Below are 243,793 nucleotides of genomic sequence, written 5' to 3' on the forward strand. Positions count from 1 at the left end.
TACGGTTGATTAAAAATTTTACCCATCTCTTCAAGAACATTTTATCAGATTTGTTCTTGGCACAATATTCCACTGCTCCCTTCCAGTGGGGGAGGGGATTTATTTTTTTTCTTTTCCTGTAGGTCTGTTATTTATAGGTGTTCTACTCTTATTTTTAAATGTGTAGTTTTTTTTCAGCCAGAAAAACGTTAATTCGAGATGCATACTTGGAGACTACCTGTCGCCAAGGAGAAGATGTTAGTTTTTCTTGGCGCACAGTTTTTAATGGGTGACATGGATGATCATGTTACTTTTTTAAACAAGTGTTTATAGTCCCATGACCAGGGGTCGGGAGACAGCCAAGGAGATGGAACCCCTCCCTTCCTCTGGCCAGGACACGTCCCAGCACTCCTGGTACCCCCCACATACTGTGCGCACTGGTGACCCCAGCTCTCAGGACCTGGTGACTTAGGGTGAGGGAGCTCTCCCTCAAGGTTTACAGGCAATGTGCGCTGGGGGTCTGACCTGGAAAAGGGCACGAAGAGGCAGAAAGCTCAGAATGAAGAAGCTGCACTCTCCACGGCCTGGCGAGCACACAGCCGTGCACCAATGTGTGTTTGGACAAAGAGCCTTTGCTGTCACACATACATACACCCAATCCCACTTAGATTGGGTCTTCTAGACCAAGCGCCCTCCCTGCGGAGGGTCTGAGTCCCTCCGCCTTTGCCCTGACAGGCTCCAAGGTGCACAGGGTTCACCAAGGCCCACCAAGTCCGGCATCCTTAACCCCCAACCCTGTGGAAATGCCTCTTTGGCAGCCTGCAGTTCCTCCTGCTTCGTCTGCCCTGGGCCCTGAGATCTCCCTCCTTCCCCTCCCCCAAGCATGCTGCTCGGACAGGGACCCACCCCAGAGGGAGCCAGCTGGGGCGCTTCAGAAGCTGTGCTGCTCAGTGTGGTGACTGCGCACAGAGGACGCCATAGGGGCAGTAGGGCTGCCATCCATCAGCGGAGGCACAGAGGGTCCCTGGGGACAGCCTAACGCAGCCCACAGTGAGTCACGTGGAGATGTGCATCTGGAACCCCTTAGGCCTGCCAGAGGACTGGCACGCAGGCTCCACTGAGATTGAGTTGCAGGGCTGGTTGGCCGCCAGCCCCCAGGACATGATGGAGTGGTTTCCCCGTGCCTCGCCCTCTTTCTGTCTCTCCTTCAAAAAATGGAGCTCAGGGGACTGGCTTTCGCTATGGGGGGCTCTGATGGGGGGAGGGGGGGTAAGGGTCTGGGAACAAGGCAGACCTGGCTGACTCACCTTCAACAGGTACAGAGAGGGCCGGTAGGCCAGGGCCTCAGGAGCCCACTGACCCCTCCAGGCAGGCCACACCATGGAAGGATCTCACAGGGAGCCCTGGATTCTAGACATGGGCTTAGATTTCCTACAAAGCGTGTGCCAGACCATGAGAGTCCCAGCAGGGAACCAGCACAGGGCTCCTGGAGACCAGGTGAAAAGGTACCCTGGGGCTCCCCGGTATGGCTGGGAAGGGGGCTTTAGGGCCTCCTCATCTAACAGGACCAGTGGAGGAGAGGTGAGTCTGCTGGTGCCACCCCACACCTATTACCTTCCTCTTCCTGCTTGGTATTCAGGGCAACAAGCGCCATCTAGAGGATAACACCTGCTAGCCTCTCTTGCAGCTAGGCATAGCGCCTAAGCTATAAGTGGAAGTGTGGGGACGTCTGGGGAGGCCACTGGGAGGAAGCCGACTCTTCCAGTAAGAGCTCCCTCTGGTCTCTCCCTGCTGTTTCTTTCTGTCCCCCTGGGATGCAGAAGTGAGGTCAGCAGCCCCAGTGGTCATCACAGGCCATGAGGTGACTATCAGGATGCAAGTCACGTATTGAGGGTGACAGAGCAGAAAGATAGGATGATGTGAGGAGGAACCAAACTGCTATGTGAGGTAGTAGACACTGTGTGGCCTGCTCACTGCCAGGGTCTCACTGTCAGGAAACATGTTGAGTGCAATTTTAGACTTTGCGGGGACACACCATGACGAGTGAATGAGGCTGCAGAGCTGTGAGGTGGAGTGTGACCGCACACCTGCTCCTTCCTTACCATCACTCCCCCTTGGCTGCAGGGAGGCTGAGCCCTCTGGGACCCCCCTGTGACACTCAGCTTTCCTCTCTCCCCACCTTTGGCTGCCTGCTCCCCGCAGCAGCCGGTGGTGAAGCCAGCTGACTCCAAGGCTCACCTGGGAGTTGTATAGAAATGCAGATTCTGCAGCCCCACCCAGAGCTCCAAAAGGTCCTGTCTGCTCAGAGGACATTCCCGCCCACCTGATGACAGCGCAGCAGTTCTCAAAGTGTGGTCTGGGGACCATAAGGGTTCCTGTGAGGAAATCCCTCATGGGAACTTGTGTTCCTTTCAGGGGTCTGTGAAGCCAAACATGTTTTGATAAAAAACTAAAATGTTGTTTGCCTGCTTCACTGTCATTCTCTCACCAACATATGAAGAACAAAAAAAATCCACTGATTTGGTTTCAGATCACACATTACAGCCCACCTTTAAGAAACGACCTTTTGTAAAGTTTTGGTGTCCAACCAAAGAATATCCACAGTTATCTTTAAACACCTTCAAAATACTCTTCCCTCCAACCACTTGTCTTTCTGAGGCCAGGTTTCCTTCACAAACTTCACCTCAAGTGATCTATCAGGAGAGTCTGAGTGCAGACCTGAGAACCCAGCCCCCTTCTCAATGTTAAAGAGCTGTGAAAACTTACATCAGGCCACCCCTCACAGGTTCGTGTTTTTGGGAAAAAACTAGTCTTTTTGTTAAAAGTATGTTATTTATGTTAATATGTAATGGGGTTATCCTTTACATATTGAAATGAATCAATAAATCAATATTTTTAATTTCTATATAACTACTGAGAGATATGACCTTTACAAACAGCTCTGCGCAGCTCCTACAACCTGCCAGAATGGAATGGGGTCATGACACCAGAGTGTGAGAACTGCTGGCCTACCCAGCTGAGGTCCCACCCCTCAGTCACTGCCCAGGGTGGTGGCCCCACATCATGGGGTACCCGGGTCCAGGGTCCCTGCACATAGGAGTTGCAGGACAACGGCTCCCACACAAAGGAGAGAGGTTGCAGGTCTTGCTCAGCATCCTTTTCCAATAGAAAATGCCTCCCTTCTCCACTAAAGAGCCATGACATCCAGTTATGTTCTTAGCCCTGTACTCTGACCCCCTCTTCCTATGCCAGCCCCTTCCTCCTGTCTCCATGGTTTCTCCTTGTCTTCAGCGCACATCCTGATGGGAAAATGTAGTGTGTAGCTGGCGAAAGGTGCAAGACCATGGTGGTGATGGCTTACCTCCCCGTCACATCCCTCCAGCAGGCTGCAAGATCAGTGGCCTTGAATGGCTGGGTTCTCCACAGCCCTTGCTACAGCCAAGGACACGCGGGCCTCACTCGGACTTTACAACCAGTGCTGCCTTTCTTATAACTTGTAGAATCAATTTTACTGAGGTGTAGTTCATGTAAAAGCAAGTAGTCTGATGACATTTTACAAATGCACACCGCGTGTGACCACCACACCCAAGTTCAGACCGCTAGCCTCACCCTGCACCCTGTGCCTTTTGCCGATCGTCTCCCCACCCTCACCCCAGCTGGCCACTACTTGCTCCCCGGACACTGAACATGACTTTGGCCTGCTCTAGAGTCTCACAGGAACAGAATCACTTCTGTCCCTCAGCGACGTATTTTGAGGTTCCTGGGCTGCTGCATGCATCAGCAACTGAGCCGTGACCCATTGTGGATGGAACACACTTGTTGCCTCTCTCTTGTTGATGGACTTGGGGTTGTTCCCATTTCCTGTCATGAATAAACCTCCTGTGAGCACCCTTATAGAAACATTTGTGTGGAAATATGTTTTCATTCGTCTTGAGGAAATACTCGGGAGTGCAATGGCTGGGTCATCAGGTAAGTATAAATTTAACTTCATACAAAATTTCCAGTTTCCAAGTGGTTGTACCACTTTAAACCCCCACCCCCACTGTCAGCACGTGAGTTCCAGTTGCTCCCTGACCTCACGAACACTCGGTAGTAGGTCAGTCTTTTCAACTGTAGACAGTGTAGTGGGGGTGTAGTAGTGTCTCATTGTGGTTTTAATTTAATTTACATTAAATTATATTAAATTAACTACGTACATTATCTTTATATATAATACATAATATTAAAATTTATCGGGGCCAGCCTGGTGGCTCAGGCAGTTGGAGCTCCGTGCTCCTAATGCCGAAAGCTTCTGGTTCAATTCCCACATGGGCCAGTAGGCTCTCAACCACAGGGCTGCCAGTTCAACTCCTCAACTCCTGCAAGGGATGGTGGGCTGCGCCCCCTGCAACTAACAACGGCAACTGGACCTGGAGCTGAACTTCTCCCTCCACAACTACGATCGAAAGGACAACAACTTGACTTGGAAAAAATCCTGGAAGTACACACTGTTCCCCAATAAAGTCCTGCTCCCCTTCCTCAATTAAAAAAAATTATCAATATAATATATATGTATATATATACACACACATACTTATACCAAAACCACAGTCTTAATCATTGTAGCTTGATAGAAAGTCTTAAAGTGATTTAAGACCTCCAACTTTGTTTTCCTTTTAAAGATTATTTTGTCTATTCAAAGTTCTTTGCATTTCCATATAAATTTTAGAATCAGCTTTTCAACGTCTACAAAAAAGCCTGGTGGGATCCACTGAGGTCACATTACATCTAAAAATCAATTTGGGAAAACTCTGAACTTAAATATGTCGCAGCTTCCCATCCATGAATGTGGTATATTTCTCTGTTTGTAAGTCTTCTTTCTTCTTAGCCATGATTTTCAGTTTTCAGGGTATTGGTCTTGCACCTGCTTTCTTAGATTTACCCCTAACTAATATCTATTATCGGATGCGTTGTAAATGATAAGATTTTTAATTTTTCATTGCTGGAATGCAGAAATCCAGTTGGATTCCTGTATCAGAGTGGCCTCCCGCAGGAGAGCCTGGTGTACAGTTTGTATGGTCAGCTCTGCTCTGACTCGAGCACATCAGCAGGGTGGTGGGGAAGGGTTCCAAAGGCAGTGGGCCAGTGCACAGCCTGGGCCCAGGGGCCTCTGACCTGTGGCCTGTGATGTGCTGATCCACTTTCCCTCTGCCAATCTCATTCCCCAGAGCCCCAGAGGTCAGTCTGTCCCCATGGTCTGTCTCTGCTGGAGTCTTCTCCCACCCCAGGCGCCCCTCTGGCAGGATTTCAGAGGCACCCATCCTCTAGCTCTCCCACGTGGCTGACATCTGGCCAAACACAGGCGTTCCTTCCCGCTCTCCCTTCTCTGGATGGAATATGGTTTGTCCCCAGCCCAGCCCTTTGCCTCCTCTCTGCCACCCATGTCTTCCTCACCATCCCACAGGCCCCAGGCACACTCAGCTCCCTGTCCCTCACCAACAATAGAGAAACCCCTCAGGCTGAGTGGTCCAGCTGGTCACCCATCATGGAGCCCGGACGTGAGGGCCCGAGCAGCAGCTGCCTCCCAAGAAATAGTTTCACAACCCTCCATCCTCCACTCTGGACCCACCTGTTGACAGCTCGTGAGCGTGGTACCTCCTAACTGGGTCTCAGTCACCCAGTGAGTGACTTCTCCTTGGAGAACTGGACCTTCACCTGAGTTTCTATCTATTGCGTCTTGGTCCCTCAGTTGAAACTTCAAATTTAATATCCCTTATGAGTCCCCTGTGGCATGGAGCCTTCCCAGGCCAAAGCTCAGAACCCACCCAAGTTCAGTCAAGAAGGTGAGCTCCAGGTCCTCCCTGCTGCTTCCTGAGGTCCGTGGGGAGCCCCCTGCTCAACACCCACCTGCCTGACGGCCATCCAGCGGGAGAAGCCCAGAATCTCTGGCCATCATGTCAGGACTCAGATGTGCCTCCCTCTGAATCCCTGCATCCACTCTGCCTGGCGAGTCCTCCCTCACCTTTCAGTTTGCACCACCACGATTGCGCATGGCAGTAAGTACTATGCTGAGGCGTTGTAGAATCTCGGCAGAGAACTGGGATAAATGAGAAACAAAAAAGAAAGAAAATGCCATTTGAACAAAAAACTAGGTCCACATAGCAATAGATTAAACCTTTTTAAAATAAACATTAAGTACCTCCCTTGTCTGTTTTTCATTAAACTGACTCAAACTGTTGACGTTCGGTTGTTTTGTTATGTGTACAAACATACCATCTGTAAGTCTATGTGGAAATAGCTTGACTTTGGTTTTTGCCAACATCACTCAGTCCACACTTGGAAAAAGCAAATCCTTGTTCATTGACTTTCAACTGACTTTAAGGAAGTCAAACTTGAGATTTCCTTTTCCCAACTGAGAGTCTTCCAGTTTAGCCTTTTACTAGAAGTCACTCAGAGAGCTGGGTGAGTCGTTGCTGCTGCTGGCCTCATGCTCTCCAGCGCCGCATCCTGACCGCCCTCCCGAGACGGGAGCCGGCACTCGGGACCACGCAGGCTTGTCTTTCCTTCCCTTAGCTGCTTAGTCACCTCCCAAGTCATTTGGCAGTTGTGTGCAGCCCCTTCCAAATGTTTCCATGTATGGTTAGAATTTGTTCTTCTCAGTTCAGTCCCACAGATGGGAAAGCTTAAGTGAACAGACAGCTTCAAGAGCTTCTCTCAGGAGCCGCGGGAGTGAGGGTCTGGGAGCTGGTGGCGAAGGGGGAGGGGGCTACACTGCAGCTGTGACTAAACAGACCACATCAGGGCAGGGGTGGCCACGCCTGCCAGGAAGTCTGCACCATTGTTACACCCTCCCTGGCACACTTCGCCAGCTCCCATCATATATGGAATACATGCGTGGGTCAATCACTGCCACAACTGGGCTTGGTACACTCAGTTTCATTGTCTAGTTTATTCCATGTTTATTTCATGTCTAACCCCCACGAGACTGTAAGTGTCACTGGGGCAGGAACCACCCTGCCCACTTGGGCGAGGGGCAGATGGTGAAGGGTGGGGAGCCCCCAGACTGGTCACTGCCTCAGCCCAAGTGTGAACCTAGCCACCCAGACTCCTTTTCCCATTTGTCACAGGACTTGCAGTTCTATGAATAGATAGAGGAAACTACTTCATTTTGAAGGAGAAAGCAATCCACGCGATACCACAGTACTGAGGCACCCACCTTTCCCTTCCAATTCCCCTTTCCACCCTCAAAAGTGTCATTGTGAAGCTGAACATTTCCAGCTCTAACTTGCTTCATTTTTCTTTGCTTTTTCATTGAGGAGGTGACGATAGTGAAAAATAAGTATCATGAGAATCCACTCAGCCAAAGCTCACAGTGGAAAATGGGTCACAGGGTGACCACAGATGAGTCATTCTGGACGGGGTACAGCACACACACCCCCGCCCCGGGCTGCCTGGGTCCTCGGGGAATTTCCAGGGAAAAAGTCTGCTTCTGACCAAGAAGAATGGGATGGCCTGTCCTAGTGGGAATACTTCAGGAACATGAACCCCACTGGTTTGTGAAATTGTGCTGTCAGCCACGCTGCCATAAGAGTACAGGAACAACCAAGCACTCAGAACCGCCCTGAATCTCTGGGTACAGGGTCCAAGTCCACACGGCTAAACCCTGGGCCCTGCAGGTGTCGGCAGCCCCGTGAGCGGCCCTTGCTGCGCGGCCCCGCTGGGCAGACGCCGCCTTCACAGCTCGCTCCCTGCTGCAGCTTCAGGGCCTTTCTCACTGTTGCTCCACCGTGAGCCGCCGATAGCCAACACAGGCAGCCCGCCTACCCCGGGAGTCCAGGGCTGAGAGGTGGGCCTGGCGTCTGGCCTGAGACGCGGGGAGCAGACGGACCCCACCGCCTGACCGCGCCCCAGCTTAGGAGCCGCGCATCCCCGCAGGTCCAGGGCACCTCGGACCCCAAATGTGCTCAAGACGGGCCGACAGGCGGGGCCTCCCACCTCCAGGGGAGTCCAGGTTTTCTCGCCAGGGCACGTGGCTGCCCAAAGCCGGCCCAGGTCACCGAGGCCCAGCGGGCGGAAGTCCCGCCCCCGGTGGCAAGTGAGCCACGCGCGGGCGGGCTCCTCCTCCACGGGGACTACAGAGGCCGGATCCCGCCCCGCAGGAAATCACGGGGACCAGACCGGAAGCCCGGGGAGCCCGGTAGGTCCGGGGGAGGAAACCTCGGTGGGTGTTCGGTGTCCTGCCAGCCCCGCCCGAGCTTGTCCAGAATCAATGCTGACCTCGCTGTCGCTGCTGCCCTCGCGCAGAAACGGGGGCAGCAATGCCAAGGTGACATTCTCAAAGGAAAACGTGGCCGTGACGTCATTATTCACAACGGCCAAAGGTGGGAGCAACCCAGGCTCCATCAAGTGTTGAATAGATGAATGAAATGTGCGCTCTTGTCTAGTGGGGTATTATTCTGGCACAGAAAGGAATGAAGTGCTGCTACACCCTGCAACGGGGATGAACCTTGAAACATTATGTACAGTGAAAGAGTCCAGCTGCAAAACGTCACATTGATAGGAGTTGTCCAGCATGTGCAAATTCATAGAGATGAAAAGCAGATTGGTAATTGCCAGGGGTCGGGGTGGGGACTGGAGGAGTGCGGAAGGGAGCTACTGCTTAGTGGGTACAAGGCCAGGTTTCCTTTTGGGGTGCTGAAACTGTTCTGGGACTAGGCAGAGGTGCCGGTTGCACATTGTGACTCTGCTGTCAAGGAATTGTACACTTTAGAACGGTTAAAATGATAAATTTTATCTCAAAGGAGGAAATAAAGGAAGGAAAGGGAGGAAGAGAGAGATACGGAGGGAGGGAGGGAGCGAGGGAGGGAGGAAGGAAGGAAGGGGCCTAAGCAGACTGTCTCCATAGCGAGTGCCTTGAGGCCAAGCGCTGTGTCGTCACCTTTTGGAGGAGCCCTCCCTTGGGGGCATCAGCGATGGTGCTGAGAGTTGTGCCCGGGATAGAAGTGTACATGCTGAGCCCAGAGGAGGTGACAAGCTGCTTCACAGACACACAGGAGCCCAGTGACTGCCCAGAGTGATCAGCTGGCAGCAGAGCTGAGACCCACCCGTTGGCATGCTTGCTTGGCACCCTGCACGTGCTGCCCTTTCCTCTGGGGCCTGGTGAGAAGAAGACGGGCCCCACCCCATTCCATGCCGTGGAGAGGGCATTAGTGGGGCCTGGCACCTCATCCACTCTGTAAAAGGGCCATGTCAGGTCCTGTGGGATAAATGACAGACCCTCTGGCCTGTTGAGTTTGGCTCTCTGCCTTTTCTTTAAGTCAGAAGAGATCAGGCCTCCTCCTTTCCGGTCCCCTGAATCCTGATGCTTACTGGGCTAATAGCAATCCCTCCCCTCCTATTTATAACCACTTAATAATGCAGACCAGTGTGTCTCTGTGGTTGGGCGGCTTTATTTCACCCGCTGAGTAATCTAATGTAACAGTAGGTGCAGTGTGTTTCTCCTGAGTGTTACTTCATGTGGTAGCACCGCTCCTGGCACTGAGACCAAGGGGCAGCCCATTCCCACATGGAAAAACCAACTTGCTCTTCCGCTTCTGTGTCTGAGTGAACGCGTGTGCGTTTGGGAGTAGGGGTAGGGCCGCCAGAGGGACAGAGAGCGCCGTTATTGGCTCACAGGCTGTCCCTCCTTTCCCCGTGCACACAGACCTTCTGGAAGTCAGTTTGGATTTTTGTGGAAACTTCATTTTTTATTCCTCCCTCTTGTTTCTCCGGTAACATCAAAAACAAACACACACAGCTGTGTCACCGGCTCCCAGCTACATTTTTCCAGCAGACACCTAGGGTTGGGAACTCAGCAGGATGTGGCCTCCAGAAACCCAAACTACCTCTCCCTAACTCCTTTTCTCCCTTCTCACTCTGTGCCGCACCCCCACCGGAGCCGGCTGGCAGACGCCCTGGTTCGGGGCACCAAGGACAAAGGGGCCTGGAGCTCTTTCCTCCACCCTGGGACAGGCTTCCCCCAGGCCCGTATAGGGAGCTCTGCGCCCATGTCATCCACCCTGCTCATGAGTAAAATTTCATAGCATTTGCCTCCTCTCTTTCTAACAACCAGAACTTTCTTTCGATGGTGGAACAGGCTGTATGTGCCCTGAGGATCCCTTGTCTAGAAATCACAGAATTTGACTGCTAGGGAAATATTGTTTCTTTATTCCAATTATTTCATTGTAAAGTAAAGCCACTAAGGAGCAGAGATAGCTGCACTTCAAACTAGTGGCAAAGCCAGAAAGAGGAACCCTCATTCCTGCACCCCAGCCCACCCTGCACACTGGGTGGCTGGTCCCCACTGAGAGAAGGTAGTCTGCAAGGGCCCCAAGGCCCTGGGCTGCTTCCCCAATTCTGTTTTTGCTGACATGTTCTATTTTTGTCCTAAATAAGCAATTTCAAATTTCTACCCAGTTTTGAATCTCAAATATGTACTCTGACAGCACAGAAATATTTCTGACACATACTTAGCACATCAGTCAAATGGCCCCTTTTACTCATTAATTCACCAAATGGCTATTGAACACGTACCATGAGCCCAGCACCGTGTGCCGGGAATGCCGGATGGCTAAGGCCAGGTCTGCTCTCAGGAGCTCGCGGGGCTCGCAGTCCCCTGCAGTGCAGCAGACACGCGTGCGTGATGATAGTGCCATGTGACCACAGATGCCAGCACGGACCTGCATGGAAATTTGCTCCCTTCTGCAGTATTTTACGAGGGAAGACTATCTGTTGCTTTGGCTTTTCAGTCAAACAATTTAATGCATTATTTTATTCCTACCCAAAGGAAAGAAAATGTTAAACCAGTTACAAAAGTGCCGAGAAGTTTGATATCTTTAGGGCGATCATTTCTCCCAGCCCCCCTTTGCCTGTGTCATCTTTGGCAGCTGTTCAACCCCGGTAGGCCTGCGGATCGGGTAACAGCAGAAGACTCTCAGATTATCCTCTTCCTGTGCTGAACAGGACCCTACTGAGCACCCACCTTTCCTTCAATGAGAATATATACGAAGACAAGTACCATGTAGTTTTACGGTGCCTTACAGCTTACAGAGCAGTGTGGGCAGAGGATTTCCAGCAAACGAGTAATTTGAAAATCAACGTCTAACTTTCCCAATATTTTTATAGGAGCCCTATAAAAATATCTGGGCTAGAAAGTCCCCACCCTTCCCAAAGATGCGTGCATGCTGGAAGCCCAGGGAGAGGCTGGCTGGTCCCTCTGTGTGAGCAAGAAGCCATGAGGACCAGCTGAGGCCGGCTGGCCACGGTTGTCCTCCTGCGAGTGACCCAGGACACAGGGCCAGAGGGAGGGCAGGCCTGGGACAGTCGGGGGACAGAGACGCCCAGACTCTCTTGTCTCTGCTGAGAGGTGGCAGCATTTGGGTCACATCAGCAGCTGGGGAGACCCAGCCTGTTCCTGGACTAGCAGTCCTCACTGGCAGGTTCTGCTCCCTTCCAGAACTGTCGCCGCTTGGCTGCCACAGCCTTCCTCACTGCTGCCGGGTCACACGCTGCACAGGTACACTCAGTCTTCCTCCCTTGTTCTGGCTCTGGAGGTTCCCCAGGGGAATACTTGAGTCTCTGACAGGGCCCATCTCAGTTCTGACATGACTATAAGCAATAAACCATTTAGACAGACTTTCCTCAGAAATCCTGAATAATCACTGGGCATAATAAAACATGTTACCATTCAGAAAAAGAGTCAAGAAGTGCTAGTTCATGTCCTTCGAGAGGCAGGAGCCAAGCAGGGAATAGCGCAGATGTCTTGGGGAAACATCTGTGAAAAGTAAAGGGGAAGGGGCTGGCCGTGGCGTGGGGGAGGGGAGCACGACGGAGCAGGCAGTTCAGGACTCAGGCGGTGGAGGGTTCTGGAGCCCAATCCCGCCTTCCTGGGACCCGGTGTGTCACAGGAAGGATCCCCACAAGCTGAGTCACTGGGCGGGAGCCTCCCCTGGAAGTGTGTCCCAGGTGCCCCGTGGAAGGTCCAAGAGGGCACCACGGGTTGTCAGTCACCTCTGCTGCCCTAGCTCACACTGCATGGCTGCACGCTTTGCACTGCAAGGATCCACTTCTCTACTCAGGGCTAGAGCAGCTCCTCCAGGATCCCCAGGGGCCTCTCTTTCAGGGGTACTTAGAGGAGGGACGGCAGCGGGGTGAACCCCAGCACAGCAGTAGGTTTCAGGGCCACGACACGACACTCGTCCTCTCCCTCCTGCACCGCTCATTCTGATCCCCTTCACTCTGGGAAGCCATCACCTGGGGGAGCTGCCCGTTGTCCATTCACAGTTACGATGGGGAAAGGGTGTGCCTGCAGGCGACCTGCAACCACCTGGCTTTCACAGGTGTCCTTCCAGCGCCAGTGGCATGAAAGCCTTCTACGTCTCGATGATCAGGGCAGTTACCCTGCCAAGCTGGTGACTCCTCTCCTCATCTGCTGGACCCTGGACGTCAGGAGTCCAAAGTGCCCTGGTGGCCAGAGGGGACACTTTGGGGGCCCAACCTTCTGGCCTGTAGAGCCCAGAGTTGCAGCAACAGGAAGCCAGTGGGGGTGGTTGCAGGTGGGGCTGCTTCCATGTCTACCCTTTGTTCCTGGCCCCCTACAGCCTTCCTGCTGGGGACAGAGCACCATGGAAGTAAGTGTCTGTGACACAGCATCCTGAGGAAGGCTCCCTCCTCTTACTGTTGCCACCTCACTGTTTCCTCAGAAAGCCTTCCTAGACCAATGTGAGGCCGGCTGACGTGGGCGGCACAGACACTGTGGTCCTGAGCCCACTCCCACACTCCTTCACTGTGAAGGGGCCCCGCTTGCATGTCACGCTGTGAGACCCTGTGCCCGTGGATCAGGCCCTCTCCACTCAGGGCGGAAGCCTGTCCCTGGAGCGCTTCTCACTGAGCCTGGCAGGACGGGGGGAGCTCATGGTCGCTGGCCTACCCCCAAGTAGCCGGCTGGTCTCCTCGAGGAAGAACGGGGACCCAGGACTGTCCTCTGCTGCTGAGAAGTCGGACACTCACAGGTAGCTGGTTCTGCCTTGGAAGTGGGAGCAGATATTTTTGGGTCCCTGTCCCCACCACGGTGGCCACCCCATCCACGTGCCCGGCACATCGGGTCTGAGTGACCGACAGTGAAGACCGGCCGTGTCCACTGGCCATGGCAGCGTCTACTCACTGGTTCAGGGCCTCCGCCATGACCAAGATTTCCTGGGGGGTGTCAGCAGGTGGACAAAGCCCTTCACACATCACATCCACTCCCAAATGTCCACTCACGTGCCTCCACCTCAGAATTCCTCATCCCTGATCCTACCGGTCCTGCTGGGCTCCTGACCAGACAGCCAGGCCATTGCACACTGCCCAGGATCTGTACCTATTCTCATCCTGGCCACTTCTCCTTCTACAAAGAGTAGGTGACCAGCTGCTTGAAGCCCTGGCCAGTGGGCAGCTTTCCTTCTCCATCGTCTTCAACGATACCCTTGACAGTGGCTGCAATGCAGCTGCCACCCATTTCCAGCTTGCTCCCATAACAAGCTGACCCCATCTCTGAGTATAAACCCAGCTCAGACCTTTTCTTCCTTCTTCATCTGGTCATACAGAGCCACGCACACACACAGTCGTAGGTGTGAGCTGGGGAGAAGCGCTGGTGGTGTGGTGAGACGGCGGTCAGGGCACCTGCTTGTGCAGCTGACGCATAGCCTCTTGACCGTCTTTTGAAAGACTAGTGCTGGACACATATGGCCTTAGGACATGGTGAGTCCAACAACTGTACCTCAGCAAGGGGAGTTTCAGGCCCAAGGTCACTTGTTATTCCCTGGTCAAGTGTTCTGTCGCATCAAGGCCATTAACATTCAGGAGATACATGTCCAAGTGCACGTGGTTCTGTGCTGGAGGTGGCAAGGGCCTGACCCAGAACCCTGTCTCTCATCCTGCCTGGTCCGCGTGAGGTCATCAATGTAACTGGCCAGTATCGGCATCCATGGGACGTCCAGGCAGCCCAGGTTTCTTTGGACTATATTGTGACAGAAGACATAAGCGTTCCCAGAACCTGAGGCAAAACTGTCAGTGGACATTTTAGTCCATGTCACAGGATTACAGACTGTCCCTGATAGGCTTTCTCACTGGATTAGAAAAGAAAGCAGGGGCCAAACCAGTGGTCACATGCCGTGCCTGAGGTCCTCTACCCATCCTACCTGGCTCTGGGGAGCCCCACCCAGCAGGGGGCATGACAACACGTCAGGTCTCTGAGTAATTCACCAAATGGTTAGTGTCCGCCCAGGCCCTGGGCCCGATAGCCCTCAACATGTTTGAGTCTCTTCCTAGGGTTCATTCTAGCCTTCCTCTCTTACTTATCCATAACTCCCTTTTCGACAGTGAGAAACTGGCTCCCACCTCAGCTTCCACTTATGTGTTTGTTCAGTCCTAATGTACATGCAAAGCAGTTTTAGAACTGTTAACCTGAACCTGTGAGAAATAAATTTACCCAGAGGATTATGCTTCACAGGATGACCTGAAGACACGACGCCCACCAACGCCATCATCAACGCTGACGGGAGGGGCGCTTGCATCCCTCAGAAGTTCAGGCCAGGCTAGGAGATACGGTCACGGAGCTGGACGTGCTCATACCCATGGGGTCCCGAGGGCCCCAAATAACAGGCCAGATGGCAGCACCTAACGACCAGGGCCAGGCCGCCACTATCTCAGTGGCTGGCGAGGCTATCATTGCAACCAAAGGCACTCATGGAGGTGGCTGATAAAGCACGGCATCCTTAGGACAGGCAGTGGGGACCACAAGGTCCAGGAAGTTACAGGTGAGCTTAGCTGGCAGGGGCCAGGTGCGCAATGTTCCCTGAACTGTCTCCAGGGCCCAGCATGGGGTGTGGCCCAGAACCTGCTCAGGATCGGCCTGTGAAAGTGCCGAGCGCGGGCTTCCCCTGGCCACTCTGCCAGCCCCAGTGCACCCGGAAGCCCCTGGCGTTGCTGTGTCTGTGCCGACGGCTTGCTCGCTCACCACCAACTTCTTTGAAAGTAGAGTCTCCATACCTTTCAAATGAGCTGTGTGTGGTCACATCTCCTTAGGTTGGCTTATCCCTCCTCTTGAAGACACAACTATTGGTGGAAAGTTAACACCCTGAGGACTGGATGAGCTTGCATTTCACTAAGGGGTGTAGGTTTGGGTGTAAGAAGGTACCAGGGCTGTGCAGGCGACCAGGCCTCAGACTGGGCTCTGTGATCCAACAAAAGGTCCACTGCCCTGTCACATACCCCCAACCGTCCGTCCTCACTGTGACTTCCTCCTGGGGCCTGAGGCACTGAGAAGAGTGCCCCTGTACCCTGCGTGGGACGACATACCTCTACACTGCCTCACATTAACCAGGGACGCTGCGGGCCTGGCACCTGGGACAGCAGGCTTGGATCGGAGCGGGCACGGCCCCAGCCAGGTATGGTGGTAAAGGCCCACGGAGTCACGAGTGTGAGAGGACAGGTACCCGGAGGTGGGCCAGGAAAGACAGAGGCAAGCGCAGCGCTGAGAGTCCGACGGCAGCCTGTGCACGAGCCCCTGAGACCTGAGCTGCTCCAGTTACTCTCAGGGAGACCTGGGGCCTCGTCACAGGGCCTTTTACAAGCGAAATGTTCACAGGTTCATAAACATGAGGACAGGAGAGAAGTTACATAAGAAAGACCCAAATGGCATGGCTGGAGGCAAAAATATGCAACATCGGAGACGATAAAGAATAAAAAATACATTAGGCACCAGAGATGAAAAGATGACTGAACAGAAGAATAAGCAATGGAAACTGCCCACAGAGGGAAAAAGTAATAAAATAAGACCAGAGTATCAGAGAGCTAAGGGACAATGTCAGCTGATCAGACGTGGTTGTAATTAGCATCCTGGGAGAATGGCATCAGGAGAATAGTAGATGAACTTTTTCAAAGTTGAGGAGAACTAGGAAGCTACAGGCACAAGAAACTCAACAAACACCAAACAGCAAAAAGAAAATAAATACTAGTCCATATGATCGTGAAATTGTCTTAAGAGTGGTGGAAAGAGAAATCTAAAGCAGTCCTGGGAAAAGAGACTGGTCCTGCATGGAGGCTGGGGAAACACGTTACAGGCAGGAAATGGCTTCTTACGCCAGCCATGCAAGCCACACACAGTAGGACCACGTAGCTAGAGCAATGACAGGGAAAGCCCATTAACCCAGACTTCAGTAGTCAGCAAACTCATCTTCAACAATAAAAGCAGAATAAAGACATTTCAAACAAACAAGAGCCGAGAGAACCCTTCACTCACAGAACGGCACCTACAAGAAATGATAACGGAGGTTCTTGAGAAGGAAGGGAAATTAGGCCACATGGAAATCCAGATCTATGTAAAATAATGCTGAGAACGGTGGGTAAGTATAAAATTATAAGAGAAATGACTGCTTAAAGCAAAAATAACAACAGTGTCCTTTGGGTGTAGTGTAAGTAAAATTTATAACAGCAGTGGCCCAAGTGATGGATGGGGGACATCGGGGCTCAGCACTGTAAGTTTGTCACAGTGCACGTGACACGGGACATTTGAAGAAAGGAAGATGGGTCCCCAGCCTGCAGATGTCAGAGTGTGGGACCTCTTGGCCTCCAGGGCACATAAGCCAATTCCTTATAGTAAATCTCCTTATGTATAAGAAGTTCTGACACTTAAGTTCGCGAACTCACCCTAGGAAAAGTGCTACATCCCTCATTGCTGAATATCACTATGGTCACCTTCTAAGTACTCCCCTTGGGAAGCTGTGCACTGACGTCAGTGCCTAGTCCACCCTTCAAAGCAATTTTGGAACTCTTTTTCTGTAATGGCCATCAGAGCTGTCATCGTATTACCCTTGATGTCCCAGATGTCATCAAAATGTCTTCCTTTCAATATTTCCTTTCTCTTTTGGGTAAAGAAAGAAGTCATTGGGGGCCAGATCAGGTGAGCAGGGAGGGTGTTCCAATACAGTTATTTGTTGACTGGCTAAACAGTCAGTGCCATGTGAGCTGGTGCATTGTCATGATGCAAGAGCCATGAATTGTTGGCGAAAAGTTCAGGTTGTCTAACTTTTTCACGCAGCCTTTGCAGCACTTCCAAATAGTAAACTTGATTAACTGTTTGTCCAGTTGGTACAAACTCATAATGAATAATCCGTCTGATATCAAAAAAGGTTAGCAACATCGGTGCAACATGTTCACGAACTTAATTGTCAGCCTTGTACCTATACAGAGAGATATGTAAATATGTCCTATAGATCCATACACACTTAGGCACTTAGACCCCACTAGTTCCATTTCTGGCGAGAACGCTGGCACACCCTTGCCACAGTCCCACAGCCTGGAAGCGCAGAGCCAGTACCAGGCAAAGCCCTCGGCATCCTTCTGGATTATTCCTGTGCCAGATCACGGCCCTGAGCCTTCCTCCTCACTGACGACCCTCGTAGCCACCAGACTGCCCTGTGAGGCCCATGACACTGCCCTGGAAAGAGTCACCAATGGCTTCTTTGTTCCCAGCTAACACAGGAAGCAGCAAACACGGGCTACTCACACATGTTTCAAAATCTTAGTCCCTGAGGGGGCTAGAAGTATCTTAGGTAGGGTGGAAGGTTCTGGAAAGACCCACCTGGGGAAGGCGACCTTGGCAGGGAGAGTGGCCTCCGGGATGAGGACCACCTGGCCTGCAGCCTCCTGGAGTTCCCTTACCCGACAGGGGACATCCACAATCCCTGAGGGGCCTGACCAGAGAATGTGAGGTGACCACTGCGGCCCGGGCCTGAGGCACTGAGGACTCTCCTGGGCAGCAGTGCTCCTGGCTCCAGCCCGGGCAGAGGCCCTCACTGCCCACGCCCACGCCTCACGCCACAGAGGCCTCCTAGATTCTCTAGGGACGGGTCAGAAAGTTCCCGGTAACAGAGACGGAACAGCCATGGTCCCAGGGGCACAGAGTTGACTATCCACTGAGCTGAGTTACAATGAAATAAAGAACATGGTGACCTGTCGCCACTGAGTGTGGGCTCCAAAGGGCCAGCCACAGGGTCCCTCAGGGAGGGCCAGGCCCCACTGGGCTGGATGAGCTCTCGGGAGGGCCCCCAGGCCCACTGAGCTTCCCTGCCCACCTGTCCACAAAACCCAAGAATTCAGACCAAAAACGCTTTTTATAATAATGACTTAAAATGTCAAAGGAACTGAAACCCAAAAAGAAAAGCCTGAAAAATGTAATAAAAGTATTCATTCAATTGCCAAAATACACCTCCTATAAATCAGTAATAAAAAGCACAGCACATACATGTGTGAGTCACAAAAATTAAATATAGATGGTCATACATGTGAAAAAAATTTCTGCTTCACTAATAAATGAATTACAAAATTTTTAAGAAGTAACAAACAAGGATCCAGGCCAAGTGGTCCCAGATGGGGGTTGTAAGTGCTGACACACAGACGCTGTCGAATGGGCCCCATTCAGGAGCTCCCAGTAGCCCAGAGTGCCAGGGCCTAAGGGGTTCACAAGGCTGTGCGTGGCTCACCACCCTATCATGGGCTGCTCTCCGCCAGCAGGACATGTAATTGGAAACAGACCCCATGCGTGACTCAGAAGAAGCTGGCGCCTCCCTCCCCCACACAGGCTTTTTAACAAGGGGGTTTATTTCCTGTGATCCCCTGGCACGGTCTTGCTGACATGTGTGGGCCACACGGCTGATCTCATCCAGCTGGGGCGTTCTAGAACACTCTGCGCTCATGCACGTCCTCCCTGACTCAGAGAATGGTCAGCACAGTTCCTCATCCCCACCAAGAGCACCTGGCTGCATGTGTGCACCTACATATGTGCACAATACACAGAGATGGGCACATGCATACACGTGTGTATGCACGTTTACACAGTGCACCAACGTGTGCACATACACACTCTAACACAGAGGCACGCTCACATGCATGTACATGTGTGTGCACATGTGTGTAGGTGTACACATACATGTGTGCACGTGTGTGAATGTGGGCATGCACAAATATATATACATACACACAAACACATACTATGTGCATATACACATACACACATACATGTACATGCTTATATACACATACTACATATACATACATACACACAGCACATTCTACCAGCTCCTCACACCTGTGAGGCCATAAGACCCCAGCACACTGAAGTGACCACTCAGGACTCCCACCACCATGCCCCGGGTTTCTCTCCAGGGATGCTGCTTTGGGAAAATGCAACAGAGACAAGCTATTGGGGTTGTGAGGAGCACAAGGTACACAAGACTCTCCCTCAGCCCCTGTTGAAAAGCAGCCTCATGCTCACAGCAAATCAGCCCCTGCTCTGCGGCAATACAACAGGGGCTGTGTGACCATGGGAGGTGTGAGTACCATGCAGTGTGTACACTATCGGGAGGTATGAGTACCATGGGGAGTTATGTGTACCATGGTAGGTGTGAGCACCATGGGGAGGTGTGATCACCATAGGGAGGTGTGATCACCATGGGGAGGTGTGTGCACCATGGGAGGTATGTGCACCATGGGGAGGTGTGAGCACCATAGGGAGGTGTAATCACCATAGGGAGGTGTGAGCACCATGGGAGGTGTAATCACCATAGGGAGGTGTGAGCACCATGGGAGGTGTGTGCACCATGGGGAGGTGTGTGCACCATGGGAGGTATGTGCACCATGGGGAGGTGTGAGCACCATAGGGAGGTGTGAGCACCATGGGAGGTGTGTGCACCATGGGGAGGTGTGTGTACCATGGGAGGTGTGTGCACCATGGGGAGGTGTGAGCACCATGGGAGGTGTGTGCACCATGGGAGGTGTGTGCAACATGGGGAGGTGTGTGCACCATGGGAGGTGTGTGCACCATGGGGAGGTGTGTGCACCATGGGAGGTGTGTGCACCATGGGGAGGTGTGAGCACCATGGGAGGTGTCTGCACCATGGGGAGGTGTGCACTATGGGGTGTGTGTACCATGGGAGGTGTGTGCACCATGGGGAGGTGTGAGCACCATGGGAGGTGTGTGCACCATGGGGAGGTGTGAGCACCATGGGAGGTGTGTGCACCATGGGGAGGTGTGTGCACCATGGGAGGTGTGTGCACCATGGGGAGGTGTGTGCACCATGGGGAGGTGTGAGCACCATGGGAGGTGTGTGCACCATGGGAGGTGTGTGCACCATGGGGAGGTGTGCACTATGGGGTGTGTACCATGGGAGGTCTGTGCACCATGGGGAGGTGTGAGCACCATGGGAGGTGTGTGCACCATGGGAGGTGTGTGCACAATGGGGAGGTGTGTGCACCATGGGAGGTGTTTGCACCATGGGGAGGTGTGCACTATGGGGTGTGTGTACCATGGGAGGTGTGTGCACCATGGAGAGGTGTGAGCACCATGGGGAGGTGTGCACCATGGGAGGTGTGTGCACCATGGGGAGGTGTGCACCATGGGAGGTGTGTGCACCATAGGAGGTGTGTGCACCATGGGGAGGTGTGTGCACCATGGGAGGTGTGTGCACCATGGGGAGGTGTGCACTATGGGGTGTGTGTACCATGGGAGGTGTGTGCACCATGGGGAGGTGTGAGCACCATGGGAGGTGTGTGCACCATGGGGAGGTGTGTGCACCATGGGGAGGTGTGAGCACCATGGGGAGGTGTGCACCATGGGAGGTGTGTGCACCATGGGGAGGTGTGCACCATGGGAGGTGTGTGCACCATGGGAGGTGTGTGCACGATGGGGAGGTGTGTGCACCATGGGAGGTGTGTGCACCATGGGGAGGTGTGCACTATGGGGTGTGTGTACCATGGGAGGTGTGTGCACCATGGGGAGGTGTGCACCATGGGAGGTGTGAGCACTATGGGGAGGTGTGAGCACCATGGGAGGTGTGTGCACCATGGGGAGATGTGCACTATGGGGTGTGTGCACCATGGGGAGGTGTGTGCACCATGGGGAGGTGTGTGCACCATGGGAGGTGTGTGCACCATGTGGAGGTGTGAGCACCATGGGAGGTGTGTGCACCATGGGGAGGTGTGTGCACCACAGGGAGGTGTGTGCACCATGGGGAGGTGTGCACTATGGGGTGTGTGTACCATGGGAGGTGTGTGCACCATGGGGAAATGTGCACCCTTGGGTGTGTGTACCATGGGTTGTGTGTGCACCATGGGGAAATGTGCACCCTGGGGTGTGTGTACCATGGGAGGTGTGTGCACCATAGGGAGGTGTGTTCACCACAGGGAGGTGTGTTCACCACAGGGAGGTGTGTGCACCATAGGGAAGTGTGAGCACCATGGGACGTGTACACCAGGCTGTGCCCTATGCTGCATCCCTGATGGAGGACACATACCAACTGTCCCCGGACTTGCCCCATCAGTCCCAGCACCTTTATCTCTTGCAACCTTGTTTACCTGCTCTCAGTCCCTGGAGGATGGCCCTGGTCGATGGCTCTGCTGCACCCACCTGACCTCTGGCTTCCCATCTCTAGAACCCAATGACTGCGAGAAGCTCTGCTACTACTATTATTCTCATTTACTGAAGTAGAATTGACATACGCATGTAACATACTAGCTTCAGGTGGACAATGTCATGATTTGATATTAGTGTAGATTGTGAAACGGTTACCACAGTAGGTCTCCTGGGCATCACCACACAGTTACTAAAAAGAACTTTTAAGATCTGCTGTCTTAGCAACTTTCAAATACACAATCCATTCACCATGCTGTAAATTATATACCCATGACTTATTTATTTTATAACTGGAGATTTGTACCTTTTGACCCCCCTGGCCCATTTCACATACCCTCCCCCCACCTCTGGTGACCACCACTCCGTTTTCTGTATCCATGAGCTCAGTTCTTTTGTTTCTGTTTTTTAGATTCCACATATAAGCAAGATTATACAGTATTTGTCTTCTCCATCTGGCTTATTTCACTTAGCATAATATCCTTAAAGGGTCCATCCATGTTGTCAAAAATCACAAGATTTCATTCTTTTTATGACTGAATTATATACATGTATCACATTTTCTTTATCCATTCATCCATCGATGGACACCCAGGTTGTTTTCATATCTTGGCTGCTGTAAATAATGCTACAGTAGCCATAGGGGTGCAGACATCTTTTCGAGTTAGTGTTTTTGTTTTCTTCAGATAAATACCCAGAAGTGGCATTGCTGGGTCGTAAGGTAGTTCTATCTTTAATTTTTTGAGGGTCCTCCATACTGTGTTCCACAGTGGCTGCACCAATCTGCAATCCCACCAACACAGCATGAGGGTTCCCTTTTCTCCATGTCCTTGCCAACACTTGTTGTTTGTTGATTTATCGGTGATGCCATTCTGACAGGTGTGAAGTGACATCCCATCGTGGTTTTGATTGCCTTTCCCTGATGATGAGTGACGCTGAGCACATTTTCACGTGTCTGTTGGCATCTGTGTGTCCTGTTTGGAACGTGAGCTTCTTACTGGGAGCTCGCGAGTGGGTGTGGTCCCCGGGTGCTGTCCAGCGGGGTCATACAGGACAGCTCCGTGGGCAGGGCAGATGTGAGAGGCTGCCAACCTTGCAAGGAGCTCTGGGCATGGCAGGGCACCCCAGAGTGAATCAGTTTTCCGTAAACTGCATCTTGAGTGGCACCCACTCACCCCACGTAATGCAGGTGAGAAGTCTGGGGACTCGGTCCCCAGCTGCTGACATCAAGGCGACAGCTGGGCTGGGGTCCCACTGGAGGCCCTGAGAACCCTCTCCCAAGCTCATTTGGGTCGTCACCCAAACTCAGCCCCCTGCAGCTGGAGGATTAGGTCTCCTGGCCGGGGCTCCCTCAGCTCCTTGCGTGGCTCCTGACTCCATAATAGAGACCCTCCCCCACACTGAGCCCCCAGGACTGTGCAGTCAGGTCAGGCCCACCCAGGTGTCTCCCATCCTAAGGTCAACCACTTGGCCACCTGAACAGCACCTACAAATGGGCATGGCAGTCACAGGCCTGGCCCCAGGGGCCGCCTTAGAGCTCTGCCACCACAGACGCCAGCTGGATGTTGAGCTGGGCACCAGGATGGCGGACGCGCGAGTGGTGTGAGCCAGTGCAGACCTCCCCATGGCCCCCACAGGCCTCGTGAGCACAAAGTGACCTCACCAGGACGAGATGCAAAGGCACAAGCCACTTGTCTTCCCCTTACTGCCTCCACAGGGAGGCCTATTCTGCAGAAAACTGGGTGTCTGTTTCCACAGTGACTCACACACACCAGATTCCTTCCTGATAAATTAGCTGTGACGTATCACCTGGCCTCCAGCACCTTCACCACATTTTCTTTGAGTGACTAATACAGCTCAATGGCCCAGGGCTGAAAAGTGTGTCATTACAGCAATTGCTGTGGCCCATTCGGCTGGTTCTCAGGGAAGGACTGTGACCTGTCACTCTCCCAGCAGTGTGACTCTTCCCCCAGGCTCCACAGAAGACCCCATCACCAACCCTAGGAACCGAGTGGTGGGCCCAGAGCAGGGGTGGGGGAGGGGAGCCCTGCCTTGGCGCTGTGCTGTGGTGGGGCTGGCGGGCTCACCAGTCACAGCATCTCTGGTGCCCAGGCTGCTGGCACTCCCCAGCCTGGGCCGCCTCAGCACCTTCCAGCACAGGCAGCTGGGATGCTCCGGCCAGGAAATGGCACACAGAGCCCTAATGTCTGGCACAGCCGTGGGGACGGCCACTGACAGGGGTCCGCAGTTGGTGTCACATGTGGAGCAGGACAGAGAAGTGGCCCTGAGGACACTGTCGTGGGACCTGTATGGCCGGCAGTGCCCCCCCCTAGGAGGGCAGGGAGAGCAGGCGTACCCCAGCCTCGAGGGCTGACCACGTAGTATCATCAGGACAAACTGATCAGGTTCATGATCCAGTTTCCCCCAGCAGCATGTAGAATGGGATGTCCCCTCGTCCTCGCTGGTCATTCACTAGTTCTGTCAGCGGACCCCCTCACGCGGGATAGGAGAGCCACAGCTCACAGCCAGTAGCACCTGCTTGGTCTCACATGACCCGTATGCCCATATCACTGGTGGGGACACTGAGGCGGCCTTAGGTTGTGCAGCAGAGGAGTGGGGTCTCCAGGCTCTTGGCTGTCCCCCTGGTGCCATGTGTGGGCAGAGACCAGACGGCACAGACACCAACACTGGACTCTGGGGACATGGAGTAGGGGCCTGACAGGTAGACAGACATCCCCGCCCACTGTGCAGGGGCCCAGAGCCTGAGGTCCAGAGTGATGCTGTCCCTCCATCATGCTGCTGCCACGTGCCCAGGACAAGCTGACCAGCAGCTCCAGCATGGGTAGTGCAAGTGTCCACCCACAGTAGGGCGGCCCCCTCCTTACATCCAGCTGAGAGGGCAGGGCAGGAGGGCCTGCAGGGGGTACCTCAGTGGCTTTGCTTCAGGAATGGCTTTCTGGGCCCACAAGCCTGGCCACCCACCCCGACAGCCACTCGCCCGGCATGAGCCGCAGCTTGGACAGACGAGGAGGCAGAAGGCGGCACCACCGTAGCGGAGACCCTAGGAGGCCCCGCCAGTCGTGGAGCGTGTGGAACGCAGGCCAGGCAGACTCTCTGGCCCCTCACCCACTCGCACACACATCCTCCCGGCACCGCTATGCCCTCCAGGGCCACCAACATCTGCCTGCCCCTCCAGCCCCCATCTGACCTCCAGTCCAGGGAACCTGGTTCTCAGCCAGGGGAGCCAGGCCCCAGTCGAGACTCGCTGTGGATCGAAGGAGAACCCAGGTGGGGTTCTCAGCCTGGCAGCCCCCTAGGTCCCCACCATCAGGAGCAGGCTGCATCACATGTAAAGCAGGGGACCTTGTGAGTTGAAAGCAACTTCAAGGGTTCCAGGATGTTGTGAAATGGAACACAGTCCCCACGTGAGGTTGCTCACTCCTGAGACCCTGGATGGTGCCACCTCCCCTGTAGATGGAAGCAGTGACAGACAGCATCCGTCTGTCCTGTACCTGCCACCACATCTACACATGGGGCGGGTTACGTGTGTGGATAACTGAGTGGGCTGAGGGGGCACGGCATGCTTGCTGCTGTCCTCACCTCACCTCGCTCAAGGTGGCCCTGTGCTTGGGACCACGGACAGACTGTGCAGCGAAGGGCCACACAGCAAAGGCTCTGGGTTTTGAGGTGGCGGCAGCAGCCAGAACCCCTCCCGGCCTGGGCATTCCAGAGCCTGAGGGGAAATCACTGGGCCTTTACAGCATTTCAGAACACCCCGGAGCCCTTGAAGTTGCTTCCAACTCACAAATCCGTTCCCATCACCGCCCACCGCGCCGCTCACCCCCAAATGCTGGTCTATGGGAAGTCAGCTGCTCACTTGTTTGGGTCTCAGGGCCGTTAACCCTCAGACAAGCTGGTTCTGCTTAGGGCTTGGGTTGTCAGGCAATTTAAACTTTTCTTCCTGCCAGAGAGTGGCTCCATCAAAAGGAAGTAAGCTTTCTCTGCTGCTGGTGTCACTGAGTGTCTCCCCTCCGCCCCCAGTCAGCCCACAGGGAGTGGGGGCTGAGGCTTGTGAGGATGCAAACCAGGAGAGGGATCTGCATAAGTGTCCCCAGAAAACCCCGCCAGGCACAAAACTGGCTCTGTCACAGCCTCCCGCCCTTCCTGACTTCAGGGAGTGTCACAGTCCGGGTGGTTGACGGGCTACACAGGGTTCCTGAGCCCTGGCCCTGAGGGAAGAGCTGGGGGTGGGGATCTGTGCAATGGGTGCCCCTCCCCGTGACCCTGAAGCCCCTTCCAGGCAGTGTTCCTAGTTTCCAGGGAACACTTGGCCACGTGCCTGCTCCAGGCCACAAGGGACCGTCTGCTTCCAGACCCCCGCTCCATATCGGCAGTGGGGACCTAAGTGGCAACAGCAGCCTGACTTGGAGACTCGGCATCCATTCACTGGGTCTCAACTGACCCCAGGTCAGCTTTGGCCCCTGGCCTCTCACTCCAGCTCTAGGGGAGGACCCAGGGCCCTGTCCCAAGCTCATGACACCCTCTCCCCTCTAAGATTAGAACAAAGCGAGGACGTCCTTGACTCCTTCCCCTCCCACGCAGCTCAGCCCTCCCCACACTATGGGTACCATCGGTCACCTCTGCCCTCCCCGCCCTGGGACTTCTTGTGGGGTGGGGACACTGCTCCTGTGTTCCCAGCAGTCCCCACTCCCGCCATTCTGGGGGACAGGCAGCAGCCATGTGGAGGAGAGGGGAGCATGTGGGCACATGGCGGCTGCCAACTACACAAGGGGTTGAGCTCTGCGGCTGACACAGTGACACGGTAGGGACACAGGAGGCAACACAGGAGCGCCACAGTGAGAGGAACAGAGGTGAGTCTGGTGGGAACAAGTCACCATACCAGGCTGGAGTTGGAAAAATAGGGAACACATGGGAATGCGTCCCACCCAGCTTTCTCTAATCATGTGAGAATGACTTTCATCAGAAACAAATGCTGTGTGAGGCTAAATGCATCGTCGGCCTCTCTTAAGCCAATGGTAAGTTTTTCTCCTCTCCTCTCTTATGGGACACAGGTATGTTCCCCCAGATGACACATGTGCTCCGAGCTGCTGACACCACCCAGTCAGCTGGGGAAGACGCCCGAGGGTTCAAGACACAAACCAACATTGGCAAAGTTACGTGCAAGGGGCAGCTCACCTGACAGGGGTGCTATGAACAGCCCCCTCTGACAGGAGAGGAGCCAGGCTCAGGTGGCTCCCTGCCTGGCCAGCAGGGCAGGGCTCAGGTGTGACTCTGGAGTCGGGCCCTTCGTCACTGGTCACTTGTGTGCACTGCCCTCATCATCGCGACCTGTCATCATGGACCAGCCTGAGGAACTGATCTCCCCAGATGGAATGGACTGTGCCTATTCATCATCCCAGATAGAGAGACAGGCCCAGCCGCACAGGGACGTCAGGCTAAGATACATCAACACTGAAGAAGAACATAAAAATGAAGATAAAATCAACAGAACAAAAAATCTGACTCTTTGAAAAGAACAATAAACTTGATAAAACTCCAGATAACTGATTTTTAAAAAGAGAAAACTCACAAATTATTAATACCAGGAATGAAAGAGAAGACATCACTAGACAACAGACGTTAGAAGGACAATAAAGAGATAGAATAATTACATATTTAGTTGGGAAGAGAAGAAAGAAGCATCAGCAAAATCGTCAGAAAACTGTTAACACAATAAGAATTACACTCGAAAGAACCCTGGGCTTACAGATTGAAGATTTGTTTTATTCCCGGCTCTTATACAATAACGTAGAGAAGTCTTCTCCAGGCACTTCATTTTCAAAAACATAAGAAAAGGAATCTGATGACCAACCTCATGGCAATTAATTTGGACAACTTATATTAAATAAACAAATTTCTTAAAATATACAAATTTTGTAAACTCTTTAATAAATATTTCTTTTATAAATATTAAAGAAATTGAATTCATTGTCTGAGAGGCCTTCACTGGAGAATTCTATCAAACATTTAAAAAAGAAGTAAAACCAATCCTATGTAAACTCTTTTAAAATATAGAGAAGGGAATATTTCATAACTCATTTATGAGACCAGCATCACCCTGATACCAAAACCAGACAAAGATATTTAAAAAAAAAAAAAAAAAGCACAACATACCTCATGAATATAGACACAAAAATCCTTAACAAAACATTAGTAAATTAAACCTACCAATTTACAAAAAAGATAATACACCATCATCAAATGGGTTTATCCCCAAAATGCAATTTTGGTTTAAGGTTTTTAAAAATCAAACAATATAATTCACCACATTAGCAGAACAAAGGAGATGAAACATTTGATATCCTCAATAAATGCAGGAAATATATTTGACAAAACACAATAGCCATTTATGAAAGTACCCTAAGAAAACTAGGTATTGAAGATGACTTTCTCAACCTAATGAAGAATGTCATGAAGGATCCAAGATGGTGGAGTGGATACACACTGAGCTTGCCTCAGCCCGTGACACATCAAAATTACAACTACATTATAGAACAATCAACCTGAAGAACCATCTGAAGTCTGGCCTAACAGAAGTTTTATAACTAAAGATATAAAGAAGCCATGTCGAGACTGGTAAGAGAGGCGGAGACACGAAATGGGCTGGTCCCATAACCACATATAGCGGTTGAAAATCAGGAGAAATACCTTGGCAACAGAGGTTCCTCACGGAGGAGTGAGGGACCCCAGTCCCACCCCAGACTCCCCGGCCTGGAGTACTGGTGCCGGGAAGAGGGCCCCCCACAACATCTGGCTGTGAACAACAGTGGGAATTCTGATCACCTGGGTGGGATGGCAGGCAGCAGGAAACCTAGGCGTCCTCGTAAACGGCCCACGCACAGATGCACTGGCTCACAGGCACTCACCTTGGGCTCCAGCGGAGGGACAGTGACTCTCAGGGCATCGGAGACAAACAGGGGGCAGACTGAGGTGTGTAATTCGGGGTGAGGACTGTAGGGACAGACCCCATTTTCCCTGACTAGGGCTCTGCTCCCCCGCAGCTGGCAGGCAGAGGCCATCTCTCCTGTGTTGAGCCCGCCCCCAACATTTATGGCCAAACCTGACTCTGATTGGCCTGGTGAGCTCCGCAGCTCCGCCCTGCTGACTCACCCAACTCGCACACCTCATGAGGCTCTATCAGCAGCTGAAACTTATTGGAGCCAGCAGATGTCAATCCTGAGATTAGGTTACAAAAAGATGTTGGCTTCTCTCCTGCTAGACCTCTGCCTCCCTCCCTTTCTCTTTCTCTCTCTCTGGCTTTCTCTTTGTCCCTCTATGTCTCTGTCCCTTTCTCTCAGCCCCCGTTCTGGGGGAATCAAGCTGCCATGCTGTATGTGGGGAACTGTGATGAGACGCTAATGACTCCCGCCAACAGGGGCTGAGACCACGGGACTGAGCTTGGAAGTGACTCTCCCTGTCAGGCCTTACAGGAAGGGCTGGGAGGGAGGCTGCCTTTTCACCCCAGGCCCTGTTGCACTTTCTGAATTTTGTGCAATGAACATGTATTATCTGCTCCAAAATAAATAAATAATATTATAAAAGTTTAATATCAACCATTAGTAAAATTTAAAAAGTAGTAAAAATTGAAAAGGCAAGGAGTAGTAACTAAACACAGCTGACACAGAGGACACTCCTGCAGGTGGGCACACTGCTCTCCTGCATCAGACAGAGGCCCCGCCTCCTGCCCCAAGATAGGAGAACCCCAGACCCTCTTTCTCCTTGGAGAGTTTATGAGTGTAACTGAGGTATATGTCATGAGCACCCCAACGCCATTATTTATCCATCAAGAATGTGTCTTGTATCATCACCTTTGAGAACAGAGGCCATATCTTTCCAAGACCCAAGTCCCTGAAAGCGTCAGATCCTGCCTGGGGGGAAGGGTGGCGAGGACAGATGAAGGTGACTGATGGAGGCTATGATGGGGGTCGTAGAGACCCACTATGGTCACAGCCCACCAAGAGTGGCAGTGAATTCTCCATTCCTTGAGTTGTGGCTGGCCTCGTGTCTTGCTTTGACGAACCAAATGTGGCAATGTCATGTGGCAGGAATTCTGAGTCTACACCTCAAAAATCTCTGCACTGCTCTCATCTGGTTGCAATGCTGCCACCACAAAAGCTGGTCTGGATTATCCTTCTAGGGAAGCAACAGGTCAGAGGACCAAGACCCTGGCCAATAGTCAGCCCTACAAAACCCTACAGCAATGCCATCCTCCATCAGCCAACCAGTCCAATCCTCCAGCTGACTGCACTCAGGTGAACCACCAGGTGGCTGCCCAGCTGAGCCCAGCCCAATGTGCCAATCCATCGGAGCAATAACATGGTTGTTTTAAGCCATTAAGTATTAGGACGGTTTGTTATGGAGAAACAGGTAACTGCTTCATGGTTGATCACTTCACCATGATAGTGATCAACATGGTGGTGACGGTGGTGGTAGGAGTGACAGTGGGTGGTGATGGTGGTGTTGATGGCATGGCTTGGACGCGCCTCCTAAGACATCAGAGGAAGATTAAATTTAGTTCACTATGGTTCTTGTGCATTTCTGTGTCCCAGTTCTTTGAAAATATGCACTGCCTTTAGAGTCACATGTACCTTTGGGAACTTAGTGAGACCTGTGGGCCCTCTTCCCAGGAAAATGCACGTAAGGCAAAGTTTTGCTTAGACTCCAGGGCTTGGTGACCCTGTGCCTGGGGCAGACCCCAGTGAGCAGTCCCATGGTGTGGTCACCTGGCACTCTCACACCCCACGGGACAGCCCAGCCCCTGGAGCATTTGTCTTTGTGGTCTTCCTGAGCCAGCAGAGAAATGACCTGCACGACGTCCTGGTGAGGCTTCCGGTTTAGCACAGCACGGCTGGTTAAGAGAAGCTTACTGGGGGGCTGCTGTGCCGTCCCTGCCTTCCATGGAGGATCCCGCTGTAAAGGCCGCCAGCCCGTGGCCCTGTGCTGGGTTTCCGTTTGCCTCTCCAGGGGGATAACAGCATCAGCCATACCACAGCTTCATGTCTCACGAAGAGTGTGCCCGCACCGGACACTGTGTGTGCAGCTCACGCCCCCTACCCTGTCCTGACCATCCTGACTGTAGACGAAACAGCTGAGAGCTCAGTGACCTTCACAAGACCACACAGCCGGTACAGTGTCAGGTCCACGGCGAGGACCCGCCTTCCATTCCCTCATGTCTACAAGGCACAGGGGGACTGGGACCCTGAGATTGCCGTCTGGGTTCAAGCATCGGTGCGTCCCAGTCTTGGCCAGGGTGTGGGGGTGACCTCAAACCACAGCAATGACAGCAGCCCCACATTTCCGTGAAAACCAACAGGGCCACCCGCTGCAGCTTTTCAAGACAGCCCTGGAGGGACTGGACTCCCTCCTTACTGTCTCTTTACTGTCACTTGTCTATCCCAGGTTTCTTTTCCTTGAAGTGCCAAGAGGCCAGCTCATTCTGAGGGTTTAAAATTGCAGATGGGCTTCTGCTTCCTCCTCCTCATGCCCCTCTCAGCATCCCCGTTTGCCGGGCCCACAATCACCTCAGTGCCCCCACTGTCCCCTGTTCCTGCAGGCAGAGGCAGGACAGCTCAGGAGCCTGAGGGGCAGGCAGATGAAGGGGCACCCAGGTCAGCCCTGCCTCCACCAGGCGTCCCTCCTGGTGGGCACTGGCGGGCTTTGAGTGGGCTGACGTCTCGTGACAGGCCCCCCCGAGGTGGGCTACCCAATGCCCAGCACCCCGAATGTTTCCACTGCTCCCAGTTTCCAGCGAGGTCACATGCCTGTGACTTTCCACTACTGTCGAATCTATGCTGACGGTGAGCAGGTGAGTAACACATATGCCTTGAGGTTTCTGGCACTAACCGATGCCTCAAGGAAGACACATGCAGGCCATCAGGGATGGAGCATTGTCTTGGGCCTGCTGGCCAGGGAGAACTGAGTCACGCCGCTTCCGGGGCCTACATGTTCTCTGGCGAGGGATGCCCGAAGTGCTTCCGTGTGGATGAGTCCTCCACGCCTTTCTTGTGCTCAGCACATCTTGTGGGACCATTCTGTGTAGTGGGGCGTTGTCACTGGCACTGCCCGGGGACTGGCGCTGTGGGAGGCAGAGTGGGCGCTGATGGGTGCCCAGCCTGAGGGGGCTCTGGGGGCCGGGAGCAGGTGGGAGTCTGTGGGGGACCAGGGCAAACTTGTAGGACTTTGGACGGCAGAGCAGGGGTGGCCTGTCCCCCGTCTGCTTGAACAGTCACTGCTGCTGGCTCACTCAGCACACACTTGCCTCCACAGACCCCTGCCCCCGGCCACCTTACTGTCTGTCCAGGAGACGGCACGCAGGTGCAGAGTCAGGGCACAGATGGAAAGAAGTGGTACAGAAGACCAGAGGGCATGCACACAGAGACCTCCTGGGGCACACACAGGGGACCAGGAAGCTCTGGGGTCTCTCTTCTCCTGGGGGCAGGGGACTAAACCAGAGATTTGCAAAGGTGCTCCTCTGAGGCTGGAGCCCCACTGCGCTGTCTGGCACCCCCAAGGATGGCAATGCTGTGGCCTAGCCGCCAGGCCTGCCTGCACTCCATCTCAAGGAGGAGCTCTGGTCCTGGGAGGCTGCCCTCCACGGTTGGGAGTGGGGACCCCCCCTCACCTTCTCCCAAACTCCGCTCAGGTAGGGACATCACAAGGCCCAGAGCCAAAAAGGCATCTGTGGGGTTCTTGCTAGGATGAGGGCCCTCACACCCCACCCCAGAGCACCTAAGGCTCGGGCTATCCTGGCCTGCAGCCCTCGCCCCTCCCAGCTGGCCCTCGCTCCCTCACCGCGCCCCAGAGCGCAGGGCACTGGGGGGACACTGGGCAGGGGACACTGAGCTGGGGACTGCTTGCAGGCGGACCTTGCAGCGCCGCCAAGGGCAGTCCTTCTAGGGGGAGTGCGAGGCGCCCCCTCGTGGGCCCTCGGTGCGGGGCGTCGTCCTCAACGCCCAGGCCGGGAGGGGACGCGGCCCCGCAAGTGGGGAGGGGCTGTGACTTCGCCCAGGACTGTTTCTGGAGAGGTGGCAACGCCCCACATTCGCCGTGTCTCCTGTAGGGGCCCATTTCCTGCAACCCCCCACTCCCTTCGGCCCTCCCGGATTTCCCCCTCCATCACTCTCCCTCCCCGTCCCCTTCATACCCCCACCGGCCCATCCGCAGGGCCGCAGCGCCTCCCGGTGGCCGCGCGTTAGGGGAGGGGTGGGGAGGGCTCGGAGGGGGCGGGGTGGATATAAGACGACAGCCCCTCCCGCGGTCCCCTCCCTCCTGCCCACTCGGCTCCCGCTCTCGCTGTCTGGACCCGGAGCCTCCTCCGGACGGGTCCCGCAAGGTCGCCCCGCACGCGCTGCAAGTCAGGTAAGCGCCCCTCCGGCCCAGGACCAGGACCCTCCTGCGTGGGGACCTGTAGTCCGGCCCTGGAACCGAGGCAGCCGGCCTGGAGCCTCGTCCTGCTGATTGGCAAGCCCTGCCGGACAGACAGGACAATGCAGGAGCGCGGGGGACCCAGGTTGGGGGCTCCCCTAGGCCGGCGCCCCGACTGGTTCTCCTCGCGGTAAGGAATCTCCCGACGGGGTCTGGGGACCCACACCCGCCTTCTGGCCCCACTTCAATTACTTGGCGCTGGGTCGAAGCTCTGAACGTCCATGTCTTTGGTGCCTCACGCATTGGGACCAGGGGGCGCAGTTAATTGTGAGCTGCCTCCTCCTGGTCTCTTCTGGGGCTGTGTGGGGGGCTTTTTCCCTATCCCTGGGCTGGGGGCTAAGACGCAGCACTTCTGGCTCTCTGCTGAAACTTGCTACCCCAAGTCACCAAGGGCTGGAAGGGCTCAGCATCTAGTCAGACCCATGCCGGGTCCTGGGAAGTTTGGTGTCATCTCTGGCCTGGAGGAGGGTTGAGGGCCCAAGTCACCCCCTGGGTGAACCCTCCTTTGAGGTGGAACTGGGTACAGAGTCTCCAGTGGTACTGGCCCCTCTCCCCTGGACCCCAGGGAGACGGTTGTCCTCCTTCTGGAAGGAGTGGTGGGGGCTAGAATGAGTTCCTGGGGGCAACAAGAGAGGAGGGGGTCTCTGACACCAGGAGGGAGGGTAGGGGGTGGGGGGAGAGCACAGGCTCAGCAAGAGCTCAGCCTGCCCCCCATTCCTCTGAGGCTGGAGGTGTCCCCCCACACATACACCCTCCACCCGACCTCCCCCACGAAGTCTACTGGGGAAACTAAGCAGCGGGTTGAGTGGCTGTCACAGAGTGAGATGGGAACCCCGCTGATCTCGCCTGTGGTGGCTCCTTTACGCCCTGGCCGGGACTCCTCATAGAGCCCAGCAGAGCCCCAGGAGCCCAGCCCCCGCAGGGTGTGGGGATGTCAATTGCTGAGAGGCTTACTGGTCTTACTAACACCGTAACAACACACAAAACAGCCAGGCCAGGCCATCCCGCTCAGCACCTACCTGGAATATGGCCCCTATCCCCAGGGAAACAGCTCCGCTCCCGTGCCCACACCCACCCACCTCCCCCATCGACCCAGCTGTCCCCGAGGAGAGCATCTTCACTTTTAGATGGATGCCCAAAAAGGAGGCTTGAGAGCCACAGATTTCCCCCATTTTTTCCTTCCAGTAGAGGAGTCTGGCCAGGAGGCCATCTCACGTTCGCTTAGGAAGCCAGGCCCAGAGGCCAATAGGCTTCTGGGGCTCCCGGAAGGAAGCTGCCCTCCTTCCTCCCATCGCTGGGACGCAGGAGAAGGGGCTGGGGAGAGGGCCTGAGCCCCCGGGCAGAAGTGACCTGGAATCTCCCAGCCAGACTGGAGGGGCTGGGCACCCGGGGCCCAGGCGTGTCCCCTCGGCAGGACACGGGTCTCAATAGGCCACTGGGCCACTCCAGCCGCTTTGAAGCTGTGCTGGTGAAAGTGACCTGGGAGGCCTGTGAAGACTGCAGCTGGTCGGGGTAGTTGGGCATGTCTGCAGTGGAAGCCACATGGAAAGCAACGTCCAGGGGGAAAGTCAGGCTCCATCTACTGTGCTACCTGGTCGGGTGAGGTGTGGTCGCCTGCACCAGGCAGTGCACACCCAGGACGACTGCACAGATGGCTCCGTTGTGCAGGGCCCAGCTGCAGTCCCTTGGGTGTCATGGGGAGCCGTGGGGAGCCACAGGCAGCAGAGCTGCCTTCAGACAGCTCCCTGGGGTGGGCCAGGACGGAAGGAACTGCCAGTGCCTGGGAGAAGGCCCTGGGCCCCCAGGCGCTTCCTGGGGCCTCAGCAAAAGGTATGGCCACGCCCACCCTCCTCCCCAGCCTGCGCTCTCTTCTGTACAGCAAGGTTTGGGCATCCATCTGCCCTTTACCTGCCAGGGCCGCTAGGGGTCTCCAGGTGCACAAGCTGTAGGTAAACCTAGTCAGCAGCCACAACAGGCTTTATACTGCTCTTGTGATTATTAAGAAAAACACCAATAGTTTGATTCTTTCCTTTTCAACACAGCCTCACACTTCAGTGGGGCAGCTCCTCCTGTGGCTCCTTTCGCACATTTGTGCAAAGCTGGGTGGGGCCTGGTGTGGGGCACAGCAAAGAAGCAGGGTTCATGGGAGGTAGCTTGAGGAACAGGCCCTGGGGGCCCTGGTCCCCACCCGAGGGGCACACGTTGGCATTGGGCCTTATCATAAAGCAACATTCTCCACAGACTGTGCAGACTTGGCCGGGACATAAAACATGTCAACGCCCCAGGCCACACCAGTGGGTCAGCCTCATGGTGGCTCATTGTAGATGCTGTAACGAGCACATAGAAGGTGGGGACCCCAGCTTGGAGGGGCAGTGCTCCAGGACAGCAGAGTCAGATGCCCACCAGAGAAGTGGAGAAGGACCCTGGTGCTCATCACCAGGGAGAGACAATGGGCAGTGTCACTGTCTTTTCCTCATTTGCCAATTTCACAGAGGAGGGTGGGCGCCTTGTTGGTTTGTCTGCGTGTCATTGATTTTTGTGTGGTTCAACATTTTTTTATCACTGACAGTTTGTAGTGTTGTTACTTGCCTGGTTATGATTTCCCCATGTTCTTTATGGGTGCTGACTTTTTACTAATTTGTAAGCTTCCCTCCCCCATTTTGAAAAAGTTGTGGTAAAATACACATAATGTAAAATTTACTATCTTAACCATTTTTAAGTGTACAATTCAGTGGTATCAAGTGCATTCATATTGTTGTGCTACCATCACCACCATCCATCTGCAGAACTTTTCATTTCACAAAACTGAAACTCTGTCTCCACTAAACAATAACTCACCGTTCCCCCTCTGCCCAGCCCCTGGCAACCACCATTTTACTTTCTGTCTCTATGATTTTTGAGACACTAAATATCTCATATAATTAGAATCCTACAGTATTTGTCTTTTGTGACTAGCTTATTTCCTTGGCATAATTTCCTTAAGATTCATTCATATTGTAGTGTATGTGCTAGAATCTCCCTCCTTTTAAAGGCTGAATACGTAATACTCCATTGTGACCATGGACCACTGTTTACTCCTTCATCCATCAGTGGACACTTGCTTCCACATTTTAGCTATAATGAGTAGTGCTGCTATGAACATGGGTGCACAAATGCCTCTTTGAGACCCTTCTCTCAATCCTTTTGAGTATATACCCAGAAGTGGAATTGCTAGATCATATGGTAAATCTATTTTTATATTTTTAAGGAACCATCATACTGTTTTCCATAGCAGCTCTCCCATTTTCCATTCCCACCAAACAATTCCAATTTCTCCACAACCTCTTCAACACTTTTTATTTTCTGATTTTTTTGATAGTATCCATCCTAATGCGTGTGAGGTGGTATCTCATCATTTTGATTTGCAGTTCCCTAATTAGTGATGGTGGGCATCTTCTCTTGTGCTGATTGGCCATTTGTATGTCTTCTTTAGATAAAAGTCTATTCAAGTCCTTTCCCATTTTTGAATAGGGGTATTTGTTTTTTGTTTTTGTTAAGTTGTTGTTTTTGTTGAGTTTTAGTTCTCTATATATTCTGGATATTAATCCCTTACCAGAAAAATAATTTGCAAATATTGTCTGCCACTCTGCAGGTTGCCTTTTGACTCACAAAAAAAATTTTTTATGAAGTCCAATTTGTCTATTTTTACTTTAGTTGCTGTTGGTGTCATATCCAAGAAATCATTGCCAAATCTAACGTTGTGAATATGTTGCCCTATGTCTTCTTCTAAATTTTTATAGATTTAGGTCTTCCATTAGGTCATGGGTCCATTTTGAGTTAATTTTTGTGTATAGTGTTAGTTAAGGTTCCAGTTTCTTTCTTTTGCATGTGGATATCCAGTTTTCCCAGCACTGTTTTTTGAAAAAATGTCTTTCCCTCCATTGAGTGGTCATAACACCCTTGTTAAAGGTCATTTCACTACATATGCAAGTGTTATTTTTGGACTCTCTGTTCTATTCCATTGGTCTATATATCTGTCTTTATGCCAGTACCACACTGTTTTGATTATTGTAGATTTGTATAAGTTTTGAAATCAGGAAGTATGAGTTCTCCAGCTTTGTTCTTGTCTTTTAGGATTGTTTATTCTATTTGCAGTCTCTTGAAATTCCTTATGAATTTTAGAATGGATATTTCTATTTCTGTAAAAATCATCATTATTATTCTGTTAGAGATTGTATTGAATCTATAAATTGCTTTGGGTAGTATTGACATCTTAATATTAAATCTTTTAATCCATGCACATGGAATATCTTTCCATTTATTTATATCTGCAATGTCTCTCAGAAATGTTTTAGTTTGCAGTGAGTAAGTGTTTCACTTCCTTGGTAAGGGTAATTCCTAAGTATTTTATTCTTTTGACGCTAACATAAATGGAATTGTTTTCTTTATTTCCTTTTTACATTGTTCATTGTTAGTGTACAAAAACACAACTGATTTTTGAGTATTGACTTTATATCCTGCTACTTTGCTAAACTTATTTATTCTACACATAAGTATCTTTTTGTGGAATCTTTAGGGTTTTCTACATAGAAGACCATATCATCTGTGAACCAATCATTTCTTCCCTTCCAATTTGAATGACTTTTATTTTTTTACTTGCCTAATTGCACTGGCTAGGACTTCTAATACTATGTTGAATAGAAGTGACAAAAGTGGGCATCTTTGTGTTCTTGATCTTAGAGGAAAAACTTTCAGTCTTTCACCATTGAGTATAATGTTTGTTATGGGATTTTCACATATGGCTTTTATTATATTGAGGTAGTTTCCTTCTATTTCTAATTTTTTTAATGTTTCTATCATGAAAAGATGTTGAATTTTATCAAAAGTTTTTTTTCTGTACCGATTGAGATGATCATGAGGGGTTTTTTCCTTTAGTTTATTAATATGGTGTGTTACACTGATAGCTTTTTATATGTTGAACCATCTTTGCATTCCAGGAATAAGTCTCACTTGGTCATGGTGTTTAATACTTTTACTATCCTGTTGAATTCTGTTTGCTAATGTTTGGTTGAGGATTTTTGTATCAATGTTCATAAGAGTTATTGGTCTGTAGTTTTCTTTTCTTGTAGCGTTATTGTCTGGCTTTGGTATCAGGATAATGTTGGCCTCATAGAATAAGTTAGGGAGTATTCCCTCCTCTTCAACTGAAGTTTGGTGAATTGCAACTGAAAACTTTGAGAAGTATTAGTGTTAGTTCTTCTTTAAATGTTTGGTAGAATTCACTAGTGAAGTCATCAGGTCCAGGGTTTTTCTTTGTTAGGAGATTTTCAATTACTGATTCAATCTCCTTACTATCTATAGGTCTATTCAGAATTTCTATTTCTTCATAATTTTGTCTTTATAAGTTTTGTGTTTCTAGGAACTTTCCATTTTATCTAGGTTATTTGATTTGTTGGTGTACAACTGCTTATAGTACTCTCTTATAATCCTTTCTATTTCTGTCGAATTGGTAGTAAAGCCCCCAATTTTATTTTAGTAAGTTGAGTCTTCTCTCTTTTTCTTTCTTAGTCATTCTAGCTAAAGGTTGTCAATGTTGTTGATCTTTTCAAAGACCCAACTTTTGTATTCACTGATTTTTCTCTGTTGTTTTTCTATTGTCTATTTTATTTATCTCTGCTCTAATCTTTATTATCTCCTTCTGTCTGCTAACTTTGGGTTTAGTTTGTTGTTCTTTTTCAGGTTCCTTAAGTTGTAGGGTTAGGTTATTAATTTGAGATGTTTCTTGTTTTGTTTTGTTTGTAAACATTTATAGCTGTACATTTCCTTTTTTGGCACAGCTTTCACTGTATTCCATGTTTTGGTATATTTTGTTTTCATTTTTATTTGTCTCTGAGTATTTAATTTCTCTTGTGGTTTCTTCTTCAATCTATCGGTTGTTTAAAAGTGAGTTGTACAATTTCCACAGTATTGTGAATTTTCCCATTTTTCTTCTGTTATGACTTCTAACATTATCCTATTGTGATCAGAGAAGGTACCTTGTGTAATATTTTCTTTTTAAACCTATCAAGGCAGCCACTGTTGTCACACTTTCCCCCATCATGGCAAGCCCCTTCCTCTCTGGCTGAATTGACTTCCAGGGAATTTAAAGTGTTGGCATCTTTTGTCCCCACTTATTTTTCTTTTTCTCCTTTTGGGATCCCAACAATGAAGATTAGGGCATTCAAAAGCAACTGCATGTACATGCCCAGGGGAAGGTGCAGGCTCAGAAAAGACCAGAGAATAGCTTACATTTATGACCCAGGCTGATTACTGGCACAGAGAAACCCTACAACAATAAAAACAAACAAACAAAAAAAACAGCAAACCTTGGGGAAGAGAAAGAATCTGATTTCCAGAGTTACCACATTATTAGATTCAAATGTCCAGTTTTCAACAACCAAAAAGTCACAAGACACACAAAGAAACAGGAACGTATGGCCCATTCAAATGAAAAAATATAAACCAACAGAAACTGTCCCTGAAAAAGACCTGATGGTGGATCTACTAGACAAAGACTTTAACACATCCATCTTAAAAATGCTCAAAGAACTAAAGGAAGGCTTGGAGAAAGTCAAGAAAACAATGTCTGAATAAAATGGAAATATCAATGAAGAGATAGAAAACCTAGATAGAACCTAAAAAGAAATAATGAACCTGAAAAGTACAATAACTACAATGAAAGAATTCATTCAAAGGTAGATTTGAACAGACAGATGAAAGAATCAGTGAAGTTGAAGATAGGACAGTGTACTAAGAAACAGAAAGAAAAAATATTTTTAAAAAGTTAACAGAGCCTAAAGGACCTGCATACATGCTATGGGAGTGAAAGAGATAAGAGACAAAGGGGCAGAGAAAATATTTAAAGAAATGATGACTAAAAACATCCCAAATTTGATGAATGACAAATTTCAACATTCAAGAAACTTGGTGAATTCCAAGTAAAGTGAACTCAAAGAGACTGTCACACTAAGACACATCATAATCAAACTCTCAAAAGACAACAAAAGCATTTTGACATCAGCAAGAGAAAAGTAACTCATCATATCCAAGGGAGCCTCAATAACATTATCAGCAGATTTCTCATCAGAAACTTTGGAAACCAGAGGCAATGGGCTGATATAGTCAAAGTGCTAAAAGAAAAAAATAACTGTCACCCAATAATCCTACATCCCACAAAATTGTCCTCCAAAAGTGAGGGCAAAATTAAATCATTCCAAGATAGACAAAAGCTGAGAGAGTTTGTCACCACTAGACCTGCCCTGCAAGAAATGCTCAAGGGAGTCCTGCAGGGTAACAGGAAAGGCCACTAGACAATAACTTGAAGCCATAGAAGAAACAAAGATAAATACATGAGCAATTATAAAAACTGTTCTTATTGTAACAATGGTGTGTAACTCCATTCTTTGTTTTCTACATGAGTTAAGAATGAATATATTTTTAAAACAATTATTAGTCCAAAAGCTAGTATTATTGTAACTTTGGTTTGTAGCTCCACATAATTTTTATTTTCTACATAATTAAGGGACTAATGCATTAAAAATATTTGCTTATGTTTTTGAACATACAGTATATAAAGATGTAATTTTGTGACATCTATAACTGAAAGGGCTGGGGATGGAGCTGTATAAAAGCAAAGTTTTTGTATACTAGTGAAGTAAAGCTGCTATAAATTCACATTAGAGTGTTATAACTTCAGGATGTTAAATGTAATCCCCATGGTAACCACAGAGAAAATACCTAAAGTATATACACAAACAGAAATGAACAAGGGATGTAAATGTTCCACTACAAAAATAACTAAACACAAAAGAAGACAGTAATGCAGGAAATGAGGAACAAAAAAGCTATAAGGTACAAGGTGTGATCAAAAGATACAACGAATGTTTAAATTTAAAAAAATATTGCCGTAAAAGACACAATTTCTGTCAAATAAAAACACTACAGGTGTGTCCTCATCCACCTTATTCACTGGATCTGGCACTGTGTGACTACTACACAGTGACCATGAAAGGTAAACATTTTGAATCAATTCAGGACATGAAGGCAGCCATGACAGCGCAACTAAAAACAGTTATGAAAGAGGATTTCCAGAACTGCTTCAGAAAGTGGCAAGAACAATGGGAATGAGTGTGTTCAAAGGGAGGGGATATGTTTTGAGGGGGATAAATGGCAACGTATCATTTTTTAATGTAATAATTTTTTTTTAATTTAAACATTCACCGTATTATTTTTTATCACACCTCATATATAGAAAACAACGGTAAAATCACAGAAGTAAGCCTCTCCATATCAGTAGTTACTTTAATTGTAAATGAATTAAACCCTCCAATCAAAAGACAAAGACTGGCAGAATGAATTTTTTTAAAACATGATCCAACTATATGCTGTCTACAAGAGATTCACTTTAGATCCAAAGACACAAATTGAAAGTGAAAGGATGGAAAAGATTATTCCATGCAACGAGGAACCAAAAGCATGCAGGGGTGGCCATACTAATATCAGATAAAATGGACTTTAATAAAAAAAAAGTGACAAGAGACAAAGAAAGACATTACATATTAATAAAAGGTTCAATATGGCAAGAATCTATGACAGTACAAACATTTACACACCTAATAATGGGCCATCAAAATGTTTACAGCTTAAGAATATGAAATTGTGGTCAGGCATTGGGAAGATTGTTGCCTGGCTCTTGGTGTTCTCACTCTTTTCATGTTGCCCTTGCTGTAATGAAAGTCATATCAGGAGTGTGAACCTGGAACCAAGCTGCCTGGGTTTGGACCTCAGCTATTAGCTGAGCACCTTGGACCAGTTCCCTACACTTACTCTCAGTTTCCTTACTGTGAGATGGGTATTATTAGTCCAAGGGCTGTTGTGAGTCTTAATGAAGAGATATAGCTTAGTGTCTGGTGCAGAGTAACCACAGAAGATATTTCATTGTCCTTTCATCCTTTCCATTTTTTTCGAAGGCTTCTTGGTCCATGTTTTGCACTCAGTTACTTACTTCTGGAATTTGTTTGAGTGCTCTATGTGAGGTCGGATTACCCTTATTTCTAGTCATGGTGAACCCTTGTGCCAGCCCCTTTCACGGCTCTGAAAGCCCAACACCTCATTTCCTCAGTTCATGTATGTTGTTATGCCTCTTGCTGTGCGATCTGTCAACCCATTCCAGCACCAAAACCACAATTCTTAATCACTGCAATTTTATTGTACTGTTTGCATTTGATAATGCAAGTTTCCTCATCACCCTTCATTTCTTTTTATTTTTCTGAGCTACTTTTACTTATGCTTCCAGGTGAATCTTAGATTCATTTTTGTCAACACATACTACCAGCGGGGGGAAAAAAAAAGATTTTAATCAAAATTACATTCAATTGTAGATTGTTAGAAATAATTGATATTCTTAAATATTATGTTTCTCATCCAAAAACAAGATGTGTCTCTCCAATGTGTTCCTTAGAAAACTTATTTATGGTCACAACTGATCTTTGTGATATTTCTGGCATTTAATTTTATGCTTCCTGGCTCTTTTTCTCTTCATTTTCTACATTTTACTGTATTTCTCGTTTCTTTGCTTTTTTATTTATTTGTATTCATTTCTCTGTTGTCTGCAGAAATTCCTTGCAGAATTTTTTAGCAATGGCATATAGGTGGCATAGACCTGAGCTCATTTTTACTTGAGACTTTTATACATGAAAGATAAGCTGGCTGGAAAGACATAATCGTGTCATTTTATTTTCCTCAAAACTCTGATGTTATTATCTCATTGTCTTCTGTCCACAATACTGTGGAGAAAAGTTTGATGCCTCTATTAGTTATCTATAGCTGTAATGAAAATTCCCTCAAAACTTAGTGATTTAAAACAATAAACATTTACTACCGCATAGTTTATTTGGGACAGAAATTTAGGAGGGGCTTGGCTGGGTGGGTCTAGCTCAGGGTCAGCCCCTCGTGAGGTGCAGTCATGATATTGGCCAAGGTGATGGTCACGTGAAGTCTTGACTGGGATGGGAGACCTGCCTGTCAGGTGGCTCACTCGCCCAGCCCGTGGCTGGAGGCCTCCATTCTTCCCCTGAAGGGCTTCTGCAGAGGCTGCTTGAGTGTCTTCCTGTACAGCTGGCTTCCCTATCAGCGAGCCAGGCAAAAGCCACGTGTCTTTTATGACCTAGTCTTGGAACTTACATGCCATCACTTCCATGTTATTGTTGGTCACAGGCCAGCAGTGATTCAGTGTGTGAGAGGACTCAGGAGGGCACGGATACCAGGAGGCAACAGTGCTTGGGGCCCCTTTGGAGGCTGCCGAGCACAAGGCCAGATTTTTCTCTTTAGGTGTTTCCTGTGTTGTTGCTATTGTGTTTTTCCTGTGCAGGTATTTTTCATTACATTTGAGAATCTTGCCACCAGTACACTTTATTATGTGGGCATCTTTCCATTTATGTGTGTGAGGGTGTGATGTGTGTGCAGTGTGTATGTGGTGAGTGTGACGTGATGTGTGGGGTGTGTGTACGTGGAGAGCAGTGCCAATCTGGGTGCAGTCTCCCTGGCCCGTCAGTCCCCTCCTACCCCACCTGTAGCAGACAGGACAGGGTGGCACCTTGGTGCCCCCACTCGAATCTCCCCCCATGGGGGCAGCAGGGTGACAGGTAATAGAGGATGGAATGTGCCCACATCTGTGTTCAGCCCTTACCGGTCCCCCTAAGGTCTCACAGCGGCCATCACTAGTGGTTGATGGCCCTGGACCCCTTGGTTCTGATTGTCACAGCCCAACTCCCTCGTGGCTTCTGGGTTCGTCACACCCTGGTCTGCCTCTCACCCCACCTCCTCAGCCCCCACCTCAACCGAGTGTTGTCCCCAGCCCGCCCCCTGGAACCAGCCTCTGCTCAGCCAGGAGCACTCTTCCTTTGGGTCCTTAGTCTGACACATCTGTCACCCTCCTGGATCCCCTGAGCTTGCTTTGACCTCGGCAACTGTCACTGTCTACAGCGTCACTGCTCTTACCTGCAGCATCACGGCCTCTTGTCCCAACCATGACTCCACATCAGAGGAGGCAGGGCATGTCCTGTTCACCTCTAACAATGCCAGGACTAGCCCCTCTTCACCTAAACCCAAGAGTGGTGGCACCTGCCCACACATCTACCTCCTCTCAAACATAAGAGGTCCCCACAGCATTGAGGGGCGTCACCAGTAAAACCACATTGAAGTGCCCCTGATGCATCTGCTTCCCCCCAAAGGTGTCCAGGCACCACCCCTCACCCCAGCCCTGCAGGGGCCCAGCCAGCCACCGCTCCCCACCAAGTTCAGGGGTGGAGACCTGGGTCTTCCTTTGGGTCCGCCCTCTGTTCTGGGGGCTCCTGGGAACAGCAGGGGTTTGTGCAAAGCAGGCTGCAGGGGCCCCTACCAGAAGAGCTGAGCCAAGCCCCTTCCCCACACTCTCATAGAGAGTCCCCATTCCTCCACGCCTGGTACCCAGAGCCTGCCCGCCCAGCCCAGCCCCCAGGTCCTCTGGTCCTGGGTTGGGCCTGGGCACAGAGGCAGCAAGCAGCAGGAAAACCTCCGATCCAAGGAAACATGCCAGGCACACCTTCCCTGGCTCTAGGGAAGGTCCCCCACCCCGAGCTCCCCAGGCCTGCCTGTATGGCGGACCCCACATTCCACCCCACGCCATTCTTCCTACCTGGTTAGCATGCGGTCAGTTGGACAGCTAGCATCAAGTACCAAGGCCCACTCTGCCTCACCTGGGCTTCTGTCCCCTCTCAGTGCCCCTCCTCCCAGTTGCCCCCAGCTGACCCTTCTTCCCTGTCCCCCCCACACACCCCTTCCCCCCACCCTCTTCACGATGCCTGTCACTAGCATTTCAGTTCCGGAAAATGCGCCCATCTGCCTAGCGACCCAGGCTCCAGGGCAGGGACGGCCTTGAACGCGCTCATCCCACCCAGAACACAGCCAGAAGCTTGGGGTCTCTACGTCAATAAATGTTTGTGGCCCCCACCCAGGGTCCCTGAGCCCAGGTGCTGACTGACACGCTGTGTGTGCCACCCCCACCATCAAGGGGGAGGGCTCTGGGGACAGGAGGGGCTCCCGGAACGGATGTTTCGTGGGACGCCGTCTGCAGTGGCCACTCCCCCCGGTTGCAGGACGAGGACATCAGGGCGCACGGGTGCTGCCGAGATGCTGCGAGGCCCCTGCTCTGCCCTCCTGCTCTGGGGGCTCCTGGGGACGCTCCACGCCCAGCAGCAGGAGGTCATCGCACCCGGCACCTCCGAGAGAAACAGCTGCCCAGGTACCGGCGGTGGGGGGCTGGGGGCCCATGGGTGGGCAGAAGGGTGTGGCAGAGCCTGGCAGCGGGGAGGCCAGCTCACCGCGGCCCTCGGTCCGTGTCCCCAGAGAAGGCCGACTGCCCGGTCAACGTGTACTTCGTGCTGGACACCTCGGAGAGCGTCACCATGCAGTCCCCCACCGACAGCCTCCTGTACCACATGCAGCAGTTCGTGCCGCAGTTCATCAGCCAGCTGCAGGACGAGCTGTACCTGGACCAGGTGGCCCTAAGCTGGCGCTACGGCGGCCTGCACTTCTCCGACCAGGTGGAGGTGTTCAGCCCACCCGGCAGTGACCGGGCGTCCTTCACCAAGAGCCTGCAGGCCATCCGCTCCTTCCGCCGCGGCACGTTCACCGACTGCGCGCTGGGCAACATGACCAGGGAGGTCCGGCAGCACGGGGCCAAGGGAGTGGTCAACTTCGCGGTGGTCATCACCGATGGCCACGTCACCGGCAGCCCGTGCGGCGGCATCAAGCTGCAGGCCGAGCGGGCCCGCGAGGAGGGCATCCGGCTCTTCGCCGTGGCCCCCAACCGGAACCTGAACGAGCAGGGCCTGCGCGACATCGCCAGCATGCCCCTGGAGCTCTACCGCAGCAACTACGCCACCATGCGGCCCGATTCCACCGAGATCGACCAGGACACCATCAACCGCATCATCAAGGTCATGGTGAGCAGCCCCCCGACCCCCGCCCGCCGGGGATGGAGGGCCGGCCGGAGTCCTGGGCCCGCCCCCTCGGCTCCAGCCTCGGTTTACCCCTTGTGAGTGAGGCGCCTGAAAAGGATAAGCCTGGGCAGGGTCCCGCTTGCTCTGATGTCCTGCGTTCCCCACTAGATGCTCAGGGGGCTAACCAGGGTTTCTCTCTGTCTTTCCTGCAGAAACATGAGGCCTATGGAGAGGTGAGAGGCATTGTGGTCCTTGCCAGCCCTGCTCCTGCCGCGCGCCCTCGGGGCCTCTGAGATGACCCAGCAGAGATTACACATTGCACCTGGCACCACGGTGGTGTTCCCCCGGGGCAAGGGACACAGACCCCTGTGCTCCATGTAGAGCCTGAGACGGGTTTGGAGGAAGGGCACCTGACCCAAACCATGCCGCTGAAATCCAGGAAGTCTACATTTCCTGGTGTTAGGGTCAGCGTTAGGGTTGCCCACCAAGCAACTGCCAAGTGGACAAGGTGGAGGGTGGCCCTCCAGACTGAAAGGCTCTGTCCCCCTGAGCTAGGCCAGGAGAAGACGGGGCATGGGGTACCCAGCAAGGGATCTGCTGCCTGGGTCCCTGACGTTACCTTTGGCCCTGTGTGTCCCGGAGCCAGCTCACAGGAAGGAGTGCTTCCCAGTCCGCTAGGCTCCTACAGGCACAGCCTTTCCCAGAACAGCTGCTCGCAGCACGGAGTTAACACACAAGCACGAGGTGCCTGGCTACCCACTATGTGACCCTTGCTGCTGTCAGCCCAGCCTCGGTTTCTAAAATTTGGCTAGAGCTTGTGTAGACCCCAGCCCCCTGGTGGGTGCCTCCTGAATCTAGTCTTTCATCCAGCCCCATGCTCAGGTTGGCCCACTACCCAGCGAGCCAGGGGCCTGGGCAGTGTCCTCCCTCCCACCACCCCCAGCTGGGACTCCTCATGCTGGCCTCACACTGCCCTTTGCTTCTTGTTTCAGTGCTACAAGGTGAGCTGTCTGGAGATCCCTGGGCCCCCTGGCCCCAAGGGCTACCGTGGACAGAAGGTAAGATGGGGTCCACACTGCCAGGAAGCCCCCAACCCCTCTTGAACTACAAATGTAGAGTCAACTACACCACACGGGCTCAACATAGCTGACCCTGGAGGAATTAAAATTCAGTTTTTATCTACTTCCTTGTAAATGGCATTTTTGGGAAAAGAAGGGACACATTTATTTTTAAAACTTGCCTTTAAAATATTCTTTAAAGAGAACAATCTAAGATGGCAGAGTAGATACATGCTGTACTTGCCTCATCCCGTAAAACATCAAAGTTACAACTAAATTATCGAACAATAAACCTGGAGAAACATCTGAAGTCTAGTTGAACAAAAGTTTTATAACTAAGGATATAAAGAAGCCACCACAAGACATGAAATGGGCTGACCCCGAACCTCCATGTGGCAGATGAAAACTGGGAAGGATATCTCAGAGATTCCCCACAGAAGAGCAAGAAACTCCAGCCTCACACCAGGCTCCCTAGCCCAGAGTATTGGTGCCAGGAAGAGGGGCCCCCGCAACATCTGGCTGTGAAAAACAGTGAGAATTCTGACCATCTGGGTGGAATGGAAGGCTGCGGGAAACCCAGCTGTCCTCTTAAACAGCCCGCACAGACTCACTCGCTCACAGGTACTCACCTTGGGCTCCAATGAAGAGACAATAACTCGGGGGGCGTCGGAGACAAACGGGGCAGACTGAGGTGTGTCACCTTAGGCGGAGGCCTGGAGGACAATTGGCATTTTCCCCGTGTGGAGTCCTCTTCCTGTGCAGCCGGCAAGCAGGCGCCTTCTTTCCTGTGTTGAGCCTGCCCCCTATACTTACGGCCAAGTCTAAATCTGATTGGTCTGGTGAGCCCCGCAGCTCCACTCTGCTGACTCACTGAGATCCAACCCACCCAACTCTCCCAGTGCTGGAGGCTTTTTCTGCAGCTGAACCTTATGGGAACCGACAACCGGCTGCAGGTCTTGGAGTGTCCTGGCTTTTTGTGGAGTTACCCCAGGCCTGGTACTGGTGGCAGCCAACCTCGGTTCAGAGTGTGGCCTCTCCCACATGCCTCCAGGTTTAGCACAGGCAGCAAACAACCGTGGATCGTTCTGTAGCTCCTACCAGGTAGTCCCTGGGCAGTCAAAGGCAGTGGGTGACCTGGGCCTGCACTGGAGCCCCCCCCAAGAGGCACCAGAACCAACGTACTTGGAGGTTGGCTTCAGACCACAGCAGAGCACCACCCAATTAGCCCCACAAGTGGCACAAACAAAGGGAAGTCTCAACAGGCACCAGAGCCCACTGGGGTGAGTCCCACTCAGTGGGGTAAGCCTTCCGCACCGCAGCCTGTAGGCTGTGGACATGGGCAAACCCCACAGCGAACCAGCCTGAGGGTCAGTCCTACCCACTGACATGCCAATAGCAATCAATGCTCAACTATACCAGGAGGACACACACACAATCCACACAAGGGACAGTCCTGGAGCACCCAGAGCAGGTGACCAGGGAGACTGTGTCAGGGCCCCACAGGACACCTACTACATAAGGCCACCCAGCCAAGACTGGGAGACATAGCAGATCTACCTAATGCATAAAAACAAATATAGAGGCAGCCAGAATGAGAAAACAAAGAAATGCATCCCCCCAAAAAAAGAACAGGAGAAAACTCCAGAAAAAGAACTAAATGAAATGGAGGCAAACAACATACCAGAGACAGAGTTCAAAACAATGGTTATAAGAATGCTCAAGGAACTTAGTGACAACTTCAACAAAGAGATAGCAAGCATTTAAAAAAAAAAAAAAAAGACATAGAAACCATTAAAAAGAACCAGTCAGAAGTGAGGAATGCAATAACTGAAATGAAGAATGCACTAGCAAGAATCACCAGCAGACTAGATCAGCAGAGGATCGAATCAGTGATTTTGAAGACAAGGTAGAAGAAAGTGCCCAATCGGAACAGCAAAAGGAAAAAAGAATTTTTAAAAACTGAGGATTGTTTAAGAGACCTCTGAGACAATATCAAGCGTAACAACATTTGTATCATGGGGTACCAGAAGGAAAAGAGAGAAAGCAAAGGATTGGGAACCTATTTGAAGAAATAATGACTGAAAACTTTCCTAATCTGGTGAAAGAAATAGACATAAAGCCCAGGGAGCACAGTCCCAAACAAGATGAACCCAAACAGGCCCACACCAAGACACATTATAATTAAAATGGCAAAGGGTAAAGACAGAGAGATTCTTACAAGCAGCAAGAGAAAAGTAACTAGTAACTTAAAAGGAACCCCCATAAGATTGTCAGTTGATTTGTCAACAAAAGCTTTGCAGGCCAGAAGGGATTCGCCGAAAATATTCGGTGAGAAAAAGAAGGACCTACAACCAAGATTACTCCACCCAGCAAAGCTATCATTTAAAATCAAAGGACAGATAAAGAACCTCCCAGACAAGAAAAAGCTAAAGGAGTTCATCACCACCAAACCAGTATTACAAAGAATGTTAGAGGGACTTTTTTGAGAAGAAAAAAAAATATCAAAAGTATGAATAATAAAGTGACAATAACTGCATATGTATCAACAATTACTTTCAATGTAAGTGGATTAAATGCTCCACTCAAAAGACATGGGAGGGCTGAGTGGATAAGAAAACAAAACCCTTATATATGCTGCCTACAGGAGACTCACTTCAGATTGAAAGATACACACAGACAGAAGTAAAGGGATGGAAAAAGATATTTCGTGAAAATGGAAATGAAAAAAAGAAAAAAAAAGAATCTGGGGTAGCAATACTTATACCAGACAAAACAGACTTTAAAACAAAGGCTATAACAAGAGACGAAGAAGGACCCAGTAATCCCACTTCTGGGTAATTATCCAAAGAAACACAAAATGCTACTTTGAAGGGACATGTGCATCCATATGTTCATTGCAGCATTGTTTACAGTGGCCAAGATGTGGAGGCAGCCTGGGTGTCTGTCTATGGAAAAATGGGTAAACAGGAGGTGGTACATACATACAATGGCATATTGCTCAGCCAGGGAAGGGAATGGGTTCTTACCATCTGTGGCAGCATGGATGGACCTGGAGGGTATTGTGCTGAGTGGAGTATATCAGACAGAGAAAGACAGATGCAATATGATTTCGCTTATATGTGGCATCTAAGAACAAAATAAACAAATAAAACAGAAACACACTCATAGATACAGAGAACATTTTGATGGTTGCCAGTTGGGAGGTGGTTGGGGGGCTGAGTGAAAAGGGACGGGATTAAGAAATACAAATTAGTAGTTACACAGTAGTTATGGGGACTTAGAGTATAGCATAACGAACATAGTCAATAATATTGTGATGACTGTGTGGTGTCAGATGGGAAATAGATTTGTCAGGGTCACAGGAGGGGTTTGGGGCAGGGTGAGAAAGGTGAGGGGATTAAGAAGTACAGATTGGTAGTTACAGAATAGTCAGGGGGATGTAAAGTGAAGCACAGGGAATACAGTCAATAATATGGTAATAACTATGTATCGTGCAGGTGGGTACTAGTCAGGGGGTTCACTTTTTAAATTATATAAACATCTAACCACTACGCTATACATCTGGAGTTAATAAATAATAATATCGAATGTTAACTGTAATTGAAAAATTAAAAAGGGAGGAAGGGGGTAGGGGAATACGAGGTCCACATTTCAGGTATAAAACTGGCAAGTCACGGGGATGTAATGTACAGCATGGGGAATACAGTCCATAATATTGTGAGAGCTGGGACGGTGTCAGCTGGTTGCTGGACTTATCATGGTGATCACTTCTTTAGGTCTATAAGTGTTGAATAACTATGGTGTACCCCTGAAACTGATATAATATTGTATGTTAGCTATAGGTTTTAATAAAAGTCTTTAAAATACTCTTGAAAAGTAAACAAGCAGGTCAAGTACGTCAACAAAATGTGGAGGCTGTTACTGTTAGTGATGTGAATTCATACAAAGACCACTTCGGTCGCTTGTTAAACAAGGCAGTTAAGGGGTCTGGTTGCCCTGCATTTTCCTAACAGAACTGTACAAAATGAAATCGTTCCAAAATTCATACCAGAGTATCAGAAACGCCATAATTCATGTAGAATATTATGGAGAAAGGCAGACGGGACAGAACCTCACCTCTGAGGAGGAGAGACAGAGTTTGAAACACTGTTACAGAGAAAGTTTCCGCCAAGTTTCCACTGCTGGCCAGGTGCTCCCACAGCCACCCTGATCTCCCCTGTCCTGGGACAGAGCCACCTGCCACAGTCCAGGAGCGAATTTGCCACCTGAGCAGATGTGCCCAGCCCCCGCCCCGCAGGGAGGTGACTCGGTCCTCCTGGGTGTGGGTCGCTGACAGCATCCGAGGGGCCGTGAGCTTGGGGTGCACACAGAGGGAACCCCAAAACAGGCACAGCAGCTTCAGAAGCCTCTGCCCACCCACTTGTGTTGTGTTCTGTGCTCTCCTTGCCTTTCCTTCTCCTCTTCCTGCCCCCCACCCTCCCTGCTCTCTCCTCTGACCACCCTCTCCCACCTCCTCTCTTCTCTGCGCCTCTGCACTGAAATTGGAAGTATATTAACAAATAGATGCATTTGAAACTTTAATTCTAGGAAGCGTGACCTCTCGATCGTTTCCTAAAGTCCTGATCTGGGCATGCCACTTAGGTGCCCCCACCCCGGGTCTAGAGGAGTTGGTGTCTCGGTGTGAGGGTGGGCGCCGCCCAGGCTGGGAGTGAGCCACTGCAGAGGGGCCTAGGTGGGTGTCCACCCCGGGCTGTCAGAGCTCAGAGAAATGGGGTCAAAACGGGCCCTGGTCTGACGCAGGGCAGCTGACCCGACTCTGGGACATCCTGACGTGGCATTGCCATTGTCACCTGGGAGGGACCAGAAGCCTTGGCCATGCTGACCCCAAGATTCTCACTTCTACCTCACAGGAGCCCATGACAGGGTCCCTGGTGGCCCACCCACCCCTCCTTGCCTCGGTTTACCTTTTTGTTTGCTTTTAGGGTGCCAAGGGCAACATGGGTGAACCTGGAGAGCCTGGACAGAAGGGGCGACAGGTGAGTGTCCTCCCACCCCATCCGGAGGCCCGTCCCCAAGACTGGAGTTACACCCATGGCCCTCTGTTCTTCTTCCACAGGGCGATCCAGGCATCGAAGGGCCCATCGGATTCCCAGGACCCAAGGCAAGTTGCCCTGAGCCCTGCCCCAGTGGCTGGGGACATGGGGACAAGCCAAGGGCTGCCTGGCTCCAGGTGGGGCCGGCCCACGGCGTCAGCCCACCCTTCCTGCCACAACCCAAGGAAGTGAAGCACCTCAATATTTTGAATGTTGGCCCCAAACCAAGTGACTAGCCTGAGCCCCAGTCATGCCCTTCCACCCGAGACTGGTGACCACCACCCGCTCTGATGGCTGCCTTCTGGCTCCTGCACACACCCATCCTAATGCGGCTTTTCTTTCCTCCAACCTCAGGGTGTTCCTGGTTTCAAAGGAGAGAAGGTGAGATTTTGACTGAGCAGCCAGACCTCCCAGCCCCTCCCCGTGTCCTCAGTGAGCCTGTGGTCCCTGCTGGGGGCACGCCACGGCCTGGTGCCCGGGTGGTCTTGCTCTGGGGTCCCTCTGGCCTCGTGTTTGGCTGAGGGCAGACTTGGGTCCCTAACGGGTGGGTGTGTGATACTAAGACCTGAGCTAATGGCCTCATTTTCCTTCTGCGCAGGGAGAATTTGGAGCGGATGGGCGGAAGGTAAGCGAGGTGGTGGGCCAGGCAGGCTGGGCATCCCACCTTCCGGCTGCTCCCAGGGGTGGCAATCGGGGCTGATGATGTTCCCTTTTCCTTCTCCCTCCAGGGTGCCAGTGGCCTGGCTGGCAAGAATGGGACTGACGGACAGAAGGTAGAGTGCCCTCGGGTGTGTCACGGGCGGGGTGGGAGGGCAGTGGACAGCATCTCAGATGCCACAGGAGTGAGCAGAACCTCCTCAGACGCTTGGATCCTTCCCTGAGGCTGGCCTCTGGGCACACTGGCAACTGCCCACAACCTGTGGCTTGGGCAGCCCCAGTTTGCACTTGTCCAGGGGACACAGGACAAATAAGGACATTGCAAGAGCAGGATGGACATTTGCCACTGAGAACCACGGCCCAGCCCTGCAGGAACTCCCCAGCCTGCCCTGCAGAACCCAGCTGAGCCCGACTGGCATTTCACAGACATGTACAGGCACATCACACGTGCACATGCCTGCACATGCGCACACACATGCACACATGTGGAGGGGCACTCTAGACACTCATGCTCCCAGCTGAAACCAGGGATTCTCCCACCTCCACAAAGGTGTCGCCATGACAGTCAAGCCATTGAAAGACAGGGTCACACGCCGCGTGCCCGGTGCACAGAGGCCAGCATGCACTGGGCCCACCATTCACACTCGTCACTGGGGCACATCGTCCCCACATCTCGCCCCTGACACATTTCTGCTCCCCATTCTCCAGGGCAAGCTGGGGCGCATCGGACCTCCTGGCTGCAAGGGCGACCCCGGGAGTCGGGTAAGTGCAGCCTCAGCTCCTCCCACGTTAAACCCCTGGTTCTGGAGGCACCGGGCCCCAGGTGGGGCTGGGAAAGCTGGAGTCCCTGAGCGTGGACACTGCCTGCAGCCCTGCTCTGCCTGTCCCTGACCCCAACCAGGGTTCAACCAGCGCTGAAGTCACAACAGGACAAAATGGCCTTAGGGACACATGGGTCCCGTTAAGGGTGACTGCTTCCCAGAGTCCTGAAGGGCTCAGCGTTGAGCTTGTCTGTCATCCCACCCAGGCCCAGTGGGTCCAGGCAGTTGAGAACAGGATGGAGTGTCCAGTCCAGAAAATGGGGGCTGGTTACCCTCCCCATGTCAGCTGGCCCTGGGCTTATGGGGATACCCTGAGTGCAGCCCTCCCCTCTTCTCTTGCAGGGCCCCGACGGCTATCCAGGGGATGCAGGCAGCCCTGGGGAGCCAGGAGACCAAGGAGCCAAGGTAGGTGGCCGGGCCAAGGTGGCAGCGGCCAGAGCAGAGCAGGGTCACCACCCGCCAGTGCCTGCTCCCTGCTGTAGCGCCCCACCTCCGGGGGAGGCGCCGGGCCGGGAAGGACAGCAGAGGGCCAGTCCCTGTCATGGGCAGGGGGCCTATCGTTGTCCTGCCCGGGGCTTCACCAGCTGGGGTCTAACTGGACCAGGCTCTGTTGCCTGTGGGGTTACTGCCTCTTAGGCCACGTGAAGTGTCACTTTGCCTGCCTGCGTCACTCCCCTGGCTACCCAGAACGCTGGAGGGACAGGAAGAGCAGCCTTCCCTGCCCTCCCCCCACCCCCACGAGAAGCCAGCCTCAGACGAGTGTCTGATTAATTCATCTGTGAGGCTGCCCAGGGCCCCTGCCCCCAGGAGTGTGCTCTACAGAGGGGGTGGGGGCCCCAACAGGATCCTGTCCCACGACTGGCATCTGAGGAACATGAGGCTGATTTCTCCCAACTCTTCCAGGGGGATGCTGGCCGCCCAGGACGCAGAGGACCCCCAGGAGACAACGGGGCCAAGGGGAGCAAGGCAAGTGCCCCTGAAGTCCCACCCCAGCCACACACTGGTGGTGCCCACAGAGGGGGCCAGAGGGACGGCAGGCCCCCTCACCGGCCCCCGGCCCTGAGCAGGCCACCAGCCTCTCTGTCCCACTGCCACGTGGCGGGGCGCCCACTCCCTGAGGCAAACAGGGTCCCAGCTGCCCGCGTGTGGCCCAGGTGATGCGACCTGGCTGAGCTGTCCCTTCCCCCACAGGGCTATCAAGGCAACAACGGAGCCCCAGGAAGCTCTGGTGTGAAAGGAGCCAAAGGCGGGCCTGGGCCCCGAGGACCCAAAGGCGAGACCGTGAGTTCGCACCCCTCCTACCCGCCTGCCTGACCCCTCCTGGCTGCTGCCCTGCCCTGGGCCCCTCTGAGCCTGAGGCGTCCCCAGGGTGCCTCCATGACCCCACTGCAGCAGGGGAAGGGCTGGGCCACGTCCCTGCTGGACGCTCATTGCCTGGGAAGTGGCACTGCTCGCCACCCTGCCCTCCCGAGGGCTGAACGTAGCCCGCGCACACTGTCTGGGGTCCCACACAGCGTTCCCAGCCTACCCCGCCCGCCCAGGGGTGTCCCGCCTCGGGGCCGATCCTCCTGGCCCGGCCCAAAAGTGAGCTGAGCGACCATGCTGAGCGGGGCCGGGCCAGGTCCCCGTCACGTCAACTAAGGTTTCACCCAGGCTGCCCGCTGAGCAGGGGCTCTGCCATCATTTCCTAAATCCTGGGCTGGGACCAAACCAACCTGCAGAGAACGAGGGTCTGTGCTGAGGCCAAGTGCAGGGGCCCCCAGGCCCCAAAGCCAGAGTCCTCATGGGGAGAGCCGAGTGAGGGGTCCCTGTGTGGCCCCCACCTACACACCCACTCTCCACAGGGGCGCAGGGGAGACCCCGGAACCAAGGGCAGCCCGGGCAGCGAGGGCCCCAAAGGCGAGAAGGTGAGTGTTCACCTCTGCACATGGGTCCCTGTGGGTCCCACACAGCATCCCCACCCTGGCGCCTAGGGTCCCAGGGACAAGGGAGAACAAAGGCCGCACAGCCCGTGGGGGCACACCTGCCGAGGAACCTCAGGGGGCTCGGCCAGTCCCACGTGTGCCATGCACAGCTGCACAGGCCCCCGCCCTGCCACACGTGGCCTGTAGCTGTGAAGAAGTCTGTGCCATTGGGGCAACGTCAGAGCTCCCTGGGGGATGTGGGTGAGGAGCTGGAAGGAGGGGCTCCCTCCTCTGGAAACGGGTGGGGTCCCTGCCAGGCTGCATGTGACCGAGCGGGCAGGGCTGCTTCCAGCATCACCCTCCTCAATCTGGGGTCCTCCCCACCAGGGAGTTCTGTATTGTCCCTCACCTCCCACATACGCCCCAGACTAACTGGGTCTCTCTTCTCACAGGGGGACCCTGGCCCCGAGGGGCCCCGGGGCCTGGCCGGGGAGGTTGGTGGCAAAGGAGCTAAGGTAAGCAAGTGGCGGGCAGCACCCAGCCGCCTGGCAGGACGGGGCTGCACCTGGGACCTGCCCCTCCCAGCCCTTCTCCCTCTGCGGGCCCTGCAGGGGGGTAGTAGGGGGCATTGTGCTTAGGGCTGAGGACCAAGGCCATGCCCAGGACCTGCTGGAGGGCAGCAGGCCCCCCCCACCCTGTGACGTCCCCATGTTGACGACAGGCTCTCAGAGCTGCCCTTGTCCCCTTTCTCTGCAGGGAGACCGAGGCCTGCCTGGACCCAGAGGTCCCCAGGGGGCTCTCGGGGAGCCCGGGAAGCAGGTCAGTAGCAGGACATCTGGGAGGGCCCTGTGGCCCTGGGGCTCAGGCCCCTGTACTTCCACTTGTACTTCCTCCTGTCCTCGGTCAGGACACTGTCCCCATGGCAAACTCAGGCAGTGGGACAGGGACCAAGGGTCCCCGTGCACCTCACACCTTTGTCCTGCCCTGTGGGGTCCAGCTTTACCCGGTGGGGCCTGGGAGCCAGGAGGGGGCATGTGGAAGAGGGGCAGCAAGGCAGTGTTCCTGGTGGTCAGAGCTGGACACGGTCAGTCTACCAACTCCCCACTTTCTCTGACCTCAGGGATCTCGGGGAGACCCCGGTGATGCTGGTCCCCGTGGAGACTCGGGACAGCCTGGCCCCAAGGTACGCCCTCCTCTTGCCTGGGGGTTGGGGGACGTCAGGAGGCCTGGCAGCTCCTGTTTTCACCTGGGGGATGGCACGCCTCCCCAAGGCCGGGCCCCACCACCTTCAGTCCATGCTGACCACTCACGTTTCCCACTGGATCTTCATGACCAACTCTCTCTCTCCCCTCCAGGGAGACCCTGGAAGGCCTGGGTTCAGCTACCCAGGACCCCGAGGCACACCCGTAAGTCCTGGCATGGGATGGAGGGAGGGGGGACATTGTCTTGGGAGACAGGATGAGGGGGCGGGGGTCACATGTTGGGTGCAGACACAGGTTCCCCAGGAATTGTCTCAGATACAGTGCAGGTGGCATTCACCCAGATTATTGTAACTGAGACCACCCCCCCGTGACAGAAGGAAGGGGTATGCAGAAAACCTTCAGGTCCCCAGCTATGCCCCAGGGGTCAGCGTGTCTGCTCTCGGGGATCTGTGCTGACTAACCCTACCTGTGCTTGCTTCCCAGGGAGAGAAAGGAGAGCCAGGACCGCGCGGCCCCGAGGTACGAGGGGCCCCTCTGCACCCACCTGGGGTGATCTGTGCCCTACTCCCCTGGTGGGAACACCACACCCCAGCCCCCTCACCTCCCGCTGGGCCAGCAGCAGCTGCCCCCAGCTGAGCGCTGAGTGTGGTGGTGGCGCCCAGTGCTAGTCTCTCTCTAACCGAAAACCACGGCCACCTGAAGGGCCCTGAGCTGTTACCATCTAACCAACCCCAACAGCAGGCCCAGGCTCTCCAACCAAAGCATGTCTGTCCCAGCTGACTCACTGGGTGTTTTGAAAAGCTGGGAGGGGGCAGCAGAGCTCCCCAAAGATGTTCCCTCCCCGGGGCTCACATGTGTGTCCTGTGTCCCAGGGGGGCAGAGGCGACTTCGGTGTGAAAGGAGCACCTGGGCAGAAAGGAGAGAAAGGGGAACCTGTAAGTGTACCCCTTGTCCCGCCTCCCTCCTCCCTTCTCATCCCTCCTCTTCCTCCTCCCTCCTTCTCTTCCTTCCTCGACCCTCCTCATGCCCACAGCCCAGGGTGCTGTGCAGTGACCACCCAGGGTGTTTGCTGAGCACCCCCCTCCCTGTTTCTTCTCAGGCAGACCCTGGTCCCCCTGGCGAGCCAGGCCCTCGGGGGCCAAGAGGAGCCCCAGGACCTGAGGTAGGTCAGTTGCTGGTCCCTGGGCCACCCCGGCTAACATGCACCCCGAACCACAGGTCTGTGCCCGTGGTGGAAGCATGGAGTCAGTGTCCAGGGTTGGGGACATGGAGGGGGCGGGGACCCTGCCCAGCCTTACCTGTGACAGTAGTTACCTCTCACTATGGTCCTTCCTCCTCCAGGGAGAGCCCGGCCCCCCTGGAGACCCTGGCCTCACGGTAGGTGTCAGTTGGGGATGGAGTCAGTGTCCTCCCTCCTAAAATCGAAAGGCAAGGTCAGAGGGCAATGTCAGAGGGCAAGGTCAGAGGGCAAGATCAGAGAATGAGGTCAGAGAAAGGGGGAGCATGCCAAGGTCAGAGGGTGACATCAGAGGTTGAGGTCTGAGGCAAGGGGAGCAGGGCTGCAGATTCCCCGAAGGAGCGCCCCTCGACCCCTCCTGGGTTCACTGTGCTGGCTGGGCTGACCTCTGTTGCAGGAGTGCGATGTCATGACCTACGTACGGGAGACGTGCGGGTGCTGTGGTGAGTCTTGGCTCCCACATGGCAGTGGAGCATGGCTGCCCCCGGGCCAGGACACTGTGTCCTTGGGTGCTCTCATCCAGGGGTTGGGGGCATCGTCCGAGTCCCGCCCTCCCTCTTGCAGTCATGGTTCCCAGCCATGCACCTGGCTGTGTGCCCCTGAGGTCTGGGGGTGTGTCCAGCTGTGGTGAGTGCACACAGCCAGTGCCCTTACCCTGCCTACAGACTGCGAGAAGCGGTGTGGTGCCCTGGATGTGGTGTTTGTCATCGACAGCTCTGAGAGCATAGGCTACACCAACTTCACGCTAGAGAAGAACTTCGTCATCAACGTGGTCAACAGGCTGGGGGCCATCGCCAAGGACCCCAAGTCCGAGACTGGTCAGCTGTGCCCACAGGGGCCCGGGGCGGGTGGCCAGCAGGCCCTGAGATCTGATTCCAGGAGTCCGAGGAAGGGCAGAAATGCAAGGGAGGGATGTTAGCATTGACAAGGGTCCCAAGGCCCCCACTTGAGGGTGGCGAGTGTGGGTGGTGACAGCGGGCCCAGGACCAGCCCCCTCACACCCACGACTGGCCCCACAGGGACCCGCGTCGGTGTCGTGCAGTACAGCCACGAGGGCACCTTCGAGGCCATCCAGCTGGACGACGAGCGCATCGACTCGCTGTCCAGCTTCAAGGAGGCCGTCAAGAACCTCGAGTGGATCGCAGGCGGCACCTGGACGCCCTCGGCCCTCAAGTTCGCCTATAACAAGCTCATCAAGGAGAGCCGGCGGAAGAAGACGCGCGTGTTTGCGGTGGTCATCACTGACGGCCGCCACGACCCTCGGGATGACGACCTGAACCTGCGGGCGCTGTGTAACCACGAGGTCACCGTGACAGCTATCGGCATCGGGGACATGTTCCACGAGAAGCACGAAAGCGAGAACCTCAACTCCATTGCCTGCGACAAGCCCCAGCAGGTGCGCAACATGACGCTCTTCTCTGACCTGGTGGCCGAGAAGTTCATCGACGACATGGAGGACGTCCTGTGCCCGGGTGAGCGACCGCCCGGCCCTTGTCCCTGCAGCAGGAAGGAGACTGTACGGCCGGCCTGCGGGGCGGGGTGGGGGCGGGGCTGCGGTGTGGGGGCAGCGGACACTAACCAGGACCCCGGCCTTCTTTCCTCTCTCCTAGACCCCCAGATCGTGTGCCCGGACCTTCCCTGCCAAACAGGTAACGCAGGGCAGGGCGCTGCCGAGCCCGCCCCAGACTAGCGGCTGCCCAGGGCTGGGGGCCGTGCAGGAAAGTGCGCAGTGGAGGCCACTCCCCCGCGAGAAACCCTCAGATGCGTCTCAGCCCCTGGCCCCAGCATGTCTAAAGAGGGAGCTGGGGGGCCCAGGGTTTGGCACCTCGAGCTTCAGCCATCCCCACCCACCTGGTACACGTGGGGAGGGTGCTGCGGGCGCCCAGGTGCTCGGGTCTTGTGGTCCCCACGGCTCACCCGGGAGGGACAAACACCCAGGGCCGGCCTGGCCCCCAGAGGCGGAAGTCCCGGATCCAGTAAACGAAAGGGTTAATTTAAACCGATCTGGGAGCAGCTGATGGGCTCCCTTGGACCCCTGAGGGCCCTGAGCGGCCGCCTGGCGCGGTGTCCGTCTTCCCCCTGGGAGCAGACTCCAGCGTGTGTTTAGGGGGCGGTGCCGCCGCCCCACGTGGTGCGCTGTGTGCGCGGCTGGAACGCTGGGGGCGCACAGAGACTGTCCTCAGGGGTCCCAAGGGGGCCTGGGATGGGCAAGATGGCGTCGTCACTCCTCTGAGCGTCGTGCTGCCACCTCAGCAGGTGCAGTGACTGGGGCCACATAGCCCACGCAGGTTGCCTGGGGGCGGACCCCACTCGGCGAGCCTGCCCACGCCTGCCTGGGTCCTAGAGCCACCCTCAGGGAGAAGGGCTCTGGGCCTGTCCCTTCAGGGAGGGAGCGAGGCTACCGGGAGGTGGGGCCGTCGTGGGGGCGGGGCTACCAGGAGGTAGGGGCCGTCGTGGAGGGGCGGGGTTTCCAGGAGGTGGGGGCCGTCGCGGAGGGGCGGGGCTACCGGGAGGTGGGGGGGCCGTCGTGGAGGGGCGGGGCTACCGGGAGGTAGGGGGCCGTCGTGGAGGGGCGGGGCTACCGGGAGGTGGGGGGGCCGTCGTGGAGGGGCGGGGCTACCGGGAGGTAGGGGCCGTCGTGGAGGGGCGGGGTTTCCAGGAGGTGGGGGGGGCCGTCGCGGAGGGGCGGGGCTACCGGGAGGTGGGGCCGTCATGGGGGGGCGGGGCTGCTGGCAGTCAGCGGAGGTCACAGGTGGGAGACCCTGTTGAAGCCAAGCTCCTCACTGGACGGCGGCGCGTCACCTGGCAGGTTTGGGGGCGCTGAGGTGGCCTAAGGGAAGAAACGTGTGGAGATGGGGACAAGGGTCCCCTCTTACACTGACAGAACTTCAAGGAAATGCTCATCACGGTTGTACCTGCGACCAAGGTCTGGAATCATCCCAAAGACTGCCTGGGCCTGGGTTCCCCAAAGTCTGCTGGGGACGGCTTGCCCGGGGGCGAGAAACCTGAAAGCTGAGACACTGTCCTGAGAGCGTTGGCCCTCCCGAGGCGAGGGGGCTGGGGTCCACACTGAGACTCCAGCAGCCTGCAGACTGTGCGCCTGCCCTCAGGGTGCCCAAGTCCTCCGGGGTGGGTCCCATGGTCAGTGTGGCCTCTTGCGGACACAGACCAGACCCCAGCCCTGGGCCTGGGCCAGCAGTGGCCTGGCATCCTCGCCCGGCCCTGCTCTGGAGGAAATCTTCCAGTGTGTCACCGTTATTGCATGTTAGCTGCTCCTGATCGAGCTGAGGAAGGTCCGTCCCTCTGCTCCTTGTCGTGAGTGGCACTTTGTCAGACGCTTTGTCTGCGTCTGTTGACTCAATTGCGAGGCTCTTCAGGCTGTTGACGTGATGCATTGTGTTGACTGCTTTCGAATGTTGGATCAGCCTTGCAGAGCGGGATAAACCCCACTGTGGCGTGGAGTTTAAGTTTTTTTATGTCTTGTCAGATTCCATTTGCTAATATTTTGTGATTTTTGTGTCTGTGCTCATGAGAGGTCTTGGGCTGTAGTTCCCTTTCTCGTGGTGCCTTTGGTTTTGGTGTTAGAGTCACACTTGTCCCCAGGATGGTGATTCCCCTGAGCCTCCAGGACACAGCCCCTCTCTGACTACACCCTGCTAAACTCACAAGCTCCTCCTCCTGTAAAACGATCAGAAGTTTCTAAGTAGACATTGTGACCAGAGAGGAAGAAAGCGGATGTCACTATAGACCACGCTGTGACATGTGGGGACTCTGGCCTACCGCAGGCTGGGTGTCCTCCTAGGTATTTGGGGGCTACAAACAGGACGCTGGGTGGACGCTGCCAGCTCTGGCATGGCCCTGACCTCGTGGGCCAAACGGCCTTGTCCACAAGAGGCCCAGCCATGCCTGGGCTTGGACCAGGCCGGGGGCGGCTTGAGTGTGTCAGAACCACAGAGTGTCAAAGAGAAACAAAGCCAGACTGCAGGTAAAGGCGGCAGAGACAGATTTTATTCTAACATCGCTACTGCAGGAGAGAGGAGGTCCAGGGTAAGCTGAGCTCAGCTCCCCCAAACAAAGGCAGGGGACTTTTAAAGGCTGGTGCGCAGGGGGCCTGGGGAGGGGCTCACATGACCAGGCCACCGGGGTTTGCTGACTGACACTCACCCAGGGGAGAAACAGACTTCTTGTATCTTTCAGAGGTACAAGTGTTTGCTGCTCCTGGGTCCTTGGGGGACCATTCTGGGCTGGGAAAGGCTCACGTCTCAAATGGCACAGAAGGGTTTATAACTGTAAGCTTTTAAGCAGCTGTTCCGAGAGGGGTCCTAGCACCATGATTGGGCCGCAAAGACAGTCCTTTCTCCCGGCAGCATGGAGCATTTTAAGGGCCTGGGGTCATCGCAGGGCACTGCTTCCAGCAGTCAGCGGCCATCCTAGAGTCTGGTAGGGTCTGTGGGGACCAGAGGTGCATCCCCAAAGCCCCACTTAGCTGTGCCACCGCTGTGCCGTGCCCCAGTGCGGCTGCTGCGGCCTCCCTGTCTCCTGTCCGACCCCTCGTGAGCCTCGGCCCCATTCCTGGCTCTGGTCCTAACTTGTCTTAGAGGAGAGAGGCCCAAGGAGGGCGGCAGGAGGCCCGCTCATGCCGACCGCATCCCTTAAAGCCTTCTCTGGATGCCCGCAGATGGACCGCGGCCTGGCAGCGAGCCCCTGGTCACCTTCCTCCGCACGGAAGAGGGCCCAGACACCTCCTTTCCCAAGAGCGTCCCCCTGATCCAACAGTTGCTAAACGCCACGGAGCTCACGCAGGACCCGGCCTCCTACTCCAGGCTGGTGGCCGTGCTGGTCTACACCGCCGAGCGGGCCAAGTTCGCCACAGGAGGCGAGCGGCAGGACTGGGTGCAGCTGTTCATTGACACCTTTAAGCTGGTGCACAGGGACGTTGTGGGCGACCCGGAGACCGCACTGGCTCTCTGCTGAAGCCACAGGGCCACTGCTCGGAGAGGCTGGAGCTGCCCCCACTGGGCGCCCGCTGGGCACAGGGGCCTGACGACAACAGGAACCTCTCAGTCTGGAGGCCTGACGCCAAGATCCCGGTGTCAGCAGGGCCGTGCTCCCTCTGGGGGCTCCCGGGAGGGTCCTTCTTGCCTCCCAGCTGCTAGCTGCCTGCATGGTCGCATGGCCTCCCCTTCTGCAGCCTAACCTCCTTCTTTCTCCCTTATAAGGACGTAGGTGGCATTTAGGGCTCACAGATAACCCTGGACAATTTCCCATCTCCGTCTGTAATTCTGTCCCATCCGCAAAGCCCTGTTTCACCACAGAAGGTCACATTCGCAGATTGGGACATGGGCATCTTTGAAAGGACAGTATTCAGGTGACCACACCACCCTGTCTAGCTGAGCTGTCTCACGCATCTGGGGGACGTAAAAGTCCCCTATTAGGTCAAACCCGGCTGCCAAAACTGTTGGCTGACAGTTGGGGGAGGGACTACAGACACCATATACTCATCTTTCTCCAGCCCCAGGCCCCTGGGAGAGGCAGGGCTTCGAGGACACTCAGACACACACTGCTTCAGTCTGCATCCCCTCCTGGTTCCTGGGGCCAGTCTCTGCGCCACAGGTGGGGGTCATCAGAAGGAAAGAAGGGGAACAGCAGAGCCTCCTAAACACTACAACACCCCAGGCTTAGCCTCCGGCCTCTGCCCGGTCACCCTGTGTTCGGGAGAACTCCCCAAACCCCCTCTCCCGCATGTCTGTCTGCTTGTAGGACTAGAAGTCAAGGCACCTGGAGAACCTGCTGAGCTCTCAGCTGTCCTGGCTGTGCATCTAAAGGCTGTTCTTTCTTTGCACTGTCACCAAAATAAGCTACTTCATTAATAAGCTCCTTAGAAAAGTGTCCTGTGTGCTGGCCCCCAGCACCACGTGGTGACACTTCTGGGGGTCGTCCTTCAGATGCTTTGAGCACACCTTCAACATCCTATAAAAGCTGGAAAACAATGGAAATGCCTTGCTCTGGTCGAGTGATCTGATGGGGTGACGTGCTGCTGGCTGGGGGCTGGTCCCGGGCAGGGAGGCGCCGCCCAGGACCCAGGTCCTGGGCAGAGGCCCTCGGCACTGAGGCTGTGGATCAGGAACCCCTTCCTGACAGAATCCCCTTTCTAACTCACGTCCAGGCAGGTTGCCCATGGGGCTGAGGAGCTGGATGCCAGCAGGAGGACCAGCCCCGTCCCTGCCCAGCCCTCATGGCGGTTAGAGTTGAGGTCTCAGGCAAGGACTTGAGGGAGGGGCCTGGCTTTAGTGTCTGTGGTGGGTGGACCATGTCCCAGCCCGTGGTCCCACGTGTGTGCAGAGCAGGTTTTCAGGCTGTGTGTGGTGTCCACGTCCCCCAAAGGCTCAGCCTCAGTCCTGGCTGCAGCCCTGCCCCCACGCTGTCCATCATGTCCAGGGCTGGTCACTGCTCAGAAGGGGGCAAGGGTCTCCTCAGGTAACAGTGAGTCACCTGTGCTGCCGCAGGGTTCTGGCCACGCCTGTGCCTACTGCCCACCAAAGCCTTGTCCAGTCAGAGGGGACACAGGCCCCTTCTCTGATACTCCAAGGGCCAGGAGAGATGTGGCCTGGCCAGTGCCAGGAAGCTCTGGGACGGGGGAGTGACAGGGTCATGGCTGCAGGTTGGTCCTTGCGTCCAGGGATCTTCAGGGCCGGGGTCTTCGCGAGGTCTTTCTACACAATTACAAATGTGATGACAGCTTCCCTGCCCCCTTCTCCCACCCCCTCCCCACGGGCTATGGCCCTTCTGGGGGTGTCCAGTTCTTGGGCCAAGTGAAGGGCCTTTGCTGGGCCCTTCCCACCCGGAGGGCTTGGCAGAGGCGCTAGGTAGGAATGGTGCTTGCGGGGCAGAAACCCCTGTGCCCTCAGATTTGGGGACATTTCCTGGTGAAAGCACAGCCAAGAGAGACGGTGACGGTCTGAGGAGACGGGGTGGGACTCTGGACCCCTCCCCGGGGGCTGTAGCGGGAAGGGGGCTCCCAACAATAGGTGACTTTGGGTGCAGCTCCCCCAAAGCTCCAGCAGTTCATGTTGCTCCAGTGAGCAGGGCCCATAAAGAGATGGGGTGCAGAGTGTGGCAGAATGGGTTGGCTGGAGCAGGGTCATGGCCTGGCTGGGGTATGATACCGAGGGGCTTGGCCAGGGCAGGGCCGGTGGAGGGTTTACCTGGGTCACCCCGCCCACCGCCCCTATTTCCCCCCAGAGCTGTACGTGGCCCAGTGCACACAGCGGCCAGTGGACATCGTCTTCCTGCTGGACGGCTCCGAGCGGCTGGGGGAGCAGAACTTCTACAAGGTCCGGCACTTCGTGGAGGAGGTGTCCCGGCGGCTGACACTGGCACGCAGGGACGATGACCCACTCAACGCACGTGTGGCCCTGCTGCAGTTTGGGGGGCCGAACGAGCAGCAGGTGGCCTTCCCGCTGACCTCCAACCTGACGGTCATCCACGAGGCGCTGGAGAGCGCGAGCTACCTCAACTCCTTCTCACACGTGAGCTCAGGCATCGTGCATGCCATCAACCAGGTGGTGCTCGGCACACGGCCCGGGGCGCGCCGCCATGCTGAGCTGGCCTTCGTGTTCCTCACGGACGGCGTTACGGGCAACCACAGCCTGGAGGAGGCGGTGCACTCCATGCGCAAGCAGAACGTGGTGCCTTCCGTGGTGGCCGTGGGCGATGACGTGGACATGGACGTGCTCTCCAAGATCAGTCTGGGTGACACAGCCGCCATCTTCCGCGAGAAGGACTACGACAGCCTGGCTCAGCCCGGCTTCTTCGACAGGTTCATCCGCTGGATCTGCTAGCACCTCCACCGCGTCCCGGCTCACGCCCAGCCCCACAGGCGCTGTCCTCCTGTCCGTGGTGCTACTCGGACCCCACCGAGAGAGATCCAGTGCGCTGCAAACTTCGATCTCTCCACGTGTGGGTGTGGTCAGGCACGGAGGACCCCCTCCATCCCCAGCTCTTCCCAGGGTCCTGGGCACTGGGCACTGATGCCCACCACCCTTCCTCTCTATCCTGCAGCATCTTACCCTCCACACCCTCCCCGGACCCCAGAGGCTTCCCAGGGCACACTTCAGACCCTCGTCGACAGGCCCCTCTTTCCCCTCAGCCTCCCTCTGCCCAGCCCCTTCCCTGGGCTCTCATCTGCCTTTCAGCACCTTCCAAAGGCTCTCTGACAACCCCACCAGCCCTCCTGGACTTCCTTCCAGGTCTCCGCCTCACCTCTGGGGGTCACCTGCCCCCATCAGACAGAGCTGTGACAGCAGGCCCTGCACGTCCCTGTATACACATGCCCCAGTCCAATAAAGGCTTCAAATCGCCTCCTGCTCCCCAGCCTCCATGTGTCTGTGCCTGCCAGGGACTCCTGCAGAGGCCAACTTCACTCTCAGACCATTCACACACCCACCAGAATTTATCATACCCCCAACCCCATCCCCTCCACTTGCTCTGTACATGGAGATGGTGCCTGGCCGGTCCTCCTCTCGCAGGAACAGGTGCTGCCTCCAGCACTGTCTGCCCACTGCCCCCAAGTGCACAGACTGGACAGCCTTGTCACCCTTAAAATAGCCAGTTATTTTACCAGCAAAAATGGGTTTATTCAGGAATAGCTGAGGAATTGCAATTCCAGACATGCAAACTATGGCAAACCATAGGCAAATCCTGAAAACAAAGGAGAGTCTAATATTATAGAGGAAAAGGAGGAAGTTGGGAGGGGCGTTTATGAGAAGAAGACCATTGGAGGAGAGCAAGAGTTCAGGGTGGTGGTGGCTTCTCATTGGCTGAGTGTGGTGGTCTCTCATTGGCTAGCCTGTTGCTGGGCCACGAGAAACTCTTCCTTCCGCCTGCCTCAGTGGTGAAGTGGCCTTCTCCCCCTTGGGGAGAACAAGGTACTGTAGCTTCTTCCTGCTGGGGGCCCCAGATGGCAGTGGGTGGTTGTGTGTGAGAGCGCCCCTTTCAGGGCTTCCCCGCCCTGATTTCAATGAGGTTTCCTTTATTCATTTTCCCAGCCTCAACCGTGGAATCCACAGCTGTCTAGTCCGCTTTCAGCTGAAAACGATGCTACTTGGTTGATGCAGTCTCCATTTATCCTCAAGCCAGGGCTAATGTTTTTAAAGAATGCTTGTTGGTTTGCATGAGGACATCTTGTGGATAGCTAGATAGATTTTTTTTTTCTGGCAACCTCAGTGATGTCTTGTTCAGACTCCCAGGTCTTTCAAGCTCACCCTCTTGGAAGTGCCCAATTAAACCACTGGCTCCCACAGGCAGGAGGTCTGATCTCGCTGTTTATAGTTTTCTGGGGCTGCCCTAACCAAGTGCCACAGGCTGGAGGCTCCCTCAGAGGCCCTGGGAAGGCTCTACGCTAGACTCCCTCCAGCTCCCAGAGTGCTCAACACACTGGTGTCCACAGAGTTGTCCACGGGGGACCCCAAACCTTGGCAGAGGACAAAGGCACCAACCCTCTCTCGGGGCTACACTCTGAGCCCCGTGTGCTCTGCCCTTGGCCCCTTGGAGGGACCCTCAGACATACTGCCTGCCACGTGTGATATTTGAGTTAGGGTCCTATGACGGTTTCATACAGGACCCTTCACTTCATACACACTGGACACCCTCAGACCCTCCACCATGGCTCCAGCTGGCAGGGTCCCTGCTCTGCCTGCTCTCTGTCCCCTGGGTGGTTTATCTCCTGTCCAGCCTCCCTTCCTCACACCTGACCCTGGACACGCCATGAGGTCACCCAAATCCTGAGTGGTGGACGAGAGGCAGGGACAGTGGCCAAAACCCGCTGCTCACCCACAGTGGCTCGCAGTTCTGTGGCCACCTGCCGCCCAGAGCGTCAACCAATAGCAAGGGCAGAGGAAGCTGCTGTTCCCTCCCTGCCCTACAGAGGCCACCTGCTGGGAAGTGTCAGTGTCTGTGGGCCTCCCCAGGCCCCTGCAGGGGACATTATCATCAGCAATGACACCTGCCTGGTCCCTGAGCTGGTGACAGATGGAAGGGAACCCAGCACTGGACCAGCCTGAGTCATGGGGGAGGGTGGGGACTGAGCAGCTCACGGTGACACGAGTCCCCAGAGGACCCACAATGAAAGGACGAGGGGGAGACATGAGCTAAGCAGCTAGACACCTCCTGGGGCACTGAGCAGAGCCTGTAGAGCTGGTGCCAGCACTCGGTTCATGCCCCAGCTTGGACCCGACACCACCAGCCTCAGCTCCATCCATAAAGCCCAGGGCGGGGGACGGCTGCCAGGAGCTGAGGGATGAAGCGGACTGTGGCACACGCCCGGTGGGAGGCCTCTGTGATGCTTGTCTGCTCTAGCTGGGGTCAGCGCAAACATTGTGTAGATTCCAGATCAGACAACGGGGTTCCCCCACCTCGGCTCCGAGTGCAAACTCATCGACCTGCTCACTCACAGCAGCAAGGGTGACCCCGGGTGTTTTGTATGGAGAAGTCCTCGAATGTGGGTTTGCTGCCAGAAACGCACACCACACAGAAGATACACAGTGAAGGTGCGAGGGACACTCCCAGATCCCTTAAACCCTCCCTTCCCAGAAGCAGCCGTGCTAGGGACATTCCAGGGGCAGCTGAAGTGGAAGATGTCCCTGGCAGGAGCTGGAGGCTGGTGGATATTTCAGATTGGATGGTCAAGCGCCAATAGAAAAACAGGCGACGACATGAACAGGCCACAGAAAAGGAAACACATCATCAATGACACGAAAAGATGGTCATCCTCAGATATAATAAAAGATAATGACACTATACTGACACCCATCTTTCACCTCTTGGGGCAAAACCCCCGAAGTTTGAGGACACACTCAGCTGGGATGCATGTCAGTCAGCTCCTGCTGTGTAACGACCAGCCAGAGGCTCACGGACGGGACACGTAGCACTGACGACGTCATGGATCGGCAGAGCAGCTACACATAAAGCTCCAGGCAGCTTTGTCCCCACTTATGCCCTGTGGTTCACTGTGGGGCTAAGGCCGCTCAGGGGAACGGTTCACAAGTGGCGCCTGGAAGCCCCGGAGGGGCAGGTGGGACAAGTGCGTCTCCTGAGGCCGGGCAGGCACTGCACACGTCCCTTCTGCCCACATTCCATCAGCTAAGCCAATGTCTGGGAGCTGGGGACACACTCCACCTTCAGAGATGAGAAACGGGGCACCTGTGCAGTGGGCACAGGGGATGTAGGGAACATGGGGCGTGTAGACGCTGGGGAGGGTGACGCCCCACTACTGAGCGGTCCCACCCACCTGTGAGCCTCAGGTAGGATGTCGGTGGTGCCAGAACCAGGTACCTGGTACCCAGAGCACTTTCTTCCCGTGAGGAGCACGACAGCCCAGCACCCAACGGACAGGGATACACCTGCAATGCTGAGAAGCAGCCAGGCACGCAGGTGGGTCACGGGGGTCGTCCTGTGTATTCAAAGGTCAGCAAACAGGGAGAACTGGACTGTCGTGTCTGAGGGCATGCTTGTGCCAAACGGGTCTACAGTACAGCAGGGTCGCGGGGTTAGGGGCCAGGGGCAGGGGGTTCCGTGATGGAGAGATGGCCACTCGGGACAAGCTTTGTCACAAATTGCTGAGTACTGGTCATTGTTTTGAGGACCTTTCTGACGTATCTCCTATTTCACGATAAAACGTTAAGATACAGGAAGGATGGGTGAATAAAGCCACTGCCAGCAGGGGTCTGTCTGAATGCAGACATGGACGAGCTCAGCTGCCTCATTAAGTAGAACCCAGGCATCATGCCTGACCTGCTCTCTGCCTGGTGACGGTGATGGGAGACTAAGAATATGCGTGCGCCTGTCGTGCCTGTGACTGTGGCTGCAGAGACAAACACCACACGGGCACAGAAGGGACTTCAGCGACTTCCTAGAGAGGCTGCGCAGGGGCCCTGCAGGGAGCAAGTGGGGAGCTGCTCTGCAGAACCTGACCTTCTGGTTTTTGAACTCCCGAATACAACCTCCCTGCCAGAGATGGTGGGGCAGGCCCTCCCAAGCCCAAGGGGCCACAGGGCCACCTGCCTGGGCCGCTCTACTCCCGGCTTCCTCAGCCCCAGCCCCAGTGCTGCAGCTCACATCCCGTGGCACACCTGGCCTTCTCCACCTGGGGCCCCATCCGGGATCCCTTGACCCCTCCCTGTGGTGCCATCGTCAGCTGGCACCTGGACCTGGACACCTGGGTCTGGGCCCCTGTGTGGGGCTGGGTCTTGTCTCATTGCCCCAGGCCTGGGGGCTCCCCACCATACCCAGGCCTTGCAGGGGAGACCGCAGCAGGCAGAGGGGCGGGGGGCAGGGGGACAGCTGTCCTGGGACCCCATCACTGGGCCTCAGACCCTCAGCCTCTGTAACAGAAGTCAGCACAGCCCTCCTGGGACATGGGGCGTGACATTTCACCCCCACCCAGCCAGGACACGGGAATTCTGCATGTCACTGTCGCCCCCACGGGCATCTAGCTCACCTGCTCCTCCTCATCCCGCCTCACTGACACCTGCCTACCACCCCCCATCAGGAATGATGCAATAAGAGGGGACCCACGAGCCCCTGGGGTTCCACTCATGCACACCCCACAGCCACCTTGCCAGACAGCCCGCACTGAGCCCCGGGCACTGAGTGATCAGTGGCCAGGTTCAGGCCCTGCCACGTCTCACACACGTCCCCTGGTGTGCCACCATTTCCTTCAGTCTCCCGCTCCCTGTCACAGCCCCGTCCCTGCCCAATCAGCTCAGCCCTTTCCCCCAAACCCCAAACACACTCCACAGGCACTGGTGTGTTGTGACTTTACTGAAGGCCGCAGGTGACAGAGTGACATTGCCAACCCCAGACAGGCCCCACCCACCCCCATGCCCACTGTCTGGACCTCAAGAAGACCATGCCGGAGGCCACCCTGTCCTGCAGGGCGAGCCGGGCCCTCTGGGGGCAGAACCCACGAGGTCCCGCCCGCCGTCACTCCTGCCGTTCCTCCAGGCGGTCCAGCACCAGTGCCACCTGGGTCTTGGCTTCCTGCAGGAGGCTGCTGATGCGCTGGCGGGCCTGACAGACATGGCCCGTCAGCTCCCGTGCCCGTGCCCTGCCTGCCACCTCCCTGTGCCCCTCTGGCCTGTCCACTTCGAGCTTCCTCACAGGCCTCCTGGGGAGGGCGGAGGGCTCTCTGTAGGTCCTGAGATTTGGGGACGCCAGGCCCCACATCCCCCTCCTCCTGATCTTCCCACTTAACCACACCTGCCAAGGGGAGGGCTGCATCCCCAAGGCCCAAGGGGCAGCAGTCATGTGGCCAGCCCTTTAACTCGATGTCCACGTGGTGGGCAGTGACTCCCCTGGGTGGCCAAGCTCAGCCTGGCTGCACCAGGCAGGGAGGGACAGGGACTGGCCCCTGAAAAGGCCATAGCGCCCACTCCTAGCCATGAAACTGTTCTTTAAAGATTATCACGAGATCGCGCAGCTGGGCGGGAGCCGGGCAGGGCCGGGAATAAGTGCCTACGGTGAGAGCTTTCCTTTGGAGTGACGAGAATATTCCAGAACTAGATGAAGGTGGTGACTGCATAATGCCGTGTTGCACAAAGTGTGCTAACGCCCTGAATCGTACGTTTTCAAATGCATGTTACATTGTATGTTCCGTGAATTTCACCTCAATAACAATAGCGATGCAAGGATCGTGACTGCTGAAGCTAATTTCATAGGTGGGCCACTGTTCTCTGAGGCCCCGTGTTGCCAGTGCCCAGTGTTCGGCCCGGCCATGCTAGGGGACGTCAACCCTGGGTAGCCCCACTGGGCAGGTGGGCACAGTGGCCACGCTCGGGGTGGCCGAGCCACAGCTCCATGGAGGGTGCAGAGGCCTCGATGCTGGCACCTTCCCGGTCCCCCAGCCAGGAACGTCCAAGCCCCACCAGCAGGGGAGAGGAAGTGCTACCACAGAATGCCCGAGGGAGGACAACAGCCTTTCCTGGTGCAGCCGGCCAGCCAACCAGGCGTGGTCCGTCCCCAGAGGCTGACGACTGTCTCATCAGACAGGCTCCTCCCGGGGGGCCCTTGGGCTACCTGCAGGCCCCTCTGTGGCCCCGCACTGAGCGCCTGCTGCTCACCTGGTCCTTGAACTTCTCGTCACTGATGTCTCGCAGGTTGATGAGCACGTTGAAATATGCACCAAACATGCCCGTCTCCAGGGCTTTGGCTGCCACCTGCAGGGTGCGGGGACAGGGCTGGGGACAGCGTCTGGTACCCCCCCACAAGCGCCCCCCTGAGCCCTCATACCTCCTTGGTAAAGACAGCAAACTGACCACGAGGGTCCCCCAGAGGATGGAGGTAACAACCGCAGCCCGACTCTCCCCCTTTGAGCTCAGAAAGCACGGCCCCTCATCTGAACGGGGTCAGCCTCTTAGGCATGAGCTCCAGGGAAGGCTGGGCTCCTGAGGTCACACTCCAGCTTGCCACCTGCCGGCCTCGGGGGTGTGGAGGTGACCAAGAGTGAGCAGCGTGGCCGGTCACGCGGGCAGAGTGAGCATCTGGGGCTAGGGGACCCCGTCCCTGGAGAGAACCACGGCCCTCCCTGGGGGCTCCCAGCCCCATGCCATCGAGCGTGCAGAGAGCCACCCTCAGCTGACCGTCGACGGCACAGGCCTCAGGGCTCCCTGACCCCACGCACCGAATGCTGCCTGGTGCCCGGCCCTGGCCAAGCCGGCCACAGGTGGGGTCCTTAACAAGTGCCAATGCATTAGCTGTTCACAGAACCCCATGGCGCCAAGCAGGAGCCCAGAATGGCGAGAACCACAGCCCCTGTGCCCAGGCCACTTCTGTTCTCGTCAGCCCACCTGCAGCCACCTCCCCAGGGAAGGACGGGACACTTCTCTGCAGCCCAAGACCAGACACTGAAAACAGGTGCCTTTCTTGTAAAGACCCTGTAAACGGGGCTCTCGGTTCAGGCTGCAGAAATCACAGACCCGGGCCCTCCACGCACAGGCTGGGGACTGTGATGTGTGTGCACCTGTGAGCTGTCCTCCGTGTTTTCTAGAACCATCAGGGGAGGGGTGGGGGAGGCACAGGGAGGGAAGGATGGGGAAGAGGCGCCAGGATAGTCAGCAGTGGGCTCTGGAGACACATTTGAGTTTCTGCCTCTCTGCCCTGCAACCTTGAACGAGATCCTGAATTCTCCATCTTCAAACAAGACGCACACGCCAGCCTGCTGGGTGGGACTGGCCGAGACTGCCAGGTTCAGGAAACGCCCATGAATGACTGATGGTCCCTGACCCACCACTGTCCACACAGCAGCTGCCTGACAGCGGGAGGCAGGGCCCCACCACGTACCTGCAGGTCCGACCTGCAGGCCAGGTTCACACACAGGGCCAGCTTCTGCAATGCTGGCCACAGGGAAGCGACCGTCTCCGCCAGCGCCAGGGGCACCGCCACTGCCTGCCTCAGCCCCTCCTGCATGGCAGCCGAGCGCCTGAAACCAACGGGGGCCAAGGGTCAGAGGCCAGGTGGCGCAGGGACCAGCCGGGGATGCCCAGACCGCACCCTGCCAGCTCGGGCAGACAAAACCAGGGTGGAACAACAGGGAACCGTCCATTAATCACAAACACACGCCCGGGGGGGGAGTGGGGGGGGTGGGGGGGGCTTCAGTGGAACTGAGGTCCTTCCCAGGCACCTGGTGTGCTCGCTCCCGGCCTTAGGGGCGCCCACCTGTCCCTTTCCTCAGGTGTGCTCCTGGGCAGCTTCATCGCTTCCTGCCGGAACAAGGCACAGACACGCATGTGGGGAGGGGCGGCTGTGCCCGGGGGCCAGGGGTGTCCTGGGAGGTCCTGTGCCCCACCCTCCTCCAGTCATTGTTAAAAGGTGATGCAGGCAACAGTGTGACCCCCCCATAAAGGTTCAAACTGTGTCCCCCATCCGTCAAGGCACCTCGGCCCAGGAACAGTCACGCCAGATCTGTTGCTCTCCGCCCTCTGAGCTCCCGCTCCTTTGGCGGCTGTCTGGGCAGGCTGCCCTCCCTGTGCTGGGAGCGCCATGTCCCCACCTGCCCGCCTGCAGGACTTCCGGACACGTCCAAGGGCACAGCTGGGTGGCGACCGTGCCCATTCTAGTTTTGTAGATTTGGCCAAATCTCTGCCCAAGTCATTACTAGTCAACAACGCCATCAGCCCTGCGAGAGCAAGTGACCCTGGACCCGGCCAGACCTGGATCCTGCCATCACCCGAAGCTACAGCTGATGGACACTGAGTCCCATTCTGGTGACCAGCCCCGCCTGTGTGTCCCTCTCCGGGAGTCCTGTCCCTGTAGGTGGCAGCAGGTCCTACGTGTGGGGTGTCACCCTGGGCTGTCACGAGCTTCTGCCAGAGCCCCATCTGCTGAGGACGCCTGCCCACCGGTCAGTTTTGTTTTCTCATTTATTGTGAAGGTTGCTGGGGGGCAAACGGGGGCTAGCTAGCTTTTTGCTCCATCTGGAAATTAATTATGTATTTGGTGCAACATTAGGATGTTCTGGTTTTTTCCCCAGAAGTGCGTCTTCTTGCGGCTCACGGGGACTGACGCCAACAGTGTCGTCCCACCCACACCCGCGTGTGTGGCTGCCGACTGTCCCATCCCACCGTCTTATTTCAGGTTTTCTCCAACCACACACAAAAATGATTGGTTTTCATTTTCCTTCCAGGTTTTTGATTCGATTTTCACTTTCCTACTCCCCTGGCCAGTTGTTTTCTGTTTATTCATCTTATTTCTAATCTCCAGTTCAGATGGTTACCTCTTCCCACTCACGGCTTATTCAGACGACACTGTTTGGGGCTCTTGTGCAGAACCGGCATTCCCTTTGTGGGCACACAGCACATGCAGCGGGCCCCGATGTCACCAGGGGTCACCCTGATGCCCTGAGGACACCAATGGTCCGACTTCTGGGTGGGTCAACATCCCCTCATCCCCTCATACCCAGCCTTTCTGCAACGTGCTTCTGTCTGAAAACCTCTGGGACATCTGGCCTGCACCTCACGCCTTCTCGGGGCACGTCCTCGCTGGTCCCATTCTGAGCTGCCCTCATTCTGCACAGTCCCATGTCCTACCAGGAACCTCTTGGATGCACAGCAGGGCTTCTTGACCTTGAGCGTGAGTCCCTTGTCCAGGTTCTCAGCCACACCCCTCCCTCCTGGGTCTAATCCACAGCCTCCCCTTGCTGTCAGGGTGAAACTGTCGTCTCCACTCTCTCCGAGACCCTCAATCACCAGCTTTTCTCCTTTTAGGGTTTCTGTGGCTGCCCTTCCTGGGATGTGACTTTTTTTGGATGGACCTCGCTCCCTTGTGGTGTCTGCAGGACTCAGGGGACAGCTGGTGGAGGGGGATGTGGGCCTGGGCTGCCCCGCAGGGAGGAGCCCTTGTCTGCTTCCCCCCTCCCCCCTCCGCCACTGCAGACATGTGACTGTGGGTCAGCCTTCGCGGAACCCTCAGACCCACTGGACTCAGCCCCACAAGCAGGAGAGAGAGGGGAGGGAGGACCCCACAGTGCCAGGCCACTGTCCCCTCCCCCAGCCCCTGGCCTCACACCTGTGCGTGCAGCAGCCCTTCCCCCAAGCCGGCTGTCCCAGCTCTCTGGGGCCCTGGCTGAGCTTTCTCTCCTCTGGATCCCAATGTCCACTGACCACACCCACCGGTGTGACCCTCGGGGCGCTCACCAGGCAGGCCTCAAAGGCCCGGGCGTCTCTGTCCACCAGCACTGTCAGCTGGGCTGCGGCCGCGTGGAAGGGTGGGATCAGGCGTCGCATGGTTGCGTCCAGGTGCTCAAACTGTCGCTTCCCATAGGTCATCAGGCCAGCCATGCAGGCCAGCGAGGCGCCCTGGGGACAGTCACCCAGGGATAGTTTGCTGAGGGCTGGAGCCCCGCTGCTACCTGTCCCATCCACGCCCCCAATTACTGCTGTCCTGCCATTGTCCCTACCACACTCCTGTCCCCAGGCGGTCCCTGCCCTACTCCTGTCCTGTCACTGTCCCCGCCCCACTCCTGTCCCCATTGCCATCCCTGCCCCACTCCTGTCCCCACACTGTCCGGACCCCCACTCCTGTCCCTGTCATCTTCCCCGTCCCTGGCACTGTCCCCAGCCCTCACTCACCATGGCCGCACTGGCTGCTGCCACCGAGCCACCCCCTGGGGCCGCTGAGCGGGCACCCACCTCGCGGACAAAGGCACACAGGGGCTTGTCCACCAAGCTCTGCTCAGGCCCGCCATTGGGAACTAGGTACCTGCGGGGCCCGGGAAGGACAGGGGACAGGGTGCTGGGTCGTGTGAGGATGGAGATCGGGGATGGGCTCCTGAGTCACTTGGGGACAGGATGTGAAGGAAGGTCTGGCTCAGACCCTGGTCCCTGACTCCAGCCCATCCCCCCACCAACACAGGACAGGGGATGCGGCCCCAGCCTGGGAGAGGTTGTGACCCCCTGAGAGCCCCCATGAGGACAGAGCGGGATCTTGTTGGGACCTCATGGTACCCCCCAACCAGCCCCACACCTGCACAGCACCCTAGGGTTTGCTGATGATCAAATGACCAAGCAAAAGGCTGTGGAAGAACTGAGGGGGGAGGGCGGAGGGGTTGGGGTGCTGCTCACTCAATGATTCGTTCCTTAGGGTTGAAGGGGGACAGGGAGTCTAGACCCAGCCGGTTCACCACCTGGAAAAGGAAGAGGGCTGGTGACCGACGAGTGACTCAGCCCACCCCCATGCATGAGCAAGGCCACCGAAGGGTCTGTCCCACCTCAGCTCACGGTGCATCCCCGCCCTGCCCCGGCCTTGGTGTGGCACAGCCGGCCACACTCTCGCCTGCTACAGGGCCTGCTGACCGCTGGCTCCCCGTCCAAGTTGGGCCCACGTGGGAGACCACCCAGCCCAGAACAGATACCCTGGCAGACTTGGCAGACTAACACGCCCACCCACCGTGTCACCCCACAGGGAAACTGAGGCCCAGGGAGAGGAGCTGCCCACTTGGCCCTCGTTCTGAACCACCTGGGCCTTCCCACGACACCACATGCAGGAACCCGTCACTGGAGGGGCCCAGCAGCACTGCCTCTTGGGACAATGTTTTATTGACAAGCTCGGGTGCCAATGACAGATTGGTATTACACTGCAGGAGCTGCCTGAATATAAGACTCGTTACACGAGGAAAAGTGGATTTTACCTAAATTCAAAATAAAGTTGGAACAATACCCATTTAAGATTAGGATTCTTTCCAACAAAAACATTCAAAGACGTGATGGTGCCAGTGACAGTCCCAGTTCATTCAGGGACAACTCCACAAAAATAGGTGGTGACAAGTGCTGCTGGGGAGGAAGGAGCCAGCGGGGTCCCGGTGTCCCTGAGAACACGGGAATGTCTGGAGACCCCCAGAGAGTCACCTGTGGCGTCAGTGAGCAGCTGGGCAGGGCCCTGCTGGTGCAGAAAACCTCCCGAGGAACAGAACTTCTCAAGTGGAAGCGATGCCCAGGGGCGGGCAGAAGGAAAAGGAAGCCCTTCGAGGCCGGGACTGGCAGGAAGGTGACCAGAAGGGCCAGCTCACCCTGGAGCTGGGACCTCTGGGCACATCTGAGCACCTCTGGCAGACACTCCTGACTGGGGGGCCCACGCCTTCAAAGAGTGGGGGCAGACTGGAGCCCCTGAAAGGCGACATCTCCAAGGGTGAACTAGAAGAAATGCCCACTGAAGGACGCACTGACATTGTCCAGTTCGTCCTGCCCACAAGGCACCCTGCTGAGGGCGCCAGGCTCACATCCACCTCCCCAGATCGGAGCCTCCAAAGCTGCAAGCACAAGCCTCAGCCTAAATAGCTGTGTGGTACTGTCCCCAAGCACCTAGAAGGCAAACACAGGCGTGGCACCCAGGGGTCCGAGAACGGCCACAGATAAAGTTCTGAAGAACTCACACTCACAACCCAAAATCACAAAACACAGGAAGAAGCAAGTCAGGAGACAGAACCAGTGGAAACAATTGTCAAATCAGACCCGAAAGACTGCAGCATCTGAACTTTCAAATAAACCATGTGAAATATACATTAGAAAATGGAAGACAGCACCAGATGTGTTAATAAGGAGCAGATAAAGGTGGCAGAGGTGACAGCTTGTTCTGACAAGCAGGATGAAGTCGCTGGCCACTAACACCTGTGGCTGGAATTTCGAGAAGAACAGCGTATTTGCAAATTCCAGAAGGCCCTTCCCACCAAGCGCTTATCAATCACACAGGGAAAAACAGAGACTGCAGTGAAAACGCTGGCAGGGGACAGCACCTCCCCATGGACAGAGTTACAGCCCGAGATGAATGGGTACCATGGACTCCTGACCCCACACTCCGAGATCACCATGTCACTTCTGTGCTGCTCCTGCCACCAAAGTGGGGCCACGTCTAGTCGTGAGAAATGTCAGGTCAGCACCCATGAGGGACACTTCACAAAACATCTGGCCCGTACTTTCAGTCTGTCAAGGTCGATGAAGGGCAGGAGGACCGAGGAACTGTTCCCGGTTGAAGGAGACAAAAGACATGACCACTAAATGCACCATGTCACATGGATCGGATCCTGCAGTGGAGGGTAAATAGTGTAATGGAAACTATTGGGACACTGATGCAATTCATTGTGGTCTGCAGATTAGGTGCTAGAATTGTATTAATGTTGCATTTCCTGATTTTGATCATTGCTCTGTGGTTGTGTTAAGAGAATGTCCTTGTTCTTAAGAAATACTGTCTGAATAAATTAGGGGTAAAGGAACACAGTGTTTTCAACCTACTCTCAAATGGTCCAGACAAAAAAATACTATGATTATGGGAATACAGCGAGAGCAAAAATGCCAATGGAGCAGAATGCAAACAACTGGTGAGTCTGGACAGTGGAAAGGTATTCTTGCACCTTTTCTGTAAGCAGGAAACTACATCGAAATAAAAAGTACACAGACTATTAATATTATAGGTTGAGGAGATCTAAGACGGCGGAGTACATAAATGCTGTGCTTGCCTCATCCCGTGAACACATCAAAATTACAACTAAATTAAAAAAAAAATTACAACTAAATTATAGAACAGTCAACCTGGAGAACCATCTGAAGTCTCTCTGTACAGACGTCGTATGACTAAAAATATAAAGCAGAAGCCACTGTGAGACTGGTATGAGGGGCAGAGACACGGAACGAGCCGCACACCTGCGTGTGGCGGCTGAGAATCAGGAGGGACATCTCAGGCACGGAGGTTCCCACAGAGGAGAAAGGGCAGCCTCACACCAGGCTCCCCAGCCCAAAGTACTGGTGCTGGGAAGAGCGGCCCCCACAACATCTGGCTGCGAAAACAGTGGGGATTCCAACCAGCCAGGCGGGACGGCAGGCGACGGAAATCCCTGCCTTCCTCCTAAACGGCCCGTGCACAAACGCACTCACTCGCAGGCACTCACCTTGGGCTCCAGCCGAGGGACGGTGATTCAGGGGCCTCGGAGACAAACGGGGGGCAGACTGAGGGTGAGGCCTCGGGGTGGGGAGGGGAGTCCTGGAGAACAGCCAGCATCTTCCCTGTGAGAGAGTCTCCTCCCGAGCAGCCCGCAGGCAGGCGCCATCTTTCCTGTACTGAGCCCGCCCCTACGCTTATGGCCAAATCTGAATCTGATTGGCCTGGTGAGCTCTGGGGCTCCGCCCTGCTGATTCGCTGCGCTAGCCATTGGCAGGAAGCTTTATCAGCGGCTGAACCCTACAGAAGCCAGCAGGTGGCAGCAGGCCTCAGAGTGTCCTGGCTTTCCGCAGAGCTACCTCAGGCCTGGTACTGGTGGCAGCCAACCTCGGTTCCCAGCATGGCCTCTCCCACATGCCTCCAGGTACAGCAAAGGCAGCCGCCAAACGTGAATCACTTTCTAGCTCCTGTCAGATAGCCCCCAGCCAGTCACAGGCAGTGGGTGACCTGGGCCTGCACCAGAGCCCCTCCCAAGAAGCCCCAGAACCACTATACCTGGAGGTTGGCTTCAGACCACAGCAGAGCACTGCCCAATTAGCCCCACAAGAAGCACACAAAGGGTGGTCTGAACAGGAACCAGAGCCCACTGGAGGTAAATTCCACCCAGTGCTGTAAGCTACCCCGCACACTGACGTGTCAATAGCAATCAAGGCTCAACTATACCAGGAGGACATACACAATCCACACGAGGGACACTCCTGGAGCAATCAGAGCAGGTGACCAGGGAGACTGTACCAGGGACCTACAGGACACCTACTACATAAGGCTACCTGGCCACGACTGAGAGACATAGCAGATCTAACTAATACATGGAAACAAACACAGAGAGGCAGCCAAATTGAGAAAACAAAGAAATAAGTCCAAAATGAAAGAACAGGAGAAAAATCCAGAAAAACAAATAAATGAAATGGTGGCAAGCAACCTACCAGATACAGAGTTCAAAACAATGGTTATAAAAACGGTCAAGGAACTTGGTGAGAACTTCAACAAAGAGATAGCAAGCATAAAAGAGGACACAGAAACTATAAAAAAGAACCAGTCAGAAGTGAAAAAAACAACTGAAATGTAGAATGTACTAGAAGGAATCACCAGCAGACTAGATGAAGCAGAGGATTGAAGGAGTGATTTGGAAGACAAGACAGCAGAAAACACCCAATCAGAACAGCAGAAAGGAAAAAGAATCCAAAAAATGAGGGTAGTTTAACAGACCTCTGGGACTACATCAAGTATAACAACATTCGCATCATAAGGGTACCAGAAGGAGAAGAGAGAGAGCAAGGGATTGAGAATCTATTTGAAGAAACAATGACTGACAACTTTTCTAACCTGGTGAAGGAAATAGACACACAAGTCCAGGGAGCGCAGAGAGTCCCAAACAGGATGAACCCAAATAGGACCACACCAAGACACATTATAATTAAAATGCCAAAGGTTAATGACAAAGAGAGAATTTTAAAAGTAACATGAAAAGAGCAGTTAGTTACCTATAAGGAGCTCCCATAAGACTGCCAGCTGATGTCTCAACAGAAACTTTGCAGGCCAGAAGGGACTGGCACAAAGTATTCAAAGTGATGAGAAGCAACGACCTATAACCAAGATTACCCAGCAAAGCTATCATTTAGAATTGAAGGACAGATAAAGAGCTTCCAGACAAGAAAAAGCTAAAGGAGTTCATCGCCACGAAACCAGTATTACAAGGAATGTTAGAGGAACTTCTTTAAGATAAAATATATATATACAAGTGTGTGTGTGTGTGTGTGTGTGTGTGTGTGTGTATGAATAATAAAATGACAGTAACCTACATATCTGTCAACAATTACTTTCAATGTACAGGGATCAACTGCTGCACTCAAAAGACACAGGAGGGCTGAATGGATAAGAAAACAAGACCCTTACATGTGCCGCCTATGAGAGATTCACTTCAGATTGAAAGATACAGACTGAACGTAAAGAGGTGGAAAATGTTATTTCATGATAATGCAAACAAAACAAACAAAAAATCTGGGGTAGGAATACTTATACCAGACAAAATAGACTTTAAAACAAAGGCTATAACAAGAGACAAAGAAGGATACAATAATCCCACTTCTGGGTATTTATCCAAAGAAACCCAAAACACTACTTTGAGGGGACGTGTGCATCCATATGTTCATTGCAGCATTGCTTACAATGCCCAAGATGTGGAGGCAGCCTGGGTGTCCACCGATGGATGAATGGATAAAGAGGACGTGGTACATGTATACAGTGGAATATTGCTCGGCCAGGGAAGGGAATGGGTTCTTGCCATCTGCGGCAACATGGATGGACCTGGAGGGTATTGTGCTGAGTGAAGTGTGTCGGACAGACAAACACAGACGCAATGTGATTTCGCTTATATGTGGAATCTAAAGAACAAAATAAACAAACAAAACAGAAACACACTCATAGATACAGAAAACATTTTGATTGGTTGCCAAACAGGAGGTGGTTGGGGGTGGGTGAAAAAGGTGAAGGGATGAAGAAGTACGAATTGGTAGTTACAAAGTAGTCATGGGGATTGAAGTGAAGCATAGGGAATATAGTCAATAATATGTAATAACTATGCACAGTGCCAAGTGGGTCCTAGACTAACTCAGGAGGATCATTTCTTAAATTATATGAATGTCTAAGCACTGTTCTTTACACCTGAAATTAACAGAAAATAATACTGAATGTCAACTGTAATTGAAAATTTTAAAAGGGGGAAAATGTGAAGGGGAATATGAGGTCCACATTTCCAGGTATAAAACAAACATGTCATGGGGATGTAAAGTACAGCATAGGGAATACAGTCAGTAATACTGTGATAGCCTAGGACAGTGTCAGATGGTTGTGGACTTATCATGGTGATCACTTCTTTAGGTATATAAGTGTTGAATAACTATTCTGTACACGTGAAATTAATATAATACGCTAACTACATTTTTAATAAATTTTTTTAAAAAAATAAGAAAATAAAAGTCCTTCAGTACTATTCGATTCTTAAAAAAAAAGTTATACAAACTTTTACAAACACTACAGAGAGAACAAACTGGCCATGAAGTGTCAGTGGCTTGGAAGTGAGCGCTGAGGAAACCACATGAATACAGGGGAAAATAAATGGAAAGAAAGTAGAGAAAAGATAGACTATACAGAAGGCTGAAAATGCTTCTAAAATGTAATTGGTGTCCCTGAAGTCAAAGAACCAAATAACTGGGTCAAAAATATAATAGAAGAGAAAATTCCTGAAACTAAGTAGGAATGGAATCTGTAAACCACGGGAACACTTTCCAATGGAAAAGATAACGTAAAATAATCAGCAGCGACACATAAATGGCAGGTATTGAATTTCAAGGACAAGTAAGGAATTCTTCAGATGTCAGGGAGAAAGCACAGGTCACCTGGGTGTGGGGGAGATGGCCAAGTGGCCTTAGACCTACCCCGCACCCCCCACCCTGTGACATTTAATTCCAGAAGATGGTAAGAATACGTCTGCAGCATTCTCCAGGAAAAAGAAGTGACTTGGAATGTTGGTTGTCCAACTGTCTTGTGAGAATAAAGTCACAGAAGGACATTCCCCAACCTGCCAGAATCCACAGAGTGATCTCCCACAAGGTTTTCACCACATCTCTGTTTAATGTGAGCTGCAGGCAACAAACAGACGAGGAAGGAGGCCAGCAGGAAAAGAGACAGATGCACATGGACCTCACTTAGGTATAGAGCTAAGATTCGTTACCGGTGGGTATTTCATAGGTTTGACACATGTGGGTATGGACACAGAAGGTCAATGTTATATATTTCACCATCTGAAAATAGCAACATCACACTTTAAATGTGGAGCAGAGATGACCGGCCACACGAGTGCATGAATGTCCTTGTCTTTCTTCACCGAGTCAACAGACATTGTCTAGCCTTAACAAACTATTGAAGGAGTAAGAGTGTTATTTAAACTTAAAACATAAAACACTTCGAACTAATAAATGAATTCAGCAAAGTAGCTGGGTACAAAGTCAACGCACGACAGTCAGCTGCATTTCAACACACGAACAGTGAGCAATCGAAAAAAAAATTAGAAAACAATTTCATTTACGATTGGTTCAAAAAGAATAAAATACTTAGAGATTAATTAACCAATGAGGTGAAACACTACACACTGAAAACTACAAACCACTGCTGAAGGATTTATGTAAGTAAATGGAAACACGTCCCGGCAGCTGGACAGAAGACTTCCTGTTAAGATGACACTACTATCCAAAGTGATCGCAGACTTCATGGGGTCACTATCAAAATCCCAACCACGTTTTGTGCAGAAATAGAAAAACCCACGCTGGACGGTGGTGGTGACTGCACAGCATGACGAATGCATTTAATATTACTGAACTGTACAGTTAAAAATGGATAAGAAGGCAAAAGTTATGTTCTGTGTATTTCTTGCCACAATAACAAAAAAAATGAAAAAACTTAACCACCAAAAGAATCCCCTTAAAAAATACTTTAATTGAAAAAAAAACAGGAAGGGCCGGCCCGGTGGCTCAGGCGGTTAGAGCTCCATGCTCCTAACTTTGAAGGCTGCCGGTTCGATTCCCACACGGGCCAGTGGACTCTCAACCACAAGGTTGCCAGTTCAATTCCTCGACTCCTGGAAGGGATGGTGGGCAGCATCCCCTGCAACTAAGATTGAACACGGCACCTTGAGCTGAGCTGCCGCTGAGCTCCCGGATGGCTCAGTTGGTTGGAGCGCATCCTCTCAAGCACAAGGTTGCCAGTTCGACTCCCGCAAGGGATGGTGGGCTGCGCCCCCTGCAACTAGCAACGGCAACTGGACCTGGAGCTGAGCTGCGCCCTCCACAACTAAGACTGAACGGACAACAACTTGAAGCTGAACGGCACCCTCCACAACTAAGATTGAAAGGACAACAACTTGACTTGGAAAAAAGGCCTGGAATTACACACTGTTCCCCAATAAAGTCCTGTTCCCCTTCCCCAATAAAATCTTTAAAAAAAAAAAAAAAAAAAGAAAAAAACAGGAAACAGAAAGAAAAGGTGGGAGTAAATACTGTGTAGAGGTTTTTTTTTTTTTTCATTTTCATAGAAGGCAGTCAGTGTACTGATAAAAATTGATAATCTGAAAATTTGGATACAATTTTAGAATTGAAAACATCCATGAAAAGGGGGACGTATATTAAGTTATAACAGTAATCACCAGAATACCTACAAAATAGACTTACTCTTCCATATACAGTAACCAGAAGGAACCATACCCACACATACCACCTACCTGAAAGTAAGACAAATCTGAGTCCAGATATACCTGCTAATCCGGCAAATCAACTACCAGACAAAAACTTTCAGAGAAATCCAGTCGTGTGCTCAGTGTAAGAAACACGCAAAACAAAATGGCTCAGAAGCCAGAGCGACAGAAGCCAGGCCCTCGGCTGGTGGAACTCAAGGCAAGGGTATCCCATGGGGGACAGATGGAACTGCATTCTAAAGCCAATGGACCCAAGGGTCAGACCCCACCTGCTCACCTGGAGGGTCCCTCACCCTCATCCCAAAGCGCGAGGAGACCGGGAAGCTCCAGGACGGACGCCAGAAGCCAGGGACACAATGCAGGCGCCCCCCCTCCCAGGAGCCTGGGGCTCTCTCAGGTCCCACTCCCACCGTTGGCTGGACACTCGCTCGGGGCTCACCCACCAGCCGGATCCGCTGCTCCTCCTCCAGGACAAAGAGGTTCTCCTTCTCGCAGTAGAAGTTTGCAGCGTCCAGGATGGCTTGCAGGGGCACCAGGCCTACCAGCTGAGAGCCCACCACCGGGAGGTTCAGCTCCTGCCCATGCAGGTCGTGTCAGCCCACGCTGGGCTCGAGAATGCCAGGGGTGGGAGGGTGAGGGGGATAGGGAGTGGGGGTGGGGGTGAGGAGGGGGATGGGAGGGAACTGCCCCGCTCACCTGGAGCATCCCCAACCAGGAGGGGACCCCTCCCTTCTCACCTGGAGGGTCCGCAACCAGGAGGGGACCCCTCCCTTCTCACCTGGAGGGTCCCCGCCCAGGAGGGGACCCCTCCCTTCTCACCTGGAGGGTCCCCGCCCAGGAGGGGACACCACCCTTCTCACCTGGAGGGTCCCCGCCCAGGAGGGGACACCACCCTTCTCACCTGGAGGGTCCCCACCCAGGAGGGGACACCACCCTTCTCACCTGGAGGGGCCCCACCCAGGAGGGGACCCCACCCTTCTCACCTGGAGGGTCCCCACCCAGGAGAGGACACCACCCTTCTCACCTGGAGGGTCCCCACCCAGGAAGGCTGCTGCCCACTCACCTTGGCTTCTCGGCAAGTCTCCTCGTAGACCGTGTGCAGGGCCGTGACCTCAAAGTCCAGCAGGTTAGTGGACACCTGAGCCAGGTTCTTCTCATCCAGGTACCAGCCAATGCCCTGAACCTTCTTCAGACGTCCTGGCTGCAAAGGAAAAGCCTTTCCCAGCCCCAGCCCTGTCCCGCCTCCCCTTGCCCCTGCGTCCCCCAGCTGCCCGGGGGGCCCCCTTCCTCCCCAGAGGCCTGGACAAGGCAGGTGCTTTGACCCACTGTGGCCTGCAGGTGTGGTGCTGCCCCATGGACGGTGTGTGTCCCTCCACCTTGCTCTCTTACCTGAGGCGGCAGGAAGGGGCCTGCCCTCCACAGGGACACTGAGGCCCCAAAGGGCCAGGTCCCAGGATGCCCGCCCCCATGGGCACCAGGCTCAGACCAAACCCACCTTCTGGCCAGCACTCCACCCACACTGTGTCCTGGGGGCCAGCCTGGGGCCACCTCCACCTAAATCCAAACTCCTGTGGTTGGTCCCTCCCTCCCATCCCACCCCTCAACCCAGCAGGGCTCGCAGCCTCTCATCCTTGGGGAGACTCAGCTCACCTGAGGTGGGACCTCTGACCCCCGACTTCAGCCAGAGCACAAAGAAAGGTTTGGGGTTCTCCATGCTTTTGTGTTGTTCTTACACAATGGCCTCTGCGGGCCGGGGGGGCTGGTCTCTGGGGTGGGGGACTAATGGGTGAGCAGGGCATTGCCCCACCCCCTTCACCAGGTATCCCTATGTCTACCTGTGTCCAACTCGGACTTTGTACAGGAGTGATGCTCAAACTAGATGACAGCTGCCATGGCAGACTACGTGGGTCAGGGAACCTGAGAGTACACAGGCATACCTGGGGGCACCTTGGAATACCTGGGTGTACCTGGGAGTCTCTGGGGGTACCTTGGAATACCTGGGTATACCTGGGAGTACCTGGGGGCACCCAATAAGGGTGACCTGGGAATACCTGGGTGCACCTGGGAGCACCTGAGGAAATCTGGGCGCACCTGGGGCTCAGGAAGCATCTGTCTTCCTATCAGCACGGAAATGCTGCAATATTTCAACCACAGGTATAGCCCTGCCTGCGTCCATGGAAAATGTCCTTTAAAGAAAGTGCTCCCCCACTTCAAACGTGGAAACCCCGCCTGGTCTGATCCCACACATGGACACTGAGGCCCAGCCTCTCACCCCATCCTTCGGCCCCTGGGGTCCATGGGGACCTGCACAGCCCACGGAGGGCACGCGAGCCAACTGCCTCTCACCTGGTCGGCCCCGCGGCCCTGCTCCCGCAGGTTGAGGGCTATGCGGTGCGCCTGCTCCTTGGTGCTGAGCAGGTTGATGTTAAAAGCGATGAGGAACTTCCGGGCCCCCGTGGCTGTGGCCCCCCAGCTGGGGACGAAGGAGCTGGGGCCAAAGTCGGGCGCCCACTCTGCCTGCTTGAGCTGTGGGGACACTCACCATGGCGCAGTGTCCCGCATGGAGGGGATGCCCTGCTGGGTTGGGGGGAAGGAGAAGGGCACCCACCCCTGCAGGGACCCCAGACCCGCCCTTGGGGGGAGGGGACACGGCACCTTCTCAGGCAGGGCCTCGTACTCCCCGGCTCGGATGGCCGGCAGGGTCCGGCGGCTGGCCATCTGCGCTGCCTCACCATAGAGGTACACTGCAAGGGGAGCCCGGCAGCTCAGCGCCTGGTGGCTGTGATCCAGAACCCCATTCCCAGAGGAGAACCCAGCAGGGCACCTGGGACAGACCTCCCTCGGCTCACCTCCCTCTGGGAGCGCCCTTTCTCTGTGCCTCGTAGGATGGGTGTGGGTGGTCACTGCTGGACACTCAGGCCAGGCCAGGACCCTCCTCTGCCCACCCAGGGGCAGGACAGGCCCCAGTTCTGCTGCTCCCCATGCACAGATGCCCCAAAAAAGCCATCGCCCCGACCACTAGAGTCAGGAGCGGACATGGGGGCATGCACTGGAAGGACGCTCCCATTCTTTCTAACATGTATTTCCATTGTACAATAAACATGACCACAAATGAAGGAACACAGAGAAAACCGAACTCACCACCAGCCCCAGGACCACATGAGCGCAGAGACGTGTGTGTGCGTGGGTGTGGTGTGTGTCTGCGGGGGGTGTGGTGTGTGTGTATGTGTGGTGTGCGTGTCTGTGTGTGGGGGATGTGATGTGTGCATGTTTGCATGTGTGGTATGTGTGTGCGCATGTGGGGTGGGGTGTGTGATGTGTGTGTGTGCATATGTGTGTGTGTGGTGTGTGTGGGGAGTGTGAGTTGTGTAGGTGTGGTGTGTGCGTGTGTGTATGTGTGTGTGGTGTGTGTGTGGTATGTGTGGTGTGTGCACGTGTGAGAGTGTGTGTGCACGTGTGTGCACACGCGTGAGCGTTTATGAGCGTGTGTGCACGTGTGAGCTTGTGTGCACGTGTGTGTGAGCGTGTGTGCGTGTGTGGGCGTGTGTGGGCGTGTGGGAGCGTGTGTGTGCACACCCCCGCGTGACCTCCACTCTGTGCTCACAAGCCCTGTGCCCCCTGCTCCTGGGGGCCTTTGTTCTGGGGCACTTGAAAGGATCCCTAGGAGCCACGTGGTCTGTCAGAGCTGTCCCCACGCCTGGCTAAGTCACTTTACACAGCGGCGGTTGTCCGCTGCCCCGAGCATGTGTGAGGGGCCAGGGCCACCCTGAGGCTGGGCTTCCACTGGGTCAGTCACGTGATGGGGGACAGGGACAGGTTCCTACCTGCCATTGGCTCATTCACGGGAGGCAGGTGATCTTTTAAGAATCTGACAGAAACTGAAACCCAGTGAGGAGGGGCCGGCTGGGACCCCCTCCTGGGGACACTCACCGGGCACACCCAGCTCCTCTGCCAGCCGCTGGCCAAAGGCCTGGGCACAGAGCACGCACTCGTCCATGCTGACACCCCTCACCGGGATGAAGGGGCACACGTCCAGGGCGCCCATGCGAGGGTGCTCCCCTGCAGAGAGATGGGGATTGAAGGAGGGGGCCCGGCTGTGGGCGTGGGCAGGGGCTCATCTGCGGCCCCATCTGCCCGCCATCTGCCCACCCAGCTGTTTACACCAACCACAGGGGCCCTGGAGAAGCAGGCCCCAGGGCTCTGGCACCTCTCTGTGCTAAAAACAGTGTCAACGGAGCCGCCTGCAAACGAAGCGGGGCTGCCGTCCCCGAGGAGCTGCCTGGCCCGTCCCACTCCTCAAACCTTGGAAAGTTAAAACAGCACAGAACAACCCTCGCACTGGGCCTGAGCAGCCTGTGTTCCCAAGAGCTGTTTGCAAGGGTCACAGGAAAGCCGCCATTACGACCCCGGGACTGGACGTTAAAGATGCTCTTAGAACCCGCGTCACTGTGCTGTCACCTGCACTCAGAGCGGCCTTCCTTCTCCGGATGGCACCCGCCCCCTGCCCTTGTCGTCAGCACCCCGGCCTTTGTCTCCTCCTCCGGTGGCCATGGCTCTGCCTGAACCACGCTGCCCGAACAGCTCTTCTTATTGATCCCAGTAAAGGCTCCCCGCCTCTCACTTAAAAGGCCTTGGACGTTCAAGGGCTCCCTATAAACCCCACCCTCGCCCACCAGCCACAAAGACACCTCCCCTGGGCTGCCAGGCTCCCGGTGAGTCCTGGTCAGCAGCAAGGCCGCCTTCGCCCTGCGCTGACCGCCCCTCCCTTCCCCCCCCCTCCCGGCAGCTGCCAGTCCAGGCTACATTCCAAGGCGTCCTTCCCAAAGGCCAGCAGACCCCGAGGGTGGGCCATCCCCGTCCCCAGCACGTCTCCCCTCCTCTAAGGCGGCTCCTTGCTTTGAGATGAGCCCATCTCTTCAGCAGTTGGGGCCACCTATGAAGTTCCTGCCTGTGGGCCCGGCCTCCCCCGTGAGCGGCCAGAGACCTTTGAGCCCGCCCGTCACCCTGACCGTGTTTGCCTTTGTGGGCTGTTGACAGGTTGGTTTCCAGCAAGGCCCTGTCCCTTGCCCCAACCCCCGGGCCTGCTCAGAGTGCAAGAGCCTCACTGCCAGCCCCATGTGGAAACGTGGACGGGAGTCACCACGCACCGTCACCCCGCACAGCGGGGTCACCCTTCAGAGGCCCTGGGGACCTCCAAGGAGAAGCCCCACACCCCACGCCATGCCCGTGGACAAGGACGGCCCCCACCTTTGTGCCTGCGCATGTCTATGAGCCGGAAGGCGGCGCGGGCGGCGTTGAGGGCCCCATCTACCACGTCCTCTGGCCGCCCCACGAAGGTGTAGACGGTGCGGTTGGTGGAGGGGCCGGCGTCCACGTCCAGCAGCACACAGCCCGGGGTCCGCACCACGGCCTGGGAGATGGCTTCGATCACCTGGGGACGAGAGCCCCGCTCAGGACTCGGTTTCCCCACTTGGAAGAGGGGGCAGGAGCTTCGGAGGTGGCCGTGCCTCTCCTGTCCCCCACCCTCCCAAAGCTGTGCCTAGGAGCTGGCGCTGAGCCTTCGGGAATTCCTCAAAGAGTGGGAGCCCGGGGAGACCCACTGCCGGCTGTAGTCACCACGGAGGGGCAATGGTGGCACCCTCCAGGAGAAACGGACGCAGGAAGCAGAACCCAGGTGAAGGGGCGGAGGGGCTCCGAGATGGTGACCTGCAGGCCAAGGTCACAAGGCCCAGGGCTCCAGTGGGAGCGTCTGCATTGGGGGAGGGGCATGAAGGGCCCGGAACCTTCTGAGGTGACAGTCAGGCCCATGGTTGGAGGTGGCCTCAGGACCCAAAGTGCTCTGTGGCCCTCAGTAGCCGGTCCCAACGCTCTGTGCCTCAGTTTCCTCGATGACGTGTATAACAATAGTGCTCACCTGGCAAGGTGGGGGAGGGGGGACAGAGGAACCACGGTGGGGACCCTCAAGTAGCCCTGTGGGTTGTGCTTGGGGTGGGGGGGCATTTTCACAAGAGACCAAATGATTGGCCAAACCTGGAGGCAGGACCCCCGCCTGACTGCCCCCCTGCTGCCCCCTCCTCAGCCCTGGGTCAGTCACTTCTAAGGCCCCTGCTCACAGGGCACGTCCCTGAGGGCTGACAGGGAGTGGTGCCTTCTGAGAGGAGACCCACACCCCGGGCCCTGGTGCTGCCCTGGCCGGCCGCCCTCACCGGCACCTCACCTCTTGGTTGTTTCCCTCTGAGAAGTTGGGGACACATTCCACCAGGCGGGACATGGTCTGGGCCTCGGTCCTTGATGGGGACGCTCGTCTCACAGGGCAGGAGGCAGGCAGCAGGGATGGGTGCTCCAGCGCCCGGTGGGGCCTTTATACTCGCCACCCGGCTGCTTATTAACCATCAGTCACGGTGGGAGAGAGGGACAGGCCGGGCCCTGTGCAAACATGGAGTGGTCCAGGGAGGGGCCGAACCAGGACGCCCACGACGTGTCAACGGAGGAGGGATGGCTGTGCCCCAGGTGGCCGCCCTGAGAGAACAGCCTGTGACCTGGCCCCTCAATGGGGAGGTCATCCACAGACTGTGACCTCAGGTCAGCACAACTCCAATCCCAGCGTGGCCCACAGCCGCCTGGTGGCCATCTGTGTGACCTCGCTCATGACACTCTGGGTGGCACTCTGGGCCTGTTTCTTCATGTAAACGCCCGAGCCTCAGGGCAGCTGGGGGACAAAAGGGGAGCTGCGAGGCCCCAGCCCTGGCCCTGCTCTAGGCAGAGGTCAGCTCGGTTGTCAGGTAGGGGCCTGGGAGGGGAGTGAGTGTGTGCAGGTGCGTGGGTCCCAGGTGGGGCAGGTGGCCCGCGGAGACCCCAGTTCGCCAAGGCTGGAGGCTACCCCTGAAGGGGCGGCTCGCCCCCAGCCAGCAGCACAGGGCCGGGCTGGGTTGAAGTTCCTGATGATTTCTAGTCAGAGCAGGAGCTTTGCCCTGCAAAGGGAATCACGTGGCCATCCTGATAGCACAGGGACACCCCACAGGCCCCTCCCGGCACAGGCAGCCCACCAGTCTTTGGGGCACTCAATGTCTGAGGCCACTTCGCCTCTAGGCAGTCACCGTGTGGCCAGGGCGAGGAAGAGCCCAGATCTCTCGGATCCCCAGCCCTGTGGGCCTTGGGGAGCTCCCCTCTCCAGTGCTGGCTCACCACCCTGGAGTGCCAGGTGAGCCCAGAGACCCTCAGAGGCTGGGTCCTCTCCAGCCATGGCTCGGCTGGGTGAATGTGAGTGACCGTGGGTGACGGCCATCCCCCCTCTGGGTCCCAAGTGTGGCTGTGGGAGTCTCAGCAGAACCTGGCAGACGGCAAAGGCCCAGCAAGGGCAGCTCCCCAAACCCAGCCGCCATTCAGAGCCATAGCCCTGGGGGCTCCCAGAAGTGCCCGCCAGCCCCTCCTGTGGCAGGTGGCCCTGGTGCTGCCCTCGTGCACCTGCAGAGACTCTCACGAGGTGGGGAGTCCCTCCGTCGGAGGTCGGTGTCCAGCGGCTGGGAGGGGAGGATGGGGGTCTCTTATGGAGTGAATCATGACCCCAAATTCACACACTAAAGCCCTAACCCCTAAAGTGACTATTTGGGGGGGGGTCTTTACACACGTAATTCGGATAAAATAAGGTCACTGGGGTGAGCCGTGATCAAACATGACTGGTGTCCTTATGGGAAGAGAGATCGGGACGCAGACACAGAGAGGCGATCACGTGAGGACACAGAGAAGACGGCGTCTACACGCCCAGGACACAGGCCTCGGGAGGAACCAGCCTGGGACACCTGGGTCTCCATTCCAGCCTCCTGGACTGGGAAGGAATGAACGTGGTGTTTGTTGCAGCCGCCCAGTTTCGCATGGGGTGGGCGGGGCCGGACTGCGAGCGCCACGGGAGGCGGGGGCGGACCATCACCCAGCCCCATGAAAGAAGCCGTGCAGATGGGAACCAGGCCCAGAGCCATGCCCACCCCAGCGAGCTGGGCCTCCCAGTGTCCCCTCCAGCGCACAGTGTCAGGGACAAGAGCAGGGAGCCCCTCCCAGGACTGGAGGAGGCCAACACGCCCTGTGACCCAGGTGCCGCTCCCCGGACTGTCCCAGGCCATGAACAGAGATGCTCCTGTCAGCCGGCTCAGCACGTGCCATGATGCGTGAGTCCTGGACCCCCTCAGCCTTGCCCAGGCCCACACCTGTGCTGGGACCAGGGTGATAGGGAAGGGACCCTGGACAGGCAGGGGACCTGGGCGACGGAGGGGACCGGGGGCAGCGAGGCGACCCGGGGCAGGGAGGGGACGGGGGCAGGGCAGGGACCCTGGACAGGCAGAGGACCTGAGCAAGGGAGGGGACCGGGGGCAGCGAGGTGACCCGGGGCAGGGAGGGGACGGGGGCAGGGAAGGGACCCTGGGCAGCGAGGGGACCGGGGCAGGAGGCACACCTGCTTGATCTTCTCAGGGACGTTGGACACGGTGAAGCCATACAGCCGGGTCACCCCGGGAAAGACATAGGCCAGGATATGCCTGTCCAGCTGGAAGGCGATCTCCCCAACTACGCGCCCGTCCTTCTCTGCGCTGGTGACGCTCTGGATATCTGAGGGGGGTGGGAGGGACTGTGACACAGGCCATCCCGGACACAGAGGTCAAGGGCCACCCGCTGCTGCTGCCGGTGTTCCAGGATCCATTTCAGGGAAAGGACGCCCTGGAAACAGCCACTGCAGCTTCCGTATGAAGCCGCTGGGGCTGAGGGCAGGGGCTGACCACCCCACTGAGAGGGTAAATACACGTTTAGAAGGAAACGGAATCTCCTGTTGCAAAACGGAAAGGGACCTTTCCTCCCCTCCCTTTTCTTAGCGTGTCCCCTGGGAAACCTGGGGTGCTCCGTCCTTTCTCTGTCCTTTGAGAGGGAAAAACATTTAAAGAGCCCCTATTCTAGGTCCCTAGTCTTTCCCTCTGAATTTTAGGATAAGCTTGTCAATTTCTGCAAAGAAGCCAACTGGGATTTTGATAGAGATTGTGTTGGAATCTGTGGATCATTTGTGGAGTTTTGCCATCTTAATGATACTGTCTTCTAATCTGTGAACACAAGCTGTCTTCCCGTTTATTTAGTTCTTCTTTAATTTCTTTCAACAATGTTTTGTCGTTTGCAGTAGACTCCTTCCCTAACCACTTTGCAAGGCTACAGAACTTACCCAGGAGTTGAAGCTGAGAACCAGACACAAGACACAGAAGCAAGTTACCACAGACCAGACGAGGAACGTGGAGGAGCAGAGTGCAACCCCCTGCTGGGTTAGTGCATTCCTCCTCAGGAATCAGTGACCTGCCTCCCTCCCTCCCTCTCTCTCTCAAGCATAAATTAGGTGGAAGAAATGAGCTACCCCTGAGATGTTCTAGAAATCATTCGTAGTCCAACCTGGGCCTTCCAACATCTACCCAGAAACCTATTCTTCAAAGAAAAAAGTCAATAAATTTGATAAATCTCTTTTACTACCAAAAAAAAAAAAAAAGGGACAGAAGTAACGACGATCAGAAATTAGATATGGCATCACCACAGACCCTCCAGACGTAAAGGATAATGACAGAATATTAGGAACAACTTTATGCCAATAAATTTGACAACTTAGATGAAATGGACCAATTCCTTAAAAGACACAAAAGCTCACTTTTGTGGTAGAACTACCAAAGCACACTTAAGAAGAAATCAATAATTTGAATAGCCTTATATCAACTTAGGAAATTGAATTTGTGGAAAGGAAATATTCCTACAAAGAAAATTCAAGGCTGAGATTAAGAAGTAGAAATTGGTACTTACAGCATCGTCATGGGGATATAGGGTATAGCAGAGGGAATATGGTCAATGATACGGTAATAAGTATGTATAGTGCCCGGTGGGGACTAGACTTACAGGGGTGATCACTTCATCAGGTATAGATTATCTAACCACTATGCTGTGCACCTGAAACTAATATAAAAGAATGTTGACGGCAACTGTAGCTGAAAATAATAAATAATAACAAATAAAAAGCAATATCAACAAAAAGAAGAAAATTCAAGGCTCACTAGTAAATTTTACCAAACATCTAAGGAATAAATAATACCAATTCTACACACACTTTCCCAGATAATTAACGAGGATGGAGCACTTTTCACCTCACTCACTGAGGCCAACACTAACCTGCTACCAAACCAGAAAATGACATTACGAAAAACTAGGGACCAAGGTCCCTCACACACACAGACATTCTTAACAAGAATGTAGCAAACTGACTCCAACAATATAGAAAAGTAGAATACATCATGACCAAGCACGATTTATCTCAGAACATGAGGGTAGTTTTAAAATTCAAAAATCAATCAACTTGCCATATTCATACACTACAAGTGAAAGCCAAATGCTCATCTCAACAGATGCAGAAAAAGCATTCAGCAAAGTCCAACAGCCATCCATGATAATTCTGAGCAAACCAGAAAGTAAAGAGCAGTTCCCCAACCTGACGAAGGCGTCTAAAAACCTTAGCTAACATCACACTTAATGGGGACAGACTGAATGCTTTCCCCTGTCAGGAGAAGAAACAATGCCGTCTGTCACCATTTCTATTCAACATTGTTTTAGAGGTTCTAGCCAGTGCAATCTCACACACGCACACACACATGCATGCACATGCACACGCACACACGCACACACACAAAATGGCATGTGGATGAGAAATGGAAAGACAACCTTGTCTTTATTCACAGTCAGCACAATCATCCATCCTAAGGAATCTTCTTTTATAAGCTGCTGGGACAAATAATTGAGTTCAGTAAGGTTGCAGGATACAAGGTTACATTTGTCAGGATTCTCCAGAAAACACTGTTATGAAAACAGAAATGTCACAAACTGGGAGACACTATTTGCGAAACACACACTCTAAAACAGGACTCGTATCCCAGCTATATAAGGAACACTTACAACTCCATAAGGAGATAAACAACTCAGTTTTCTTCACTGGGCAGAAGATTTGAAGAGATGCGGCCCCAGACCCCGGCCCCCAGCCACCGGGTCCTCCCTGTGCTGGGTGGATGGAGCAGCAGTGCCCAGCTGGCCTCCCCGACTGCCGGCCACTGCCCGGTGCCCACAGGTGCCCGCCCCCCGCCATACCGTTAAGGTAGTAACTCCTCCTGGTCCTGTCGCCCAAGGGCAGGCTGCTTGCCGAGAAGCACACCTTCTTGGGCCGGACCATCTCCCTGGGCTCCAGCAGGCTCTTGTCCACCAGCGGGTCCTGCAAAGGGCTCAGCAGTGGGGACAGCTTCCGGTCAGGGCTCTGAGGTGCACGGGGCTCCGCGGGGCTGAGGAAAGCCTTGAAGGGCACCTGGGAGGAGGTCACACAGCCGGGGGAGGAGGCGTCGCTGGAGAGGGGGGCCTGTGAGCACAGCAGGTCCTCCAGGGAGGACGTCTGCAGCTGGAGGGGCACGTCAGGGATGCCGGTGAACCTTCCAAACGCTGGAACTGCGACAGGGAGGAAAGGGAGGAGCGGTCAGGCTGCGGTTCCCAAAACACCCCAGAAGCGCAGAGAATACGTGGGGAACACGCACAGCCCCGCCCCAAGCTCTGACACCTGCTCTCATCGCCCATCTCCAGAGCTCTCCCCCGTCCCCTCTGAGAAGATGCCCATGGTGAGGAGGCTTGGGCCCCGCCCCTGCCCCAGGAAGCCGCCAGCCACAGGCTTATGGGCACAGTGAGTGTGCCGGCCCCCAAACGCTCCCACCCAACTGTGTGTCCACACCTGGTACAGTGACTGGTATGCTTTTCCAAGTCTGAACAAATGGTGTCATCCTACGCACGTTTTGTTCTGCAGCACACCTTCTGGCTGCAGCATTATCTTCTCAGAGGCCCACCCATGTTGAGTCACCTGCAGCCACCTGGTTCCTTTAACCGTATGTGGCACACCTGCATATGCGCACACGAGCACAGTGATTTTTCTGTCCGGTCCCTCCCAAGGCACGTGGACTGTTTCCAGGTCTCCGTGTAAACGCCAAGCTGTGATCAGGGTCCCTCCGCATGGCTCCTGCTCGCAGCTTCCACACCTGGGCTCAGGTGTGTGCATGCTGACCTTGGTTTTCTACTGTAGCAGCGGTGGTGCCCTGCACACCAGCGGCTTCTGTCCCACACTCTCAGTACCCCTTGGCATGTGCAGTGGGCTGGGGACCACATGTGTCTTTTCCCTGACTCCTGGTGAGCTAAACATGTTCACGTGTTCACGGGCCTCTAGGGTAGAGGCTCAGAATTATCTGTGCCTCTTCTTTGCCCATTTTTGGGGGTTGGGTCGTCGTTTAATTCTTTCTAGCAGTTCCCTTTGCATTCTGCATACTGATGCTTTGTTGATGAAATGTACCACTCCCCGCCCTGGGCTTAGGAAATGACTGGATGTAGAATGGGATTGACAAATCAACACCTTTCCAAAATATATCAAGTCTGATGACCCGAAAACTGCAATGGCAATAGAAATGCATAATTGTAAGGAATAACACGAGGTTCTTCAGGAATACACTTACTGACAAAGGCAGAAGATTTACATGTGAGAAGGAAAGAGACTTGGAGGGAGCCAGCTCAGCTCCCACAAGTGCAGAGGGGAATCACCTCTGAGCGTGTGCGGAATACGTAGTAGATACAGCACCGCAGGCAAGTGGAAGAAGATGTGGGAAACCAAGTTACCGCCTCCCCAGCCAGTGCCTCCACTTTTAGGAAACATACCCTAAGGAAATAACCCTAAATACGAAAGGTCCTGTCTGCTGTGTTATTTACCTGAGGGTAAGAAAGAACTGATTTCAATATGAGGAGAAGACTTCATCAAACTAGTTCAGAATGCGGCACAGAAATAACTGTGTCACGACGTTAAAGGGAAGAGACAGTTGTACATAGAGGATACTCCAAACTGCTTAAAATCAGCTCCACCCAAAACGACGAGGAATCAAGTGAGCGGCTGAAGGACCCCTGAAAACTGAGGCGGGGGCCCTGGGTGGCCTGCCACTCCCTCCGGTCCCTCTGAAAATATGTGACACGCGCTGGGAAACCCAAGTGAAGGACACAGCCCCACAGGTGGCGACAGGCCGGTAGGTTGCGTGCGGACCCTTCCCTGGGAGCAGGGGTGGCTGTCCCGGGAAGCTGGGTGTCAGGAAGGTACTGGAAGGCTCCTTCTCTGGCAGTACTGAGGCCGCAGCCTTTTGGGGAGATTTGTCTTTTTCAACATTTCCACCACACATGGCCTTTGACCCACGGACTTCCCGGGCAGTCACCCCTGCAGCCTCACAGAGGCACACGTGAGAGCACAGAGCTGGGAGGGCAGTGCCTGTCATGGGGGCAGGCTGAGCAGATGGGAGCCCCACAGGGAACTGCTCCCAGGGTCGAGTGCATTTAGATCTACAGGGAGAACGACCAACGGGCGATGGTAGGGAGATGCCCGGTGGCGGCAAATCAAAGTGAAAGCAAAGATGCCTCCATTCGCCCATGACCACCCGTCAGAAATGCCAAACCGCACGCACGACACGCAGAGGCTGGCTGCCTCTGGGAGCCTGCCAGGAGCGCGTGCTCGACCTCAAATGTTACAGCCTTCTGGGTCTTGCTGAGTTCCACGCGCGTGCATGTGGCTCAGTAAGAACGATGGGCTTTTAAAGCACATCCTGTTTGGAAGGCAGAGGCTGATGGACTGGGAACCGTGAGCCACACTGCGAGGTCTCCTCTGTGACAAACTGCTGCTGCTTGAGCAGGAGCTCCCGCTGCTTCTTGGAACTCCAGGTCCCACATCCAGGCTCCAGCCCAGAAGCTGAAGGTTGGGGCCCGGCCTGGATGCAGCCGCCCTGAGGATGGCCAGGACCCGAGCTCAGGGCCCTCCCTGAGGATGGCAACGCCCACGCTGACCTTGGCACCCGCCCCGCACTGAGGCGTCAAGGCCTCTCTGGAAGCTTGGTGGCCTCAGCTCGCCAGGGACTGGGGCTCCGCCAAAGGCTGATGTCCAGCAAGATCTGGGCTTGCCCCTGGCCTGACTCGGTTCTTGGGATGAAAGACAACAAAGCAGCATTAGGCTCCTGACTCATCAGCTGTCACAGGTTGGCAAGGCTTGGGGACAAGTGCCTTTTGCAGCCACCGCACACTAGGTGTCTCTAGTGGCCTGAGAAGCAGCGCTGACCCTTAGCAGGCTGTCATACCCAGGACACGGCACTGAGTCCAGCCCCTCCTCAGCAAACGTCTGGCGACAAGAATGTGCCTTGGCTGCTGGCGGGAGCTCAGGCCTCGGGTCTGCAGCTGGGGGCACAGCGTTTCTCCAGCTGCCCCTCCTGGTGTATCGCTCTCTTCCCACCACCCAGCACGAGGACCTCATGCTTATTGAGCTCCCTCTTCAAGGTCCCCTTGAGGCTCCCGGTGTCCAGATGCCACGAAGGGTCCTTGCGCCCCAGGGCTTTGCGTCCACGAGCTCCACAAAGCCACCGTCCACACATGTTGTGCTTCTTCGGAGGTGGTGGCAGGCTTTCCAATGGACTCTGAGAAATGATCACAGCCGATGCAGGGCCCAGCAGCCAGTTCCTGGAGCGTCCCGCTCAGGGACCAGCAGCAGCTCTGCAAACAGCCTCAAAGGCGGGAAACATCCCACGATCAGCTGAACGGCTTGTCCTGTGATAGATAGCAGGTCCCAGGGCATTGGCCAGGCCAGTCGGTTGTTCCGCCAGGGCTACCGAGCAGGCCTGGTGTGTCCTCTGTCCACCTGGCCAGACAACGTGAGCAGGCCCTTTTCCGGGAACTCGCTTGGTCACAGGGCTCCTTCCACGGTCCACGTCCAAACCACTCCTGCCCACCAACCAAGCCTAAGTCAGACTTCCCGGGTGTGAGAGGGAATTTTCCAGCAGAAATGTTTAAAACAGAACCACCTACTTCCGCAGCAAGTGATCAAAGCCTGTTCAGACCGTTGGAGTGGATACCGTGTGGGGAGCTGGGTCACATCTGTGCGCTCCTGTGCACCCGCCCCACAGGTGCCTCTGCAGGGTCCTCCCATCCGGTGGCACTTCCTGCCCTTGATGCTGGGCCCAGCCATGTGACTTGCTTTGTTGATATGCGTGAGCAGAGGAGACAGCAGCAGCTTGAAGCTAGTGGGGTTGGCACATCTGCTCCCAGGGTGACACGAGCAGGCCCAGGCCAGCCCGCTGGTGCCAGGGAGGCAGGGAGATGCCCGTGGGGAGTACAGTGCCGCCTGGCTGGACTCACGCCAGGGGACCTGTGGCAGCGCTGTGTGCTGTTACTGACGGTTACAACCACCGGCAGGGTGACCGAGCCACCGCACCCCGCCTTCTAGGTGTGGGTTCCCAGCCTCGGGGAGGAGAGGGCCTCGCCTGAGGACACACAGCAGAATGGTCGCCTGGGGCCTGTGGGGACAGAGGGAGGGAACGTAGGGACCACCCACAGGAGCAGGCCTCACCTGCGGTGCCCAGGGAGCAGCCCTCGGTGTGGACGGGCGCCTTGGCCAACAGGCTGTCGCGGGCCCCGTGGCTGCCATCGGGGCAGCTCTCGCTCAGCAGGCGCTTTAGCATCTGGTTCTCCTTCAGCAGCCGCACCTGCCTCTTCAGGTCGGCATTCTCGCTCAGCAGCCTGTCCATCAGCTCACTCCCCTCAGCCATGGCCAGGACTTGAGCTCAGCCCATGCAGGTGGCGCCCAGACCCCGAATTCTGGGCCTTGTGATGTCGTCTTAAAGAGGCGGCACTGCCCACTGCCCCTCCCCCGCCCCACTGCACTTCAACCCCAGTTCTTTCCATTTAAACCCGTTCTCTCCAGGCCCAGGAAAACCCTCTGGGCGCCATGGTCCCAGTCTCGGGCCAAGACATCTGCCAGTTTTCTCATGGTGACGCGCACTGCGCCGGATTCAACTTGCTGATACTTTGTTAAGTGTTTTCTGTGTTTGTGAAGGGAACTGATCTGTGTCTCCTCTTCTTGTAATGCTTTGGCCTGGTTTTTCTATCGAGGTCATACTGACCTTATAAAATGGCTTGCAAAGTGTTTCCTCCTCCTCTGTTTTCTGGGTATTTGTATTCATTTCTTTTTGAAATGTTAGATAAACATGTGAAAAAAGAAACAAGTTGGATAAACAAGTGAAGCCATCTGGGCTTAGAGTTTTCTTCTCGGAAAGTTCTGAATTTCAGTTTCTGAAATACAGATGAGGCCACTTAAATTTCCATTTCTTCTCATGTCCATCTAGATAGCAGTGGTGTCTTTGAAGGAATCTAGCCATGTCATCTACATTGTGGACAGAAACCACAGTGGGAAATTGCAGAAACAGCACTGGCAGGTTTTTGCAGCATCAAGATGTGAGGCAAACGGGACAAGAGGAAACAGTGTGATCCAGAGAGAAGGGGGCAGTCTGGACAGTAAGCTCCTGGGTGAACAGGCCAGAGCAGTAGGCCGGCCAGGGTGAGACCAGAACATGTCAGCAGGCCCGAAGTGACCAAGCCAGGTCAGCAGGCCCAGGGTGACCGGGTCCGCAGGCCTGGGGTGACAAGGCCCGAGCAGCAGGCTCAGCAGGGCAGGTTGGATAGCTGGCTTCCTGTCTGTAGGATCTGTAGTGATGCACCCTTTTCATTCATGATATAGGGTGTTTTCTTTCTTATTTGATCAGACTAGAGGCTTGCTAATTCTTTCAAAGCATCAACTTTTGGTTTCATTGGTCTTCTCTGTTTCCTGTAGCATTTGACTTCTACTCTTTTATCTATTGTTTCCTACCTTCTGATACTTTGGTTTTAAGATCCTCAAGATGGACATTTATATCACTGATTTTAAACTTTTTTTACAGCACTACTATATAAGCCTATAAAGATTTCTCTAAGCATGGCTTTAGCTACACCCCACAAACTTTGATGCTTTTATTTTCATTCAGCCTGAAATATTTTCAAATGACCCATGTGCTTTCATTTCTGACCATAGGTAATTTCAAAGTATATTGCTTAATTTCCAAATATTTGGGATTTTCTAAATATTTATCTTACTGATTTCTAATTTAATTCCACTGTGGTCAGAGAATATACTCTACATGGTTTCAATCCTTTGGAATTCCTTGAGATTCATCTCATGAACCCAGCACATGGCCAATCTTAGAGAATGGTCCACAAGGACTTGAAAAGAACGTTAGGTGAAGTCTTCTAGAAATGCCAGTAACCTCAAGTTGTTGAAGATTTTGTGTCTACAGTTGCTGAGACAAGTGTTGAAATCTTCCATGCTGTCTATTTGCCTAATTCTCCTCAGTTCCACCAGTTTTTGCTTCATGCATTTTGAAGCTGTTATTAGGTGCACATACATTCAGGACTGTTTTATCTTCTTGATGAATTAACACTCTTATCATTATTCAATGTATAGTTCTAGTACTATTTCTTTTCTTGAAATCTGCTTTGATATAGAGCACTTTTACTTTCTTATGATTGTTTTTGTTATACATTTTCCTAAACTTTTATCCTGTATTTTAAAGTTTCTTTTATTCTTAAAGTTTCTTACAAATAGATGGGTCATGCCTTTTCATTGTCTATGTGACAATCTCTTGCCTTTTACTAGAATGTTTAGCCCTTTACAGTTAATACAAATATTTAAATGGTTGTTATGTTAATCTCCTCGTAACAAAACAGCAGAGTAGGGGTTTGAACAACAGCAGCTTATTTTCTCACAGGTCTGGAAGCTCCAAGAACTGTCTGTCCCAGATCCAGGGGTTGGCAACCTGGTTCCTCCTGAGGCTCCTCCAGGGCACACTGGGTCCTCACACAGTCTGTGTGTACGTGCTCCTGGTGTCTCTTCTGATAAAGACACCTGTCCTGTCGGTTAGGACCTCACACTTATGACCTCATTTAATCTTAATTATCTCCTTAAAGACCCTGTCTCCTATTTCATCACATGTGAATTTGGGGGGGACACAATTCAGTCCATAGAAGTTGGGCTTAAGTCCAGTATCTTGTTACTTGCTTTCTATTTGTCCCATCTGTTATTTGTTGTTTTTCCCTGGCTTTTTTTTTGGATTGTTATACCTCCTCTTTTTCCTTTTAGTGGTTTACTCTAGTGTTTGCAATAGGTATCTCTTACTTATCACAGTCTACCTTTAAATAATATACCACTCCATGTACGAGGTAGAAACCCCACAGCAGTACACGGCCCTCCTCCTGAACACTTCCCTGTTATTGGTGTCATATCTTTTACTTCTCTGTGTGTGAAAAACACGATTATTATTTTTGCTTTTAAGTTAATTATATCCTAAACACATTTTTTATTTTATTTTTTTATTAAAGATTTTTTTTTGGGGGGGGGGGAAGGGAACAGGACTTTATTGAGGAACAGTGTGTACTTCCAGGCCTTTTTTTTTTTTTTTCTCCAAGTCAAGTTATTGTCCTTTCAGTCTCAGTTGTGGAGGGCGCAGCTCAGCTCCAGGTCCAGTTTCCGTTGCTAGTTGCAGGGGGCACAGCCCACCATCCATTGCGGGAGTTGAACCGGCAACCTTGTGGTTGAGAGGATGCTTCCAACCAACTGAGCCATCCGGGAGCTCAGCGGCAGCTCAGCTCAAGGTGCTGTGTTCAATCTTAGTTGCAGGGGGCAGAGCCCACCATCCCTTGCGGGACTCAAGGAATCAAACCGGCAATCTTGTGGTTGAGAGCCCACTGGCCCATGTGGGAATCGAACCGGCAGCCTTTGGAGTTAGGAGCATGGAGCTCTAACCACCTGAGCCACTGGGCCGGCCCCTAAACACATTTTTTAAATGACAAGGGAAAAGCCTTCTATATTTACCAGACTTACCATTTCTTGTGCTCGTCATTCTTTGGTGAGGACGTTTCCATCTGGTACCACTTTCCTTCAGGCTGAACAACTTCACATCTCTCGTAGGACAAGGCTGCTGGGAAATTCCTTCAGCTCTGGTTTTTGTCTCTCTGAATATGGAATTTCTAGTTGACCATTTTTTTTTTCCTTTCAACACTTTAAAGATGTCATTCCACTCTCTTCTGGCTTGCATTATTCCTGATGGAAGGTGGTCACCATTCTTATCTTTACTCACTTGTAAGTGACATGTCTGTTTTTCTGTTTATTCATCATTGGTTTTCATCAATTTGGTTCTGATCTCATAGTTTTGTTGTTTTTCTGGTCTGCTACATGTTTGCTGAGCTTGATGGATCGCTCGGCTTATATATTTCAGTATATTTGAAAGAATTTCAGCCGTGATTACTTTGGAAGTTTTTCTGCCTGCCTCCCTCCCTCCCTGTTTCCTGGGCCTCCCATTATATGTATGTTAGACCACTCAATACTACCCAAGGGTAAGAGGCTGGTTTGTTTTGTCTTCTGGCCACCACAGGCATTTCACTGCTCCCCTATTCCTGGATGCCCAGGAGCCAACCCTGCTCCTGTCTCTTCCCAAGAACCAGAGGGGACATCAGGGACCGTGGGGTCTCAGGCTCATTGCCTCTTATGCCCATAAAGGGCCTGTCTGTGCGGCAGGTGTCTCAGGCTGCCTAATGCCATGCAAACCAGCTGTTCCCCACTTGTGTCAGGCATGGGTCTCAGACACCTGCTGGGGCATTGCTGTCCTGAGGAAGGCTCTCAGTAGGAGTCGCTATATGGAAAGTAGTGGTTGGATTACTTTCACTAAAAACAACAGGGAACTCGAAAGCTATCCACATCACCCTCACCCTCCTGATTGAAGGGGGTCTTCGAGACAGCACCATTCCCAGAGCAAATCCCAGGCATAGAGGTCACACAGCATGAAAAGCCCGAGGACAAGAATTGCTGCCCAGCGCTTGTGGCAAGTCCCCTGCTCTGCAGCTGCCCTTCAGCCTCGTCTTCTGCCCAAGGACGGGCTGTGCACATGGATTCTGCCAACCAGATGCCCTGTGAGGTGCTGTGAGGAACAGCAGTCAGGGCCGCAGGCACGTCCTCCACTACAGGGGTTCTGTCTTACACTCATCCTCCTCTCCGGCTGCTCCTGGAAAGTTAAACACTGACTCTGGAGCCCAAGGATAGTGACTAACCAGGCCCCTGGCACGTATCTCGGGTGCTAACATCCCTCCCAGCCCGTCTGAACTTCCTGCTTTTGTGTTCCTTTGCCTCGTGTCTCTAACCTTAATTCCTTCTTGAAACAAGGTGAATTATAAATAAGAATTCATATGGCAGGTGGAGATGAAAATGAATGAAGCTGACCAGCGAATCCATGATTCTTACAGAGTTGTGAGATGCGGAGGAAGCAACAGTAGGTGGCACTGGCTCTTCAAACATTTTTATTGCCTGAGTAAAATGCAAGTGTGTGTAACAGTAGTTATTCTGTTTGGTCAGGATCACCGACTACATACAACGTGTAAACTGGGGGACGAGCCCAGTAACACAGACCACTGGGCTGGCAGCATGCAGAGAAGGGCTCAGGCCTGGGGACGTAGCTAAACACCCTCGGAGGCAGGTGGCCGTGAGGGCAGGGCCGTCCCCCTACCTGACACCTGGCCAGCGTGCGACTCAGGCCACTGTCTGCTCCTGAGCCACAGCTCAGCTCGGAACTACATGGCTCAGACCCCTCCCACGACCCCAGGGACCTCGGTTCCTCTGAGGGCCCAGCCCAGGAGGCACACACGTCCCTTTAGATGGGGACCTGCAGCCTGGCATCACACTGCCAGGCCTTGTGAGGGATTTCTGAATCTCAACAAACCCAGAGGCAGGAGGAATATGGCTGCCAAGGAAGCCAGCAGCTGGCCTATGGCCACACCTGCATCTTCATGCCGTCCAGGCCCAGCCTGTGAGGAGAAAAGCCAGGTCAGGGGGCAAAAGGCAGAGGGCAAAGGGCTGGGGTCAGCCGCTGCCTCCCGCCCCTAGTTACGGAGGACAGCGCCCCCTCAGCCTGTGGACGTCCACATCTATGACTGAGCAGCTCCGTTGTCCCCAAGGTCTTCCTGATGCTGGCCTGACGCCCACAGGGTCCCCCAGAGTCCTGCCTTCCAGATGTGCCGAGTCTCTGCCATGCGGTGGGTCTTCCAACACAGACCCTTGCCAGCTTCCAACCCTGAAACTCCTGGCCCCAGCTCTCCTGCAGACACCACAGCAACCTCGCCGGGACGCAGACACAGACACCCACTGCACTGGGCTGTCAGCCACCTCAGTTGGAGCCCGAGCGTGCCCTTCCAGCCACACTCACCACAGGAAATCGGGAATCCTGGACACGTGTTCCTTGAAAGGGTCGAAGGCTGGCCCGTCCACACGCCAGCGCACAAGCATGTTGATAGTTTTCGAGATCTGCAGGGGACAGGCCGTCAGTGCTCTGCTCCAGCCCTGAGGGCGTGAGCCCATGGCTCCATGCCGCTCCTCCTGTCAGCTGGACCCTCTGCTCTAACCCTCGTCCCGAGCAGACGGGCAGTCCTGCAGGAAGCGAGGTCTCCGTGGGAGGCCAGAAGGGGTGAGGGCGTGCACAGAGGGAGACAGGGCAGCCCGGCCAGCTGGCGAGCAGGCAGAGCCACCATGTGGGGGCCCAGGCGGGCACATGGGGTCCAAGGGGCCCCAGCCCAAGGCCGAGGCGGAGACCAGACCTGTGCAGCAGGGGCTGCCACTCAGAGCACCTCATCTCAAGCCCAGGCCTTTCACCCTGGGATCTAAATCAAGACCCAAAGTGCACCTAAAACTGCACCCAGCCTCAGTCAGACGTGTTTCACGCAGCCTTCAGTCAAAGCCCAACTCCAGATGCTGCTAAAATTGTGGAATAGCTGACTGCTCTTGGGCCGCCATTGCTTACGGTCCACCGGGGTCTCGTGAGGCCCAGAAAACGCCTGGGTGCAGGGCCGGGAGTGGGGCTCGATCACACTGAACCAACTGGGTGACCTGAGAACCGGTGTCCCAGCCTACAGGGGGTCGCGACGGCTGTGTCCTGCACCGTCTCCCTGTGGCTGAACCGGTCGGCCCCACAGCCCAAGGCAAAGCTGGGCCAGGAGCCCAGAGGCTCAGAGCACTGAGTTGCGTTCATGGGTTCAGCAGGAACCGGGAATGGAATCCAAGTCACAGTGAGCAGAAGCCAGGGCCCATCAGGGAGACGCCAGGGACACTGCATACTCTTTGAATAGCCGAATTTCTTACACGAAATTCATCGCATCAAAAACTTTTTCTGAATAAAACCAAAGTTACAGAAGGTTCTAATGCACAACTTAGTGATGGAGGAATGGAAGCACAGGAGTCCATTCAATTCACGCTCTACGTTTAACTCAAATGATTCCTGGAGGAACCAGCTTTAGTGACACGTGGCCCAGGCCCCATACTGCACATGTCTTCTTGGTTGACAAGGAGAAAAACACCCTTCCCAGGCAGCTTTGTGAAGCTCCCTGTAGGTTCTTGGAGCTCCTGGCTAAGAGAAAGGGACGCCGACAGCTCTGCTGAGTCCCAGGCATTGTGTGTGACCAGCAGACTCGAGCACCTACGGTGTCCAGTCCCAAGGAGTGAGCTTCCAGCGCAGTCTGCCCCCGGCCAGGCTCATCCTCTTGAAAATACGTCCACACCTGCCTTCCCCTCTCATTGCTGAGTCGCCAGCGGCTGAGGTCGGTGGCGGGCGGTGTCTTATAGGGTCCCCCTCTGCGACGCAGACACCTGGAAAAGGTCGCGCACAGGTGAACGGCCACCGTGCCTCTGCTTCACCTGGTCAGAGCCCAGCGGCTCACTTCTAAGAACCCACCGCCGTTACTCCTCGTCTCGCAAAACGAAACGCTCTCGGCGTCACGTCTGCCTCCCGCTCCTGCACCATTATGTGTCGCGGCCAGTGGGGACCCCCCGCCTGCCACAGGGACCCCCGCCAGGACCCCCACCCCCACCGGCTCTCCTCAGCCCCGCCCCTGCCAGGCGGCCCCCAGCACACGCAGAGCCTGGACTGGAAGCCCCCGCCCCGCTGCGACCCCTCTTCCAGCCCTGTCTGCGACGCGAAGACTCACGTGCCCTCGGTCATGACTGCCGCGGCGACCTCTGCGGCGACCCCAGCCACCTGCGGCCCTTCTTAAAGCCCACCGGAGAGCACTGCAGAGGCGCGCCGCTCGGCCGACCCGTGCTGAGCGATGGCCAGATGCCTCAGCAGCCAATCAGAACGCCGCGAGGGTGGGCCTAGTGCGCCCTCGGCCACCGCAGTGGAGGAGCGCGAGACGACCCATCGAGGCGGGGACAGGAACCTGGGTTGGGTGGGCGTGGCATGGGGCACGCGCGAGGCCGCGAGAGGTGGGGCGGGGCCTGTACTGAGTGGGCGGGACCGGAACGGGTCCTGGACGGGGGGCGGGGCGGGGCGGGGGCGCGGCGGGGGCGGGCCGCCAGTCACGCCCGGAGCCCGTGTCCGCGGGTAGCAGGTGTGGGGCGACCAGGGCTGAGGAAGGTCGTGCTGAGGAGGGGTGGCCCTCGGAGGAGGGGGTGCGGCGGGCGGGCAGGGGGTGAGGGGAGCGAGGCTCAGGCTGAGGAGCAGCGAGGGCCGGACCCGAGCGGGAGGCGGGGAGGAGCTCGTGCCCGTGAGGAACAGCCGAGTCCGCGGCTGGAGGTGAGCGAGTGAGTGCGGGGAGGCTGGTGGCCGCGGGGTGAGCCGCGACGAGGTGGGAGGGTGTCCGGAGGAGCGGGACTGTGCGGAGCGGGTAGTGGGCTCCCCCGAGGCTGCGCCAGGCTTCCCCGGGCGGGGCTGGTGAGGCCGACGCACGAAGGCCAACGACCGCAGGCGCCAGGAGGCTCCGCGGCCCAGGGAGGGCGAGGCCAGCCGGGGCGTCAGCTGCACCTCGGGGGTCCCCAGGATGACTTGGAGATGCAAGGCCCTGACAGTGGAGGCGAGAAAGAGAAGGGGAGAAAATGGGGACGGAGAGGGTGGCCAGACGTGACAGGGACGGCTGGAGGGAGGCTGGGGACCAGAGTGGCCCTTGGGGTGCACAGCAGAAACCTGGGGCTCGGGGGAGGCTTGCGAGCCTCTGCCTGGAGGAAACTGCCGACGCTGAGGGGCCTCCCGCCCGAGGGCCCGAGGCGGCTCTGCAAGAAGCCCTGACCTCGGCTGACGAGCAGCCAGCCAGCCAGCGCGTCTGTACCCTTTCCCGGAGCCCTGCCCCACGCCCGTGACCCAGAGCCAGTCAGGGGGACGTGGGGGCGGGTCCTTGCAAGGGAACATGCACGCCCTTCGCCGGTGGAACACGGGGTTTTCGATGCCGGTAAAGGCCACTTGCCTCTTCCTATCCCAGTTCAGAAACTAGTAGAGACACATGCGCGTCATCAAAAACTACAGTGAATGCTTAGACTAAAAGAAATTATCACAGTAAAAGACACATCGCCATTCATGCCCCTCAAAATACCCCCTCGCTTCAAACACACTTATCCCATCAGTCTTGCCACTTTCTGAAGCAGTTCTGGAAGCTAGAGGAATTTGTGAGTCATCTGCTTTCAGGTGACCTTTGAAAACATGAGATTGGAGGAGATCGGCTAGGGAGTAATCCAAAGAGAAGAGTTTCCAGGAAGAGCGATCGGGCATAGTTTCCGGTTGAGGAGACAAAGCAGGGGAGTGTGGGGTCAGGGGAGCCCAGTGAACACACGGTGAGCTGTGCAGAGGTGTGGGAGGGATTAGAAACTGAGATCCGGGAGCTGATGATTAGATGTGGCAAAACAATGTATTGGTGATTTCCGAGCAATTTCAATAGACGTGAGGAGCAAAGCCCCCACCAGAGAGTTTTAAACAAAAGGGGCGGGGTTCCAGTTAAACCTGGCATACGGGACACAGGCATTGACTTCCACTTCCCACGGAGAGTAAGAAAAGATAAAAACTCACAGAGAGAATGGGAGAGGAGGTGGTAGGAAATAAGAGAGGTCAACAGAATCACCGAGGCTGGGAATGGAAGGAGCAGTGAAAACTGACTTAGTAAGCCAGAGAAAGCTGACACTTCTGTGGGGTGAAGCCATCAAGAAAAGAGACTGTTCTCGCCAACGAACGCCAACGAACCCCAGGAAGGCGCGGAAACTGGAAGAACCAGTAGAAGGTTTGAACAAGCAGCAGTGTGATGCTCGATCCTTCCCCTACCTGGATGAAAGCCTGCAGCAGTTCAGTCAGAGCAGGTGTCAACTCAGGCACGAGGCATAGCTTAGGGCCTCTGAAAGCTGGGGGTTGAGTGAAAGCCTACACTCACCTGGGAGCCCAGGCCCACTTCTCCCACTCAGCCACTGAGCTTTAGGCAATAGGAGGAGGATTTCTCTGGAGCAAAGGCCTCCCTCCCCGCCCCCTGCACCCCAAAAGACCTACAAACATTGATAGCTGGGACCCAGGGAAAAGCAGAGAAGCCTACCAGCCGGCAGGCTATAGCCACTGACAGAGCTTCCAACAAGCTCCTCAAAGCTCCATCGTCAACAAGAGCCAGACATTGGAGGAAAACCTCTACCACAAAAAACCACAAAGCACGCAGAAAATCCAAGTTCTGAGAAATGGAGATGATACAAGATGTGGAAGAGAACTTTGACAACAAAAACATGTCCTCACAGAGACAGGACGTTGCACCCATGAAACAAGCACCATCTGAAACACGTCTTCCCTCCCTACCTCGTTTTCCCCATGCTCACCACCAGTGACCAAATGATCTGCATATTTAGCTTCTTTGTTGCCTATCTCCCCACTAAAATATAAACCCCATGAGGGCTGAAATTTGTTTTGTTGCAGTATCTCCAATACCTGAAAGAATGCCTGGCATATAATAAATACTCCAAAAGTATATATGTACTGAAATAAATGAATGGACAAGATTCTCTAAATAATTTAAGAAAAAAGACTATGAGAAATAAAAAAATATGGCAGATTTTAAAAGTCACTAGAATAGGAAGATAAAATAGAGAAACTGTAGGATAGTAGGATAAAAAGGATATTAAAAAAAAGCTAAGAGAAAGAAAATTAGATCAACCCAGGTGGTCAAATATCTGTATATAAAGAGTTCCAAAGGGAAATAGCAGAGGGGAAGAATACGTTAAGTAATTTCCAAAAAAAATCCCAGACTTGGTGGATAATTTTCCAGATTGAAAAAGCATGGCTGATTGATATATATTAAAATGAGGGTTTTTTCCATTACAATTGACAGTCAATATTATATTATTTCAGGTATACAGCATAGTGCTTAGACATTTATATAATTTACAAAGTGATCCCCCCAATAAGTCTAGTACCCCCTGATACCATATAGTTATTAGAATATAATTGACTACATTCCCTGTGATATACTTTATATCCCTGTGACCATTTGGTAACTATTAATTTGTACTTCTTACTCCTTTCACCCTTTCACCCTGACCTCCCACCCCCGCAACCCCCAATCTGGCAACCATCAGTTTCTTCTCTGTATCTGTGAGTCTGTTTCTGTTTTGTTTAGTTGGTTTTTGTTTTTAGATTCCACATAAGTGGAATCATACAGTATTTGTCTTTCTCAGTCTTATTCCACTTAGCATAATGCCTTCCAGGTTGTCATTAATGAAATGGTAAGATCTCTTTCTTTTTTATGGCCGAGTAATGTTCCATTGTATTACCTCTTCTTTATCCAATCGTCTATTGATGGACAGGCACTTGGGTTGCTTCCATATATTGGCTATTGTAAATAATGCTGCAATCATCATAGGGATGCATATGTCTTTTCAAATTAGTTTTGAATTTCTTCGGATAAATACCTAGAAGTGGCATTGCTGGGTCAAAAGGTAGTTCTAATTTTTTGAGGACCCTCCATACTGTTTTCCATAGTGGCTGCACCAATTTGCAATCCCACCAACAGTGCACGAGGGTTGTCTTTTCTCCACGTCCTCACCAGCACTTGTTGTTTGTTGATTTATTGATGATGCCATTCACATCAGATATGTGGTATCTCATTGTGGTTTTAATTTGCATTTCTCTGATGATTAGTGAGGTTGAGCATCTTTTCATATGTCTATTGGCCATCTGTATGTCCTCTTTGGAGAAATGTCTCTTCAGGTCCTCTGCCCATTTTTTAATCAGTTTGTTTTTTTGTTATTAAGCTATATGAGTTCTTTACTTTGGATATAAACACTTTATCAGATGTATTAATGAATATCTTCTCCCAATCGTTATCTTTTCATTTTGATGGTATCCTTCACCGTGCAAAACTTTTGTTTGATGTAGTCCTTTTTTTTGTTGTTTCCCTTGCCCGAGGAGATATATCAGAAAAAATATTACTAAGAGTGATGTCAGAGAGTTTACTGCCTATGTTTTCTCCTAGGAGTTTTATGGTTTCAGATCTTACATTTAAGCCTTTAATCCATTTTGAGTTTATTCTTGTATATGGTGTAAGTAGACCTAGTTTCATTTTTTTGCATGCATCTGTCCAGTTTTCCTGGCATCATCTATTGAATAGACTGTCTTTACCCCATTGTATATTCTTGCCTCCTTTGTCGTAGATTAATTGACCACATAGGTGTGGGTTTATTTCGGGGCTCTCTTCTCTGTTCCATGGTCTATGTGTCTGTTTTTATGCTCGTACCATGCTGTTGTGATCACTATAGCTTTGTGGTACAGTCTGAATCAGGGGCTGTGATGCCTCCAGTTTTGTTCTTCGTCCTCAAGATTGCTGTGGCTATTCAGGGTCTTTTGTGGTTCCAGGCAGATTATTTTCTAAAGATGCTTTTCTACATTTGTATTAACATTTGTCCCCATCGAAAAGTGGGATCCATGTCCCGTCCCTTGACTCTGTAACCAGACGCTTGTAACCAGGGGGGAAATGTACAGGGGGGAAATGATCCTGCATGAGTTTTCCGAAGCTGGGTTTGCATTTTGCTCACTGCAGCACTTGCCCCTGGAGTCCTGATATGCCACGTAAGGAGTCCGACAACCCTTGAGGAAGCCAAGCCACATGGTGAGGTCACATATAGCCACTCGGGTTAAAAGCCGCAGCTGAGCCCCCAGCCAGCAGTGCCACATCACCTGCCAGCCATGTGAGTGAGCTGTCCTGGAAGTCCAGCTCGTCAAGACTTCAGATGCCTGCAGCCTCAACCAATGACTGGCTGCAACTTTGTGAGACCCCAAGAGAAAGCTGCCCAGCTGAATCCTTCCCAGCTGAAGCTGCTGTTTGCAGTAGTTGGTGACCCAGTAGTAACTACAGGGAAGAAACCACTACCGAGTGCCCAGCACAATAAACTGGGTAGGGACAGGAGAGGGGGAGCAACACATCCAGCGTGTTGAGAAATTCGAGAACACCAGGGCTAGAAATGATCTTAGAAACTTCCAGCAACAAAAAGCCAATACAGAGGAATGATTTCCAATCTAACACTCTATTCTCATTCAAACAATGAATCAAATATAACGGCCGATATAAAGACATTTCAGATGGGCAAGCTTAGTAGGGGGCTAAAACATGGGCTCCGTCAAAATGAGAAAGCAAACCAAAGAAAAGGGAGAGAGGGCTGGGAATCTAGGAAACGACCAAGCCGTGGGAAAGGTGGGGCTTTACAGAAGGTCATCTCCAAGAGAAAGTAGAGCTAGCGCATTACCTGATGCAGACACTTCCAGGTGTAGTGAGAGAAACACAGAAAACCAAGCAAAGAAAGGAACAAGGCAAATGACTCCAGGAAAACTGAAAGTTGCACCGAGGAGGGATGTAACCATAAGCCAATACTGGGCTGAGCTCTGAATGCAACATTAAACATTTGGGAGACTAGTAGGAGAGGACATGGAGCCACGTTAAGTGTGGGCGATACACGTTGCTGAGAGCTAACTCTGCATCTCTTGTGAAATCAACAGATAATTATGCAGTACCACTGTTTGAAAGTCTTTATTGATAAGCAAAGAGTTGATCACTGAAGAAAACCAGAGAAGAGTTGAAGGTGTTTGTTCTGGGAGGACTGGCTGGTGGATTTGGTGGGGATGTGGGCGGGTGAGGAAGTTCTGTTCCTGTTGGAGGTCTGAAGAGAACGAGGAGGCATGAAACAGTCTTCTTGCAGACTAGGGGACGGAGGGTTACAGCAGGGAGGTGCTGAGCGCCAACCTGATACTGACGGTCATACTCAGCACCCCCACGTCTGAGCACCTCTTTCTGTATGTGGCTTTAGCAAATTCGGGACTGTCCCCTCCCTCTTCACCTGGACGGTTGTAGCACCCGCTTTATGATCCCTGCCTTGCATCGCTGGCCTTCCCCATACGCCATTTTTAAAAGAAAATGTGACCAACTCAACTTCTCTACCTAATATCCCCTGACAGCCGATTCCCACAGCATTCAGGGTGTCCCAGGAAGGCCTGTCTCCTCACTTGGTACCTGGGGGATTTCATCACGTCCTCAGGTACTCTCCCTCACCCCTCAACCCCGCTCTCACTCCTCAACCCCGCTCTCACTCCTCTCCAGGAGTTGTGCTCTCACCCCACCCTGTGCCCTCGTCCTCCACTTCCAGTCTGGGCATAGACGCGCCCACTCGCAGAGCTGTGCTTAGATTAGTGTGGGCTCCCACGTGTGAGCTGGCTGGGCCTGCTGGGCAGGGCCCCTGGGCCTCAGACATCCCTACAGTACAGATCTCTGGCACATCGGGGACTGCAGCCTCGCCAGGACAACGAATGACAGCTTGTTACCCACAGCAATGTAAGCTGCAAACTTCCTCAGAGCTTCTGAGGAGATCATGAAAGCAGACACTCAAAGCCAGCCAGACCGTTAGACAGTGAAATGGTTATTTACATGACTAGTAGTCACATTGCCAACAGTGCACCAAGCGTCCGGAATAACAGTCCCGTCGGGCCCGCAGCTCAGAGGTCTACCATGTCCAGCAGCACTGAGAGATGGAGCTCAGAGGCCACCTCCTCTTCCCTGGACGTCTGGATCAGCCTTTCCAGGTGCCGCAGTCGTTCACTCAGAGATGTGCCTGTTGCCTCTGACAACTGCACTTGGTCCCTTCTCCTTTCATTCTATGAGTGAAAAAGAAACTAAAAATAGCTTGGGGGTGTCCACAAACCAAGATATATTCTCTCTGAAGGCACCAGGTTGGCTCATGTGAAAAATCTCATCTGGGGTATGCTGGGACCATCAGAGCCCCCTCCTGGCATCTCTGAGAGGCCCTTCCTGCCTCTTCCAGCACACGCAGCTGGGGCCATCCAAATCCACACATGGGATATTTCTCCTCTGGTTCTATCGTGACAACCTGCAGTGCCCGTCATTTCTATGCACTATCAGTGCCACAGGCTACGAGCAGTTCCATCGCGTTTACTGTAACTGCTTAACCAGACTCCCATCTTTGGGTGTGCAGGTTGTTTCCACTTTTATGCAGCATAACTAATGCGACAGTGAATAAAAACGCATGAATTTTTGTCATGTACAGTAATTTCTTTAGGGTAGAATTGTTAAATGAAAGGATACAAACATTCTTAAGGCATCTGCCAAACTGATAACTGGAAACAGTATGCCGTCTGAATCTGCTCTTCTTCTGTATTGAAGGGCTTCCTAATGTCAGCCCAGCATTCAATATCTGTGATTGAAACTCTGGTTCGGCTTCTTTTACCACTGAAGGAAGGACGGTGAGGTAGAAAGACCTTGAGCTTTGGAGCAACTCGGGTCTGAAAAGCACCTCTCCACACACCAGCTGGACCCACCTGGGGGAGCTTACCCTCCTCAGGGAAAAGGAACCCCAGAAAGGGGGGTGTGGTGGTGCCATGGCTCCATAAGCAGCAGGCACGGCCATCACCTGCTACCCACCTCCAGCCCCAGGCACGTGAGCACGGCAATGGGTTAAGTTACACTCGTTTCAGCCCCATTGTTCCTTCATTCTATAAGCAGAATCTCAGAAGCTGGGCCTCTGTAACACTGACAGATTAAGTCTAAGAGAACATCTACTTTAAGCTACTAATTTCTTGGTCATGTTAATATCACACGATGAATGAGGACGTTTGTTTCCCCAGCCACTGTCTTTACCTGTAATCAGATGCCCTCACCTGCAGGATGGGAGCTGCAGCGGTCTTCCGCACAGGTGTGAGAGTCTGGGGCATGATGGACAGCAGGGTCTGAGGAAGGTAGAGGGGGAGGGAAGGTGCATCTGCACGCACACTCGTGTCTTCAGACAAGCACTGCTGAAGCTGACGGTCAAACCTGAAACACCAGAGCGTCAGAACCTGTCAGCCACGTCTCCGCGGAGACGCTGGGAACTGTTTCAAGCTTCACTTCCCACTAAGGAGAGAACGAGTTACGCCATCAGCTGAGGAGCAGAAGTGCAGTGTCTTCTCTGGGTTTAAACCTGACTTCCACTTCACGAGGAAGGGAGCACTTACCGAAACAACTGCTTTGACCTGAACACTTCACACTGTCATTCTCTCCTTTGCTTCATTTCTCTGGCTTATTTCTGATTTTACTGTTGAGTTCTTTATCTCGCATTAGATCCCCCAGATGTATGGATTGCTGCTTATAGTTTAGAATTCCAAATAGTATCCCGCTGCCACCTCACACACCTGAAAGCTATACGCTCCACACAATTGTCTTTTCAGGAGAAACAAGCTGATCCAGGACTTGTGCACTCCCTCTTCTGGCAGATTCTGAAACCCCCCACACACACCAGGCACCATCCCGGGCACAGCGGCACCGCACCACAACGACAGACATGGCCAGGCCTCAGCGAGGGCGTGGACAAGGGCAACGTGGTCAGAGGAGGAGGGCACAGCAGAGATGGGCACGGAGGGCCTGGCTGAGTGCACAGTGGAATGAGTGCAAGGGGAGCCTGAGCCTGGGGAGAGGGGGCGGTTAGGAGGGGTGCTAGGGAGCCCCGAGCCAAAGGAACTGCTAACGCAGAGGCCCAGCTGTTGGAGGAAAGAGCAGAGGTCAGAAAGGAGATGGGGTCATGTAGAGCCTTAGACTCGGGGTGGGGAGGAAGCCACCGGAAGGCTGTGAGCAAAGGAGTCGCAGGGCCGGTGCTTCCCACTTAGAGGCCTGGGTCTGCAGAGCTGCCTGCGGTCTGCTGCAGAAATGGCCCGATTCTGGACATATTCTGAGTTGAGCCAAGGGGGTCTGTGGATGGACTGGATGTGGGGCGATGATTCCCAGGCACTGGGCCTGGGCCACCTTCAGCTCAGAGGACCTCTGGGGGACAGTTGGGGACGGAGTTGGGATATTGGCTTTGAGATGAGTGGCAAGGAGGCAGCGGGCTGTTCACATCTGGAGGCCAAAGAAACCAGGGTCTGACATACATACTTGGGAGGTCTGAATATTAGTGTCATTTAAAACTCCATGAAACTGGATGAAATCACTGGGGAGGGGGACTGGGTACAGCTGTCAGAGGAAAGGTCCAGAATGGGGGGAGTTGGGAGAAGAGGAAGAACCAGCAGGGGCAGCCGGGGTTGGGGGGTAGCCAGCAGGGCAGGAGAGGGACTAAGGGACACAGGTGTGGCCGCAGCTGGGGACGGGGTTCCTGGTCAGGCAGCTGTGTGCAGGCCACAGTGATCCTAAGCGGAGTGGACATGGAGGCAGAGGGGCTGCAGGAAAGGCTGGGAAAGACTGGAGCAGGGAGAATGCAGTAAAGGGTGGTGAGTGGAGAGGGGAACGGCCACAGTAGGGAGAAACGGCAGGAGACCGGCTTTCCAGCAGGAGCGGCCAACTGCACACCATGAGCAGAAGGAACAGACTTCACCTCTTGCTGTCCTCTCGCTCCAGCAGCAGACGGCTGGACAGACGCTGGGCCAGGAGCTCCTGGGCAGAGGCCCCGCACATCAGCTGTTCCGTGCTGGGCCCCTGCCCCTCTGGGCCTCGCTCCCCACTCCTCTTCCCTCTGTGGTGCCCGTGAAGCGATGACGGAGTGGAAAACTTGCCAGCAGGATGCGAAGGCTTCATCCCCAAGCTGTAAGTACATGTTTTGAAACGCTTATGGTCAGGCAATGGGAAGAGAGCTCCTGTCCACCAGGAGAGTGTGGGTGCAGGGCTGAGGGCCGAGGCCTCCAGGGGTTTCCCTGCTTCCCGGGCCAGGGATGTCAACAGCTTCTGTATCACCCCTACTGTTAGCAAGGTTCTTGTTTCTATTTAGCTGTTAAGTCCATCTGGAACTAACATTTGCAGACAGTGGGAGATGGGAGCTGATGTTTCTTCTAAACAGATGCCGGTCTGCCCTCTCCCACCCGTCTCTCTAATTCGGCACGGTCCTTGTGTCACACACAGTTCTGTGCTGGACTTTCTATTCTGGTCAGTTCGCCCATGGGAGCTTTCCTATTATGTTGCGCTGACAGACAGAGAACTTCCTTGTTCTTCTCAAAATACTCTCGGCTAGTGCTACACCTCTTTCTCATCTTGATGAGTTTTAGAACTGTCGAACCACGGGAGAAATCCTGCCGGGTTTTTATTAGAAACGCCCTGACTGTGCAGTCTGAGAACGGGCATCGTGAGAGCATTGCATCCTCCCATCTACACGGCAGCTGGCCCTCATGAGTCAGGCTTTCTTTGCACCTCCGTGCCCTCGAGTGTCCGACAGGGCTGGCTCCTGTCCTGGTCCTGGGAATTGACGGCTCCTGAATCTTGTAGTTGGATCTGTCTGATCACCATCCTGAACTCAGCTGATTTTCCTGAACTGGCAGTCTTACTGTCTGGAAATGACGGTTTCTCCTTCATTTCGATGCCGATGTGGCTGTGTCTGTGTCCCTGCACTGGGCAGGGTTTCCGGGACAACAGTAAACAGTAGGACATCAGGGACAGCTCAGCCTGGTTCTGACTTCAGTGTTTCTAATGTTTTACCAAGAAGCACAATTTTTTTTTTTTTGGCAGTTTTATGGTAGGTAGCCTTATCAAGCTACAGTAAGTAGTGTTTTTACCAAAGTTTGGTTAAGAAATTTGATCAGGAATGGGTATAAATTTTAACAACAGCATGGCAACACCTGCTAAATGATCCCGTATTTTTATCACGGCCCCGATTACACACAGGTGTCTGCTGTCTGCAGTGACACCTGGATAAAGCTTACATGTGAATTTTCTTCTGTACTCAACACTGTTTGTTGCCACATTTTATTTAGCATTTTTGAACCAGGTTTGTCAGTGAGAGGAGACGTCAGCTATCTGTATCTGTACTCTCTGGTTATGTTATGATTTTAGGGTCAAGGTCATCTGATGAATGAAGGGACATGCCAGCTTTTTTCTGCTCAACAAGTTTGTACTGCGTGGGAATGAGCTGGTCCTCGCATATTTGTCAGAACCCGCCCACATTCGGCGGGGTTCTGAGCACAGGACAGGAATCTGTGTATTTGGGAGAACACGGTCTGTTCTAGTGGGTGGTTGTGGGGACGACAGAAACACACACTCAACACAGCTCTTACCACTCCTGACTCAGCTGGAGCTCCTTCTGCGTCTGCATTCTGGCTTGTTCCCACGACAAAGGAACATCGTAGTTTTTCAAATGTTTTTTAAAAAAATATACACATATCTGGCCATCTTTACTCAGTGCCTCTGAGAAAACACACATAAAAAAAAAAAAAGAAGGGAAACTAATATCACAAAAGCAACAGGTTACCACTTGACATTTACTTAAACTCCCTGATTGAAGGACAAGCCCTTCGGACTGAACTCACACAATATGTCACTCCCATTTGAGCCAAATGCGCTGCCGGCACCTGTGAACCCTTCCAGGTCCACAGGCTCATGCCCAGACTCCAGACTGCAATGGCAGCAGGCTGTCCGGAGCCGCAGAATTCTAACTTAGAGCCAGCCCAGGGGGAGTACAGACTCTCTTAGATCGGTCTTAGCTCTCCCCAATGTCTACAAGTCACTGGAAGTCACTGGCTTGAAGAGGGAGTGCTAAGGAAATGGAGGACGGTGACCCACAGGAAAAGAACAAACCCAAGTAAACATCTCTCGTTGCTGAACTGGACCAGTGGAGTCTCCCGGGGAGGCAGCCCCACAGCAGCGCCACGCATTAACTACCTGACGTGATGGGGAGCCTGGGGGGTGTCCAGTCCCTCAGCTTGTGGTGGACGCACAAGGCAATGATGTCGTCCCATGGAATCTCAGCAACCGAGGGCCCTGCCCCCTGGCCCGGGAAAGGGCTCTTGCTCTTCCACCTGCTGTAGGCTTTTCCGAGCAGATTCTGCACCTCGCAGTGGAGGATGGGTTGCGTCTGGCGGCAGCTGGGGATCTGGGAGGCGTACTGGGTGACCATGGAGCACACGGGAAGCCAGGGAGCTGGAGAGAAAGCACCTCGTGAGCTGCAAGACTTGGCCAAAGGACAGATAGACGTGTCCACAAAACGGACTTCACTCTGTATTAATGTAGAAGGTGACCGTGGAGCTGAGAAGTCTGCTCTGGAACCCGAGTGAATGGACCCACAGCTGCTCAGGAAGGAGCACCTCCCTTCCCGTGTCCTGGTAAGGGGACGCAGTCTTCCCGGACCTAACTCACAACGAAGGTCCTCTTGGGGCTCCGACTGTACAGCCCCAGCACCCAGGGGAGGTCAGACGTGAGCTCTCGGCTCCCCTGGGGAGCCCGACGAGCCTGCACAGAGGGTGCGTGCTGCTTCCCTCTGGGCTCCCTCAGTGATGCGCGTGGGTTCAGAAACTCAGAAGGGTGCCTGAGGCCTCTATTCTCTGTGCCCACAGGAGAGGGGCCCTGCCGGGGCCGTGTGCTGTGCCACACGAGCAGCCAACAGCCTCCTTCCCTCCTCCCGGCATCAGTGAGGGAAGGGGCAGCATCTGCAGCCAGCCCCGACCCAGGAGTCTGTACCAGAATAGCCCAGAGGCTTAGGAGGCACAGCCGAGCCACAGCAGAGGTTCTCTGACCAACGAGTGCTGTGGCCCCAGAAAGCCAGCAGCGTGGGGACGGGACTGCCCAGTCCTCACCCCGGGGCTGCAGGCAGGAGAGGACATGCTGTCCATTCAGAAACTCCAGGCCTTGGGGTCAGGCTGCCCCAGAACCGCATGCCACCTTCCTCTGGGGGCTGCGTGGACCCTGGGCTGCTGTCGGTGGTGAAGGGCCAACAGCTGTCACTCCACAAAACCTGGCTCATTCTGCCTCCTAAGGCCAAAGGCAGGTGCCGCACAAGAACGGGGCACAGAGTGACAGATGGAAGACCCTCACGCCGGTGCACGACGCCTGCCGAGAGGTCAGTACAGTAAGGAAGGGATGGGGACCCCACCCTCGTCATGAGCACGTACCCCCCGCAGGCGGCAGGTCCATCTGTGGGAGCTGGAAGCCCAGCACAGCCTGCTTCAGCCAGGCCAGGTGCTCTGGGGCGTTCCAGTGCAGGTGAGGAAGCAGCCCGCTGCCCCCTGCCTCAGCAAACTCGGTGACGGGCCAGGACAGGTCGCAGAGCTGCTCGGAGGACACCACAGAGGCCAGGAAGTGCAGCACACTGTTGAATAGCTCGATGATGGCACCGGGCTCCTGCGAGGCCAGGCCCCCCAGCCGCCTCTCTCTTCGGTCACGGAAGAACCGGCCACTAAACTCACGGGCGACCCCATCTTCCACGTACTGGATGATGGTCTGGCAGCAAAGGTCAGGGGTACAGGGGCAGCGGGAGACCAGCCACTGCACGGCCTGCGAAACCTGCAGAGGGAGACTTGGTCAGACAAGTCGAGCTGCTGCTCAGAAGGTGCCACCTGAAGGTGCCCCGCCCACAGCTGCCACCAGAGCCACCTGCTGCAGTGGAATGTGGCCTACTAGGGCCACGGGGACCACAGGAGAGGGGCTCCGAGTCCCAACCTGACCCAAAGTGCATACAGGGACATGGCATGGTCCAGCTCTGGTAAGGAACAACACCCTCCCACATGCCCGGACTCTCATGTCCTTTAGCTATCTTTCTACCTACGGTTTTGTCTTAATTCCCGGCACTCCTTGCCCTAAATGTAATTGTCAGCAGCTACATCTTTTTTTAAGGCAGCTTCTGATAATGTGATTTCTTCATCTGTTCCAAGGACAGCACTACAAAAATAACTTATAAGTCTGACCTTCAGATGTGACACACGAACAGTCACATTTTAAATCTGTAACGATAAAACCTCTACAAAAATAATAAGAACAATTTGATTTTTTGTATCTAGTAGGGCTATGGGCAAATTTACTCTTTATTTTTATTTCTGTTTATATTTGTGGGTTACCTTTCAAAAATAAAGTTAACACGCAAACAGGAACACACACTAAGTTCAAGACAGAGCAAACGGGGGCAAAAGCAAAGTCTCAGGTCGGCCCCTCACTGCCGGTGCCCGCGAAGCCCTGGACCCTCACCTCTGTGCCCCCTAAGCCCTGGCCCCTCACCGTCTGTGCCCCCCCTAAACCCTAGCCCCGCACTGTCTGTGCCCCCTAAGCCCTGGCCCCTCACCATCCATGCCCCCTAAGCCTTGGTTCCTTACCTTGTCTGTGCCTTGTAAGTCGTTAACGAAGTCAGGAATCTGCACGATAGTATAATCTGAAATCAGCTTGGCTGAAACCAAGTCCTGGAGCATCAGACCTTGGAAAGAAACAGAGGGAGGTCACCTGTCCCGTCTCTGCTCCCGACCCCGCGCAGCCATCCTGCTCAGACCCAGGCCCAAGCCTTCACCCACCGTCCTCCACTTCCTTCTGCACGGCAACCCCGCCCAGGCCGGGCGTGAGAACCGCAAGCGGCAGCGCAGGCCACAGGGGCTTGGCCTGCAGGAGCTGCTTGAGCTGCAGCAGCGCCGACAGCCAGTACGTGTCCTCCGCCATGTCCTTGCTCCTCGCTCGGGGGGCCAGCAGCAGCATGAGCCCACTGGCGCCCAGGAGCTCCTTCTGCGTCTCCACGGCATCCAGGCCCGCATCGCTGAGAGCACCGTGGGCCACCTGGAAGGGCACCCAGACCGTCAGGATGGACGCACCGGGCACAAATCAGCAGGGAATGTCAGCCCCAGAGGCAGCGCGGCCAAACCCCACCGCGCTCTGGGCCAGCCCCTCATGAGCCAGGAACCAACGCCAGAAATTCAGCCTCCCGCTAGAGTTGTGTTTGGGGGTGAGCCTTTAGTCTTAACAGTTATCCCTGAACAGTTACAAAAACAGTGACAGGAAAGCGCAGCAAGCCAGCAGGGATTCCAGCCTGTTTCTAGAAAGCAGCGTGGAGACGGGACAATCACTGGCTTGGGGATGCAGAGGAAGCCACACCTGAGGGGATGCAAAAGTGGTGCAGAAGGAACCAGGCTGGCTGAGCCTGCAAAAGCCCAGAGCACCCAGACCTCGTGGCACCAAGATCCAGAAACTAGGCTCAGGGCCCAGAGGGACAAGTCACACAAAGCAATGGCCTTACAGGTCATCCACCCACCTGCAGGCAGTCTCTGAATGCAACTTGTCCCCTAGGCAGGGGCCAGCCCATCCTGAGAAGAACCAGACACAGGGGCATCCGTGAGCATGGTGGAGGGCACTGGGCACCCCCCACCTTACCCTGAGAGCACCAGTGGCTGCCCGAGAAGGAGGCAACTCCTGTCCAGAGCAAACGAACAGCCCAGGGCACAGAATCCCAAATACTGACATATGGAGGTCCCCCCAGAAAGGATAGCTTGCCATTCAGTTACCCTGCACTCCAGCCCAAACACACAGCTTGTGGCCGGCCCTTCAGGGCCGCACTCAGGTGTGGCACGCAGCCTCAGGTAAGGTGTCTGAGGAGAGCCTCCAACATAAGAGAGACCAGAACAGAGAACAAGAAATGGATGATGCACAGAACATAACAAAACTTAGAAAGGTCTCAGAACTCCTGATTTCCTCAGAGAGATAAGATGATGTCTCCAAAAATAGGCACAAGATGATATGACGAAGTCAAGGATAGACAAGGAAAACGAATCATATGCATGGAATAAAAAATTCAACAGAACATTTGGGACACAAAGTCAGAGAAATGGCCCAGAACACAATATAAAAAATAAGATAGAAAACAGTATAGGAAGGGTGATAAACTCAGAGGGTCACTGATGAGACCCGACATCTGTGTAATAGGGGTTCGAGACAGAACAGAAAAAAGAGAAGCAAAGCACGTGTTGCAAAGATGCTAAAACGTCCCAGAAGCAAACAAGTCTCCAGCCTGCAAGGGCCCACCACGGCCAGCACGATGAGTGTGGGGAGCTGGCACCAAGCACACAAAGTGGATTTCTAGAACCCTGGGACAGAGAGCAGCCTTCCAAGGGAGACAAAGCCAGGCCACAGAGAAAGGAGCCGGAAGAGTCCCAGCAGCGACGCTGGATGCTAGGTGACAGTGGAGCCAAACCGGAATGCAAGGAACGCTCAAGCCAAAGCTCTGCCCCCAGCCACAGTGAGGAGTCGTGTGGGGGTGACACACGCAGGAGGCAAGGACTCAGGACATCCCTCCTGCTGCGCCCCTTTCTCTGGCAGACAAGACACTAAGTGTCACTGCTCTGTCCACAGCAGTACTGAGCAACCCCTGCAAGTATCAGGCCCGTCACGAGCCCTCAGGACACCACCAGCCCGACAGAGCCGTATGGCCCGAGGCAATTTACTTAAAGATCTCTGAGCCTCAGTTTCCACATCGGTGAAGAGGGGATAATAGGTAAAAGTGTCCATCCACATGTGGCACAAAAACACAAGGAATTTACCCGACTTCATGGAGTTACAGGTGAGGAGCAGGAGCCTATCGGTACGGAGGCCGCAGGGGCAGCCACCTCCGGAGACATGCTGTCAGCCCCAAGGGGAGCAGGAGGATGGCACTTGCTCAGAGGCAAGGATAAGGGGCAGTGACGGCCTTTGGAAAACCCCACATACAGCCTGTCTGGTGGCACACTGGGGTGAAAACAGAGATACACTGAAGACGACGTAAGTCACAAAAGAAGACAAGTATCACCCGCAGAGAAAATGAAGGAACGCGGCCCCAGAACACTTGCTGGTTCTGGGAAAAAGCAGTCGACAGCCATCCAAACGTGACCCCACTAATGAACAGGTGATGGAAAGTGCCGACAGAGCCTCCCAGGAGGTGGGAGGGCTGAGGGAGAGGGTGGTGTGAGGGGGTCAGGGCTCCCCAGACAGCCCGCATCCCCACCTGCCAGTCCCGCCCCGAGTGTGGGCTGGCCGAGTGACTCATTTCTAAAAGACACAACAGACCAAGTGGCAGGATGTCACTTCTAAGATTAGGTGGCACAGCTGATGGAAGCCGCCGTCTGTGAGCTGCCTGGTGGAGACGCCCGTGTGGCAGGGAACTGAGGAGGCCTCTGGCCACAGCACACAAGGAAGTGAATTCTGCCCACAAGCACCAGGAGTTTGGGAGTGGACCTTCCCCCATTGGACTATCAGATGAGACCAGAGCCCTGGCCTTGATTTCCCTTGATTTCCACCTCATGAGAAACGCTGCGCCTGAGGACCCCACTAAGCCACACCTAGACCGCTGAGCCACACACACCTGGACATGAGAAATGCTTGTTCTCTGAAAAGCTGCTAAGTCTGGGGAATTTGTTATGTAGCGAAAAAGCATACACCTACCGTGTTTCCCCGAAAATAAGACCTAGCTGGACCATCAACTCTAATGCGTCTTTTGGAGCAAAATTAATATAAGACCCAGTCTTGTATTACATAAGGCGTGGTGTTATATATCACATTATACTATACTATACTATACCATTGTATTATATTACATTATATTATATCATGCCCAGTCTTTTATATCATATCATATCATATATGAAAATAAGACTGGGTCTTATATTAATTTTTGCTCCAGAAGAAGCATTAGAGCTGATGGCCCAGCTAGGTCTTATTTTCGGGGAAACACATTACTTCCAGAGGAAGTCAGTGGAGAGTATGACAGCAGTCAACTGAGTCAGCAATGGAAGCATGTACACAGACCCAGGGAGACACTGCGGTTAAGCCCTGGAGGAGGGGCCAGGAGGGGCGGGGCCACTGGTTGTCACTTGCAATTAGGGCGCGAGCTGACTTTTCAAGTACAGGCCAGTGCTACTTTGAATACAATTTTAATAAAGGCAAGAGGAACAACAAACGCTGTCCAGTGGGTGAAGTCTGAGAAATCCCAGGAGAAAAGGGAAGAGCATGCACCAAGGCAGGACAAGCCGTGACCTCCGAGTGTGACAGCGTGCGTGGCCCTTATGTACTCATTCCTCGTTCACATTTCCCTGTATTTCAAGTTTCGTATGTGTTTCTGCTCCATTTATAAAATACAATAAACGGTATTAAAATGGTAAAACAAAAGACACAAAATCCCTATAGCCAAACTGCAATTTGAAGAAGTTCTGAGGACAGAGAGAACTGGAGTGTCCCGTACAGGTGACCAGGGCGAGCCGTGAGGTGAGCTGTGAGGAGAGCGGCGAGCTGAGCGGCGCTACCTTCAAGCCAGGACCTGGGAGCGCGGCCTCCCGAGCAAGCAGCCTGGCCAGGCTGGGGGATGGTTAGCACACATGGAGCTTCCGTGCCCAGGCTCAGAGCGGGCCAGGCAGCGGTGGTCTGGACCGATGGGCCCACAGCGAAGCCCACGCCTTCCGCCCTGCACTGCTCGTTTCCAAGTAAATAAGAGACGCATGTGGCTTGACTGCGAGACACATACACTGCCCCCTACAGTCCATTGATGCAGCTTGGACTCTAATGAGGAAATAGGTTCTCACTCGACAGGACGCTCTCAGGGAACCAGCCGGGATCAGAGTGGTGTGAACACGTGCAGAACAACGAGAACCTGAACGGAAAGCACAAATAACTAACCTCCAGTGTCCCATCCCGCACCTGGACGGTAGCTGGGGTCCAGCTTACGTGAAAAGCGCATAGATTAAAACCCATTAATCCTCTGCAAAGACCCGATGTGTCAGGAAGCTGTTTGAACAAGGGGACGGCACCGGCGAGCCCTGGGAGCTGCTGCCGTCACAGCGTTCCTGTGCAACACCCTCTCCTGTCTCGGGTTCACTGCCAGAGGCAAGCAGAGCTCGGGACAGCAGAACAGCACAGAGCACCGATGCCTTGGGCAGGCTGGCACTGAGCTGTCACCAAGGTTTCCAAGGGATCTATGACCAGAGACAGTGAAAGCTCACCGTGCTCCTGGACTCCAGACTGGCATCTCACACCAAACACCAGGAGCTGCCACATTCTTCAGAACCACTTCACGATCCCAGTGACGTCTGGGAGTGAGTGGGAGTAAGGAAGTCACAGTAGGAAACACATGAAGTGACTGTCACTCACTTTGACACACACGTTGAAAGAAATGGTCTGGTTCCCTTTGCTGCTGAGCGCGTTGAACAGCCCGAGGGTCTGAATCCCACCAGCACCACCGCACGTGTCATCAAAGCCTTCACCTCCCATGAACTTGACCTTCAACCAGTTTGCTAGAATTCTGTGAAGAAAAGAACAGCACTTGAAGAAGAATCTAACTCTACACAGGAACTATAAAGTCTTTCAGGGAAAAAAGTTAGAAAGAGAAACATCACACAGATATAAATCCAGACACAAATCTTTCCGTGATATTGACCTGGACAGAACTCTTCGGGGATATTTATTGGGGTCAGAGGAGAGGGCACTCATGGCACTGATGTGATTTAAGATTCTAAAGCACTGAGATTCGGAGCAACAAAAAGGTCCTTAGTTTCAAACATACATGTTTAACAGAATCAGATTTCTCATGGCTGAGACCTTAAGGATTCTTGGGACATATATTTTCTAATGAAATTAGCAAATTAGAGGATACCTGCTTTAAGAAATGAATCATTTAAGTACTTTTAAAACACCACAACCCACCTTTACTCAGCTTTGACGTATGACTTTCTTTTTCCTTAACCTACCTGTGCTCCTGCTTAAAAAGTACAATGGTAACTCAGTTTTCAAACGTAATCCATTCCGGATTACCGTTCGAGTTCTGAAATGTTCGAAAACAGCCGACAGCTAGGCCTCAGGATCTAGCACTCTGCAGAAGCCGCGTGACATGTTCGACTTCTGAGGCGTGTTCAAAAACCGAAGCATTTACTTCTGTTTTTACTTCTGTGTTCAAAAACCGAAGCATTTTCCATTTTTTTACTTTCGGTTTACAGCATTCGTAAACCGAAATGTTTGTCAACAGAGACGTTTGAAAACCGAGGTACTACTATAATGCGTTTAGAGGATTTCATACCCTCAGACATTGCCGACAGAAATGTAAGATGGTACAGCCACTGAGGAAAAGTTTGGCCAATCTTCAGAGACATACACAGTTACCATCTGACCTAGCGATTCCACTGCTAGGCGTATCACCAAGAGAACTGCCAGCATGTGTCCACGTGAACGCTGTACACAAGTACGCACAGCAGCAGTATTCACAATAGCCAAAAAGTGGCAACAACCCCACTGCCCATCAATTGATGAGCAAACAGAATGGGAAACTCGTCCCTCGGCACGAACCGACAGTAAGGAAGGACTGACGCTTTAACTGAGACCGGAATGAACCTAGAAAATGTTTATGCTGAGTGGGAGGTGCCACACCGGCCCAGACGAGCAAACGCAGACACAGAGAGAAGGGTAGCTGCCAGGGCTGAGGCAAGGGAGGGTGGGGTGGAGAGTGACTCCTAGCAGCTATGGGGTTTCTTTTTAAGTGAACAAATGTTCTGGAATTAGATAGTGGTGGTGGTTGTACAACTCTGTGAATGTACTAAAAACCAGTGAAATGGATACTTTAAGTGGGTGAAATTTATGATATATGAATTACATCTTAGGAAGGCTGTTAAAAAAAAAAGAGAAATAACATGTTTTGTAGTTGCTTTAACTGTATGGTTTTTGGAAGCAATTTGATTATAGGAAATAATGCCGTATCAATTTTCAATTTCTTTTTGAAAACGCCAGAGTATCTTCCTAAGGGGAAAAAAATGGAAATACAGCAGACAAACTAAACTGTTTTCCCCAAGGCTCTAAAATGAAGCAGTTTCTGATCAGCACGCCCAGCGTAGCTTTAAATAACGATCATCTCTTAAATGCAATGGACAAAGACTACCGCCAAGTTTACAGAACAAACGTGTGAATCTCAAGTGTGAACTTCAAATCACAAACAAAACAGACTGCAAGACTAAGCAGCGAAACGGAACCTCCATGTCAGAGATCCCATGTGCAGGAGGATACGCGGCCCTGACGCCCGCCCGCCTGCCCGCCTGCCAGCCCAAGTCACAGGGCTGCAGCCCCACCTGCTGGCTCCACCCCACCCCTACGCCCACCCCGTGGTCTCAGCATCAAACCCCCAGAGGGGACCCGCCCTGACCTGCCAGGACTCCCTGGGGACAGCTCTTCTCCGTAGTCGTCCTCACTGGGCAACAGCAGCACCAGCTTCCAGAACACATGCTCCTGCCCTCCAGGGAGGTGCTCAGCCACGATGTGTGGCAGGTCCAGGGGCGCCCATGCCGCGTCACTGCAGGGACAGAGCAGGGCGGCTCAGCGGGCAGCAAGCCCCTGGCGGGCAGCACACATGTGGGCGTACTGACCTCAGCAGCTGCCGGTGGAAGTGCTGGACCTTCATCTGGTGTGCTGTCCGGCTCCTGAGCCACCGTAGCCTGCGAAGGGACAGTGATGCTGAGTACGTGAGGCCAGCTCGGCACCACAAGAGGGACCAGACACGAATCTGCTGACATCTGGAGGGATGTGTCCAGGTGGGAAATATTTAGGAGACCAAGAATACCTTTTCTGCTAAAGCGCAAATTAGTGAGGGGATCTGTTCCTTCCACAGCTACAGGCAGTGATCTGCTGTGTGCCAGTCACGGGACACACAGCAGCAGGACGAGGCAAACTACTGCCCTTGAGAGCACACTGTCTGGGCAGCGTAGCAAGCACAGGGACCTCACACGGGGGTCAGAGAAGGGGGTACGTGAGCACAGGCAAAGGAAATAAGGGCAAACAACCGGACACTTTCTGGGGGAGAAGGCAGGGTGGCCTCGCCAAGAGAGAATGACAAATTCTGGGGGAGGGCAGAGGGTGGCCATGCCAGGGCAGAAGTGGGCCTTGTGTGTAGGGCACGAGCACAGGGAGGGTGGGGGAGGTAGCTGTGGGGTGGGGGGGGTGGGGAGAGCCTGGGCAAGGACTCAGGGAGCAGCACAGGGACGCCAATTAGACATGTCAGGTGACCTGACTCGCCGTGATGGGGACACTGGGTATAGGGTCAAAGGGCGGAAGCCAGCAGACAGGCTGGCAGCACGGTGATGAGGCTCTGGGAAGATTAGCTGCTGACACTGAGCTGGGATTGGGGTCAGGGGTCTGGAATGCAAGGCAGGGGCCTGGGCTAGGGGTGCACCAGAGGGCTGTCAGCGTGAAGGACACAAACAGGTTACAAGGAGGGAGGGGCAGCGCGAGGGGTCGGGGGACACAGCCAAGGCAGCTGCGACTGCAGGAGGCGGCCAGGCCAGCACCAAGGCTGCCGTGGCCAGAGAAGCCTGCGCGCCCTGACCAGAGCAGGTCGAGAGCAGTGCACGCCGCCACCCCCCACCTCCAGATGCAGAGCCGGCCCTCAGGCACCCAAGCAGCCAGACGCAGTGTGTCAGAGCCAGAAGAAAGCCTGGAGATGCATTTCAGAGGGAACGTCCCGTGACAGCTCCGGAGGACGAGGCCCAGACAGGCACTACTATGGCCCCTCCCTGTGATCTTCAGCCGCCCCTCTCAAGGGGTGACACTGGCATGGCCTGAATTCAGAGGGAGGCCGAGCCCTGAAGGGCAGCATCGGACAGCTCAAGCAAGGACCTGGGCTGGGCCCCAAGGAGCCGGACATGCTCGAGTGACGGGAGGAGCGGCAGGGGGGCCAGGCTGAGGGCCACAAGGACAGAGGCCCATGAGAGGGGACAGAGGAGGGTGGGTTGTGGAGTCACTGACACGCTGCTGCGGAAAACAGGGGTGCCGGTGTGAGGGAAGCGGCAGCAGGGACGACAGGGACGCAGAAGGACCCAGAAGCAGAGGGAGGGGAGTGGGAATGAGGCCACAGTGACCTCTGGCCCCACCGATGAGAGAGGACATGGTGTGTCCTTAAGCCAGAGAGACCAGGAGAGAAACGGGGTATCCCGACCAAATCCAGTGACCAGGACCCGAGTGTTTCAGGACAGGCACACACGTGACTAAAGCACAGCAGGACGCGTGCAGAGCGCCGGGCAGGCGTCCCGCAAAGGCCCAGCCCACTGCTGTCTTCACGCTGACCCCACCCAGGTCGCTCCACACACGGCACGCAGCCAAGCACTGACCTGGTGCAGGAGATGCCCACTTTCCCCGCGTGGCCCAGGTTCAGGAGGTTCCTGGCCAGGTTCCCCTCAGCAATGGGACACTCTGCGCTGGGCGCCAGTGCCCTCAGTTGACCGGTCACATCCACACAACAGGGCGCCGCAGGGAAGGTCCGCATCTGCCGCCTCAGCTTCTTGCGGGCGGTGACGGCCGCCTTCCACCTGGGGACACACAGCTGGTCACCACCGGGGGTGTTAAAGGTACCTCAGGGACAAATGCGAAAACTCGCTCCAGCAACATTAACACAGGGACACGTTTTCTGATAATACATTTAGTCTTTTTCAGCAACAGTCTTCAAACTGAGAAATCAGTCAGAATTAAAACTCAACGAAGAAAAGTTTAAAAATGAAAGCTCAGGCTGGGGAAGGCCCGACAGCAAACGCCTGGTGACGAGCACCCACACTGCTGACCCATCTCCAAGGCCCAATTGGCACCGCGGACACAGACACGAAGAACACACAGCCTCTGCCCAGCAGACACCACCACGGGAACCTGTCTCCAGACACGCGTGCGCTGTGTTACCGGGACGGTCCTTGCCGCCCTGTTACAGGCAGAGAGAGAGCCACGTGAGAGTCCAGCACCAGGGGTCAGGTGGGTCACATAAAGTGCCACTGCCAACACTGGCATGGCTGGCACGCTGCTGTGGCTAGGCCTGCACCCTCCCCACGTGCAGGATGGAAAGGCTGAGCACAGAGCAGGGAGCAAGCTGCCAGCCGTGCTGAGAACCACCACGCCAGGTGTCTGGTTGGCACACGGGCAATCGCTGCTTCCAAGGAGGAAGACGGGCTCTCGTGGGATCCCTTTCAGACAGTGGCAACTGCCAAGAACACACTGACTTCAGTTTTATATGAACTGAATCACCACGCAACGTACGTAACACATAACCACCCAGCAAGGACCAATGATGAGTCACACGTCCTTCCGTGCAGTGGAGAAGCAGCATGACCAGCACTGGGACACCCGTGGGCCCTCTTGCTCCCACAGGCGACCACTGTGCTATGCTGTGTGCCCGTTAGGGCCCTTCTTTCCTTTAGGGTCGTACTATGTGTAAATCCAGAACCATCTGTTAGTGTGAATATACACTCTCGCGTGCTGTACGCATTCCCTGAGAATTGCTTTTCAGCATCATCAGTTATGTTCTGGAAAATGACCCACGCGGTGCACACAGGTGCACACAGCTGTCGATAGTCTGGCTTGTTCACAGCCACGGCTCTGTGCCTAGCACAGGGGGTGAGCGACAGAAAACACCCTATAAGTATTTGTCGAACACGAACAACCCCCCAATCTAACTCCTTACTCACCCGAGTTTACACCCTCAGGAAGGAATGTGCTCTGTGTGCACGCGCGCACGTGCGCGTGTATGACTGGCAGTTCCTGGAAGCACCAGCTCTGCCAACCGACAGTGGTGTGCATGAGCATTGTGTCCAGAGCACAGGACTCACCGCTGGAGGCAGCTGCAATAGCACTGCAGCTCCTGGAGGGTCTCCCTGGCCGTCTGGAAAATCTCTTCCCCGAGAAACAAGTCCACCAGCTGGGCACAGACGTCCTCAGAACAACGGGCCAGGCGGACCCTCTGGTCTGTCTCCACGGCACTCCTGGGGGACAGGGCTATCAGGGTGGGGACACAGCCCCCAGGGCCACACTCAGAGCCTGCCTTAAAGGACAGGAGGCCGCTGTGTTGAAACGTAATTACATCTTTGCTGCAAGATGTGCTTCAGGTGTGAGACACCTGGAAAGAGTCCCCAAACACAAACACACAGAACAAGAGGGGACAGGATACTGAGTCACAGGCCGGGAGGGCCCTTGTAAACATTGCAGGGACAAACCTTTATCTTAATAAAACAATTAGAACTCTTAGTTTTTAAGTGACCATTAAGACAACTACAACAGCTTCTCATCAGCAATTTCTGATGTCTGCATGGAAGTGTCTCAAGCACAGGAGAGCAGGCAGCCTATGGTCTACAGAGCTGCCCTCACATAAACCAGTGTCTAAAAGAGAGATTTTTACAACAAAACTCTATCCACCAAGGGAGCAAAGAGGACTTTTTAATCAAATACACGGAGTCACAAAATCAAAGAATCTGCAGTTCCAATAGCCATGCTCTCGGGGTGGAGCGGAGTCTCCTGGGACCAGGGAGGGCCACAGGCTCCCTGCAGCTCAGCGTGTCCGGGTTTGCATACCTCCTGCACCCCTTCCTGGGGTTGAGGACAGAAACACGCGGCCATCATTTGTCAGGTCTCTCATTTACAGTCAACAGGGAAATGGATTCCCAATTGATGGAGATGAAGGAAATATTCATCACACAACAGACTTCTGCACTGGGGACTGTGCTTGGTGCTGCGACGTCGGCCCCTCAGGCTGTCTCAGGGAGCACGAGCAGGAGGCCCGGTCTCCCTGTACACCTGAATTTTTCCTTCCTGAAGCCTGGCACTGAAATCAATTAAGTTCTCAAGTGAGCCAGCTCCAAGAAATCTTCTAACATATGGAACAAGAGAAAGGACCTCCTGGTTGGGAAAAACTAAGGAGCGTAACCTCGTGTGGACACTGCCAGGAAATTCCTCTGCAGACACGTCCCCACACCCAGGGCAGGCTCCACAGTGAGGACGAGGGTGAAAGTGAGGCCCTCTCTGCAGGGAAAACCTTATAGGACGGCGCTCTAGTGTTTGGCTCTCGAAAAGGCGCGCCCCTGGCCAGTGCGAAACCCAGCTAGCCCGAGCGGCACAGCCCGACCACAGGGCCCTTCTCCCTACCGCCAGCCGACCCCTCTCACCGCAGGATCCCCCACGTCACTCACTTGAACTCCTGGGAGCAGGTTTCCCTCACACCTTCCGCCACCACCAGTTCCGTCAGCTCTATAGCCAGGCCCTGGCTCAGCTGAGTTAACACCAGTTCTCTTTCTTGTTTCAACCTAAGGGTTAAAAAAACAGCACCAGGGTCATGTTTGAGAATAAAGATAAACGGCATCATACTCCATGACCTCACAAGTGGGGATCTGACCCTCTGATCCCACCGACAGGCCACATAGCTGCCCCCACTCCAGCTCCCGGCTCCCAGCTGGGGAGGCGCTGCTGCTCCCAGGTGTGTGCGGCTTCAGCCTGCCCCCCCACTCCCTGGGCCGCAGGTCTGACACGGGTGCCGGGTGCTGTGGACACAAGAGCCTCCCAGGCCCGGCTGGGTTCCTGCTGTGTCCACACACGCCGACACCCACGTGCGAGGACAACACACACTCACCTCTTCTCTTCAGCCTGACGCCTCTCCTCCTCCTTTCGCTCCCTCTCCTCAGTCACTTCTTCAGCTGCAATGTGCCTCAAAATGCCCGAGGTTGCAGCTGTCAGCAGCTCCTCCATTGTGGCACTGGAGACACTAGAGAGCACAAAGCAGACAGTAGTGTGAAAGAACCGACGAAAGCCAAGCAAAGCATGCAACTAAGCTTCTAACGCTGGCAAGGGGCAAAACCTTACTCAACTTTTAGCATAAAAATTAAACCCATGTTTAGAAACAAGCGATCTATCAAAAGTAACTCATAAGGGGCCGGCCCGGTGGCTCAGGCGGTTAGAGCTCCATGCTCCTAACTCTGAAGGCTGCCGTTTCGATTCCCACATGGGCCAGTGGGCTCTCAACCACAAGGATGCCGGTTCAACTCCTCGAATCCCGCAAGGGATGGTGGGCTCCGCCCCCTGCAACTAAGATTGAACACGACACCTTGAGCTGAGTTCCCGCTGAGCTCCCGGATGGCTCAGTTGGTTGGAGTGCCTCCTCTCAACCACAAGGTTGCCAGTTCAACCCCCGCAAGGGATGGCGGGCTGCGCCCCTGCAACTAGAAAATGGCAACTGGACCTGGAGCTGAGCTACACCCTCCACAACTAAGACTGAAAGGACAACAACTTGAAGCTGAACAGCGCCCTCCACAACTAAGATTGAAAGGACAACAACTTGACTTGGGAAAAAGGCCTGGAAGTACACACTGTTCCCCAATAAAGTCCTCTTCCCCTTCCCCAATAAAATAAAAAAAAAAAAAAAAAAAAAGGAGTTGTAGCTGCCCTGGCTGTCATGAAGCAGCCTATAGAAAAAATAAAAAAAAGAAAAAAAAAAGTAACTCATAAGAAATAGAACATCCAAACAGACCTACAACTAGTGAGGAGATTGACTCAATATTCAAAACCCCTCCCAAAAAAGGAAAGCCAATGATGAAATGGCTTCACTGATAACTTCCACCAATTGCTTAAAAAAGAACTACCACCAACCCTTCTCACCCTCTTCAAAAAAACTGAAGAGGAAGGAACACTTCCATGAAGCCAGCACTGCCCTGGTCTAACACCAAAGCCAGACAAAGACCCTACAAGAAAATGACAAACCAATATCCCTTATGGACACTGATGTAAAAATCCCCAACAAAATACTAGCAAACCAAAATTAAGCAATACATTTGACCCTTGAACAACACAGGTTTGAGCTGCACAGGTCCACTTATACAAGGTTTTCTTCAGTAAGTACAGTCAGCCCTTCATATTTACATCTGCAGATTCCCACCTGCGGGTCGAAAATACTGTTTTTGATCTGGGGTTGGTTGGCTCTGCGGATGCCAAGGGCCAACTGTCAAGTTTTTTGAGGAATCAAGTTATTTGCAGATTTTTGACTGCAGGGGGGTTGGCATCCCTAACCCGTGTTGTTCAAGTGTCAACGGTACATTCAAGGATTACGCGATGTTACCAAGTGAGATTTATTCCTAGGATGCAAGGATGATCCAAGAAATGAAAAGCAATCAATGTCATACAACGACATTAATAGAGTGAAGGGGGAAAAACCCACATGATCACCTCAGCTGATGCAGAAGGAACATCTGACAAAATTCGAGACCATCTCATGATAAAAATAATAAATCAGCAATAGAAGGGAACTTCCTCAACATGATAATACCCACAAATAACACACTCAGTGGTGAGACACTAAACGCTTTTCCTCCCCTGAGATCAGGAGCAAGACAAGGATGCCCACCTTTGCCATTTCATTCGTGTAGTCAGTGATTACACAAGAAAAATCAGAACACCCAAACTGGAGAAGAAAATTATGTCTATTCACAGACGACATGACCTTATACCATGTTTCCCCGAAAATAAGACCTAGCTGGACAATCAGCTCTAAGGCGTTTTTTGGAGCAAAAATTAATATAAGACTCAGTATTATATTACATTGTATTATATTATTAGAACCGATAACATCCTATATCATACGACATAGTGTTATATTTATTATATTATACTATATTATATTATAATACACAGTCTAATATTATAGTAAAATAAGACTGGGTCTTATATTAATTTTTGCTCCAAAAGACGCATTAGAGCTGATGGTCTGGCTAGGTCTTATTTTCAAGGAAGCACGGTATAGAGAAAATCCTAAGGAATCACTCAAAACTTATAAGAACTTATAAGCAAGTTTCAGCAAGGTTGGAATATAAGGATCAGAACACAAAAACCAATGGTGTTTCTGTACACTAGCATTGAACATCCTGAAAATGAAATTAAGAAAAATTCATTTACAACAACAAAAATAATAAAATAATTAAAAATATGTGTAACCAAGGAGATGAAAGACTTGTACAATGATAATGACAAAACAATGCTGAGATGATCCAGACAAATGGAGAGACACCCCATGTTCATGGATCAGAAGACAATACTAAGATGTCGGTACCCAAAGCCACCTACAGATTCAATGCAATCCCTATCAAAATCCTAAAAGCATTTTTTGCAGAAATAGAAAAACCCATCCTAAAATTCACACAAAATTTCAAGGGTCCTTAAATAGCAAAATAATCTGGAAAAAGAGTAACAAAGTTGAAGAACTCACACTTCGCGATTTCAAAATTCACTATAAGTTACTATAAAACTACAGAAATCCAAACAGTGTGATACTAACATAAAAACAGACATGTAGACCAATGGAACAGAATAGAGCCCGGAAGTAAAACCTCACACACACAGTCAACTGGTTTTCAACAAAGGTGCCAAGACCATTCAATGAAGAAAGGACAGTCTTTTTAACATTGGTGCTAGGAAAACTGGACACCCACATAAAAAACAGCGATGGTGGATCCTTACCCGATACCATATATAAAAATGAAATCAAAATGGACCAAATACCTAAACTTAAGAGTTAAAGTTATAAAACTTTTAGAAGACAACATAAGAGGAAGTCTTCAAAACACTGGCTATGGCAAAGATTTCTTATAAATGCCTCCAAAAGCACAAACAACAGAAAAACATAGGACTATGTAAAAATGTAACTTTTATGCATCAAAGGACACTTTCAAGAGAGTGAAAAAACAATCCACAGAATAGGAAAAAATATTTGCAAATCATCTATCTGATAAGGGATTGCTATCCAGAATATAAAGAACTACAACAATGAAACAACTCAAAATGGACAAAAAACTCGAGTAGACGTTTCTCGAGCAGACATGAATGGCCAATAAGCACCTGGGAAGACGCCCACCATCAGTCATCAGGGAAACGCCAATCAAAACCACAATGAGACAGTACATCACACTCATAATGGTTATTATAAAAAAAACATACAAGATACCCCATGTTGGCAAGAACGCAGAGAAACTGGAACGCTTGCGTGAGAATGTAAAATACAGCAACTGTGGAAAATAGCTGGGTGGTTTGCCAAAAAATTAAAAAATAGATTATATATCCAGCAATTCCACTCCTAGGCAAATACCCACAGGACTGAGAGCAGCGACTCAGGACAGCGCGCACATAAGGTCAGAGGGGCCAGGGCAGCGCTCGCGCCGGGACGCAAGGGCGCTGCGGCCCTTGAGGAAGACTGAGAGTGGCTCCCTGGGCGGAGGCGTCTGGAGGGCGGCAGTGCAGCCCAGCGAGCGCAGCTGCAGGGCAGGGGCGCCCACTCACCCCAGGGCAGTGGCCGCGAAGGCCGCCCCTGCGGCACAGAGCTCCTCGCAGTCCCTCTGAAGAACCTCCTGGATGAGCTCGTCCACCACCTGCGCCAGGTCCTAGAGAGAGGGCCGCGGGTCAGGTGCCCACAGGGATCCCGCCTCCACCAGACCCAGCTTGTGACCCAGCTTGTGACTGCAGCCAAAGGGCACTGGAGACCGCCACAGGCCACCGCGTTCACAGACACCCCATCCAGGGTAGAAGTCCCGTCAAGACCTCGTCACTGGACAGTTTGAAGGTGCACGGGCTTGGCTATGCTGCTTCTGGAAGGCGGCCTGCTAACCATCAGACAGGCGCCCTCTGCGGAGGTGGGGGTGAGCCTGCCGCCGAGAATGGCCATTGGGAAGGCGCTGCTGCCACCCCCATGTCAGCATGCTCAGCGTCCGGCCCTGCCCGCCCCCTCAGCCCTCCTGGAGCCCCGGCTGGGGCAGTGCCCAGCGCCTGTGCGAGGCCGAGGCCCACAGCTGTGTGGTGGCCAGGCCTGTGGCTGGGCATGCAGCATTGCCTATGGCCCCCGCTGTGGCTGCCCCGTGCCCTGGTTCTCAAGTGAGCATGGTGACACCACCCAGAACAGACACATGGGGCAGGATGGCACTGGGACAGGATGACAGAACACTGCGTATCTGCAGAGCCCAGGAGGCACTTGACGTGACACTTATGTCACCAACAGCGTCAGGCCCATGAAAACCCTTCAGCTCATCCTCCCAAGTTCCTAGCATGACATTCCAGAGAGATGCGGGCAGCAAGCTGTGGAGCCGCACTCGGCCCTGCTCCTCGTCTGCGACACAGGACCAAACCTTGTGGGCCACGTCCCAACCTGCGATCCACCCTGGCTGGTTCAGAACATTCTAGGGCCACACATGCAAGCACCTCAGTGAATTCGGTCCATGGACACAGTTGGACCGGACCTCAGACACTGCTGAACCGGCTGCACAGGGGCTCCTTGGAGCCTGGCCTGGAAGACCCCTTACCGCATCTGAGTACATGGGCACAGGCTTGGCAGGAAGCTCTGGGGTCACGGAGGGCTGCACGGAGGCCAGGAAGAGGCTGGGCGTCACGCTCGGGGTCAGGGTCGGTGCTGGTGCCGGGGCGGGCACAGGCAGAGGTTGCGGGAGGGCAGGTGGGGGTGCGTCCACCTCTGCCCCACACTCCTCTCCCCTGCCTGCACCTACAAGGGAACAGGCAAACGTGCACACTGAGGACAACCTCCGGGCCACCCACACTGACCTCAAGGACTGGCCACCCTCCCTGAGCTTCACCATGGGAACCAAGCACCGTGACGTCAGGGTGACACCCCGACCACACAAGACAAATGCCCTGGCTGCTCCCGCAGCAGCAGGCCCTCACCTGCGGCGTCCACGCCGGGTCGCTGGGTGCCCACGGGCAGCTCTGTGGCCAGGCTCTCCCTGACGTACTTGTTCTGGGAGTTGAAGCTGCACACAGGGGTATGGCGAGGGACGGGGGGCAACGGCCCTCCATTCACAATTTCCCCAACAGACACCATCAGCTTCCTGGTAACAAACCCCGACTTCCTGGCCTTGAAGAGCCCCTCTGGTTCCAGAAACGAGGACCGGTTCAGCTCAACACAGCTGCGCAGACCACAAAGGACATGGAGGCGTGATGGGGGTTCCAGCCTTTACCTCTCAGACCCAGCAATAGCACTGGGAGCCAGCACTGCACTCCCCCCCGTCACTGGGTCGCTACATGGCCAGATGGGCATGAGGGAGCTGCCTGGCCCTGTGGCAACAGCCATGCGTGGGGTGACACCCCATGCTCCGAGCTCGCTCCACAGCCACATCTGTGAGGACAGGAATGCAGGCAGCAGGAGAGAGTCGAGGGGAGGGGGACCGAGCTTGGCCCGGCCTATCAGGCTGCGTGTCGTCTGTCTGCAAGTCTCATCGAGCTCTCAAAACAGTCTGACTGGAATTAGGGAAGGCCCTGGCCTGGCCCACCGGCAGCTGTCTGGACCCTCAGAGGTGGGCGGTGGCCTGCCAAGGGCCACCTGAGGCCATCTTCAGAATAAGGAGGCCCTAAGTTTTAAGTTCTTCAGTAACTTGGGAGAAGCACTGATCTTAGAGTCACAAAGAACTGAATCTGAACTCCAATCTGCCGACGAGCAGCGTGTGGCCCGGGGTCCCCCAGCCACCCTGGGCCTGGCTGTGTGCACCTGCCGCCCTGGGAGGCGGACATGGGATGCACCTTCTCCAGGGCCTGGCGTGGCACCGGCACTTCGGCCCTCAGCAGAATCACGAGAGCAGAGGGAAAGGAGAGCCCGCAGCCCCCCGAGGCCCTCACCCCTCCCCCCTCACCCGTCGGCGACGGCGAGGCCGTGGTCGCTGAGGAAGTCCGTGGCCTCCTCGCAGTCTCGGAACAGCAGCATCCGCACCACGCCGTCCAGCGGAAACGCGGTGGCGCGCTGTGTACTCACAGTGTATGCCACGTTCAGCGCCCGCAGGGCATCCTTGCGGATCTGCAAGCAGAAGCCAATCACTGCGGGCAGCCATGCCAGGACCACAGAGTTGGCCTGTGAGGGACACGGGTCCTGCCGTCCCCGCCGCCCGGGAAGCAGTCGGGCTCTACAGGCCCCAGGCGTGGCAACTCCGGCCACGTGCTCAGTGGTGGACGCCCAGGAAGGCAGGCGAAGGAAACACCTCCGTGCACAGAATAGGTTCGCAGTGAAGGCTTCATGAAGGAGAGAAACTAGAAAACAAGCCATCCGGCAGCGGAGAGCAGCATCCACTCAACGAAAAGCTGGGTAGCTGCTAAAAGTTATCATGGAAACGGCAGAATGCCATGGGAAGAGGCATGACGTGAAACTGAGTAAGAGTCAGAGACAAAACTGACTCAGCATCGTAACAATGCTTTAGAAAGGCAGCCAAAGAGGCAACATGGAACTAACAAAAAGCCTGTGGGGCGCTAGGACACGGGGTGGCTTCTTCCAGGCAGTAGGTACCAAGTGCTGACTTCATGCCTAGCATTGTCAATGCTGAGAGGACAGCAATGAAGGAAACATAGTCTTTGTCCCCACGTGGCTGACACGTTAGGGAGAGGCCAACACTGAACAAAATGAACGCACAAAATACACGGTACATTTCATGGTGACAGTGCAACAGAAAGACAGAGGACAGGGAGTGCTGCCAGGGGGGCCCTGCCAAGGAGGTGGCAGCCAAGCCAAGCCCTGGAGGTGGTCCTGCGTGGCTGCAAGAGAACAGCAAGTGCAGAGGGCCTGAGGCAGGAGGGGAGGGGTTTGGGGTGGGGTACCACTGCAGCTGGAACAGGGCAAGGAGGGAGCAGGGGAGGAGGAGATCCCTGGGACAAGGGGACAATGTGGGGACAAATCATCAACATTCTAATAACATTAATCATTTTAAACGTACGAACTATCAGTCTAATTTATCAACTGCAGAGTTCACCAAGGGAAATACAGTTAATCTTTTCATTTGATCTAGAATGCCAGTTCTACTGGAAACTGTCAGATCTGAAAATTTGCCTGGGATGTGGCTGGCTTTACTCACTGTTTACAGGAGGACTTGGTGTGTGACCAAAGAAGAAAAATGACCTGGAGTCACAGACCAGGTCCCGGAGATCTCCCAGGCAGCCTCCTCCTCCCACTGGACCCCCAGGGCCCTCAGCAAGGATGCCAGGCAGGTGGCATCCACAAGCCCTGAAGCTGGGGATGCAGCAATGCGCCGAGCGGCAGGCTGCAGCTGGAAACCTGATCTGGAGATTCTGGGAGCGGAAGTTCACACTCTGTGCAAAGCCCCACACGTCCGCCGTTGTACCCGGAGCACAGCATAGCATGAAGCAAAGGGCACGTACTGACATTACTCAAATGAATTTAGCTTCGTCAGGCTCACCCTAAAACTCAGATTAATAACAGTAGGAATGTCTAAGTCAGGGACTGTGCGTGCGGTCCTTGTGTCTTGACTTCTCTGTCCCCAGGATTACCGGTTCCCTGAAAATAAGACCTCGCCAGACAATCAGCTCTAATGCATCTTTTGGAGCAAAAATTAATATAAGACCCAGTATCATATTATGTTATATCATATCATATAAGACCCAGTCTTATATAAGACCCGATATCATATTACATTACATTAATATTACATTATGTTATATTATATAAGACCCGGTCTTATAGTAAATTAAGACCGGGTCTTATATTAATTTTTGCTCCAAAAGACGCATTAGAGCTGATGGTCCAAATTGGTCTTATTTTCGGGGAAACATGGTATATAGAGCTAAACTTGAGTTACATGGTTATAAAGAGATTCCTCTTCTCTGAACGATAGGAACAGTAGTTTCCATTACTTTCCATGATCAATGGTGCCAAGCCCTGGAAAATGGAGCAACACCAGTGACCCAGGGGGGCTGCTGTGGGGGCTGCTAGCCCGGGAGCTGCCTGAACTGTTCTTGGAACAGAGAAGCACTTACATAGCACGCGTAACCACCTGCTTCCTTCTAACTCTGCAAGCACGGGGATACTACTCACCTGGTTAAAGTAGCCATGTAACAGGCAAGCATTCAGGTAAGAAGCCGACTGGACCAACTTGAAAAACCTCACAAAATTATTACTGTTCAACGCAGCAAACGCCTGAACAGCAAATTTCACCTCTGAGGAATTTCTAACAGCAGGATGGAACTGCTGTACTTCTCTGTGAATTAAAGGAGAGAAGAGAGACCAGAATTTTATTGTTAATTAGACAAATTATCTGTGAAAATGGACCTGCTAAAAACCACATTTCAACTATGATGACCAGGAGGGTCTGAATGGTGACGGGTGCGTCACGGTCGCTTCCTAACCCCAAAGCTGCCATCTTGGGCTGGACTGGTAGCAAACGTTTTCTTTAAAAAGATGACGAATGAAGTAAATAAATTCAAACAACACTTTAAAAACTGATCATCCATGCGTTCCTTTAATGCCAGGTGACTGCCAGCTGTGTTTGATGGCCATGTCAAAGAGATAAAATTTAACTTTGTTTTGTTTAGAAATAAACTGATTTCACTGAATTACTCAAGATGGGACAAGTGCCTATCGTGTATGAAAAGACTACATACACAGCCACTTTCCACGACAAGTTTAGCACCAAGGCTTCATTTTTAAAACTTAAAATCAATCCCACGTTTAGATATTCTATGGCAAGGTCCTTGGGGAAAATGCTAAGAGAAAAGAATTTCGGCAAAATAAGGGAATCTTGGAACTACAGGAAACACGGTTGTCATCAAGCCCAGTTTACCAGTGACAGGCATGGAGGCCGAGGGGCCCCTACCGTGTTTCTCACAGAAATGTCTACGTATGTATTGGACTGGGTCAAAAGGTCATTCTTTCCTCACCTCCCACACTAGCACTTGTGTCACACAAGTCTGTCCTCTGCTGTCACTTAGGTCTTCGACAAGGTGTGTGCACGTGTGTACAGGGAAATATGCCTGACACAGCGAGCTACTCACAGCTGTGACCACAGGGCACCTATTAGCTCACTGGGCCGACACCTGCCTCGTTTTCTCTCGCTGACCAGGACAGCAATCTCAGAAGTGAGGTGGGGCCGGCGCGCCATGTGCTGGTGTCAGCACACGCTCCCGGCCCCGCGGCATCGGCCACCGCCCATCCCGACGGCCATTCCCGGACAGCTCGGGCCGGCGCAGGTGGGGGACGCACCTGAGGATATCCCCCTTGTTGAGGTTGAGCAGCACGTTGTAGCCCTGGAACTCGGCCTCGCTGGCGCAGGACACGCCCCGGCCCCGCAGGTCCTGGTACATCTCCTTCAGGCTCTGCAAGCACTTGGTCATGTTCTCGTTGTTGATCTTGGCGTCGAAGGACGACATGGGCTCCTCACACATGAAGTGAGCGCAGTGGATGTGCAGCCGGGCACACTTCTCGATCAGGGACACGGTCGTGGGGTCGCACAGGTGCTGCTGCGTGATGTCCTGGCCGCGAGCAAGCGGGATTCTTACATGTGCGCACGTGGGGGAGCCACGGGCACACATTCCCGCCAGAGGGAAGCAGCACCTACAGTCGTGCCTGCTCCCTGCATTCCTCAAAGTTCAATTTGAAACACAGCCCATGAAGAACACTCTAATAGGACTTTGTAATGATTTTAAATAGCAGCATGTTTTGTTACAGATAAAACGTAACGAAGCCAAGGGAAGGGACCCCCTGTTACTTTGGGACCCGTGCGCTGCCAGTGCGCCAGGCGGGAGAGGCCCGTACCTTCCGTATGCCCCGCGTGCGGTTCCACAGGAAGTCGTACCAGTCCCGCAGGCTGCCGTCCGTCCGGTCCATGACGCGGGTCACCAGGTAGTCCATGGTCCGGCTCAGCACCGTCAAGGGCCGCAGCTCGTGTGGCAGCGGCTCCTCCTGGTCGGCTGACGAGCGGCTGTACTCCTTCACGGCCGCTGCATGGTCCACCTGGGACGTGAGGGGTACACGCAGCTGGGGGGCCGGTGCTGGCCAGCACCCCCAGCAGCTATGCCTTAAAGTAAGGGGGAAATCGCACACACACTCATTTCATGCCAATACTACAGAATACGATTTTAAAACATGAAATCTCTGCTTGAAGGTGACAATCAAAATTCAAAGACAAAATACATTGAGAAACACTTTTGGCAAATACGACGCGGAGTGAAGAGGCCACGACATTAAGCAGCAGAAGCAACATAAGTGAAGACAGACCTGCTTGGCTCCAAGCACAGCGGTGTGACAGGGCAAGGACTTTGAAGCACCTGGAAAGGTCTCAGCCAGACTCAAAGAGCAGACTGAGTCTACAGAGCAGAGACGAAAGGCAGAAAGCAGCAGAGGCCTGGTGGGATCGGGCCCAGCTGCCCACAAGAGCCTGGGCGCTGCACCTCCCAACTGCAAAACAGGCTGCAGACGCACGGCCAAGGGCAGAAGCAGAGCCACGCAGCCTGGGCCCCAGGCCCCGCGGGTGTCACTGTCTCCTGCGGCAGGAGCCCTGGAATGTTGCCGTGACAGCTCCTGCAGACTGAAGCCTGAGCTGGGTGAAGCTGTGAAACCACCAGACAGGAGCAGAGAAGCCCCAAAGCAACATGAACAAAGGGTGTAAGAGAGTGCAGCTTTCTGGGGACACAGCTGGGGAACATGCACAACACGCATTCAGAAAGGTCATGCCCCCAACGGAGTAACTCAGTGCTTAGGCTCTATCAGAAGGAAGTAATCGAAATACCTTCCAAGCATTACACACCAATGTCCAGCAGAATTGTTAATAAAACTGAAAACTTAGAAACACCCTAATGACGGCAAAATGGGGAGTTTTGACTGAGCTACATAATCAAATAATGAGCCTTCATTTAAAAAGGCTTATATAGAGTCCAGAAGAAAATGTTCATGATATAACTTTAAGTGAAAAACATTCACACAAAATCACATCTAGAGCATAATCTCAAATGCGCAAAACATAAACAGGAAAGGATAGTAGTAAGATTGTGAAAAGAAAGAAGCGTAAAAGAACGTAGTAATCTATGAAATAAATCTGCACCTATAGCTATACCTCGGGCCCCCTACACGACTGCTCAGTAACACCTCACGACACTGGCAGTCTAATGATGGTAACAGCACATGCCCACCACACTCTGAAAAGCACACACCCACATCAAGTAGCCAGAGATGCAAAACTCAGGAAGGAACAGCTGCCCGTGCCTGCACGTCCCGCCTCAACCCCGAGAATCAGGTACAGACAGTGGCCTGGAGGGGACCCTGGGCGAAGTGGGGCCCCACCTGGTCGGTGCCTGGGATCACTTCAAATACGCTCAGCTGGCTCCGCGTTTCCCGCATGTAGCGCTCCTTCTCCGGACACATGTCTGGGCATGTCCCAACGAAAGTCCTCGCTTTGTCCAGGTCGGTTCTTTTCACTCGAGCTAAATGACACCAAGTAAAAAGTAAGAATGTACCAGTTAGTAGGAATCCAAGAAGTGCGTTTTCATGATAAAAGGAAAAATAAACACAAACATCACACACAAATCACAAAGGAGAGCATGGCCTGTCACATGGGGGGAGGGGCAGGGCACTGGGCCTGTGAAGACCCCTGAGGTCTCCTCCCTCTGGGGACGGGTGTCTGCCAGGGTCAGATGGGTCACTGCACACCACAGGCAGAGGGGCACCGCGATAATGAACAATCTGCTGCAGCACGTTTCTTCATAGGACCCATGTATTAAATGTAAATATTCAAAACGTATTATCATTCTACAGGTCTCAGTATTTCACCCTATTTTTAATATAACAGGGATCACATAATGGATGTTACCTGGATCCTGACTTGAATAAACCACTATTGTTACCCACAGAATTAAGCAGTTATAAAAACATCTTGTAAGTGAAATGGAATTGAACAACTCAAAATACACACATTTTTATTTCGGAAAATTCCAATACCTAGTAATAACTTTATCTGGAATATAAAAATCACCATGTAAATGCCTAAGTCACAATGGCAGCTTTTTGTCTGTTCCGAGGTGGCACTGTCATCATTCTCACTCACAGCTTTTAAAAGGGGTAAATCCTACAACTAAAATTTAATTTTAAAAAACCTTTGCAAAAAGCAGGTGCTTCTGCCTTTTTTGTCCTGCACGTATTTTTTTTTTTTTAAGTGTTTTTCCAGGACCCATGAGCTCCAAGTCAAGTAGTCGTTTCAATCTAGTCGTGGAGCACGCAGCTTTCAGTGGCCCATGTGGGGATGGAACCAACAGCCTTGTTAAGAGCACCGCGCTCTGACCAGCTGAGATAAGCAGCCGCCCCAACTGCACGTTTTTTAATGTTAACACAGTGCTCACTCTTGAATAACAATGCATCACATGGTTCAACAGCCGGAAGGTATGAATGTGAGGACACAGCGCCCGTGCCACCCTGCTCCCCTCTCCTGACAATCAGCTCAGCAGCCCCTTGGTTCCGGTGACCATTTATGCACACATGAGCAAGTACACTCACACACGGACACACACACTGTGCCCCCTTTGTACACAAACGGTAGCACACCACAGACTTCCCACGCCTTGCTTTCTTCACTTCATAATAAATCTTGATTTTCCATAAAGAAGCCCCAGTCTCCTGTCAGGCCATTTACAAGCCTTCTGTGGACAACCAGTGTCCAATCTTTGCCGTCACAAACCACCCGTGTATGAATCTCTCTCTCTCTCTCTCTGTTTGTGGGATACATCCCTGGGCAGGGAATGCTGGGTCAAAGGTAGTTCTCCTGAGCCTCCCAGGTACTGCCCTCCACCCCCGCCCCACCCGTGGGGTACAGCATCCCCAGGGCTGTCGTCTGCCCCCTCCCTGCGTGACAGGGTGGGCATCTGTCCACACATTTCAGAGCCAATCCCAGTACTTGTTTTTCTGTAACCTGTCAGAACCCTTCCTACTTCCCCACGGGGGGTGGTTTTTTTCATACTGACTTGTACAGGACTTTCTGTATTAGGGAAATTGGCCCTTGGTGTGTGCTAAGTTTTTTGCCGGGTTGACATTTCTTAGTTTTATTTGTAGTGATTTCTGTCAAACAAAATTTTTACTTTTCTTCATGTGCTTTCTGAGTATCTGAAAGCTGCCTTTTAAATTGTTTAATTCTGCATGGATCCATGATTTGTAGACTTTCTTCGAAAAATAAAACTAAAAACGTATCCACATTATAGGCACGTCGACTTGCAGCCCCTCAGGAGACTAGCAAACAAAGGTAATGGGAGGCTGGCCATGCCACGCCGCCCGCCCGGCACCCACCTGCCCGGGGCTGGGCCTCCAGAGAGGCAGCCGCCATACCTTGCCGCATGACTCTGTCCCTCTGGTCCAGCAGGCGGAACTTCTCCTCAGATGTCTCAGCCACTGTGCCTATCAGGGCACTGAGTGAGGACACACACGGCCCAGGGCCCTCCGACACCTCGGAGCCCGAGTCGAAAGGGTCCCCCTCCAGCGGGTGGGCCTTCAGGAGGCCGGGTTTCTTCACGGGGGAGCTGCCGAGGGAGCGGCACGTCAGGCTCTGAGCCCTCCGCATTCACCCATTTCCACTCCCAGCACCCCCACGTCTGTCGAGGCTTTCCATGCTGCCATGAACAAGCACTGAGGTGAGGCGGCCGCAGTGACGCTGGCGCGGAGCAGAGGTAGCACTCAGGCCAGTCACTCAGGTGTTAGACATTTTGAAATAGTTCGTATTTTTTACAGATGAGCTGAGCATCTGCAGAACTCTACCTCAAAGAAATAAAATTCAGCCTTAAAAACCCACGTTGCCCCCGTGAGAAAACACGCCCACACGTTTTCCTAGGGAACTTCACTTCAGGAGGAGGATGGACTGAACGGGCGTCCGTTCTCTCTTCAGTCCCCGTTTTCTAGCTGGCTTTAGCATTCTGGGAACTCGAATGTCGAAGGAGACAGAAGACAAGTTGAGTAAGAAAGAAAAGCAAAAGCACATCTGTTCACTGCCCAACAGACAGTGAGGAAACGCTCCGCGGTTGGGCAGAGCCCACTGAAGGAGCTGAACGCAGGCCTGTGGCAGGACGCGGGCCGTTTGATCAGAAGGGACAGACTCCCGCAGGCAGGTGGGGAGCTGCGGGAAGCACAGCAGCCCCCGCTGTGACGGCCTCACCACGAGGAGCTGACCTACCAGATGTCCTGCGGAAACTGCTGGAGTGGCTGTTAGGCGGACGTGGTTATCACTGCCAGCTACAAGTTCTAAAGGAACAAGTGACCGCTTCTACCTTATGTCAGTGAGAACCGTGTGACAGCAACTGCATGTCATGTGTGACCCAGGCAGAGACTAAGGAGCCCAGGGCCTCTTCACAGCCCTGGCAGGTGGCTCTCATTGTCACCCCTGTGTCCCCTCCCAGTCTTTTCCTCACCTGTCTTCCTCTCCTCCTCCGTCCCCGTCAGCCCTTAGCCCCTACTCAGGTGTCAGTCTGTCACCCCCCATTCCCTTTCAAGCTCTGGCCTGACTGCTGTGAAGGCCCTCGTGTTCACTGACTTGAGAGGTCAAAGGACACACATGCCGTGAGGAAGGCCCCACGCACCTTTTGGTCACGAGGCTGCCGGCGGCAGCCCTCCCCAGCGGCTTGCCAAGAGGGGAGTGCTGAAAGGACGTGTCCTCCGTGCCCTGGCCAGCGTCACCTTCGCCTGGTTTCTTCTCCTTGAGGGTAAAGGGCTTCTTGTTGGGACCTGAGAATGCAAGAGTCAGAACAGAATTTGTGATGTCACATGTCACTCAACACTGGATTTCTTTACCTTCTTTTTGAGAAAGTAAAATTCTTATAATTGCTACGGAGGTCATAAAGGTACCCAAGGAAACAGAGAAACAGGATCCACACAGAGGCCCCCACGTCCTAGGGAAGGGCACCCACTTAAAGCTCAAAGGGCCTTGCACACAAAGCATCAGAGACTGTGAAAGAACAACTGGAAACTCACTTATTTTCTTCTTGTGCCAAAAGATAGCCACGTCCTCGTGCAAACCTTTTCCCTTCTTCCGGGCTAGGGCTGCAGATGCCTGGGAAAAAGTCCACAATACCACGTGTGAGGGCGGCCGGAGACCACAGCAGCCACACACGCTGCTATGGCACATGGGCAGCATCCAGGCTCAGCGGCCACCATCCTCGCCTCCCTACCTGTCTCACACCTGGCATCTGCTCTTCTCCATTTTGAAATGACTTTACTGTGACACAACCCATAAGCTTGGCCTCATGGCATTTGGTGAAATGATTCTCATCATCTGGCAGCATATAGCAATGGAAAGATACAGCCACGTCACACACACAAAAGAAAGCTGCAGAATGATACCCACAAGATACAATTTATCACAAAACCAAGTGTGAAAATGTCTAGAAACACACACACGACACTAGGTGACCATGTTTGCTCCTAGGTAATGACAGATGGGGGTGATCAGGGGACCTCAGGGTTATATGTATCAATGTGCTTATGTGTCATGTCGTACATTTATTATGTAAGTACTTTTTAGGGTTCAGCCGGAAGAATAAGCACACTGCAATAGCTAAACAGTAACTTTAAAAAAAAATGAGGACTACCCCATGACCCAACAATTCCACTCCGACGTAAAAACGCAGCAGAACTGAAAGCAGGGCCTCAAGAGAGATTTGTATACCACGTCACGGCAGCATTATTCACAGCAGCCAAAAGGTGGAAATGAGGAAACAGAACGGGGTCCATCCACACAATGGAATAGTATTCAGCCATAAAAAGGAGTGAAGTACACACAAAGCTTGAAAACGTTATGCTAATTGGAAAAAGCCAGATGAACAAAAGGACACATATTGTATGATTCCACTTATATGAACTATCCAGAGTAGGCAGATTCATAGACAGGAAGTACCTTAGAGGTCACTGGGGGCGGGAGCGTGGGGGTGGGGAGTTACCATCTAACGACTAACGAGTTTGTTTGGGATGATGAAAAAGCCTGGAAATAGAAAACGGTGATGGCTGCACAACATGGTGACTATAATTAATGCCACTGAAGTCAAAACGAATCAACAGGAAGGAATAATTAGCAAAAGACCTAAAACTGCACATATTTGGCACAGAACTTCCTCTCTCAGGAATTTAAACAAAGGATCTACACTAATCAGAAATATATGCACAAAAATGGCCACAGGGAGATCACTGGCCAAGTCCGTAAGCCCACAGGATAGCATGCCCTTCTCATCTAGACGACCGACTTCAGAGAACACTAGTTACCAGCAGTCTGTGCAGCGTGATCCCACCTGTGCAAAGACAGCATGCCTGCACACCTGCAAAGGCATTAACCAAAACATTCATAGTTGCCACCGTGGTGGAGAGAATTATGGGTGACTCCGTGCCCCTCCCGTAGTGTAGTGACAGGCAACACTTCCATCATTTAACAAAAGCACGAAAACATGCTTTCCACTTCGTAAATTCCCACAGAACTTAGTTTTCCCCACAAGAACATTGAGGAAAAATCACAAAGACATGAAGCCATATAATGTGAGCAGTGCACGTATGCAGACGCTCTACAACTACTGTGCCTGGCACACGTGTGCTGCTTCTACACAAACTTCAAGTCAAGGTATGAACCAGCCAGTACCAGGAGTTACCTCGAAAGAATGGAATGGCAAGGGCAGTGCACCTTTTCTGTGTTGTTTGAATGTTTGCAGCGATCGCATGTTACAACCAAATAAAATCAAACACAAAATAAGAAAACTCAAGTTTGGAAAAGTGCTGTGTGGTTACAGGCCCACTGCCGTGCGCTTCAGAGCAGTCTGACTTCGTGGGGCTCACTCAGCACTGTGCTCAGTAGGGGCTGCTTCTCAGTGATGATTTCGGTTATGAAATAAATAGTGCTATCCTAGCTTCTCTAAGCTAAGAATAATAGTACTTCCCTACGTTCTAACAAGCAAGCGACAGACGAAAAAAATAGGTTTTAAAGTTACGAAGTTCACTCGGGAGAAGAGTTTCTAGGCAGGAATTTCCCTCCTGTTCTCAGGAATTTTTTTTGTTTTCCCATTCCCGAATCCGGAGACATAAACTGTTTTCTGTTCTCCATGATGAATCATTTCCACAAAGTAACGACCGATACTAGCAACCACCTGGGTTCAAGGAGCCGATTTTCCTGATTTCCCGACCAATTTTTCTCAGGATTCGGGAATAGAAAAGCAAGAAAAATTCCCGAGAACGGGCAGGAATTCCCGCCCAGAAACCCTACTCGGGAGTACTCACATGATCAAAAAAATACACCACAGCAAGCTTTTTGTTGCGTCTCGTATAGATGCGCTGCACTTTAGCGATTTTGCCGAAGTGGTTCTCCAGAGTGACTCTGTTGTTGAGATAGTCGGGAATGTTCTTGCACTGGATCGCCGTGATTTCAGCAGGAGGGAAGCCCCCAAGACTGTCTGTGCTCTCACTTCTTTTACTCTGACGCCCAGGAATTCCTCTTAGAAAATCTAGGGGATCAGAAGACAGGCACAGAACCACATTAGACCTAACGTTTTCAAGGAGGCGCCAACTATGCAAGAACAAAGGAAGAGCATGGACGTGAGACCCACTCCGACACCCTATGGTATATTAATATCCCTAATGCTCACAGGGAACTTACCGGAAAAAGCAAGCTCACACCCAGGGGAATTTACCAAGGACTGGCCAGCAGGATTTACTGTTTATGTTGTACGTGTTCCGAGCTCACCTTCTTTTTTATCTCTACTTTCAGTTTCTTCCTCTTTATTCACAACTGGAAGCCGGGAAGGTGCCAGAACAGACTGACTCCCTCCTGGGATGGCCATGTGGTCATTTTCTCCAGACTCGGCACAGCCGATTTCCTTTCTAGATTCCTTGTTGCCCAGACGACCAACTTCTTTATTGCTTTTAAAGACATCCTGTATTGTCCGCCCAAACAGAGTGCCTCCCCGGGGTCGATTCAGGCGGACGGGCCGTTTATCGGGAGGATGATCACCCCGCGACAGAGGGTCCGAGTCTTCGGCAGCATCGTGGCCGTGTCTCCTCGGGGAGCGGTCCTGGTCCTCCTTTCTTTTCAGTCCTTTCATGAGGCTGGGCACCGGCTCCACCGGGGAAACCGCTTCCTCACAGCCTTGTCGGACACCCGTTTTGCTAACTGGGAAGGGTTCCCCCAGAGATCCTGAAGAAGATATGGGGAAGCTAGTGAAGCTACTATTAAGACTTCCAAACAGTGATTTGGGGCCTCGCTTCTCTTCCTCCACATTTTGGTTTGACAGAGCAGGGGTAAAGGGCGATGATGAGTTACTATCAGCTGATTTTGAAAAGGTAAAATTTGAATTGGTAGCTGAACCACTTGTCACCTGAGTAAAAGGAAATGGGGCCAGTCCCCCAGGTCCACTACTAATGGGGTGGGAAAATGTGAAAAATCCAGAAGTAATTTGGCTCTGAGTTTTCTCTGGCTCAGATTCAGCCCCCAGTATTGGTCTGAACACTGAATTTTCCAGAGGTTTAAAGCTGAATTCTGTTTTCCCAAAACCAGAGCTTGCGACTTCTCCAGTTTCTGGTCCAAAAGCAGACGTACCTGGGAAAGCCCCAAGGTTGGGTGACTTAAAACTAAATCCTGAGGTTCCAGGTGCACATGAACTTGAAGGTCCAGGGGCAGCTATAAAGGCCGGAGTGTGTTCAAGCCCAGAAAAGAGTCCAACGTTTGAGGTGTGGGAGAATCCTAATGTTTGTGCTGAAGGAGAATGACCTACTCCAGAAGCTGCTGGAAAGCTGGATACCTGTGAAAATCCTGAGCTTTTCCCAGGTAATGTGTTGTTTTGTCCAAAAAGAGAAGGCTGACCAAATCGAAATGGCGGCTTGGTTGGAAATGGCCCTATGGAACTATTATTGGAAGATGGTGGGAAAGCACTAGGCTGCTGCCCGCCGAAAGGGTTAGTTGGGTTCATCTTCTGATCCGGTTATCCCAAGGTAATAAATACTGCAGGTACAAAGCACTCCTCTTCCTTAAACAGTCTGTTGAACTAGGGACTCCCCTTCATTTGCACATAAGCTGAAAGACAAAAATTCCCATCACCAGAGCTATGGCCTGCTGGAAGACAAAAAAAAGAATTTTTAATCACATGTCACACTCTAAATCACTTAAAAGGCAGAAAAAGCAAAGGACTGAATAGTATTTTCTGAGAGCCAGTGGTTTTTTTGTTTGTTTGTGGTGCGGTTTTTTTGGAGTGTGGGGTAGAGGGTGGTGCAAATAAATTATTATACTGAACTTTAAAGTGTCACTAAAAACAAATCATTTGACTAAATTCGTAAATTCACGAAAAACTTCAAATGTTAATTTAATAAATGAATACCGTTACGCTCTTCAAGTTTCTCTTGACCTGCCAATCTCCGTAGCCAGAAGGATACATTGTAACACCATCAAACATCAGTGTTTCAGTGTTGCCACCCATCTCATTTTTCTCAAGAGTTTCCAGGGCACTAAATACTGTTTCCAAACACAGAAATAAAACGTTTTTATACCTGGGCAACTGTCCGAAGGAACTGGCTTGAAGTTCCAGGGTACTCACGCGGAGAGGCCGGGGTAGGGCGGGGAGCGGAAGCTGCACGACCCCAAATCTGCCGCGGTGCCGTAGGTCCGCGCACAGGCCGCCTCCAGGGCCTGGCGCCCGCCGTCCCGACCCGGCCCGCCCCTTTAGCGACGCGCGCGCGGCGGCACCGGAGAGCCGCACGAGGGGAAGAGGAGGCCGCCACCTGGCTCGGGCCCCACGCCGCACTCACTGTCCGGCTCTGGGAGGCCGCCACCTCGGGGCTCGCGGTGCCCTGCTGGAAGTGCGGACACTAACCGCGAACGTCGGAGCAAGAACTTCCTTGCGCGCCGCGGACAGAAAAAGTAGCGGACCGACTTCCGGTCCTTCCGCGCAGTCCGGCTCCGCCCGCGCCCAGTCGCGTTGGGGTTCCGCTCTCGGACCGGGCGGCGGCAGTGGGGTTTCCGGTGCACGGGGTCCCGGTCCTGGTCCGCGGGTTTCGGCCCCGGTACGTGCGTGGGCGGCTTCCTCCCCCCGAACTGCAGGAACCTGCGATCCCGGGCTCCCGGCCTCCGCTCAGCGGTTCCTGGGAAGCCCCGCACCGGGCCGGACGCGCCCCATCCCCCACCCCACGCCCCCGCCACTTCCTCCCCTGCCCCCACCCCCATTCACCCGCCCTCGCTGGTAATGGCCGCTTTCTCTCCACCAGCCTGTTTCCTAAGGCTGCTGTTATCCATTCTGGACGCCTTACGAGGGCGTCCTTTTATATCCCTTCACTTTTATATCTTCCTTATCGTAAAATGTGAACTGTAAGTTTTCCAATGACAGTGCACCAAATAAAATGATTGTATGTGTGTGTGTGTGTGTGTGTGTGTGCAGAACGTGCCATCACTTTCCGCACTGACTTGTCTTTTCAAACTTGCACCACGGGTTCCTGTGCAGACACGCCGGACACGCCGCGACGCCCTTGCGCCATGAGTCTGGGGATCCGCAACCTGCAGCGCGCCGTCCCGCTCAGGAGGGCGCCGCTCCGCCGCCGGCTGGAGCTGGTGAGGGGCATCTTAGGGGTCCGGAAATTCGACCTGGGGGTCGTCTGCGTAGACAACAAGAGGATTCAGCACATTAACAGGACCTACAGAGGGAAAGACGTCCCGACCGATGTGCTTTCTTTTCCATTTCATGAGGTAAAACGTGTTTTCCTCCTCACCTCGTCTCGCCTACTGTCCAGTGTAAATTTCCTGGGTTAATTATACTACACACGTTTTTTCAGTTTTATTTTGAAAACTTGCAAATACACACAAAAGTAGAGTTCATCCCAGTGCTAGACCGGTGCCCGTCACTGGAGGGATGGGGACTATCGGTGAATTAGAAGGACAGGGCCTCTGCAGTCTTGAATGTGAATCAATAATAAATAACCAATAATGAATAGGTATGGAGAGAAATTCAAACAGCACTGAGTAAAAGAACGGGCCTGGGTAAATATTTTAACAACTACCTGATAGCCGTCAGGTTACAGTCTCTGTTATGTGGAGGCGGTACAAACTGAAGCGCCCCTTTTGGAAAGCAGCTTGGCGACCCCCACCTAAAACGTGTGTCCTCTTGAATCCACTAGTGTCACACCTATGAAGTTCAACCAACAGAAGGAACCAATGAAATGTTAAATATGTAACATTAAAATGTTCACTTACATTTTCCCTAAGAGGAAGAAAAACTATTAATACTCTACGTAAATATATCGCCATAGGTGACTGGCTCAGTGTGAACAGAACTCATTTGAACTCACTTGTCTTTATGGTCTTTAAGTATGAAAATGTGAAAGGCTGTTTGGGACAAAACACCACGTGGAAAGAACAGAAATATAAAATTGTATGAATGTGGTAAAATACCTACTAGAAGGATCTGTGTGACTATGCATTGGGAAGGATGAAAGAAATGGTGGAAAGTAACTCATTTGACACGGTGGAAACATGTTAAGTGACTCGTGTGACTGGCTCCGCGCCCCCGCCTCATAGGAGTAGTGAGAGGATGAAATCTGGAGGCCTGTCGTCAGATTGATTCCTGAGGCCCTGTTCTCCCAGTCTGTATTTCTTCATTTGCAGAATCTGAAAGCAGGCGAAATTCCTCAGCCAGATTTTGCAGAGGACTATAATCTGGGGGACATTTTCCTAGGAGTGGAGTATATCTTCCAGCACTGCAAAGAAAATGAAAATTACTATGACATCCTGACTGTAAGTGGGAAACCTGAAGTGACAGATCCTGGCCAACACAATAAAAGCCCTGCCCTTCATCCAGACCACGAGAATAGGATGACGAGGTGCCACCTGCATCCACACTATCACCTACCTACAGGACGAGGGTTATGGAGGGAGGCCCACAGGGAGAGGAGGCTGGGGGGGGCTACACACCCTGTGGCCGTGTTGGGGGCAGAGAGGGCAGGGAGATCTCGCTGCTGAGATGGAAGCTCCCACGAAGGGCCTTGTGTTTAGTTTTCACCTCAAGCTCAGCAGCTGTGCAGCTAACTCAGACTTCCTGAACAAGCTTCTTAGGAAACTGCCCGAGGTGAACAGGATTCTAGCGTCCAGGACCATCCAGATCTGAGATCTGTCTCCTCAGCTTAACGTAAAAATGAAAGGCTGACGGGAGAGGGGAGGGTGTCCTAAAAGAGATGTGTGTGATCGAGTCGTATTTTAACTTCCCCAGGGATTCAACTGAGGGGTCTTCCTTTGGCCCAGTAACCACATCCTGAATTACGTTTGGGGGGTCCGGGTGCTTCTGTGTGACTTGAAGTAGAGTTTCCCAGCGAGACCCACTGTGAGGAGAAGGAGGCTGTCCTTCCTTCCTGAGTGACAGCAAACCCAGTGTAGGCAGAGCTGATCAGCTCAGTCCAGCTCTGGGACCTCTGGCCAGCAGCATGCACCCCGGGATCTGGGGGCAGTGTGGTCATCTGCTCCCACTCCTCGTACCTCCTGAGGATTGTTACGAAACGGAGGGCCAGGGCACACCTCTTGGGGTCCTCATCCCCAGCACAGGGCCAGTCCAGGCCACTGACCGCCCTGCTGACCCCCAGTTGCATGTAGGCCCAGCGAACAGCCCCCTTACCCTCCAGCTACCCCGTCCTCCATGTCTCCACGGCTCCCCACCCTTCCGCCCCTCCCTGGGCCCTGAGAGCAGCTGTCTCCTCTGGAAATAACCACTGCCCCTCCCCTCCACCTTGGGAGGTCCCCATCTTCACACCCGTGACTTCACTGCCCACCCACACCCTCCCACAGCCCTGCCTGGGCCCAGAGGAGGGCTCCTCAGCCCCCACCAGGCGTGGGCTGGGCTCGCCCTGCCTCCATTGTCTCCTGGCTCATGGCTTGGTCATGACCAGCCCCTGAGGCCGCTTCTCAATTGTTCCAACAGGTGACAGCCACCCATGGGCTCTGTCATCTATTGGGCTTCACACACAGCACAGAGGCCGCGTGGCAGAAGGTAGGCACCGTCCCCCACGGCCATGGTGGCCCCACCTGCCCCTGACAGTCAATGCTGAAAACCAAAATGGAAAAAACAGTAAAATAGGGAATTTTACCAATGCCTGCTTTACAGAAGACTCACAATGTTTGTTTAAACAGTGGACTCCCCAAATCCTGTTAACTGCATTAACTCACTGTTGAGAGGAGGGTCTGAGCAGAGACACTGAATCCTAAAAACTCTATGAAATTCTAATGGCTTAAAGTTTTAAAATCTTTACGAGAGAAATCGTGATGGTATTCATCAGTTGGTAACAGGACTTAAAGTGTGCAGGCGGCTGGTAGAGACCTGTTGTGTAAAGTCACGAGGCAGGTGGCTTCCTTGGAGCGTGCCAACCTGTACCCAGAGAGGCCCGCGTGGTGTACGGTGTGTGTGCCATGCTGTGTTTAATAACCTCACACGGTAATGGTAGTCACACCGTCGGGTTGTCTGAAAGGCATAAAGCCTTTCCATTAACAAGAGTCCCTGATGCACCTGTCCTGTCCCCCAACCGCCCGAGGCTGGGTCCACACCAGCCACACCCTAGCTCTGCCGCCCCGCCCCCCACACCTCACCCCCTCCCACCCGCGCTCACCCCTCCCACACCTCTACAACCCAGACCAGGAGTCCTGCAGGGGCCCCAGCACTCCAGGCCCAGACTGCCCTTCCCCCAGGAGGGGGCCATCTGTACCCCTGGCATCCTCCTGGCTGGTTCTGCGACCCCAGGCAGGCTCTCCCCTTTCCTACCCGAGGCCACCACCTCAGCCCCAGCCCCAGCCCCGCCTGCCCCCACCGCTCACCCACCGGCAGCCTGTCTGCACCCCCTTGCACAAGTCCAGGAGCAGGACCTGCCTATCACCCTGTGTGAGGAGCCCCGAGGCCAAAGCTCCCCGGGCCACAGCCCTGGGCCGGGGAGGCCGGGCTGGCTGGGTATGTCCACCGTGGTTTCCGTCCCTTCCTTTCAGATGTACCAGAAGGAGATGGAGGTTCTGGAAGAGCTGGGCAGGCACACCGGGGACCGGCTCCAGCCCCTGAGCAGGGGCCTCTTCTGAGGGTCGCGGCCCAGGACACAAGGACGCCGCCTGTGGGGGCGCTGACCCCTCCCTTTGGGCTCCGCCAAACTGAGGGCCCTGCTGCTGACTGCCCAGGAGTGGACCTGTTGCTTACAATACGAGTGACAGTTCCATTCCCGTCAGACATGTTATTTCCAGCACTGTACGTAAACCAGTTCTAAACTCTTAAAATGGGGAGACGGAGTATCTCCCCTCCCCTCCCTGGTCCTGCCTTTGGTAATGAGGTCTTTCTGTCTCCCAGCTCTGCAGCCACTCAGAAGGGTGAAGCACATGGCCGGGGGGTGGGGGGACATATGGGCGGGAGCAGGTCGTGGGGGGCCAGGCACTGAGCCCACAGGGGCCTGCACTACCCGGGCCTCCCCAGTAGCTGCAAAAGGCCAGCCTCTCAGACGCTCTTGGGCCCTAAAATCCGGGGATGCCACGATGCTGAGGACTTGGTTTCCCCACGAGTCAATTTTAGAGACATGACAACGCTTTTCCCACCGGATTTGTGTCCTGTCTCAGCCTGGCTGTGGATCCCGGGCTCTCGAGGACAGGGACTTGGGCCTGTGGCCCTCCTGAGTCACCACTGGCTACACGTGGCCTGCTTGGCAGCTAAGTTTGTTCTCAGTGTAAAGTCAACGTAGAGAGCCACAGAGCTCTTGGCTGCGAATCCTTTCTGAGACTGAAGGGGTCCTGAGACTTGGTGGTTCTGTCCCATCCGGACACAGGCCGGGTGCTGGGGGGCCAGGGGCGGGAGGTCCAGCTTTACCAGGTGATGCCCAATACTTCTTTCTGGTCACTTGTGCCCCCACAGCCCGTAGCATGACCTCAGGGTCCAGACCCCGACTGGGGCACACCGACCCCTCCTCGAGGACGGGTGTCCGTGCGTGCACCGCGGCCGTCCTGCATTTCTCCTGTCACCAATGACCCTCTGCTGTAAGGTGACTGCTCAGGGCTGTGCCATTTTCCTATTGGTTTTTCCTGATTCAGAGATTTCTATGTACCTCTGAAAATATAGAAGGTGGTCAAGTGTCCTTCTGACTTGATAGCAGAAAAGCCAGCCCACTGTCCATCAGCAGCTGTCGTCTGCCACCAGGCGTGGAGCTGTCTTGGCTCTATTTCGTTCCACTGTTCACTTGTGCCCCAAGGGCCCTGGTTCCAGAGTGTCCTGCAGACCCAGTGTCTCCCCGACAGGCCCCTCCTGCTCCAGGAGGCGCTTGCTCCCTGAGCCCCTTATGTCCTGTACGTATGCAGACCCAGCCCCCATAGATCCATGGACGGCGGAGTGTGCTGAGGCTCCAGCCACCTGCGCGGTGCCTCTCGCTTCACGGGTCTTGGACGCTGCGTCACTGCCGTCACGGCACACAGGGGCACAGTGTAGGAGCCCCCAGAACCCCCTCACCACGGGTCCAAGCGCTCAGCCATTCAGAGAAAACTACTCACAACAGGAGCTTATGCAGACCCCACAAGTTAAGGCCTCAGACTCACCAGACCCCCCCACTTCTGACCAACTTTGCTACAATTCGGGTTCAGACGACCCCTCCTCTGGTTCAATAATTGGAATGGCTCACAGAACTCGGGCAAACCCCCACACGTGACCACGGACACGAATAACAGCCAGATGAAGGGTCCCTTGGGTGACGTGGGGGGGGCCGGGGTACAGGAGCTCATGCTCTTAGAGCCGGTGCATCACCCATGCCCCCAGAAGCTTCACCAGCCCCATGGCTTAGGGTCCCATCACCCAGGCACGAGAGAGTCAGTCACCCCTAAGGTTGGGGGTGGGGGGAAAGGCCCAGCCCTCTCATCCCAGGTTCCCCTGGTGACCAGCTTCATCCCTAAGCTCTACAGGGGCCCAGGTCCCCCATTAGAATAACGTCGGGTGTGGCTAGAAGGGGCTCCTCTCACCCCATCACCTGGGAATTACAGGGTTCTGGGAGCTCTGTGCCAGGAACTAGGACGAAGACCAAATACATATTTCTCACGTCACAACATCACGTCCTGCAAAGCCCCAACCACCACCTCCAAGCACCTGACCCACGACCTCTTCCCAGGCAAACCCATCCGGCTTCTGTGGCCCGCTCAGACCTCTTCAGCTTCCCCAGGCTGGCTCGACGGGGACCAAGGGGGACCACGTCTAGAGTACCTTCGCCCGTGCCCCCCTCAGGGGTGGCCCAGCCCGCGGTGCCCCATCCTGGGCTCCACAGCATCCAACACTCCTGGGTGCAGGTCCATGTTTCCTTCAACCTGCTGACCCAGCAAGGCCGTGTGTGAGCTAATAGAGAAAACACATACTTCTATTCGTCTCTGCCCCCGGTTCCTGACACCTGAGCTCCAAAATCCCATGGAACTTCCTGCATGACAGTCACCTAGTGAGGTGACGCTGGGTGACTCTTGGATGGGGGTGATTAGAAGCTGGGAAGTCCCAGCCCGGCCCCCACCCTCCAGAGGGCAGAGCGGCTGGCGATGGAGGTGATGGTCCATCATGCCTACGAGAGGAAGCCTCCGTAACATCCCAACAGTCTGGGGCTCGGGAGCCTCTGGTGGGCGCACACCTAACTCCACGGGACGGAAGCCCCTGTGCTCGGGAGCCTCCCAGGCGACGGCAGTGGGTTTCTTCATCTGCCTCGTCATCTGTGTCCTTCATCACGTCCTTGAATAAACTGGAAAATATCAGGGTATCCCTGAGCTCTGTGTGCTGTTCCAGGTAAAGGAACCGAGGAGGGCTCATGGGGACCTCTGGTCTAGAGCCGGCGGGTCAGAAGCACAGGTGACCATGTGGACTTGTGATTGGCATCACAAGTGAGGGGACAGGGCCGATTGTGGGACTGAGCCCACACCTGTGGGACCCGCCACACTCCGGGGGTAGACGGTGTCAGGACTTGATTGAGCTGTAGGAACCGGCAGGAGTTGGAGACCCGCCTGTGGTTGTGGGGAGCAGCAGCCTCCCCACAAGGGAAGTGTCCTTGTGAGAGTGAAGGACATTCACGGGGAAGAAACACGCAAGGGAAGAGCTGGGATTTTCCTACACAGAAGGTGCACTGAGCGGAGTTTTCATAATGTTGATAAATAAAGCCAAAGAGAAAACCATATCAGAAAAAGTTAATGTGAAAATAAGGAATCAGGTCAGACTTTTGTTCATCGAGAGACGTGGCCCAGCCCACCGGTGGGCACGGACCGCCTGGGCAGCCCGGAGGGAGTCTGTGTGCAGTGAGAAGGCAGCTCGAAGGGCGCCCGGCTTCCTCTTACAAGCCTTCGGGAGAACCCGCGACGGTCCATGGATGCAAAGACAGGGCTCCTACTTGTACGGAACCAGATCGGTTGCCCCAAAGGGGCCATGAAAACAGTCATGATACTTAAATGACACTTACATGAAGACAGTACTAAAACAGCAAGAGGACATAAATCCACCAAGAAAAGAACGTACCAAAGAGAGTAAAGGTGACGTATTCATTTTGGTACTTCCAAGAGAAGCAGAAGAGCAAACGGAACAGAGTCTGGTGGCCGTGTGCAGTTTCTGCCGGTTCATCTCCAGAGCAGACGGGCTGGCGTGTGGGTCCAGCCACACAGCAGCGCTTTCCTCACCGGACATCAGCTCACGCTCTGCAGCTGCTCCTTCTGCCCCTCAGCACTGCCACCCGTGTGGACAGCAGATATCCCAGTGTTCAGTCTATTTGACTGGTTAGGGTACTTTTCCCGCAGGAAGGTTTATATTCTTATGTGGCTAAATCTATGGATCTTTCCTTCTGTGGCTCCAGGGCATCTTTCCTAACGAAATCCCCGTTTCCTTAAGACCCTCCGAGTCCCCCGCCAGGGACGACTGCCGGGCTTCCGCCTGGTTTTCCGGGGCGCCTCTGCTGGGAGGACAAGGAGCGGCCGGCCATCGTGGGGCTCACAGGCCCGGAACCTGAGCGGGCAGGACGCCGTCGGATGCCACCCTAAAGGAAAGGCAAGATGTCTGGGTGTCGTTACTGTCGGGGCTGGCTCCTGCTGCCAGGTTGGCTTGGGGCCCTCGCCCACAGTGCTTGTACTGGACACTCCCAGAGCCCCGCTGCTGGGCTGAACAAATGACCCAAGCAGCGGGCGGCTCCCCGGGAGGGCGCCGTGGGGTCCTTTCCAGGTTCCCTGCTGCAGCCCGCGGGCCTGACAAAGACCGGACGTCCACTGGCTTCTCAGCAGGGGTGGGAGGGGCGATCCAGGCCTGGGGTCCTCCCGCAGCCCACAGCAAGCTGGCCTTGGGCCCCGCCAGGACCTACGCGCTCAGGGCAGCGGCTGGAGGGCCGGTCACGTGGCGCACGGTGGGCAGGAAGCTGGCGGCCGGCGGGAGGGCGGTGGCCGGGACCACCGGGGACCACACGGAGAAAGGCGCAGGTGAGCCGGGCGCAGGGACGGCCTGCAGCGGGGCTGCGGGCGCGGGGTGGTGATGGTGGTGGTGCACGGACGGCGGCTTCCGCTTCTCAGCTCGCGGGACGGCGGCGTGAGCCCGCTGCGGGAGATCGGCACACACAGCGGCCCATTTCAACGCGACAAGGCGCTGCGGCTGGCCTGTCCCTCCGCCTGGTTCGGGACTAGGGGCGGGACGGGAGCCCGGAGTGGGCGGAGCCGGAGACCGGGTGGGCGGGGCCGGAGCCGGAGGGGACGGGAGCGTTGGGACAGCCTGGCCCAAGGTGGCAGGTTTCTGGACCCCAGACTGCACGACCCCGTCCTCATCTGGGGGAACGGGTGCACTGGGAGGCTTCACAGCTCATCACAGACCCCCAGAGCCCAAACTGTGCTTTGCAGAGTTACACACATGCACAGATTCCAGAAGAGAAGCCGCCCAGGTACTGGGGTGTTGACTTGGGTGGCCTCCTTTGCCTGGTGTCTGCTCCAGGCTGAGCCTACCTGCAGGGTGGGGTTCTGGGGTGTGGCCTGCGGTCCCTGGGAGGGTGCCATCGCCGATGGGGGCAGGGCTTGGAGCATCAGGCTTTGCATGATGACCTGGTGCATCTGTGCCGTCTGCAGCAGCATCATCTCCACCATGTCTGAAAGGGGTGGGGCTCTGTCACTCACCGCCTGCTCCGCCTGGCGGGGCCTCGCCTGAGAACAGAGCTTCCAGACAGCGCGTAGAAACAGATGTAGTGTATCACGAGCCTCAGAGCCACCGGCTCAGGGGTCTGTGCCTCCCACCCGTCTGGGGACAACTCCCCAGACGTGAAACTTCCAGGTCAGATGGTGTGTATGCTGTGCAGTGTGTGGACGGGCCCAGCTGGGCTCTGGACAATGACCTCCACTTTGCCTTCCTACTAGCAGATGCCTCAGGTCCACCTGGGCTGCATTGTGGCACCCGAAATGTGTGTCCACGTCCTACCCCCAAGCCCTCAGAACATGGCCTTATTTGGGAAAAGAGTTTTGGCAGGTATGATTAAGGGCCTGGGTTCTCCGGGTGGGCCCCCAATCCAATGACAAGTGTCCTGATAAGAGAGAGGCAAAGGGACATGGAGACAGAAGGGGAGACACATAGAAGAGGCCATGTGATGACCAGGCAGACACTGGAGTGATGCAGCCACAAGCCCAGGACGCCTAGAACCACCTGGAGCCACTGCTGGAAGAGGCAGGAAGACCGAGCCCTGGAAGGAGTGCAGCCCTGCAACACCTTGATTTTGGACTTCTGCCTTGCAGGCTGGTAGGGTAGATTTCTGCTGTTTCAAGCTTGTGGCGCTTTGTATGGCAGCCCCAGGAAACTAAGACATTCACCAACTCTGGATACCATGACGTAAATTTTGTAGGTGTGAGAGGTAAACATGGGTCCTTTCCACAGCAACCAGGCCCTGGAAATTAGGCATTTCCTCGAGGCTCTGCCAGCCTCACCAAACGAAGGTAGGTCCCCTAGGCGCAGTCACACAAACAGGAGCCTGGAGGCCTAGGACCAGGGGCTCCAACAAGACAGGACACGCCAGCAGACAGCCTCCACACTCAGCCACAATGCCTCCCTGGGTCTCCGGCCGCTCAGCCCATCTGCAGATGTTGGACTAGCCAGGCCTCCATAACAGCACGGGCCAGTTCCTTAAAACACATCTTTCTTTCTGTGTACATATCCTGTCGGTTCTTTTTCTCTGGAGAGCCCTGACTGACGGATTTTGCCACAGGGCTGGGGAGTTATGGAGCTAGGGGCCCATAGCCAGACTCCTGCAGCACCACAGCTGTGGGGACGGGCCCTGCAAGACAAGAGTCGGGAGGCTGAGTCTGGCAGCCCACCTGGGGAGACCCTCGAGGACACCCACGTGGGCCTGGGGCTGCCCCCACCACTGGCAGCAGCGGGAGCCCTCTGAGGAGGACGCGTCTCCAGTCAGGCCCGCAGGACTCCCACTGACAGTCAGGTGTGAGACTATGAAGACGACCAGAGGGCATGGAAATGGACCCACGCCAAAGGGACACATCAGTACAGTGGGACAGAGTCTTCAGTAAATGGCACAGGGTCAAACTAACGTCCATGGCAAAACAATAACATTGATCCGTAAGCCACAGCACACACAAATCTCCAGATGGATTGTAACTCCGAATGGGAAAGGTCAACACATCCATAGGAGAAGACACGACCTGGAGCAGGTCAGGACTTCTTAAACAGGACACCAGAAGCACCAGCCATAAGGAAAAGCCTGAAAACTGAGCTGTCTTAAAATTCACTTCTGTTCATCCAAAGACACCGTGAAGTGGTAGAGGGCAGGCCACAGAAAGGACTTGATATTTGCAGTACATGGATCATAAAGGCATCCACCGTGGGATGTATAAAGAATTCCTAGAAATCAACGAGAGGCAGGCAGGCTGACGGACAAACAGGCAAGATACTTGAACGACGCGTCACGAAAAGATATTCAGATGGCCAGTAAATATATGAAACGGTGAAATGCCAATCGAGAACAGAGCGAGCTACCATGACATACCCACCAAGCTGGTGAAAATGGAAGAACACCCAGCGTTGGAGAAGTGCTGTGGGCACCTGAAATTCTCCCTTCCTTCCGTGGCGTGACAACGGGACGTCTCATTCCTGGGCACGGGCCCCACGTGTGCGTCAGCTCTGCTGGAGTGGCCCTCCCACTGGAAAGAACTAGAACACCCAACCCCAAAAAGAATAGGCCTACAACCTGTGGGATCCCAATGTGATTGGATAGTGTGGTGGCTGAGCGGTGACCCCAGCGATGGCCACATCCCAACCCCCAGAACCTGTTACCGTGTTTTGTAACAGGGAAAGGGGACCTTGCAGGTGTGATTAAGTCAAGAATCTTGGGATGGATGGAAGCAGCCCCAGTCCCCATGGACGGATGGACCGACAAGCAAAACATGGTCCGTCCACGCAGTGGAATATGATTCAGCCTTAAGAAAGAGGACATTCTGACACCTGCTGCAACATGCAGGAACCCTGAGGACATTACACTGTGACGAGCCAGACAGAAGGACAAACACTATGAGTCCCCTCACACGAGGTCCCCGAGGAGTCAGATCCAGAGACAGGAAATAGTGGTGCCAGTGCTGGGGGAGATAGTAGGGGGTAGTGTTTAATGGGGACCAAGGTTCAGTTTGGGAAGATGGGAAGTTCTAAAGATCTGTTGCGCTTTTTTTTTTTTTTAAAGATTTTATTGGGGAAAGGGGAAGAGGACTTTATTGGGGAACAGTGTGTACTTCCAGGACTTTTTATCCAAGTCAAGTTGTTGTTCTTTCAATCTTAGTTGTGGAGGGCGCAGCTCAGCTCCAGGTCCAGTTGCCGTTGCTAGTTGCAGGGGCACAGCCCACCGTCCCTTGCGGGACTCGAGGAATCGAACTGGCAACCTTGTGGTTAAGAGCCCACTGGCCCATGTGGGAATCGAACCGGCAGCCTTCAGAGTTAGGAGCATGGAGCTCTAACTGCCTGAGCCACTGGGCTGGCCCAGATCTGGGGCGCATCTGAATATAGTTATCATGGGATGTCCGGATGGCTCAGTTGGTTAGAGCGCGAGCTCTCAACAAGGTTGCGGGTTCCATTCCAGCATGAGATGGTGGGCTGCACCCCCTGCAACTAAAGATTGAAAACGGCAACTGGACTTGGAGCTGAGCTGCACCCCCCACACACACAACTAGATTGAAGGACAATGACTTGACTTGGAGCTGATGGGCCCTGGAGAAACACACTGTTCCGCAATAAAAATTGAATTTAAAAAAGTGAATATAGTTATTACCACTCAGACATGGTTAAGATGCTAAATTTTGTGTGTTTTTACCACAATATTTTAATTTAATTAATTTTTAAAAGGGAATCTTGAGATGGGGAGATTATCCTGGATTATCTGGGTGGGACCAGGGTAATCACAAGGGTCTTTCGGACCTGTCCAGAGGTAATAGGTATCCACCTAGATGTGAATATACAGCAAAACTAGTGTTTAAGAACAAAGGGAGAGGGCGGCTGAATGGCTCAGTTGGTTAGAGCACGATGTTCATAAACACCAAGGTTGCCGGTTCTATCCCCGCATGGGCCAGTGACCTGGGCGTTCCACAACTAGATTGAAACAACTACTTGACTTGGAGCTGATGGGTCCTGGAAAAACAGACTTAAATACATATATTTAAAAGTGTTTTTTTTAAGGGGGGGGGAAATGGAACATTTGCAAGAAAGTAAACACCACGGGAGATTCAGTATCCTGTTATAAAGAAACTTATGAAAGATTTCAAGATGGTAGAAAATGATTCCAGAAGGATGGCCCAAAATATAGAAAAGGGTGAGATAAATTCTAACAATGTTTCCTGTGTGGAATTATATCATGTGTATTTCTGTGAAGTTGTTCTAACAGGCGGGACTGAAAGGGTAACAGTGACGAGTAGATCAAGTGAGCAGGGAGCCACCGTGTCCCAAGTCCCCTGTTGGTGGGCGAGGAGGTGGCACAGGACACTGTGTTTGACTTTATAGCCAGCGGCCCAACAGTTCTCCAGAGTGCGGTCACAGTTCTTCTGAGAGTTCACACTTTTACATTCAAATATTTGACCAGTTGGATTCAGTCTGGAATAAGGAGCACGAACTTGACTTCACTTTTTCTAAATAGCTAGCTACATATGGAACATTCCATTTTTACCAGTGATTTTTAAATACCACGTTTTCTCTTTTAAGGTACGTGAGCCTTTGCACACACAAACACATACAAGCACACATGTACACAAACACATTAGCACATGCATGTGCACACATAAGCACACACATGTACACACAAACACATAAGTGCATGCACATGGACACAAAACATGTAAGGGCACATGTACGCATACAAACGCAAGCACAAACATGCACATTCACACATACATGGACATGCACAAACACACAAGCACATGTGAACACACAAGCATACATGTGTGCACACACTGTACACATAAACACATGCACACAAACACATATAAGCACATGTACACATACAAACACACGTGCACACACATACACAAGCGCACATGTACACAAAGACACATAAGCATACGTACGTGCAAAATCACATAAGCACACATGTACACACACAAGCATGTGTGAATGCACACACACATACAAGCACACATATGTACACACACACACACACCCGGATTGCTCAGTTTGCCTCTGGAACCCAACAGATGTCACTAAAGTTCATCTGGAAAGACCAACAAGGGGTAACAGGGACACACTGGCAGGGCTGCCCCGTTAAGAGTGCCGGCTCTGCCCCTGGCACCACCACGCGCCTTGGTGTGGACACGGCGTGAGCCGTGGGACCCGAAATGGCTCATGCAGCACTGACTCAACAGGTGAGCTGCAGTCACTGGGACACAACTGGTCAGACGACCCTACACACGGGTCTGTGTGCCCTTGGCCCCAGCACTGTCAGTCACTAGGGAAACGCCGATTGAAGCGGCAGTGAGCGCCCACCGCCCCCATTCAATCGGCCAGTTGAGGACATGCAGGGACTGGAGCCTCCGGCTGGCGGGGCACAGTGGTATAGGCTCTGTGGGAGTGGGGACACACTGCCCGCCTTTCAGCCGCTCCACTCCCATGTTCACCAGGAGAGATGCGGACATGTTGCAGGGAGACTCAGGCCTGAACGCCCAAGGCAGCTTTGTGGGTGATAACCAAAACCTGCAAACATCCCAACTGTCCGCCAACATAGAGAAGGACACAGAAACTGGTTCGGCGGTGCCAAGGGACACAGCTGCAGTCATGCCTCTTAAAACCATCGCGCCGAGTGAACATACAAAAGGGTTCATCCTGTGTGATTCCCTGCACATAAAAGTCTAGAAAATGCAAGCGCACACACAGTGAGGAGCTGATCTGCAGTTGCCTGTGGGGGCAGAAAGGAGGAGTGAAAAGGGCTGAGGGAGTGTTCGAGTTGGTGCTTTGTTCCCTCTCTTGTAGTGATGGCTCATGGGTGTGTGCACATGTCAAAACTTATCAGACTGTACATTTTAATATGTGCGAGTTACTCTATGCCATCCAATAAAGCTATTTTAAAAGTCAAGTATTCAAAAGTTATTTAAAAAGAAGAAGCAATCTAACCGCGGTTTTTGTAGAGCTAGTGCTGCAAGCCTTTCTCAAAGTTCAAGCTGTTTTCATGTTGGGGACACGTAACTTCAGTCGAGCAGCCAAAGCTGACCCTTAATGACCATGCTGCTTACAACTATTTTTCCTCGAGCAGAGAATTTCATAAGGCCATACAGTATTAATATGGAACACTTACCTTCCTTAATACTTCCTGACCTTTCTGTGGGGAAGGCCTGGGCAGGGGGAATCTGTGCAGTGAGTGGCTGCTGAGGTAGCTGCTGAACTGACAGTCTTACACTCTGGAAATGACGGTTTCTCCTTCATTTCGATGCCGATGTGGCTGTGTCTGTGTCCCTGCACTGGGTAGGGTTTCCAGGACAACAGTAAACAGTAGGACATCAGGGGCAGCTCAGCCTGGTTCTGACTTCAGTGTTTCTAGTGTTTTACCAAGAAGCACAATTTTTTTTTTTTGGCAGTTTTATGGTAGGTAGCCTTATCAAGCTACAGTAGTGTTTTTACCTAAGTTTGGTTAAGAAATTTGATCAGGAATGGGTATAAATTTTAACAACAGCATGGCAACACCTGCTAAATGATCCCGTATTTTTGTCACGGCCCCGATTACACACAGGTGTCTGCTGTCTGCAGTGACACCTGGATAAAGCTTACATGTGAATTTTCCTATGTACTCAAGACTGTTTGTTGCCACATTTTATTTAGCATTTTTGAACCAGGTTTGTCAGTGAGAGGAGACGTCAGCTTTCTGTATCTGTACTCTCTGGTTATGTTATGATTTTAGGGTCAAGGTCATCTGATGAATGAAGGGACATGCCAGCTTTTTTCTGCTCAACAAGTTTGTACTGCGTGGGAATGAGCTGGTCCTCGCATATTTGTCAGAACCCGCCCACATTCGGCGGGGTTCTGAGCACAGGACAGGAATCTGTGTACTTTGGAGAACACGGTCTGTTCTAGTGGGTGGTTGTGGGGACGACAGAAACACACACTCAACACAGCTCTACCACTCCTGACTCAGCTGGAGCTCCTTCTGCGTCTGCATTCTGGCTTGTTCCCACGACAAAGGAACATCGTAGTTTTTCAAATGTTTTTTTAAAAAAATATACGCATATCTGGCCATCTTTACTCAGTGCCTCTGAGAAAACACACACACAAAAAAAAAAACGAAGAAGGGAAACTAATACCACAAAAGTAACAGGTGACCACTTGACATTTACTTAAACTCCCTGATTGAAGGACAAGCCCTTCGGACTGAACTCACACAATATGTCACTCCCATTTGAGCCAAATGCGCTGCCGGCACCTGTGAGCCCTTCCAGGTCCACAGGCTCATGCCCAGACTCCAGACTGCAATGGCAGCAGGTTGCCCGGAGCCGCAGAATTCTAACTTAGAGCCAGCCCAGGGGGAGTACAGACTCTCTTAGATCGGTCTTAGCTCTCCCCAATGTCTACAAGTCACTGGAAGTCACTGGCTTGAAGAGGGAGTGCTAAGGAAATGGAGGACGGTGACCCACAGAAAAAGAACAAACCCGAGTAAACATCTCTCGTTGCTGAACTGGACCAGTGGAGTCTCCCGGGGAGGCAGCCCCACAGCAGCGCCACGCATTAACTACCTGACGTGATGGGGAGCCTGGGGGGTGTCCAGTCCCTCAGCTTGTGGTGGACGCACAAGGCAATGATGTCGTCCCATGGAATCTCAGCGACCGAGGGCCCCGCCCCCTGGGCCAGGAAAGGGCTCTTGCTCTTCCACCTGCTGTAGGCTCTTCGGAGCAGATTCTGCACCTCACACTGGAGGACGGGTTGCGTCTGGTGGCAGCTGGGGATCTGGGAGGCGTACTGGGTAACCATGGAGCACACGGGAAGCCAGGGAGCTGGAGAGAAAGCACCTAGTGAGCTGCAAGACTTGGCCAAAGGACAGGTGGACGTTTCCACAAAACGGTCTTCACTCTGTATTAACGTAGAAGGTGACCGTGGAGCTGAGAAGTCTGCTCTGGAACCCGAGTGAATGGACCCACAGCTGCTCAGGAAGGAGCACCTCCCTCTCCGTGTCCTGGTAAGGGGACGCAGTCTTCCCGGACCTAACTCACAACGAAGGTCCTCTTGGGGCTCCGACTGTACAGCCCCAGCACCCAGGGGAGGTCAGACGTGAGCTCTCGGCTCCCCTGGGGAGCCCGACGAGCCTGCACAGAGGGTGCGTGCTGCTTCCCTCTGGGCTCCCTCAGTGATGCGCGTGGGTTCAGAAACTCAGAAGGGTGCCTGAGGCCTCTATTCTCTGCGCCCACAGGAGAGGGGCCCTGCCGAGGCCGTGTGCTGTGCCACACGAGCAGCCAACAGCCTCCTTCCCTCCTCCCGGCATCAGTGAGGGAAGGGGCAGTATCTGCAGCCAGCCCCGACCCAGGAGTCTGTACCAGAATAGCCCAGAGGCTTAGGAGGCACAGCCGAGCCACAGCAGAGGTTCTCTGACCAACGAGTGCTGTGGCCCCAGAGAGCCAGCAGCGTGGGGACGGGACTGCCCAGTCCTCACCCCGGGGCTGCAGGCAGGAGAGGACCTGCTGTCCATTCAGAAACTCCAGGCCTTGGGGTCAGGCTGCCCCAGAACCGCACGCCACCTTCCTCTGGGTGCTGCGTGGACCCTGGGCTGCTGTCGGTGGTGAAGGGCCAACAGCTGTCACTCCACAAAACCCGGCTCATTCTGCCTCCTAAGGCCAAAGGCAGGTGCCGCACAAGAACGGGGCACAGAGTGACAGATGGAAGACCCTCACGCCGGTGCACGACGCCTGCCGAGCGGTCAGTACAGTAAGGAAGGGATGGGGACCCTACCCTCGTCATGAGCACGTACCCCCCGCAGGCGGCAGGTCCATCTGTGGGAGCTGGAAGCCCAGCACAGCCTGCTTCAGCCAGGCCAGGTGCTCTGGGGCGTTCCAGTGCAGGTGAGGAAGCAGCCCGCTGCCCCCTGCCTCAGCAAACTCGGTGACGGGCCAGGACAGGTCGCAGAGCCGCTCAGAGGACACCACAGAGGCCAGGAAGTGCAGCACACTGTTGAATAGCTTGATGATGGCACCGGGCTCCTGCGAGGCCAGGCCCCCCAGCCGCCTCTCTCTTCGGTCACGGAAGAACCGGCCACTAAACTCACGGGCGACCCCATCTTCCACGTACTGGATGATGGTCTGGCAGCAAAGGTCAGGGGTACAGGGGCAGCGGGAGACCAGCCACTGCACGGCCTGCGAAACCTGCAGAGGGAGACTTGGTCAGACAAGTCGAGCTGCTGCTCAGAAGGTGCCACCTGGTGCCCCGCCCAAAGCTGCCACCAGAGCCTCCTGCTGCAGTGGAATGTGGCCTACTAGGGCTGCGGGGACCACAGGAGAGGGGCTCCGAGTCCCAACCTGACCCAAAGTGTATACAGGGACATGGCATGGTCCAGCTCTGGTAAGGAACAACACCCTCCCACATGCCCGGACTCTCATGTCCTGTAGCTATCTTTCTACCTACGGTTTTGTCTTAATTCCCAACACTCCTTGCCCTAAACGTAATTGTCAGCAGCTACCTCCTTTTTTAAGGCAGCTTCTGATAACGTGATTTCTTCATCTGTTCCAAGGACAGCACTACAAAAATAACTTATAAGTCTGACCTTCAGATGTGACACATGAACACTCACATTTTAAGTCTGTTTCAGGGTGCAGGGGGCGGGGAGGGAAGCCTTTCCTCCAGAGAAATCCTCCTCCTATTGCCTAAAGCTCAGTGGCTGAGTGGGAGAAGTGGGCCTGGGCTCCCAGGTGAGTGTAGGCTTTCACTCAACCCCCAGCTTTCAGAGGCCCTAAGCTATGCCTCGTGCCTGAGTTGACACCTGCTCTGACTGAACTGCTGCAGGCTTTCATCCAGGTAGGGGAAGGATCGAGCATCACACTGCTGCTTGTTCAAACCTCTACTGGTTCTTCCAGTTTCTGCGCCTTCCTGGGGTTCGTTGGCGTTCGTTGGCGAGAACAGTCTCTTTTCTTGATGGCTTCAACCCACAGAAGTGTCAGCTTTCTCTGGCTTAATAAGTCAGTTTTCACTGCTCCTTCCATTCCCAGCCTCGGTGATTCTGTTGACCTCTCTTATTTCCTACCACCTCCTCTCCCATTCTCTCTGTGAGTTTTTATCTTTTCTTACTCTCCGTGGGAAGTGGAAGTCAATGCCTGTGTCCCGTATGCCAGGTTTAACTGGAACCCCGCCCCTTTTGTTTAAAACTCTCTGGTGGGGGCTTTGCTCCTCACGTCTATTGAAATTGCTCGGAAATCACCAATACATTGTTTTGCCACATCTAATCATCAGCTCCCGGATCTCAGTTTCTAATCCCTCCCACACCTCTGCACAGCTCACCGTGTGTTCACTGGGCTCCCCTGACCCCACACTCCCCTGCTTTGTCTCCTCAACCGGAAACTATGCCCGATCGCTCTTCCTGGAAACTCTTCTCTTTGGATTACTCCCTAGCCGATCTCCTCCAATCTCATGTTTTCAAAGGTCACCTGAAAGCAGATGACTCACAAATTCCTCTAGCTTCCAGAACTGCTTCAGAAAGTGGCAAGACTGATGGGATAAGTGTGTTTGAAGCGAGGGGGTATTTTGAGGGGCATGAATGGCGATGTGTCTTTTACTGTGATAATTTCTTTTAGTCTAAGCATTCACTGTAGTTTTTGATGACGCGCATGTGTCTCTACTAGTTTCTGAACTGGGATAGGAAGAGGCAAGTGGCCTTTACCGGCATCGAAAACCCCGTGTTCCACCGGCGAAGGGCGTGCATGTTCCCTTGCAAGGACCCGCCCCCACGTCCCCCTGACTGGCTCTGGGTCACGGGCGTGGGGCAGGGCTCCGGGAAAGGGTACAGACGCGCTGGCTGGCTGGCTGCTCGTCAGCCGAGGTCAGGGCTTCTTGCAGAGCCGCCTCGGGCCCTCGGGCGGGAGGCCCCTCAGCGTCGGCAGTTTCCTCCAGGCAGAGGCTCGCAAGCCTCCCCCGAGCCCCAGGTTTCTGCTGTGCACCCCAAGGGCCACTCTGGTCCCCAGCCTCCCTCCAGCCGTCCCTGTCACGTCTGGCCACCCTCTCCGTCCCCATTCTCTCCCCTTCTCTTTCTCGCCTCCACTGTCAGGGCCTTGCATCTCCAAGTCATCCTGGGGACCCCCGAGGTGCAGCTGACGCCCCGGCTGGCCTCGCCCTCCCTGGGCCGCGGAGCCTCCTGGCGCCTGCGGTCGTTGGCCTTCGTGCGTCGGCCTCACCAGCCCCGCCCGGGGAAGCCTGGCGCAGCCTCGGGGGAGCCCACTACCCGCTCCGCACAGTCCCGCTCCTCCGGACACCCTCCCACCTCGTCGCGGCTCACCCCGCGGCCACCAGCCTCCCCGCACTCACTCGCTCACCTCCAGCCGCGGACTCGGCTGTTCCTCACGGGCACGAGCTCCTCCCCGCCTCCCGCTCGGGTCCGGCCCTCGCTGCTCCTCAGCCTGAGCCTCGCTCCCCTCACCCCCTGCCCGCCCGCCGCACCCCCTCCTCCGAGGGCCACCCCTCCTCAGCACGACCTTCCTCAGCCCTGGTCGCCCCACACCTGCTACCCGCGGACACGGGCTCCGGGCGTGACTGGCGGCCCGCCCCCGCCGCGCCCCCGCCCCGCCCCGCCCCCCGTCCAGGACCCGTTCCGGTCCCGCCCACTCAGTACAGGCCCCGCCCCACCTCTCGCGGCCTCGCGCGTGCCCCATGCCACGCCCACCCAACCCAGGTTCCTGTCCCCGCCTCGATGGGTCGTCTCGCGCTCCTCCACTGCGGTGGCCGAGGGCGCACTAGGCCCACCCTCGCGGCGTTCTGATTGGCTGCTGAGGCATCTGGCCATCGCTCAGCACGGGTCGGCCGAGCGGCGCGCCTCTGCAGTGCTCTCCGGTGGGCTTTAAGAAGGGCCGCAGGTGGCTGGGGTCGCCGCAGAGGTCGCCGCGGCAGTCATGACCGAGGGCACGTGAGTCTTCGCGTCGCAGACAGGGCTGGAAGAGGGGTCGCAGCGGGGCGGGGGCTTCCAGTCCAGGCTCTGCGTGTGCTGGGGGCCGCCTGGCAGGGGCGGGGCTGAGGAGAGCCGGTGGGGGTGGGGGTCCTGGCGGGGGTCCCTGTGGCAGGCGGGGGGTCCCCACTGGCCGCGACACATAATGGTGCAGGAGCGGGAGGCAGACGTGACGCCGAGAGCGTTTCGTTTTGCGAGACGAGGAGTAACGGCGGTGGGTTCTTAGAAGTGAGCCGCTGGGCTCTGACCAGGTGAAGCAGAGGCACGGTGGCCGTTCACCTGTGCGCGACCTTTTCCAGGTGTCTGCGTCGCAGAGGGGGACCCTATAAGACACCGCCCGCCACCGACCTCAGCCGCTGGCGACTCAGCAATGAGAGGGGAAGGCAGGTGTGGACGTATTTTCAAGAGGATGAGCCTGGCCGGGGGCAGACTGCGCTGGAAGCTCACTCCTTGGGACTGGACACCGTAGGTGCTCGAGTCTGCTGGTCACACACAATGCCTGGGACTCAGCAGAGCTGTCGGCGTCCCTTTCTCTTAGCCAGGAGCTCCAAGAACCTACAGGGAGCTTCACAAAGCTGCCTGGGAAGGGTGTTTTTCTCCTTGTCAACCAAGAAGACATGTGCAGTATGGGGCCTGGGCCACGTGTCACTAAAGCTGGTTCCTCCAGGAATCATTTGAGTTAAACGTAGAGCGTGAATTGAATGGACTCCTGTGCTTCCATTCCTCCATCACTAAGTTGTGCATAAGAACCTTCTGTAACTTTGGTTTTATTCAGAAAAAGTTTTTGATGCGATGAATTTCGTGTAAGAAATTCGGCTATTCAAAGAGTATGCAGTGTCCCTGGCGTCTCCCTGATGGGCCCTGGCTTCTGCTCACTGTGACTTCCCTTTGGCCCCTTCCCGTGAGAGGCCTGAATCCCAGGGCTGGGTGTCCGTCAGCTCCCCACCCCGCACTCGGTGGCCCCTGCTGTATTAATTTAAGAAGTCTCGGAGAAGTTGTAAGGACATTTGCAAATAGGTGTGACTGGAGAGCAAAACCATGAGAATTGCTGAGGTGGTAATACCATCCTCAGGGTTTGGATTTTTGATTGGAGCAGCGGAAGCTTTTAAAAGTAATTCGGATTCCTTCTTTTGACTTGGATGTCAGTGACTTGCGCTCCTGTAGGCTGGCCACAGATCCCCTCAGCTCTCATCTCTTTTCTCCTTTGCAGGGGAGTTACTTTAAAGACCTGCCCAAAGCCCGCACAGCGCGCGAGGGGGCTCTGCATGGGATGATATTTTACATGGGGCTGCAGGCTGAGGACGGCCACTGGGCGGGTGATTACGGTGGGCCGCTCTTCCTCCTGCCAGGTAGGAGGGTGTTGCCCTGGCCTGGGCAAGCCAACGGGGCATCACTGGGGTTGTGGCCTGACCTCGTTCACGCCCTGGGTGGACATTTGTGGTGAATGGGCGAGCAGGTGTACACGGGAGCTCACGGGAGAGGCTGGGGAGGGTCGCCCACATCCTGGTTGTCCAGTGGTCTGCCAAGGGACATGGGTGCTCTGGGGACGTGGGAGGCGTGGCTCGAGTCCAGAGCAGAGCAGCGGGGCACTCCAGGTGGCGGTCCAAGCCTGTGCAAAGGTGCCGGACGTGGGCAGAGTGGTGAGTGGGAGTTTAAGTCCTCTGCTGGCAGCTCGGGCTTGTGAACGCACCTTGAAGGGGTGGCTGATGGAGCTCAGGCAGGTGGACTACAGGTTGGGGTTAGTGAGTGCCCGGAGGGTTGCAGCTGGGCCCCCAAGCCTGGAATTGGTTGGGAGGGGTCCTCAGGAAGAGAGGGGCCGGGCTTAGCCTGCCAAGCCTGCGCCCTACTGAGTGAGGGACCCCTTCTGCCACGCAGGCCTCCTGATCGTGTGCCACGTGGCACGTATCCCTCTGCCGGCTGGGTACAGAGAAGAGATTACGCGGTACCTGTGGTCTGTGCAGCTCCCGGATGGCGGCTGGGGCCTGTGAGTGTGCCCGCCCCGTGTGCGCATGCGTGTGCTCACATTAGGACATAGACCTGTCGTGGGGCGGGGTTTGTAGCCAAGGACCTGGGCCTGCGGGGTTAGTGTCACAGCTTGTGTTGTGAATTGGTCTTGTGACTGGTTGACAGATTTGAGACCCTTGCGCCAATGAAAGCCAATCTGGCTGTGACGGTTCTGACTGTGGCGTGGTAGCACCAGTGCCGGTGCTGGTCAGCCCGCCCCAGCCTCGGCCGGCCTTTCTGTGGTGGGGCTCGCTCTGGGACCTGGGCCCTCTCCCGAGGTGGTCAGCTGCCTGCCCGGGCTCAGGTGGGCCAAATCCACAGCACCAGCCTTGGGGACAGCTCAGCCTCTGCGATGGGGTCGCAGCCCGTCATGACAGGTGTCGAGATCTCACGTCTCCCCCTGACACGTCACTTGCAGGTGCTCTGTGTGCCACAGGGTCGTGTGAACTAAGGCAGGGAAGGAGCAGCGGAGGTGACAGGTTCCGCAGGGCGGTTTGGGAACTGCATAGTTGTCATGGGAGGTGTCAGTTCTGGGTGTTTCTCATGTTATATCAGTGTAAGGTGTCCTGAGGAAGTGCCAAAGAAAGTATTGCTTCATATCTTAAAGGTCATAAAAGCTGTCCCTTTCCCACCCCGTCTCCTCCCGCAGGCACGTCGAGGACAAGTCCACAGTGTTTGGGACCGCACTCAACTACGTGTCCCTGCGAATCCTGGGCATCGGGCCCGACCATCCTGACCTGGTCCGTGCCCGGAACCTTCTGCACAAGAAAGGTACGTCCTGTACAGCTCGCGCTGGGGAAAGGGGCCGTGGCTCTATGTTGTGACAAGCTCCCGCAGAGTAGGAACGAAAGATGCACCTTCTCCCGAAATACTGGGCCAAACACCTGAGCAGGGAGCCCATCAAAGCAGAAAATGGAGACCGCCTCAGCTTACCAGCAGTGTTTTACAAAGCAAATTAAGATAACCATGGAATTCTGTCTACTTTGCGAATTGGCAAAGACAACCCATTGGTTCACTGCTTGTGGGAGTGGCTGTGCAGCGGCCGTCCCAAGGGATGGGCAGCCCGGCCCAGCTCTGCTCGCACCCCCGCACTCACCCTCCTTTGTGCCTGCCGGGGGCTTCTGGCGGGCGCACCTCTCATGCCTATGGGCACTGGAGGCGACTCAGTACAGCCCGGGGGTCCACAGCTCCCACCGCTGCCAGGGCTTTCCTGCCGCTCTGCAGAGCCTGGCAGGGCCCGCCCGCGCGTGTCTGGGCATTGCTCCCAACGCCTGTCCTCGGCTCACACGTGGGCCCCTGTCAGCTCCCCAAGCCCTTCCTGCCTCAGGTCTCGGCATGCTGCCTCCTCTGCCTGGCAGCCTGCCTTCCGCCCCATGCCACCGTATGAGGGCTCCTCAGCCTTGACCTGGCACCTTGGGTGTCCCGTCAGCGGGAGCCCTTCTGACCTGCCCAGCTAGGTTAGGCCTCCTGTGGCTGCTCGGAGGAGAAGACCCACCTTCTCACTTCGCTCCTGCCATGAATTCCACCTCACCCTCTGGTCAGACTGCTCACCTGCGGGTGATGTGTTTGGGCCACACTTGCTTCCCTGGTCGCTTCCTGGGTTTTTAACTTCCACACTCGTGGGTCTGGGAGAGGCCCCCTGGTGAAGCACAGCCAGGAAGGTGTTTCTGTGCCTGGGACCTCTGCTGCCGGGGTGGCTCCAACTTGGGCCAGAGTGTCACCGACAGCCATGTTGGAGTCCCACCCTGCCTGCCAAGTGGGGACACAGGTCGGGGCAGCTAGGAGCGGCCCAAGAGTAGGCGGCCGAGTGTGCCTGGTCACTGCCCCTCATCCGCTTCTCCAGGCCCGTGGGGCATGGGCTGCCGTGCGCACCTGGGACCCTCACCTTCCCAGGTAGCAGGTGGGGCTGCGGACCCCTCTCCTGGGGCTGGATACACTCCTGGGGAGCCACTGGTGCCAGCCCGCAGCTGTCCCTGGAACTGGCTTCTCATGGCGGCTGGAGGCTCCTTGGCAGACCTGCCTTTAGTTCATGCATGTAGGGCAGATGTGACTCCCGAGGGCCCACTACAGGGAGGTGACGCGGGCCTGTTCTCTTCCCAGGTGGAGCTGTGGCCATCCCCTCCTGGGGGAAGTTCTGGTTGGCGACCCTGAATGTTTACAGCTGGGAAGGTCTCAACACGCTCATACCAGAGATGTGGTACGCCTCCCTCTGCGGGGACTGGGCCACCAGGTCCCTGCTGCCTCAGAGTGGAGTGTTGGCTCTGAGTCCCTGCTACCTGCTACCCAGACGAGGGGTGGTCCTTTTTGTGGGGTGGGGTGGTGTTAGGCTCCTGGCGGAGGCCCTGCTTGGCTGAACGCCACAGATGAATGCAAGGGACGGGGGCGCCTTGGGGTGGCGTGTGGCAGGCGGGGTGCATGGAAGGGTTGTTATGGAACCCCTGGTGTGGAAGGGGGAGCTCTGGCTTTGTCACCTAGACCACCATGATTGCATCTTGTCTGTCACTGTGGACATTCAGAGCATGTGCAGAGGTCGAGACGGGTCAAAGCCCGGCCCTGCTCCCAGCGCCAGCTCTGGGCTGGGCTGTGTTCTATCTCCCGCCTGCCTTTCTGCCGGTGACTGACAGCTACTCCCAGACATCATGCTTCACCCGTGAACACTTCAGTGTGCTTTTAAAAGGAGACTTTTATTTTTAACAGAACCACAGTCTTCAAACGCTGAGCAAAATTGACACTGCTTCCTTCTCTGACACAGCCAGTACCTTGTAACGTTTTATGAATATCTAGTGAAAGCTGTGACATCTCCCCAGAAAACACTCATTTGCATATAAATTCCCCATTGCGGCTTTCAGGAGGTGAGACTGGGAGAGCCCTCTTCTGGGCCTCTGTGAGTAGGGTCAGGGTCCCACAGACAGCGTCAGGGAGGTTGGGGGCCTTCGTGTTAGATGACTGTGGTGGAGGAAAGGCTAGAAGTGAAAGCAGCACTCAGGAGACGGCAGCAAGGCCCTGATGACAGGGCCCAAGGCCTGACCTCCACAGCCATGAGAGGTGGTGACTGATGTGGACAGGATCAGAGCTGCCTGTGAGTGCGAGGGCCTGTTACCCAAGGCTGGCTGCTTCCAGCGTTCCTGGGGCCATCCCAGAGTTCCTCATTGGTGGGCTTGCTCTCTGGACCGTCAACCTCCCTGGTGTGCCAGGAGCAGGCAGGAGCTGGGAGGGTGTGGGTGTCAGAGGCCAGTGTCGGGAACTCTTGTCTATGCCCCCAGGAGATGAGGCCCCAGCAGTGGCTGCTGGTCTTTGCTGGAGTTTTGGAAGGGGTGTGGGTTAGAGTAAAGGACAGGTGTGTTGGGTCAGAAGACCAGAGACCCTGGACTAGTCCAGCTGCAGAAAAGCTGGAAATACTGTGTTTCCAAGATCTGAAAATAAGACCAGATCTTATATTTATTTTTGCTCCAAAAGACGCATTAGGGCTTCTGTTCAGGGGATGTCATCCTGAAAAATCATGTTAGGGCTTATTTTCCGTTCAGGTCTTATTTTCGGGGAAACACAGTACTACCCCAAATGTAAAACACACCCTTTAAAGTGAGTGGAGGAGCCCTCGAGAGCGTGAGGGAAGTGGCCCCAGGCTGGGGGCAACTTGCCCAACTCCGCTGGGAGCAGGGACGCTGCATTCAGCTCTGCACCTCCCAGTGCCCCAAATATGACTGCTGACGGGGCTTGGTTCTCCCCCTCCACCACCGGGAAGCGGGCCTGGTGTGCTCAGGTCAGGAAGACGCATGGGTGGAGGCTCGGGCCTAACCATTTTAAATAATGGTTTTTGGGAATAGTTTTCAAATTCCAGAAAAGTTGCATAGGTAGTGCAGACCGGTCCTGCAGACCCCTCAGTCACCCGCTGTCAGCATTCCTCGTCACTGGATTGTCTGTCGCCATCAGAATCCAGTCAGTCCTGCAGTTAGGAGCTGAGCCTCCTGGCTTTAGGATGCGCCTGGACGAAGCATGAGCGGCCTGTGCCCTGGGGACCCCGGGGGTTGACCTCACCCCACGGGAACAAGCTGAGTGCTGGCCTTGCCGACTGGGCCTAGACAGCTGTCCGTCCTGTCTGCTTGGGATGCCTGGGGCTGTGGCGGTGGTGGTGGGGCCGGGGCACCTACTCATGTGCTGTCCCCCCCAGGCTGTTTCCTGCCTGGGTGCCCGCGCACCCCTCCACACTGTGGTGCCACTGCCGGCAGGTCTACCTGCCCATGAGCTACTGCTATGCCACCAGGCTGAGCGCCCAGGAAGACCCACTCATCCAGAGCCTGCGCCAGGTGAGGGCCCAGCTGGCGGTGCAGGTGGTGCCGTGGGCCTATGGACCTGAGCCCTGCAAGGTGGGGCCTCCCCTGTGGTAACTGTCCAGTGGGGTGGACGGCACAGGGCTCAGCAGGTGTGCCGTCCCCAGGAGCTGTACGTGGAGGACTACAGCAGCATCGACTGGCCGGCCCAGAGGGCCAACGTGGCCCCTGACGATCTGTATACACCGCCCAGCTGGCTGCTCCGCGTGGTGTTCGGTACGTGCCTTTCCGGGCTCAGCTGACCCCAGGGGTGACGATGACTCCGCTATGGTTCAGTCGTCACACAGTGGCCAGCTGTGTGTGCCTTGGGTCCAGCAGTACTGCCCTGTCCTCGGCCTTGGAGCGAGAATGGGCCGGGGCTCCTAGACGAGAGGATTCGCAGCTGAGTGCCTTGGAGTCCCCAGCCATCTGTCTCTGGGGTAGGAGGGCAGGACCCCAGGCCCAGGCCCCTGCGTGACCTCCCCCGGAGGCCGGCCCAACCATTGTCCTCCCTCTGTGCCTGGTCCCTGCCCCGTCAGTGCTGACACAGCTGGAGACCCCCGACGGCCTGGACGTGGGGGGTAGAGGGGCAGTTGCACAGGAGGAAACTGAGGCAGACAGGGCCAGGGCCCACTGGAGGGGTGGCTTGCCGTCGCATCTGCCTGGGCCGGGCTGAGGCTGGCGCTGCTCTCTGTGTCCCGTGCCCACTGACACCCTCATCCCTCAGCCTTGTGCAACCTGTACGAGCGCCACCACAGCACCAGCCTGCGGCAGTGGGCTGTCCAGAGACTGTACGAGCACATCGTGGCCGATGACCGCTTCTCCAAGTGTATCAGCATTGGTCCGGTCAGTGCCCCTTGCCCGTCGGTTTCGTCCGGGGGAGGGCGAGGACCAGGGCAGGAGGCCGTGGCAGGGCCCCCCCCCATCTCCCATCCCCACCACCTGGTGCATCTGAACACTGCTCCATGAGGCCCCTCCCAGGGTCTTTCTGTCCAGCCTCCTCCCCCCAAAAAAAAACTCCATCAGCCCTTCCCTTCTGGGGTTTAGAGCACCTGAGGTGCTTGGATTCCATTCCCGGTTCCTGCTGAACCCATGAACGCAACTCAGTGCTCTGAGCCTCCGGGCTCCTGGCCCGGCTTTGCCTTGGGCTGTGGGGCCGACCGGCTCAGCCACAGGGAGACAGTGCAGGACGCAGCCGTCGCGAGCCCCCTGTAGGCTGGGACACCGGTTCTCAGGTCACCCAGTTGGTTCAGTGTGATCGAGCCCCACTCCCGGCCCTGCACCCAGGCGTTTTCTGGGCCTCACGAGACCCCGGTGGACCGTAAGCAATGGCGGCCCAAGAGCAGTCAGCTATTCCCCAATTTTAGCAGCATCTGGAGTTGGGCTTTGACTGAAGGCTGCGTGAAACACGTCTGACTGAGGCTGGGTGCAGTTTTAGGTGCACTTTGGGTCTTGATTTAGATCCCAGGGTGAAAGGCCTGGGCTCGGGACGAGGTGCTCTGAGTGGCAGCCCCTGCTGCACAGGTCTGGTCTCCTCCTCAGCCTTGGGCTGGGGCCCCTCGGGTCCCATGTGCCCGCCTGGGCCCCCACATGGTGGCTCTGCCCGCTCGCCAGCTGGCCGGGCTGCCCTGTCTCCCTCTGTGCACGCCCTCACCCCTTCTGGCCTCCCACGGAGACCTCGCTTCCTGCAGGACTGCCCGTCTGCTCGGGACGAGGGTTAGAGCAGAGGGTCCAGCTGACAGGAGGAGCGGCATGGGGCCATGGGCTCACGCCCTCAGGGCTGGAGCAGAGCACTGACGGCCTGTCCCCTGCAGATCTCGAAAACTATCAACATGCTTGTGCGCTGGCGTGTGGACGGGCCAGCCTCCGACCCTTTCAAGGAACACGTGTCCAGGATTCCCGATTACCTGTGGTGAGTGTGGCTGGAAGGGCACGCTCGGGCTCCAACTGAGGTGGCTGACAGCCCAGTGCAGTGGGTGTCTGTGTCTGCGTCCCGGCGAGGTTGCTGTGGTGTCTGCAGGAGAGCTGGGGCCAGGAGTGTCAGGGTTGGAAGCTGGCGAGGGTCTGTGTTGAAAGACCCACCGCATGGCAGAGACTCGGCACATCTGGAAGGCAGGACTCTGGGGGAGCCTGTGGGCGTCAGGCCAGCATCAGGAAGACCTTGGGGACAACGGAGCTGCTCAGTCATAGATGTGGACGTCCACAGGCTGAGGGGGCGCTGTCCTCCGTAACTAGGGGCGGGAGGCAGCGGCTGACCCCAGCCCTTTGCCCTCTGCCCTTTGCCCCCTGACCTGGCTTTTCTCCTCACAGGCTGGGCCTGGATGGCATGAAGATGCAGGTGAGGCCATAGGCCAGCTGCTGGCTTCCTTGGCAGCCATATTCCTCCTGCCTCTGGGTTTGTTGAGATTCAGAAATCCCTCACAAAGCCTGGCAGTGTGATGCCAGGCTGCAGGTCCCCATCTAAAGGGACGTGTGTGCCTCCTGGGCTGGGCCATCAGAGGAACCGAGGGCCCCGGGGTTGTGGGAGGGGTCTGAGCCATGTAGTTCTGAGCTGAGCTGCGGCTCAGGAGCAGACAGTGGCCTGAGTCGCATGCTGGCCAGGTGTCAGGTAGGGGGACGGCCCTCCCCTCATGGCCACCTGCCTCCGAGGGTTTACAGCCACGTCCCCAGGCCTGAGCCCTTCTCTGCATGCGGCCAGCCCAGTGGTCTGTGCTACTGGGCTCATCCTCCAGTTTGCACGTTGTATGTAGTAGGTGATCTGGCACCATCACTGCCACCTCCATTGTAGTTCCTGTTTGTGACCCTGCAGTAGGGGGCCACATCACAATGTGGCCTGGGCCAACCTCATCCTGTCCTGGCTGCAGGGGCCCTGGGAGCCATTGTGTCATCCTGGGGGTTTTGTCTGCTGTCACCCGCCTGGCTCACTGTGTAAACACGGAGCCTCCAGCAGGGTCCTCAGGGCACACGGGCCACTGATCCTCACTGTCGGTCGGTGGGTGGGCAGAAGAGGCCATGGGTGGTGGCGTCCGTACCCTGGAGTGCCCTGACAGTTCTGTTCTGGCTGGTGGCCTGGTGAAGGCAGGGTAGGGGACTTTCTGCATGACCTGTAGACTTTGAGGGGTGCACAGAGCCTGGGGTCAGGGTTCAGCTGGGCTCCCCTCTATTGGAGCTCATCGTAGCCCCCAGATGCCCGTGGCTGTTGTGACAGACCATCCTTTGCATGCAGGGCACCAATGGCTCACAGGTCTGGGACACCTCGTTTGCCATCCAGGCTCTGCTGGAGGTATGTGGCTGCGTCTCCTGCTCTTCAGTCAGCCTACAGCTGACTTCCTGTATGGCCACCCCTAAGCCTAGCACGGGCACGCACCTGCGGATGCTGGCTCTGCTCCCTGGGCCCTGAGGCCTCTGGTGACATGCAGCTGAGGCAGTGGGCCGGCCTGGAGGCTTTAGGATCAGGGAGGCTCGGGGGTGTCCCAGGACACGAAGGAGGGGCTGCTCCAGGCTCTTCTCAAAATCACTCTGCTCCTGGGACACTGAGAAGAGTCCCGAGGACGCGCTAGAGAGAAACTAGAGTGTGTTTCTGTTCCATTGAATGAGCAATCCTGGAGAGCCCCCAGGGGGTCTGGGCCCTATGGGCCTGCCGCAGACCGGGCGGGGCGCATGGGCACGGGCGGGCAGCTGTGGTGTGGATGTCCCTCCTGCCCACTCCATTTCTCCATATCTTTCTGACTTGCTCCCACTTGACCCCATTTGACCCCTGGTTGGTTGGTTCCTAGTTCCTGGTTCCCGGGAGTGGCAAGGTGTTGCCATGTTGCCCGGGGACCAGCCTACCCACGCAGGCTCCTGCAGCCAGCGTCTTGCCCTCTTCTGCCCTCCAGGCTGGTGCACAGCACAGACCCGAGTTCTCGTCTGGCCTGCAGAAGGCGCATGAGTTCCTGCGGATCTCACAGGTGACCCTGGGGCCTGGCAACTCTGGGGGACCTCCCCTGGGCAGAGGCGCCCCCTCCTTGCCCCCACCCTGCCCTCTCCAGCTCAGTGGGGGCCTGATGGTGTTTCCCGGCAGTGGGTGGGGGCTGTGGGCATGGGTGAAGCCTCGAAGGCTCCTTGGGCACCAATGGCTGAGAAGCCACAGCTCTGGAGCCCCACATGCTTCTGCGTGGGCCCCTCCCTGCCCTGGTATCTGTGCACGATGGTGACATGTTTCTCCTGCACTTCCCACACGTGTCCTGGTGCTTCCCAGGTCACAGACAACATGCCCGACTACCAGAAGTACTACCGCCAGATGAGGAAGGTACGCGGGGCTGCCCGCCACTGGCTTTGCCTTCGAGGGCTCTTCCCTCAGCCTCCAGGGCTTATGGTGGTGAGGACGCATGCATGGGGTGCCCGATGGCCCCGAGGCGGCCCCACTGGCAGCTCGCCCACACGCTGTGCACACCGTCTCTGAGCCGCTCCAGCCACAGACACGTTAGAGACGCTGTGGGCAGGAGGTTGAGGGTGATGACGAGGCGAGGGCGGAAAGGGCTGTTCCACCAACGTGTACAAGCGTGGACCCACCGTGCGGCGTCCTCACAGGGTCGGGAGGGCGGTGGTGGCCGTTTCCTGGGCTCGTCCTGGGGTGGGATCTGAGGGTGGCGATGGGAACGGCAGCAGCTGTGGGGTTCTTGAGCCGGAAGCCGAGGCGGGTCCGCACGGGGCCTCCCCGCAGGGGCAGAGGGCGGAGCCGGGATGCCTGCGCCTCCAGTCATGGCCGCGCTCTGCAGGGCGGCTTCCCCTTCAGCACCGCGGACTGTGGCTGGATCGTCTCCGACTGCACGGCGGAGGCTTTGAAGTCCGTCCTCCTCGTGCAGGAGAAGTGTCCTTTCGTCACCACACACGTCCCGCCAGAGCGGCTCTTCGATGCCGTCAATGTGGTGAGGCTGCTGTGCACGCAGGGTCCTTGGGTCCTTTTAGCGCTGCACCTGAGCTGTGCCCTTGTATGCATGTCCCCTGGGACCTGTCCCAGCCAGCACTCGGGGCCAAGACCGTGAGCCAGAGGGGCACGTCCCCACGGCACCGGTGCCCGGCCAACAGGGGTCCGGCTGGGCGTGTGCAGAGCCAGCGCCCTGGGCCAGTGTGAGGGCCGGGTGTGCGCCCGGCGGCAGCTTGGGCCGGTTCTCCTGCGTCCTGGAGGCTCACAGGCCGGCCACTCCCACTGCATCTCTGGGAGGTCTGGCTGTCTACACAATCCCTGGAACACGAGGCCAGCCCTTTCAGCACAGCATACAGTGGAGGCTGCGTGGTTCAGAGGCCTATACGCCTTACACCTGGGCACGTGCATGTGTTGGGTGTGTCCCGAAAGGTTTCCTGGAGGACCTGATGGACAGAAGCTACAGCCCACTGTCAGGGCCCCGAGGCTCTTGGTGTGACGTGGGGGCTGGCTCCCACCTCCCACCTCCCATCCTGGCCCTTTGGTTCTCTGCGCTCCCGGGAGCCCCCCACAGCTGGGTTGCCTGCACGCTCAACTCGGTATGCTCTGGTTTCAGTTGCTGAACATGAGAAACTCCGATGGGGGGTTTGCCACCTATGAGACCAAGCGTGGGGGGTACCTGCTGGAGCTGCTAAATCCCTCGGAGGTCTTCGGTGAGTGGCTGGCCGGCCTGTAGCTATAGCCCGTGGCCCCGTGCCCAGGCCGATTTGCTGACCAGAGTCCTGTCCCTTGCCCTGGCCAGGGCCGTGCCCACAACGGCTCTGGCAGGTGACGGCGGGTCCTGTATGAAGCCCCCAAACCCCGGAGTGCCCTGTGTTCCTGGACCCATGAGGTTGGCCTTGGAGCCCCTGCTGTGGGTGGGGGTCACGGCAGGATCTCGGGGTTCACACCAGCTCCGACCCCTGCCTTGTCCATCTGCATGCTCCTTGCAGGGAGCTGTCAGTGGGGACACTGTCACCTTGTGCCCCCCTCACGTCGTGGTTCTTTATCCTGCTCCACATTTTTGCTCCTGCACCCCTGCTGTCACTGCCAAATTCGGTCCAGTGGGGGGTTTTTGGGGTGCAATGCAGCTCTCTGCTCTGGGCGCCCTCTTCCATCCTCCCACTGGTCTGGCGGTCCCACAGCACACAAGCCCCTCCAGGTCACCAGATCATCTGTGTGGCCATGTCACCTGGGCTGGTCCCTGGTGACACCTCCCTTTTCCTCGGGGAATGGTCCGGCTCTCGGTGTGTCAGGCCCCAGACATTATGGTGCTTTGTACTTTGCGGTTTGGCCCACGTTGCCGAAAAGGGCGGCGAGCGGCAGCCCCTGCCTCACTGCGCCCTTGCTCTCCCAGGGGACATCATGATAGACTACACGTACGTGGAGTGCACCTCGGCCGTGATGCAGGCACTGCAGCATTTCCACGTGCAGTTCCCGGAGCACAGGCCCCAGGAGATCAGGTGAGGGAGGCCTCGGCCACTCCAGGCTGACAGCGCCATGTGTTCCCCGGGGCCCTTAGGGCCTTCCTGGGGCTACTGGGACTCGTGCTGTGAGCCTTGTGCTCGTCTCTTGGGGCACAGACGACGTGTCCTCAGGAGTCCTCGCCGTGCTGTCCCCTCCGCAGCTTCAGCTTCGAGAGCCCTTCCTCCCAGGATGAGTCCGGTTCCATGCCCCGTGGTGGAACTCAGCTCAATGCGGCCTGTTGGCCTTTTTGTACTTGTCGGGTACATGGGAGTCAATTTGGGAAGCGCTTTGTTGAGACGTTCATAGCTTCCACGGAGTGAAACCTGTCTGTAACTTGGATATAATGCCCTCGTCAGGGTCTCCTGTGAGGGGATGCTGGACTCTGGCTGAGCTGCAAAGTGTTTTCTTTGTATGTTCCCTGGGAGAGTGTGAGATCCGTGCTGTTTCTGCCCCTGTGGCCTATGGTTTTCTTGCAGGAAAGCAGTAACAGGCACCTGCTGTGATTCCTGACTTTAAAGGGGTGCTGCTACTACTTCTCCAGTAACGATAGTTGCTGTTGGTTTGGTGGTTACCCCTTTTCAGGGAAACAAGGTTCTTGTTTTTTCTGCTAAGTTGTTCTTTCCGTCCACTGTGAGTGGGTGTTGAGTTTTAGCAAATGATCTTTCTATGTCTATGAGCTGATTATGTGTTTAACTCGTTTATCATCTTCGTGTCATAGATGATTATTGTACATTTTTCTAACGTGAAGACACCTTTGCATTTCTGGGATGAACCTAACTGGGCTTATCTCTGCCGTTTAGGTTAGAATTTTGCACCTGCGTTCCCTAGTGAGCAACCATGGGGGGCACGGTACCCCTCCCCTGCTGGGGTCTGAAAACCTTGTGTTTGTTGGGTCCGTAAAATGAGTCGGAGTCTTCTGTCCTCTTCCTAGTCCCTAGAGAGTTTGTGTAAGATTAGAATACTTTTCACGATAATTTAAGATAATTCACTTATAGAACTTCTAGGCCTAGAGTTTTTTTTCTGGGAAAAGTTTACCTTTTTGACTCTTACCTTTAGTAGTTACAGGACTATTCAGGCCCTCTCTCTCTTCTTTAGGACATTTTGATAAGTCAGTTTTCTTAGTAACTTGTGCATTTTGTCTGAGTTTTCAAATGTGTTGCTAAAGTTTTATTTTCTCTTATCTTTTTGATTTCCACTATATCTGTGGTGATGTCACTCTTACTGCCAGTGCTCTTCTTTGTATCGTCACCTTTGCATTGGTCACCTGTCGCTGAGTGACAGTATCACTACAGACTTGGTGGCCTCAAGCCACACTCAGTGATTCCCTCCCAGCGTCCGTGCGTCAGGAGTCCAGGCCGTGCTGCGTCCCCTCGCCGCTGACCAGGGTCTCGTTTGAGTATCGACCAGGAAAGGTCTGCTCCGAGCTCGTGTGGTTATCGGCAAGTTTTCGTTCCTTGTGGGGTGTCAGCCTCAGGGCCCGTTGACCTGCTGACCGGGCTGGAGGCCACCCTTCGTTTCCGGCACGTGGGCCTCTGTGTGGCAGCTTCATGACCGCCGGCCAGGGAGAGAATCAAGGGGGAGAGGGACTCTGCTGGCAGAGGGAGGCCGGAGCATCACGTGATGTGGTCACGGGTGACGTCCCATCAACTCTGCAGGAACTGTGGTTGGAAACCTCGGGTGCCACCCACACTCGGGACTGGTGACGAGCCCCGCAGGGGCAGGGCGCCCTCAGGCTGCATTGGTACCTTCATGCCGGCCTCTTCAGAAGGACCAGCTAGGCTTACAGTGTGTCCCCTCTGTCCTCTAAATCTTTTGTTTGCGCTCTAATTTTTCATTTCTTTTTAGAATTTCCTTGTGTCATTTACTCAAGCCCGTAGTCCTTACACTTTTCAGTGACACTGGTCACCGCTACCAACACTGGCTCTTCCCTGAGCATTTGCTTTCCCCTCGCGTTTCCTTAACCACCTGTACTTGCCTCTGCCTTGGCTTGTAGCTTCTCTCTGAAATGCTGATTTTTACATATTTCTTAAAGGGAGACTATGCTCATTCTTTCTGAGACCATAGATGGGTGGGATTCGGTAAATTGCGGTTTTGCCGGAATGTTCCCTGGCCGGCCTCTGTGTTGCAGGGAGACTCTCAAGCGGGCCCTGGAGTTCTGTCGGCAGAAGCAGAGGCCTGATGGCTCCTGGGAGGGGTGAGTGAGTTCCAAGTTGTGGACGTCCGCTCTCACACACAGCTGTCCTGGCGGGAAGCCGCCAGCCGCAGGTTCTGGTGGACCATGTCCCTCGTGGACGCCTGGCCTCCACCCTGTTGTGTGGGCGAGTGCTGGGCGTGCGGTGGCCTGCCCCCTGTGCCTTGCTCGTGGGTCTGGTTACTCACGCCCTCCCCTGGGTTTGGATCCGTTCTTACCTCACTGGGTGGTTCCTGCAGAGGGAGCCCAAGGGCCGGGAGGGCCGTTTCTATCCCACGGGCCTCAGAGCTCTGCGGTGCTATGGCCTGTGAAACCCATGAGGCTGTTTTGCGTGAAAATAGCCACAGCCTCCTGTGTTGCGGTTGGGGGGTTCCCGTCCTCCCACCTGCTGTATGTGGGGCCTGGGCGCTGAGGCTCCGTTTCCTCATGTCTCCCTCCAGCTCCTGGGGTGTTTGCTTCACCTACGGCACCTGGTTTGGGCTGGAAGCTTTCGCCTGCATGGGGCACACTTACCGCAACGGGTAAGCACGGGCGTTTGTCCCCCACCCTGGTGAGATAGGGGCTTCTCTGCAGGACACTGTGCTGGAGACCTTCCTCCTTTGATGTTTGGTTTTGGGGGTGTTTCTACATTTTTTTTAAACAGTGAGGTAAGATCAGTAGTCCAGAAAACATAGGCATCACCACGTTGTGAGTGAGTGAGGGCCTCGCCGGCTCAGGAGCTGGCAGCATCCGCGTTATGGACACTTGGCTGGGCATGACGCCCGCAGCTCTCCTGGCCCCATCCGGTGGGCATGGCCAGCCCAGGACACTCGCTGGGCTGGGTTGAGGGAAGGGAGGCCTGGTACAGCTGTGTCCAGCAGCCACACCCAGCTCTGCTTGGCCCAGTGGGTGTTCAGGGGTGGTCCTGGCAGTGAGACATCAGCAGCTACAAAGCATGTCACTTTATCTGTCTGCCTTCACACCTGTGGTGGGGTGGCCATGAGAGCAGCCCCCTCACCCCTGAGCCCTAAGGAGGCCCGGCCAGGGTGAGAACCCAGGAGCCTGGGACACTCCTTGCATGATGGCATCTCGTGTCTGCTCTCTGCAGGGCTGCCTGCGGGGAGGTGTCGAAGGCCTGCGACTTCCTGCTCTCCCGGCAGATGGCGGACGGAGGCTGGGGGGAGGACTTCGAGTCCTGCGAGCAGCGGCGTTACGTGCAGAGTGCCCAGTCCCAGATCCACAACACGTGCTGGGCCCTGATGGGGCTGCTGGCCGTCAGGTGGGGCAGGCAAAGGAAGGATGCTGGACGTGGTGGCTTGGGCGGGTGTGGGCGGCTGAGCGCCGAGTGCAGGGCTACACCCCGGGTTCCCGGGCAGGCATGTAGGTCTGTCCAAGCCAGTGGGCTCCTGCAAACAGGCTCAGAACCCACAGTGACAGCAAGGGACACGACAGGCCCCGGGTAAGCAGTTTGAGGTGTGGCAGCATCTGCTGCTGCTCTCCTTGGGCCCACCGGTGTCCACAGCCAGTGCTAAACCACGTGTGGCTGCACAGGACACGCGTGGCGGCACAGGCACACGCTCACACAGATGTCCATATGTGCAGAAATATGCAAAATCACAGGCACGTGCACGCGCGCGCACACACACACGCATGTGCTGTGTCCCCATCTCCGCAGTCCCGTTGGGTTTGGGGCCATTTGGGGCATCTCCTAAGAGCCCCCCAAGGCCAGGCCAGGCCAGTGGGAGCAGCAGGGGCAGTCTGTAGGATGGATTCGGGGAGCATCCGCCCGCCTGCCCCCACAGCTGAGTTGGTCCTGAACCCGTGATTCTCCGGTGTGTCACCCTTGCCAGGATGAGTGAGATGAGCACGTGGGCTGGGCGGGCACAGGCATGGCCCCTCCCCGGCCGCCTCTGTGGGCTGTCCACCTGGCCTGCCTACCTCTGTGCACGCTGCGTCGTCTCCTCTCAAGCCGGACTTGTGTAGCGGTGGCCTGAGGAGTGCTGACTGTCCCTAGTGGGTGTGACACCTCGAGTATCAGTTATGTCATCTGTCATCACCCGATGTTTCATATCCTCATCTGGGGCGGAGCTGCGGGGGTGACGCCTGGGTTCTCTCGGCAGCCGGAGGCCATGTCTCCGCTGTGTGCCCGTGTGGTCACTGCTCCCCTCCCCCAGGCATCCCTGCGTGGAGGCGCTGGAGAGAGGAGTCCGGTGTCTGCTGAGCAAACAGCTCCCCAATGGCGACTGGCCCCAGGTACGCTGCAGGCCCAGCACTGGCCCCACTTCCCATGTCCCCATGGGCTGCTCGTGGGCAGGGCCTGGCTATGGGGATTGGAGATTCAGAAACCCACCGGTGAGTGGCCTGTTGAGAGCAGATCTGCAGTGGGAGGCCGAGGACCTTGCTGTTGGAACTGAGGCAGAGGGTGGGGTCAGGGCTGATGGTGCTGGGAGGCCTGCGCCCACTCTGCTTGTCCCTGGGGCATGGGGTCACAAGGTCACGTGAGGCCAAACCCCCACTCTGGATGAGTGGGGCAGACACAGCTGTGCAGGGCTGGTGACCAGGCTGGTGGGTTTGCTGCAGGATGAGGGCAGCCAGCTGACGGAGGGATGACAGCCTGCTGAGAGCCTGCGTGCTACCCACCAGCCAGTCCTGCCCCTCGGCCACCACAGCCCTGGTGGGCCTTTGTGTTAAAGTTCCTGTGTCCTTTCAGGAAAACATCTCTGGCGTCTTCAACAAGACCTGTGCCATCAGCTACACGAGCTACAGGAACGTCTTCCCCATCTGGGCCCTCGGCCGCTTCTCCAACCTGCACCCCGACAGCGCCCTTGCGGGCCACCCGTGAGAGCAGGCCTGTGGGCGCCTGGTCGGGGGCTGGCGGGCCCAGGACCCCTGTACCCATGCCCAACACTCCCCACTTCCAGAGTGAGTCCCAAGACCAAGCCTGGGCTGAGCCGGGTGGCTCTTTAGACACTTGATCTTCAGCTTAAGTTTAGTTTTGAGAGAAGCTCAATGGGTCTGGGTGAGGGAAGGAACAAGATGAATTGTGACAATGCAGAGGGCACGGCATGGTGTGTCCTCGCCATGGGCATTGGGCTGGCAGGGCTTCTCAGGAGAGGAGCTGTCCGCCCCTGCCCGGTGCTGGGCTCACCGCAGGCCGGCTCTTCCTGTGCCTTCTGTCCCTTGGGCTGAGGGACGTGTTGGCCTTCCCAAACAGCCCGGTGGGCAGAGGCCACCCAGGGCTCGGTGAGGATCGGGAACCAGACAGGGCATGCCGACCCTGCCCCTGATATCGTGTGCCCACGCTATATCACGGTGCTGCCAGTATGTGGATGCCAGCATCCCCACCTCCAGTTTACAGCCTGTAATGACAAATGCTCAGGGAGACCAAGCATGACAAAGGCTAACGGTGCGTTAGCAGCTTGGTGGTTACCACGGTGTGGCGCCACTGTGCACCCCAGGCTGTCACTCACCACCCCTGGGGCTCGTCAGGCAGGCGTGACCCCCAGCTCACCCTCATGGCTGTCGAGACCCTCATGCCCCCATCTGCTCTGAGCTAGAGCGGGAGTGACTTCCAGGCGATGACTTTTGGCAAGTTGTCCTCTGGTTCCTAAACCTGTCTGGTTTGTTGGGCAGGGCCTGGGGGCTCGGACTGGGGAGTCCGGGACGTAGGTTTGCCCTTGACCTGCAGACAGGCAGCTGTCATGCTCAGGGCCCCCCAGGAGTAGCTGTGGAATCACCAAGAGCTTTGATGAGAACAAAGGCCAGAGGCCCCAGCCCACACCACTTCAGCCTGCCGTTCCTGTGTCCCGCCCCCTGCACCGGCGGCAGCCCCCGCTGTGTTCTGCCTGGACAGTGCAGGCCCATCGGGTTGCCCTTCTGCCTCCGTCATTCCCGGCCCAGAAGCCGGTAGGCCCCTTGCTGAGACTTTCCACATGTGGCCTTCCTCCCACAGCCCTCGGGGCTCCTAGGCGCTCTCCATTACTGCCCAGAGCTCGCTGCCTTCAGGGACCTCACCCGAGCTGGGCCCTCACCTGACGTCCTCCCGTCCCTTGGGTCACGCTCCTGCCTGCTCTCAGCCCCACAGGGCCGGCCCCCCTGGCCGCCACACTGGGGCACGGAGCAGGGTTCAGCCTGCTGCTCAGACATTTTATTGGGGTTTTTTTGGTGAAGGAACCGTGTTGGATCCCTTTGAGATCTGCCGGGTTTGTTCTTGCCTCTTAAAAAAATTTGGAATCCTTTTTTCTTTTTCAGTTACAGGTGACATTCAATATCATACTAGTTTCAGGTGACTAGCACAGTGGTGAGACATTTATGTTCCTTCCAACGTGTTCTCCCTGCTCAGTTCAGTCCCCGCCCGGCACCACGGGCATCACATCATTGACTGTATTCCAGTACTTCACTTTACATCCATGGCTGCTCCGTAACTGCCAACTGTACTTCTTCATCCCTTCCCCTTCTCGCCCTGCCCCCAACGCCCTCCCGTCAGGCAACCATCAGTTTCTTCTCTGTGTCTTTGAGTCTGGTTCTGTTTGTTCGTTTATTTTGTGTTTTAGATTCTACATATAAATGACAGCATACGGTATTTATCTGTGTCTGACTTAGAAGATTTTGCATATTATGCTGGGAAACTTCCTCTGGGGCCATAGTAGGTTTTCTGTGTTCACCATGATGTATTTCACACCCTTCCCTCTGAGGGACTTTCTAACTGGGAATGTGTGACTCACAATGAACTTCCCTCTAGGAAAATTCTTTTCCTGACCAAACAGAATCACTAGTGTTACACACACTTGCATTTTACTCAGGCAATAAAAATGTTTGAAGAGCCAGTGCTACCTACTGTTGCTTCCTCCACATCTCACAACTCTGTAAGAATCATGGATTCGTTGGTCAGCTTCATTCATTTTCATCTCCACCTGCCATATGAATTCTTATTTATAATTCACGTTGTTTCAAGAAGGAATTAAGGTTAGAGACACGAGGCAAAGGAACACAAAAGCAGGAAGTTCAGACGGGCTGGGAGGGATGTTAGCACCCGAGATACGTGCCAGGGGCCTGGTTAGTCACTATCCTTGGGCTCCAGAGTCAGTGTTTAACTTTCTAGGAGCAGCGGGAGAGGAGGATGAGTGTAAGACAAAACCCCTGTAGTGGAGGACATGCCTGCGGCCCTGACTGCTGTTCCTCACAGCACCTCACAGGGCATCTGGTTGGCAGAATCCACATGCACAGCCCGTCCTCGGGCAGAAGACAAGGCTGAGGGGCAGCTGCAGAGCAGGGGACTTGCCACGAGCGCTGGGCAGCAATTCTTGTCCTCGGGCTTCTCATGCTGTGTGACCTCTATGCCTGGGATTTGCTCTGGATATGGTGCTGTCTCGAAGACCCCCTTCAATCAGGAGGGTGAGGGTGATGTGGATAGCTTTCGAGTTCCCTGTTGTCTTTAGTGAAAGTAATCCAACCACTACTTTCCATATAGCGACTCCTACTGAGAGCAGGTGATTTCTGGCCTTCCTCAGGACAGCAATGCCCCAGCAGGTGTCTTGAGACCCATGCCTGACACAAGTGGGGAACAGCTGGTTTGCATGGCATTAGGCAGCCTGAGACACCTGCCGCACAGACAGGCCCTTTATGGGCATAAGAGGCAATGAGCCTGAGACCCCACGGTCCCTGATGTCCCCTCTGGTTCTTGGGAAGAGACAGGAGCAGGGTTGGCTCCTGGGCATCCAGGAATAGGGGAGCAGTGAAATGCCTGTGGTGGCCAGAAGGCAAAACAAACCAGCCTCTTACCCTTGGGTAGTATTGAGTGGTCTAATATACGTATAATGGGAGGCCCAGGAAACAGGGAGGGAAGGAGGCAGGCAGAAAAACTTCCAAAGTAATCACGGCTGAAATTCTTTCAAATATGCTGAAATATATAAGCCCAGAGATCCATCAAGCTCAGCAGACATGTAGCAGACCAGAAAAACAACAAAACTATGAGATCAGAACCAAATTGATGAAAACCAATGATGAATAAACAGAAAGACATGTCACTTACAAGTGAGTAAAGATAAGAATGGTGGCCACCTTCCATCAGGAATAATGCAAGCCAGAAGAGCGTGGAATGACATCTTTAAAGTGTTGAAAGGAAAAAAAAATGGTCAACTAGAAATTCCATATTCAGAGAGACAAAAACCAGAGCTGAAGGAATTTCCCAGCAGCCTTGTCCTACGAGAGATGTGAAGTTGTTCAGCCTGAAGGGAAGTGATACCAGATGGAAACGTCCTCACCAAAGAATGACGAGCACAAGAAATGGTAAGTCTGGTAAATATAGAAGGCTTTTCCCTTGTCATTTAAAAAATGTGTTTAGGATATAATTAACTTAAAAGCAAAAATAATAATTGTGTTTTTCACACACAGAGAAGTAAAAGATATGACACCAATAACAGGGAAGGGTTCAGGAGGAGGGCCGTGTACTGCTGTGGGGTTTCTACCTCGTACATGGAGTGGTATATTATTTAAAGGTAGACTGTGATAAGTAAGAGATACCTATTGCAAACACTAGAGTAAACCACTAAAAGGAAAAAGAGGAGGTATAACAATCCAAAAAAAGCCAGGGAAAAACAACAAATAACAGATGGGACAAATAGAAAGCAAGTAACAAGATACTGGACTTAAACCCAACTTCTATGGACTGAATTGTGTCCCCCCCAAATTCACATGTGATGAAATAGGAGACAGGGTCTTTAAGGAGATAATTAAGATTAAATGAGGTCATAAGTGTGAGGTCCTAACCGACAGGACAGGTGTCTTTATCAGAAGAGACACCAGGAGCACGTACACACAGACAGACTGTGTGAGGACCCAGTGTGCCCTGGAGGAGCCTCAGAATGAACCAGGTTGCCAACCCCTGGATCTGGGACAGACAGTTCTTGGAGCTTCCAGACCTGTGAGAAAATAAGCTCTTGTTGTTTAAACCCCTACTCTGGTGTTTTGTTACGAGGAAATTAACATACCAACCATTTAAATATTTGTATTAACTGTAAAGGGCTAAACATTCTAGTAAAAGGCAAGAGATTGTCACATAGACAATGAAAAGGCATGACCCATCTATTTGTAAGAAACTTTAAGAATAAAAGAAACTTTAAAATACAGGATAAAAGTTTAGGAAAATGTATAACAAAAACAATCATAAGAAAGTAAAAGTGCTCTATATCAAAGCAGATTTCAAGAAAAGAAATAGTACTAGAACTATACATTGAATAATGATAAGAGTGTTAATTCATCAAGAAGATAAAACAGTCCTGAATGTATGTGCACCTAATAACAGCTTCAAAATGCATGAAGCAAAAACTGGTGGAACTGAGGAGAATTAGGCAAATAGACAGCATGGAAGATTTCAACACTTGTCTCAGCAACTGTAGACACAAAATCTTCAACAACTTGAGGTTACTGGCATTTCTAGAAGACTTCACCTAACGTTCTTTTCAAGTCCTTGTGGACCATTCTCTAAGATTGGCCATGTGCTGGGTTCATGAGATGAATCTCAAGGAATTCCAAAGGATTGAAACCATGTAGAGTATATTCTCTGACCACAGTGGAATTAAATTAGAAATCAGTAAGATAAATATTTAGAAAATCCCAAATATTTGGAAATTAAGCAATATACTTTGAAATTACCTATGGTCAGAAATGAAAGCACATGGGCCATTTGAAAATATTTCAGGCTGAATGAAAATAAAAGCATCAAAGTTTGTGGGGTGTAGCTAAAGCCATGCTTAGAGAAATCTTTATAGGCTTATATAGTAGTGCTGTAAATAAAGTTTAAAATCAGTGATATAAATGTCCATCTTGAGGATCTTAAAACCAAAGTATCAGAAGGTAGGAAACAATAGATAAAAGAGTAGAAGTCAAATGCTACAGGAAACAGAGAAGACCAATGAAACCAAAAGTTGATGCTTTGAAAGAATTAGCAAGCCTCTAGTCTGATCAAATAAGAAAGAAAACACCCTATATCATGAATGAAAAGGGTGCATCACTACAGATCCTACAGACAGGAAGCCAGCTATCCAACCTGCCCTGCTGAGCCTGCTGCTCGGGCCTTGTCACCCCAGGCCTGCGGACCCGGTCACCCTGGGCCTGCTGACCTGGCTTGGTCACTTCGGGCCTGCTGACATGTTCTGGTCTCACCCTGGCCGGCCTACTGCTCTGGCCTGTTCACCCAGGAGCTTACTGTCCAGACTGCCCCCTTCTCTCTGGATCACACTGTTTCCTCTTGTCCCGTTTGCCTCACATCTTGATGCTGCAAAAACCTGCCAGTGCTGTTTCTGCAATTTCCCACTGTGGTTTCTGTCCACAACGTAGATGACATGGCTAGATTCCTTTCAAAGACACCACTGCTATCTAGATGGACATGAGAAGAAATGGAAATTTAAGTGGCCTCATCTGTATTTCAGAAACTGAAATTCAGAACTTTCCCAGAAGAAAACTCTAAGCCCAGATGGCTTCACGGGTAAATTTTATCCAACATTTCAAAAAGAAACGAATGCAAATACCCAGAAAACAGAGGAGGAGGAAACACTTTGCAAGTCATTTTATAAGGTCAGTATGACCTCGATAGCAAAACCAGGCCAAGGCATTACAAGAAGAGGAGACACAGATCAGTTCCCTTCACAAACATAGAAAACACTTGACAAAGTATCAGCAAGTTGAATCCGGTGCACGTTGAAAGGACAGTGCGCGTCACCATGAGAAAACTGGCAGATGACTTGGCCCAAGACTGGAGCCATGGCACCCAGAGGGTTTTCCTGGGCCTGGAGAGAACTGGGGTTTAAATGGAAAGAACTGGGGTTGAAGTGCAGTGGGGCGGGGGAGGGGCAGTGGGCAGTGCCGCCTCTTTAAGACGACATCACAAGGCCCAGAACTCGGGGTCTGGGCGCCACCTGCATGGGCTGAGCTCAAGTCCTGGCCATGGCTGAGGGGAGCGAGCTGATGGACAGGCTGCTGAGCGAGAATGCCGACCTGAAGAGGCAGGTGCGGCTGCTGAAGGAGAACCAGATGCTAAAGCGCCTGCTGAGCGAGAGCTGCCCCGATGGCAGCCACGGGGCCCGCGACAGCCTGTTGGCCAAGGCGCCCGTCCACACCGAGGGCTGCTCCCTGGGCACCGCAGGTGAGGCCTGCTCCTGTGGGTGGTCCCTACGTTCCCTCCCTCTGTCCCCACAGGCCCCAGGCGACCATTCTGCTGTGTGTCCTCAGGCGAGGCCCTCTCCTCCCCGAGGCTGGGAACCCACACCTAGAAGGCGGGGTGCGGTGGCTCGGTCACCCTGCCGGTGGTTGTAACCGTCAGTAAAAGCACACAGCGCTGCCACAGGTCCCCTGGCGTGAGCCCAGCCAGGCGGCACTGTACTCCCCGCGGGCACCTCCCTGCCTCCCTGGCACCAGCGGGCTGGCCTGGGCCTGCTCGTGTCACCCTGGGGGCAGATGTGCCAACCCCACTAGCTTCAAGCTGCTGCTGTCTCCTCTGCTCACGCATATCAACAAAGCAAGTCACGTGGCTGGGCCCAGCACCAAGGGCAGGAAGTGCCACCGGGTGGGAGGACCCTGCAGAGGCACCTGTGGGGCGGGTGCACAGGAGCACACAGATGTGACCCAGCTCCCCACACGGTATCCACTCCAACGGTCTGAACAGGCTTTGATCACTTGCTGCGGAAGTAGGTGGTTCTGTTTTAAGCATTTCTGTGGGAAAATTCCCTCTCACACCCGGGAAGTCTGACTTAGGCTTCATTGGTGGGCAGGAGTGGTTTGGACATGGGTCGTGGATGGAGCCCTGTGACCAAGCGAGTTCCCGGAAAAGGGCCTGCTCACATCGTCTGGCCAGGCAGACAGAGGACACACCAGGCCTGCTCGGTAGCCCTGGCCTGGCGGACGCCCTGGGACCTGCTATCGCAGGACAAGCCGTTCAGCTGATCGTGGGATGTTTCCCGCCTTTGAGGCTGTTTGCAGAGCTGCTGCTGGTCCCTGAGCGGGACGCTCCAGGAACTGGCTGCTGGGCCCTGCATCGGCTGTGATCATTTCTCAGAGTCCATTGGAAAGCCTGCCACCACCTCCAAAGAAGCATAACACGTGTGGACGGTGGCTTTGTGGAGCTCGTGGACGCAAAGCCCTGGGGTGCAAGGACCCTTCGTGGCATCTGGACACCGGGAGCCTCAAGGGGACCTTGAAGAGGGAGCTCAGATAAGCATGAGGTCCTCGTGCTGGGTGGTGGGAAGAGAGCGATACACCAGGAGGGGCAGCTGGAGAAACGCTGTGCCCCCAGCCGCAGACCCGAGGCCTGAGCTCCCGCCAGCAGCCAAGGCACATTCTTGTCACCAGATGTTTGCTGAGGAGGGGCTGGACTCAGTGCCGTGTCCTGGGTATGACAGCCTGCTAAGGGTCAGCGCTGCTTCTCAGGCCACTAGAGATGCCTAGCGTGCGGTGGCGGCAAAAGGCACTTGTCCCCAAGCCTTGCCAACCTGTGACAGCTGATGAGTCAGGAGCCTAATGCTGCTTTGTTGTCTTTCATCCCAAGAACCGAGTCAGGCCAGGGGCAAGCCCAGATCTTGCTGGACATCAGCCTTAGGCGGAGCCCCAGTCCCTGGCCAGCTGAGGCCACCAAGCTTCCAGAGAGGCCTTGACGCCTCAGTGCGGGGCGGGTGCCAAGGTCAGCGTGGGCGTTGCCATCCTCAGGGAGGGCCCTGAGCTCGGGTCCTGGCCATCCTCAGGGCGGCTGCATCCAGGCCGGGCCCCAACATTCAGCTTCTGGGCTGGAGCCTGGATGTGGGACCTGGAGTTCCAAGAAGCAGCGGGAGCTCCTGCTCAAGCAGCAGCAGTTTGTCACAGAGGAGACCTCGCAGTGTGGCTCACGGTTCCCAGTCCATCAGCCTCTGCCTTCCAAACAGGATGTGCTTTAAAAGCCCATCGTTCTTACTGAGCCACATGCACGCGCGTGGAACTCAGCAAGACCCAGAAGGCTGTAACATTTGAGGTCGAGCACGCGCTCCTGGCAGGCTCCCAGAGGCAGCCAGCCTCTGCGTGTCGTGCGTGCGGTTTGGCATTTCTGACGGGTGGTCATGGGCGTATGGAGGCATCTTTGCTTTCACTTTGATTTGCCGCCACCGGGCATCTCCCTACCGTCGCCCGTTGGTCGTTCTCCCTGTAGATCTAAATGCACTCGACCCTGGGAGCAGTTCCCTGTGGGGCTCCCATCTGCTCAGCCTGCCCCCATGACAGGCACTGCCCTCCCAGCTCTGTGCTCTCACGTGTGCCTCTGTGAGGCTGCAGGGGTGACTGCCCGGGAAGTCCGTGGGTCAAAGGCCATGTGTGGTGGAAATGTTGAAAAAGACAAATCTCCCCAAAAGGCTGCGGCCTCAGTACTGCCAGAGAAGGAGCCTTCCAGTACCTTCCTGACACCCAGCTTCCCGGGACAGCCACCCCTGCTCCCAGGGAAGGGTCCGCACGCAACCTACCGGCCTGTCGCCACCTGTGGGTCTGTGTCCTTCACTTGGGTTTCCCAGCGCGTGTCGCATTTTTTCAGAGGGACCGGAGGGAGTGGCAGGCCACCCAGGGCCCCCGCCTCAGTTTTCAGGGGTCCTTCAGCCGCTCACTTGATTCCTCGTCGTTTTGGGTGGAGCTGATTTTAAGCAGTTTGGAGTATCCTCTATGTACAACGCGCTGTCTCTTCCCTTTAACGTCGTGACACAGTTATTTCTGTGCCGCATTCTGAACTAGTTTGATGAAGTCTTCTCCTCATATTGAAATCAGTTCTTTCTTACCCTCAGGTAAATAACACAGCAGACAGGACCTTTCGTATTTAGGGTTATTTCCTTAGGGTATGTTTCCTAAAAGTGGAGGCACTGGCTGGGGAGGCGGTAACTTGGTTTCCCACATCTTCTTCCACTTGCCTGCGGTGCTGTATCTACTACGTATTCCGCACACGCTCAGAGGTGATTCCCCTCTGCACTTGTGGGAGCTGAGCTGGCTCCCTCCAAGTCTCTTTCCTTCTCACATGTAAATCTTCTGCCTTTGTCAGTAAGTGTATTCCTGAAGAACCTCGTGTTATTCCTTACAATTATGCATTTCTATTGCCATTGCAGTTTTCGGGTCATCAGACTTGATATATTTTGGAAAGGTGTTGATTTGTCAATCCCATTCTACATCCAGTCATTTCCTAAGCCCAGGGCGGGGAGTGGTACATTTCATCAACAAAGCATCAGTGTGCAGAATGCAAAGAGAACTGCTAGAAAGAATTAAAACGATGACCCAACCCCCAAAAATGGGCAAAGAAGAGGCACAGATAATTCTGAGCCTCTACCCCAGAGGCCCGTGAACACGTGAACATGTTTAGCTCACCAGGAGTCAGGGAAAAGCCACGTGTGGTCCCCAGCCCACTGCACATGCCAAGGGGTACTGAGAGTGTGGGACAGAAGCCGCTGGTGTGCAGGGCACCACCGCTGCTGCAGTAGAAAACCAAGGTCAGCATGCACACACCTGAGCCCAGGTGTGGAAGCTGCGAGCAGGAGCCATGCGGAGGGACCCTGATCACAGCTTGGCGTTTACACGGAGACCTGGAAACAGTCCACGTGCCTCGGGAGGGACCGGACAGAAAAATCACTGTGCTCGTGTGCGCATATGCAGGTGTGCCACATACGGTTAAAGGAACCAGGTGGCTGCAGGTGACTCAACATGGGTGGGCCTCTGAGAAGATAATGCTGCAGCCAGAAGGTGTGCTGCAGAGCAAAACGTGCGTAGGATGACACCATTTGTTCAGACTTGGAAAAGCATACCAGTCACTGTACCGGGTGTGGACACACAGTTGGGTGGGAGCGTTTGGGGGCCGGCACACTCACTGTGCCCATAAGCCTGTGGCTGGCGGCTTCCTGGGGCAGGGGCGGGGCCCAAGCCTCCTCACCATGGGCATCTTCTCAGAGGGGACGGGGGAGAGCTCTGGAGATGGGCGATGAGAGCAGGTGTCAGAGCTTGGGGCGGGGCTGTGCGTGTTCCCCACGTATTCTCTGCGCTTCTGGGGTGTTTTGGGAACCGCAGCCTGACCACTCCTCCCTTTCCTCCCTGTCGCAGTTCCAGCGTTTGGAAGGTTCACCGGCATCCCTGACGTGCCCCTCCAGCTGCAGACGTCCTCCCTGGAGGACCTGCTGTGCTCACAGGCCCCCCTCTCCAGCGACACCTCCTCCCCCGGCTGTGTGACCTCCTCCCAGGTGCCCTTCAAGGCTTTCCTCAGCCCCGCGGAGCCCCGTGCACCTCAGAGCCCTGACCGGAAGCTGTCCCCACTGCTGAGCCCTTTGCAGGACCCGCTGGTGGACAAGAGCCTGCTGGAGCCCAGGGAGATGGTCCGGCCCAAGAAGGTGTGCTTCTCGGCAAGCAGCCTGCCCTTGGGCGACAGGACCAGGAGGAGTTACTACCTTAACGGTATGGCGGGGGGCGGGCACCTGTGGGCACCGGGCAGTGGCCGGCAGTCGGGGAGGCCAGCTGGGCACAGCTGCTCCATCCACCCAGCACAGGGAGGACCCGGTGGCTGGGGGGCCGGGGTCTGGGGCCGCATCTCTTCAAATCTTCTGCCCAGTGAAGAAAACTGAGTTGCTCATCTCCTTATGGAGTTGTAAGTGTTCTTTATATAGCTGGGATACGAGTCCTGTTTTAGAGTGTGTGTTTCGCAAATAGTGTCTCCCAGTTTGTGACATTTCTGTTTTCATAACAGTGTTTTCTGGAGAATCCTGACAAATGTAACCTTGTATCCTGCAACCTTACTGAACTCAATTATTTGTCTCAGCAGCTTATAAAAGAAGATTCCTTAGGATGGATGATTGTGCTGACTGTGAATAAAGACAAGGTTGTCTTTCCATTTCTCATCCACATGCCATTTTGTGTGTGTGCGTGTGTGCGTGTGCATGTGCATGCATGTGTGTGTGCGTGTGTGAGATTGCACTGGCTAGAACCTCTAAAACAATGTTGAATAGAAATGGTGACAGACGGCATTGTTTCTTCTCCTGACAGGGGAAAGCATTCAGTCTGTCCCCATTAAGTGTGATGTTAGCTAAGGTTTTTAGACGCCTTCGTCAGGTTGGGGAACTGCTCTTTACTTTCTGGTTTGCTCAGAATTATCATGGATGGCTGTTGGACTTTGCTGAATGCTTTTTCTGCATCTGTTGAGATGAGCATTTGGCTTTCACTTGTAGTGTATGAATATGGCAAGTTGATTGATTTTTGAATTTTAAAACTACCCTCATGTTCTGAGATAAATCGTGCTTGGTCATGATGTATTCTACTTTTCTATATTGTTGGAGTCAGTTTGCTACATTCTTGTTAAGAATGTCTGTGTGTGTGAGGGACCTTGGTCCCTAGTTTTTCGTAATGTCATTTTCTGGTTTGGTAGCAGGTTAGTGTTGGCCTCAGTGAGTGAGATGAAAAGTGCTCCATCCTCGTTAATTATCTGGGAAAGTGTGTGTAAAACTGGTATTATTTATTCCTTAGATGTTTGGTAAAATTTACTAGTGAGCCTTGAATTTTCTTCTTTTTGTTGATATTGCTTTTTATTTGTTATTTATTATTTTCAGCTACAGTTGCCGTCAACATTCTTTTATATTAGTTTCAGGTGCACAGCATAGTGGTTAGATAATCTATACCTGATGAAGTGATCACCCCTGTAAGTCTAGTCCCCACCGGGCACTATACATACTTATTACCGTATCATTGACCATATTCCCTCTGCTATACCCTATATCCCCATGACGATGCTGTAAGTACCAATTTCTACTTCTTAATCTCAGCCTTGAATTTTCTTTGTAGGAATATTTCCTTTCCACAAATTCAATTTCCTAAGTTGATATAAGGCTATTCAAATTATTGATTTCTTCTTAAGTGTGCTTTGGTAGTTCTACCACAAAAGTGAGCTTTTGTGTCTTTTAAGGAATTGGTCCATTTCATCTAAGTTGTCAAATTTATTGGCATAAAGTTGTTCCTAATATTCTGTCATTATCCTTTACGTCTGGAGGGTCTGTGGTGATGCCATATCTAATTTCTGATCGTCGTTACTTCTGTCCCTTTTTTTTTTTTGGTAGTAAAAGAGATTTATCAAATTTATTGACTTTTTTCTTTGAAGAATAGGTTTCTGGGTAGATGTTGGAAGGCCCAGGTTGGACTACGAATGATTTCTAGAACATCTCAGGGGTAGCTCATTTCTTCCACCTAATTTATGCTTGAGAGAGAGAGGGAGGGAGGGAGGGCAGGTCACTGATTCCTGAGGAGGAATGCACTAACCCAGCAGGGGGTTGCACTCTGCTCCTCCACGTTCCTCGTCTGGTCTGTGGTAACTTGCTTCTGTGTCTTGTGTCTGGTTCTCAGCTTCAACTCCTGGGTCTGGTCTGTGGTAACTTGCTTCTGTGTCTTGTGTCTGGTTCTCAGCTTCAACTCCTGGGTCTGGTCTGTGGTAACTTGCTTCTGTGTCTTGTGTCTGGTTCTCAGCTTCAACTCCTGGGTAAGTTCTGTAGCCTTGCAAAGTGGTTAGGGAAGGAGTCTACTGCAAACGACAAAACATTGTTGAAAGAAATTAAAGAAGAACTAAATAAACGGGAAGACAGCTTGTGTTCACAGATTAGAAGACACTTATCATTAAGATGGCAAAACTCCACAAATGATCCACAGATTCCAACACAATCTCTATCAAAATCCCAGTTGGCTTCTTTGCAGAAATTGACAAGCTTATCCTAAAATTCAGAGGGAAAGACTAGGGACCTAGAATAGGGGCTCTTTAAATGTTTTTCCCTCTCAAAGGACAGAGAAAGGACGGAGCACCCCAGGTTTCCCAGGCGACACGCTAAGAAAAGGGAGGGGAGGAAAGGTCCCTTTCCGTTTTGCAACAGGAGATTCCGGTTTCCTTCTAAACGTGTATTTACCCTCTCAGTGGGGTGGTCAGCCCCTGGCCTCAGCCCCAGCGGCTTCATACCGAAGCTGCAGCGGCTGTTTCCAGGGCGTCCTTTCCCTGAAATGGATCCTGGAACACCGGCAGCAGCAGCGGGTGGCCCTTGACCTCTGTGTCCGGGATGGCCTGTGTCACAGTCCCTCCCACCCCCCTCAGAGATCCAGAGCGTCACCAGCGCAGAGAAGGACGGGCGCGTAGTTGGGGAGATCGCCTTCCAGCTGGACAGGCGCATCCTGGCCTATGTCTTTCCCGGGGTGACCCGGCTGTATGGCTTCACCGTGTCCAACGTCCCCGAGAAGATCAAGCAGGTGTGCCTCCTGCCCCGGTCCCCTCGCTGCCCAGGGTCCCTTCCCTGCCCCCGTCCCCTCCCTGCCCCGGGTCGCCTCGCTGCCCCCGGTCCCCTCCGTCGCCCAGGTCTCCTGCCTGTCCAGGGTCCCTTCCCTGTCACCCTGGTCCCAGCACAGGTGTGGGCCTGGGCGAGGCTGAGGGGGTCCCAGACTCACGCATCATGGCACGTGCTGAGCCGGCTGACAGGAGCATCTCTGTTCATGGCCTGGGACAGTCCGGGGAGTGGCACCTGGGTCACAGGGCGTGTTGGCCTCCTCCAGTCCTGGGAGGGGCTCCCTGCTCTTGTCCCTGACACTGTGCGCTGGAGGGGACACTGGGAGGCCCAGCTCGCTGGGGTGAGGGCGTGGCTCCGGGCCTGGTTCGCATCTGCACGGCTTCTTTCATGGGGCTGGGTGATGGTCCGCCCCCGCCTCCCGTGGCGCTCGCGGTCGGGCCCCGCCCACCCCATGCGCTGTGTCCCCAGACGTCGGTCAAGTCCCTGGACGGCTCGGTGGACGAGAAGAAGCTGCGCGAGCTGACGCAGCGCTACGTGACGCTGACGGCGCGCCTGGAGCGGCTGGGCTACAGCCGCGATGTGCACCCCGCGTTCAGCGAGTTCCTGGTCAACACGTACGGCATCCTGCGGCAGCGGCCCGACCTGCGCGCCAACCCGCTGCACAGCAGCCCCGCCGCCCTGCGCAGGCTGCTCATCGACGTCGTGCCCCCCAAGTTCCTGGGCGACTCGCTCCTGCTGCTCAACTGCCTGTGCGAGCTCTCCAAGGAGGATGGCAAGCCGCTCTTCGCCTGGTGAGCCGCCGGCGCCGCCGGCCTTTCCTGCAATAAACGTGTCTGTTCCAAACCCGGAGGCCGCCGTGCCTCCTGCGCGTCCCCTCCGCCGGCCAGGGAAGGGCCAGCGAGCGAGCGAGCGAGCGCCCAGGGCCGCAGGCAGGCGCCTGGCACCGGAGCGCGCGCCTGTCCCGGTCTGGCCGGCGTGCGAGGCGCCCACAGCCCGCCGGCACCCCCACCTGCCTGGCACTTGTCACACTGTATTAAAATCGTCTGTTTACTTGTCTACCTTTACCGTTGGCTCTTTGAGAGCGTGGAGAGCGCCTTGGTCACTGCTGGGGCCACAGCAGGTGCCCCTGGTATGTGTGGACCGGATCCTGGACGGAGCCCAGGGGTGGGGGGGACTGGCTTCAGCTCATCAGCGCCCCTGGACCCTCAACATCAAGGACCTTCTCCCTGGAGGGCTGGCGGGTCCTGTTCCAGTGTGGGTTTTCCAAACGCAGAGCCTGAGGCAAGGATTTGGGTGCAGGAGGGATGGCTGCAGAGTCTGCAGGGCCCTGCCTGTGTAAAATGAAATCAGGCCCCTTGTTCAAAAGTCAGGAATTCCCAGACTGCGACCGCAGAGAGTGGGCCACACGACCGTGGGTTCAGGTGTCCATGAAGCCGGCACAGCACAGGAAGTTGATTTGGAGGGTGACTCAAGGAAGCAGGGGCCACCCAGGGAAGTGGGACCTGCGTGGGCCTGCTGACGGGCGCACCCGTGTATTTCCTGCCTGGGCCTGGAATTGGGAGCTCTGGTTCCTTTTATTGGAGACTGGTGCTGGAAAGCAGGCCCTTGGTTCCCGGTGAAATGGATTTTCCCCATAAACGGTTCCGGAGTCAGGAACTGTTTATAGCACCTACCAGAATTTTTAATGTCTCAGAACCTAGCGTCCCACCAGGTCCATCCCTGCGTCTTGTGTTCCCAGCCATGGCCAGGCCCTAGCCAGGACTGTCCCCCAGGAAACGCACCCCTGGCCCTCCTGTAGGCTCCGGCCCCTGTCTCCCCTGAGGCCTAGAAAGGGTGGGGAACCTGCTGGGCCCCAGGGGAGGACCAGGGCCTGGCTCTCACACCTTCCTGGGGTTTGGTTTCCAGTATAGTGTGTCTGGTCACTTCTCTGCTGCGGGGACCAGGATGAAGGTGTCGGGGTTTCTGGGCCAACCCAGTGTGGGGCAACCTGTCCCTCGGTCCCCAAGCCTGGTGTGTCCTGGACACCAGCACCTTACGACCGTGGTTTTGTCGGTTTGGGCGGCTGCAACAAACACCACATTCATTCCTTCCCAGTCCAGGAGGCTGGAACCGAGACCCAGGTGTCCCAGGCTGGTTCCTCCCGAGGCCTGTGTCCTGGGCGTGTAGACGCCGTCTTCTCTGTGTCCTCACGTGATCGCCTCTCTGTGTCTGCGTCCCGATCTCTCTTCCCATAAGGACACCAGTCATGTTTGATCAGGGCCCACCCCAGTGACCTTATTTTATCCAAATTACATGTGTAAAGACCCCCCCAAATAGTCACTTTAGGGGTTAGGGCTTTAGTGTGTGAATTTGGGGTCATGATTCATTCCATAAGAGACCCCCATCCTCCCCTCCCAGCCGCTGGACACCGACCTCCGACGGAGGGACTCCCCACCTCGTGAGAGTCTCTGCAGGTGCACGAGGGCAGCACCAGGGCCACCTGCCACAGGAGGGGCTGGTGGGCACTTCTGGGAGCCCCCAGGGCTGTGGCTCGGAATGGCGGCTGGGTTTGGAGAGCTGCCCTTGCTGGGCCTTTGCCGTCTGCCAGGTTCTGCTGAGACTCCCACAGCCACACTTGGCACCCAGAGGGGGGATGGCCGTCACCCACGGTCACTCACATTCACCCAGCCGAGCCATGGCTGGAGAGGACCCAGCCTCTGAGGGTCTCTGGGCTCGCCTGTTGCTCCAGGGTGCTGAGCCAGCGCTGGAGAGGGGAGCTCCCCAAGGCCCACAGGGCTGGGGATCCGAGAGATCTGGGCTCTTCCTCGCCCTGGCCCCAGGGTGACTGCCTAGAGGCGAAGTAGCCTCAGACACTGAGTGCCCCAAAGACTTGTGGGGTGCCTGTGCCAGGAGGGGCCTGTGGGGTGTCAGGATAGCCACGTGATTCCCTTTGCAGGGCAAAGCTCCTGCTCTGACTAGAAGTCATCAGGAACTTCAACCAGGCCCCGGCCCTGTGCTGCTGACTGGGGGCGAGCCGCCCCTTCAGGGGGAGCCTCCAGCCTTGGCGAACTGGGGCCTCGGCAGGCCACCTGACCCACTGGGGACCCACGCACCTGCACACACTCACTCCCCTCCCAGGCCCCTACCTGACAACCGAGCTGACCTCTGCCGAGAGCAGGGCCAGGGCTGGGGCCTCGCAGCTCCCCTTTTGTCCCCCAGCTGCCCTGAGGCTCGGGCGTTTACATGAAGAAACAGGCCCAGAGCGCCACCCAGAGTGTCATGAGCGAGGTCACACAGATGGCCACCAGGCGGCTGTGGGCCACGCTGGGATTGGAGTTGTGCTGACCTGAGGTCACAGTCTGTGGATGACCTCCCCATTGAGGGGCCAGATCACAGGCTGTTCTCTCAGGGCGGCCACCTGGGGCACAGCCATCCCTCCTCCATTGACACGTCGTGGGCGTCCTGGTTCGGCCCCTCCCTGGACCACTCCATGTTTGCACAGGGCCCGGCCTGTCCCTCTCTCCCACCGTGACTGATGGTTAATAAGCAGCCGGGTGGCGAGTATAAAGGCCCCACCGGGCGCTGGAGCACCCGTCCCTGCTGCCTGCCTCCTGCCCTGTGAGACGAGTGTCCCCATCAAGGACCGAGGCCCAGACCATGTCCCGCCTGGTGGAATGTGTCCCCAACTTCTCAGAGGGAAACAACCAAGAGGTGAGGTGCCGGTGAGGGCGGCTGGCCAGGGCAGCACCAGGGCCCGGGGGCCTCCTGGGTGTGAGGTGTGGGGACTGTCTCCTCTCAGAAGGCACCACTCCCTGTCAGCCCTCAGGGACGTGCCCTGTGAGCAGGGGCCTTAGAAGTGACTGACCCAGGGCTGAGGAGGGGGCAGCAGGGGGGCAGTCAGGCGGGGGTCCTGCCTCCAGGTTTGGCCAATCATTTGGTCTCTTGTGAAAATGCCCCCCCACCCCAAGCACAACCCACAGGGCTACTTGAGGGTCCCCACCGTGGTTCCTCTGTCCCCCCGCCCCCACCTTGCCAGGTGAGCACTATTGTTATACACGTCATCGAGGAAACTGAGGCACAGAGCGTTGGGACCGGCTACTGAGGGCCACAGAGCACTTTGGGTCCTGAGGCCACCTCCAACCATGGGCCTGCCTGTCACCTCAGAAGGTTCCGGGCCCTTCATGCCCCTCCCCCAATGCAGACGCTCCCACTGGAGCCCTGGGCCTTGTGACCTTGGCCTGCAGGTCACCATCTCGGAGCCCCTCCGCCCCTTCACCTGGGTTCTGCTTCCTGCGTCCGTTTCTCCTGGAGGGTGCCACCATTGCCCCTCCGTGGTGACTACAGCCGGCAGTGGGTCTCCCCGGGCTCCCACTCTTTGAGGAATTCCCGAAGGCTCAGCGCCAGCTCCTAGGCACAGCTTTGGGAGGGTGGGGGACAGGAGAGGCACGGCCACCTCCGAAGCTCCTGCCCCCTCTTCCAAGTGGGGAAACCAAGTCCTGGGCGGGGCTCTCGTCCCCAGGTGATCGAAGCCATCTCCCAGGCCGTGGTGCGGACCCCGGGCTGTGTGCTGCTGGACGTGGACGCCGGCCCCTCCACCAACCGCACCGTCTACACCTTCGTGGGGCGGCCAGAGGACGTGGTAGATGGGGCCCTCAACGCCGCCCGCGCCGCCTTCCGGCTCATAGACATGCGCAAGCACAAAGGTGGGGGCCGTCCTCGCCCACGGGCATGGCGTGGGATGTGGGGCTTCTCCTTGGAGGTCCCCAGGGCCTCTGAAGGGTGAACCCGCTGTGCAGGGTGACGGTGCGTGGTGACTCCCGTCCACGTTTCCTTCCGCATGGGGCTGGCAGTGAGGCTCTTGCACTCTGAGCAGGCCCGGGGGTGGGGGCAAGGGACAGGGCCTTGCTGGAAACCAACCTGTCAACAGCCCACAAAGGCAAACACGGTCAGGGTGACGGGCGGGCTCAAAGGTCTCTGGCCGCTCACGGGGGAGGCCGGGCCCACAGGCAGGAACTTCATAGGTGGCCCCAACTGCTGAAGAGATGGGCTCATCTCAAAGCAAGGAGCCGCCTTGGGGGAGGGGAGACGTGCTGGGGACGGGGATGGCCCACCCTGGGGTCTGCTGGCCTTTGGGAAGGACGACTTGGAATGCAGCCTGGACTGGCAGCTGCCGGGAGGGGGGGGGAAGGGAGGGGCGGTCAGCGCAGGGCGAAGGCGGCCTTGCTGCTGACCAGGACTCACCGGGAGCCTGGCAGCCCAGGGGAGGTGTCTTTGTGGCTGGTGGGCGAGGGTGGGGTTTATAGGGAGCCCTTGAACGTCCAAGGCCTTCCAAGTGAGAGGCGGGGAGCCTTTACTGGGATCAATAAGAAGAGCTGTTCGGGCAGCGTGGTTCAGGCAGAGCCATGGCCACCGGAGGAGGAGACAAAGGCCGGGGTGCTGACGACAAGGGCAGGGGGAGGGTGCCATCCGGAGAAGGAAGGCCGCTCTGAGTGCAGGTGACAGCACAGTGACGCGGGTTCTAAGAGCATCTTTAACGTCCAGTCCCGGGGTCGTAATGGCGGCTTTCCTGTGACCCTTGCAAACAGCTCTTGGGAACACAGGCTGCTCAGGCCCAGTGCGAGGGTTGTTCTGTGCTGTTTTAACTTTCCAAGGTTTGAGGAGTGGGACGGGCCAGGCAGCTCCTCGGGGACGGCAGCCCCGCTCCGTTTGCAGGCGGCTCCGTTGACACTGTTTTTAGCACAGATAGGTGCCAGAGCCCTGGGGCCTGCTTCTCCAGGGCCCCTGTGGTTGGTGTAAACAGCTGGGTGGGCAGATGGCGGGCAGATGGGGCCGCAGATGAGCCCCTGCCCACGCCCACAGCCGGGCCCCCTCCTTCAATCCCCATCTCTCTGCAGGGGAGCACCCTCGCATGGGCGCCCTGGACGTGTGCCCCTTCATCCCGGTGAGGGGTGTCAGCATGGACGAGTGCGTGCTCTGTGCCCAGGCCTTTGGCCAGCGGCTGGCAGAGGAGCTGGGTGTGCCCGGTGAGTGTCCCCAGGAGGGGGTCCCAGCCGGCCCCTCCTCACTGGGTTTCAGTTTCTGTCAGATTCTTAAAAGATCACCTGCCTCCCGTGAATGAGCCAATGGCAGGTAGGAACCTGTCCCTGTCCCCCATCACGTCACTGACCCAGTGGAAGCCCAGCCTCAGGGTGGCCCTGGCCCCTCACACATGCTCGGGGCAGCGGACAACCGCCGCTGTGTAAAGTGACTTAGCCAGGCGTGGGGACAGCTCTGACAGACCACGTGGCTCCTAGGGATCCTTTCAAGTGCCCCAGAACAAAGGCCCCCAGGAGCAGGGGGCACAGGGCTTGTGAGCACAGACTGGAGGTCACGCGGGGGTGTGCACACACACGCTCCCACACGCCCACACACGCCCACACACGCACACACGCTCACACACACGTGCACACAAGCTCACACGTGCACACACGCTCATAAACGCTCACGCGTGTGCACACACGTGCACACACACTCTCACACGTGCACACACCACACACACCACACACACACCACACACACATACACACACGCACACACCACACCCACACAACTCACACTCCCCACACACACCACACACACACATATGCACACACACACATCACACACCCCACCCCACATGCGCACACACATACCACACATGCAAACATGCACACATCACATCCCCCACACACAGACACGCACACCACACATACACACACACCACACCCCCCGCAGACACACACCACACCCACGCACTCACACGTCTCTGCGCTCATGTGGTCCTGGGGCTGGTGGTGAGTTCGGTTTTCTCTGTGTTCCTTCATTTGTGGTCATGTTTATTGTACAATGGAAATACATGTTAGAAAGAATGGGAGCGTCCTTCCAGTGCATGCCCCCATGTCCGCTCCTGACTCTAGTGGTCGGGGCGATGGCTTTTTTGGGGCATCTGTGCATGGGGAGCAGCAGAACTGGGGCCTGTCCTGCCCCTGGGTGGGCAGAGGAGGGTCCTGGCCTGGCCTGAGTGTCCAGCAGTGACCACCCACACCCATCCTACGAGGCACAGAGAAAGGGCGCTCCCAGAGAGAGGTGAGCCGAGGGAGGTCTGTCCCAGGTGCCCTGCTGGGTTCTCCTCTGGGAATGGGGTTCTGGATCACAGCCACCAGGCGCTGAGCTGCCGGGCTCCCCTTGCAGTGTACCTCTATGGTGAGGCAGCGCAGATGGCCAGCCGCCGGACCCTGCCGGCCATCCGAGCCGGGGAGTACGAGGCCCTGCCTGAGAAGGTGCCGTGTCCCCTCCCCCCAAGGGCGGGTCTGGGGGTCCCTGCAGGGGTGGGTGCCCTCCTCCTTCCCCCCAACCCAGCAGGGCATCCCCTCCATGCGGGACACTGCCCCATGGTGAGTGTCCCCACAGCTCAAGCAGGCAGAGTGGGCGCCCGACTTTGGCCCCAGCTCCTTCGTCCCCAGCTGGGGGGCCACAGCCACGGGGGCCCGGAAGTTCCTCATCACTTTTAACATCAACCTGCTCAGCACCAAGGAGCAGGCGCACCACATAGCCCTCAACCTGCGGGAGCAGGGCCGCGGGGCCGACCAGGTGAGAGGCAGTTGGCTCGCGTGCCCTCCGTGGGCTGTGCAGGTCCCCATGGACCCCAGGGGCCGAAGGATGGGGTGAGAGGCTGGGCCTCAGTGTCCATGTGTGGGACCAGACCAGGCGGGGTTTCCACGTTTGAAGTGGGGGAGCACTTTCTTTAAAGGACATTTTCCATGGACGCAGGCAGGGCTATACCTGTGGTTGAAATATTGCAGCATTTCCGTGCTGATAGGAAGACAGATGCTTCCTGAGCCCCAGGTGCGCCCAGATTTCCTCAGGTGCTCCCAGGTGCACCCAGGTATTCCCAGGTCACCCGGTAGTCTTAGGTGCCCCCAGGTACTCCCAGGTATACCCAGGTATTCCAAGGTACCCCCAGAGACTCCCAGGTACACCCAGGTATTCCAAGGTGCCCCCAGGTATGCCTGTGTACTCTCAGGTTCCCTGACCCACGTAGTCTGCCATGGCAGCTGTCATCTAGTTTGAGCATCACTCCTGTACAAAGTCCGAGTTGGACACAGGTAGACATAGGGATACCTGGTGAAGGGGGTGGGGCAATGCCCTGCTCACCCATTAGTCCCCCACCCCAGAGACCAGCCCCCCCGGCCCGCAGAGGCCATTGTGTAAGAACAACACAAAAGCATGGAGAACCCCAAACCTTTTTTTGTGCTCTGGCTGAAGTCGGGGGTCAGAGGTCCCACCTCAGGTGAGCTGAATCTCCCCAAGGATGAGAGGCTGCGAGCCCTGCTGGGTTGAGGGGTGGGATGGGAGGGAGGGACCAACCACAGGAGTTTGGAGTTGGGTGGAGGTGGCCCCAGGCTGGCCCCCAGGACACAGTGTGGGTGGAGTGCTGGCCAGAAGGTGGGTTTGGTCTGAGCCTGGTGCCCATGGGGGCGGGCATCCTGGGACCTGGCCCTTTGGGGCCTCAGTGTCCCTGTGGAGGGCAGGCCCCTTCCTGCCGCCTCAGGTAAGAGAGCAAGGTGGAGGGACACACACCGTCCATGGGGCAGCACCACACCTGCAGGCCACAGTGGGTCAAAGCACCTGCCTTGTCCAGGCCTCTGGGGAGGAAGGGGCCCCCCGGGCAGCTGGGGGACGCAGGGGCAAGGGGAGGCGGGACAGGGCTGGGGCTGGGAAAGGCTTTTCCTTTGCAGCCAGGACGTCTGAAGAAGGTTCAGGGCATTGGCTGGTACCTGGATGAGAAGAACCTGGCTCAAGTGTCCACTAACCTGCTGGACTTTGAGGTCACGGCCCTGCACACGGTCTACGAGGAGACTTGCCGAGAAGCCAAGGTGCGTGGGCAGCAGCCTTCCTGGGTGGGGACCCTCCAGGTGAGAAGGGTGGTGTCCCCTCCTGGGTGGGGACCCTCCAGGTGAGAAGGGAGGGGTCCCCTCCTGGGTGGGGACGCTCCAGGTGAGAAGGGTGGTGTCCCCTCCTGGGTGGGGACCCTCCAGGTGAGAAGGGAGGGGTCCCCTCCTGGTTGGGGACCCTCCAGGTGAGAAGGGAGGGGTCCCCTCCTGGGTGGGGACCCTCCAGGTGAGAAGGGAGGGGTCCCATCCTGGGTGGGGACACTCCAGGAGAGAAGGGAGGGGTCCCCTCCTGGGTGGGGATTCTCCAGGTGAGAAGGGAGGGGTCCCCTTCTGGTTGGGGATGCTCCAGGTGAGCGGGGCAGTTCCCTCCCATCCCCCTCCTCACCCCCACCCCCACTCCCTATCCCCCTCACTCTCCCACCCCTGGCATTCTCGAGCCCAGCGTGGGCTGACAGGACCCGCATGGGCAGGAGCTGAACCTCCCGGTGGTGGGCTCTCAGCTGGTAGGCCTGGTGCCCCTGCAAGCCATCCTGGTCGCTGCAAACTTCTACTGCGAGAAGGAGAACCTCTTTGTCCTGGAGGAGGAGCAGCGGATCCGGCTGGTGGGTGAGCCCCAAGCGAGTGTCCAGGTGGGAGTGGGACTTGAGTGAGCCCCAGGCTCCTGGGAGGGGGGGCGCCTGCATTGTGTCCCTGGCTTCTGGCGTCCGTCCTGGAGCTTCCCGGTCTCCTCGCGCTTTGGGATGAGGGTGAGGGACCCTCCAGGTGAGCAGGTGGGGTCTGACCCTTGGGTCCATTGGCTTTAGAATGCAGTTCCATCTGTCCCCCATGGGATACCCTTGCCCCGGGATACCACCAGCCGAGGGCCTGGCTTCTGTCGCTCTGGCTTCTGAGCCATTTTGTTTTGCGTGTTTCTTACACTGAGCACACGACTGGATTTCTCTGAAAGTTTTTGTCTGGTAGTTGATTTGCCGGATTAGCAGGTATATCTGGACTCAGATTTGTCTTACTTTCAGGTAGGTGGTATGTGTGGGTATGGTTCCTTCTGGTTACTGTATATGGAAGAGTAAGTCTATTTTGTAGGTATTCTGGTGATTACTGTTATAACTTAATATACGTCCCCCTTTTCATGGATGTTTTCAATTCTAAAATTGTATCCAAAATTTCAGATTATCAATTTTTATCAGTACATTGACTGCCTTCTATGAAAACAAAAAAAGAAATACCCGTACACAGTGTTTACTCCCACCTTTTTTTCTTTCTGTTTCCTGTTTTTGTTTTTTTTTATTACAGTATTTTTTAGGGGGATTCTTTTGGTGGTTAAATTTTTTCATTTTTTTTTATTGTGGCAAGAAATACACAGAACATAACTTTTGCCTTCTTATCCATTTTTAAGTGTACAGTTCAGTAATATTAAATGCATTTGTCACGCTGTGTCACTGTCACCACCATCGTCCAGCATGGGTTTTCTATTTCCGCACAAAACGTGGTTGGGATTTTGATAGTGGCCCCATGGAGTCTGCGATCACTTTGGGTAGTAGTGTCATCTTAACAGGAAGCCTTCTGTCCAGCTGCCGGGACGTGTTTCCATTTACTTACATAAATCCTTCAGCAGTGGTTTGTAGTTTTCAGTGTGTAGTATTTCACCTCACTGGTTAATTAATCTCTAAGTATTTTATTCTTTTTGAACCAGTCATAAATGAAATTGTTTTCTAATTTCTTTTTTCGATTGCTCACTGTTCGTGTGTTGAAATGCAGCTGACTGTCGTGCGTTGACTTTGTACCCAGCTACTTTGCTGAATTCATTTATTAGTTCGAAGTGTTTTATGTTTTAAGTTTAAATAACACTCTTAATCCTTCAATACTTTATTAAGACTAGACAATGTCTGTTGACTCGGTGAAGAAAGACAAGGATATTCATGCACTCGTGTGGCCGGTCATCTCTGCTCCACATTTAAAGTGTGATGTTGCTATTTTCAGATGGTCAAATATATAACATTGACCTTCTGTGTCCATACCCACATGTGTCAAACCTATGAAATACCCACCGGTAACGAATCTTAGCTCTATACTTAAGTGAGGTCCATGTGCATCTGTCTCTTTTCCTGCCGGCCTCCTTCCTCGTCTGTTCGTTGCCTGCAGCTCACATTAAACAGAGATGTGGTGAAAACCTCGTGGGAGATCACTCTGTGGATTCTGGCAGGTTGGGGAATGTCCTTCTGTGACTTTATTCTCACAAGACAGTTGGACAACCAACATTCCAAGTCACTTCTTTTTCCTGGAGAATGCTGCAGACGTATCCTTACCATCTTCTGGAATTAAATGTCATGGGGTAGGGGGTGGAGGGTAGGTCTAAGGCCACTTGGCCATCTCCCCCACACCCAGGTGACCTGTGCTTTCTCCCTGACATCTGAAGAATTCCTTACTTGTCCTTTAAATTCAATACCTGCCATGTATGTGTCTTTGCTGAATATTTTACATTATCTTTTCCATTGGAAAGTGTTCCCGTGGTTTACAGATTCCATTCCTACTTAGTTTCAGGAATTTTCTCTTCTATTATATTTTTGACCCAGTTATTTGGTTCTTTGACTTCAGGAACACCAATTACATTTTAGAAGCATTTTCAGCCTTCTGTATAGTCTATCTTTTCTCTACTTTCTTTCCATTTATTTTCCCCTGTATTCATGTGGTTTCCTCAGCCCTCACTTCCAAGCCACTGACACAGTTCATGGCTAGTTTGTTCTCTCTCTAGCGTTTGTAAAAGTTTGTATAACTTTTTTTTTAAGAATCGAATAGTACTGAAGGACTTTTATTTTCTTATTTTTAAAAAGAATTTTATTAAAAATGTAGTTAGTGTATTATATTAATTTCACGTGTACAGAATAGTTAGTTATTCAACACTTATATACCTAAAGAAGTGATCACCATGATAAGTTCTCAACCATCTGACACTGTCCTAGGCTATCACAGTATTACTGACTGTATTCCCTATGCTGTACTTTGCATCCCCATGACATGTTTGTTTTATACCTGGAAATGTAGACCTCATATTTCCCTTCACATTTCCCCCCCCCTTTTTTTTTTTGATTTTATTGGGGAAGGGGAACAGGACTTTATTGGGGAACAGTGTGTACTTCCAGGCCTGTTTTTCCAAGTCAAGTTGTTGTCCTTTCAATCTTAGTTGTGTCGGGCGCAGCTCAGCTCCAGGTCCAGTTGCCATTGCTAGTTGCAGGGGGCACAGCCCACCATCCCTTGCGGGAGTTGAACCGGCAACCTTGTGGTTGAGAGGATGCACTCCAACCAACTGAGCCATCTGGGAGCTCAGTGGCAGCTCAGCTCAAGGTGCCGTGTTCAATCTTAGTTGTAGGGGGCGGAGCCCACCATCCCTTGAGGGAGTCGAGGAATCGAACTGGCAACCTTGTGGTTGAGAGCCCACTGGCCCATGTGGGAATCGAACCAGCAGCCTTCAGAGTTAGGAGCATGGAGCTCCAACCGCCTGAGCCACCGGGCCGGCCCACATTTTCCCCCTTTTTAATTTTTCAATTACAGTTGACATTCAGTATTATTTTCTGTTAATTTCAGGTGTAAAGAACAGTGCTTAGACATTCATATAATTTAAGAAATGATCCTCCTGAGTTAGTCTAGGACCCACTTGGCACTGTGCATAGTTATTACATATTATTGACTATATTCCCTATGCTTCACTTCAATCCCCATGACTACTTTGTAACTACCAATTCGTACTTCTTCATCCCTTCACCTTTTCCACCCACCCCCAACCACCTCCTGTTTGGCAACCAATCAAAATGTTTTCTGTATCTATGAGTGTGTTTCTGTTTTGTTTGTTTATTTTGTTCTTTAGATTCCACATATAAGCGAAATCACATTGCGTCTGTGTTTGTCTGTCCGACACACTTCACTCAGCACAATACCCTCCAGATCCATCCATGTTGCCGCAGATGGCAAGAACCCATTCCCTTCCCTGGCCGAGCAATATTCCACTGTATACATGTACCACGTCCTCTTTATCCATTCATCCATCGGTGGACACCCAGGCTGCCTCCACATCTTGGGCATTGTAAGCAATGCTGCAATGAACATATGGATGCACACGTCCCCTCAAAGTAGTGTTTTGGGTTTCTTTGGATAAATACCCAGAAGTGGGATTATTGTATCCTTCTTTGTCTCTTGTTATAGCCTTTGTTTTAAAGTCTATTTTGTCTGGTATAAGTATTGCTACCCCAGATTTTTTGTTTGTTTGTTTTGTCCCCATTATCATGAAATAACATTTTCCATCTCTTTACGTTCAGCCTGTATCTTTCAATCTGAAGTGAATCTCTCGTAGGCGGCACATGTAAAGTTCTCGTTTTCTTATCCATTGAGACCTCCTGTGTCTTTTGCGTAGAGCAGTTGATCCATGTACATTGAAAGTAATTGTTGACAGATATGTAGTTACTACCATTTTACTATTCATACACACACACACATTTGTGTGTATATATATATATATGTGTTTATATACATATGCATATATATATATACACACACAAATATATATATATTTCATCTTAAAGAATTCCTTCTAACGTTCTTGTAATACTGGTTTGGTGGTGATGAACTCCTTTAGCTTTTTCTTGTCTGGAAGCTCTTTATCTGTCCTTCAATTCTAAATGATAGCTTTGCTGCGTAATCTTGGTTATAGGTCGTTGCTTCTCATCACTTTGAATATTCTGTGCCAGTCCCCTCTGGCCTGCAAAGTTTCTGTTGAGACATCAGCTGGCAGTCTTATGGGAGCTCCTTATAGGCAACTAACTGCTTTTCTCATGTTACTTTTAAAATTCTCTCTTTGTCATTAACCTTTGGCATTTTAATTATAATGTGTCTTGGTGTGGTCCTATTTGGGTTCATCCTGTTTGGGACTCTCTGTGCTCCCTGGACTTCTGTGTCTATTTCTTTCACCAGGTTAGAGAAGTTTTCAGTCATTATTTCTTCAAATAGATTCTCAATACCTTGCTCTCTCTCTTCTCCTTATGGTACCCTTATGATGTGAATCTTGTTTTACTTATGTAGTCCCAGAGGTCTGTTAAAATACTCTCATTTTTTGGATTCTTTTTTCTTTCTGCTGTTCTCATTGGGTGTTTTCTGCTGCGTTGTCTTCCAAATCACTATTCAATCCTCTGCTTCATCTAGTCTGATGGTGATTCCTTCTAGTACATTCTACATTTCAGTTGTTTTTTTCACTTCTGACTAGTTCTTTTTTATAGTTTTTGTGTCCTCATTTATGCTTGCTATCTCTTTGTTGAAGTTCTCACCAAGTTCCTTGACCATCTTTATAACCATTGTTTTGAACTCTGTATCTGGTAGGTTGCTTGCCACCATTTCATTTAGTTCTTTTTCTGGATTTTTCTCCTGTTCTTTCATTTTGGACTTATTTCTTTGTTTTCTCAATTTGGCTGCCACTCTGTGTTTGTTTCCATGTATTAGTTAGATCTGCTATGTCTCTCAGTCGTGGCAAGGTAGCCTTACGTAGTGTCCTGTAGGTCCCGGGTACAGTCTCCCTGGTCACCTACACTGGTTGCTCCAGGAGTGCCCCTCGTGTGGATTGTGTGTGTCCTCCTGGTATATTGAGCCTTGATTGCTATTGACAAGTCAGTGGGTGGGACTGACCCTCAGGCTGACTGGCTGTGGTGTTTGGCCATGTCCACAGCTGCTGTGCGGGGACTTACAGCACTGAGTGGAATTTACCTCCAGTGGGCTCTGGTTCCTGTTCAGACCACCCTTTGTGTGCTTCTTGTGGGGCTAATTGGGCAGTGCTCTGCTGTGGTCTGAAGCCAACCTCCAGGTATAGTGGTTCTGGGGCTTCTTGGGAGGGGCTCTGGTGCAGGCCCAGGTCACCCACTGCCTGTGACTGGCTGGGGGCTATCTGACAGGAGCTAGAAAGTGATCCACGTTTGGCGGCTGCCTTTACTGTACCTGGAGGCATGTGGGAGAGGCCATGCTGGGAACCGAGGTTGGCTGCCACCAGTACCAGGCCTGAGGTAGCTCTGCGGAAAGCCAGGACACTCCGAGGCCTGCTGCCACCTGCTGGCTTCTGTAGGGTTCAGCCGCTGATAAAGCTTCCTGCCAATGGCTAGCGCAGCGAGTCAGCAGGGCGGAGCCCCAGAGCTCACCAGGCCAATCAGATTCAGATTTGGCCATAAGCGTAGGGGCGGGCTCAGTACAGGAAAGATGGCGCCTGCCTGCTGGCTACTCAGGAGGAGACTCTCTCACAGGGAAGATGCTGGCTGTTCTCCAGGACTCCCCTCCCCACCCCGAGGCCTCACACCTCAGTCTGTCCCCCATTTGTCTCCAAGGTCCCTGAATCACCGTCCCTCGGCTGGAGCCCAAGGTGAGTGCCTGCGAGTGAGTGCGTTTGTGCATGGGCCATTTAGGAGGAAGGCAGGGATTTCCGTCGCCTGCCGTCCCGCCTGGCTGGTTGGAATCCCCACTGTTTTCGCAGCCAGATGTTGTGGGGGCCGCTCTTCCCAGCACCAGTACTTTGGGCTGGGGAGCCTGGTGTGAGGCTGCCCTTTCTCCTCTGTGGGAACCTCTGTGCCTGAGATGTCCCTCCTGATTCTCAGCCGCCACACGCAGTTGTGCGGCCCGTTCCGTGTCTCTGCCCCTCATACCAGTCTCACAGTGGCTTCTGCTTTATATTTTTAGTCATACGACGTCTGTACAGAGAGACTTCAGATGGTTCTCTAGGTTGATTGTTCTATAATTTAGTTGTAATTTTTTTTTAAATTTAGTTGTAATTTTGATGTGTTCACGGGATGAGGCAAGCACAGCATTTATGTACTCCGCCGTCTTAGATCTCCTCAACCTATAATATTAATAGTCTGTGTACTTTTTATTTCGATGTAGTTTCCTGCTTACAAAAAAGGTGCAAGAATACCTTTCCACTGTCCAGACTCACCAGTTGTTTGCATTCTGCTCCATTGGCATTTTTTGCTCTCGCTGTATTCCCATAATCATAGTATTTTTTTGTCTGGACCATTTGAGAGTAGGTTGAAAACACTGTGTTCCTTTACCCCTAATTTATTCAGACAGTATTTCTTAAGAACAAGGACATTCTCTTAACACAACCACAGAGCAATGATCAAAATCAGGAAATGCAACATTAATACAATTCTAGCACCTAATCTGCAGACCACAATGAATTGCATCAGTGTCCCAATAGTTTCCATTACACTATTTACCCTCCACTGCAGGATCCGATCCATGTGACATGGTGCATTTAGTGGTCATGTCTTTTGTCTCCTTCAACCGGGAACAGTTCCTCGGTCCTCCTGCCCTTCATCGACCTTGACAGACTGAGAGTACGGGCCAGATGTTTTGTGAAGTGTCCCTCATGGGTGCTGACCTGACATTTCTCACGACTAGACGTGGTCCCACTTTGGTGGCAGGAGCAACACAGAAGTGACATGGTGGCCTCGGAGTATGGGGTCAGGAGTCCATGGTACCCATTCATCTCGGGCTGTAACTCTGTCCATGGGGAGGTGCTGTCCCCTGCCAGCGTTTTCACTGCAGTCTCTGTTTTTCCCTTTGTGATTGATAAGCGCTTGGTGGGAAGGGCCTTCTGGAATTTGCAAATACGCTGTTCCTCTCGAAATTCCAGCCACAGGTGTTAGTGGCCAGCGACTTCATCCTGCTTGTCAGAACAAGCTGTCACCTCTGCCACCTTTATCTGCTCCTTATTAACACATTTGGTGCTGTCTTCCATTTTCTAACTTATATTTCACACGGTTTATTTGAAAGTTCAGATGCTGCAGTCTTTCGGGTCTGATTTGACAATTGTTTCCACTGGTTCTGTCTCCTGACTTGCTTCTTCCTGTGTTTTGTGATTTTGGGTTGTGAGTGTGGGTTCTTCAGAACTTTATCTGTGGCCGTTCTCGGACCCCTGGGTGCCACGCCTGTGTTTGCCTTCTAGGTGCTTGGGGACAGTACCACACGGTCACTTTAGGCTGAGGCTTGTGCTTGCAGCTTTGGAGGCTCCGATCTGGGGAGGTGGATGTGAGCCTGGCGCCCTCAGCAGGGTGCCTTGTGGGCAGGATGAACTGGGGACAATGCCAGTGCGTCCTTCAGTGGGCATTTCTTCTAGTTCACCCTTGGAGATGTCGCCTTTCAGGGGCTCCAGTCGGCCCCCACTCTTTGAAGGCGTGGGCCCCCCAGTCAGGAGTGTCTGCCAGACATGCTCAGATGTGCCCAGGGGTCCCAGCTCCAGGGTGACCTGGCCCTTCTGGTCACCTTCCTGCCAGTCCCGGCCTCGAATGGCTTCCTTTTTCTTCTGCCCGCCCCTGGGCGTCGCTTCCACTTGAGAAGTTCTGTTCCTCGGGAGGTTTTCTGCACCAGCAGGGCCCTGCCCAGCTGCTCACTGACGCCACAGGTGACTCTCTGGGGGTCTCCAGACATTCCCGTGTTCTCAGGGACACCGGGACCCCGCTGGCTCCTTCCTCCCCAGCAGCACTTGTCACCACCTATTTTTGTGGAGTTGTCCCTGAATGAACTGGGACTGTCACTGGCACCATCACGTCTTTGAATGTTTTTGTTGGAAAGAATCCTAATCTTAAATGGGTATTGTTCCAACTTTATTTTGAATTTAGGTAAAATCCACTTTTCCTCGTGTAACGAGTCTTATATTCAGGCAGCTCCTGCAGTGTAATACCAATCTGTCATTGGCACCCGAGCTTGTCAATAAAACATTGTCCCAAGAGGCAGTGCTGCTGGGCCCCTCCAGTGACGGGTTCCTGCATGTGGTGTCGTGGGAAGGCCCAGGTGGTTCAGAACGAGGGCCAAGTGGGCAGCTCCTCTCCCTGGGCCTCAGTTTCCCTGTGGGGTGACACGGTGGGTGGGCGTGTTAGTCTGCCAAGTCTGCCAGGGTATCTGTTCTGGGCTGGGTGGTCTCCCACGTGGGCCCAACTTGGACGGGGAGCCAGCGGTCAGCAGGCCCTGTAGCAGGCGAGAGTGTGGCCGGCTGTGCCACACCAAGGCCGGGGCAGGGCGGGGATGCACCGTGAGCTGAGGTGGGACAGACCCTTCGGTGGCCTTGCTCATGCATGGGGGTGGGCTGAGTCACTCGTCGGTCACCAGCCCTCTTCCTTTTCCAGGTGGTGAACCGGCTGGGTCTAGACTCCCTGTCCCCCTTCAACCCTAAGGAACGAATCATTGAGTGAGCAGCACCCCAACCCCTCCGCCCTCCCCCCTCAGTTCTTCCACAGCCTTTTGCTTGGTCATTTGATCATCAGCAAACCCCAGGGTGCTGTGCAGGTGTGGGGCTGGTTGGGGGGTGCCATGAGGTCCCAACAAGATCCCGCTCTGTCCTCATGGGGGCTCCCAGGGGGTCACAACCTCTCCCAGGCTGGGGCCGCATCCCCTGTCCTGTGTTGGTGGGGGGATGGGCTGGAGTCAGGGACCAGGGTCTGAGCCAGACCTTCCTTCACATCCTGTCCCCAAGTGACTCAGGAGCCCATCCCCGATCTCCATCCTCACACGACCCAGCACCCTGTCCCCTGTCCTTCCCGGGCCCCGCAGGTACCTAGTTCCCAATGGCGGGCCTGAGCAGAGCTTGGTGGACAAGCGCCTGTGTGCCTTTGTCCGCGAGGTGGGTGCCCGCTCAGCGGCCCCAGGGGGTGGCTCGGTGGCAGCAGCCAGTGCGGCCATGGTGAGTGAGGGCTGGGGACAGTGCCAGGGACGGGGAAGATGACAGGGACAGGAGTGGGGGCAGGGACAGTGTGGGGACAGGAGTGGGGCAGGGATGGCAATGGGGACAGGAGTGGGGCGGGGACAGTGTGGGGACAGGAGTAGGGCAGGGACCGCCTGGGGACAGGAGTGGGGTAGGGACAATGGCAGGACAGGGGGAATTGAGGGTGTGGATGGGACAGGTGGCAGCGGGGCTCCAGCCCTCAGCGAACTATCCCTGGGTGACTGTCCCCAGGGCGCCTCGCTGGCCTGCACGGCCGGCCTGATGACCTACGGAAGGCGACCGTTTGAGCACCTGGAGGCAACCATGCGATGCCTGATCCCACCCTTCCACGCGGCCACAGCCCAGCTGATGGCGATGGTGCACCGCGCCAACGCCTTCGCTCTATTTACACGCCCTCCCCCTCGCCCTCCTCTGGGACAACTGTCACGCAGCCGAGGGCCCGCCCCGCCCGGGCGTGTGCCGCCAACCCTGCCGCCAATCAGGGGCCAGCTTCCTGCCCTCGCGCACGCGCACACGTGCTGGAACCGCCCGGGCGGAGCTCCGCTCCTGCCGGCCTCCGATTGGCGCGATGACGCTTCAATCAGCGGCGCGCGGTGGCCTCGGACCGCTCTACGGTTGGTCGATTTTAAAGGACCGAGGCACCGCCCCGTCTGCGCTGGCGTCCCCGGGGCGGTTTTGCTCCCGGAGCCCGGCCCCTCGGCCGGTAAGCAGCGCCTGGCCTCCGCTGCAGTGGCCATCTCGCGTCTCACCGTCTCCGTGTCCCAGATCGCTGTCACCCTCTCCTCAGGGGGCTGAGCCCCGGTCACTCTGCCCCCCGACGCTGGGATGCCCTTTCTTCATTTCACAGTCGCAGGCAGCCAGCAAGATCACTTGCATTCTTTTCCCTGCTGTGTGACTTCACTTCTGCCTCGTTGCCTGCGGGCGCCTGGACGCGGGGAGAACAAAGTGCAAGGGCAGCCAGTAATGAGTTCCATGGGAATGTGGGTCGGGACCCCAGCCACACAGAGCCCACTGGGAGTGGCGCCAGTCCTGGACTCATGTATTCTTCCGACTGGGGACAGTGCCACATTGCGGTCTCAGGGTGTCTACTACCCCCCAGCTCGCAGCTTCTGGGGGGTGCGGCATACGATTTGGCCACAGGGTCCCACAGTCCTAGATCCACTCCGACACCTCTGCCACAAAGCAGTGCCCTGGACAGAACAGTGGTAGCAGAGACCCCATGCTGGTGGGGAGTTGTGCAAAGGGGCAGGCAGAGGCCCTGCAGGCAAGAAAGGCACAGCCATTCCTGGACTCGGCATCTGTCCCTGCTAGGACAGCCTCTGGAACCCCAGGATGGAAGGGGCGCCACAGGCTGACCTGCCAAGTGGCCTGTGGTCTTCCTGAGGAGGAAAGTTTGGTGAGGATGCAATTTTAAACGAAACACTAATCGTACCCAGTCCTAGATCACCAGAGAGAGAACGCTGGTTCGGTGAAAAGTGAAATCAGTTCTTCTCAAGCGGGAAAGGATTACGGCTTTGACGTGTTTAGGAAAATCATTCCATGAATGTATATTGCAAATGGTTATTAAAAAGGAATGTGCTGAGCAGCGGGATGGCCCAGTTGATTAGAGCGCGAGCTCTCAACAACAAGTGGGCTGCGCCCCCTGAAACTAAAGATTGAAAACGGCGACTGTGCTTGGAGCTGAGCTGTGCCCTCCACAACTAGAGTGAAGGACAACGACTTGACTTGGAGCTGATGGGCCCTGGAGAAACACACTGTTCCCCAATAAAAAAATTTAAAAAAAAAGGGGGGGGGGGAATGTGTTGTGTTTATCTGTTCAATATTGCTGTGAACCTAAAACTGTCCAAAAAAATAAAGTCTATTAAAAACTTTTTTAAAGGAATGTGACTTTGGTTAATAATTCCTGGTATGTGTGGGAATCTGAAGTCTCATGAAATCATTGTTTGTTCCTTAGCTTCAAACTTCACTTGAACCTGTTTGTCCAGATAAGGAAACTGTGCAAGGGTTTTGTTCCCAGCCCACGGTTTTGATTAACAATCAAATGCTGCTGGTGTACTCAAGCTCACTGGGAGCTGATAAGCTCTGATTAATTGACATTAATCCAAAACATCTGACTTGTACCTCGTGTTACTCTAGCGTAACTGTACCTGGGCGAGCGTTCCCAGCCAGGGCAGGCCCGGGGGAACAGCGCCGCTCTCACCAAGTGGTGATCTATCTGGTCTAGTTAAATGTGCTTCAGTGTGCTCAGTCTCCGTTTACTTTCTCTCATCGCTACCGGTAACATCCCATGTACCATGAAAAGGGAAACGAAAGCAGAGCCCTAAGTGACGGTCTTTCTATAGGTCACACAACATTTCAGTTGCAGGATGAGAACACCAGAGTCCAGGCAGATGACGAGGACAGGGTGGGCGTCACCACCTCAGGGAGACACACGGAAACCACCTTGAGTTCTCTAAGAAGTATAAACACCCGGAGACTCCACCGTGCTACAGATCTGGGCCGTTGTAGAGCTGGGTAGGATGACGGTACTTCAAGTGGCCTACAACTAGAGAGGTGACATAAAAAGCAAGATTGGGGCGGCTGACCTGTGCAAGGGGTGTCACAGCAAGCACACTGGGGAGTCTGGGTTTCCCTCTATTTTTCTTTAAAGATTATATTGGGTAAGGGAAACAGGACTTTATTGGGCAGCAGTGTTTACTTCGAGGATTTTTTCCAAGTCAAGTTGTTGTCCTTTCGAGCGTAGCTGTGGAGGGCGCTATGCTCCAGGTCCAGTTGCTGTTGTTAGTTGCCGTTGTTAGTTGCAGGGGATACAGACCACCATCCCTTGTGGGTGTCGAACCAGCAACCTTGCGGTTGAGAGCCCACTGGCCCATGTGGGAATCGAACGGGCAGCCTTCGGCGTTAGGAGCACGGAGCTCCAACCGCCTGAGCCACGGGGCTGGGCTCTTGCCGCTATTCTTTCGTCCATTCTTGTGCCCTCACTTGAAAGGGGTTTGGTGAAGGCTGTATTCTCCGTGTGCTCTCCTCTCTGAGATGGACTAAGGGTAACAGCCGTGGCCTTCCATTCACGTGCAGACAGCTCATTTTTCAACCTCAGTGAGAACGCGGGATTCTAAGCAGCCATGACTCAGAAGTCTCCTTCAGGGAGCCCTGGAAACTCAACGGCCAGGAAGCATTTGTGCTCCTGCTTCAGACCACAGCCCTCTGTGCTCAGTGAAGTCTCGAGTCTTGGCTTGCAGCTTTTGTAAACATGAGGCAGTAGGCTCACAAAACCAGGGAGCAGGCAGGCGACACCGGCGGACCACAGGGTCAGACCTTCCAAGAGCCCTCAGACCCAGCTCTATGCCTGGTTCTCTCAATCTCTATGTGTTGCACTTAAAACTCCGGGGGACCCCAGTGCAGTTTGCCACGCTGGTTTGCTCAGTGTTCCTCAGACCCCAGAATCACGCCAATGGCCATTCTAGACAGGTTCTGTAGTTGGTGGATACTGACCCTCGGGGAGGGAAACATAACCCCCCACACACACTCCTTAGGTGTGGGCTGTGCATAGCGACTTCCTCCCACAGAGGACAGGGTCGGAAGGGCGAGGAAAACAGTAATCGTGGAGTGGAGAAACCTGACAGACACGACCTCTGCCAGGTGATTAAGGTCAACACCATCAGTGACAGGTGAGGTCGACGGCAGGCGCCTGAGAGGATGTGATGAGAAGGGCGCTGCACCTCTGTGGTCTCCCTCCCGACAACCCGCTCCCCCAGTCCAATCTGGAAAAAAACAGACAAACTCCAACAGAGGGACACTCTACAATGACCCTGACCCATTCTCCTCAAGCCTGTCAAGGTCATCAAAGCCAGAGGAGCCAAAGGAGATATGACTAAATGTCATGTGCTGCCCTGGATGGGATCCTGGGACAGAAAAAGGACGTCAGGCAAAAGAATGAGAACGTGCAGTATGGACTTGGGTTAATGAAATGTATCAATATAGGTTCGCAGGTCATCCTAATATAAGATGTTAATAACTGGGGAGCTAGATGTGGGAACTCCGTACGTCTTCTCAATTTTTCTGTGAATTTAAAACTGTTCTAAAACACGAAGTTTTTTAAAACTGCCTAACTCATCCCCACTGGGATCACCTCCTAGCTTCCTTGAGTTGCTAAGTTGACTAGTTTTTGTGCTGACTCCTGCTTGAATGTTCGGGTTATGTTACATATGAAACCTAAATACAGAGGTGTATGGGCGGCTTAAGGGGTTTTATCCCACCTTTGGCCATCTGATGGAAATTTCTGGGTCAGCTGCATGAGGAAGGGGCTGTAGGCTGCCGAGCCCTGCTCCTCCCCCAGCCCTGGACTGTGGCCATCACGCCAAGTTCAACTGTGATACATCCCTTCATCAGTGCTCTGGATCAGTTTGTAAAGCTGAAATGGAAACCCCTTCGAACAGAGGGCCACCTCCTACCTAGGTTCCCTGGCTGCAAATCCCATTACAAAAGGCCCTCCCTACTGGGCGCACTGTACTGCTGGCACCTGCCAACAGGTGACTCACTCTCCCCAGGTGCCCCTGCCCTGCAGCCACGAGGACGCCCACTGGTGTCTGGGCTGGGGTCCCGGCCAGGCAGTCCAAGCGCTGGACTCACTTCCCGCCCAGAGGGGTGGGGTCCCTGGGCTGGTGTCCCACGAGGGTCGGCCAGGTGCCCGTGGGATGGCTGAACATCGAGCCCCACCTGGGAAGCCCCCGGGTGGGTCACTGGCTGGCAGGCTCCTACCACCCGGAAGTTCCTGAAATCTACAGGGAGTTGTTGCCCCCATCCAGTTCTCCTGGAGTCTGAGCTCTGCTCCTGTCTGGCTCCGAGGGTGCCTGGGAGTGGCCAAGGACCTCCTGGCCTCCTGGAGGCGGCAATGGATGCAGCCCACAGGCCCCTGCGTGAGAGGGAAATGGATATGCTGCCCCCTCCCCACACCACCACCCTCTTCTGGTCTCTGTCCTGAGGGTGGGGACACTGCATGGTGGGGTGGGGACTGCTCCACCCAGGACCTTGCCGCTGTGCCCGGACCCCAGCTGCTGCCCATTTTTGCCCTCCCAGGAAGCCCCACCTGACCACACCTGGGGATGGCGGTGTTTGCAGGTAACCCCTGCATGGGGACCAGGCGGGGCCTGGGAGGGACTCTCAGCGGAAACCTAGCAACCGGGGCCTCCCTGTCTGTGGCGCCTGGCAACCAACCGCCAAGGCAATGCAGGTGCTGGCCCTGGACTCTGCCTTCCAGGGGATGTGGGGCCACTCCAGCTCCCTGGCAGCGGCGGGTCTCCAGGAGGGACACTGAGCACAGCGTCAGATCCTTCAGTCACACCAGGGCTGACCCTGCTGGTGGGTAGCTGAGCGGTGCTCTCTTGCAGAAAATTGACCACCAGGGTGGGAGGGTGCCTGCGGCCTCCCCTCTCCTGCTTCCCAGGATGCTGGACCCCTCTGTGGCAGATCAAATGGCCCGACTGACCCTGAAACTCTTGGAGAAGGTAAGACAGCCAGGTAGAGGGCGCAGCTTTAAAAGGCAAGACATTGTTCCTGTGAGAGCTCCTGCGTCTGAACAAATGCTCTCCTGTGGTTTTTAGCCTCATGATGAAGGGCTGGTTTCTTGTTTTTTTCTTCTGTGTTTACACAGAACTAAGTAGTTTCTTCTGGCAGTCTCTGCAGCCAGGAGGCAGTCGTGAAAGCACCCACAGGCCCAAGCACTTCCAAGGCCCCACGAAAGTCCCCCAAGGAGCTTCTGGGCTTCCTTCAGTGTTTTAGAGAAGACAGAAACAACCCCTTCTCCGCCCGTGCAAGACTGACATTCCTCAGGCTGGGCCTGGGGCTGGTGGCCTGGAGGACCTTCCTCACTCTGGTCCACCCTCCTCTGGGGGTCTGCATGGTCCTCGCAGCCCTGCACCTCCCCAGAGTCTGGTGGCCCATGCGCCGCCTTGGAGGGGCTGCAGGGGTCACCCCAGGATGGGCCCAGATCGTGGCTGCCCAGCCCAGAGCCCAGGAGGGGTGGTCAGGGATACAGCTGGCCTGGGTCCAGCTCTTCAGAAAGCTGTGTGAGGGGGCCACACATATCAGAGCATCTGCCCTTAGAGTTTAAGTTGGAACGTGTGCATTGTATGGAAGTGACACACACAGAGAGGGGACGATGACCCTTGCCATCTGTCCCACACCGTCGTCACACTGCTCTTCCTGCTCAGTCCCCTCCATCTGGGGTGCTGGTCCCTCCAGAACCCTCTGGGTTATTCCAGGAGTATGGGGCAGGTGCCATGCCTGCCCGTACCCCGCTCATACCCAGCCTGCACCTGGGGATCGAGCCCAGGTCCCCATCATAATGTCATTTCCTCACAGAAACTGCAGCAGGAACGTGAGGATGTGGAAGGGGATTCTGAGGACCCCCACCTCGTGCCAGGTAAGAGCCGGCTGCATGGGGACCCTCCTCCCGCTCAGGTCCCTCCTGGTCCTGTAACCACACAATTGCGCTTAGTCTTGCTGCTCCATCCAGAGCTGAAAGCTTTGGTTTTCATCTTTACACACGCACAGCCCAGGGACTCTGCTGAGCACAGCCTCACGTCTTCTCACCTTTAGTCTGCAAACCCCAGGACTGGGTCCATCACCCCCATTTTATAGATGAAGAAATGCAGGCCCAGGCCACCCCAGATCCCGGGCAGGTGAGGCTGGAGTTCTGACGCGTGTGCACTTTGGTGCCAGGCTTGCCCCCAGGACACAAGGACCCGCCAGACGCCGCCCTGCAGAGCGCTCTCAGAACCAGGAGGGACCTTCTGCAGAGACTCTGGGTAGGCCCGCACTGCAGCAAAACTTGGCCCTCACTCAGGCGCGTGGGGGTGGCCCTGTCTGGTCTTTCTGGTTCTCTGGGACCCGTGGGTGTGTCACTGGCGGCTGTGAGCAGCGAGCCTTGGCTGGCACCTGGGTCCCACAGAGGCTTACTGTCTGCGGGCTGGGCTGACAAGCAGTGCGGGACCAAGAGCCGTGCTTCCACACACACGCGGGGGTGGAATGCCGCACATGGCTCGCCTCCTACCAGAACTGGGAGTTGAGGCGGCCGGGCGTGGCCCAGGACCAGTCCGGGCCACGTGCTGGGTCCACCGACCCTGTGATGAGTCTGCGACTCTATAGCCAAGGCGACTCCGAGGTGGCTGGAACCTGCAACTGCTTTGCAGCATTTGGTAAATTTCAAGAGCAGTGTTATTGTCACGTGTGCCCCGCATGAGGCGCCACACCCCTCTGCCACTCTGGTTGCCTTGCAGGAACAACAGCTCGTGGACAAGCTCCTTCGCACCTGGAGGGGGCCGAGCACAGCAGCCCGCGGGCCAGTGCTGTCCCCACAGCTGCCCCCATGGAGCTATGGCACCACCTTGCAGCCCCCACCGGCCCCAGAGCTGCCGCTTCAGGTCATCCAACACCAGGTAGGTCTCCCTCCCAAGTGCCCACAGAGACCCATCGAGCAGGTCTTTCTTGGCGACCTCAGCAGCTTTGTGACAGTGGTCTGAAGAGGGCTGTTGACTCATAGCCAACAGGGTGCAGCTACTGCATCTACTGCCCTCAGGGGACCTTGGTGGCTCATCTCTGCCAGTCCTGCAGGCCCCTGAGACAGGACTTTGGGGAGGGCCAGCCTCTTCCCCTCCTTACAGATGGGAGGCTGGGGTCTGGCCCCAGGTCCTAACCGTTGCTCTAGGAGTAGAAGTATTAGGGAAATTCAGCCTCAGGAGGACCCTGGATTGGGGAAAGATGTGTGTCAACTCTTTTTCAAAACTTCATAATGAAGCTTAACGAAAAAAGGTAAAAGAGTTCCAGTTTTGAGAACCTTGTACGTTTTTTTCGTCATCTGGGTTGCAAACAGTAGCAAGTAGCCGTGGCTTTCTTAAGAGAAAGGGATTGTATCGGAGGCCAGCTGGGTGCCCAGAGGAGGGACGCAGCTGTGGCACAGCGGGACCTGGAGAGATCAGTGTGACGGGGGAGAAGACAGGGCCCATGAGGTGGGCAGGCCAAGCTGAGAAGGTTCTGCACTGGCCGGCCAGGCTGGGTCTGGGACCCAGAGGGCACTAGTTCTTGGAGAGAGGATGCTGGCAGCACATGGTGGGCGGTGTCAGAGGGATCCATGCTCACGGGGCCCCAGAGCCCCCTTTGCCCCAGGCTGTCTCCCAGCCCACGCCCTCTGGTCTTCACCTGGAACCCCTTCCAGCTGGGAGTGTGGGCTGTCCGTGCAGGAGGCTCCCTCAGCCCCAAGCATGGTCACACTTCCTGTCCTTGACCAGGGCCTGGCCGTGTTTGCAAGTTTCTGTCTCAGGCCCAGTGACACGAGGAGGGCACGCAGGGCCCTTGGTCACTGGATTTCTAGAGGCTGGACTCAGCAAGGACAGGCACAGAGTGCCCAGAGGGCCTCCTTGGTCCATGCCAGGGGGCAATGATGGCTGTGGCCAAAGCTGGCCAGTCGTCTGTGTTTGCACAACCGGCAAGCTAAGCATGCTGCTACATTTTAAGTGTTTGGGGGGAAAAATCAAAAGAATAATAGTTTGGACACACAAAAACGATATGAAATGAAGCCTCAGTGTTCATCCGTAGTCTCCGTGGACCAGCCTCTTTAGTTGATGTGTCTGTGGCAAGCAGCTGCCCGGAGCCCAGATGGCCACTGTCTGGCCCTCCATAGAGAAAGCTTGCCCCCCACGGCTGGTGGTGCCGCCTATAAACTGAGATGGAAGACTGGGGGTCAGGCCTTGAACAGCAGGGGGAAAGGGAAGGAGGATTGACACCAAACGGGTTCCTGGGGCCCGCTCAGCACCCAGTGCATGCTGGGAATTGTCGAGCTTTTATTTTGACTTGAGAGAAGCCAGAGGTTATTTTCATGACGGGGTCATTGGGTGCCTCTATTGAAGCAGAATGAATGAAGCCAAGGATTAGCGTAGCCAGCTGAAGCCAGGAAATGTGGGAAACATGAAAAATACCACATATGCGTTAGCTCAGGTGCTATAACAAAGTGCCACGATGGGCGGCTTACACAACAGAAGTGTGTCTCACAGTTCTGGAGGCTGGAAATCCAAGATCAAGGTGCTGGCCGATCTGGTTCCTGGAGGGGATTTTCTTCCCGGCTTGCGATGCCGCTTCTCACAGTCCCCACATAACAGAGAGCTCTGCTGTCTCTCCTCATAAGGGCACCAGTCCTGTTGGATCAGGACCCCACCCTTATGACCTCATTTAACCTTTGTCACGTCTTTACAGGCCCTGTCTCCAAATACAGTCACATTGGAGGTTAGAGCTTCAACAGATGATGGGGGCGGGGGGGGGGCTTACACAAACATTCAGTCCATAACATACCTTCTCCTAAGTGATGGTTACCTATTCAGCCATCGATTCAACCTCTAGGGTTAAGCATTTAAAGTTACCCTTGGATGGATGGATAGACAAATGGAAGTGTGGATGGGTGGATGGGGGTGGGGTAGGTGGATAAATGGTGGAAGGAAGGAAGGAAGGAAGGAAAGAAGGAAGGAAGGAAGGAAGGGTAAATGATGGATGGATGGGGGGATGGGCTGGGGGTGGGTGGGTGGGTGCCTGCTGCAGGATACTACAAGGACACATTCAGGTAGCTAACCACCTGGCTCTTCATAGATCCCCCAGCCTCCTACCACCATCATTCAGCAGCTACCTCAGCAGCCACTCACTGCACAGATTCCCCCTGCCCAGGCCTTCCCCACAGAAAGGTCAGGAAGTATTAAGGAAGGTAAGTGTTCCATATTAATACTGTATGGGCTTATGAAATTCTCTGCTCAAGGAAAAATAGTTGTAAGCAGCATGGTCATTAAGGGTCAGCTTTGGCTGCTCGACTGAAGTTACGTGTCCCCAACATGAAAACAGCTTGAACTTTGAGAAAGGCTTGCAGCACTAGCTCTACAAAAACCGCGGTTAAATTGCTTCTTCTTTTTAAATAACTTTTGAATACTTGACTTTTAAAATAGCTTTATTGGATGGCATAGAGTAACTCGCACATATTAAAATGTACAATCTGATAAGTTTTGACATGTGCACACACCCATGAGCCATCACTACAAGAGAGGGAACAAAGCACCAACTCGAACGCTCCCTCAGCCTTTTTCACTCCTCCTTTCTGCCCCCACAGGCAACTGCAGATCAGCTCCTCACTGTGTGTGCGCTTGCATTTTCTAGACTTTTATGTGCAGGGAATCACACAGGATGAACCCTTTTGTATGTTCACTCGGCGCGATGGTTTTAAGAGGCATGACCGCAGCTGTGTCCCTTGGCACCGCCAAACCAGTTTCTGGGTCCTTCTGCCAACTGTTGGCGGACAGTTGGGATGTTTGCAGGTTTTTGTTATCACCCACAAAGCTGCCATGGTCGTTCAGGCCTGAGTCTCCCTGCAACGTGTCCGCATCTCTCCTGGTGAACATGGGAGTGGAGCGGCTGAAAGGCGGGCAGTGTGTCCCCACTCCCACAGAGCCTATACCACTGTGCCCCGCCAGCCGGAGGCTCCAGTCCCTGCATGTCCTCAACTGGCCGATTGAATGGGGGCGGTGGGCACTCACTGCCGCTTCAATCGGCGTTTCCCTAGTGACTGACAGTGCTGGGGCCAAGGGCACACAGACCGTGTGTAGGGTCGTCTGACCAGTTGTGTCCCAGTGACTGCAGCTCACCTGTTGAGTCAGTGCTGCATGAGCCATTTCGGGTCCCACAGCTCACGCCGTGTCCACACCAAGGCGCGTGGTGGTGCCGGGGGCAGAGCCGGCACTCTTAACGGGGCAGCCCTGCCAGTGTGTCCCTGTTACCCCTTGTTGGTCTTTCCAGATGAACTTTAGTGACATCTGTTAGGTTCCAGAGGCAAACTGAGCAATCCGGGTGTGTGTGTGTGTGTACATATGTGTGCTTGTATGTGTGTGTGCATTCACACATGCTTGTATGTGTACATGTGTGCTTATGTGATTTTGCACGTATGTATGCTTATGTGTCTTTGTGTACATGTGCGCTTGTGTATGTGTGTGCACGTGTTTGTATGTGTACATGTGCTTATATGTGTTTGTGTGCATGTGCTTATGTTTACAGTGTGTGCACACGCGTGTGCTTGTGTGTGCACATGTGCTTGTGTGTTTGTGCATGTACATATGCTCGTGTCTGTCCATGTATGCATGTACGTGCATGCTTGTGCTTGTGTTTGTATGTGTACATGTGCCCTTACATGTGGTTTGTGTGCATGTGCATGCACTTATGTGTTTGTGTGTACATGTGTGTGCTTATGTGTGCACGTACATGTGCTAATGTGTGTTTGTGTACATGTGTGCTTGTATGTGTTTGTGTGTGCAAAGGCTCATGTACCTTAAAAGAGAAAACGTGGTATTTAAAAATCACTGGTAAAAATGGAATGTTCCATATGTAGCTAGCTATTTAGAAAAAGTGAAGTCAAATTCGTGCTCCTTATTCCAGAATGAATCCAACTGGTCAAATATTTGAATGTAAAAGTGTGAACTCTCAGAAGAACTGTGACCGCACTCTGGAGAACTGTTGGGCCGCTGGCTATAAAGTCAAACACAGTGTCCTGTGCCACCTCCTCGCCCACCAACAGGGGACTTGGGACACGGTGGCTCCCTGCTCACTTGAGCTACTCGTCACTGTTACCCTTTCAGTCCCGCCTGTTAGAACAATTTCACAGAAATACACATGATATAATTCCACACAGGAAACATTGTTAGAATTTATCTCACCCTTTTCTATATCTTGGGCCATCCTTCTGGAATCATTTTCTACCATCTTGAAATCTTTCATAAGTTTCTTTATAACAGGATACTGAATCTCCCGTGGTGTTTACTTTCTTGCAAATGTTCCATTTCCTCCCCCTTTAAAAAAAAAAACTTTTAAATATATGTATTTAAGTGTGTTTTTCCAGGACCCATCAGCTCCAAGTCAAGTAGTTGTTTCAATCTAGTTGTGGAACGCCCAGGTCACTGGCCCATGCGGGGATCGAACCGGCAACCTTGGTGTTTATGAACATTGTGCTCTATCCAAGTGAGCCATCCAGCCGCCCTCTCCCTTTGTTCTTAAACACTAGTTTTGCTGCATATTCAAATCTAGGTGGATACCTATTACCTCTGGACAGGTCCGAAAGACCCTTGTGATTACCCTGGGCCCACCCAGATAATCCAGGATAATCTCCCCATCTCAAGATTCCCTTTTAAAAATTAATTAAGTTAAAATATTGTGGTAAAAACACACAAAATTTAGCATCTTAATCATGTCTGAGTGGTGATAACTATATCCACTTTTTTAAATTCAATGTTTATTGCGGAACAGTGTGTTTCTCCAGGGCCCATCAGCTCCAAGTGAAGTCATTGTCCTTCAATCGTTGTGTGTGGGGGGGGTGCAGCTCAGCTCCAAGTCCAGTCGCCGTTTTCAATCTTTAGTTGCAGGGGGCGCAGCCCACCATCTCATGCTGGAATGGAACCCGCAACCTTGTTGTTGAGAGCTCACGCTCTAACCAACTGAGCCATCCCGACACCCCGTGATAACTGTATTCAAATGCACCCCAGATCTGGGCCAGCCTGGTGGCTCAGGCAGTTAGAGCTCCATGCTCCTACCTCCGAAGGCTGCTGGTTCGATTCCCACATGGGCCAGTGGGCTCTCAACAACAAGGTTGCCAGTTTGATTCCTCGAGTCCCGCAAGGGATGGTGGACTGTGCCCCCTGCAACTAAGATTGAACAGGCACCTTGAGCTGAGCTGCCACTGAGCTCCCTGATGGCTCAGTTGGTTGGAGCACATCCTCTCAACCACAAGGTTGCCGGTTCGACTCCTGCAAGGGATGGTGGGCAGCGCCCCCTGCAACTAACAACAGCAACTGGACCTGGAGCTGAGCTGCGCCCTCCACAACTAAGACTGAAAGGACAACAGCTTGAAGCTGAACAGCACTCTCTACAACTAAGATTGAAAGGACAACGACTTGACTTGGAAAAAAGTCCTGGAAGTACACACTGTTCCCCAATAAAGTCCTCTTCCCCTTTCCCCAATAAAATCTTTTAAAAAAAAAAAAAGCGCAACAGATCTTTAGAACTTCCCATCTTCCCAAACTGAACCTTGGTCCCCATTAAACACTACCCCCCACTATCTCCCCCAGCACTGGCACCACTATTTCCTGTCTCTGGATCTGACTCCTCGGGGACCTCCTATGAGGGGACTCATAGTGTTTGTCCTTCTGTCTGGCTCGTCACAGTGTAATGTCCTCAGGGTTCCTGCATGTTGCAGCAGGTGTCAGAATGTCCTCTTTCTTAAGGCTGAATCACATTCCACTGCGTGGACGGACCATGTTTTGCTTGTCGGTCCATCCGTCCATGGGGACTGGGGCTGCTTTCATCCATCCCAAGATTCTTGACTTAATCACACCTGCAAGGTCCCCTTTCCCTGTTACAAAACACGGTAACAGGTCCTGGGGGTTGGGATGTGGCTGTCGCTGGGGTCACCGCTCAGCCACCACACTATCCAATCACATTGGGATCCCACAGGTTGTAGGCCTATTCTTTTTGGGGTTGGGTGTTCCAGTTCTTTCCAGCGGGAGGGCCACTCCAGCAGAGCTGACGCACACGTGGGGCTCGTGCCCAGGAATGAGACGTCCCGTTGTCACGACACAGAAGGAAGGGAGAATTTCAGGTGCCCACAGCACTTCTCCAACGCTGGGTGTTCTTCCATTTTCACCAGCTTGGTGGGTATGTCATGGTAGCTCGCTCTGTTCTTGATTGGCATTTCACCGTTTCATATATTTATTGGCCATCTGAATATCCTTTTTTGTGACGCGTCGTTCAAGCATCTTGCCCGTTTGTCCCTCAGGCTGCCTGCCGCTCGTTGATTTCTAGGAATTCTTTATACATCCCACGGTGGATGCCTTTATGATCCATGTACTGCAAATATCAAGTCCTTTCTGTGGCCTGCCCTCTACCACTTCACGGTGTCTTTGGATGAACAGAAGTGAATTTTAAGACAGCTCAGTTTTCAGGCTTTTCCTTATGGCTGGTGCTTCTGGTGTCCTGTTTAAGAAGTCCTGACCTGCTCCAGGTCGTGTCTTCTCCTATGGATGTGTTGACCTTTCCCATTCGGAGTTACAATCCATCTGGAGATTTGTGTGTGCTGTGGCTTACGGATCAATGTTATTGTTTTGCCATGGACGTTAGTTTGACCCTGTGCCATTTACTGAAGACTCTGTCCCACTGTACTGATGTGTCCCTTTGTCATGAGGCAGTAGGGAATGGCATGGGTCCATTTCCGTGTCCTCTGGTCGTCTCCATATTCTCACACCTGACTGTCAGTGGGAGTCCTGCGGGCCTGACTGGAGATGCGTCCTCCTCAGAGGGCTCCCGCTGCTGCCAGTGGTGGGGGCAGCCCCAGGCCCACGTGGGTGTCCTCGAGGGTCTCCCCAGGTGGGCTGTAAGACTCAGCCTCCCGACTCTTGTCTTGCAGGGCCCGTCCCCACAGCTGTGGTGCTGCAGGAGTCTGGCTATGGGCCCCTAGCCCCATAACTCCCCAGCCCTGTGGCAAAATCCGTCAGTCAGGGCTCTCCAGAGAAAAAGAACCGACAGGATATGTACACAGAAAGAAAGATGTGTTTTAAGGAACTGGCCCGTGCTGTTATGGAGGCCTGGCTAGTCCAACATCTGCAGATGGGCTGAGCGGCCGGAGACCCAGGGAAGCATTGTGGCTGAGTGTGGAGGCTGTCTGCTGGCGTGTCCTATCTTGTTGGAGCCCCTGGTCCTAGGCCTCCAGGCTCCTGTTTGTGTGACTGCGCCTAGGGGACCTACCTTCGTTTGGTGAGGCTGGCAGAGCCTCGAGGAAATGCCTAATTTCCAGGGCCTGGTTGCTGTGGAAAGGACCCATGTTTACCTCTCACACCTACAAAATTTACGTCATGGTATCCAGAGTTGGTGAATGTCTTAGTTTCCTGGGGCTGCCATACAAAGCGCCACAAGCTTGAAACAGCAGAAATCTACCCTACCAGCCTGCAAGGCAGAAGTCCAAAATCAAGGTGTTGCAGGGCTGCACTCCTTCCAGGGCTCGGTCTTCCTGCCTCTTCCAGCAGTGGCTCCAGGTGGTTCTAGGCGTCCTGGGCTTGTGGCTGCATCACTCCAGTGTCTGCCTGGTCATCACATGGCCTCTTCTATGTGTCTCCCCTTCTGTCTCCATGTCCCTTTGCCTCTCTCTTATCAGGACACTTGTCATTGGATTGGGGGCCCACCCGGAGAACCCAGGCCCTTAATCATACCTGCCAAAACTCTTTTCCCAAATAAGGCCATGTTCTGAGGGCTTGGGGGTAGGACGTGGACACACATTTCGGGTGCCACAATGCAGCCCAGGTGGACCTGAGGCATCTGCTAGTAGGAAGGCAAAGTGGAGGTCATTGTCCAGAGCCCAGCTGGGCCCGTCCACACACTGCACAGCATACACACCATCTGACCTGGAAGTTTCACGTCTGGGGAGTTGTCCCCAGACGGGTGGGAGGCACAGACCCCTGAGCCGGTGGCTCTGAGGCTCGTGATACACTACATCTGTTTCTACGCGCTGTCTGGAAGCTCTGTTCTCAGGCGAGGCCCCGCCAGGCGGAGCAGGCGGTGAGTGACAGAGCCCCACCCCTTTCAGACATGGTGGAGATGATGCTGCTGCAGACGGCACAGATGCACCAGGTCATCATGCAAAGCCTGATGCTCCAAGCCCTGCCCCCATCGGCGATGGCACCCTCTCAGGGACCGCAGGCCACACCCCAGAACCCCACCCTGCAGGTAGGCTCAGCCTGGAGCAGACACCAGGCAAAGGAGGCCACCCAAGTCAACACCCCAGTACCTGGGCGGCTTCTCTTCTGGAATCTGTGCATGTGTGTAACTCTGCAAAGCACAGTTTGGGCTCTGGGGGTCTGTGATGAGCTGTGAAGCCTCCCAGTGCACCCGTTCCCCCAGATGAGGACGGGGTCGTGCAGTCTGGGGTCCAGAAACCTGCCACCTTGGGCCAGGCTGTCCCAACGCTCCCGTCCCCTCCGGCTCCGGCCCCGCCCACCCGGTCTCCGGCTCCGCCCACTCCGGGCTCCCGTCCCGCCCCTAGTCCCGAACCAGGCGGAGGGACAGGCCAGCCGCAGCGCCTTGTCGCGTTGAAATGGGCCGCTGTGTGTGCCGATCTCCCGCAGCGGGCTCACGCCGCCGTCCCGCGAGCTGAGAAGCGGAAGCCGCCGTCCGTGCACCACCACCATCACCACCCCGCGCCCGCAGCCCCGCTGCAGGCCGTCCCTGCGCCCGGCTCACCTGCGCCTTACTCCGTGTGGTCCCCGGTGGTCCCGGCCACCGCCCTCCCGCCGGCCGCCAGCTTCCTGCCCACCGTGCGCCACGTGACCGGCCCTCCAGCCGCTGCCCTGAGCGCGTAGGTCCTGGCGGGGCCCAAGGCCAGCTTGCTGTGGGCTGCGGGAGGACCCCAGGCCTGGATCGCCCCTCCCACCCCTGCTGAGAAGCCAGTGGACGTCCGGTCTTTGTCAGGCCCGCGGGCTGCAGCAGGGAACCTGGAAAGGACCCCACGGCGCCCTCCCGGGGAGCCGCCCGCTGCTTGGGTCATTTGTTCAGCCCAGCAGCGGGGCTCTGGGAGTGTCCAGTACAAGCACTGTGGGCGAGGGCCCCAAGCCAACCTGGCAGCAGGAGCCAGCCCCGACAGTAACGACACCCAGACATCTTGCCTTTCCTTTAGGGTGGCATCCGACGGCGTCCTGCCCGCTCAGGTTCCGGGCCTGTGAGCCCCACGATGGCCGGCCGCTCCTTGTCCTCCCAGCAGAGGCGCCCCGGAAAACCAGGCGGAAGCCCGGCAGTCGTCCCTGGCGGGGGACTCGGAGGGTCTTAAGGAAACGGGGATTTCGTTAGGAAAGATGCCCTGGAGCCACAGAAGGAAAGATCCATAGATTTAGCCACATAAGAATATAAACCTTCCTGCGGGAAAAGTACCCTAACCAGTCAAATAGACTGAACACTGGGATATCTGCTGTCCACACGGGTGGCAGTGCTGAGGGGCAGAAGGAGCAGCTGCAGAGCGTGAGCTGGTGTCCGGTGAGGAAAGCGCTGCTGTGTGGCTGGACCCACATGCCAGCCCGTCTGCTCTGGAGATGAACGGGCAGAAACTGCACACGGCCACCAGACTCTGTTCCGTTTGCTCTTCTGCTTCTCTTGGAAGTACCAAAATGAATACGTCACCTTTACTCTCTTTGGTACGTTCTTTTCTTGGTGGATTTATGTCCTCTTGCTGTTTTAGTACTGTCTTCATGTAAGTGTCATTTAAGTATCATGACTGTTTTCATGGCCCCTTTGGGGCAACCGATCTGGTTCCGTACAAGTAGGAGCCCTGTCTTCGCATCCATGGACCGTCGCGGGTTCTCCCGAAGGCTTGTAAGAGGAAGCCGGGCGCCCTTCGAGCTGCCTTCTCACTGCACACAGACTCCCTCCGGGCTGCCCAGGCGGTCCGTGCCCACCGGTGGGCTGGGCCACGTCTCTCGATGAACAAAAGTCTGACCTGATTCCTTATTTTCACATTAACTTTTTCTGATATGGTTTTCTCTTTGGCTTTATTTATCAACATTATGAAAACTCAGCTCAGTGCACCTTCTGTGTAGGAAAATCCCAGCTCTTCCCTTGCGTGTTTCTTCCCCGTGAATGTCCTTCACTCTCACAAGGACACTTCCCTTGTGGGGAGGCTGCTGCTCCCCACAACCACAGGCGGGTCTCCAACTCCTGCCGGTTCCTACAGCTCAATCAAGTCCTGACACCGTCTACCCCCGGAGTGTGGCGGGTCCCACAGGTGTGGGCTCAGTCCCACAATCGGCCCTGTCCCCTCATTTGTGATGCCAATCACAAGTCCACATGGTCACCTGTGCTTCTGACCCGCCGGCTCTAGACCAGAGGTCCCCATGAGCCCTCCTCGGTTCCTTTACCTGGAACAGCACACAGAGCTCAGGGATACCCTGATATTTTCCAGTTTATTCAAGGACGTGATGAAGGACACAGATGACGAGGCAGATGAAGAAACCCACTGCCGTCGTCTGGGAGGCTCCCGAGCACAGGGGCTTCCGTCCCGTGGAGTTAGGTGTACGCCCACCAGAGGCTCCCGAGCCCCAGACTGTTGGGATGTTACGGAGGCTTCCTCTCGTAGGCATGATGGACCATCACCTCCATCGCCAGCCCCTCTGCCCTCTGGAGGGTGGGGGCCGGGCTGGGACTTCCCAGCTTCTAATCACCCCCATCCAGGAGTCACCCAGCGTCACCTCACTAGGTGACTGTCATGCAGGAAGTTCCATGGGATTTTGGAGCTCAGGTGTCAGGAACTGGGGGCAGAGACGAATAGAAGTATGTGTTTTCTCTATTAGCTCACACACGGCCTTGCTGGGTCAGCAGGTTGAAGGAAACATGGACCTGCACCCAGGAGTGTTGGATGCTGTGGAGCCCAGGATGGGGCACCGCGGGCTGGGCCACCCCTGAGGGGGGCACGGGCGAAGGTACTCTAGACGTGGTCCCCCTTGGTCCCCGTCGAGCCAGCCTGGGGAAGCTGAAGAGGTCTGAGCGGGCCCCAGAAGCCGGATGGGTTTGCCTGGGAAGAGGTCGTGGGTCAGGTGCTTGGAGGTGGTGGTTGGGGCTTTGCAGGACGTGATGTTGTGACGTGAGAAATATGTATTTGGTCTTCGTCCTAGTTCCTGGCACAGAGCTCCCAGAACCCTGTAATTCCCAGGTGATGGGGTGAGAGGAGCCCCTTCTAGCCACACCCGACGTTATTCTAATGAGGGGACCTGGGCCCCTGTAGAGCTTAGGGATAAAGCTGGTCGCCAGGGGAACCAACCTGGGATGAGAGGGCTGGGCCTTTCCCCCCACCCCCAACCTTAGGGGTGACTGACTCTCTCGTGCCTGGGTGATGGGACCCTAAGCCATGGGGCTGGTGAAGCTTCTGGGGGCGTGGGTGATGCACCGGCTCTAAGAGCATGAGCTCCTGTACCCCGGCCCCCCCCACGTCACCCAAGGGACCCTTCATCTGGCTGTTATTCGTGTCCGTGGTCACGTGTGGGGGTTTGCCCGAGTTCTGTGAGCCATTCCAATTATTGAACCAGAGGAGGGGTCGTCTGAACCCGAATTGTAGCAAAGTTGGTCAGAAGTGGGGGGGTCTGGTGAGTCTGAGGCCTTAACTTGTGGGGTCTGCATAAGCTCCTGTTGTGAGTAGTTTTCTCTGAATGGCTGAGCGCTTGGACCCGTGGTGAGGGGGTTCTGGGGGCTCCTACACTGTGCCCCTGTGTG

General features: G+C 54.4%; 14 protein-coding genes across 22 annotated transcripts; 7 read left to right on the forward strand and 7 right to left on the reverse strand.

Annotated features, from left to right (window-relative positions):
- Positions 1–32,708: 32,708 nt before the first annotated feature.
- Positions 32,709–66,256, forward strand: COL6A2 (collagen type VI alpha 2 chain). 2 transcript variants are annotated; one of them, XM_033130623.1, is made up of 28 exons: positions 32,709–32,860; positions 45,079–45,224; positions 45,329–45,927; positions 46,137–46,157; positions 46,917–46,982; positions 51,965–52,018; positions 52,099–52,143; positions 52,430–52,456; positions 52,674–52,700; positions 52,804–52,848; positions 53,441–53,494; positions 53,896–53,958; positions 54,457–54,519; positions 54,745–54,834; positions 55,398–55,460; positions 55,910–55,972; positions 56,214–56,276; positions 56,578–56,640; positions 56,813–56,863; positions 57,143–57,178; positions 57,532–57,594; positions 57,759–57,821; positions 58,001–58,036; positions 58,294–58,339; positions 58,562–58,714; positions 58,916–59,368; positions 59,507–59,545; positions 65,139–66,256. In XM_033130623.1, exons 2-28 carry the CDS (start codon positions 45,113–45,115, stop codon positions 65,735–65,737), a joined length of 3,057 nt encoding a protein of 1,018 aa, XP_032986514.1. In that variant the 5' UTR covers positions 32,709–32,860; positions 45,079–45,112; the 3' UTR covers positions 65,738–66,256. The 2 variants fall into 2 exon arrangements, with proteins under 2 accessions (XP_032986514.1, XP_032986524.1); XM_033130633.1 differs by lacking the exon at positions 65,139–66,256 and adding an exon at positions 62,575–63,886.
- Positions 66,257–70,641: 4,385 nt separating this feature from the next.
- FTCD (formimidoyltransferase cyclodeaminase) lies at positions 70,642–91,006 on the reverse strand. 3 transcript variants are annotated; one of them, XM_033089760.1, is made up of 14 exons: positions 90,842–91,006; positions 89,872–90,055; positions 88,555–88,683; positions 87,280–87,368; positions 86,971–87,150; positions 85,688–85,825; positions 85,068–85,199; positions 76,511–76,572; positions 76,019–76,148; positions 75,584–75,745; positions 73,608–73,651; positions 73,233–73,371; positions 72,014–72,109; positions 70,642–70,944 (listed from the first exon to the last, which is right to left on the reverse strand). In XM_033089760.1, exons 1-14 carry the CDS (start codon positions 90,893–90,895, stop codon positions 70,657–70,659), a joined length of 1,827 nt encoding a protein of 608 aa, XP_032945651.1. In that variant the 5' UTR covers positions 90,896–91,006; the 3' UTR covers positions 70,642–70,656. The 3 variants fall into 3 exon arrangements, with proteins under 3 accessions (XP_032945651.1, XP_032945644.1, XP_032945636.1); XM_033089753.1 differs by having other exon boundaries at positions 70,757–70,964; positions 85,068–85,169; positions 90,842–91,003; XM_033089745.1 differs by having other exon boundaries at positions 70,757–70,964; positions 90,842–91,001.
- Positions 91,007–91,207: 201 nt separating this feature from the next.
- LOC117033182 (speriolin-like protein) lies at positions 91,208–100,274 on the reverse strand. The gene is made up of 4 exons (XM_033125201.1): positions 100,076–100,274; positions 95,770–96,117; positions 93,071–93,222; positions 91,208–91,291 (listed from the first exon to the last, which is right to left on the reverse strand). The coding sequence occupies exons 1-4, from the start codon at positions 100,272–100,274 to the stop codon at positions 91,208–91,210; spliced, it is 783 nt and encodes a 260-aa protein (XP_032981092.1).
- A 3,030-nt stretch (positions 100,275–103,304) lies between these two features.
- Positions 103,305–107,780, reverse strand: LOC117014027 (lanosterol synthase). Its single transcript, XM_033091745.1, has 4 exons — positions 107,560–107,780; positions 107,056–107,221; positions 105,789–105,886; positions 103,305–105,390 (listed from the first exon to the last, which is right to left on the reverse strand). The coding sequence occupies exons 1-4, from the start codon at positions 107,571–107,573 to the stop codon at positions 105,351–105,353; spliced, it is 318 nt and encodes a 105-aa protein (XP_032947636.1). The 5' UTR covers positions 107,574–107,780; the 3' UTR covers positions 103,305–105,350.
- LOC117033190 (translation initiation factor IF-2-like) lies at positions 107,622–109,057 on the reverse strand. The gene is made up of 3 exons (XM_033125211.1): positions 108,534–109,057; positions 107,855–108,411; positions 107,622–107,790 (listed from the first exon to the last, which is right to left on the reverse strand). The coding sequence occupies exons 1-3, from the start codon at positions 108,753–108,755 to the stop codon at positions 107,622–107,624; spliced, it is 948 nt and encodes a 315-aa protein (XP_032981102.1). The 5' UTR covers positions 108,756–109,057.
- Positions 109,058–113,372: 4,315 nt separating this feature from the next.
- On the reverse strand, positions 113,373–153,949 carry LOC117031495 (germinal-center associated nuclear protein). Of its 2 annotated transcripts, none has more exons than XM_033122004.1 (29): positions 153,602–153,949; positions 151,806–153,131; positions 151,343–151,566; positions 149,060–149,138; positions 148,669–148,813; positions 147,428–147,618; positions 145,400–145,539; positions 143,876–144,073; positions 143,324–143,592; positions 142,160–142,322; positions 139,977–140,137; positions 139,015–139,256; positions 138,639–138,835; positions 137,626–137,726; positions 133,937–134,068; positions 133,500–133,613; positions 132,147–132,299; positions 130,668–130,865; positions 128,931–128,999; positions 128,711–128,857; positions 126,676–126,826; positions 122,091–122,346; positions 121,899–121,996; positions 120,705–121,095; positions 119,479–119,736; positions 118,875–119,004; positions 117,209–117,415; positions 115,527–115,680; positions 113,373–114,506 (listed from the first exon to the last, which is right to left on the reverse strand). In XM_033122004.1, the coding sequence occupies exons 2-29, from the start codon at positions 153,025–153,027 to the stop codon at positions 114,348–114,350; spliced, it is 5,949 nt and encodes a 1,982-aa protein (XP_032977895.1). In that variant the 5' UTR covers positions 153,028–153,131; positions 153,602–153,949; the 3' UTR covers positions 113,373–114,347. The 2 variants fall into 2 exon arrangements, with proteins under 2 accessions (XP_032977895.1, XP_032977899.1); XM_033122008.1 differs by having other exon boundaries at positions 151,806–153,170.
- An 87-nt stretch (positions 153,950–154,036) lies between these two features.
- On the forward strand, positions 154,037–158,851 carry YBEY (ybeY metalloendoribonuclease). 5 transcript variants are annotated; one of them, XM_033122017.1, is made up of 5 exons: positions 154,037–154,114; positions 154,549–154,790; positions 155,706–155,834; positions 157,009–157,077; positions 158,061–158,851. In XM_033122017.1, the coding sequence occupies exons 2-5, from the start codon at positions 154,581–154,583 to the stop codon at positions 158,145–158,147; spliced, it is 495 nt and encodes a 164-aa protein (XP_032977908.1). In that variant the 5' UTR covers positions 154,037–154,114; positions 154,549–154,580; the 3' UTR covers positions 158,148–158,851. The 5 variants fall into 5 exon arrangements, 4 of the variants coding, with proteins under 4 accessions (XP_032977908.1, XP_032977916.1, XP_032977910.1 ...); XM_033122025.1 differs by having other exon boundaries at positions 154,037–154,073; XR_004424581.1 differs by lacking the exon at positions 154,037–154,114 and adding an exon at positions 154,272–154,415 and having other exon boundaries at positions 155,706–155,920; positions 158,061–158,124.
- Positions 158,852–160,820: 1,969 nt separating this feature from the next.
- C2H21orf58 (chromosome 2 C21orf58 homolog) lies at positions 160,821–168,968 on the reverse strand (the record flags this gene model as incomplete). Its single annotated transcript, XM_033122035.1, is given in 4 exon segments — positions 160,821–162,085; positions 162,404–162,885; positions 162,888–163,171; positions 168,845–168,968. Coding segments are annotated over 4 exon segments (936 nt in total), but the record flags the coding sequence as incomplete, so codon positions are not given.
- An 884-nt stretch (positions 168,969–169,852) lies between these two features.
- LOC117033198 (germinal-center associated nuclear protein) lies at positions 169,853–173,440 on the reverse strand. Its single transcript, XM_033125222.1, has 3 exons — positions 173,399–173,440; positions 171,500–171,890; positions 169,853–170,531 (listed from the first exon to the last, which is right to left on the reverse strand). Exons 1-3 carry the CDS (start codon positions 173,438–173,440, stop codon positions 170,266–170,268), a joined length of 699 nt encoding a protein of 232 aa, XP_032981113.1. The 3' UTR covers positions 169,853–170,265.
- On the forward strand, positions 173,260–174,572 carry LOC117033204 (translation initiation factor IF-2-like). Its single transcript, XM_033125234.1, has 3 exons — positions 173,260–173,660; positions 173,783–174,339; positions 174,404–174,572. Exons 1-3 carry the CDS (start codon positions 173,439–173,441, stop codon positions 174,570–174,572), a joined length of 948 nt encoding a protein of 315 aa, XP_032981125.1. The 5' UTR covers positions 173,260–173,438.
- LOC117035290 (lanosterol synthase) lies at positions 174,478–194,392 on the forward strand. The gene is made up of 22 exons (XM_033129165.1): positions 174,478–174,634; positions 174,973–175,138; positions 175,884–176,022; positions 176,549–176,657; positions 177,327–177,448; positions 178,778–178,874; positions 180,846–180,981; positions 181,113–181,221; positions 181,712–181,830; positions 182,799–182,896; positions 183,295–183,322; positions 184,211–184,267; positions 184,863–184,934; positions 185,225–185,275; positions 185,745–185,894; positions 186,507–186,603; positions 187,287–187,392; positions 189,525–189,590; positions 190,028–190,108; positions 190,675–190,845; positions 191,741–191,819; positions 192,277–194,392. The coding sequence occupies exons 1-22, from the start codon at positions 174,621–174,623 to the stop codon at positions 192,406–192,408; spliced, it is 2,199 nt and encodes a 732-aa protein (XP_032985056.1). The 5' UTR covers positions 174,478–174,620; the 3' UTR covers positions 192,409–194,392.
- A 3,572-nt stretch (positions 194,393–197,964) lies between these two features.
- On the forward strand, positions 197,965–206,859 carry LOC117031932 (speriolin-like protein). The gene is made up of 4 exons (XM_033122928.1): positions 197,965–198,708; positions 202,653–203,000; positions 205,666–205,817; positions 206,321–206,859. The coding sequence occupies exons 1-4, from the start codon at positions 198,510–198,512 to the stop codon at positions 206,645–206,647; spliced, it is 1,026 nt and encodes a 341-aa protein (XP_032978819.1). The 5' UTR covers positions 197,965–198,509; the 3' UTR covers positions 206,648–206,859.
- Positions 206,860–209,359: 2,500 nt separating this feature from the next.
- LOC117013316 (formimidoyltransferase-cyclodeaminase) lies at positions 209,360–226,155 on the forward strand. The gene is made up of 10 exons (XM_033090343.1): positions 209,360–209,542; positions 210,351–210,534; positions 211,726–211,854; positions 213,041–213,129; positions 213,260–213,439; positions 214,588–214,725; positions 215,214–215,345; positions 223,887–223,948; positions 224,311–224,440; positions 224,714–226,155. Exons 1-10 carry the CDS (start codon positions 209,489–209,491, stop codon positions 225,275–225,277), a joined length of 1,662 nt encoding a protein of 553 aa, XP_032946234.1. The 5' UTR covers positions 209,360–209,488; the 3' UTR covers positions 225,278–226,155.
- Positions 226,156–229,582: 3,427 nt separating this feature from the next.
- On the forward strand, positions 229,583–241,552 carry LOC117012113 (uncharacterized protein C21orf58-like). The gene is made up of 8 exons (XM_033088042.1): positions 229,583–229,986; positions 230,843–230,903; positions 231,203–231,288; positions 231,760–231,918; positions 234,116–234,227; positions 240,129–240,239; positions 240,677–240,896; positions 241,215–241,552. Exons 1-8 carry the CDS (start codon positions 229,927–229,929, stop codon positions 241,258–241,260), a joined length of 855 nt encoding a protein of 284 aa, XP_032943933.1. The 5' UTR covers positions 229,583–229,926; the 3' UTR covers positions 241,261–241,552.
- The last annotated feature ends 2,241 nt before the right edge of the window (positions 241,553–243,793 follow it).

This window comes from Rhinolophus ferrumequinum, chromosome 2 (genome assembly GCF_004115265.2).
Source record: "Rhinolophus ferrumequinum isolate MPI-CBG mRhiFer1 chromosome 2, mRhiFer1_v1.p, whole genome shotgun sequence".
Lineage (NCBI taxonomy): Eukaryota > Metazoa > Chordata > Mammalia > Chiroptera > Rhinolophidae > Rhinolophus > Rhinolophus ferrumequinum.

Coding starts and splice junctions, on each gene's coding strand:
- COL6A2 (XM_033130623.1), top strand. CDS start 45,113: ATGCTGCGAGGCCCCTGCTCTGCCCTCCTGCTCTGGGGGCTCCTGGGG. Junction 54,520..54,744: donor ACGGGGCCAAGGGGAGCAAG/GCAAGTGCCCCT, acceptor CTTCCCCCACAG/GGCTATCAAGGCAACAACGG. Junction 54,835..55,397: donor GAGGACCCAAAGGCGAGACC/GTGAGTTCGCAC, acceptor CACTCTCCACAG/GGGCGCAGGGGAGACCCCGG.
- FTCD (XM_033089760.1), bottom strand. CDS start 90,895: ATGTCCCGCCTGGTGGAATGTGTCCCCAACTTCTCAGAGGGAAACAAC. Junction 76,149..76,510: donor CCTAAGGAACGAATCATTGA/GTGAGCAGCACC, acceptor CGGGCCCCGCAG/GTACCTAGTTCCCAATGGCG. Junction 70,945..72,013: donor ACGAGAAGTTCAAGGACCAG/GTGAGCAGCAGG, acceptor GCGCATCAGCAG/CCTCCTGCAGGAAGCCAAGA.
- LOC117033182 (XM_033125201.1), bottom strand. CDS start 100,274: ATGGCTGAGGGGAGTGAGCTGATGGACAGGCTGCTGAGCGAGAATGCC. Junction 96,118..100,075: donor CTGCTCCCTGGGCACCGCAG/GTGAGGCCTGCT, acceptor TCCCTGTCGCAG/TTCCAGCGTTTGGAAGGTTC. Junction 91,292..93,070: donor TCCCTGAGAAGATCAAGCAG/GTGTGCCTCCTG, acceptor AAACAGGCCCAG/AGTGCCACCCAGAGTGTCAT.
- LOC117014027 (XM_033091745.1), bottom strand. Junction 105,887..107,055: donor ACTCCTTGGGACTGGACACC/GTAGGTGCTCGA, acceptor TGTCCCCTGCAG/ATCTCGAAAACTATCAACAT. Junction 105,391..105,788: donor AGGATTCCCGATTTCCTGTG/GTGAGTGTGGCT, acceptor TTCTCCTCACAG/GCTGGGCCTGGACGGCATGA.
- LOC117033190 (XM_033125211.1), bottom strand. CDS start 108,755: ATGTTCCCTTGCAAGGACCCGCCCCCACGTCCCCCTGACTGGCTCTGG. Junction 108,412..108,533: donor AAGCCTCCCCCGAGCCCCAG/GTTTCTGCTGTG, acceptor CTCCACTGTCAG/GGCCTTGCATCTCCAAGTCA. Junction 107,791..107,854: donor GTTCCGGTCCCGCCCACTCA/GTACAGGCCCCG, acceptor CACCCAACCCAG/GTTCCTGTCCCCGCCTCGAT.
- LOC117031495 (XM_033122004.1), bottom strand. CDS start 153,027: ATGAACCCAACTAACCCTTTCGGCGGGCAGCAGCCTAGTGCTTTCCCA. Junction 129,000..130,667: donor GTGGGCATCTCCTGCACCAG/GTCAGTGCTTGG, acceptor GTCCCTTCGCAG/GCTACGGTGGCTCAGGAGCC. Junction 114,507..115,526: donor CTGCAGCTCCCATCCTGCAG/GTGAGGGCATCT, acceptor TTTCACTCATAG/AATGAAAGGAGAAGGGACCA.
- YBEY (XM_033122017.1), top strand. CDS start 154,581: ATGAGTCTGGGGATCCGCAACCTGCAGCGCGCCGTCCCGCTCAGGAGG. Junction 154,791..155,705: donor TTTCTTTTCCATTTCATGAG/GTAAAACGTGTT, acceptor CTTCATTTGCAG/AATCTGAAAGCAGGCGAAAT. Junction 157,078..158,060: donor CAGAGGCCGCGTGGCAGAAG/GTAGGCACCGTC, acceptor CCTTCCTTTCAG/ATGTACCAGAAGGAGATGGA.
- LOC117033204 (XM_033125234.1), top strand. CDS start 173,439: ATGTTCCCTTGCAAGGACCCGCCCCCACGTCCCCCTGACTGGCTCTGG. Junction 173,661..173,782: donor AAGCCTCCCCCGAGCCCCAG/GTTTCTGCTGTG, acceptor CTCCACTGTCAG/GGCCTTGCATCTCCAAGTCA. Junction 174,340..174,403: donor GTTCCGGTCCCGCCCACTCA/GTACAGGCCCCG, acceptor CACCCAACCCAG/GTTCCTGTCCCCGCCTCGAT.
- LOC117033198 (XM_033125222.1), bottom strand. CDS start 173,440: ATGCACGCCCTTCGCCGGTGGAACACGGGGTTTTCGATGCCG. Junction 171,891..173,398: donor ACACGGGGTTTTCGATGCCG/GTAAAGGCCACT, acceptor CTCCCTCTGCAG/GTTTCGCAGGCCGTGCAGTG. Junction 170,532..171,499: donor GGACCTGCCGCCTGCGGGGG/GTACGTGCTCAT, acceptor CTTTCTCTCCAG/CTCCCTGGCTTCCCGTGTGC.
- LOC117035290 (XM_033129165.1), top strand. Junction 178,875..180,845: donor ACGCTCATACCAGAGATGTG/GTACGCCTCCCT, acceptor TGTCCCCCCCAG/GCTGTTTCCTGCCTGGGTGC. Junction 191,820..192,276: donor CCAATGGCGACTGGCCCCAG/GTACGCTGCAGG, acceptor GTGTCCTTTCAG/GAAAACATCTCTGGCGTCTT.
- LOC117031932 (XM_033122928.1), top strand. CDS start 198,510: ATGGCTGAGGGGAGCGAGCTGATGGACAGGCTGCTGAGCGAGAATGCC. Junction 198,709..202,652: donor CTGCTCCCTGGGCACCGCAG/GTGAGGCCTGCT, acceptor TCCCTGTCGCAG/TTCCAGCGTTTGGAAGGTTC. Junction 203,001..205,665: donor GAGGAGTTACTACCTTAACG/GTATGGCGGGGG, acceptor CACCCCCCTCAG/AGATCCAGAGCGTCACCAGC.
- LOC117013316 (XM_033090343.1), top strand. CDS start 209,489: ATGTCCCGCCTGGTGGAATGTGTCCCCAACTTCTCAGAGGGAAACAAC. Junction 223,949..224,310: donor CCTAAGGAACGAATCATTGA/GTGAGCAGCACC, acceptor CGGGCCCCGCAG/GTACCTAGTTCCCAATGGCG. Junction 224,441..224,713: donor CAGCAGCCAGTGCGGCCATG/GTGAGTGAGGGC, acceptor GACTGTCCCCAG/GGCGCCTCGCTGGCCTGCAC.
- LOC117012113 (XM_033088042.1), top strand. CDS start 229,927: ATGCTGGACCCCTCTGTGGCAGATCAAATGGCCCGACTGACCCTGAAA. Junction 231,289..231,759: donor ACCTTCTGCAGAGACTCTGG/GTAGGCCCGCAC, acceptor GTTGCCTTGCAG/GAACAACAGCTCGTGGACAA. Junction 240,897..241,214: donor CCAGCCGCTGCCCTGAGCGC/GTAGGTCCTGGC, acceptor CCTTTCCTTTAG/GGTGGCATCCGACGGCGTCC.